Here is a 209301-nt window from a genome sequence, read left to right on the forward strand (position 1 = left end):
TATTTCTGACATCCTGATGATCCTACTAAGAGTCACTTGAAGTAAACGTTTAGTTTATGTTATGTTCAAGGAAGAAACAGAATGACCAGACGTGGGTATCTCTAGGTTTGCTTTATTAACAACTCAGAGTTGGGCCAACACTGCGGTGAATGGCAAATGTCCAAAGGACTTGCATAGTTTCTATACTATTTCTAAATCTATTAAATCAAAGTCTTTGTAAGTTTCCACTCAACCTTTTAGTTCTTGATTCTCATCATTTATTAACGTTCACTACAATCCCCTGTCTCAGCCGAATTCTTCTGGTTCCAATCCTTGTTTTAGTTTGAGGGTCATTTTTCAGGTCATCATCTACTTCATCTTTCTTCCACTAGTTTTCATCTCGCACAATTCTGAGAAAGACTTGAAGATGTTCTATTAAAAGCTTAGGTAGAGCAAGCAGTTTCTGTATACTAAATTCTCTTAATCTAGCAAAACACCTGTGTTTAGTCAATTAATCATCCTTTGTTAAAACTGTCTCTATATGATTAGCTTGACTGGGTTTTAAACCAGCCTTGACTTGGGACTATACAAGAAGCAGGCTAAGAACACTTTTCAGGCCTGTTGAGCAGCATTCTATTATAAGACAGCTAAATCCTGAACACATTTTACTAGGCCTTAAAATCTATTTCAAATATACCAGAAGTTATATTTGAAATTCTTCTACATGTTATCACACCAATCAAATAAAACAATCATTAGTAATCTATTTCAGTTATGAGTATAGAGTTTGCACAAGATTCTGATGAAAAGAGAACTAAAAGAATATGTAATAATATCAAGTTGCTATAATCTGTAAGAAATTTAAAACAGCCATATATGTTATAGGCTTAATTCCTGCTTTCCTGGTTACAGCATGTAACCCCTTAATCACAGAGTTCATAACGTTACAGTAACACGTATGCTCTCTGCTTCAGTGTACTGTGTAGTGTTCAAACATAGTGACACGATTGCCTAGAAATTTTTACAATTTCAGTAAATTGGGAAACAGGAGGCAAGAGTTCAGAACCTTCACACTTTCACAGTGACTTCCTGAGGGCTTCAGCAGGCTGGAAGTGGTCTGGTAAAGCAGCCAGAGAGGCAAGAAGAAGTAGCTTTCTCATCATTTGGATAATTTAAGTCCAATTGGTTGTAAAGCAAGTTCTCTTACTCAAGATTCACAGTTGCAAGACTGCATCTTCCATTGTTAATGTATATTCATGTAACCAGTTAGAAAAATAAGGCATTCTAGGTGTAATGAACACTAGCATTAGAAGAGATTTTTAAATTTGGGAATCTTTCATGTTATTGATGCAGAATAAAATACACTTTGTATTAGAGAAAAGGCATTGGGCTGAAGTATTCTGTAATTTTAACAGAAACTAAAAGTCATTAAGAGGGCAGATCATTAACAACAAAACCACATTGTTACTTGCATTGATAAAATCCCAGATTTTTTACAAGAACACATTCAGTAGCAGGGATTCCCATCCCCCTGAAGTCCCAAAACACAGTCGTCTTTCCTTCATAGTGCATGTCAGTCAACTCCAAATTTTCTTAGACATTCATAATTTAGTTGAGCATTAATCCAGAGGTGCGTTGCGTTCTCCTAAGAACTTGACATACTTGTGAAACTTAAGGCAAAATCTAAATGCATGACTTACTGCAGGTCAGTACAATTAGTATGAAACTTTTTACAAGTTTGCAAAAGCTCTGATCCATGCAAAGAGATTGCCTGTCAAAATTAATTCCTTGTGTGAATCCATTGACTCCAGCAAAGCTGTGCTAAAGGATGATTTTAACCAAATACATTGTTTCAAGGACAATGGACGCCACTTAATATATTCCAAATTATCAATAAGGGGTTTATTAAATATATGATTAGAATAACAATATAGTACATTAAATGTTGATTTCTAGGAACTTTCCTAATGACTTTTTAAAAATCATTGCGAGGAATCTAGGTAATTTTTTTTCAGCTTTCTCTGCTTAATTTTCAAGTTCAGATTAATCCTGCAAAATATAAATATGTAACACTTAGTACTTCATTCTGTGATTAAAACTATTGTGTTGGTCTAATTATTGTGGTGCTTTATTAGAGTATTTTTAGCAGGAGTTCTAAAACATCTTCATAGATCAGACTGATTCAGTATACAGTCAAAACTGCCTTGTCTCCCAGTACTTCTGCCAGACTACAGACTGCAACTCTGCATAAGCTATCTTTCAAAATATGTTTTAAATGTTTCATTTTCCACTGCAAAGTTACTGAATTATGGTTTGGACTCTTGAACAATTTTCTATTCTTATACTTTGTGTGACTAGTATAGTGCTGTCCAATTTGCATTGCAAATTCATCATGAGTAGGATGCTTTTGTACCCTAACACAGAAAGTCTCAAGAGACAGTCCAAACAAGACTCAGGCCCATTGTACAATGCAGTACACAAACACATAGTGAGAAATATTCCCTCTTCCAAAGACTTTCTAAGACACTACAAAATGCAAAATGCTGAGCTGGGTGGGAGGCAAAGTGGTAAAAGGTTCAATACGAGGTGAAAGGTTCAATACCTTGCTGAGGAAATCCTGTTGTATCCAGTCTCATACAAACACTAATCTCGTGTTTCTGAAGATGATGCTTGCTTTCTGGAAATCTGTGTTTGACCTTTCTTGGTGCTTACACAAGCAGGGCCTTTTACTCAGTGGATACAAGAGCAAAATATCCCACAGACTGCTCTTTGTCCCAAATATGCAACATAGTAGCAAAAAGTGTTCTTAAAGAGGCAGCCCAAATTAACCAAAAATGAAATGCTAAAAAGCACAGTAGTACAGCAAATACTGTGCAGCGTATAAATTCACTTTTAACAAGAACATTGTGCACTGTAAAAGGATTTCAACAATTACTGTCACATACCTACAGTAGCTTGTATTTATATGTGAAATAAGACCACTCCACATAGATTAGTGGCGTTTAATCTGAATTTAGTTTTCGCTTTCATCACAAAAACCTCTTTCACTGAAGCTACACGTGCCACTTGGGAGTGAAATGAGAGGAAAAGCCTGCTGCTGCTTGTCGTGTGGTGCAGTCTGGCACAGCACACACAATGCAGCTGTGTGTGAGACAGAAGGTGAATGCTCTCGGGACTCCTAATTCCTGTTCCATCTTCTTGTTGCAGAGAACAGACCGGCGGTTTCAGAAAGCATCACCAAGCATCATGGGTCATCTGGAGAAATTGAATCTGGGAGCACCGACAGGAAGGAGGACAGAATTTCAGGGGTGGAAGTGTCAGCCAGTGCAGCCCTCGGTGTGCTGTCTCATGACTGGAGGGTGACACAGAGCCATTGTGCCAGCATGGATTATCCTCCATGTAGGTAGGCACATACATTCTGCAGGCCTCCCTTAGATCTACAAAGATGTCTACGTTCTTGAGTCCTGTTAATTTCAGTGGGAAGAAGTGCCTAAATTGTGCAGTAACTAGATCCCCTATTTCCAGCTCTTGCTGTAACAGTTGTCCATAAACTATCTTATCAAGTGAATGAATGATTTTTGACCTGTGCTGTAGCAGTATTGTGTGCAGCAGGTTCCTGATACAGACAGCAAAAGGCACAGAGGAGCAGAAGAATGAGGGCCAAAACCAGCGTTTCAGGCTATAGGACAGGTTGTGAGGAACTCTTACTGGTCCCAGCTATAGCAAGGGCATATTGTGCACAATTCAAGAGAAGTTGCAGCAGTGTTCCCCTCCCATCCACAGTGATATGGCATCCCACTGACAATTATTTTCTTAGGAAAACATGAGCACTGTACCGGTAGCTGATTTTCAAACATAGTTTAACATCTGGAAGCCAGAAGTGGCATCATGCAACCAGCAGATTCTGCCTCCTATGCCACTAACTCTGTTTAAGAATTACATTATTTACCTGAAAATTAATTTACAACACAAGCAATATCACTTCTCATGTCCCAGACCTCCCCTTCCAGAATAATGCCATTGCCTTCTGTAAGCTGACTCACAACACATGGCTTTGGAAAAAGGGGAAATATAGGGGGATATTATTAAAAAACTACCATATATGCTCTTAATGTATGCAGACTTTTCCTCCCAGTGAGTCCAGATGTTAGGATGCAAATATAGTCTTAACAAATGTAAGTGTGTGTGAGTTACAGATTTTTTAATATCATCTGACTCCGCTTAATATGAACTAAATATCTTGCAATATTGCCAGACATTCCTCTGCATTTTTATTTTGAGAGTTCTGCTTGCCCAGGTGATCAGATCTCCATTTTCCTGACTCCTATTGTGCCAATTGTTACTGTCACCAGTGAAAGCAGTAACTTAAGAAAATGGTCTATGTTCAGTGCATTATGAGATTTTCAAATTGTTTTTACTCACCGAGACTACTTTTTCATCTGATGTTTGTTCAGTTTTCATACATGTATATTTGAAAAACATTATTTTGATTGAAATGAGAAGACTTACGTAGAGGAATCCTAAAATAAATATTTCAAATTTATTAGCAGAGATTCACTGTGTGCAGATTTCACTGTTCCCTCTTTTGACTCCTCTCAGAGTGCAGAAACACACATAAAGTTTCTGGCATTTAGCAGAGGATCTCCAACTGAATTCTAATTCTTAATGATGCAGATTTTTTATATATCATGATACGCAGGAGCTCCCATGGATACTGTATTTCAGCAAGCAATAGGTAGTCTCCATTGTCATCAAATACAGAGTAATAATGGGGTTTTTTTATGGTGCTGAGAAGTGAATTACCAGTGGTGTTCACTGTGCATCCCAAATAGCTCCAGAGCTGCCCAGCATGCAGGTGCTCTCATCTAGAGCCAATAAACTGGGGATCTACCACCATTCAATTTAATATCAAATCTAATAATTTGTCCAGTTCTGGAAGATTGGTCTCCTGATGTGAACATCCCCAATCTGCTAGCAGATGTTCCTAGGCATTAATGGAAAAAGACATGGTTTTAAATGAGACAGCTTAGTCACTGCCCAGGAGTGTTGCCTATGACTTTAAATCATAAACTTTTGCATTTCCATTTAATACACCAAAATAAATGCTACTAATCAGAATGAGGAGATAAAACAAGAAATTAATTGTCTAAGAACATGGCACTACAGGACCTGTTGCCCCGTGATGGCTGTTCCTGACATAAAGATAATCCTGGTAATCTGAAATGGGGCCTAGACTAATTGAAAACATCAGAAACAAAACATCCGAGATACTTGCCATTCAGCTGCCAGTTCTGCAAGCAAACACAGATGAAGGGAATTTCTTTTAATGAGTGTAGCTAACTTTAAAAAATTGTTTTAGCAATGTAGAAGTGTAAATTCATATACTTGGTTCTTGCAGCAGCTTTTCTTTCCATATTTACAGATAAACCTGTGGGAGGTAAAAGTCTGGCACCAGATACTCTTTCAGAAGAGTGGACTAGATTACAGCCCATCAAATCACAGTATACAATGTCTAAGAAGGTATTTTCAGAGGAGTATGAAAGAACAATTATTAATAGAACTCTGAGAAAAACCTGGGGCCCAATCTGATGGGATGTCAGGGAAAAAACCCTGACAGGATCAAACCCTCATTGGCACCAGGAACTCTTTGATGACTTGGGAAGTTTCATTAAGTGTAAGACTGACACAAGGTTGCTACGACAACATGTGGAAATCACGGTGGCAGAGACTAAAATGCTTAAAACCTTCCACTTTTTCCCTACAATCAAACAGCAATTTAGTTTAGGAAAACAAAAAGAAAATCTTTGCAAGAAGGAGTGGGAAATATATACATACATACATCAGTGATGCCTCAGAGCAGAGAATAGCCAGACAGCTGCAGCCTTGGTGGTCCATCCAGTACATTTCTAATGGAGGAACAAAGGAATTAAAAGCAAATGCAGAACAATGTCAGATTTTTGCAAAAGAAAAAGCCAATTAGTGCTCTGTAGAGTTGTGCCCATATTTTGCATAACTGCATGGCAATTTTTTTCACATTGACATTTTAATATGCTGATAATTTCTGTATTCCCAAAAAATTCATGAGAATTCACTTTTCTTTATAGTGGGCTCTAGAAGTTATCACCTATTAGACATTACCAACACCATGCAAACAACTTAAACCTAAGCACTTTTGTGATAGGTTTAATCCTATAACAGCAATCATTTGTAATAATGTGAATATATTCTTATTACATGTGTTTAAATGCCTGTAACTCATGACCTATTATGAAAGAAATAATTTTTTCCTCTCTGAAATAATGTATTCCAAGGGAGGATTTTCCAAAAGTACCACATAACTGAAAACATGCTGTGTTTAAAAGTAATTTCTATGACTGGTGTGGGTTTCCTATTCCAGTGACATGTGCTTTGGGGATTTATAGTTAAGACAACTCTATACTGAAGTGGCTTGTTTTTTTTCCTGAAAGGCTCACAGATGTAACACTCTAACTTCAACCACAACATTCAAACAAGTGGGCTCAAAGTTCCATCTTAGCCATGGTGAGACGCGACAAGCTGCTTTCCCTCTTCTCTGACCTCATGGACAAGAGAAGACTGAACACAGGCAAAGGGATGAGGACTGGAACAGAGGCAGGAGACTTCCTTTTCCTTCTCTGCCCCCTGCCAGGTAATCTACTAGCATTCCCAGACTTGGAATGTTTATTCTGAACTCCAGCAAAGCACTCCTCATGAAATATGCAGAGCAGTGCTGACTTGCAATGGTCTTCTTAAAGCAGCTATCTCTTTTAGCCATGCTGTGGTTATATGCATTTGTCAGGTGCTAAACTGATTCATTTTCCCAACCTTCACTTACTAAATTAGTCAGGTGAGAGAGACAGCCTGATACTTAGTAATTATAGTCCTGGAGTGAAAAGGCAGAGGGTAAAATTCCAGTTACAGTGGTGTATCATGGAACTTGTCTCACTGCCTTAAGCAGACGGTATACTAACAACAACGGCAGCAGTCTGCACCCAGTGTGCAGGACCTCTCTCATGTTATTCTCATCCAGCAACTGAGAATTCCTGTGAAGAACTGATGTGTCACAGCCCTACAGCTCCCTGGGTCAGATTCCTTACACTTCATAGCTATCCAGCATAGTGTTCTCCAACAGAAGCCAATTCACATTAATAGAACACTTTCATGTGATCCAGGGAGAAAGGGGATCCATACACCAGCTAGGAGTGCAGGAGTGCAGAAGATTATAAAAATCAGGGACAGGGTGGGGCGTTTTCATTTTTAGTCTAGAGGAAAATTGGGTAAGTAATTTTTTTATTAGTTCTTTAAATTTAAAAATGTCTAGACTCAAAGCAGTTTACTAATTATGTTTTAGACATTACAAAAAGACAAAGGGAGTGTCTTATAAGTAAAAGAAACTTTTCTCCTTACCAGAAAAAAAACAGTGGCTCCTTTGAGGTTCTATAGTTTCATGATCTCTTGTATAACTTGTTTTACAATCCATATAACCTATAGTCTACAGGATCATGTCTATTTAGTCAGTATCTTTCTAAGACCAAAAGACTGATCATTAAGTGTGCATGTCCTAAAAGAGCAGTTTTAAAAACATGTTACAACATTACAGACTGCAACAGCTATTTGCAAATGCTGGAGTTTTAAAGTATGGCTCTCTTCCACCGTTGTTCTTTTTTTCAGAAATAGTTCTAAGGATTTGTTTCAGAAAGGATTGCTTGTTGATTTTAAGTTGCCATGTAACGACAAGAATGTGTGTTTCTCATGCAGAATTTCAGAGATAAAATTAGCTGGCTAGTCACTAGAAAGATTATGCAGATGTTTAAAGATGTTCTTAAGTGAGAACTGACTATGTCCTTTCACGCATAATGAAGTTTGCTGCAGGCTGCAAAACACAACACTGAACATCTGTAGGTAGAATATTGCCTCTGGTGATGCAGACCTTTTATAGATCTTCAGGTAGTTGAAGTCAGTTCTAGCCTTAACCACTAGGAGAACTGATCAGATTAAAATAATACTTCATTAGTTTGAGATTAACAGGAATTTGATTATTATTTTGAACCTTGACAACATTATATTGAATTATGCTGTCAGCATATAAGACCATGGCCACTTCATTATTTCTGGATTTTTTTAAGGTAAGAGGTTTGTATTACCACAATGTTTTGGTATGTTTTGTATGTTTTGGAAACTATTTTTCAAGTAATATGTCTTTAAAAAGATATGTTTATCTTCAGGCAAAAACTAACAATCATATTGACAGACACAGAATGACAACGGCAGACATGTTTCTATCTGTATTATAAAGTTGGTATTTCCTACAAAATCTGATTTAAACCAAAATACAGAGTGCTTATAGCTTGAATTTGTTTCTCATGATTCAGCTATTCAGGATCAAGCTGCTAATTATCTAGGAGTAGGCCTTTTTCCCTTTACACAGCCCAGGAGATGGGTTAGAAACCACCTATACACGTAGGAGTTAAGAAAAAAATCTCCATCCCTCCATGTCAAAACTTTTTAATTATAGATTCAGAGATTAATTAAGTAGATGCTAATACATATATCCATAAATCTTATTTTAAAGGCATTTTGGAGATGAGAAAGGTAGAAGGGCTGGTAGCTGGCCAGAAATGTCGGATGGGCCTGTGGATGGAAGATCTAATTCTCACTGGCTTAGTTTTCAGTACCCTGCCATCTGCAGCTGCATCTGCATCTACATCTACAACTGCATCTGCATCATTTACATCTACATCCATGCATTTTTCCATCTTTAAAACACAGATCTGTGACAATGACAGGCTTGAATACCCTGGCTTAGGGAGATCAGTAATCACTTTGCACATGCTCCAGAATTATCTAGTTCGTATTTTCATCAAGCGTTTTGACAATACCAGGGCAAGCTGTGGAAAGCAACCTAGCCCAGGAAAAAGCTGATCTAAGTTATATTATAGCTTGGTTATTTTATCAGTAAAGCAAGTTGTCAGTGACTGGATGTGCTTGGATTGTCACGTGTGCACTGGTTTGTGGGACTGATTCAAAAAGACTCCTGTTCAAAGCCAGTCAACAGCCTACAGCAAAGAAGAAATAAAATAAATGCCCCCAGTTCCAACCTTATACTTCATACTAACAGGTATGCCTGCAGACCGTTTCCTGCTTATACAAAAAATAATTTACATTGTAAAATGCTTGCTAGTTATTTTGTGGGGCTTGATACAAAGCAAGCAGGATAGAAATAGAAATAGAAGCAATAGTTTGGAGAGCTTCCAGAGCAGGCAGTGGAGGGGGGCAGAGAGGGAAACATCACTGTGAAGGTTCAGGTTGTGAAATCTTCTGCAGGCTGTGGTAGGGTCCCTGTCTTCATGGGCAACTTCCATTCAGCTGGATGGGAGGAAGGTATTTTTGAAGAATATTGAGGATATCCCTTTCTCGCCACTTGAAGCTTTCTTTAAAATCATCTTTTATGGCAGTATTGGAGAAGGATTGACCTGTAATACTGGGCAGCTTTCAGTGAGTGCTGTGCTGCTTCTTTATGTGAGGGAAGACAAACCAAGCTTTCAGCCTGACCACTGACCTTTTTTCCGGAAAGGTGGGCCTTTATTCTGGGGGAGGTGGGAGCCACTGCTCAGGCTGCAGAAGACATTCAGATCAGCTTTTGTGTTTTCTGATGCCAGTGGAACATTTCTAGAAGCTCCTTAAGTCCATAACAAGCCTGAAAAGAGTAAAATTTTACCCTACACCTATGATCTAAGCTTAAAGCTAAATGAATAGCTTAAATACAGTTGATTCTATATTCAATTGCAGCAACTAATGGTTTGAAGATTTGCACTGCTGACAGCCAGTGTAAGAGTAAAGCCATTGCAGATTAGTTTTTCTTTTTCTTGACATAATCCTTTTTAAGTACTGGCTTCTAAAAATCGCATGGTGAAACACAGTTCAATTTAATATTTGTATGTAAGCTCCTGAATGCAGGATATTATGAAAATATATCAGTTGATCAAGATACATATACAGAATATACAAGGCTCAGCAAGTTTGACAAAATACTGAACCACATATTCTTGCCAAATTAAATTTGTCATAAAATGCTAGTTAGGACTTGACAGACTCATTTACTTCTCTGGTTTCACAGCAAGCATATGATCCAGCTAGCACTCTTGGTTCTTGGTCAAACCCAAGACTCAACCAGCTCTGAGTCCTTGCAAATGGATTAGGATGTTTGTTTGCTTCATGTGTAAACAGTAGTGTGCTGCGGGGAATTCTGTAGGACTGTAATAGGACTGTGCAAAGATAAAAGGTAAGAACGATTTGTTTTGTTACCTAGATGAGATGTGCTTTTCTGAATATAAGTAATCAGCAAAGATTCGCTGATTCATTACAAGCTGATGTGTGACGGATGTATAGTGTAAACACTTTTCCTTGCTATCAAAACATAATGTGATAGATATCATGCTAACTAATTTTTTTGGTATATGAACGGTTGCCATACTTGCAACAGAAATATTTTAGAAGGAAACAGGACCAGTATAACTGTAAGAAAGCAGGACCATGAGATAATCTCCCTAGAGGCAATGAAAGAAAACAGGAAACTTTATTAGTGAACTAACACTATAGCTGTTTTTGCAGAATAGATCTGACTGAGGAATTGATAAAAATTGGACAAAATGGCATATATTTTCAGAGGAATTCTTTGGGAAATATGATTTCAGAACATTTTCTACCATTCCCAAAATGCGCTTCCTCCAACACACCTGTAAAAAATATAAATATTTTTGGGAGATACACACTAAAATAGAGGAAGGATATGTCCCTCAGCCGTGTTTTCTATGATTCTATGAAGTGTCAGCCAAACAGCACCATTTCTGTGCACTTAAGGTTCAATGTCAGGTTTTCACTCACTGTCCAAAAGAGGCAGAGAGGAGACGTCTAGATCTTCTTGAGCACAAACAATTTTTGATGTTAACAAACTCTGACATTGTGAGCAACTCCTAGTTGAAGCCAGAAGCACAGATTGCTGCAGTAAGGGAAGGGAAAAGAGGTACAAAAAAAGCAGTTAATGAGTGTCAAAATCCTAATTTTTACAGCACAGCTTAATAAATCCGCAGATTTGGATCTTAGATGCCTAGATTTGAATGTGTTTCATTTTGTTTTTAGCGTGATATAGACTGTGATTTCTCCAACACTTCAGAGGGATATGTGTGATGTATTATACATAGCTGTCTTTCACTTTTGTTACTCTTAGCCTAGTATAATGTGAGCTGTTGACCTACTTTTCATCCTCATGAAAAAGCTTTTGATTACACCAAAAAGATTTTGTTTTTATACTTCTGTATGTGTCTGTGTATTATATATACAGCATATTGATACAATTGGAACAACAGTAATGATTATTAACTGTTGGAATAAGTTGCATGTCTACTTGTTACATTGTCTATTACTCACAGTTTCCATACCACTTCCAACCGTAAACTGAAAATTGCACTTAACCACTTTCTTTATGAGAAATAGCTGCTTTTACCCACAAATTTGGATCATTGCACAATTTTATTGAACCCATATGAAAATCTCTGCATGATGCAAGGGGGCAGGAGGTTTAAATTCATGGTCTACATAAAGTTGGGTTTGGTCTTTTTTTCATTTTCTCTGGTGGACTCTTAAGTCATTGCACTGTTCACATCAAAAGGTGATGTGTGTCAGGAGCATTGAGCATGGAGATAGGCTTGCATTCTAATAAACTAGTCTTAACATTTCTTATTTGTCATACATGCAATATTTAGTCCCTGCATGAAGACCTGCTAGCCCAAAACCAAATTTCAAACCATAGCACTATCAAACCATTTCTATTGGTAAAAAGATTTAAAGAGTTTTGGAAATTACGCTTAAGCCTTTTGCATTAACATATCCTACAGTCTCATATCTTTTTATGGTAAGTTCTGTTCTTACATCTGAAGTTTAAAGAGGTTTGATGCAACCTATAGGCTATCACACTTTTCAAAGAATATTATTCCTTTCTAGATGTACAGGACTTCACCAAGTAACCTTTAAGAGTTTGCTCATACAACAAAAAAAAGAATCACATCTGGATACAAGAAGATCCCAACCTTGATTCACTTTAGCCCTTTAATTACAGAAGGTGGTACTGTATATACTTCAAGCATACATGAACTTTAAACTGGACAAACAATTGTAGGCCTTATTTTGTGCCCATTCCATTGACTTGAAAGATGGTTGAGTACTAGTGACTGATACTTAGTTCCCTACATTCTGTCATGGTTTCATGTAAAGAGTAGAAGTTTTATATTCTTCCATTTACTAATATCTCAAAGTGCTTTGTGATTAAAAACAATCAGTGTAACTGGGAGACAAAACTGCCATCTGTGAACTTGCATATAGCATCAGTCTAGGCATTCTTTTTAATATTAACTCCTGCTCTAACAGGAAAAGGCATTTTTTGCCAGCAAGTCAAGGACATGCAGTACAAAAAGGCACTTGGGTCTTTAATACCTAAGAGAGTCGTAAGGCTTCCATAAACATGTAATATTTCTACCTGAAAGATGAAATCTCATAAAAAAATCTTGTCAAGCTAAAAATCTTGAGTGCTGTGTTTCCCATTGCACTGGTCTTCTGCCATCATTTAAGATATCAGTGCAGACTCTTGGGATTTTGCACCCCAATGAATTTCCATTTTTACTTTTGAGTCCACATCCAACTATGAATCCAGTCACTGGATTGCAGTGATAGCACTGTGTGCAAAGGTTATAGACATCACAGGTGCAACTGGAGGAGAACTAGGGCAGCGTTGCTTATTTCCATTCACTTTATTACCTTTGTTTTTTTCTTAGGGATGAAAAGAACAGCTTGATGACAGTCAAGAAATAGCTAAATAGTAGATAAATAGAAATCAACTGCAAAATCAAATTTCATCTGTTCCTCTGTCAAGTTCCATCTGTTGTAATGACCAAAACCCAAATAACTATAGCCAATGTTCAAAAAACATAATTAGATTTTGATAGTAAAATCTTACTGAGCTGAAAGGGGAAATTCACATCTTTAAGAACCAGGCTGTTTGCAGACTCAGGAAGCCAATATTGCAGCCATTTGCAGATGATCTACGACGATTCTTTTTTCCCAAATTTTCATTCATTATTACAATCCCTGTTTAAAAATGTAAATATAGTGCCTAATTATGTATAACAAAAATTACTTTGTGATCCTGATCTCCAAGGAACCTTCCCCAAATCCAAACTGAGACTGAGTTCAAGTACTGCAAAGTCTGCACCTAACAACATTCACTAATGATGAAGAAATGCCGATGGAAAAATACACCTGTAAATTAAGAGTGAACACTGAAATTGGATATTGTTTATATTAGTGGAAAATGATAACATGAATATAAATAGTGTAGACCCACCCAGCTGGACAAGGCAATATGTTATATGAGTTTAAATCTGTCATTAGGAGAAACTGATTAGGTTTATGTCTGTCAAAACGATGAAGGCTTGTGCCATCTGTAACAACAGTGAGCAGCTTAGTTAACTTTATCTCCACCAACCACCATGGATCACTAGGACCACTTCCTGCCAACATGGCATTAGATCATCTTTTTAAAAAGCCACTACCACAAAGGCAAACATCAAGTCCTCCAATTTAGAGTCGGAAATGCAGTTTAAGCACCAGTCATTGTCAACAGATCATCATAAAAACCTTAAGGACTGTCTTTAACCGACTTCTCAATCTTGTTTTGCATGTCTGCTTAGTTGAATCAAAGCAGTCAAGGGGGAAAATAGGTTTATAATTTACATTCATATTCATCTTAAACATTTATTCATTACATTAATTTTATACGTTATAACAGTGATGAAACAATGGTAATGACAGCAAGGAAGCGTTCTCATTATTATGCAATTATTCTTGTTTGGGAAAAAAAGCATGTAAAATGCTTTTAGACTTACTGGTTTTCTTTCCTTCTTTATTTATGATATCTTTAGTGATACCTCTGTGATGTTACTGTGCACAAAAATGTTCTTGGCTGCCCCTTACAAATAAGTGTAAGGAAGTATTTCAGTCCTGATTAGTCGTGAAATGTGATGGGGTCTTTTTGTGCAGGGCTAAATCAGTGTAACATCCTTGAGAAAAGTCCCTAATCCAGTACCTATTCCATGCAAAAGATAAGCTATTCTTTTAGAACAACAATTCCATATCAAACCAGTAATCGTTTTTATTCTGTATTGATAATTTGAGGGCTGAACACTAGCCCTAGTTTCCTGCTTAGTCCAGGATCACACAATATATTAATGGCCTAATCACTCAAGCCCTCTGTGCCTCAGTTTCTGCTTTTGAAAAATGTCGGCAGTGTTATCCTGCATTGTAAATCAGTGAGGAATTTGCATGAGTAATCCCACCTAAATACTTACATGAATATAAGTGTTGTGCTTCCTTAGTGTAACCATTTTCAAGGTGCAGAAGATTGAAGAAACTTGACAAGATTACTTTCCAAGTAAATATTTTTTCAGCCAACATCAGCATCTTTGTAAACAAGGATTCATGGCTTTATGAATACTATCTTGACTACAAAATTATTTCAGCGTCAGTGACTCCGTTCCCAGAGTTAGTCCCACAAAGATTTAGTACACCGTCTTGGACTAGAGTCTGAAACCTAACCGTGGTTGGCTATTAACAAGCTGTCTTGAGGTGTAAGTCTCCTGAGAGACTTATTTCCACAGCTTGCCCTCACTATTGATAAAACACAGCACATCTGGAGTGACAATATTATTCACTGCTAAATATTCAGTAGCTGAGCTTATAAACTAGGTTATTCTCACCCAGTGATAAACTATCATAAAACAATGAAAAGCAGCTCCAGGCTAAATGATTTCTAATTGAAGATGAGCATATAACCTGTATAGGATATATGCATTTATATATACATAGTATATAACATATACATGTGTGTATATCTGTGTGTGTGCATGAGTGTACATGATTATGTACCTGTGTTGGGCCAGCACTAAAAGGCAATAAGCGTCTGCCCCTCAGCCCAAGGACAGTCTCTGCGTGTTGGAGGCTTTCTAGAAGCACAACAACGAGTCCTCCTCTCCTGTGATATTTGTGTGGGCATGAAGGGTGTGTTAGCACAAAACCCAGAGAGCAGCTGCAACCTGCCAACTCTGACATATCAACACACACCTCAGGCCAAGAAAGCGGGAGATGAAATACTGCTGCCATCCGCAATTAGGGAGAGACAGTTGCTGACAGCTGGTTCAGGCTCCACAGCTAAAGGAGAACAAGAGGGAAGAACTCTCTTACCTTCTGAGCAGCTTTACACCCTGCCTCTTCCCTGCCATTCTCATCAGCTCTCAGAACACCAGACCTTGTGGCAACTCTTCGCTCTCCCTTGTATTTCCACTGAGTCTCTTGGTCAAAGGGAGGAGTCAAAGGGAATGCATGGACAGAAGAAACAGGTAAACTCTACAGAGGGGAAAGCAAGAAAAATAGTTTGAAGGAGGAAGGACCTGAAAAGAGGCAAGGAATAATTCACCTTGGGATGCATTCTTCCCATGCTTTATATGTGCCTCTAGAGACATTTTAAACCAACTGGTCCCCACCTTGCTTATGTTTCCTTTTCTGCCTCATCATAACATGGATTTTTGTCTCTCTGTGTCCTGTCCCACTATCTCCAGTGCTGTGAGTGGACACCACAACAGGCAGAGCAGCTTGGGGAGCAGAGAGCCAGCGGGTTCTGAAAATCCATCCTTCACCTCAGATCTCCCACCACTGCTTCCAAGACTTTGCCCCAAGTCAGACTAAATGTTCTTCCTTTGAGTTTTAGGAACAAGGATCCTTCACTTTGAGTGAATGACTGTGTGCATTTAGAGTGTGAAAACACATGTGCACTCTGCCAAGTCGGCTATGGATCTGAATTATACAGTCATATATGTCTCATAATACAAGTATGGGGGAGATATTTCTCATAGATCATAATCAGCTGTTTATAAAAGGCAGGCAGTAATAATAAGGAAATAATTTACAGTCCTGTGCAATGATAAGCACAGATTGACCAGGTGAGCTATGTAGGTCAGCCTCCCCTGTAGCTCCCAAGCCCTGTTAGCCGGTTGAGACATTAGGAACTCAAATATGAAGCCTTTATCCAGCTCTCCATAGCCAGATACTGCATGAGGACAGAGAGAGTCAGTGCCACTGTGCAGAGCTGTGTGTTTCATCTGGATCAACAGCCTTCCCACTGACTTAAGTGCTGCATATGGAAACTGGTGAAAAACTGCTGGTGTAAATGTGGTTTGGAAAGAGAAATGCTCCAATACTTGAATGTTATTTTTTGGATCATATATATTTTATGAAATATTTCTGGCACCAATTTTAAAGACTAGGTCCTCTGCATTACTTTGACATCTGCAATCAGTGCAAAGAAAAGGGAATATACATGTGCTCAAAACATTTAATGATCAAGGCACAAGAGAAGGATTATTCAGATCTACAGAGCACAGTTTTAGACACGCTGAGGTGGTTGTGACATCCTTGTGGGACTGGCAGATAAAACACAAAACTTATCTGAGACCCATGTCTTCCAGGCAGGCAGTTAAGGGATAAGCAGGATACCCTAGGTGTCCAGTGTGACACTAGTTGTCTCTTTTAGGCAATAGAATCATACCTAAGATTTCCAGAATCACTTTTATTTATTATTGCATGAAATAATATAGTATTATGAAAGTGCTGGTAAAAGCTGAAATGGCAGACTTCCTTTTTTTCAGCTGGGAAAATTCCCGGATAGAATGTAAAATAAAATTAATTAGCACCCCTCATGTTGCTTTAGGAATGGTACCTCCTGATGGAGGTCTGAATGAAATGAAGTAAAATTCCAGCATAGTCTGGAAAACTGGAGCTTGCTGAGGAAGCCCATGCTGACATCCTAATTCTGCTCCTTAGTGTTTTGGGTTTTTTTACCTTGGGCAAATCAATTCATCTCCAAAGAAACAGGCGTTGTCTTCTACACCTTTTGTGCCATGAATATTTAGACTAAAAGATCTGAAGGAGGGAGGAGGGACTATCTGTACAAAGATGAGAGCTAAAGTCTTGCAGGCACTTGATGTCTCTCACTACTTTCTAAAATCACTTCTAACAATATTATGTATAAATAAGGCCTTCACATTTTCTTTAACTATTACCACTGCCATACCTAAGTACTTCATTACTGTGAACATGAATAAAACATTTTCAAATACCTCAGCTATATGAAGAGGTTGAATCCTGTCAGAAGTCAAAACACTTTTGGATCACAATGTTTTTTTCCAGATTTCACACTGTAGCAAAATAATTCCCTTTCACTTCCTGCCTGAACACTATGATTTTGCAGCCTGGCCACCCCTGGTGCCACAGTCAGGCCTCCACGGTGCGCCCACATCCATGGCCTAGGAGTGCCTGAAGTGCTGCGCTGGTGTCACTAGAAGCAATGGAATGGTGCCATAGATCGGATTTTTCCAGGCCAGGTTGCTATACTGACTGCAAATTAGCCAGAAATGGAAAGAATAATTTTTAACTTTCTTAATCTGTTTTTTAAAGAAATCCTTTGTCTCTTAGGAGCAGATACTCAGAGTCTCCCTGTTTCTTTTCTTTCGTACTTGTATATTAAGAGGAACAAATCAGCCAAGGCTGGACTGCATCAAAGAGCTGTCTCCTTTGCTGTCCTTTAAATCCTCAGTCCTACCCTATATTTGGTGGTGGGATCCCAATGGGTGATTTCTGATTATCGGTGGGGGAAGTGCAGCAATATACCATTTCACAACTCTCACAAAACACCAGCTCAGCTTTTTGTTGCCAAGCAACATCACGATTTTACAGCAGTTCCAGCTGCTGATGTTGCTAAGCAACATCTTTCCCATCAACCTGTGCACTTTAAAATCATTATGTGTTTACTAATTCTCATTACAGGATTATGTTTTCCCTCCCAGATCTTGATTTGCTGCTAGAATTTGTGAGAAAACAAGGGCTGAAGGACTATCATAGCTTAGTCGTTCTTGCAGATTGTTCTAATATGCAGAAATTAAGAATGATTTTTACATTGTTTACATTAAGATCAGAGAAGAGCAAGATTCTGAACACCCCCTCTTTCTTCTCTTACCTACAAGAATAGCTGATGCGTAATAGTATTCTCAGTGCTTCAGCAGAGCTTTGCATTGCTTTATGTATAGTATCAATCATGTGAAAGTAAGGAACATAAAACCATTTTGTCTTATTTTGGCAGTGTTTATACCATAAAGTAAAATGAGTTCAAACTAAATTGTCTTATATAAATACCTAAGGTAGCATGTATTCAATATATGAGAAGCTAACGCATCTGAGTAGTGGGTGGTTGGTAAGTATACCAAATACTGTATATACAAGGATTAAATTTAATCACTCATGACAAATTATTTGGATCTTACTGAAATGCCTAACTTGTTAACCCACTACATAGCTTATCTTTAAGTCTTAGCCATGTTTTTCCCTAGTTTGAGTCTCTCAGTCCTCCTGGGTTAGATCCTCTTTTGATCAAGAACAGACAGCCTCCCCTGGATGAGCGGGAAGCGTGGTTGAAGAAGCACAGGGGAATTCCAGGAAATAACAGTAAAGCAGCCCAATGTGAGTACTTCTTCTCCCACCAGTTCTATCATAAAATCAAAGAGAATAAATCAAGACATCAGAGGATGAGGAATGCTCTCACGGTTAGTGGTTTATGCAAACTGATTTCACTTCATACTGGAACGGAACAGAAGAGCAGCATCTGCATAGATGGGAATAACTTGCAGTGAATAGGTGTTGCTTGGGATAGGACCTGAGTATCCTAATTCTGACATGAGAGTGGGTCATAAAGCTGACCCAAAGATATAATGTCAGTGTTGTCAGACAGAGTTGTTCTAGGTCCAGAGATAGACAACATGGCTGCTCTATTACCACGCGTGTTTGCCCCCCTCATTTCATGTGATTCGTGGTTCTGGCAGTAATGAAGTTGTCTGTGTGGCTTTGCAAACCTTACACAAGGTTAGCCAGAGGGATTCTCTTTGCACACATGTTGATAAAAAAATAAAAATATAAATCAGAAATTATCATCAACTACCAGAACTTCCCCACAGTTAGTGCCAGACAATTGTTTTTCAAGGCAGCTTCTTCACTCTCACTTTGTGGCATTTTCTGGCCTTAGCTTTAGAAATGGAACCGCACCAAATATGAGTTCAGTTTCTGTTTATGAGGAAATAATGTGGCTAGCAGAACTGAGGATATATTACCGGGCTTCTGTTTTCCTGAGTTCCCACAGGATCCCTGGTCTTAAATTCACCGCAGAGAGCCTAAACAAAAATGTTGCATAATTTGTTGTCTATAGGCAATGAATTTTACAATGGCCTCATTTTGTTTTCTGAGGAAGAGCACAGTAAAACATTGATTTGATGAACTTCAGCTTTTCTGGATTCTGAAGTAGTCTGGGGAGACCAGAGAAAAGAAGATGTGACAGCCGCTTTCACATCCTTTAGGTTTTGAGCTTCACTATAGATCTTGACTTTTCCATCTTGAACTCTTAGAGGTATAGCACAGATTTATTTGACATACTGTAACACCCACACACCACCAAACCCACTTGTATGTAATTCAGTTTACAACCTGAAAAAGCTCAGGGAATACAGGTAATTTATTTCTGATCTGTGGAATTCTTCTTTGATCCGTAACAGTGGCTTAAGGTGGTATAATAATGCTTGGAAACTTGGATTGCTGGATCACCAACTTCATAAAAAAATAAAAGTTGAAAAGGCAGGGCTACTCATGCATTCCCTGACATTGCACTGTTCATTCCAGCCCTTCACATGCCGAATGTTTCTTCCACCCAGATGTTTGTAGACCAAGACGCTGTGGAACAAAGACCACAGGAAAACCAGCAGACAGAATATAGATACCCTATGAAATTCTGCTTCTCATTCATGTCAGAAATGAATTTTCCATGCCAGAGTCAGTAATGCTGCCTAGCAGCTCTTCAGGGTGCAGTAAACCAGCAGTAGACAGTTCCTTTGCTGCGTGGCACCAACAAGCACCACTAGTGTTCACAGAAACTTGTTAATCCCTTGCATTTGCCACTAATGATAAATACACCATCTTTTGTTATCAGCTGTCTTTATGAGCACCCCTTTGTGGAAGCAATGCTGGAACTGACAATGAGCATTAATAATAACAATTAGCTCACCCATAAACCAGTACTTCTTGCAACATCACATTTCAAAGGGTTTTTGTCATGTCTCCACCCTTCAAGATGATTAAGTGGGAAATGATTTCAGCATAACCTGAACAGGAACATCAACATTTGTTAGCAGGTATTTCTGAGAGTTTTCAAGAGTAATACAAGAAAATGAAAGACAAACTTAAACACATAAACAAACTTGAAAGCAAAATGCTGAATAGATATCCCCCCAATACTAATTTTCCCTTGAAAACACATGCATAACTTCGACGTATTGCTGATACTGTTTCACTGAACAATTTTTGTAGTGCAAGAAGCACTGCTTATACCATAAGCCAAGAAACAGTAGAAGGGAAATATATTTTAACCAAAATCCATTTTCTCTGGGGTTGCTTTTGTGAAAAACTTTAGTACTCAGTTCATGACATGCAGAGCCATAGCAGTCTCCCAGGAGCAGGGGGGGAGGCCTGGGTGGAGGAAGTATAACTCGTTTTCTTTTTTGCCTGGGGTGGAGGCAAGTTGGTTGTTCAGCAGGTTATGAAGGTGGGTCCCTGAAAGAAAGCCTACATTTCATGTCAGTCTGAGGAGAAGTAGGAGGAAAATAAGGTGAAAACTTGTGAGGTGAAGATGGAAGGAATGGTTTGAAGACATGCTCTAAGTGTCAGTGAATCCAAAGCTGCCAGATTAATCCTGGAATGTAAGTGTAAAGTTAAATATTCTGTTAGTTGCTTATTTTCAGGAAAGCAGTTGTTTTACTGTACATGTACAAATGTCTCTATGGGCTGATCAGACCAATTTGGTACTAGTGAGCAATTTTTCAGATATGTAGTGTTAAAATAATTTTAATAATGATATGTAAATTGTAAAAGATAGTATAGAAAGATTGGAAAGATTATCTTTTGGTTAACCTATGTTTATTTAATGAATGGATTTTTACCATGTTTTTAATGTTTATTTGAAATTCTATACATATGATAAAGCACTTGTAGTTTGCAACCTAAGTAATGCTTGTGCACTGAGAAAATGTTTTAGAAATAATGTATGTAAAAAGGATTACAATAACATTGTAATCTGAAAAATTATCTTAGTTACTCTGCAATGTAATTCATGCATTATTATTATCACTTGTCTCATTATTGCAGAATCTATAACGACTTTATTCCCTGTTTATGACATGTATCTTCATTATTAAGCTGACGGTAATGTGAGAATTGCGTGACAATTGTGATACATCATACTCTAGGGAAAGAAAAGAGTAAGTAGCATGATATGATATGTTAGTGGAGATTTGTGATAGCACTTTTGCCGTGCTTTTGTAATTTTCTACTTTGATTGCTGTACATTTTAATAAATCATGGTAAATAAAGTGTTTTTTCTTTAATATTACAAATTTGGCCTCTAATTAGCAGCTGCGGTCTTAACGGTCAGTATTACTGAGTTGGTGCAGAAGCATTGAGAGCGTATTATGCACTGGAGTGAATTTACCCTAAAATAGAGCCACATTGTGTCGTACACTAGCTAATCTATTTAAGAACTTGATAAGCAAAATTTCCATTTTCCACAACCTACATGGAAGACACCTCCCCAAGTAACCGAACAGCTCCATGGGCACTCGGAGAGTTTCATTCATACCCCATCTTATGTTATTACTGTAAGTGCTTGTGAGGGGACAGTTCAGAGAGCTTTAAATTTCCTGGTGTTTTCACATGATGTCTGTGAAAACAGAGAAAGAGCTGGGAAGAAAAAAGCTTGTTAGGTCAGTGGCACAGAAATGCCAGTATATTCACTCCTGCTGGCTGTTGAGGGAAGCATATTGCTATAGCGAAGTTATTATTTCTCTCCTGTGCATTGAAACCTTAGTTAGTTACTCTAACAGTGTGAGAATTTTTTTTATATGAATACATACTTAAAATATTATAATCTTAATCTGTTTTCTTGGAACATTGGGCCTGAAAACACCATCACTTCATGATGGAGTACTTCATACTTGGGGAATAGAGATTTTGCAAATATTACATACAGTCTTCAGTTTAGTTCAATACTATTTTAAAACAGTAGAGGATTTGGCAGTAATCTCAGCAGATAAAACCTAGTGTTGCTAATTAATCACTAAAAGTGCAATCCCGGCCCCAGTGATTTCAACAGGAGCAAGTTCAAGCACCAATATATCCCCTGAAGACACTCAAGTTTAAACAGAGCATAGCTTAAAAGCACAATACCAAACTTCTCTCTCTCTCTCCAAGCCTCCTGTGAACAAAAATAATCTTTCAAGTTTAAAAAAGTGTACTGTAGTAACAAGTAATAACATTCCTTAAAAGCTTATATGGTTTCCTTGGCTAACAAAGTGCAATCTTTCTTTTACAGCCTGACTTTAATGGAGTTTTTCTTGACATATGCCACAGACCAATTTCACATTCTTTGGAAAAAAAAACCCCGAAGAGTGTGTAATTTTCACCTATCCAGTAATACCATAAATACAGTGAATTTAAATGTCTGAGCCCCAAAATAAAATGTCTAGAACAAGAAGTAAACATCTATAAGTGAATCTCTGTTGAGTACTTTTACTATCAAGTATCCTGTTCAAAAAAATACATAAATGAATGACGCCCGGGGAGACACTAATTCTAGAGCTGCCGGTTACAGTTCTAATACTCAGAGGATTTTTTTGAAATTAAATAATTAGTGTTGAACGAGTGTAAAACCAATAGTAATTAAGGTGGGCAGATCCTGTTAAGCATAAAGAAAATGTGTTTAGATCATAATATTGTAAGCAGAATAATGCCTAAGAAAAGCGGGGTGCGACTCCAGTGATGAGGATAGAAAATCCATTTGCTCTTTCTTAAAGCTGAGCGCGTATGTGGAAAATTGTTTCACTTACAGTAACGGTCAGGTTTGACATTGCAGTTCTGACAATGAGCATGCAGCTCAGTCCAGGATCTCCAAGAAATACAGGTGGTTTGAATACAGTTAAAACCGTAAGGTTTTCATATGGGCTGTCCATCCAGAGTAACTTTGGCAAGAAAAATGCTTTTCTGCTCAAATGACAGGGGATAATCCAGAAACAGAGTAACAAATCTCAGTTTCAAGGAGTGTCTTTCAAGCGTAAGTGGAGCCAGTGTAGGTAAGACAGCAGAGACATTATGAAATAAAAGCATTAGGAGGTCTCTTCCCCTGATTTATGACTTAAAATCATTGTAAGACTGAATGTTGGGAGAGGCTGCTGATAGGGTGACTGAGATGATATTCCTCCAAGATTTCCAGGGTTTTTTGTTGGTTTTTTTTTTTTTTTTAATGGAAGACTTAGAGCTTTTTCTTTTCTTCTAGTGATCTTTCTTTATCTGCTGTGTGATACTGGACGTCAGCATCGAAATGGGCAATGAGAACAGTAGCGCGGAAAATCAGGTGAGTGTGACAGTGTGATTGCATTTTATTTCCCTACTAGCCTAGAGCAAACCTTACAGAAATTGGTTTCACAGCCGCTCACCCCACATTTATCTTCTGCTCCCAGTTACACTCCAATTTAAGTGTCATTAAGGGTAATTGAAGGCAACATTTTGTTTGTTTTCTTTGGCAGTGACACTGCTCTGTGGCATCAGGGCACTATGTGGGTGGGTGCTCCCGGGGGCACAGGAGTCAGGGAGGATCCCCATGGGGTGGACAGGGCTGGCTCATCCCACCTCCCCAGCCGAGGAGCGGGGCAGTTTGGGGGGGGCAGCTGGGGAGCAGCCAGGGACAGCCCCAGCTCCAGGCATCCCGCATGTCCCCAGAGAAAGGGACAGGCCAAGACGGGATCCGGGATGTCAGCCCAGCTCAGCGGGGCCGATGGCCAGGCAGGGCAGGACTGTAGCGGAGCAGGAGACCAACATCTTATGGCATCGCAGGGGATAACATCCCCAGGGGAGCTGCAGTGGGGTCCTGGGCCTTGGGCAGGGTGGGGAGAGGCCCTGGGAGGCCGGCAGTGCCTCTGGTGCCCTCAGAGCCCGGCCACACAATAGCTTCCCCCTGTTCAGAAATTACCTTGCAACGTATATGTGCTGATCCAGGAATTTACACTCGTTTTAGAAAGGTGCGTTGTTAATGCGTGTTGGTGTTTGGTGATTTATTTTTAAATTCTTGAAATGAAGGGAACCCCAATGCTATGGCTAGTGGTGTACAATTACATTAGAAGTTACTATGTTGATATAAGTTTTAATAAAAGTTGTAATTCATTCATTTCAACAGTTAAAATACCAGGACATGTTTCATCCTCTCTTCTTCCATATGATTTGGTAGATGATAAAATGCATTAGGGTTCATTTTTCTTTCACTTCAGGTCTCAGCAGATCTGCTGTACCTCGTGCATTGCAAAGTGGAGCCTCTCAAGGGAATCAGTATTGCAAGTCAGACAGATTTTTTCATAAAAAAATTTTTAGAAGAAAAATCTTCTATAATTCTTGTTTTTTCTAGCCAAATTGTATTGTTAGCCCAAGGTTTGGTCCCTTTTTCAGGAGTTGGGAAGAGGGGAATGTGATAATTCCCATAACTAAGTAATGAGAATTTCTTTTCCATTGTGTACAACTTTCACTTAGGAAGTTTTTGAAAGTCAAATAAATTTCTTCAGAAGTCCTCCTGAGGCTGATAAGACTTTACTTAGAAGGTATTGAATTTATTAAGAAATGTAATAAAAAGCTCTTATTTTCTAATAAGGAAAGTAAGCTTCTGGTCTCCTTTTCAGACTGTAAAACAAAACAACAAACCCCCCCCAAAAAAAGAAAAACAACAAACCACAAAGCAAACCAAAATAAATGCTAGAAATACAAATTACTTTAGAAGTCACTATTAACAGAGAAATAACAAGAAGTAGTGATAAAATCTTAAAAGCCACTTAAGCTGCTGAACAGCTATTGGAAAAGTATTGCTTAGTGAATAGCGGACATTCATACAGCCACTGAAATGTTTAAATATGTTCATTTCTAGTCAGAAGTTCCAAATGCAAATAGAGTCATCCTTATACCACCAAGCCAAGGAACACAGCAGGTAGTGGATGATGAAACCGGTTTGCATGGTTTGCATTGCAGAATGTTAGCATCAAGCTTGGCTGTTCTTTTTCTTACGCATCTGCTTCTGGCTTTTGGTTTTTTTGACACTGACTGCAAATTTGCAAGGCAGCTACATTAAGTTTTCAGCAAGTTGTAAAAAAAAATCTGGTTTCTTTTAACTTTTTTCTTTGGTAGCAATCTATGCTTTAGAGAAACGGCCTGTATTTGACCCCCTTTGCATGCTGCCTTCCCTTCCAACTCTAACACAATTAAAAGAGCTCAGTGGGTGTTGTTCTTATACGCAGTACCAATTGACATGAGTTGTTGGTTTTGTTTATGTATTTATCAGAGAACACCACTGCCCGGCTCTAGCTCTCAGCTGAGTCATCTGGAAGCTGTACGCATGGTTTGCATTAAAGATGGGAGAGCCTGTGCTAAGTTTGGAAATCATTTAATAAGCGGGAAGATCTGTGGAATGAATATGCTACTATGAAGAATGTAGTAGGCATTTAGAGAAAAAGTAAATACCCAATGTGCCTTGTAAAGACCAGCCTCTGAGGAAAATATAACCTAAACTTAGTAGAAATGAGCAAAGATAATGCTCGGATAAAACAAGGTTGGGGTCAGCAGCGTATTTAACAAAGTGATTTTACATATGCTAACCATGTTCTGTTTTGCTGTAACAGTTACACAAAGTCCAAACTGCTGAGAGATTTTAGGTTTGTGCCCTGCCCTATTAGAATGGCAAAGCTTGCTTCCAAAGAAGGGTCTCTGGCAGTGACACAGCTTGTTGGGCTTATGCTGAATTAAATAGAAGCTATTTTTAAGATGAATTTTCCCTGAAAAGCAAAACTCCACATGAAATGTGTTTAAACTGAAAAAGAAGCAATCTAGAAGAACAGATATTTTGTCTCAGCTTAACCCTTGAGATCCAGCCTTTAGCAGGGAAAATACAGGGGAAGTAAAGGAGGTATTCTTTAATGGGAAGCTATGAAAAGCACTATAGTTTATGGAACTGTAGAAGGTCTCAGCCATTGTGCTGCCCATTAGACACAACTTTCTTCATCCGTCCAAAAACACATCCGGTGTTTTTGTAGGGATGTTTAGTATAGAGGAATGGCAAGGTCCGTTCTCAGGCTTTTCCCTGACTTTTCAAATGTTCAAAAATCATGTCCATGGCTGTAATAAAAGGAAAAGGCTCATAGTTTCATAGAGACTGATGTATCAGTGCACTTCCTCAGCCCTAGACCTCTTGATAGTCTGAGCTCAGATGCCAGCTAATAAAGTCACACTTACAAACAAAACCAACCTGACTAGGACCAACAAATCCGCTACCCGAGAAGTTTGACAGTGTGAGGCACATGGTCTGTGTGACGGAGCCCAGCACACCAGCTCTGCAGCCCAGCCTTGCCCACGCTGCTCCAGGGGTTTGTGCAGTTAACTCAGCGCCCAGGTCCCAAAGTGACTGTACATTACAGAATAATTATGGACTTTAATGGCTGTTTTTTATCGTGGTCTCCCTTCTACTAGAATTATACTATTAACAAGACATCTTCACTTTGATTTTAAAGGGTTGGGTGGAGGATGTGAAAAACAGGAGTTCTCTATCATTGGAAACATAAGCACAAAATTTTCTAAAGCTTGAATAGGCTGGATTTTCTAATATGTAATAATTTTAACACAGGTTTTAAATTCTTGCCACTCAGAGTTCTGAAGAGGAGAGCTGTTACCTTTCACAGCCTTTCTTGTGATTACGGAAAAGTCAAAGTTACCAAGTAATTGTAAAGCTCTTTCAGGGTGAAAACTGCCGCTGAATTGAAATTCTAGCAGCACGTATTTTGCCCCACAGTTGAAGAGGGAATTTCAAAGTCAGTTACACATAAGTTATTTCTATATATTTTTCTTTATCCTTTCTTCTTCTTTGTTTTCTGAATAAGTAAATAACCAAACAAAGCTGGTTATTCCACATCTATGTTATTATCCATTTCTCTTTAAACATAAATTTTAATGTCTGGTTATCTTTTTTGTTCTTGTTTATTTTCTACTGTGAACTGTGTAAGATAGGCTACACATGCATACTTGCCAGAGGGGCCATAACTTCTGAAGAGTCTATTTGTTTGTCTGAAGCATCATGCTGTGCTCCTGCTGGGGTTTCTCCATTTAATTTTTACGAACGAATCTGACTGCTGCACATTCTGCAGTTAATATTCTGTGTCATTACTTTCCCCATATTTCAGCTTCCTTATGCCTAAGCGAAAGGATGAATTTAGTTTATTGGCGTGGTTCTTCTTTCAGATCCCAGTATTACGGGGATCAGCAGAGAATGCACTGGGCACATTAGCAGCTTCCCAGCCTTCAGTCTCCGTTCCCACTGATGACAACCGGGCAAATTCCTCTGAGCTCTGGTGCTCATACTGTGTGTTTACATACTTTTTGAATAGTGAAATAATATCTGTAAACATTGTTTATATTCAATTGGGAACAAAAATACATTCCCAATTTTCTGCATAATAATTTTGCCTATAGCAATTTAATGAGGTACGCTGTTACCCTACACGGGCTTTTCTTTGAGTTTGTTATGTCCACATGACTCTCCATTTTCACTCTCTGGATTATTATTTTCTTTTATTTTTCCTTCCATTTCATCCCTTGCACATCAGGAGCGCACAGGAACAGCAGAACTGTTCCACATCCTTTCAGTCAACATTTGCCCACAACAGGGTGTTGATGGCAGCTGGCTACAGGCCAGCATGCCCATACTGATGCGTACGTAGTTCTAGCATACCTCCAGCCACCACATTCACTAGTGCTTGCTTCCAATGATAATTACAACTGGTCCAATATTCTATGGTGAGTAATGCCAAAGATTTGTTTGAATTAACACAAAAAGAACATGGTCTGTTTTCAGAGAATTATACATCCATTTATGCAAATGCAGCAAATTCTGGGACACTTCTCACTGCAGTGAATAATTATACTTGTTCTCATCTTCCCTGTGAAGGAGGGAGGATGAAAGAAGAATAATGTGGTGGGGTTCTTAATTTGAAAGTGTAGTGAAAAGGTAGTTAGACAACTATTCCTTCTCTTCTGAATTAAGGGTTAAATCTTTCTTTGGATCTGTAAAGCCACCACCATTTCTAATGGGAAATGTACATTTATGGGTACAGATGAAAAGGAAAAATATTTTATAAAGAGCCTCTATAATTATTTCCTATGTTTCTCCATTTAGGAATAGGGTGAAAATGTTGGACCTACATTTTCTACAGCTATGGGTAGTTAGAAATTACTAGGCAAGCAAACACTATTGGCTGGGGAGCATAACAGAGTTTAGAACTCAACTTGGAGATGATTTTACCAATAGTGCTTCATATGAAGCTAATAGCATCTTCTCAAGTGTTTTATTGTCAGGCTGCTAAGAACCACTCATCAGAAAGCTGCTTTAGCTAAAATTATATTGACTGAAAATTGCAAGTTATGTGATGAAGACTTTTTTCCCAAGATCATCAACTTTATTCTCTCTTTCTCCTGCTGTATCTCATACACCTGCCATCCTTAAGAAAATAATGTAGGTACTCATCAGGCCTTCATCCAACTGTCAGGAAAAGGACAAAGGAAAATAAGAAGCAAGACTAGTGGAGTTACAAGGATAACTGTGAATTTTCCTTTGCCTACTGAACATCGATCACATAAACAGACGGAAAGATAAGGTTAACCAGAACCATGAAGCCAGTTACACAGCTATGCTTCATTTCGCCCAGCGCAGACTCATGCTACATATGTTCAAACAGACCTAAGGCTCAAACATAGCAGCAAGTTGTTGAGAAGATACTTATGTTGACATTACAAGGATCTGAAGATAAACAGTTCAGTGCCCTCAGTGGGTTGGAAGAGTCATAAACACGAACAATGAAGCCTGAAGGTTTGAATTGCTCTTGCTGTAGCCAAGAGGAAGTTGTGTATTCTGTGAAGAATGCTAAACCAAGGATAAGATGGTGATTATATATAACAATACACACACACACATGCACGCACACCACACACATCCCCGTGTTTATTTTTACATTTGCAGCCCAAGTCATTTCAGCAGGTATTTCTCAGGAGGGAAAGCAACCCTTTTTCTCTAAGAAAAGGTCATAGGTACTTAAAATAGAATGTGTAACCAGAATTTTTCAAATACTGTTGATACCGTATGACACTTTGCTTTGCTTCTTGTATTTGTAAGAAGCAGATTAAATGAGACTTCCACCAAATGCCAATTTTTGCATTCCTGTCTCTTTCGGGATTTTAATTAGAAAAGGCATGAACTTAAAATTCGACTCCTGTGAGAGACAAATAAACCAAGCCAGAAGCAACAGCAAATTACACCATTACTGATTAAAAAAAAAATTTGCTGTAATTGCAAAATTCTATATGAAATCTCCCTTAAGGAAAGAGTCTGCTTTTTGCATCTGATTATGTCGTAATTACATTCAACTAATTAAGTGGTTGTGATGTTTGGGGAAAAAAACAAGAAGTGGTCATGATGGTCAGCCCCTTCTCTAAACTGCTGTATTCCAGCCACTCTCAACAAGGGGCAGGCCCTGAATAATGCAGATTGCTGCACAAGCTGTTTATTAACATTTAGCTCCCTTGTGATATGACAAAACCATGTTTTAGTGTAATTCTTCAGATCTTAACTGTCACATGGAGATCAAGTCTGACCCAGTATGTCAGGTACCAATTTGTTACTGTCCCATGATCAGTAGTTTTTCTGACCAGTCTTTGATGATTTGATTGAAAAGTTGTGGTTGTTAAAGCAATATCCACTCATTATCTAATTTTTATCTATTTTGGTACCATTTCTCCAAACAATGGAGAAACAATGGTTCTCCAAGGGTATAAAGATTGAAAATTCTAATATACCACTCAGTTACTGTACCTGCAGAACAGCAAGAAAAACAAAAAGCCAGAAGAGCAAACAAGTAGCTCCTAAGATCCACTCTGTCATAAAAAATTGCAACAGCCACTTTAAAAATATGATTTCCCAACCATATAACCTGTGCAATTCTGGTTTTCGAAAAATGTAAGCTTTAAAACTGTTCTTCTATCCACTTTGATTTCTAGTAGGTACCAGGGTATTAGGCAGACTCATTCAGGAACTGCTAACTGGATTGTTTTAAGAATCGCAGCAAGCCGTTTTCTGGTGCCTCCGTTCCGTTTTCAAGGAATGGATTTAATGCTGAAGTACAATAAAAATAACGAGGAACAGCCACCTGATGAAGGCTGTGGATGAACATCTTTTCGCTCCCTTTCTCTGCAGCCAGTCCTGCAGTGAAACGAGGAATTGCTGCGGAGTATTGCGGCGCAGCCTTCCCAAAGAGCGCCATGTGCACGCTTTTCTGCTTGATGCTTTTCTGCCCGGCCACACGTGTGCGAGGCGTTTGGCTGAGGCCGTGTGTGGCCCGCTGTCCCTAACGGGGACCATGTGTCCGTCCTCCCGATGCGGTCAGCTTGGCGGTGGATGCTGAAACCGGAGCCCAGGCGCTGCAGGGCCGACCTTTGCTCTGCATCCCGGCGTTCACCTGCACCGCCACAGCCTGAGCCCCGTCCCTGTGGAGGAGGTGGTGGCTGGGAGTGAATGAACCAACACTTCTAGCAGGCAGACTTTAAAAAAAAACCCCAATTGGTAATGGAAGACGTGGAGAAAAATAAAAGGTAAGTCTGGTTTATTGATTGGGACTTGTAAAGGCTTGTTCCCGCTTCCCCCCCAATAACCAGAGGGAGTTAGTGAGAATGGAAACTTAATGTAACTCTTCAAAGATTACTTTCAGTTAGTCAGAGCTATGGCATGTTCCCGCAACTGCTATAAAAGGATGTGTGTTTAATGGAGGAATGTTGCAGAGGACAGATGGAAAAGGAAACAACTTTTATTGAGAGAAAGGAGAAAGGGGAACCAAACGAAGTTCACTCATTTGGAGGGGTTTGAGTGTGAATGCGAGGCTTTAAAACCCAACTCGTTTTGTGTGTTGTGATCAGGAGCCTGGTGGCTTGTGGAGAAACACGAGGCTTCTAGACTGGCTGTAACACAAGGCTGTGGCGGTGCCCGACGCTGTTGCTGTGGCTTTGAACCAGGAGGGGAGAGTCAGGGGTTTGGGAGCTGAGCTGTGAACAGGCTCCCATGTAGCATTAAAGGAATTTCTTTCTGGTGTGATAACTTTATCCAGTGTACAGCAGCGCAAATAATCCTTTTGGCTATGGTCTTAATGGAGTTCTCTCTTCTTTTTTTTTTAACTTTTAAGGTCCTGTTCAAAGTCATCAGGAAAACAAAGCAATTCTGTAGATTTACTTTGTGTGCTTGTGGAGTTCAATGCTTGTGGAAAGTTTTAATGCAAATTACATTCTGGAGAATCAGTTTTATTCATTTAAATAGCATGCTGGCTTAAAGGAAAAAAGTATAAGCTGTTTTGTTTTCCTTCTGTTGTTTGTATGCTCTCTGTGACAAACTTGGTTTGTTTGTTGTTGGGGTTTTTTAATTAACCTAGACTTAAAGAAAAAAATTGCTGAGAATCTCTGTATTCTGTTTTTTAATATAATTTTTAATATAATTATTTCTTTAAGTCTTTCAATTATGTAACTTTTTCAGAATCCTTTTCAAAAAGGAGTATGCTATATTTGAAACGGATATAAAGCAAATTTAGCTGCAAGCTTCTGTAGTAAATCACTTCAGAGGCTGTATGTGTTGAAACCTCAAAAGTAATTTATTTAACAGCAGCTTTCTGGTGATACTTTTGAACAAAACATAGTCTTTCTAATTGTTTTCACAGATGTTAATTAAAAATAAAAAAGAATGCTCTGCAAAGCTAGTTCAGCACCTGATTTGCATAGCTAGCTTAAATTTTAAAAACTTGATAGAGAAATTGAATTATGTTTTTCTGCTGGCTGGCATAGATTCACAGAGTATGTTCTTTTATGATGATTAATACATTAAATGGAGAAGACCAATATATAAAGCTTTCCTATATCTTGGAATATTAGTAGTTCCTTTTACATTTAAATATCTACCTTACTATTTATTTTAGACTATTGTTAAAATCCTTCTTTGGACTTCTCTTGAAAATATACTTTCCTGGCCATGTGTGTTCTTGCCTTACAAGGTAAGAGGGCAACTTTGGTTTTTGATCATTCAAACACCTGACAGCCTAGAAAGAAAGAGAGTGTCAACAATTGAAACTCCTCATGCTCTAACAGGAGCTACATTTCAAAGATTGTTTTAATGTATTTTAAATTTGGTCACGTTTGTAACTGGAGGAGCAAGAGTCAGATTTTTCTGTGTCAGTGACAGTTGCCTAGGGATAGCTGGGAGATGAACTATAACTTCTAAAACATTAGATCCCTGAAAGCACAAAACTAGTTAAAATCAAAAAAGTCAAACTCAACCAACCAACCGAAAACACACATGAAACACCCCCCCTCCCGACAACCTATGGAAAATGTTAAAAGTAGTCTTCAAAATAGTGCACATAACTAACCTGTTTTGTTGTGATCGTTCTCCTTGCTGTCTCAATCTGCCCCTCCCAGTGTGTTTTTGTTTAGACATTAGGACTTGGTGTAACAGCTGATAAAATCAGTGGAACATGGGCCCTTCTCTGTGTCTAATGTGGAAACATCCTAGTTTTGATGAGATGAGGTGTTTAGGTACAGCAGGCACATAAATGTCTGTATTATGTAGTTAACTTGTGAAGTATGGAGATTAATAGTAAAAGCAAAACCCAGCAAACTTCTACCAAAATTATTCTGGCCCCAAAGTGTTCTGTGAAGTGTCAGACACAGGGAGTCAATGACAAATTAGCCTGACTCCATGTTACAGTTTCAGACTCCCCTGAAATAATTCTACTGCTGGGTTGCAAGTACCTAACAGATGTAACCACTGCATTAGGTCTCCTTGTATTTGATAGTGCTAGTAGAGCGTTCGTAGCAATGTGCTGTCAGATTTATTATATGGCAGGCTGGTGAGTAGTGTTTCTTTCTAATGCCATAACTGAGCCCACATTGCTGATTAACTACTGGTTATCACGTGGCTTGTGGGATTCGTGGCTCTCCAAAGGAGACTGGTTCTCTGCACGGAAAGCAGTTTTACTTGAGAGATTTGTGTGCAAGAGACATCCCTATTGTGCTGTGGCTCCACAAGTGGGATGACTGCAGGTCAGTAGAACAGAGGATTGTAACCTAAAGGAGCCCTTGGAGTTAAGTGGCTGATCTTGTGAAAGAGAGATTAATTAGAAGCAATGTGCAGGTACTAAGAGTGCAGTAGCTTAATGACTTAATTCTTTCCCCTGTTCCTTTCTGCTAAGGAAGATGACAGAGGCTTTAGAAGAAGGAGACAAAACAGGCAGCTCTTCATCTTCTGAAGAGACCTGTGAGGTATTTCTTCTGCCTAGCACCCAAATCAGCTGAAGAAAATTTGCTATGGTGGTAGCAGAAAGGAAGAAAAATAAAGAATTAGTTCTCACTGCTCTTGCCAACTGCTGGAGGCACCTGGACAAATTTGTAAATTGGCCTAATTTCTTGGGGTTCTTTGTGTGGTTCTCCCTACCCTCCCTGCCCTGCTGGGAAAGGAATGGAGGTAATTTTTGTCTGCAAGTGGCTTGAAAATTATTCTCCACTTGTCTCCTACTGTGAGGCCCATCTCCCAGACTGACCCAACTGTAGCTCTCACAATAATACATTGACAGAGCACGTCACCATGGCCGCCTCACACGGCTTGTTCTGAGTTTAACAACCCGCTGCCTTGCTCTTGTCCTGCTTCCCTGGTGGATCAAGGCCAGTGCGTGCTCTGAAGACTGACCCTCCGTGGCGTTGGGCCCATCTAGTTGAAGGAGTTCCTCTTCTGCCAAGATATTAATACCCACACCTTGGCTTGCCGTGTTTTCTAAACGCTAACTGGCAAGTGGGGTAGCTCTGGGGTGTGGGCACAGTGGTGGTCTGTGAGTGGCAACTGGGCCATGGATGTGCTCCCACACGATTCCATATAGCCCCAGAAGTCACTGTTTTGGTTGGTTGGACTTTTTTTCCCTGATAATTAATTTAACAATGCAATTTTTTCATAGTTCTTTCTATCTGCACACGTGTATGCATGCTGAAATAAATTCTCCATGCAAACTTTCTCATGGAAACAAAAGCAAGGCTGCCGAAAACATAGCACCAAAAGCAAAACAGAGCCCTGTAAGATAACTAAACTCTATTTTTATATTTTTTTTCTGGCTGGAAGAAACAAATTTCCTTTTATAAATCTTGATGTTCTAGTATTTTTTTGCCATATACCGTGGTTTTGGGGCCAACATATATACTTAGATAAATATTCCAAATGCCAGATGTCAGCACATGCTGGGTAAGTGCTTAATAATCATGAAACCAAGAGCCCTTGGTCTATCCCAGCGGAAAGCGGTGTGATAAAGGAGACTTCTGCAAACAAAGCTGTAGTGAAGGGGTTCCTCCAGGGAGAGGCAGAGGATATGAGAGTTAATCAAATTTGCCTTAAGTCTAAAGGAAGTCTTTTTATATTTTCAGTCTGCCCTGACCTTTTCAATTGCTCATTACATAGGCTTTTCTTGTCCACTGGGTGTCTCTCATTCCTGGCTCTGATCACAAGAAGCCTTTGCTTCTTTTGAGAGCACGCCATGTTCAGAGAAGTGTAATTTTGTAAACAACAGCTTTCTGCAATTTATTGACTACTTCTAGAACAAAATAAACCAAAAAACTGAGAGTAAAAAACCCCGAGAGAATAGTTGGAATCGTGTACTGTGCTTTTCATCTATGACATTATTCTGAAGTGGTTCTCTGGTTGTCAGTACATCTGCTTATGTGTCTTTAAGTCTGCCTTAGGCTTTTTACAATTACAGTTAAGAATTAAAACAACAGTAACTGTATGTTGAGGGTGATCTGATGAAGCAGTTTTCCTTCTCTTTCACTATTGCTTGATGTGTCAGAGGATTTGAAAATGAGCTTCTTCATTCTGATGTCATTTTTGCTTTACACTTGTTTCTCTCCATTTGTTTTGTTACACTTGAAGAACATTCTGAGCTACTGTTCCAAGCAGCTCTTACCAGCTTCTCTTTGCCTTCTCAAGATACTTCTGCCCCCTGAAAAATTCAGTAGGAAAATGCCACTACCTGTTGTAAGCAGCCCCATAGGTGTTATAGAGCCCCAGGGATTTACTGGCACACCACGGGTCACAGCCTGACACTTGCACAGGACTCTTTTCCTCCCTGGAGCAAAATCAATAGTTTACAATAGAAACAAAACAAAACAAAAAACCCAGTCATGTAAAGGCATGGCTCCATGGATGAAGATCTCAAATAAATATTTACCTTTGTGAAGAGGTGATGCAGCGTTACCACATTTGTGTAACAGCACTTCTGTAGATATTTACTACAGAAATTGCAGCATTTCCTGTAGCTATTTTTATAGAAAGGCAGCGTGGTGAAGAATCAGGCCCTCCCTTTCAGTTCAGAGGCATTTGGAGCTTTGTTGAAGTGGGAGGGAAAGAATCTGTACTTGGATTCAAGTGCTGGGTCTTGACTGACGTTGGCTTTATCTCTAACTTGACTCCAGAGATACTGATAATATTATGAGTGTCAAAGTTTATAGCCTGTTTCCATCCTTTCTCATTTTAAACTTGCTTAGCAAGGAAGCATTTGCCAGGCTTGGAAAAAGAGAAGATGACACCCTCCTTGGGTCAGTAAAGGCCCTGGCTGCTTTAGAACAATTGTTGCATTCTTCTCTCCCTGTTCTTTTCCTAGGATTTATTTATGGCTCAACCACTTCCTTCTGTTTTTCTGTCATTAAGAAAAAAAACGGCTTGGCTTTGGAACCTGCAAGTTCCATCAAAGTAGTGAAATCTACCACAGAAGTTGTCCGTCAGTAGGCAGAACAAAACTCCTTAAGTTTATGTATTCTCCAGAATAGCAGTAGCTATTTAAATTGTTCTTTTTTCATTCTAGAGTGCTCCACAAGATTCAGAATTAGGCCAACCTCCTGGTAATGGGCACGGTTTAAAAAGGAACCCTCAGGAAGACAGCATAGAAAGATCTGGAGGTCAGGACATCTCAGATCTTCTTCCCGCTGCTGTGCACCTGGCTGAGAGCATATCCCCATCAATTCCAGAACATACAAGGTAAGAAATGAGGTTTCTTCCTCTGAATAGAATTGAAGCCCTGCTGCTGTTGATAGTTGGAGGCTGTTCATTAAGTTTCTGTTCTTGTGTAACTGATTTTCAAAATCTATCATCCTGATAGATGATGATGATCAAGTCTTTAAAATAACCTGACAAAACAACTTACTATTTACCACACTGACTTTCTCGCCTTAGTGCATAACTACCAACAAGACTCCAGCTGTTGTAGTAACCCTTGACCTAAACTTCCTATGCTTTTTGCTCATACTATTAAACTCTCATCTGAGACTGAGAAACATTGAGGAGTCTTTTGTAGTCATATATGATTGTGAAGTAAGATGTAATTGTAAGCAATTGCAAAATGCTGTGCTCAGCTCTGTATAACAATCCTACTAAAAAGCACCAACTCAGCTAATATTTGTTAGCCTTGCACTCTTCTAAATGTCTTAAAATTCACCTGATTAAATAAATAGGACTACTTTCAGAATTAAGGTATTCTTCAGTGCTATTAAGGATGGCAGGAGGTAACGTAATCTGGATTTTATTAAATATTCCAAAGGGAATATTCTGTCTGAAGCATTAACACTTTTCACTTGAATACTTGAATTTTCCTATGCTACTTGGGTTTTCATCTCCTGCAATGAAGAAATTATCTAATACCAGCATGTTTTAACATAGGGCTGAATACTTTCGAGATCATCAATGTTACCTGGGATAGAATGATAAATACAGCTTAGAAGGAGTAGCAGTAACTTGCTGATAAATGTGTAGGATTGTTGGCTGTGTGTACCTTTTAAAGTGTTTTCATGAATTTTCTTTAAGATCAGAGAATTCAATGCAGAAAGATTTGCCACATCCTTTTCAAGTGGAGTATGTGAGATTTGGGCCTTTTTCTGTTTCCACCACCCCTGGGTACCATTTCTTATTGCCACTGTCTTTGAAAGATGTAAACTTGAGAAATTAAAAACAAAACCAAATGGTAGTCAAACAAAATATTTCAAATGCTGTTAAGTTAATGCTATCCCAGGAAATACACTCTTCTTCTCCCTTTTTTTATATGAAATTATGAAGATTAAGCATTTCTTTACCGAGAGGGTGGTCAAACACTGGAATGGGCTTCCTAGAGAGGTGGTCAATGCCCCAAGCCTGTCAGTGTTTAAGAGGCATTTGGATAATGCCCTTAATAACATGTGTTGAATTTTGGTCAGCCCTGAAGTGGTCAGGCAGTTGGACTAGATGATTATGGTAGGTCCCTTCCAATAATTCTATTCTATTCTATTCTATTCTATTCTATTCTATTCTATTCTATTCTATTCTATTCTATTCTATTCTATTCTATTCTATTCTATTCTATTCTATTCTAAATTACTGACATCATGGAACAGTTTGTGGCAGTTTAAGTCCAAATGCAGGTATTAAGTAAGATAATAATTGACCACATCAGGGAAACTTAGAGACATGACATAATCTAAAAAGACTTACCAAGAAAAAGCAGCTTACTTTCTGGAAAGGGACAGTTTGGCTGTGCTGTGGAGCTCTTACAGTTCAGTAGGTTGTACACACACAAGAATATATTTGCTATTAATTCTATTTCTTCTGATTGCCACTAACATATCTTAATTATCTACTGAAAATAATAAAGTCTGAGCAAGACTAAGACTGCAAAGTCAATTTACAATGATAAAGGTATTTAGGCTTGAAGTGAAGAAAGGTTGCACTTCTTTCCTGGAGATGTATGACTATTTCTTTTCTAATGTGGGATCACTTTGCTGTCTAGCAGTGGGTTTATACATGAAACAGCTCTTCCATAGATGAGTTCCTCATGTCTTTGACAATGTCTCTCCATTTTCATGTCAAATGAGGAAAGCCATAGATGTCATTCACACTAGTCAGAAAAAATTGAGTTTGGAGTTGTGATGTAAACTTGGACAGGGTGAGAATTTTAGATGTATATTTTGTTCATTTGTTATTTCAGTTATTTCATGCATTGAGGGGGGATGGGGTGCATTAACCCTTTCGTCCAATTGAGTTGGTGGTTGTGGATCTCCACTGCCACCTTTACCTTTCCCCCAGTAACCGGTTTTCACTGACTTCATGCTTCTTGGGCAGCCTCCAGCCTTTGGCTCCTTCTGGGGCAGATGTTCCCCTCTTCCCAGTCCTGTAGCTCTTCTTCAAGGGCATAGTGCTAGCAAGGCCTGTATCTTTTATACAAAGTGTCAAACTTACACAATAGAGCCAATATTTACCTTAGAAGATCAGTGCAGCAAACAGCTCATGAATATTTGAGGCATTAACTCCTTCAGTTCATACACCCTCTTACTGACAGCATTTGTACCAGCATCCCCCTCATGCAGTGTTTGTGCCAGCTGCTTATGCAGTGCCTCTATCCTGTGAATGAAGCAGCAGCAGAACTTACCTCAGAGGGCTTAAATTGTATATTTTCTTTTTGTCTCTCATAAAGTATCTCTGTACAGTTACTTTCTTGTTCACCTTTTAAGGAAGATACACACACAACTTTCTCTGATGGCTGCCTAGAAAGACCCTTCTAACTAGGGTTAGGAAACTGGTAGGGACAGTACCACTGCGAAACACTCAAAATGGAAAATGTGTTTTCCACTCCCTGACCTAACACTAACCTCCAGGAGCGAACCTTATCAAAGCAACTAATCTATCTGAATTTAATTTTCTGCACCTGCAAAATGGGTATAGAATATGCATGGTGTAGTACATTAAAGAGTAAAAGATTCTTAGATGTTACCAGAAAGCATCTGGAAGTATGCAGAGACTTAAACTTTCTGACATGCTTGCATTTGTGGAATTGTAAGGAATTCAGGTACACAAAATCAGCAGGGCCCCACCTAAGAGCCCTGAAGAAACAGCTCTCTATCACTTCTGTGATGTTTGATTCATTTTAAAAGTTCAAAATATATAAAATCGAGGAGGGGACTTCGGGGGAGGACAGTTTGTTTTACCCTGGTCAGCGATATCTTCCTCTACTTTTGTTTCCAAGAAAAAAACATTAGGTAGCAGCCAAGAATGAATATCCATGCAGCAGGATTTTGTCGCGCTCACCCAATCATCTGGTGAAAGCCATTCTTGATGAAACATGAGTGTGGGTGCAATTAGGAAAGAGGGATGAACATTTTGGGGTGTTTTTGGTGGTGTGAAGAAGAATCTGTCGGCTTCAAGTTTCTCTAGTCACTCAGATATGGGAATCCATTTAGTACAGGCTGCAGACAGATCTGTATCACTGTTGGTAGTGGAAGGACATGGTAAACTTCTCAGACCCTCAGCACCTGGGTATTTGACCTGAGACTTGTAGAATTTCTCATTGGTCTCGCATCTTTGTATCTTCATCCTGTGGGCAAGGTTGGGCAGTCCTGCCACCGAAAATGACCTGTGTGGAAAACAAAGCTACAGGGTCTTGGCTGAAGACCTCACCATGGCTTTTGACACAACAGGGTATGGTCTGTCTTACTGGTGGAGACTCCTGGTGGAATCTACTAAACATGTTGAAAAACTTATAAGCAAGTTCTGTTCTTTCGTTTGTTTGGTGAGATTGATGTAGCAGAATTTAACCCTCAAATTATTGTATCCATGTTATTCTTTTTCAAAACTTGCCGTTCTTCGTAACGATGCTTTAGCATACCGTAGGACTCAGAACAGTAGCTTTTCAAAATATTTATTTTTAAATCTCAAAGTAGCAAGTATCTCTCTTCTTCCTACTGTAGTGATGGTAAAGTTAACTGGTTAATAGAGCCGGCTTCGAAGCCAGAAGTCATCCAACAAGGAAGTGGACCAGATAATTTTCTCTCTGTGGGTCTGGATCTTAGTGGAGGCACAAGTTCAGGCTCCAGCTACAAGCAAGTATAGGAGTATTAAGCATGAATGGAAAAATAACAAACGCACGAGCTGAGGTGGGGTATGTGGTGGTTTACATTAGCATGTGGCCTTTTGGAAAACTGTGTTAACTGAAGAAGCAAGTAGTTACACACTGAAACAATGGGCTGAGTACAGCTAATTAACACAAGGCTATACTGTCGCCCACCCAGCACATTAGAGCTGTCCAAACTGGTGTCAGAATGGGCCAGTGGTAGTAACAGAGACTGTGGGGTGGGGTCTCTTATCTGGAGTTTTGAATATTTGCGGTTTGGCTGCAGCAAGTGCACTTCTGCTTTTTTTTTTTTGGTTTTTTTTTTTTTTTAATATTAGCATAGGCATGTTATACTGTTCTCTGACCAGTTTGCATTTTTCAAAATGCATTGCTCAAAAATGGCATAGCTGCTGTTCTTTTGGTGTTCCTTTTCAAAATATGAGTACCAAGAACACTTAGACTTATTCTAGCTGGCTAGAACAGCTTTATGCTTCAGCATGCAAAATTATTACTCTTGTGAGAGGAATGTTACATGGATGAGTCAGCTTGAAGGGATTCATAAGATTCTTGTTTCAGGAAACATATTAGATGGGCAGGAGCTCAGGCAATTACTTTTTATGTAGCCTTACTCCTGAAACTGCTGGCACATGCCTGTTTTGGGTGGCTTCTAAGTTATATCCTGCCAAAAAAGAAAGAAGACAATAAACGGAAAATCTTTGAAGTTTCAGATTCCAGGCTGTTTATTTTTAACTCCCTCCCGTATGCTGCTTTGAACGCATCTTTTCCACCCTGAAGTGAACTCTTAAACTCTTAAGAGCATATGACCTGCCATCCTCGGATGGAGTATCTCTGTGTGGAAAGCTACCATGCTTGCTTTTTTCCAGTCTTCTGGGTGGCTTTCTCCCATCCTTCACAAATTCTCAGATATTGTTTCAGTCACTTTTAAATTCTTATGTTTTGGAATTCCAAATGTCTGTAACTCTAATTTTAAAATACTCTGTTTCAGTCCAATTTTTTTTACCTGTTTCTCACTAGTCCTGCGTGCTGAAAAGTAACTGTCAGAAACCAACCTGTAAACTGTGAAATAAAAATGCTGAAGAACTAGAATAGTTAGCAAGCCTCAGGTTTTGCATTGGTGTCTGCGCGGGATGTAACCATGCCTTCCTCCTGGTGCACACACAGAGGAAAACGCCTGGGGAATCCTTGGCTGGACAACTCTACCCCAGAGAGACATTTTTTCCAGTAGTTTTAGGAAGAACCAGATACAGTGGTTTAAAAGGTACACACCCAGAAGTAGGGATGAACTTGGCCGCTCTCCCACCTGGAGCGCTGCGCACAGATCCCGTGGGACCCACAGGGCCATCCGCTGCAGAATGACACGCTGGAGCCGCCAGGTGTCCTGTGGGACCCTTCCTGCTCCTTCTCCAGATAACTCAGACGGAGACCAGGAGCCGCTTGTAGAACTGGAACTGAAGATCTGGCCATGTTTGCTTGCTGCAGGAGTAGTTCAGCTTGCTTTTTAGATGTTAGAATCATTTAGTTCAGTCATACTTAAAATAGTGCAGGCCCTGCGTTTTATTCTGTGTATGGAACAAGGAGGTGAAAAGTGATTGTGGGTGGGGGGAGAAGGGGAGGACAGTTCCCAGGAGGATCCTATAGATCATTATTGCTGCTTCAGTTTTTCCTGAAAGCTTAGTTACACTGGGAGGGTGGGGGAAGCTGGCTGCTGTTAGCAGCCCTTTAGCCATGATGCATTTCTCATGTGTTTGTTTACACTGAAAAGTTCAAATAGTGACTTACTGTGCCTCTAAAATTCTTTTTTTTTTTTAACTGAATGTGGAAATTATTTCCATGTTCCTAATTAACTTTCAATATCTCTTAGGGACAGATTAAAATGCAGGATTTTTAAAGTTAACTCAAGTCCTCCAGTACAGTGTGTCCAAATGTATAAACTCAAAATGTAGATGCTGATCTCTCATGTGTCAGGGTAAACAGAACAGAAACATTTGAGAAGCAGCTATACGTGTGCCGTGGATGCGGAGCTGGCTGTGCATTTGTTGCCTTCAGGGCTTTCTAAATTCATCCTCAGATTTCAGGCTCTTACACTCCTGGGAATATAATCAGTGAGGCTCTGAGTTACATCAGTATGGATGGCAACCGCGTGTGACCTCTGGGTTTCACAGGCTTCAGCGCTTGGGAGTTTTCCCCTCACAAGTGTGACTGGGTTGGAAAGGCTGCCTGTCCTTTCAACAGCTACTGCATGTTTTAGAAGGAAAGCAAAGGAATAAAGGAGGGAAAATTTAAATTGTCTATGATTTTCTGTTGTTGGATCATCATTTTTTGTTTATCAAATAGGCTTAACATATTTGAGCATGTCTACCCTCCACCCCTCCACGCCCCTCCTCAGATAGCAAACACCAGAGAGCCTTTGTCTAGCTGCTGCTGCTTTTATCTTCTGTCCCCTTGCCTTTGCTGTGGGTGGCAAAACAGTCATAGAAGTTGCAACTTTAAGGGTTAATGGCTGGTAGATTGAGTGTGGCTCTTTATCAGGAAGTATTTTCGGGAGGTGCACCATAAATCATCGATTTCTTAACATCCTTTATAGCTTCACACTAAACACAAACCAGGCAGTGCTGTCGTAATAAACATCTTCTTAGTAACTGGGCAGTACTCTTAAATTGTTCTGAGATCATTCAAACTTGACACAATATATTCTGAAGGTGGAAGAGGTTAACTACAGGTATTAAAAATTAATCGGTGAATTTGCAATGTGCTTCCAAACAAGCAATTTCTCAGTAATTATTTATGCAAACCTTTTAGACATATAAAGATTTAACTCATTGTTATTCAATGTTGTAACTGGAAGATAACATTCATATGGACAGTATGTTAGGGCCTTGAACTTGCAAATCCTTAATTTTGTGCTTAACTTCAAAGACAAAGTTCCCTTTGATAACTCTTGAGTGCAGTGGGACACTTGCCTATTTCAAGTTACACATGCACCTAGGTCTTTGCATGCCTGCATATTCTTTTTTTTTAACATATCATCAATTATGTGCAGCAATTATTCCTAGCAAAATGACTCTTTCTGCCCTAAGCTCTACACGAACTATGAGGAACTCTAATGTTCTTTCATGCTTTGTCATTTGCATGTTTTGTTTTAAATATGAAAGAATTTTTCCTTTAATAATATCAGGCTAGTTCAGATTACAAACAAAAGAGATCAAGTAACCACAAAAGAGAACACATTTTATTTTCCTGTATTTAAAAAAAACCCAACAATTTTTAGGGTCATAGGTTTATGTTTATTGTATTGAATGGGTTGTCTGAAAATACATGCTCCCTGCAGGTAATTATTTATTACTAATACATTTTCATGCCGATTGGGTTTTACTCAGGGGAATTATCTTCAGCATGTGGTGTCATTTCCCTGTAGTTTTATTCCCTTTAAAAAGAGTGGAAGATAATGGGACTAGGTGTGATCTTAAGAGGTCATCTAGTCCATCCTTCTGCCCTAAAGCAGGATCAACTGTTCTTAAGTCATTCCCAACAGATGTTTTTCTAACCCCAGCAGTGTCTTGCAGACAGAAAAGCAAGATTACAAAAAATGAAAAGTAAGATGTAGGGTATGTTCCCTATATAGGCTTCCTTGCTACCTACATCAGAAAGAGAAACATAAATGGAGATATCCAAACAGGTCAGTCTGGACATACCTTATTATGATTGAAAACTCAAACCTTTCAATGCTGTGTTATGTCCTGAATAAAACATTAAAGGAAGCTGCAGTAGCACAGATGATGAATGTGTACTACTTCATTCTAAAAGTGATAGTTTAAGTTGCTGTCACAGCATGTGCCAGCACTATCATTTTAATTCTGTTTGGCATACATTAATTACAAAGTTGTCCCAACTCCTTCATCTACTCCTGAGTAAAATGAACAAGTTTTCAGAATTGTCAAACACCAGAAAAATTGGTTTCGTCGATTTATAATGCTGAATAGCTTATTTCATAGGATTGTCATCTGCCCTTGAACCTGCTAAGTCACAGGTTTATTACTATGACTCTCTGCAAAGTTGCTACCAGCATGGCAGTAGATAGTTCATGGGTTTAGCAACTGTATTCAAGAACATTTAACCACTTCAGACATGTTTGGAACTGTTTCCAATTTGATAGTTGCAAATGGGAGTCTAATGTAACAAAGAGGTCATGTCTGTAAAGGTCTAAGAGAAATTTCAGTCAGCCAAAATCTGTAAAATGCAAATATGTAATGATGTATGGTCTGTACGATGAACATTACCAGCATTTTGACCCCAGATTTATTACCATGCTTTTCCCAACTCGGTTGATGGATGGGATTAACAATGAGTAAAGAATCTGGGGTTTGAGATAAATGATAAGGAGAAACTGTAACTGTAGGCGGTGTTTTCTACTTTTTCCAACACACAGTTTCACAGAGGTTAAAGAGCTTCTCCTCCCCGTACTCCACCCGTGCCTCTTCTTCCCCTGACCACCCTATCTCTGACAGGAGCATGCTTCCAGGTTGAAGTACGATGGGCACGCAGCTGCTAATGAGCAGTTTAATCAGCAAGAAGATAAACCTGCAACACTAGCAAAAAGCTGGAGTGGCAATTAACGCCCACTCTTCCATCCTCTCCCCATTTCAGTGTTGTGGTTTCTGCCCCTCCTGTTCTAATTAAGCTTCCATGAGTGCAAAATTAATGTCAAATGATAAAGTGTATTCCTTCCTTAGGGAAGGCCTTCTGGCATCTCCTCGTTGTTCATGTCCAGTCATGCCCCATGTTGTCAGTGATCCAGCAGATACCAAATTTGGTCATTTGGTCATTGCCCTCTCTGTTGTTCCCAGTGTAAGTTTTATATGGATAAGTGTTTTCAGTGTGCCAGGAAAAGAAAACTTCCTTTGGGCAAAACAATTTTTTAGAAGTTTAAATAAAATGTATTGGTGTTATAAATTAAATATTCAAACTGATGCCGAGCATCACAGAAACTTGTATAAACTCTGTATGAATTGTATGTTACAGATATTTTACTTTAGAATTGAGGCTTACCCTTAATATAAGCAAATTTCAATAGCTTTTTAAAGCCGAGTTTATCTTCCACTGCAATGACTCTGAAGAAGGTTTTTAGGATCTAAGACAGACTCATGTACAGTTTTACATGCAGTGGTCTCATAAAGAAATTAGTTGTTTCATTGGACAGTCGTCAGATAAGGAGGGGGTTTGACCCTACCAGGAAGTGCATTTTGTGCACTGCAGCACAGCCCAAGAGCATGGGGCTTCAGTGCTGCTCCAGATCTTACTGATGGGTCAGTGTTTGTCTAAACAGAGACCTAAACTGCAGGGACCTGAGAGCTGGTCACTGACTCACTTCTCCATCGAGTATTCTGTGCATAAAACTTGGGCAGAGAAGAGGAGAGGCGCTTCTCAGACTTCTTAAGATGATTTAAAATCCAGTCTATGCTTGGCCTTACAGAAGGTGTTTTATGGCTCCAGTCTGTAGGGCACTTTGAATTTCTGAAACATAGCGTGTTACTGCTAAGCTGTGGCAAAGCTCCAGTGATGGGCTCACCATGCATGACCCCTCTCTGTGCAGCTATGGAAATATCACCAAAACAGGATAAAAGAACTTATTGACACCAATTTGATGTAGATAAGCAGACACTCCTTTATTAATGCCGGGTGCACAGGGGAGTCATCTCACCAACAATGCACACCTAACTCATGTAGCGTGCTGATTATATTGGATTCAGTAATACATATTAATCAAGTTCTCATACATAACATGCTAATTCCTGTAACTCATTTTCATATCCCCACCTCTTTCCGGTCATGTGCTCTTGAGTCCTGAAATGAGTCGGGGAGCTGCTTTTGCGACCAGCACAGGCTACTGACTCAAAGAAAGACCCCCCAATGTCCTTGACTCAAGGACTTTGGCTCACATTGCAATTTTAACATGCTGCGAGGCCCTTTCACAATACAACTTTTAAAACACTTAGTGTACGGATCTATAAATCATCCTTACCAAACAGTCTAACAGTGGTACCTCGTCTAGCAGCGTAACTGGTTGTATGGTTACTTTAAACACAACATCTCTAGGACTACTTAAAGCATTACACCACTATCTTTTATAAAAAACGATATTTCTGTGAGATTCCGTTTAACTGATTAGTCCTAATCATTTCTTATCAAAGTCACCAAAAATCATCAACTCAAATTAATAACAAAACAGTAACAATCAGTAACAGAACCAAAGCGTGCTGCTATCATGCTGACCTCCGAGCATTTGACAACGTGCTGTCAGTGTATCTGGCTTTGGATGGGGGTGGGGGGAAGATTCATTATTTCACGTTAAGTAAATAATGCCCCTTGCTCCTAGGTACAATTCTACGTTCAGTTTTGAATTGATATTTCATTCCATGTTCCCTAAGGCAATCAAAATATGCCCAGGCTTCCCAGGGGAGGTGGGAGAGAACAAGGTTAACGTATTTCATCACTTATCAACCTAGGTGTGGAGACTGAGGACCACACAATGCACGTGAAAAATAGTTAAAGTAACTTCTTCTCTGCAGTTAGTGCACCCACATCATCTGTGTCTCTATTTTTTCCTATCTTCTCTTTAATGGGTGGGAGTGAGGTCATGCAAACGGTTATAGCTTATATGCACTGAAATCAAACACTGCAATAAAATGACCTCATAGGGCGTGTATCATTGTATGGCAAAGTCGGTCGACAGGGTGAGACCTTTGACCTTTTGATGAGAATCAACTGTGCTGATTAGTTGGAGAAAACATTCAACAGATGGGCCCTTCTTAAGTCTTCTGCTATGCAATAAAAGTGTAGCCAGATAACAGCAGTTACTGTGGATTGCACAGCCTTTAGCTTTGTACAAAGTAGTCTCATAGAAGAAGAAATGAAAAACCTTTCTTTGAGGTACTGGTGGTTTTCCAGTATTTTTTTCACTTTTTCTTATGTTGCTCCCTTAGTCTGTTAGATGCGTGTCCCCTCTCCTCACACTTAACTAAGATTTTGGAATAGTTAAAATGCATGCCATGAGCGTGGTGGCTGTCAGGTAAGACTGGGGACATAATTTCCAGAGTAATGAGCATTTAAATCACTGCAGCGTGTGTCTGATGGTTTAGCTCCTGAAAGCAGATTATCAGCTTCTCAGTGCATGTACTGCATGGCTTTGAAGCATCAATGGCAAAAATTGGGTTTTTTCTTTGCTTCAGATGTTTCATTCTTTGCTTCTTTATTGACATGAAACAAATAAACATTTCCGTTGTTGGCAGCAACAGTAATGAAGGCATCAGTAGCTACAGCGCTGAAGACTTATCCAATCCAAATTCAAGTGTGGTGTCTTCAGAGGTGACAGGACAGAACACTATCTTGCAAGAGCAAGGAGGACAAACAGGCTCTAATTTCTTAAAGCAGGCTGCAGAAGCACAAGAGAGAAGTCTGCCTATCTCAATGCCTTTTGCAGACTGTGCCAAAGAACATGTCACAGCAGATCTTACAAGCAGCAATGACAAGTTACCAACCTCAAATTGCAATGAAGCATTGCCATCACCAGCTCCAGTGAAAGACAAAGAAGAGGGAATAGCACATGCCAAATCTGTGGACAGAGGCCCAAATTGTCACAATATTGCTGCTTCTTCTATGAAAAACCGTGAGAATGATCCCAGAAACCCAAGCGTGGAGCCCAGCCCTCCTGCAGCAATTACAGAAATGCAAGGAGTCACACAAATGAGTTTGAGTGAATTAGGATCGCTCTGGCAGAGTGAACAGCTGGGTGGCATGAGGGAACCACATGTCAGCACGTTTCCCCAGGGTAAAGAAGCAGGAGATTATTTTACTGCTCAGGAGGCCAAGCAGGAGCGAGGAGTTTTGGAAGTAGGTCAGCCACGGACTGTAATGCAGCAAGGTAGACAGAACACAGATGGTGGAGAGGGTCTGCTAATGAAAAAGGAAACCTTAATCCTAAATTATCCAGCAACAGGAGGCTCAGATAGTGAAAAATTTGGAGCAATTGTGAATGCTCAGGGCTTCACTGAGATCAGTGAAGTCTGTAATCTACAGATGGGGGCTGTAACAACAGCTAAAGGCAATGAGGCAAATCCAACTCTATCTGGAAGTAAAGGGGAGCAATCAGAAGCCTGTACAACTTTAATGTCAGAGTTGCCTTCTAACCCTCCAAATCTCTTCCTGGTACCAAAGCTTGAAGAGCCTTGGAGGGAATATGTGCCTGGAAATGACTCTCAAGAGCCAATGAAGAATGAAGCAGTGAAAACAGCCTCTGAAAACATTGAACCCATTTTTCAAAGAGGGCTTCAAAAGGAGGATGAGCTTGTTAGCGCCGAGAATTTCAGTGTGCCTTTATCATTTAAGCAAGAGGAAGAACAAAAATCAGCTGTCACAACTGAAAGCCCAAAAGATGAAGCCAGTAGCAATGAAATTGTAAAAGCTGATGATGTGTCTAGAGAAAGCACCACACTTTCTGAAACAGAAAGTATTATCAGTCCCACCAAGGAAAATTCCCTGGTAGATAAAAGATTATTACTGGAAGAATATGCATTAAATATTTCTCTGAGTAGATCCACAGAGCTGAATCAAAAAGAAACTGATGCAAGTCTAACAGAAGAAAAAAACGAAATCAGGATAGAGGAGACACAAGAGACAGAAACCAGTGAATTACCTGAGGGGTCAACTGGGGCAGAAAGACAACTATTGGACTCTGTTAGTAGCCACCACCAGGACACCGAAAATGCCCATTTGGGACACAATCCCGAAGCATTCAGTCTTTGTGAAAAGACTTCAACAGGTGACCTAGGGGAAAAAGCTGAGGGAAAGCCTCTGAATTTAGACAGTAACTTTAAATTGCCCAAAGACAATTCACACTCTGTTGTTTATAAACCTGAACAACAAATGAGTAAAGAGAAAACAGATGCCACAGATGACCTGGAGAATAAGCTTGTGGCTTCACCACAGTTTCCAAAGGAAGCATGCCCACTGAGTTTTGACTGCTTTAACACTGAGGCAGAAGACAAAACTTTGGGCCAGCCAGGCTGTAATGAGACTGAAAAGGTTTGTTTAGCTGGTGTACACAGTTCACTGCTCCTCCACACTGAGAGCAATAATATTAAGCAGAGTAAGCAGGATGAATCCTGGGAAAAGGCTTTTGCTACAGAAACTCTGTTAGAATCTGAATACAAAGCTGAGAGTCAAGGAATGCCTGAGAGCTATAGCACGTCAGAAGAAAGTGCAAAAATGTCCAAATCAAAACCTGAGCTCCAGGGCTTCAGTGAGTTGGCAGGGACTATGGCTGTACAAACTGAGGAGGCCTCACGGGTTTTGGAAACCAAAGAACAGACCAGTCACATCACTGAAGTGTTTTGCAGTGATCCAGAGCGAGGACCAGCAGCTGCAGCTGCACAGAGCAGTGCTGTGGATGGTATTCAACAGGAAAAGCACCAAATTGTGGTGAAAAGTTTCACAAAGGACAAAGATTTAGCACTGAAAAGTGAATGCAAATCGGATGTGCTGATGCAAACTCAGCTGGAGCAAGTGGCTGCAGAAAGTCACAGAAATACGCAGATGGCTTGTTCAGAAACCTCCCAAGCTGTATTCGGTACTTCAGGACTCACTCCTCAGCAAGTTCAGGTGGAGGAAGGGGGTGACAGCCCTGTCAGTGAAAACATCTGCCCCTCTGAGAGTGACACATGCAGCTCTTTGGAGACCCTGGAGTGCAGTATCAGAGAATTGCAGGAAAATGCAGATGTTCCAACTGCTCTTCCCCAAGCAGAGCAAATGGAGAATTCAGTGCCTGTTGCTAGTGACAGTGACTGGGTTTCAAATACAGGACTTGAACAACAGAAGCAGCAAAGCAGTCTGACAACTGTCACAAGAGCAGATGATCAAGAACACAAAGAAAGGGCTCTAAAACCTGAACGGCCATTGGACCTAAATAATGACAGCAACATACCAGAAATACCTCTAAACATTTCAAACAACCTTAATAAAGAGTCTTCTGTGCTAGGTACAGCACCAATCCAATGCAACTCTGACACAGCAAAAGAAAAGGACAAGGATAAAAGCAGTGCCCTAGTGTCAGAGGATATGTGCAGCAGCGAACATGGGCAAAATATTTCTGGTGTGGCCATGCTTAATTTGCAAGATTGCAACGAGCAAAACAAAACTGATCTCAAGGCAGAAAAAAACTGCCAAAGTAAGCAAACCTCAAACGAGCCCGAGCAGGATAATAATTCTTTGATCTCAGCTAGTCAGCATGAAGCAGCATGTCATAGCGATATGTTTTCTAAAGAATCTGACAAGAATGAACAGCCAGGCAGTGTATGTGGGATAAAGGATAATACTGGTGAAAGCCATGCTGCTGCTATAAACGCTCTTCCAGGGACACAGAATTCAGCAAGTGCCACTAACATATCACAGGCTTTGCCAAGTGATACAGAAATAGCACATACTTCTGATAATTCTGAGAAAAATGATCCTCAAATATCTCATCCAGAAACTCAAGGGAAAATGCCATTAATGGCAAAAAACTTGGAAAAGATTGAAGATCTGACTGCTGACAGGGAAATCATCCAGAAAGATGGAAACATGGAGTTAAGTTTTGAGGACAGTGCTTCTGTCACAGAAATAAGCAACATGAAAAGTGATAAAAGTCCAGGGGCACAAGGATCTCTTTCACCATTACCAGCACACGGGGAGGTAGTGCCCACTGATCAGTCATATAAATCCAGCTGCATTCAAAAGACACCAGAGGAGCCTGGTTATTGTCAAGCAAATTTTACAGCCCTCTCTACACAGACCTCTGCACTCAGCCATCCTAGCCAGCAACCTGGAAACAATACGGACAATTGTACTGGGGGGGTATTACTAAATAATGAGCTGGAAGTTGTAGCATGCCAAAATGCCTTAGAAGGTAACTCTAATTTGCAGATGGCTGCAGGTTCTCAGGTGTCTGTGCACTTAGGTTCTTCAGCCAGGGTAAGCACAGGTAAAACAGCCAATTCAGAAAACAGCTCTGCAGGGAGTATGTGTGTGAATGAAAAAGATGTTCCAGACCAAAGTTTTCAGGGTGATGGAGACAGGAGTTTAGCCCTGCCAGAGCCTTTAAATGTGGGACAGAGTACTGGAAATTTATCACAGTTCAATTCTGAGAAGCCGAAGAAAGAGATATCTGCAGTTAAATCTAAAGAAAGAAAAAGTGAGGCAAACTTCAAAGAACAGCAAAGTGACAGTTCAGTGGAGTCTCTGTTAGCTCTCCCTACTCTAGGAGGGAAGCTGCTGAGCCTTTCATCTGTTGTTAAACAAGAAGGCTGTAATGAGGAAATTTCAACCGGTATCTGCATAGATGACAAGTACGGTAAGATCTTAGAGAAAGCTGGGAATTCAGAAAAAATGGAACAGCTTTCAAAAGACAATAACAACATAACCAGGGAAGAGATCATTATTTCTGAGCAGTCTGCAGAGAACTCTGGAAGGGAGCATGAGGCTCTGACTTGCAGCTCTCTGGATATTGGCTCCAGCCTCCCAGACTTTAGGGAGCATATCAGTCAGATATTTAAAAAAACTGTCCACAGCACACTGAGTGCTGAATTACCCCAACTTTTGTCTGAAAACCATGCAGGCTTCAAGCAGAGCCCAGTGGCCAAGGATACAGCAGAACTGTGCGGTGCTGAGAACTCTTCAGAACCAAACAAGGCGGGCAAGGGAGCTCCCAAGGGCACCTCAGAAGCAGAGGGGCAAGAGTTCTCTTTAGCTACTGAGACTTCCTGCAAAGCTGCCCAGGGCAAACCTCTGCAACAAGAAGACAGAGTGGCAGAGCTGCCACCAGAAAGTCTCCAGGATACTGAGAAAAATGGGCCACCCAGTAGCTGTTTAGAAATGGTCCCTAGATTGGATGGCTCTACACCTGCTGAATGTGCTCTGAAAAATCTGCAAAAGCTGGACAAAACCACTGAGCATCCAGAGAGCAGTGAGATGGAAGGGAAGGAAGGCGTGTGTGCTAGTGGTGTTGATCCTGAATCGCTAATAAGCTTAGAGATAAAGAAGCAAGGACCGGCTTCATTTGATGGGGCAGCAGCTGAGAACTTCCCTGCATATTCTGACAGTAAGCAACAACCCACTGTAGCTGTTACCTCCACAGGCGATGTACAGAAGAGGGACTTAGAAGATGCTGCTATTGCAGAGGGAAATAACTTAATTACAGAGTGTCATGCAGAACCAGTTTCATCTGAAGAGGATGTAAGTCTTCCTACTGAACAGTGCCAGGATCCTGAGCCAAATGAACAGGAGAAAAGTGAGTACGGGGATCCAGACATTGCCAAGAGCATCTCTGACATAGCAGCTTCAACACTTGTCCCAGAAGGATCTTACAATCATGAAAAATTGCCAGACAATTTTAATGTGTCACCTGGGGAAAATCAGGAGACACACATTCAGAGCAATTTTATGCATGACATTAAGTCTCAGAATGACATACAGATGATACAGGATGATCCAGTAAATAGGAAATGCTTGGAAACATTGGAAAATTTACAAGATGCACAGCAGGAAAAGGAAGTGACCATGCATGGGTTAATAGATTACTTAAAAACCGAAGTAAGCCAGGATGATTGCTTGCAAACTGACTCTAAACTAGAATCTAGCAATACAACTGAGGGAGATGTAAAAGAGAACAGTGACACAGTGTTAAGCACAGCAAAGACAGGTAACGAAAAATATGGAGACATCCCTGAAACAGGTACTGCAAGGATGTTAGTCACAGGTGAAGGTGATTTAGCTATTAACACAGGCACTGAAGAGCAGGAGACAGACCTGTGCAAAAATCACTCTCCAAGCTTTGCTGTGATGGAGCAGGGTGAGCATTCTTCATGTACAGATCTCACTGTTGCTGAAAATCAGCCGAGCAAGATGAATTCGGAACATGAAAGCTCACTTCAGGATGCCAAAAGAAAGCTATCACCGCTTGCATTAACTGAGCCTAAGAACCTTGACCTCAATGAACTTCAAGACATGGCTGTGGCAGGATTACCTACTGAAAGGTATTTACTTTAAATTACTATGTGAAATGGTTGTCAGGACCCTGGGGCTTGATAGGGATACAATTTTCAAGGCGGATACCCACTGTCTGGGTGGTTTGGGAGGGCATGGCACTTACTCTGTTCTTAAATTCCTATTAAATTTCTGTTGTTTCTAAATGTGGAAGAAATTTGAAATAATTCGTAAGGGCGGAGTGGTCCTAAAAGCTGAGGAGCACCATTCTTACCTGTTCCATCTGCTGGTCCGGGTTCCTGCCCTTACCTGTGTGGATTTGCTTACGCTTCCCAGCGTTCACATCTCGTAGCCTGAAGTTAGGCAAACAAATAGCACTTCCTAGCCTTAAGTTAGTAGGCTTTTGCCTAAGTTTTGGTGACCCAGTTAAATGAGACCTGCAGCATTCACATGGTGGATTGCAGTATTTAAAAACAAGCCTACAGTATAACCCAATTACTCACACTGTTAGTTGTCTAGGCCTCCCTCTTATCCTCCCATATAATATAATTGTATTGACAGTGCCTTTGATCACTGTGTTATTCAGTGTTTCTAATGACATGGAGTTGTTTCAGATGTGAATTCTTAGCTGGGATTTGTGGAGCCTGAGTTGTTTTATTTTCCAAACCTAGCAGTAACTGCTTTAATAAAGTTAAGACCTGTTTTTTTGTGAGTTTCTGCTTTACTGTCTGAATTCTCAGTTTGATGTGCAGTTAATTCAAAAGAATTATGATCTTAGAACAGGTGCTTTCCCTTTATCTAGTTATGTTATTTCTTCCTCTGTAACCTCAGTAAGTTTCTTGCACACCGTCCCTCTCCTTTCTGTACTGGAGGAGGCGGCTATAGCTGTAACTGGTTACAGGCAGCAGCAGAGCAGAAGGGTACAGTGAAAAACTGAACTATTTCAGGCAACATCAATGAATGGTCTACATAGATGGATTCTTTCTAAATATTACAAAAAAAAAATAGATTATACTGACTGAATAAGGAGGGAAAAATGTTTCAGTGCCACATATCTTAAAGGTTAAAATGATAAAACCATAAGTGAAAATACCTGAAGTGTTTCTGATGTTAAAATATGGGGGAGTTCTTCCTGTTGTATGTGAGTCTGGGACAGAGACTGAGTATGATCTAATTGTCTGAGCAAAATGTACATTAGAAGAATATTAGAAGCGTTGGAAGTCTGAACAGCTATATGACTTTCTCTTTAAGGATCTGTCTGTAAAATGACAAGGGAATTAGACCCTGTTATGTCTCTCTAGCTCCTTTCCTTTCTTTTTTGTTTCCCTTTATATGATGGGAAGCTTCACAGTGGGTAGCTTCGAAATTACCAAACAAATTGCTGGCATGGCCTGGTTCAGAAGCCTTAAGGGACTAATGGGCAGTGCATGCATGTGTCTACGCATGTGTTTTATATCAGGGCGGGTATCATACTTTAAATAAATACCTGTGGCAAGCAGGGCAGGGTTCTTGAAACAGCTGCTGGCAATTCATGGAGTAGTTGCTTAATACTTACATATGCTGTAAGAATTCATTATCACCTGTTTTTCCAGCGTGAGGGTTTGTATCAACAGGCAGCTGCTACTTTTGGACTGCAGCTGTAAGTGGTGTCACACACATACCAAGTGTGCGTGCGCACGCAGGAGATGCGGCATGCAGAGCTGTACGCGATCGCAGTGTTGTAGACTTAAACACTGGGGACTCTCAGAGGCAGAGAGGAATCTCTGCTTTTGAGCAGGCTCATTTCTTAGAGGCAAAAGATACATAATCTTTATAATGCAAAAAAGAAGTAAGAAAGCGTTCGTTGAGCCAGCTGGTTTTGCATTGTTAAATTTCAGGCTGTATTCCATACTCTGTGTACTCTGGTCACAACTCGAGTTGCTGCAGAGTGGTTTCCAGTTGTTTATTGCCCTATAATCCTTACAGAGGATATACTGCTATAGCCGTGCAAAAAAAAAGGTGCACATTTCTAAGAGCTGACTGTGGGGATTTGGGCCTGATGGAAAGAACTCCAGGGAGAAAGAATCCTCCCCAGCTCTCAAAATCAATAGTAATAAGAAGTATATTGTATTTAGGAAAAAGAAATGGCATGTTCTAAATTATGTCAGCGTTGTTTTCTCCCCCCTCCACTGCTTCTGTATAGCTCCATCTCTTACAAGGTCTCTTATGTTGAAACACCACTGAAGTGTGGGTGAGGAGGCAAAGTTGTGTGATCTGACTTCTAAATCCTTGTTAGGATTTCTTCCCGTAGAGGGAACAGAGGAATTTCTTTCCTTCATGGCTATGGCACTGGGAGGAGGGTGGTCTTGTGATGAACATTAGATCCAAGAACTGTCTGCAGTCACTCCTGCCCCCACCTCCTACCCCCACTCCTGTCCCCACCTCCCCCACCAGGAGTGGGACAGTGGTCAACTAATAAGAAGAGCCTTTGTGTCTGTAGACAATAGTACAGCACCTTCAAATCTTCAGTAAAAAGGCCAATTATTTTTGGAAAGGAGGTGCTGGCTGAAGCATTAGCACCATTTCCTTGTGGAAGTACAGCTGTGCTATTAGCAGAAGTAGGGAAGGGTTGGATTTTGGCAAATCTGACTGTCAGCACCGAAAAGGAATAAAAATAACCCTTTCTTTGATGGTTTTGACATTTCTATCTACTGAATTTGTGACTGAAAACCTGTGTTCATGATGGCCACATCTGGGCATCAAAATGTGCTCCTTCCCACTTACTATTGGGCACCCAGCTGCTCCATTTTGCTGACTGAATCTTACTTGGAAGGGAAAAACGGGACTTGAGGGGTTTTTTTTCTCCTTTTGTAATGTCTACACCCATACATCTTCATTTTTTTATGGAGGGAGAAAAGAGGTTCATGTATGTACCAGGAGTGCTTATGCCACTGAAATGGTTCTGTTTGCATCATGTACTATGGCAGATGTTGAGCAGAGCACAGAACAAAATCAGAAATGATGGCAAAATTTTAAGGGTGTTTAGTGGTGGCGTGGAGTTTTTTGATAACTTCCTGTAATTCAGCTGGTTGGTACGTGCAAACTGCCATTGTCTCTTGGAAAAAGTGCCGAGGGAGCTTTTTGAAGTGGAGACTGTGAAGTCATTCCCAGATGTGCATTTGTAAGGTACGGAGAACAGATTGTATCATTTGCTGATTTGTTGTTTGGCAAAATGCTCAGCTTGTTAAGAGGCCTCTGGGTGTTCCAGGGTTGCGGAGATGCTCGCAGACTCGGCTTGGGGCTGGGTGTGCTAGTGAAGGAAGAGCACGAGGAGCCGTAAGCACACTGCAAGCAGTGACACTCATTTTGCAGGAAGGTGAGGTTCTCCTCTGCACCCCTCAGCAGAACCGGTTTGCTGGGCAGAGCAGCTTGGGCTGTGCTCACTGCAGTGCTGAGCAACACGCCCGGTGCCTTCACCTGCCTCGAATGCAGGAGGGCACCATGCAGGCTTGGCCTTCCCAGAGCTTCTGGTGCTACTGCAGAGTGAGTTGACTTCTTCTGGAGCGTATGCTGCAGGAGCAATCTTATTCTTCTGCATAAGGATTCTGTGCAAATTGATAGATAAGGTGCAGTGTTTTCATAGCTCTACTCATGCAGGTGCCTGAACCTTCCTTGCAGACTGGACCTTGACCTGCTCCTCACTGTATGAGTGGAACATAAAGCTAGTCGTAAAGGGCGAGGAGGCTGTGGCACTGCACTGCTTTCAGGACAAGTGTTTCCTAACAGTTTTTGACACTGTAAGAAACTCCACTGGGAGGGCCCTTTCCCAGCTATGGCACCAGACTGTAGGTGCTCTCCTATTGCTGCCATTGGTTTGCAGAGAATGGAGAGTTCTGCTGCATTGTCTCACATCACTTAGAAATCTAAACAATATTCTTACATGGGAAGTATGTTGCAGCAGTTGGCATCAGCAAAGCTATTTGAAAAGTATTCTTATGTCCTATGCATAGGTCAGACAAGATCACTGAAGTTGGTCCAGACATGCTTTTGGATTTGCTTCATGCTTTGTTCTTGCCATCAAAAATTGGCACGTTCAATAATTCCAAAAAGAATGTTCGCTCCTTAGTAAATACTGTCTTGGTCTTTTTTGCCTGCATAACAAATACAGTACTAAATATTTTAACAGTCTCGCTGGATGAGGTATGGAATGTAGAGCTGCTTTTCAGATCAGTCAATTGGGCTTTAAGCACTAAGGCTTTGTGTCGTTAGCATCTGAAAACAAGAGTTTGGAGTTAAAAGGAAACTTATCAAAACAGTGATTATGCAGCCTGCTTTATTTCCCTATTTTTTTAAACTTCAAAACTAGCTCAGGTGAGCAGCATCTCAAGATCACAAAACAAAGAGAAAAATAACTGAAGGTGAAATGCACAAAATTAACCAGGCTATGTGTCTCTCCCTCCTGCCCTCCTCTCTTTGCGTCTGAATTATTTCTCTGAAATAACCCTCCCATCTTACTGTCATTGTTACCCTCAGTAGGTGCAACTGTTAGTGCAGTTGTGCTTTTGGAGATGCAAGGAGCTCAGCCTGCAGTCCTTAACTAAATTAACTGGATGGGGAGTTCTATGGGAATTTTGTCTGTGTGAAGTCTGCGATATTTAAGTTTGGTATTTTTCTATTCATGGAAGAGTAAAATCAAGATAACTTCACTCTTACCCAACAGACATCTCACACTGCTTTCTAGCAAGTGAGAGAGAGTTTTGCCATCTACTTTAATAGATGCCATTGACCAAACTGTTTTAGGCAACCTCTAAGTCAGGGTAAAATATTTATAAAATGCTGATTTCATAGTATGTCCTGTTGTACTCAAAGCACATACCAGTGGGAAACTAGGTATGTGATACCATGCTGGTTATTTTTTTATTTCATTTACGTATGCTTCTGCTACACAAAAGTAGAGAAGGTCCTGCAAAATTCCTGGTACTTCTTGCTTGTTACAGAAAACATTCTGTAGCACTCTTGAGAACCTTAGCCACGTATTCATAAGGTAGGTATTGACTCGGATGAATGATACATGAGCTGCTTTTTTCACACATCCTTCTGTTTCTTAAGAAATTACATTTATTCAATCAAATACAGGCATTTGCTAAAGGAATCCAGCACGGACACTGTAATACTTTGTCCAATATCTGGACAGGCAGTTTAGCATCATTTTTTTGTCTTCTCATTAAGTTAAAAATTACTTTTAGATTACTTTTTTTTTTTTCTGATTAGCTTTCCCAGATGTATATTTCAGCCTTGCTTCTTCCAAGTGAGCTGCCTATTTTCTCAAAATTGTTTTTGCATATCCTACAGATCCCCATATTTTCTCTATTCCAACTCTGTATCTTCTGGCTTCTTGCAAAATTGGATACCATGGAGCTAGTTCCACTGTCCCTGTTTCTAATAGAATATGCAAAGTAGGATTAGCCCCAGCTTTGAACCCTGCCGAGGGCAGCTCTGAGAACAGCAATTACAGACACAGGCATATTCTCCATGACTTGGATGTGGCTTCCTTCCAGTTTTTCTGCGTCTTGGCATGCTTGCGTTGCACTAGTGCTTCTCAACAGAGACTCCTCTGGAGAGATGTCTGAAGAGCCAGAACTCCATAGTACTTGCCTCATCCTTCGCTTTCTGGTTTTCCTCCTGCTGTCTTTTATGTTGATTTCTTGGAGCCTGTCTTATCAATATTGATCCAGGTCTATGGAAGCCCATGTTTGTGTTGCTAATAGCAGGTGGGGCTTATTTAGATATTGCTATTCCTTAACATTTGGGTACTCTGGAAAAGTAAAAAAATATTATATGGATCTGTTTGGGCCTGTTCATCTACACTCACCTTGACAGGTTAAGCCTTATAGTAGAGTCTCTTTGGCCTGTAAGAAGCTCTGCATCTGAAATTGCAATAAGTGTAGAAATGATAATTGCTCCAATCAAAGGCTTAATTGTTCTGGATTCTAAGGTCCCTGTGAAATGCAGAGTGCCACCATTCTATGCTGTTGTCAAGAACGAGCCCTAGTATGTTATGTTAATCGTGTTCTCCTTGCTGAAAATTGCTTGGGATCTCCTCCCAGACTAAGCATTTCCTGATGAACTCTTCTTTGTTCACCCAGGCTTAATCCTTCCTCTTCCCTACTCTCTCTGTTCCGTACCTGCCCCACTCATCCATGGTCCTCAGTAAAATAATCAGCTGTCCAAAAGTGCCCTAAGACTCTGCAAGGTTGTTTCCAATTTAATTTCACTAATGTACTTTCTTTACCTGTTGGTACATTCCTTTCAAGACAGCTGTGTGAGAGAAGGCTATGGCTGCAGCCTACCTTTAGGTTGGGCCAAAATCTCTGTTCCAGCTGGGTGATATCAGCAAAGAATTTGGCCCTGAGCCTCTAACAGATCAGTCAGGGAGAACGCTGCGCAGTCCTGTGATCCTTTTTCACCCAGGCCATCCTACAAGCACTACACTTCCAGTTATCCTGCTTTGCTTATATAAGGGGGGTGTCTAGTTGTTTCAACAGATAAAAAATCAAATTAGGAAAATAGGCTGTATGTAGACAAGTAGGATTTAAATGATTCATTGGCCTGAACTACCTGCTGTTTTCCAACCTCAGAGCTGTAAAGCTTGGCTTCTCTTTGTAAATGATACTCTGAAAAACACGGAACACTTGCTTCATCAAACTGAAACTCATCAAACCGCTTTTTTATTCTTTTTCATCCTGTTTTTCCTAGCTCCTTTGGCTAATGAAACACAAACAGTGTAATCAATAAAGCCTTTTCTTTTTTTTAAGGCACTCAAGAGTTATGTAAAATCTTTGGAATTTGTTAGCATGATAACATTGTTATGCTCTCCTAGCTGATAGAAATATCAAAGCCAGCTAAGAATAACTCTGCAGCAGACAGAGAAGATTGGATTTGTTTCCTGGAATGAAAGTGAAAAGCATGTATGCATTGCTCAGTTTCTAACAACTAAGGAAAAAATTTTAGCTGTCATGAAAATAAATGGACACTTAAAACTCCCATGTCCCCTTCTTAACAATGTCGTTAAATGAGTCAAAATATAGAGTTAGTTTTACTGAACATATAACAGTCTCCAAGATTTTCCACATCTTTTTTTTTTTCTTTGAATGCTGTGATTGTACATGAAACTTCTGTTGCATACATCATTCTTCAAACCTTGTTATTCTGGTAGGAACTCCCAGTAAACTTGGTTTGCTAAAGAAGTTATCACGGGAATTTGTGAGGCTTTGAGTCTAGTCTAGGGTTTTCTAAAAATCGATCTTACTTATTTGGAAATTTGCAAAATGGCAGTTTCCCATCACTTTGACCCTCCAAAATGTAATGGGTTAACGTTAAACTTACTTTTTTTTCAAAGCAGAAGGTTAAGGTAAAAGTCTGGGAATTTAAAGAGACAGCCCTCCCAAAGCCTGGCCAATAAAAATTGCTGGGAATTGCACAACCTAATTTTCAACCACCACAAATGATGGTTGTGGGCAACTGGTATGTGGAAAGTAGTGGAAATACAAGGTTCAGGTGTTTGTTACAGAAGTGGCTTGGGTATCTCAGCCAGGCTGCTCTGCAGCTAATTGGGTCTGTGGTTTTGCAGAGTGTATGACTATGAACCTCTGATTAGGAAATGCAAAAGAGAAACCCCTCTCTAATTTTAATCAAACTGAAGTATATTTATATGGTTTTATTTGCTGCAAATGGCCTTAAAAATGGGCACTAAGTTTTTACAAAGACCAATTTAAAATCACACACACCCCTTTTCTGAAAGATTACTCACATGATGCAGCCTGATCATTCAGAACAAACGCAGGCATTGCTGGTTTGTCAGCTTTTTTGCAAGTTTATCACAAATATTGTAGTATTTGTATTTGCTTATAGACTAGTTAACCTCAGTTTAAAGAGCTGGAGAAAAGCAAGCCTTGTTTTCAAGCTTACAGGGAAAAACTTGACAATTTCATCTGAGTTCATCCTGTATTCTCAAAAAACAGAATGCAAATTTAAAAGAAAAACTGTTGGTTTTTAGTTGTTGGGTTTGGTTTTCTTTTGTTTTGGTTTTTTTTTTTTTTTTACATTTATTTAATGTAACATTCTTTCCAAGCCAATTTAATGGGTTTTTCATAGGTTTTTTGAGGGCTGACTCATTTCCCCCCTCAAGTGCTTTGGTTTGGCAAAAGTGACATGGTTTATGGGAAAAACCCTCAGATCGAATTCACATGAGCTGGGCAGACTAGGTCACCACTAGCAGTATGGTGTCCATCGGGTGCTTTCACCGGGTGTCCACCCACAGTCTTAAAGCACCCTGACCATGGAGCACAAACTGAATGGGGTCTCTGACAACATTTCTCAAGTCCAGACTTCTGAAAACACAACCTAAAATGATGTCCTGGAATCCAGCACTTCTGGACATACTGAATTTAAGTACCTGTAATTTTTCTGTAATTCAATTACCCATCTTCCTGAGTGTGGGGTAAAAATGTTGCGTGCCTGAGGAGAATATTCACAGAATCGTAGAATGGTTTGGGTTGGAAGGGACCTTAAAGACCATCCAGTCCCACCCTCCTGCCACGGGCAGGGACACCTTCCACTAGCCCAGGTTGCCCAAAGCCCCGTCCAACCTGGCCTTGAACCCTTCCAGGGAGGGGGCAGCCACAGCTTCTCTGGGCAACCTGTGCCAGGGCCTCACCACCCTCACAATGAAAAATTTCTTCCTTACATCTCATCTAAATCTACCCTCTTTCAGTTTAAAACTGTTACCCCTCATCCTATCCCTACACCCCTGATCAAGAGTCCCTCCCCCCTTTCCTGTAGCCCCTTTCAGTCCTGGAAGGCTGCTCTAAGGTCTCCCCGGAGCCTTCTCTTCTCCAGCTGAACACCCCCAACTCTCTCAGCCTGTCCTCACAGGGGAGCTGCTCCAGCCCCACGAGCATCTTCGTGGCCTCCTCTGGCCCCGCTCAAGCAGGTCTGTGTCCTTCTGATGTTGGTGCCCCCAGAGCTGGACACAGCACTGCACGGGGGGTCTCGTGAGGACCATGTTTTGGTCCCACAGTTAGGAGCAGTGTGGGACGTGGAAGCTAGGTTGAAATCTATATACATATTTTCTCTGCCTTCCATCACCATGTGCCTATGTAATGTCAGGTAAACTGTAGTGTTACTATGGGAACTTCACTGTACCTGTGTACTTAGCACAGCCAAATTAAAAAGACGAGTATTTCTTTTAGGGTTTCCTGCACCTTTAAGATTTCAACCTAACTTCTCACATATAGCTTGGTAAATATTATCTTCATGGGCACATAGACATGTAGAAAAGGAAAAAGTGGGGATCTAACAAAGATAAAATCCTTCACCCAAATGCAAAATACTGGTGTTCTTTAAAAACTTTTGGGATCTACAGTAAAAAAAAAAAAAAACAACAAACAAACAAAAAAAACCCCCAACAATCCTCCCAGTATAAGCCATCCTGATGCTTTCTGGCCTTTCTTTGAGGCTAACTGTTCCCTGGGAGCTAGGGAAGGGCCTGGACTCCAGCGAGGCCATCCTGCAGGATGTCTCCCACCACCGAGTCCCTCTCATCAGCACGCTCACCGCTCCTACTCAGCTCCGGCCCTCCGGAGAAATATTTTGCAACACGTTCTTTGGCGGCTCTTTGATCTGCGGGCTCCCAGCCTCAGCCAGACAGCGTGTCACTGCGGGCTGCAGCCTGAAAGTCAGCCCCTGTCCTGTAATTGTCTCCCCAGCCTTGCTGGGAGGTTGCTTATCTCTTGTTTTCCTGTTGCTTTTCAGCTTGTTTCCTCTCTCCTCCCTCAAGCCTTCTATTAACGCAGATCAATTAATTCTCACAGGAAAAGCAGATAATCAAGCACACCTTAGGACTGTGTTCCTGGTGTTACTGCGTATCAGTTTTCCTATGTTTAAGTAGCAGAGGCTGCTGGGAGGAAAGTGGAAATGTTTTTGTGACAAAGGTGGATTGAGATTGCTTAGCAGTAGGTGAAAGGGTTTTGGTACAGCAAGAGGCTAATGAATAAACAGGGAGAGGCATGTTATTTGAGCTAAATGACCATTTTATTCCAAAAATGCTAAATTTGGGTTTATTAGCAGGAATGTAGCTAGTCTATGTCCACAGCTTTGCGCCAGACTGAAGTGCTCTTGCAAAGAGAAAAAAAAAAATATTTTAATGAATGTTATTCTCTCGGGGGTCTCCCTCCTCCTCAGGGCTGTTATACCTGGAGAAGCTATTTGTGAAATGATTTCCAGATGACAAAAGAGTTTAATTCCCCACCTAAACGAGAGGGTGGCTGAATGCCTGTACCTGTATCAGAAACTTTTTCCATGCCTGGTTTCCTGCTGCTTGGGAGGCAGGATATGAGAGAGCTGCTCTCCCCAGAAACTTAAACTCACTGCTTGATCTTAATCCTTGCTGTCAGAGTGGATGCTACTGGCTCCTGGTCCTGCAACTAAGTGAACTCTCCACAGCATATTGTACTCTACGTGCTGTTTACCCCTCGATGAGCCATACCTTGCAGCCCAGGCGGTGTTGGTAGTCTACATGTTTTTCAGCATTTTCACCCATTACAGTATCAGATTTGGTCTTCGGGGGTCATTTGGTATCTTCTTCTCTTTCCTGTACAGGTATCTGAATTGTTAAAAGCATCAATGAGCATATCTAGGGGAAATCCCTGTCATCTGCTTTCAGACGTGAAATTCTCCTGCAACATAATATTTACCTGGTCAGAAATCTGTTCCCTCCTTTTGCTCACAGGAAATCGAACAAGGGCTAGAAGGAGAAAAGAGTTAAAAAAAAAAATTGAATTGATGAATAGCTTTTTCTACCTGAGGCTCGGTTCTGAATTGATGCTTTGAGAGGTCCAACTGGTATCATTACTGCACCCTAACATTAAAAGAAGATACACAGTCCTGCTAAGAGCTGGACTGAGTTCTGAAGAACAGGAAACGTTAGTTTTGTCACCCAAGCTGGCACCACAGTTGAATGTCCAGAGTTTGGGCAGAGTGCGCATGGAATCAGCTGGGCAACTAAATTAAGCCTCTATAGCCCCAGCATTTTATCAGAAATATCTCGATTGGGCATTTGGTAAGCAATGAACCTACCAACTGTCTTGCTGTGGGATAGATATTATAGACATTTAGTCTATAGTTATTGTATGGCATGTTATAAACATGATAATGATCTCCCTGGGTAGAGACTCAGTTAATTCCTTGGGTGCTGGCAGCTTGTATATGCAATTTGGTGTATCTCAATGCAAAGACTTAATTACCCGTGAAGCCATTCTTTTGTGTTGTAATAAACCCATAGGAAACCTAAGAGATGAATAAGGGCACGCAACTAATTAAAACTGCTCCATTTTCTTGTAGGTAAAGAAATCTGTAAGAAAACCTGTGTGACTTTAGGAGCTGGAAGTTAACATAAGAATTGGGGTTGGGGTAGGGATAAGGTTTGGTTTAGATTTACAGCTCTAAACAGATAAAGTTTCAGGGGAAGTTGTTAAAAACTTTTTAGAAAAGCGATCTTTAAAGTTGGGCCAAACGCCATTCCTGCATCCTGAAACTTTAAAAACTTGCCAACCACCACCAATTCAGGCGAGGCTCTTCCTCCAGTGGTTTTTAAAACGTCGGGAGGTATTTGTGTACGCTCGCAGCGTTACATCCATCCCTCATTTTCATCTGCCCGCAATCCCCCACCGTGGAAACACCCTCGGCGGGACTGAAAAAAAAAAGAAAAAAAGCCGCGGCAGAAATTCCACCGCAAAACCAGGAGGAAAAAAAATAAAACCCACGGGGGAGCCGCGTCTTTGGGGGGGGTCCTCTGTGTGTGTCTCCCCTTCTTTTCTCTCGCTGTAAGCGCTCTGGTAACGGGCTGAGCCCCGCGTCGTCCCCGTCCCCCCCCCGCCCCCGTCGGGGGTCGGATGCCTCCGGGGCGGCGGGAGCCGCCCCGGAGGCATCCGACCCCCGACGGGGGGGGGGACGCGGGGCGCGGCAGTCTCGGTCGCCACGGCCTTTCCTCAGGGAGCCTCATGGGAGGAGCCTCCGAGAAGTAGCTCCAGGCTCCTACTCCTCGGCCTTTTGTAAAGCTCCAGCCTTCGCCTAAGCTGCCGGGGGTCGGGTTTGGCGGGCGGGAAAAGCCGCTGCTCCCGACCCAGGGGTGGGTGGGTGGGTGGGGGGGAGGGATGGTGGAAGCGGAGGAAATTCGTGGTGAACGGAGGGGGCTGTTGCGGTGGAACCGAGGATGACTGTGAAGAGCAAAGCTGGTGATTGTTTCCTGGCCTTGGTAAGTAGACACTTGTGAGGGGAAAGTTCGCCAAGGAAATAACAAAAGCAATGTGCAGTTGGAGTCAGTATCAGAAATTAAAAGCTAGCTGTTGTTTGCCACTGCTTTTCTCTCTCAAACGATTATTGCACTTTTTTTCCTCCTCCTTTTTTTTTTTTTTTAAAACAACTCTTTGAAAAGTAACACTTCTACCGAGCAAAATGCCCTCCTGCTCACACAGCGCTGCCTGCAGCTCTGGGAGAGGATTAACTCCCTTTACCCCCAAGAAAAAAGACCGGATGGTTTTGTGGCTTCTGCCATGGCTTGTGGTTGGGTTTCTACTCAGCCGGAGTGTCAGGGCTTGAGGAGACTTTGTGTGTATGTGCGTGTGTGTGTGGTTGATCGCCCTGAGAAACTTCTGGTTCAGGTTTACCAGCTGGAATTTGGAAACTTTTAAATTCTGCAGCAGTGACATCAGGACGTGACTGGGAGCCGTTCAGAGGCTCGAAAAGCTGCACAGTGGTGACGTTATGGGCTTTTTATAATGGTTGACAGTTATTGCTGCAAATATGCTTATTCATCCTGGGCAGGCATGATTTATATTTCTAACACTTTAATGTGGCTTTCTGTTGTCCCTCTTTTAGCTTGCAAAGGAAGTAATAATGTAACACGTGTTTCAGTCCGCTTAAGTCTTTTAATCTAAAATCATTGTATTTGTTTAATAACTTACCATAACTTTTAGGTTTTAATGTGAACACAGTAATGTAGAATACTCGGGGAAAAAAAAAAAATCTATTTTATGGTTATGACTTGTCACATTGATGATCAATCTGGATACACGTGTTAGAAAAAATAAGGGATTTCTAAGCAAGAAGGGTTGGGTGGAAGAGGAAGTCCAGGCCCTCAGGTAATGTGTGACTAAACACCCTCCCCTGCCAAGATAACTCCTCTATCTTGTCAGGATTTCCACAAGCACTGCCAGAAAAGTACGGCTTCCGAAAATTCTTCTCCATCATCACATGTGCGGATTGCCTGACAGCGACAGCGCTATCGTCCCGCGCGGCCGCCTCATTTGGAGTTACCTGCAGGTTTTGCCAGCTGCTGTGCAGCTGGGTTCCTGGAGTTGCTTTTCATAGGTGGGGTATTGCCTTCAGGAAGTCTTTTAGAAGATGCTTTCACTTCTCCAGAATGCAGTTTCTGCGTTTGTTTTCCTTTCTTAACTTTCTTCGCACAGAAATCTGCAGTAGGAGAAGGGACGCCCTCGTTCCTGGAAGCGCAGCCTTATGTTGGGAGCCGGGCGTCGTGCGTTCACGCCTGGGCAGCCTGTGGGAGATGCAGCTGGTTCCTGTTGCTCAGCCAGGGTGATGGCAGTCCCCTTCCTCGGGGACATGCGTGACCCCCTGGGCTGGGTTTGGCTCTCCCTGGGCGTGCTGAGCACGGCCACCCCGCGTCCAGACCTGCTCTGCTGGTTGCTCGGGTCCAGCTCAGAGGGAGAGCATCAAAGTCTTGGACACCAGAATAATTCCCCTGGGAGCCAGTTCTGGTATCTTGGTGGCAATGTCTCTTTTCTGTAAGTGTGGAAATGCTGCCATGCACAGTCCTGTACGTCAAACTCGCGTGTCTACTGTATGACAGTGACTTTATTTGTTTAATTAACGCATGCCAGTTCATCTCTTGGATACCTTCATTACTGTGTTTGTACAGTGCCCAGCTCAGCAAGACTCAGCCTGGCTGAGGCATGCAGGTCCTGCAGTGTAAATACAAAGTGCTGATGTGAGGCACTTAAGGCATAGTTTCTCCTTCTGAGTACAGAAAGAATTTGAGAGATTTTTTCAAAATCACATACTTACATGCCTAAGGTAAGTCTTTGTTGGGTTTACAAAGGGCATCATATTTCCTAAAACTTTAACTTTTGAGTGTGTGTTTAGTGGGTAAAAGTAAAGCCTTGGTTATAGCTGTGCATAGTGACCAGCAAAAGTAACCGGTGACCCCCAGTCATTGCTGTGTCTGAGCTTTTAAAGCTATTGCTGGTGTATGGACTTGCCCTGAGAGGACATCATTTGGCAGTATGGATGTCCCTTTCGTTCATTGGGAAACAAAGCTAGACCTTGGGAAACAAAGCCAGACTTTCCATTTCAATCTTAGCAGCTCATATTTTTCCTACATTTCTATTAATATTTAAATATTTTTAAATTACCTTACAAGAAGTAGTATGGAAGAAAAAAATAGAGGGCTTTGTTTTTAATCCTGTGCTGGTATTTTATGCAGCACTTAAGAGTTGTTTCCTGAGCAAGATTAGCTTTAGTTTCTGATACAAGTAGTGTTGATTTCTAATCTGAGAAATAGCTTCTTACCTCCTACTTCGCTAAATCATATTGAAAGGAGTCGCAATAACTATGAAAATACTTTAAAAGAACAGAAATAGCAAAGGTGCATAGAGTTACTGTAGCAGGTTATTGTTGGATTTTCTACACATGAAGTTTATTTCCATGAATGTGGCTAACATATGAGATAAACTACAAAATAAAGTATGAAAAGGTAAAAATGAATATTATGAAGGAATTACTTAATAAAAGGGATGAAATTTTACGAGGTACAGTGTGTTTGAATGAATGAATTTGAACTGATGTAGGTGCTGCTAGATCTCTTTCCCTTGCAAAGAATTGCAGTGTAAGAACTTACCAGAAATAACAAATCCTCTCAGTATTTTTATGATGTGATTAATTAATATTTTTTCTTATGCATGTGTAAACTGAGGCTCAAAAAATTGATTATTTGGCTCAAGTTATTACAAAGCCAAGTATGAAATCTACAGGATTTTGTCTATCAGCCTTGCTGTACCCTGAGCCACATCTCATTTCTTGAAGAAAACAAAATAACGGGTGATGGGAGTGCTGAGAGCTCAGTGCTGCCTTGTGGTACTTGGTGTCATTTTCCAGAGATTTCTGGAGTAAGAGCAGGATCTATAAATCTTACCGTTATCTCATTAAAAGCAACCAAATGTTTGGGAGTAGGAGATAGCAGGGCTTGAAATGCTTATTGGTTTCCCTTGGAGTTAACTTGGAGCTGTTGTTGACTGTTCAAAGGGAGCCACATCCAGCTCTCCTGATTGGAAAAATGTGGACAGGGAGAATATGCCAAGACCCATAGCTGCCTTCTGTCTCCAGCACCAGTGTCAAAAACATTTTAAAACTTCAGTATGAAATTAGGTTTTTAAGGTTTGCATCTCAGTGATGTCAGTAGGAGAGCAGCAAACAGAACCACTGGAGTACGTAGCCCTTGCTGTGTTGGTAGGGTTGGCGCCGAGGAGCTGACCCTGCTTGCCTCTGTGTCCATGTGTGTAAAGCTGTGCTTTTCTACATATTTTAAATACATTTCATGCCTTGGTTTGAAAGCTGCTTACATAGACAGAGGTCAGACCTTCTGTGTTTAAACAGAAGAAATTACATAGGTTTATGCAGTTATTTCTCTTTCATTCATTGATATTAAAAGACAAGTATGGGTCAGGCTTTGTCTGAAACTTGCTATTTGCGTACCTGTTTTCTAACAGTGTCTTGCAAAATCTCTTTTCAAGCATAAATAGAGGTCTTAAAAGTGAAATTATGAAACTCAAGAGCCTGAGGACACTTGATGGGCAACATCTTTCACTTGCGACACACTAATAACAGACTGAACCCCTTGGTCTTTGGGCTGAATTTAGTGAGCTCGCTGCAGCTGTTAGTAAGCAACTGCTTGTTAAACTGTGAGGTATTTTCCTTTGAGAAGTATTTCAGTCATGCTTGTCATAAGTAGAATTTGGAAGTCATTTTAAGTAGATCCTCCTCCAGGCTTGACCCAGAACTCAGGCAATGGAATGGAAAAAGCTCATGGCCTTTTTACAGAGCTCAATTCTTGAAACAAATTGGCCTGAAGAGTGAGTTGCTGCCGAGGCCTTACAGCAGGGACCTGGTGGCAGGCGCCTGCAAGGCGAAGGCGGTTGTGATGCCCAGGAATGTCAGTTGTGGAACTAGTTTGAGCAGCTTTTGGATAGCTTCATTGTTTGTGCCGCACAGAGCAGGGTGGCTTGGCAGTGAGCAGCTTCGCCATCACCTCCCCAAGCCCGAGTTTCGAGTTACGTTGTCCGTAGACTATGAAAATCGCTGTCTGGGAGTTCGTCCTGCAGCAGATGTGAGTGGTGGTGGGCAAACACTTTGCTGCTCACCGGGTTGGAGCACACCAGTACAACAGCTTCAGTTGCAATTCAGCTTTTGCTGTACTTTATGATCACAGGAAAGACCCTTCGTGCTCTGTCAGTAGCCAGAATAAGAATAAAATCTCCATTTTACTCCTTAAGTATGTAAGGAAGTTGCAATGTCCTGTTGTCAAAGTCTAAACCCTAATTTTAAGGCAAAGTGAACATAGTTTCTGCTATAAGTATATGCAACTCTTAGTGATGGGTGGAAACGGGTCCTTTTATACTAATAAGCCAGAGGACTTCAGAGCTTGTAAACATCTTTGCTCAAAGCTTTCTACAACAGGCTGAGTCCTCAGGGGTGGTTAAACCAGAGAACATGTGGACAGTTAATTGCTTAGTATTGTAATTAGATAAAAGTAATACTGTAAGTTTAAAAAATAATCGAATGTTCTAGGTCATCATCTGAGAACTGCACTCGGTGCAGTGGCTTAGTGTTGGTGTAAAGGAGGGGAGAATGCCACTTGGCTTGTCAGGGATGCCATGGACAAACAGACTGCACTGAGTGTGGAATGATGCTGTGGAAACACTGGAAATGAAAAGCAGAAACACTGGCTTACAAAGGATCGCAGGTGTAATTAATTAAAAATAAAATAGAAAACAAACTTGACAAATTATTATTTCCATATGAATGTGTTACAGAATCTTTCAAATAAGATATGTGAAGTGTGAAGTTACTGAAATAATACTGACATTATTATAGTGCAGTTTAACTCTTTGTTCTTTGAAACAAAATTAGACTATAATAGAGAATCATACTGTTCCACTGGATTTGCAGTTAGGTAAGGAAGTAATTGTCTAGTGTTAAATTGTCCATGATTTAGGGATTTTTATTTTTAAGCTGAAATCCCAAATGCTGAGTGACAGTTTGAAGTTTATACACCTCTGCTCAAATCTGTCTGTGTGAGACACCATCCATCAGTGTACAGGGTTGTATTTACTTGGTAGTACTGGAAACAGCATGGGCAGAAGGGTGTTCAGGAAAGCAGCACCTCAGAACTGAGCCAGTTGGGTGAATCCACAGATGTGAAATTGGAACCCCAATTAAAAGGCATATTTTTTGTTTTACAAAAACGTGAGGATTTCGGTGAGGTCCAGGGAGAACTGACGCTTCCAGGGCTCTGGTCTCTGGGTGGCCACATGGGAAAGTCAGGTTGCAGTAGGCAACAAAAACATTGTTTTCAGGGTGCCTGTTAAAAACAAACCTTAATCCTTATTGATTCAAGGGTGTGTTTCTGAATTGCTTTCTTTTAGCCATGTAGTGCTGACACTCGGCTGTGCCCTGCTTTCCTGGCTATGGGACAAGGCTGGGGGTCTCCCTGCAACACCCGGGACACCTTGGTCTGACTCAGGGCTCCCACTGATGAGCCCCCGCACCGCTCCGTGGCAGGTGAAAGCCGGACTCGAGCTCCCTGTGTGTTACGTGGCTTCTGAGCAAGGAAGTCTTGCTGTTTCTCTTGTTTAAGCAGTAGCTCGCTTTCTCATTTGCTTTTTAAAATCAGAATCAAAATGCAGTTAATTTGCTGTTGGATTGTACGATCTCATTGCTCCTGCAGTTGTAACACAAGACAAAAATCCAGTGACTTCAGGCCAGTGGGAACAGTAGAGCTGTGCACAAAAACAACGTAAATTAAAACCACCAACTTTTGCTGCGTTCCCTAACACACAAGTTAGCATACACATGCTGAAGTCCAGGGGTTCAGACAGCCAGATGACAATAGTTCTGCAATAACTCAGACCTCTAAGGCTGCCTTTTTCCATGTCTTTTCTCTCCACAGCCCTTCTGGGCCAGGTGATGATATACAGTTGGCTTCTCTCCTCGATCCTTCTGAGCAACCCTTAGCTGTTTCTGCAGCGAATGGAAATGTTGACCCCGTGGATGCTGCTGAGCTGACTGCAGCAAGGTATGTACAGAGCCATTGCAGCTGGAGCGGTGGGAAGCAGCTGCAGGCTGCTCGCTGATGTGGACGGGTGGAGGACCACGGTGGTCTGCGCTAGCCAAGAAACTGCTATCACTCTTCTTGGATGGATGTATGTCTGGTATGGCCAGTTGCTGATGGGTTTGTTGAGTCTGTCTGTAGTCAGTGGAGCATCTGTCAGTGGAAATCTTTACCAGGATTTGGATCTCCCTCTATCAAAACCTTCAAAGGAAGATGCCTTTTACCTTTCCCTGGGATGGAATTACTTTAGCACATAGGAGGGTTATGCCATGTGAAGGTGCAACACACCTTATATTTTTTTAGGTGTTTATAATTTTTTTTTTTTGATTAGTACAAGGTAACTGATCCTTTGGGCATTTTCTTTAATTTTGAGAAGTTCCTTAATAGTATAATGCCGATTATAAAGCATTCAAATATCTCTTTTGGACGCTGGGCTTTTTGTCTGCTTTTACTTGCACTGAGAAGGGAAAGTGTTGCTTTATTTGTGCTGGTGGCAGTTGGGTTGTCAGGATCTTTGGGTGTCTTGAGTTTGCCTTAACTGCCAACAGTAGAGGAAGCCTTGTAGGGTGTGTTTACCCTTCAATCATTGTGAATTCAGTGGAGTGTAAACATACACAATATATTTAAGCTAGCATTAAATTGGTTAGCTGAAGTAGTAATAATATGCTATCAAAGGCAGAAAGGAGCTTGTGTGGTTTGCTCAATCCACCTTAAAAGCTGGGTGACTTTGCTGTTTAGCCCATACTTGTCTTCCATCAGTCCCCAAGCGAGTTAGTCGCAAATGCTGGCTGAGTGAATCTGTGAGAAATAAATTTTTTCCTACAATTGGGGTAAGATGATCTAGAGAAGTTTACAACTAGAAGCTAATGATGTGGATTTCTTCCAGTTCTTGTAAGTTTTTACTCAGAGTTGTGTTTCTTTGTTTTTTAACAAATGTAATTGGGTTACTGATGGGTTTTTGTGGATTCTGTTTTTTCTTACTAATGGGTTGTTGGCCGTAGTAGCAAGGCAGTTAGAAAAGAGTGAGCAGTAATTGAGGTGGAGCTATGAGCTGCTTTCTGAATGCGGACAAATGGAAAAAGACTAACACCAAAAGTGCCAGGAAAGATGTATATATGGTCTCTGGACTACAATCTGAAATAGAAGACTCTCTTGCCCTTGAGGTGATAGTTTGCTCTTTGTAGGGAAAAAGGCACAGAAGCTATGATTAAATGTCACCTTAGGAAATATTTAGGAAGAACAGTCGAGTGTTTTAATTTACAAACCTCATGAATTCACACTGTTCACATTCTCATTTGGATCTGGAATTTCAAGTTAATTATATTATACCTTTTCTTTTGTTCTACTTCATAACTTCTGCCTTTAAAATATTTTTATTGTTAATGTCCAAAAGTTAGTCTCGGGGTTCCTTGCTTCATCCTAGTTGCGAGTGCTGGTGCTGAGCTGTATTAGCCCATACAGGGTGGCTGAGCCCAGTAGGGCTGAGGGCACACAGGCTGTTGCAGCAACCACAGGATCTGGCTCTTGTTTCCATATCCTGACCTTGAGGAAGGTGCAAGGATTTTTGCAAGGGTTCAGTGCTAAAAAGTTGCAAACCAGGGATATTCAGCATGGAAGTAGGTAGTTTTTCAGTTCCTGGAACAAAGGAAAGGGAGAGAAATGTGCTGTGGTCAACTGGAGTGAAGCTGGCTGCAGGTGGTTCTCCTATGTTTGTTGGTTTTAATTTGTTTGTACTCTTTTTTTTTTTTTTTTTTTTTACTCTTGTCAGAATTGTTTGTTTTTCTTACTCCTTTATTTTGCATCCTTGTTCAGCTTTAGACATAAAAGCCTACCTGTTCTCCTTGCACCTGTCTTTCCCGTCCAGGCTGTTGTTGCTTGCCAGCTTCTCTGTGAGCCTTGCAGAGGTGTTCCTTGGTGTCCCTGTAGCAGAAACACAGCAGCTCCCACGTGTGCCCACCCGCAGATGCAGCTAGTCAGCAGAGGAGAGGTTAATATCAATGCAGCTGGGCCCCTGCTTTTAGCTCCTGTGTGAAACTGGCACGGTGCAACTCTATTCCAGCAGTAACAAACACCCGCTGGCTTCCCTGGGGTTTGGTCAGACCTAAACTGATAACAACATGTTAGTAGCAAATGAAAGTAGTACTCTTAAAGTGCATGGGATTACGCTCACAATGAGGATCAGTAACAGCAGGACTGGGCTTTTCTTACCCAAGGGAAGAATTTCAGTGATGTTTGTTGTTTCGTGTCATTGCCTTATCCCTCATCTTGTTTTCCATCTGTGGAGCAGATTCTTGCCTATATAAGTAAGGTGATTGTATTAAAGCCACTGCTTTTTTGGCATTTTATGTAGAAATACTGCACCACTGTTTTTCAATATGACTGCAAAAAAATTCTCTAATGCACACACACGTGATGTCTCTGTGTCACTGCCGACTGTTTATACCTCTCTGCTGTTCCTTTGAAATGCCACCTGGGCTACTGGATGGCATGATGCTCTTCCAGTCTATCTGCAGTAAAGCACAGTTATAAAGTGTTTTTTTCCCCAATATATTTAGTTATTTACTAATAAGTTCCTTTTACTTCCATATATTTCCCCATCAGGGTGTCACAGAATACACATGGTGTACACTTTGACAGGGAAAAATAATGGTGCATGTAAGGTAGGGGTCAGTTTGTGCTAATGTCTTCCAGATGGCAGTGTGTAATAAGAGATCAGGTTGTCCCTCCATCTGTCCAGTCAAGAAACTGTATCTTTGTTTTGCTTCTTGAGGATGAGTGTCTGCCTCTCTCCTGCCCTGCTGATAACATATTGATCAGGGACAGCATGGTATCATCTGCTCAGTAAGTAGATTTTATTTACTGTATCTACAGAGGAGTGCCCTGAAAAGAATTAGGTAAAAAGTTCACTGGCTGTTCTGCCAAGCATTTTTGTTTAGCAATGAAACTGAAAGGCCAAGTTCACTCTGATTTGCCAGTACACGTTGCACTAGGAGAAATTTTGGCTAGACACATCTTTCTCTTCATGCTGCAGGTGCAGAGCTCTGCAACAGGACTTCTGTTTTACATGAGAAATGTTTGGATTGGAAAGGCAGAGAAGGCAGATCAGTGCCCTGGCTGTACGAGACCACAGCTTAGCTGGGTTCATGGTTAGAGACGTTAAATGTTTCTGAGCAGTGTTTGCCTGTTCCCTGCAACTTGCTGCCTGTCTTGTGGGCAAAAAAACCTCCAAACGCCCAGGAAAAAAGGGCAGCTTGGAAAGCACTTGCTGCATGAGTTGTTTTTAGGGTCAGGCCATAGGTAACAGGCAGGGCAACCCAATCTGGTCCCTTCCACATGCTAAGGAAAGTTGCTCTTGCATTAATCTCCAGCTGAGGTTGCAGAGCTGTAGCACAGCATTTAGTCCAGACCAGGCAGAGCTGTCACAGCTCTGGTGTGAACTAGGGAATGAGCTGTTCTGAGCCTGAGTTGGCATTGGAAAACATTGTGTTCCTCTGCGTCAGCCTCTCCCCCAGCTCCTGTTATGCGGAGGGCACGTTAAGCTGTTATAAGGGAATTTGTGATAGGTGATGTTGGATGTACTGAAAGCTGTGTTTCTTTATCTGCAGATGGACCTTTCCTGGTTGCATAGTTCACAGCCTGGGGCTCCGTGATGCTCTCAGGGTGTGCTTCTTGGTGTTAGCAGCACGAGCAGGCAGGAATACCCAGCGTTATCTGTATACACAGATGGTCAGAAGGTGACTTTCAAGAATTACTTAGAGATGGAGCTTGAAAAATGTTTGTTTTCTAATCAGCTTGACTCTACACGGTAAAGACTGGCCAATGTATAGTTTATTGTGCACTGAGACTTGGTCCTTTTGGTAGTATCCTTGCTACAACCATTATAAGTGGAAAATAAGTTTAATGGCAAATCTTTTAGTAAGAGCTGTGGAGAGGCAGAGGTTTTAATGTAGCCGCTTTATGTCTGAGCTGATACAAGTACTGTGAGTTGATACCATGAGTTGATACATGTACCTGAGTTGATGTAGGCTTCAGCTGGAGAGTTCAGAGCGGACACAGAGTCTGTGTTCTGGACAGGGTTGCTGTGCTGTGTTACCCTGCCTCAAGTTTGTGCAGTCTGTACCATTTCTGAGCTGTTCTGCTTCTGCCTTGTCCCTTGTGAGCTTATTGTGCCCCCAGCGGGCAGCACCTGTCTGCAGGTAGTACCCATCTGGGGATAGGCAACAACCAGTAGCACTGAGCTGTTGCAATTCTACCTGCAAACAGTACCCAACCATGCCAAAATCATGATGTGACGATATTAGCCTCAGACCTGGTGTGATTAGTCTTGCAATCTGCTTTTCATGGCCTTGCTCAACACTCCTTGGTATTTTGGTCCCCTCATCGGAGTGACAGCAGTGGGGAAAAGCAGTGGAGGCTGCCCGTGGCACCCTGTCCTACAATCCTTCCCACTGCATGCGGGTGGATGCCTCCTGGTGCTTGTGTTGGTGCCAGACTTCACAGAAAATGCAAGTACCAACCGCATTTTTGCTGTGTTCCTTGCACAAGTAAGGCAGCTGACACTTTGCAGGCGTGGTCCTTCTGGGAATCCAGAATTTGATGGTTTAGATGAAGCTTGGAAAGCTGAAGGGAAATTATTTGTGGGTTTTAACACGTATAGATACTAGAGCTCATAAAAGTAAGCCCTGTGCTTTGTGAAGGCCAGGGAGCAGAGCTCTTCTAAAAACGCCTGTATTTTGATAGCTAGTTTTGCTTTGCAGAGAGTGTTGGAATGACATTAATCAAAGTTTATCTCTGAAAATCATTTCATTTTATGTGGAAGGACTTGAAGGGGGAAGCTGAAAGGCTGCATATGGGCAGGGGGGCCTGTGGAAGGGTGTGGGTGAGGGGGAACAGGTGCTACTATAAGCAATTAACTGCGAGCGTTTTATGTGTGCAGAACATAAGGTCCATAATTTTATGTGTGTTTGGTATTCTTGCTTGGCTGGGCCCTCTTGTGAATTGTTTGGGTTTTGCAATTCTTTGTTTACTCTCCAAACAGATGTTCAGCATTCGCTTTATTTTTAGCAGTTTACTTTTTGCTTTAAAATCTTACTTTCTCTAATCTTCATGTGACCCTATATAGTCACATCGCCTTTGTATATATTTGATACTATTACTATATTAGGACAAAGACATTTCTAGCGAAGGAAAAAGTCCTTTGCATGAAAAAGGAAACAGCTTGCTTTTAAATTTTTATTTATTTATTTATTTTCACTTGATGTGACTGAAAATTTAGAAAGTTTATGTCAGTGTCAGACCAGTTTAGACAAACTGGGGGAAGGGAAGGAAGGAAGAAAGGAAGGAAGCAGTGCGTAAAGCAGAGATAATTTCTTAGGAGAAATAACTGAGTAGTTATCCCATATGGCACAAAGCAACTCCATGGATATCAGCTAATCAAGGTAAACCACTCAGAAAGAGCTTTTGTGATCTTAGGTTAGTGGATAAACACTTTGGGAGATAACTGTTCTCGCGCTCATGTGTATGATAACTAAAGTTAGGGCTGTGATTTATGTTTGTCCTCTGTTTGTATACATGTTTCTAAAGAAAGGAACAATCTGTCCCTGAACTTCACCAACTCATTCAGTAACAATTTAATCTACCTTCTACAATTACAGTATAATTACTGGGGGGGAGGGGAGAGGAAATTTTAAAAGGAATGGCTAAGAGAGCTGTTTATATTTAGTTCAGGAAACCTAAAAGAAACTTCTCAGCCAAGGCCTAAGTTCCACCAACATTTCCTTAAGCGTTTGTGTCTGGATCTCTGGAAGCAGGAGCTGGCACGAGGGGAGGCTGGTATGTGTGGCTGCTACCCCAGGACATCAGAGGTGCCCTGGAAAGGACAACGTGGCCTGACAAGACCCTGTGCTGCTCCTGCTTTGAGACATGAAGTCATGGGTTATTTAGTTGCTTTTCTGTCATTAGTTTAATGAGTGTGGCCAAGAGCAGGGACAGTAGTGTGGTTACCAGTGTGCTTTAAGTGAGGGACAATGCAAGCAAGCCTCTTGTGGGTGATCTTTTGAATACATGGGAGATTTACACCCTTAAAAATCATGAGAAAGCTCAGGAGAAAAGTGTTTTATTTGTGCTGCTGTCAAAAGCTCTTTTTCTAATTTGGGTTTTGCTTAAGAAAACAGAAAGTTAATGGAGCTGTAACAGGTGTGTTCTACCTTGAGGAGAGGGAAGGGCAGGACTGCCCTCCCCTCAATGCCAGGGATTTGGGCAGATGGGGGCGTTCCTCCTGTACTCTGCTCCGTGTCTGTGCAAGCACTCCTCTTCTGCAGGGGCCAGGAGCAGGCGTGCCTCCTCGTAGTGCCCCACAGTGCCTTCCCTTGCTATGAAGAAACTCAGTCTTTCCAATCTGTATTTACATGCTCTGGAAATCATTACATGACTGTCATGCTTCTGAGCTGGGTCTTGCGGGGCTTTGCCAAGCAGAGGGACTTGTAGGAATTAACAAATACAGCAGTATTACAGTCCTGTAATCTTAACATTCATGTCATGAGTTCAGGGATTATTGTGCTTTTAGCTTTACAGCATAGAGAGAGCTTTTAAAGTAAGAGAATTTTTCAGTCCCGGATTTTAGTTTTTTCTAAAACACAAGTCACTTAATTGAATGTTTGTATTGTACACTGAGGAGAAAGGGCTGTGTGAGAACTACAAAGTAGTCATTAGTCATTAATTTATCTTACTAATTTCATATACAGTTAAATTCCTCTGGCAGTTAATGTTATGGTCTATAAGAGCTGTCAAAACTTTGCAATATTACTGGTTGCATGGTCATCTGAGAAATTAAGTGAAATAGGGTTTGTAGGAAGAAGTAATTTGTGGGAGGTGGAAGAGAGAAGGAATTGGGGGGGGGTTTGGTGTGCTCCTTAGAGCTCCTTAGTTTGGGTCCAGCCAAAGTTCTGTCTTTTAAGAAGACTTCAATAAAGCTTCATGGACACTTCTGAAATTTGTCAGCTTATTTTTTGATAACTGTTTTGCAGCACTTCCAAGCCTGATAGCTGCAAAGAAGTTGATTACCTCGTTTCTGAGGATGTACCTTTGGCTGCGGCCCCTGGTGATGGTGTAGAACTGCCTGCTCAAGAAACTGAAGGTTTCACAAGGGAAAAAAAGAGGTATTGTGCAATGTTATTTCATGCATTACAATACGTTTCCATGTCTATGCATCCTTTGCTTAAGAAAATATAACGTGTGAAACAGGCTGAATGGCTTTAACAGGTGTTCTGTCTAAGTTATATAGTTTGTTGCTGGATTTTGAAACCAAATAGTAGACTATCGAGACCTGCTAACTTCAGTATATTTACTCCAAAAGACCAGAAGAGGGAGCTTGGACTACACTGGTGATTACTATGCTGATCTTCCTACTATTTTGAAATTAGTAAGTTTTTAGGGGTTTTTCCAAATGTTTTCCTTTCTTGAAGTTCAGGTTTGGGATTTGGTTTTGGTTTTTTTTTGGGGGGGGTGGGGAGTGTTTGTGAACCTGTGCAAAATCAGGTCACATTCAGGAGGACTGTTCTACTCATTCTGCTTCAGATGCTCCCGTCATCTTCCTCACACTACTGGTTTGCATTGTAGTTGTCAGTACTAAAGGAAGAAGTTCAGCTTGGTTTTGCTCTTGCTGAAGAAAGGTTGAATTATCGTGATTTCAAAGTTAAATGTTTCTCTCCTTCAGATTTGCACTGATTGGTGCCATAGTGTTTGATAGATGGCCTAGGGCATTTTTGCTTGGAAAACCCCCAAGTGTGCGTCCTCCCATCTCAGATATAGTTAAGACAAGACATGTGCTTAGATATTCATGACAGAGCTTCAGATGACGCCTGCCTTGTGGGTGATTAACCAGTATGCTTTTGTGGCTCGGCAATAAAGGCATGCCCTTATTGTGACATCTATTAATGGAAAAGGTCACAGCACAGCTGAGAATATTAAATGGCCGTTCTCTGGAGAATAGCGTTCTCCACCCCACAAATACAGACTGGTAGCTTGTGGTAAGTACGATACAAGACAGGAGACACCATGGGAAATACAGTTATTCCATTAAAGCTCTGTTCAGAAATGTCAAAAGATGCTGATGTCAGCAGGAGGATGCTCTGAATCACAGATGAAAACGTACACAATAGACATGTTCTGCTGTGGAACAGTCAATGAATAGCTATCAGCAAATGCTCTTCAAAAAAACCATCCACAGTATAATATCTAGGAAACATATTGGTTAACTCTTTGTACTAAAGTTTTGATGGTTTTGATCAGAAAATGGTGTCCTCAACTCTGGTGTATGTGCTTACTGTAAGGCCAAGTCTTCTGTGTAATCTTCCTCCATGATACTGTACTGGACCCACACTTTTTCACTTGTGTATAGTTGGTAGGAAACAGAAGTGCTCGAAGGTCTGTTTTGCACCAGTATGCAAGTTCTGTAATCTGGAGTTTTCTGAATGAAGGGTAGATACCATGGTCATTCCCTAAAAATGGACAGAAATGGTCAGGTGAGGTTCTAAGTTAGAAAATATTCACCCCAAGATGTTGGCTCTTTCCAGAGAATCATCAAAAATTGTTTGAGCTTTATGGATGCCCTGGACTGATTTTCACATTCTGTGAGTGCTTTAGTGTAGTCACAGATGACTCTTGTTTACAAATCCAAATTGAAACCACCAAAACAGATGGTGATTTTTTTTTTCCCTTTTCACTAGAATTCAGCATCAAAGAGAGGAGAAACAATTTTAGAACTCTGCAGACAAGCAGAGCTGCTGTGCTCACGTATTTAGATTGGCTTGTGCCTCTGAAGTTTGTTTGGGTTTGATAATGATGTAGTGTGTTTAATAATGTAAATGTCTATGTATGCGTAAGAATCTCTTGAATAAGGTAAACAATGGTGTAATTAAGTAATATTAGTAGAACCGCTTAGCGCAGAATCAAAATCCAGCCTAGGATGTCAGTAACCAAAATGAACACTGGCAAGCATCCTCGTTATACCTCGAGAATAGCAGTCTTATCACCCACAGCCTTCTTTCTCTACAGCTGAACTTGCGTGTTTGTTCTTTTTGTAATATGAACACAGACTTTCACAGATCTTAATGGAAATTAAGATGCATACAGAGGTGAGAATTAGAGATATCTGTGCGATGAAAGATAATTCTTGCATCCTCTTGAAAAGCAAATATATTACTGTTGAAATAGCCCTTTGCTGTTATAAACAGCCCCTTACGTAAATACTTCTTGGACTATCTTGCATTTTTATGTGATTCATGTGTATCGAGTCAAATCAGCCATGGAAAATAATAGCATGCAAATTGAGTTATGTTTCCGTTTGTCACATTTATGGCAACTACCTGGATGGCAAGGTGCTAAACTTCTGCAAATGATGTGCCACTGCACAGTTTTCTGCAAAATGGATCCTTGAGGCATTTCAGTCTCCTCTGTGACTATGATGGTCACATTATGAACTGTGTTACAGACACTTCATAATTTGGGAGAAGTGCTGAGATATTGCTAGTGAGTGTAACTTGTCCTTTATGGAAGCCCTACGGGTAGAGCTGGAAAGGCTCTGAAGAGCTGATCCATCCCTTTGATAGTCCTATGAGGAAGAGAGATGGATATAATGCGTTCTGTGGAGCAAAAAGCAAATGCGGTCTTTGTGCATGTCCTCACCTGTAGCCTCACTACCTGCTTTGAAAGCCACACCTGTGAAGTTACATGTGGCTGGTGTGATTGGAGAGGTGTGTCCTCCTTGTTGTCAGATACAGGGTCAGTTTTCTTTCAGAAGCTAAACCAGAATGGAGTCGGATCATTTTGAGAGACTCTGGATGGATAGTGAACTTCTACTGCTCTCTGAATCCCTGAAATTAAATACACATCTCTGTATTACCTAATTTTCTTGAGATGAGCCTGGAACCAATAGGAAGGATAGCAACAAATCTTTCTATCCAAAAGCAAAAAGTTACAACAGGCTTTACAGAAAGCTCCACATACTGTGGTGTTGGTTTCCAAAAGGTGGTTTCATAACACTTCCCTGGGAGGAAGCAAAGATGAATTATTGGTGTCACACAGAAAAACAGGATAAGCTTTATGACTTCTGGGTTTTACTTGCTCGATCACGTGTTGAAAACAAGTTTTTTCCTTTTGCCCATCTTTGAAGAAACTTGGTGTAAAACTAAGTAAATAAAAATCAATGCATTGCCTTCATTTATGACCAATACTGATAATCCTAGCCTGAGTTGCTTTTAATGATGTAATCAAAACCAAGAAGGGATTAAATGGGATTGAAAAACACAAGGCTCTTTTCCTCGAATGAATTTAATCCTTTTGAAAGATTGAGGTTTTTTGGTTTGTTTTTTTTTTTTGTAGGAAGCAGGGTGTGAGACATTATCTTTTTACGTGTATTATATAAACTGGGTAGTAGTATACCTCTAATGTGTGTCAGGTGCACAAGTGAAGTGATGTCTTTTTATAATAGCAACAGAATGAAGGCATTGCAGTGAAGTTGCTTAGGTCCTGGAAACTAAAACCCAAAATCTACCCGGACTTGTGAAAGCATTTGACACTGTCCTGCATGACATCCTTGTCTAAATTGGAGAGACATGGATTTGAGGGATGGAGCACATGGTGGATAAGGACTCGGCTGGATGGTCACACTCCAAGAGTTGGGGTCAACAGCTCGATGTCCAAGAGGACACCAGTGATGAGTGCTGTTCCTCAGAGGTGGGTGTTGGGACCAGCGGTGTTGGTGACATGGACAGTGCAATCGAGGCACCCTCAGCAAGTTCACCAACGACACGGAGCTGTGTGGTGCGGTGACACGCTGGAGGGAAGGGATGTGCTATCCAGAGGGACCTGGACAGGCTGGAGAGGTGGGACGTGCAAACATCATGGAGTTCAACAAAGCCAAGGGCAAGGTCCTGCCCATGGGTTGGGGCAATCCCAAGCACAAATCCAGGCTGGGCGAGGAGTGGCTGGAGAGCAGCCCCAAGGAGAAGGACTTGGGGGTATCAGTGGATGGAAAACTGACTGTGAGCCAGCAACGTGTGCTGGCAGCCCAGAAAGCCAACTGTGTGCTGGGCTGCATCCAGAGCAGTGTGGGCAGCAGGGCAAGGGAGGGGATTCTCCCCCTCTGCTCTGCTCTCGTGAGACCCCCCTGCAGTGCTGTGTCCAGCTCTGGGGGCACCAACATCAGAAGGACACAGACTTGCTCGAGCGGGGCCAGAGGAGGCCACGAAGATGCTCGTTGGGCTGGAGCAGCTCCCCTGTGAGGACAGGCTGAGAGAGTTGGGGGTGTTCAGCTGGAGAAGAGAAGGCTCCGGGGAGACCTTAGAGCGGCCTCCCAGGACTGAAAGGGGCTACAGGAAAGGGGGGAGGGACTCTTGATCAGGGGTGTAGGGATGGGATGAGGGGTCACAGTTTTAAACTGACAGAGGGCAGATTTAAATTAGATGTAAGGAAGAAATTCTTCCCTGTGAGGGTGGTGAGGCCCTGGCACAGGTTGCCCAGAGAAGCTGTGGCTGCCCCCTCCCTGGAAGGGTTCAAGGCCAGGTTGGACCGGGCTTTGGGCAACCTGGGCTAGTGGAAGGTGTCCCTGCCCGTGGCAGGGGGGTTGGAACTGGATGATCTTGAGGGTCCCTTCCAACCCAAACCATTCGATGATTCTGTGATTCTTCTTGAGGCTTTGTGGCCAATCCCCCCAAAACCATTCACCGTCTTCTGAAGCACAATAGATACCTTGCATGTAAACAGCCAGTCTGTAACAAATGGATGGGAATGAGCCACAGTCCTGCTCTTCCTTCATTTTCTCCATTCCAGGTTTTTAAAAGAGACTGTGTCTCCTGAGTGATGTGTTCAGAACTGCTCAGCCCCATGCAGGAGGATGCTTTGTATTGCTCACTGTAGATCTCTTCAGTCTATTACTGAGTAATAGCATCAAGTCCTGGGATGTCTGCTGTTTTTCAAGCCAGAAATGTTGTGGACTAAGTGCATTTTCTCATAGCTCATTGTGGGACTGGTATGGTGGGGTCCCCAGACCAGGGACTAGATCCTGAAGGCTTCTCTGGGTGAACCCATGATTCGGGGGGGGGGGGGGGGGGGGGGGGCGGGAAACGACAGTCCTGTGTGTGCTGGGCAGGGTGCCTGGGGACCCGCATGTTGAGTGCTGGGAGAGGACAGCTTCCATAAAGCAGTACTAATTCAACAAATAGCTTCCAGTAACTGCATTTTTAAAAGGCAAAATGCTTGACGGAAGTGGGGAATGTCGCTGGTTTTCTAACCATGTCTTTGTTCAGAATTTGGTCTCTCTGGGGTGCGTTCTGTCTGCATGTTTATGCTCAAAGAGAGCAATTATTTATGTGTGTTGTAAAGCTTCTCTCTGTATGCGGCAGTGGACAAAAGGGCTACGGTAGCCCTCTGTTTGATTGTTATTACTGTGCATTTTACAGGTTCCCTCAGGTGATATATGGTAATTTCCTTGCTGCTAGAACAGGTTCAGCAGCATCAAAATGAATATGTCATTACACTAATTAATCCATCCACAAGGAATTTTAGAATGGCATTAATCATCTTGCATCCACCTTACGAAACTGGCAGTACAGATTCGAGATGGAGATTATACACCTGGCTGGGGTTGCTGTGCCCTGCCACTGTGGCACCCATGGTGACAGCTCCCAGGGCACCAGAGGAGCCTGGTGCTGCCAGGAAGGGAGAGGACTTGCAGGGCATCACCTCTTGTCCTGGAACAGGTAATGCATGGGTTTAGACTATGGAGTCGGGTGTATTTTGTATTTCTCAATAATCAATGTTATGCTTAAATACGGCCTGTGCTTCTGGGGCACTCTACCTCTAATATTAAATCTTTTAAAAACAAAAGCAAAAAGAAACCCCTGAAAAATACTGAAAATACTTCAAACCAATTTTCTGTTAACTCTTTCAAAATCAGCTTGAAGCTGTCAGCTAACTTCTTTAAGACGTTACCTAGTCGTCATTTGACCACCCATCGTTGGCTGTCACAGCAAAGACTTGCACCAGTCGGGAATACTGTTCTTGTGTGATTTCTTCATCCTGCATTTTCATAACCAAATTCTTCCCTGAGGGCAAGAGACCTTTGGATTCTGCCTCCTGAAATCTCCTGCAACAAGATGCCCTGGAGAGTATTATTTGTGCTGATCTTGTCAGTTGGGGGCAGGTGCATGAAAACCCTTAAAAATGTCAGTCCCCTCCTGGTGTTACACAGCTCCTTTCCGAACAAGCTTGGCTCCAGCTGTCTTAGGGATCTTACACCTCAGGTTGTTTAAAGGCTTAGAAAGAAGCATGGAAGCAAGAAAAGATCCCATGGTCTCCGACAGTGGTTTTGAAACTCCAGTGCACTGAAATGACAACAGAACTTTGGGCATTTCGCTCATGGACGTGGTCTGCAGAGGCATATTCAGCAGTAAAATAAACTCCCTCCTTTGGTGTGGTTATGCTTGTGGTCCCAGTCTGAAGGCTGGGCCAGAAATTTGGAAAATGGGTTTAAAGTTTTGTTTGTGATTCAGTGAATTCAGGCCTGCTTGATACCAGTAGTGTCATGATACAAATGGAACCCAAAATTGAAGTATCTGTGCCTCAGCAGGAGGGGAAAGCAAAGGAGCAAATGACAGGCCAGAGCCTGCACAAAATGATGCAGTGAAGAGCTTTCCACAGGGCTTTGGCTGCCCTTGAGCTGTAACTTGTGTCTCCTCTGTAGATCTGCATGGTAGACAGACCCCCTTGTTCCTTCAGTGAAATCTGTGCACAGCCACCATGGAGGCTTCCACACTTGAGGGTGTGCTCAGCTCTCGGGAACCTAATCTCCCTGTTTGTACGGCTTCTTAATTTCATAAAACGCTTTTGTACACGAAATCTTCTGGTGTGTTTAGTTCTCACGTTACTGATTGTAATTCACTGCCGACCTCTGAAAGACTGTAGTCCCCCTGGCATCCTGAATAGCACCGTGCAGAGGCCCCTTTTGTTATCTTTGCAGTGGGTTTCCCATGCAGGAAATTCCAATAACTAAGCAGGCATCTTGGTTATTCATAACTCTTAATGCCATTAATCTCACTTGCAATTTAGATTAAGCAGCGACCTTAGCAACCAAACAGCAATCAATGGGGGTGGGGTGCACAGTTATTTATCTATTTTTATTTTTTACTTTTTAGAATCCCATTCAAGTGTTTGTTTCCTGGGAGTCCATCCTGGGTGCATCTTTCCTTGGTCATTCTATCTTTCTTTGACTTGTCAGATGGAAATATTCTGAGTGTGCTCAGGCTTTAAATTCTGAGACAGTGCATTTCTTTTAATGAACTAACAATGTATCAGTGCAAATAAAGCACTCATACCGTGTTAATCTAGATAAGTGGTGGAGCAGACAACGTGTTTATCAAAGTATTTAATCTATGACAACAAGTTAAATCTCTGAAGCTTTACGCCTAGTATCTCTTCATAGTATTTTGTGGTGTATTATTTTATATCGTGGTAACACAGATAGGGCTGTGTTATGCCAGGTATTATACAGAGGCAATTGAATAAATTGCTGTTATTTTTCTTGAAGAGAATATTGAAGAATATCCAACTGATTTAACACTCCCTAATTATTTTACTCCTCAGATTTCATTTGCACTCTCTAGTCATGAATCATTACCCCACACTAAGCCCATTAAAAAAAAAAAAAAAAAGAAAAAAGAAACAGCTACAAAAAAGCCAAAAACCAACAAGACTGTGATTTCAATCTAAAGGTCTGTCATTCTTACTTTAGGGCTGAATTTCTGATTTCTCTGTACTGGAATGGGATTAAATTAGGGATAACTGGATCTTTGGAGGATGGTGATGAATGTGCCTTTAAATTGCTAATTATAGACTATAATCCTCTCTTAATTATACTGTGGACATGAACTGCACTAAATGCCTATTTATTAGGCACTGCTAAAGCATAAGTGTTACAATTTATGTTAACGCTTCACTGTTTTTTGCCAGAAAACCAAAATGGGATAAATTTGTTGTGTATTTCAAGTAACTTTTCATACTTACTCTTTCCTTTGTAGCACAAAGTTGCCCTATAAACCTAAGGGGGAGAAGGAAAGAAATATGCTTTTCTTCCACTGCTCTTGCTACCTGATAGCAGCAAGAGGTCATTCCTCTCTTTGACAATTTGCATGGCTCTCCAGGAGGTGGCATTTGCTTAGGTTCTCTCTTTGGGGTATCCTCTTTCAAAATAACTTGAACTTTTCTTCATAGCAACTCACCTGCCATCTGTATAACCACCCTTGGCATCAGTGATGTTTTTTAGAAATGTGCAGCTAATGAAATGCTGAGTTGATGCACTGTTTTCCATCGCTTACATTCAGATGGTATGGATGACCTGAGAGGTATCCACTCATTTTATGGGCACCCTACCTTTGAAGTCATTAGGGCTTAATTTTCACTGCTGCTTGCACTCAACATTAGTAGTGGCTTCATGAATTACTGATGTTGTGCTTAAAGGTGAAAAGTAAAGATTTTTAATTTTAAATGGTGGTCTATTTACATGCAATACTGTGGCTACTCCCTAAAGCAAAAAAAAAAAAAAAAAATTAGAATCACACCTCTGGGGAGGGAGAGATTGAAGGAGTTAGGGCTGCTTTCTGTTCTTAGGTGTGACTTTCGGAAGGATTTGGTTACAGTACCAGTGTTCAGTATTTGCACTGTCCCTATTACACAGCAGTGCAGGAGTGCAGGCAGGGAGCTGGATCGTGGAATGACCTGGCTGGAAAAACAAATGCAAGATCTATGTGGTCTCATCAAGATTCCTTCTGGCCCATCTCTAGGCATAATGTAAGACTAGAATTAACCAGATAAAGTGAAGAACCAAAGTGAAGGATAGCAAATGCCTTATAGTGTTTAACTTCAGCAGCTTGAGGCCTTTTAAGTGACTCTCCTCAAGGCAAGTAGAAATTATAAGACAGATCCTCTCTTGATCACTTAGAGATGGAGGTAAGACTAAGGAGCAAAAATCTGGCTACAGAAGCAAGACAGACTAGTTAAACAACAAAAAAAAAGGAAATCCTAGGTGTCCCAAGACTGAAAAAATGCATGGTGAGTAAAGAAGCACAGAAATATGCATAACATTATCTAGAGCCATGTATTTTTGTGCAGCCTGTAATGAAGAATGCTTGAATTCTTTAAAAGCCTGTAAAACTGCTTACTGTTTAACCTTTAGAAAGATGAACTCCAAACCTTGAGTGCCCACGTGGTTGAAAACAGTCTGCTGTCACCTTCTCTGTAACATAAGGATCAACACTGGTCCTGGGAGACCTCTGTTTCTGGGAAGGACTTAGTAGACAAGCCTGTGCTTAGGCGGTGACGTATCAGCAAAGGCTGAGGAGGGCTGGTGCTCCTGGAAGGGTTTTAGAGTACAGGAGTCTCCAGCCTTGAGTGTCCTAGAAAGGCTGTCACCACTGCACTTCAAATGATGTCAGTGCATTTATGTGCTAATGTGTTCTCAAAAGTACAGCCAGCCTCCCGGAGGCACCGGTTTGCCTTGCAACTGTGTCTGTACCTAACAGCGTCGGTTTTTTGAGCAGTTTGGTCCTTTTAGTCCTTTAGGAAAGATGTTGCTGTTTCTTAGCAGTCTGATGTTGTGGATGCCCTAGCTATGAGTCCTTTGATACTGGGCAGCCTACAAATAAAGGAGTCCTTGGGGTGAAAACTTCTTCCCAGGCTAAATTCAAGGCTTTAGGATCCAAAGGCAGTATCATCTAAATATAAAAAAAAAATATAGTGGGGGAGGGAAATTATTAATCTATCCTTCTTTAACATTTTCCCGTTTTTTTTTGTTTGTTTGTTTTTTTTATGGACAGTACTATTCCTCCAAGCTTTGGCAGCAGCCTTCAGGGTACTAGAGAACCCCCTTTTTGTTACTGGGATGTTTGGTTTTGCTCTGTCTATGCAGTTTGCTTTATATGGTGCTCATTTCTGCACAGTCCCTCAATAATGCATTGCAGCTAGGAGGTATAGCTTAATATTCACCCACTCCTTCCCAAGGGGGATAGATGTGTGAGGGAGGGTTTTCTTTCACTAGGCTGTTTGATGTTTCTGTGTGTGTATGTGTGGTCATGGTTATAACTAGCATAAATGCCTAGCACAATGGACAGTGAAGCCAAGAGCAAAGAAACAGAACATAAATTTCAGTATATCATAAACCTTATCACAGTCCTGTCCAGCACTGTTTTTCAATGGAAGTCAAAAATTTCAAATTGAGTGCAAGTGACACAAGTCTGAATTTATATATAAACATGAAATGTAGTAAGACCAAATAGTTAGGAGCCTGTACAGCATTTTAAAAAACTAACCAATAACCATTAAGTCTCAATAAAACATTAATTTAGTATAGCCCAAAATATGGCTCTTGCTTAAATGGATGAAACAGGCAGGAAGAGAAAATGATAAATTTTAAAGGATGGTACGGAATACTTAAACAGCCTTTTCCAGCAGTGGGATCACAATAAGTTGTTATGTGGCTGTTCATCCCTAGGCTGAAATGCCTGGGGCATCTTTAAGTCCTTTGAAGCCACAGTGGGATTTTAAAAAAATTCTTTTTCTTTTTGAGCTATATCTGTGTGTTTTTCAGGTTCCAGAGAAGTTCTTACAAAATGTACTTAGAGTGTCAAAACAGTTCTTATATTTTTAAAAGCCAGCACTAAATTTAGTACTAAATTGATGCTTCTTGGCAGGCCCAGAGGATGGATTGGAGCCAGGCAGGAGAGGGAGAGCTCCCCTCTCATCCGAGGTCTTTCTTACTGATCAGGGCGGGCTGCAGGGAAAAATCTTCCATTGCTGCCGATCACACCACGTTTGTGTTCAGTCTCCAGCTCTATCAGACTCTGTGCTGCTGCCCCACAGAAAAATCAAAGGCCAAAGCCAGTTTGCAAGCTTACTGCTGTAGTTGTATGATGCTTAATTACACGGCCCCGCTCTCTGAAGTGCAAGCAGTGAGCGACAAGATCCTCCGAGCATCTAGAGTAGTTTAAAGAAATACGTGGGTTTAGGTGAAGGTAGCAACAGGCAAAATGACAGATCCTCTCCAAACCCCAAACTAGGATTGGTCTACAGACAGCTTTGTAGTGTAACAGATTTTATGGCCAAATCAAAAGTAAATCTACAGTCTGGCTTCTTGCACAGTGTTGGCCAGAGACTGCAGTCTATTATTTGTTACACTTGCATCCCTTAGTCAGCAAACACTTGTAAGTCCAAAGCTCAGTAACAGGACATCTTTTTTTGAAAGACCCATTGCAGTCTGGAGTTTTAAAATTATTAAATGTGTTCCTTCCCCCTGAGGTAACTGTACCCACTATAGGAATTTGCATGTAAAGTTTGATTTGATTTTGTTTTCCTAATTGTAGTTTCTCTCACTGGATCTTGGTGTAGTACTTGGTCAGAGCTGCCGCTGCTTTTGAGCGTGTAACTTCTCTTTGTGCAGGTGCCTTTGGGTGTAATGAGCTGAGTTCCTTCATTTTTGGTCTGAAACATTTTCCTGAAGCTCCAAGCAGCTCTCTTCTGGTCAGTCAATGAAGTATTGACAGTGAACTGACAGAAACACATTCATCAAGGTCTCACTTGTGTTACAGCCCATGTTCTTCTTCCACCAGAGCTCCAGTTCACGTTGCTGTAATTGAGCCGTTTGGATGATTATTTTTCAAAGAGAGGAGTTAAATCCTGTCTCCTTTATAAGCAGGAGTGTCTTAGAGGGGGTGAGCTGTCCTCGTAGTGAATCTCTGAGCTGTGCTGCGAGCTGTGCACACAAACTGAGGTGAGAAGGAGGGGAGAAGGAGACAATACCTTGTGAGTGACACCCCTCACGATAGACCAGAGCCCCCTGCTAACCCGGACAGTAGGTATGTGCAAAGAGGCCAGGGACATAGTTGGGTTCGAAAGGCTGAAGCCCTTGATCCTGCAGACTGTCAGTGAACATGTTAGCCAAGACTTAGGATTTCTAGTGGAACTCGAATGTCTGTTGCATAGAAGTGTTGGAGGATGGAATAAAAACTTTCACCACTATACAGCTCCTGAAAGGACCATGCTACCTCCGAACAGAATTCAAGCCTTTTTTAATTGGGCTTTTGTTTATGTAATAGATATACACATGAAACAAGGGAATTGACGCAGGCATTTTCACTGTATTCTTTACACCTGTTAGGAAGATGCCACAATATTCCTGTTTTCCCTGCTGGCAGGACAAACAGTGCCTGTGTTCTCTGTTTTGGCTTCCAGGTACCTGCTAGGGCTTTACTTTCTCAATATGGTGTTTGTCTTTCTAAGGAAATTTTTTTTCTCAATGTCTTCCTTTTCTCTGTCACAAATGAAATCCAGTAGGGAGCTCTTACGATATTCAAATGACCACTCCTCTGTAGTTCAGTAGAGCTACCACATGCAAAACTGAAGCCAAGCTGTAACTTCAACCTAATAGGGTCTCTGAATACAGCTGTGTAATTTTAGTCTGTTGGCTGGTACCATTCATTTCCCATATTGGATGGAAATACTGGACTTAACCATTTCAAATCTACTGCCAGAGTGTACATGGGGCTTTTCATACACTTTCTTCAAATTCTGTTCTGTGTTTTACTTATTTGGGAATGTTCCTGATAAGTGTTTACCTGATGCTACATAAAAATTTAGCACACTGAGTTGTGTTTTTATTTGGCTCTCCGGATTTACTGTCATTAACAAAATTGTTCAGTTCATGGCATTTTATCCAGTTCATGGCATTTTATGCTTATCCTGGTAAATGTCTGGTGAAGTAAATACTGCTGTGAAAGGGCTAAAAAGCAGTCTGGATTCTCTAGCACAGAAGAGGTGCAAACCTGTCCTGTATTTTCAACTTATCTGAGAGCTGTAGAGTTGTGGTGGTGCCTGGAATGAGTCTGGTTCCTTGTCTTGTGTCTGGCGATGACTGGAAATAGCTGTTTGGTCAGGTCAGGCTGCCCAGGCAGCGAGAGGCCTTTCCCTGGGAGCTGGCAAATACTGATGGTGTAGTGAACTGCCACCACCTTGACAAGGGAGCATCAGCACTGGGCTCTGCTGCTGAGCTTGGGGGTTAACTGTGGCTCAGGCACCCAGCTGGGTGCCAGAAATTGTGAAGCTCAGTCCCCAGTGATGCGGTGCTGATGCTTCTCTGGGAGACTTGAGATGAGTGTTGAGCAATGAGACACTAGAAATGAGGGTTTGGCTTTCATCACAATCAAAACAACCCCAAAATTGTAACTTGCTTGGAAGTTTGTGGCTAAACAAAGTGCTGGCTCACTAGCTTTTCCCCTTAGTTAAAAAAAAAAAAAAAAAGAGTACAGAAAACAAAGCACACTTATTTTGATGCTGTTCATAAAACAGAATTTAATTTTAGGCAGTCTCTGGAAAGGAAATGTGCTTCGTGTTCACTATGCATCTTTCTTTCTTCTTATCCCACGAACAATTTGTTGTGGGTGCACCCAGAGAGGCAGAACCTTGCACATGTATACAGCAGCCCTTGTTCTTGTAAAGTAAGCAAACCCTATTGGCTTTCCCTTTTTGCAAACAGAGGCAAAAAACCCAGAAGCTGTTTAAGGTGTGAGCCTAGTGAGGCCTCACTGAAACATGAAAGCCATGCTGTGATAGGTGCTCAGAAGTTAGTATGTTTTAATATTTTTGTTAAATTTATCTGATCCTTTTGACCTCTCTGCCCTGTCACGTATCCAGAATTGTTACATAGCTTCAAGCCATTTGTGTCCCTTGAGTTTAATTCCTAGTTTAGACGGTAGTGCAGCTGATTTTTTTTTTTTCTCCTTTAGTGATGCGAAACGTAACTTGTATGTGGAGCATCTGTTATTTGCTAAAGAGGGTGATGTGGAGAGTGTTGGTGCCCAGCCCCTTTGGCTTCTTGCACACGTGAATTCCCAGTACCCTGGTACCTCCATGGTAGCAAAAGGATAAGCTTATTTGTAGGGTTTGAAATCCTGTTTGCTTGGGCTTGTACTTTCTGGGCTTAAAGATCCTGACCACGAATCACATCTGTGTTAGATGATGAGCATCCCCACGGCTCTCCACCTCACCATCCAGCAAGGGGGTCTGCGCAGGCAGAAGCAAAATGGTTAAGTGCACCGATGTGTTGGATGGAGCTGCGCGGGGTAGGGTCCGCTCCCACATTGCCTTGTTTACCTTGGCTGCTCATGATATTCTCCCTACGTTCCTCATGGAAGATTCCATTTTTTGCAAGAGGGATGAGCTCATTTGTTTAAATGAAAAAAAAAAAAAGCAGCCGTTCTGCTTATTAATCCTCTCTGCAATCATCCCGATATGCACAACTTGCCTGTTATTAGAGGGAAATGTATGCACGGCATCCACTGCACACGTGCATTTGCATTTCAAATCAGCTGAGTCAACACAATATAATGGTCCTGCCTGTAGGTCCTTAGGGAGCCACAGTAGCTGACAATGTGTGCTTAAAGGGAGGGTCTGCTTTTCTTCTTTTTTTTTCTTTTTTTTTTTTTTCTTGAAGCCAGTTTCAATAGCCAATAGTCCTGTGTTAGAGGCGCTTGCACTGTAGCTGCTTGGACCACTGATGTTTAGCAGATGATTAGCCTGTCACAGTGGATGGGATTTTATTTTATTTTATAAATAGTGTTCATCTGGACCAAGAAAAAAAAAAATAACTGGCAACAGTTCAGAGAAGAGAAGCTGCTGCTGAAGTGTTTCTGCTTGTGCTGCCACTGATGCAAGCAGCTGTTTCCATCTGCACTGCAGTATTGCAGCCTCTACACAGTCAGAGCTCGCGGGGCTCCTTGCTGGTGGAATTACGGAGGAAGCTGGCCTTGCTCGCATCTAGCTTCAACCCAAGGGCACGCTGAGGATGGGAGGGTCGCAGTCTCTGCAGCAGGCACAGACAGGTAGCCTCAACCGGGAACCGTCAGAGGCCATGTAAGTGTGGATTCCCTTTGCTCTCTCCTCTTTTTCCCTCTGTACTGCCGGGCCTGCAGCCTCTCCACACTTAACCTGTGCGGTGCGTTAAGGAGCTGACTTTTGTGTCTGAGGCCTTTGTTTAATGCTAATTGCATTCAGCTGGAGACGTAGTTAAGCTTTTGCTGAATATTGCGAGTTACATTTTATAATGCTTTCCTAGTATTGAAGGCACCTCGCTTGGACTGACCACCTCGATTCATTTGTGTTGAGCAATAGCTGTGTACCATATGTTTTGTCTTTTTATGTTTTGGATGCATAATCAATCAAACACAACGACCATTTCCAGCAAACAAAAAACCCAACCCCTTCCCCCTCCCAAACCCACCACCTCTGTGTTTTCTATTTAAAATGCACAGTGTGGAGCTGCATTTCACTGTTTCTTCAGAGCTTCTTTTTGCTTTTCTCTATACAGATACTGTTTTTCAGGTCACATCACCCTTGTCAGCATCCATCACTGTCATGGTATTATATCCTCTGATGAATCATAAGCAAGGTGTCCTTAGATCTCTTCTCATTGAAGGCCAACTCTGAAAGATTCACTGGGGGGAGGGAGGAAAAATAAAACAATTAGTGCTTGTTCAGAACAAGTTATCACTTTTTCAGATGGATAAATCATGTTTGAAAGTGCACAAATATGTATGTGCATGCAGAAATAGCAGAGTCATTTCCCATTTGTAAATAGGATTTTGTCATTTATTGGTTGAGGATTTATCAGTTTACTTAGCCAACAGTCTTTTCTCCCTAACCCTCCACCTCAAACTCCTTAGCTGGCATGCTAGAGCATGGACCTTGCCTCTGAATGGATTTTAGAAGAATAGCCTTGCCTCCTATTGTCATTTCAGTTACATAAATCACATTTATCTAACATGTCTGAACACTGAGTTAATTTCTGATCATGTATTTTGATAAGTTTTAGGTATTTATCCACTAGGGCTAGTTTATAAACTAGCCTTATATAGGTCTCTTAACAATTTTTTTAATGTAATGGCTGCTTATTAAGGTAGATCTGATTATAGTTGAGACATTGTTTGTATGTTTGAGATAAGTGCTGGAGAGTCATTGGGGAATGATAGAGCAGTAACTGATAGTTTTGCCTCTATAATAGGCCTTACAAGTAGGTATATGCTCCCTATTGTCATATTCCAGTATACCAGCAGATAGCTTTGCTTGATACTGTTTTGTTATATTTGTAAGATACAGGCCTAACAGCATTTCTGCATCCTTTGTTCCTTTGATGTATAGCTTCACCAATTAAGATTTTTGTCTATATAGTTACATCTTATATAGTACTGACATTCCTATATACAGCATCTATTTTAATGATATGGTGGAATAAACTGATGCCTCATTATCTTTAAAGTACTGTAAATTACATTTTCATCTGCACAAACTGGTGTTGATTTTTAACAGTGATCAAAGGACTGGGCAGTAAAAGATGGAGCTAAAGCAGGATTCGGTGTGTTTTATCTACAATTTTCACAGCCTTTTAGGAGTGCATTCTGTTGAAGAACATATTGGTCAAGGTGTATATATATATTTTGAGGGCACGTGAGTAGATTATATTGTCAGCTCTTTCAGTGACTCCTTTTTTATATATATATATATATACACACACACACACACACACTCATCTTTTGCAGTTAGTCATTCCTGTGGGGTTTCAATATGATTTTTTAAGGCTCGACATAATCAACAGATACACCTTTAGCACAGGCGTCATTCAGTGACTGTTGATGTCCTTGGGAAGAGTTTGTGAAAGATATTACTAATCTTGTACTAAATAAATCACTAAGAGAGTGTGCCATTTTCTTCACCCCAACTAAATACTCTTTAAAATGAGATAAGAATGGAGATGCTTCTTTATCCTTGAGAAAGTATGGGCCTGTTTTCTGAAAACAAGAACGTCCTCATAGAATGTCATGGTAATCAGTTCCGGTCAGAGGTTTTGACTTTATACGCTAATCACTATAACTTCTACCAACGCTTTTTTAATGAAGTTACATATAACTTACTTTGCACACACAAGCAAATTCCTTAATGGCAGTGATAGTTCAGAGGCAAAAACATCTGGCTGTGTCCCAGGCAAGTTGGGTAACTGCCCATGCAGTTACAGCATCCCTGAAGTCATTCAAGCCATCAGCAGAGGGTGACTGCTAATGGAGATGGCTTCTTAACAAAGGGAAAGTGGGCTTGGATTTGGCTGCCCTGAGTTCATTAGTTCAGAGGGATGTAAATCAGAAATCACTATTGGAACAGATTTATGTTAGCATCAAAAAAGTAGAGACAAACAAATTCCTCAAATAGCTGCTGGTTTAGGAGTTCCTCCAAAGTGTCCTATGATGGACTCTTTGCCAGAAACTAGGGAAAGTCAGAGAAAGAAATTGATGGTAAAATTGATGCTGCAAAGGGGCCTTAGGTGAAGATTTTAGCTTGTGTCCATGACGAAATATGCTCTTTTTGCATGTGTATGCCAAATTCCCATTTTTAATGTAAATTTGTTTCAGCCAGGATAAAAGTATTTGTAATAAAACCAGTGTTGATACTGACAGCCTGGGGTACTCTGTTGTTCGCTGTGGATTGTTAGGGACTCAGTCATTGACAGTAGACAGTTGTCCTTTCATTTAAAGAAGAAAAAAAGTCAGTTTTGAATGATAAAAAAGGGAAAGCCCAAGGGAAGCCCGTGACAATAAAAGTTAACTGCAGATAAAAGTGGTGTGGTTCAGACCTCGCCATTGACATTATAAGCACTGCATGTGCTTTGCAAATTGCAGCAGGCACCCTGGTGGTCACAGATTTAGTTAAATCAAGGGCACGTTTCAATCAGATAATAGGAATGGACTCGGTCGAAATAAAAGCGAATGACGGTACGATGACGTTTAGTGTGCATGAATTTGTTCAGGTGCGTACGCACTTGTATCTCGGGCACTTGTGGCGATATCCTTGTGCGCGCTGTTTGTGCTATGCTGAGACACCAGTTCCGACCTGCTGAGGATGTGAAAAGAATTCAGCTTGCCAAGTGCTATTGCCTGTATATCAGTGGTTTTCTTTTTAATAGTAATCTATTTCTATCTCTCGGTAATACTTTTTAAGTATTAGTAAACTGGAAATGTTGGTAGCTCATAGCCAGTTGTCATCTCTGAATCATTTTTTTTCTCCAATGGAAAGGGTCTCTTTCTCCTGAGCATGAACCACACCTTCCTTTTGTGGAGCATTATGGTTGATGCCCTTGCAGCAACTGGGCAGGATTCACATTCAGTGCCCATTCCTTGATCAGCCTAAGGGCTGATGATGTGTTATTTCCTCCCATCAGGAGCTTGACATGCTGCGTCTCTAACATTTTCATCCCTTGCCAGTCCAAGAGGAAAATGACTGAAGACTGAGCCAGCTCCCACTGAAGTTGATGGTGAAATGCCCACTGACTTCAGTGGGAGCTGGATCTGGCTCCAAGAAAGAAATTGAATGTTACTGATCGTTGGTAGCAGGCCAAGACGTTGGTGCCCTTGTGGGTTGTTTTTCAGTATTTCTTCTGCTGCATGGTCTCTTCATTTGTTTGTTGGTTGCTGGAAAGACTCAGAAAAATTCAAACTGGATTGGCTCAGCCTTGTACATAAGAGATGTGAGCAGCTGTTCTGTGTGTACGTGCGTATACATATGCGTGTATATATAAAAGTTATCTGTGCATATGTACAAAAACACAGCCCGTGCTTGCTACCACACATTTTTTATTTTTCTGTCTCCCAAACTTAAAAGAATCTACTGTATGGTTCTTAAAAGTTTGAAAGAAATTTGTCTGGTAAGATATTTGCACAGTTTTATGTGCTCATACATAGGAAAATCATCTTAATGAATATCCACATGGAAGGGTGGGATATATATACACACATATATATCAAAAACATTGAAAAGAATTTGGGTCTTGGGAGGAGGGGAGGCTTCTGTTACTGAATTAGTATTTAGTCTGAGTTAATCCCTTGACAGATAGTTCTGCCTATTGTCAGTCTTCTAGGTGAATTTGTTTTCTTCTTCTTCCTCTTATTGACAGTCATCAGTAAGTATCCCCATCAGTAAGTAGAGGGTACTGTACATATCTCTAGATTTGTCTACTGAATAGGGTGAATTGCTGGAAGACGTGGGGGTGATTTACTTAAGAGAAAACGGACCAGAAGTAACAAGCAAATTCTTCTGTCAAAGTCCCCTGTCTTTTATACCAGCCTCCATTATTTGAGTCCAAAGGATCTCATCTCTGAAGTCAATGACAGCGCTTCCTTTGATATGAGAGGTTATTACATCAACTGCTACATCTGTCACTAAAAGTAGGCAGGTCACGTTTAGACTTGAAAACAAAATAAAAAGACCCCAGAATCACTCACCCTTCTATTAGCAAAGCATGCCACACATCTGGCAAATACGTGTATATTATAAAGCTCTCTATACTGAATGGTGTGCCCTGTGCCATGCATAAGGGAGCTGCTGTCATCTATTATGTATTAAGACATACAGGCAAATTGGAAAATACAAACTGATGTGAGGTAGGAAAAACATGAATGAAAAGGCATTCCTGCACATGCATTGGGGCTGTCACTTACAGTCAGAACTGTTTCTCTGTCTGCTTTTGCTTTTTGCTTTGCTTGACCCAGCAGTGAAAGTAACTGCTTGTTAAATTTAAATCAAAGGTGCGTTTCAGTCCTGTGTGTTTCAAGAGGTAATAGTCTGGGTGCTTTTAATGTTTCTCTAATATGATTATAGTACATAGAAAAGCTGTTCTGTCTATTATAAACACATTTCCTTTGTTTCAAGACCTTACACCCATGGAGAGTTTTTGTATTTGCTAATGTCTTAGGTACCATTTCCTTATCCACCTCTGATGCTTTCTAAGGATTCAACTATGTAACAGACTTCTTATTTAGTCCAGGTAAGCAGGCTTTTCAGTGGCAAAAGGCAGAGTTTTAACTACAGCTAGGATTTCAATGCAGCTTGCATTTTCTTTGAGAAAGTGGGCGTGTTTGCTGTAAGAAAGAAACAAACAAACATATTTTTTACTGTGGAAAAACTTCTAAGAAAAAAAGGTGTCATTTCCTGTCAGATCCTGAAATGCTCTGAAGCAACCATCTGAATTTAGTAGCAGACTGTGGATATCATGTTTTATACTCCCATTAGCACCAGAGAGCCAGTTTAATGGGAAAAAAGTGGAATTAGTTTCCTCTTTCCACCATAGTCTGAGGTTTCAAACGTTTCTTTTAAGGCACGTTTTGGCCTGAGAGTCTTCACTAATGGTGATACTAGACAAGATAGTAAGATCCCTCCTTAGCTCTAGAAACCAAAGTGGAGTTTGCAATGTAGACTGTCTAAACATATAGCATGTGACCTGGATTTTGGTTAAAGCAGTTGTAGATATCTCTGAGACAGACCTCAGGGTAGTTGTAGAGCTCCATTAATTTTGTTTGTTGCTTCCCTGCAGTACTTTTTGCTACAACTCCTCTCCCTCTGCTACGAGGACTGATTGAGGAGATGAATGGGTGCTTGGGAAGCCTCCTGCTTTCCAGAGGAAGAACTGGGGCCATTGGTTCTGTTGGGATGAAATGTAAACTTTGGGAAAATCTGGGGCTTTCCATTTCAAGATTATTTGATTTTGATTAAACAGAATCCTTAGAATTATGCTCAAGTTTACAAGATAGAGTTTTCCTAAACAAAAGAAGCTTGTTGCTAGGGCTAAATATAGACCAGATTGTATCTGAAACTAGCAGTAGTTAGAATCATGTAAGCTCCTGCTTTTGAGTTTTGATTTCCTTCAGTATAGAAACCTGCATTTATTGGTCTTGTTAATAACAGTTCATTGCTCTCATTAGAAATGAGTCCAGTGTTGTGCTGGGAAAAGGGTTTGGTTGCTAAAGGAGGGGGAGGATGACCAAGGAATTTGAATCCCTTTGTTTAACTTCCCAAGTGCAGGACTGTTGCCTTCCAAAGCGGGAGCCTGAGAAGGGAAGGGAAGGTCCAGCGCCGCTGTTCCTCACCTCGCAGAGCTGTGGGCCGTACAGCTGGGTGCCAGCTGCTGAGGTGCCACCGCAGAGCTGGGATTGCTTTTTCCAGCCCGCTGTTGTGCTGAGTCGGCAGTTCCCTGAGCTGGGCGTTCACGCAGCACCTACCGAAAGGGACGGTTTCATTGTGTTGGGAGCTGGAGCAGCACAGTGTGCCTGCGGGAGAGGTAAAGCCGTGGCTCTGCTGAAGACAACGAGAAATCTCCCAGAGCCACACCGGGCTGGAGCGGCAGCAGAAGGATCACACCCACGCCTGACTTAAGAGATGAAATTATTACAGCCCAATGAGAGATATTTGTTGTTGTTGTTAAGGGGTTGAGATGGTTTTTGTCCTTTGCTCCTATTGCTTCCTGGCTGTGTTTCTACACACACAGCTGCTTCACATGTTGAAGTAGAGGAATAAGTGTCAGTGAGGATCTGTGCGATGCTCTGCGCAGCTGTACGGAGGCTGTGCAGGGGTAAAACAGGCAGAATATGGAGCAGGTTGGGGGCAGAGGGACTCTTTCCTCTCCTCATTCCCTTTTAGCAAAGGGACTCCCCACCTCCCTTCTTCTCCACCCTCCATGTAGTCCTTATCTCCTTTCTGAAAGGAAGGACTGGAAGAGTTACAGAGCACAGTCTTATTTCCACATCTCACTATTTTCACAAATCTCCATGTCTCTCAAGATAAGCTGGTCCCCCAGGGATTCCAGGTGTCATATATTCATCTTTGCACTTCACAGTTGCTGTTTTGTCCCTGGGTCCTGCTTTTGAGTGGTGGCTCTGGAAAGCCTTGTTGCATTTAAAAGGTAGTTCCAATAAACAAAGCAATTTTGAACCTATGGCTCTGGCTCCCAATGAATTATTGATTGTTTTCCCTTGAAGCCATTGCATGATGCTGTATAGCAGTGAGCACAGGCACATGGATGCCTTCTGACAAGATAGTTAACACGATGTTGTTTCCTGGATTAAAACTCTAGAGCTTGGTACTAAAGGCAGAGAAAGGATATTTATTGTGGGTATTAAATACTTAAACATCAACTATACTGATTCAAATACCAATTGCTAACCTACTAGGGTGAACAAAGTGCAGCACTGACTGGGATTATTATGTATTAACTGGTTATAACTACATTTGTGGTATGTTCTACCTTGGATGTTGGGGTATTCTGCATCTTTACTGTTTCTTCTCATCTCTTAGGAGATTTATGTGTTTGAATATTTAGCAGCCTCTGGTGATTTAGGAACATACTAGTATATATTTGCTGTTGTGATATCTGAAGATGAGTGCCTTTAATTAAATGATATTTTCCTGTTGTTCTGAGAATAAAGCATCTGCCTCAAAAGAGCATAGGGATTTAAAAAAATATTCAATTCTGAGTCCTGTTTCTATATCATAGATGTTTTCATTATTCAGACTGAAGCCAGTAAAAGGGAAAGCAGGCCAGAATGGATGGAGGTTTGTTTCATTATTCATTTGTATCAGTAGTGTTGAAAAACGTACCCTGTTAGATCTCAGGAAAAGCAATAAAAAGGAAAAAATTAACATGATTTAAAGCAATATGGGGAACTTCTTGCTAATCAGTTAGAAAAACGATTTAAGTAGTTTGAAGTGCTGCTGTAAGTATGCCATGTTGTATCACTCAGTCTTTTTTCCTTCAGATGTGGCTTCCCACAGCTTGAGACATTTCTTTCTGGTTGCTGTGTGAAAGCAGGAAATGGCTTTTGTTGGGGGGGTGTGAATTTGGCTTCTGCACAAAATGCTCTCAAAATTGCTGAATAACGAAGCAGAAGAAGCAGGAAAAAATAGTTCCTTCTTCCCATATCAGTTATGGTAGGAAGATTACTTATAATACAATAGGCTAAAAAACAAAAATCAACATTATTTTAAAGATGATTATGCCCTTTCAATTCTCCTCCACTGCAGTTCTAATCCTGGTCTCTAAGTATAACCATCCTGTGAGGGGAAAAATTGGCCTTTTTATAGTAAGTAATTAATGTTTAAGGGATTCATAAGTTTCCTTTTGCAATCTATTCTAGAAGAGACATTTCCAAACTGTTCTCTGTGGTTTAGATAACACACAAGGTATTATTTTCTGTTGTGAAAGTCTCACATAATGATCTGAAGAGGGGGAAGCCATTTCTGTTATCTCACCTATGTAAAGAGAGAAAATCTGGATTCTTGTATCTTTTGTATCTCATCTTGTATCTCATCTCAGACACTAAGTTGCCCAAGGACGGGAGGTTGGAGGACCAGTGTTAGCAGAAGAGCAGTGAAGTCGCTCAGTAGTTTTACATCAGTAGCAGTATGTAACTGAGCCATATTTACTTACTCACACTGAATTTACACTGGTATAAATCATTAACACTTCAGCTGAACTGTGTGAGATGAGCTGGGCAGCAGAGGACATTACACCCTTGGGCTCCCGGCGTGGAGGAGAAGCAGAAAGCTGCACAAGGCAGGGGACCGACTGGCTGCTGCTACGCATGACGCAGAATGATCTTCCTCCCTTGTGTCCCTAAATTAAACATTGTGCCTGTCATGACGCATCACTTGTGGGCCAGGAAGTATCACCTTCAATGTAACAGCAGTTGTTTTACTGGGGAGCCATGTTTTCCATGGGTCTTGTAGGACTCTTTATGCTGAAATAATATTACAATCCTTCTCTGGAGAGGAGTGCCTGCTCTGCTTTCTGCACACATCAGTGTCAATATGAGTTCTTGTGTAATTGCGTCGCACTAAAGTAGGTCTTTGTCGTTCCAGTGTAATGGGATTTATTTGATAAAAGCTTTATTAAGTGAGAACTGCAAAGGATGCTTCTCTGCTGCGTTGTAGCTCAGGCCATAAAATGAACACGTGACATTTATCCTGCGCTTATGTTGGGCAGAATACCTCTGCTGAGGAAGAAACTGCGGATGATTTTGTGGAATTACTTTTGCTGCAGAAACCCATGAATGCAAAACATAATTCCTATTTAAACCTCTCAAATTTGGATATGTTCTTTCACAAAAACCTTTCTAAAAAAATTACTGTTTGTTTTTCTTTCCTACGGTATTGTTTTTATTAGGGTTTTAATGCGTCAGAAAGATAGCGGGATAAAGAATGAAAATACTTGGGAAATTAACTTCATCCCAGTTCAGGGATTTCTTCTATAAAATTATTTTATATTGCTGTGATTAAAAAAGCTGGAGTTGTTTCTACTTTTCATTGACCCATGTCCAGTTTTAAAATAAAAATAAAGAGAAAAGGTTTATATAGGGCAGCAATGGTGTTACAAAGTAAGACTAAAATTATTCTCCGGCATTATTGTTTAAGCTGGAATAATCCTGTGATGAAATTATGGTTTTGTTTGGATCATCAGACCTTGCAAGTCAGAAACCTATAAAGTATGGTACCAGTATTGCAATGCAGGTGAGTAGCACAAGCCATAATTGCCTTTTCTGGTACGCATATGATACATAATCTGTACATATGCCATACATATCAGATAGCAGACAAAAGTATTCCCCCATAAGGTGATGTACGTGCTTAGTACAGACTCAACACTAGAAAGCTGTGAATTCCCACTGACTTTTGGTGTAGTCTGGGGCATTCTGCATTTCACTGGAGCAGACCCTCAGAGACAATATAGTCTGGTTTTCCTGTGGCTACCTTGGGGGTACCAAACATTATTTTATTTTATTTTATTTGCAAATCTTGATTCTTGTGTGCTCAAATCAGTGTTCCAGTGAGACAATGGTATCATTCCAGTAGGGGCAGGATGTGAGCTGAAGACAAGGTTGGTTGTCTGACTCGTTCCCTCTCAGCATCCTCCTCTTGTGACTTGTTCTGTGGTTTGTCTCCTCACATTATAGGTTTGTTGTGAATTTATTTAATCATAGTATAGATGATCTTGTCACTGAATACCCTTACAACGTGAGAGAAGTCCATTAATAGTTAATGGTCAGAAATGTGTCCCTAAAGGAACTGTCTTGTAAATGAGGTCTGGTGACACATAAGTGACATGTTTGTACCTCCCCCGGCTCCTGACTCAATATAAACCTTAGATCCAGCACTGAAAACATTCCCCGTGGGGGGAGAGGAGCGAGGCAGATGGCTTTCAGTGTCCCTGGAAAGTCACCCACCCTTGAGCTTTGGTAGGCTAGGCTAAGGTTACTGGGTTTGCTTTTCTCTGGGCAAAATGTTTTCAGAGCTATCTGTACTGTTGAATTCTTTGAGAAGTTCTATCATTTTGGTGGTGTATTTTATCAGAGAGAAGGGAAGTATTTTTTGTGAGGTTTATGCCTATCACCATTTACATTTGCGTTGTTTTTTAATGCCATGTGTTTAGCAGATCCTTGGATGCTAGGTTTGATAGGTAGGCTAATTCAGACACCAAATACTAATTTCATATCTAAAATAACCAGATGAATTGTGTCCGTGTTTTCCATAATGTTAGTATACAAATTTAATAGTAAAACTTAAAATCTGTAGGGATGTTTCATATTCAAAACACGTAGGTGAACAATGATATAGCTAACAATCATCATGTTAAAAGAAGCTAATTATTGTGGAATGTCATGTTAGCTGGAAGTCACTGAGTAGGCAAATACTGTACAAAAATGATAGCATACAGAGTTGACACATCTTTGATATTATCCTAGCCTAGTGCTGGGATGAAAAAAAATTGACCTTTTGTTGTAGCTATAGAATATTCTTGGTCCTTGTGAGTAGGCCCTCGGGTCAGCTAATGGCTGCTGGCCTAAATTGGTAACTTGATCTCCAGGAAAGGAATTGCCATTTGGGCTCTCTTGGTGATTTTGAATTACGATCCAGAGCTGTGTTTCTAAGAGTCTGAAGGAAAAAAAAAAAAAAAAAAAAAAAGAGGAAAGATTGTATGTATTTCTGTATTACGGAGTGGTATAAGTGCAACATGAGTGATACCACAAGATGAATTATAAGAAATTGTCAGTTATTGAATTTTATATAAACAGGAGGAAAAAAACTCTCAAATATAATGTGTACCGAGCAGTTCTTTTTCCCCCTCTGGGCTCTGCACACATCCACAGGAAGAAGCTGTTCATGCCGTTAAGATATCCCAGCCTGAGTGGATAAAGCAGACTTGAGGTGAATGCAAAAGTGAACTGACCACGGCCATGTACGAGCAGCAGTTCAGTGGCAGAGCTGAGAGTTGAGATCTTTGGAGAGGCGTACTGCTGAAGCATCCCGCCTCAGTGTTCTTTTGTTGTTGTTTTTTTAAGAACTGTATGGAAAAATCAGTTTAACTATTGAAAATGGCACCAGGAAGTCTGAAAACATTTTATCAGACTGTTTACAGTGAAAGAGCTTTGACTGAAATTAATGTGCATCTCCGAGTGCCTTGCCTCTCTGGCTTTAGAAACTCTGAAGCCTAGAGTTACTGTCTTTTCAGATCTGTCAGCCTGTGTGGCTTTTGCCAGTGCAGTGTATGTGCCTGCTTAAGTAACATGTAAACCACTTTGACCTCAGAAGTGTTCAGCCAGTCCTGCAACCTTGGTTCTGACCTCATCAGTAAACCAGACCGCAATTATTCATACAGGTTTTATGAGGATAATCTCTGAAAATGATTGATGGAGGTGAGACTACAGAATTTATTCCTCCTTTTTATTTCCAGCTCATCTTCCAATGGGATTTACAAGAATAAAAAACAAAATTCATCTTAAGTACCGAATTGAACATTGTAAGAAGTTGTGCGATTTTTTTTTTTCTGACTTAGATTCCTCTCACAGCATATTATAAATTGTTCAGTAAATACTTATGTGAAATTTATACCTTAACTTTATGATATAACAGCTACAGATGCTTTGGAGGGCCAGGTCTGATGGAATCTATGCATTGCCTTTAGGTGTTGCCACAGGTAGTTGTTCATTTCGGTCCTTCCATCGCGTGTCTTCAGATTCCCAGTTTGACTTGGAGCCCTGCTATAGTACCTCTGGCACACAGAAATCTCAGTACAGGAACCAAGCATTGCATGATGTCCTTCTGGTTACAGTGCCTGATGTCCTTCGGGTTACAGATATATGTGCCTTGTTCCTCTTACTTGTCATTTGATTCTTAAGACCCAAGGAAACAGATCTGCAGACAGGTCTGGTGTGGTTTTATGTGGCGTAGAGGTGATGGATGTACTTGGGCAGCTGTTTTCCCCTAGAACTGCAGCTCTAGCCAGTTGTAAAGAACATGTGGAAGCTAAAGATGAGATGGAAAAAAAGACAAAACATCCATTTCTGTCTCCTCCTCCTCAGGGAGTACAGCTATTATGTCAGGAAAAGACTTTAGAAGTTATTGCCTGTTAAAATTGATCAGTCGGGAATTGCTCATCATCTGAGACAGTCCTCAGTTTCTCTGTAGGATTCCAACATCCCGCAAACGACAGTTAGAGGGCAATCTGTAAACGACAGCTGTCCAACAAAGCTTTGCAGTCCTTGCTTTTGTTTCATTACCTTCAAGCACTCTTCAGTGGTAATGGAGCACAGTTTGGTGTTGGTGATGTTGTGTCCATGTTATAAGAGTACTTGAGTTTTTTCCTCCCCATATGTCATATTTCCAAATACACCATGAGAATGAAATTGTCACCTCTGGTCTGATGTCAATAAAACAAAGGTACTTAGAGACAAAACAATTAGCAAATAGAGCTCTTTGAGTAACAGCGAGAAGGATGAGTTTATGGAGTGCTAGCTGAGCATCAGTAGTATCACTGACAGGTATGAGACCTCAATTAATGTGGGACATGTTCCACTAATAAGGCAAACTTAACATAGTTTTTCCTAAGTGCAAAGTTTGGAAGAAAATATACAAAATTACATACAGGTGGACAGAGGCTGTTCACCTTAGCTCTGATGGAGCGGATCCCCCCGAAGCTGGTCTTGATGTTGTTACTTGTGATTCCACAGCCCTGGGTGGTGGTGAGCAGCTCCTTTGGCTCCATCCACCTCTCCCTACTCCCAGCACGGGCCGCACTTCTCGATAATGCAACTCCAGCTCCTGGCTTCAAAACTTCCAAATATCACACGCCCATTCTTCTCCATATTGCACACCAATAGATCAGTGCTCCGTAAAATAGTTAGGCGTGTGGGGTTTTTTTTCCTGAAGCAGGCTATACACTAAATAAAAACTATATAGTTTGACTTCAAGTGAAGTAAATCTACAAAAGGCCGTGGAGCTCCCTTGGCACATATTAGTTCCAGATTTGCTCCCTTATGCCCCTCCATAGGAAGTGATGCTGCTGACCTCAGTCCTTGTGTCAAAGCCCTGCTTTTCAGTTTCTTTTATATATCAGACATATCATTTAGAGATAGATAGATAGATAGATAGATATATCCCTTTCATTCCTGTGAAATAAAACCGGAGTGCACACTTGCATTGGTTATACTGCTTTAGCGTAAATATTAGAAGAACCCAAGAGAGATGGCAGGGTTCCTGACGTGACTGCAGGCCACAGCTCTGTTGCAAACTACTTTTTAATGAATCAAGTTTCGAAGTGACAACTAGGATGACCTCTCTTCAGTGGCTGTCATGCTTGAAGACGGCAAACAGTGCCGTCTGTGAAGAGAGGCAGTGGAATGAAGAAATCTCGTTCTTGCTTACTGAGTGATTTCCAGCTACAGTGACAAAAAGGCAATTTTTCATTCTGAAATAGAGGAGGACTTAAAATTATAAGCATCTGTGGTTTACAAAAAAAGGCAATGTAACTTATGAGGTTGGATTTCCGCAGGGCCAAAGGTGAAGAAAAGTCAACCCTAGTGACTCCCTTCAGTATTTTCTCTGGAGATTTATGTAACAGCCTGGGCAAGACCTCAAAGTTTCCAGATGAGAGTGGGAGTGCTCCTGCTCCACACGTCGATGCAGTGTTGCCAGATTTGTATTGGTCTAGTATGACTCTTGGATTTCTCGGTTGTCCCCTGCTTCTCTCCCCCATCTCTATGTGTTAGATTTACTATTTACTGGCTCTTTCGAGAAGGGAGATGAAAAGAGATGGACTGAAAGAATAGTCCTAGTAATTCTGTACTCTATTACTATCACCTAATCACCTTGTGGCTTCTACGTTCATACCTTTTTTGCCCATTATGTACAAAGAACAAAGGATACAGATGGAAAGATATGACATACGTTCTAATTTCCCAGGCTGGCTAAACGGATGCATGAATGTATGTTCCTTCCTGTAGCTTTGACTTCATCACTACCCCACAGACTGCAAACTCAGACTCTGCATTTGCACACCCCATTTCCACAACGTTATGAGCTGGGGCAAGCAAATGAGTTCTCCATCTCTAAAACCCATGCGTTGCTTCTCATCCTGCTTCATCCTTGGCTGGAGCTTCAGAATAATATTCTGGATGATGGAAGGGCTCTTCCTTTAGTGAGAGCCTGCCCACAGCTGGATTTGTGGTGGCTACTCCTTGTGCAGCATTGAATTGGTGCCGATTCTCACGGCATATCACAATTTGGCAATCTGATTTACAGCACAAATTTTACTAGCAGCATTATTTTTTTTTTGTTCTGTGTATTCCCTGTATTTCTCAGAGAAAAGACATTATGAATAGAACTGGCTGAAATATGTAATTTCCTTTTCACAGGAAATCCTGTTGTTCTGGGAAAATCTTTTCTTACGGTTTGAAAGTAGGACTGTAGTCTTAAAAAAAATATCCTATGCAAGAGAGACCGTCCGTATTTTCACTAAGGAAAACTGAACACAAGATCTAATTTTTCCAGGATGTAGGTAATGTAGACCTTGGAGCATAATCCTGGTATGTGCTTCCAGGCTTTATGCTCTCTCCCAGATCCCAGGCTATGACAAAGAATGTTTTTCTGGTATTCAGCTTCCCTTCATATTTCTTTGTTAAATGCCATATTTTGTCAGCACGATTGCTTCTCATAACAAACTCAGCTGCATTTGTGTAACGGTTAAGACAGTTCTTGATTATACTGCTGCTTACGGAGGGGTGCAGCTGAAAATTAGGAGTATTGCATCAGAATCTTTTGGGGATTATTAAATATTAGCAAAACAAAACCTTGTGCTGGAGCTCAGGCACCACAGCTATCTGTCCAAGGACTCAGAGGTTCTCCAGAGTGGAAGGTCATACACTGAACAGCAACGAACAGGCATTTCTTTTTACTTCAAATGGTTATGCCCACCTTATCCAAGGTAGCTCGTTTAAAAGGGAGATAAATGTGCACAGAGTCTTTCCATCCTTTAAGTAAAGGAGGACACAGAACTGTACCATAAAGTCAGTTTTAACAAAGCAGTTACAAATATGAGGAGGACTTGAAAATAGAGACTTTACAATTTCAGTTATATTACACATGTCTGTATATTTACTGTATATGTTACATGTGCTATACAGACAGTTTGGAAAAAGGGGTCTAAATGTGTGCAACCATTACAGAGCAACACTTTGGGTTTGAAATGAAGAGAGTAAAACATTAAGTATAGCGCAATGCAGAGTCATGTGAAAGCCTGAGAGATAGGAATTACCTTTCATTTTGTTGGTTTAGATGATAACTTTCTAGGCTTATTTTTATGACACAAGAAACATTTCTGTGCTGGCAAAATAGCACAGGACTCTGTTTCTCTTTGATTTGAAGATTCAACTTAACTTAAAAGTTTCCTGAACCAGCTCTGTGGAAGGAAGAGAAAGTGTTATTTTGTTGAATACCTATTGTGCAGCTTTATTTACAGAAGCTCTTTGTTTGCAGCTGTCCTTAAGCTTAAAATATTATGAACTTTAAACATGGTGCATCTTTGAAGAGATATAATTTAAAAGGCTGCAGCCTCCCTCTTCCAATTTGACTGCTCTGTGGCCTGATGAATGAGAATGGTTTAGGCAATGACACAAAGAAGGTATTTTGAGGAGCTGCAGCAATAGGTATAATCAAAAGCCAGGTGCACTGTTTTTGAGCAGTTCCCCAGGCAGTGACATAAGTTTGGGGGGAAAAAAAATCTCCAAAAATCCTTGAGTAATGCAAACATCCAAAGCTACTAGCTAGTAGAAATCCTTTTGCTATGCACAGGAGTAGAGGTGATGAGACAGGGGAGACCGGGATCGGCACCGGGCCGTGGTGTGTGAGGAGGTGGGAGCTCTCACTGGGATCTGTGGAGGCAGCCAGGAGAATCGGGTCCACTGTGCTCCTCAAGCTGTCAGGGGTGACACCGGCGTCTTTTCTTCCCCAGCTCGCCGAAGGCTTCACGCTGAGATAGATTTAGGCAAATGTAATCAAATGCAAATCCTGTACTTGTACTTCTGACATCGAGCTGCTTAAAATAATCACAAGCTTCAAGAAACCAAACAGAATCTGGCAGCTCAGACTTATCTTTTAACTTGAACAAAATGAGAGAAGTCCTTGGTTCAGGATGGCTTGTAGAGTGCTTCTGGGGGATGAAATGGCTTTTCATTTCATGGCAAATTTTGTCCCCGCTGCACTGGCATGCAGGGCGTGGACAGCTGTGAGGAGCAGTGGAGACTACAGCCATGCACAGAATCACTGGAAATAGGCAAATCAGCCCTGTCCTTTAGGAAACTGTCATATTCAATTCACTTTATTACAGACCAGCAGTAAAAATCTGCATCTGGCCAACAGAAGTTCTTATTGAACGTATGTTCAGTGCATATTGAATATAAACGCCATTGTTACTGCATTCCTTGCTCCCAAAAAAAGGCTTCAAGAAGAAATGTTTAAACGCTAAAATTTGGTTTCAGTTTGGTTTAAGAACAAGTAAGATCTAGAGTTTTCAGATCTAGAAGGGTAGTTTCCTAAGGCTGTACTCTAAGAGCAAATGGTGTGTCCTTGTATGGTTTAGATCTTCACTTAATATTTAGGTTACCCATCATTTCGTACAGTTGCTGCCTTTCAAGCTTGCATATCATTTGAATGGCTCCATTTTGGGTGCTGTTGTTTCCCTGCTGGGCTGGCACCAACCCATTGTGGTCCCTATGATTTTTGTGTCTCTGTGACCACATGGTGCTACAAAAAGATTATTGATAATACCGGGACTCCGTGCATTTTACAGTTTGTTTTACCTTGTGTAACAAAGCCATGCACTTACTGTTTGAAAAGGCCTGTCGTAAAATTCTGCTGAAAATAGAATGTAGTATTTCTGTGAGAGCAGGATGCACAAGGATTTGCTGCACCTCAGGTATCGCCATGTCAGCTTTCTCACCTGTAGGAGCACACACAGAAATTTGATGCTATTCTAGATTCTTTTTTTTTTTTTGATGATGAAGCTATGAAATTCTCTTGAGAAGATCCTTTTTATTTTTTTTTTTAAACTGATTTAGGTACACTTGTGTCGAGGAGAGTTTTAGAGACTATCACAGGGATGTCACTGTTGTCTGTGTTGTTGAGCCACCTTCACACAGGCTTTGCAGGATGGATTTATTTCCAAGTGTGTGTTCACTTTTGTAACACAAAGCAGTCTCAAGTGACATAAATACTTACATATGGAGAAGACCATAGCCATGATATTCTGCTCTGGGAACCATACTGCAATGTAAAATCTCCTTTGGGAAATGCTGAGGTAGCCTGATAGCTGAGGTCTATGCCATCAGCTCAGAAAGCCACGTATTTCCCAGCATGACCTGCAAATGTGAATCCTCACTCTGCTCACTAGTCTCTCATTTGATTTTCACCAGGAGCTCTGACTCTGAAGAAGCATTTGAGACCCCGGAGTCCACTACACCGGTAAAGGCACCACCTTCACCTCCACAGCCACCCCCCGAAGCGGCGGCGGCAGCAGCAGTTGTAGCAGACGTAGCAGAACAAGAAATAAAACCTCAGCTGCCCTTGGAAGACACAGGTAAGGAGCATGTAATGTGTGGGACAGGTTACTGAGGAAGGTGAAGCTGCAGGGAGGTGTTTGTATAAGCACAGGCAAGGAGTTGACGCTAATAAAATGTCTTCTGGAAGATTAGTTAGTGTATGGTGGGAGGAAAAACCCTGTCACCTTCTGGAATAAAGTATTGGAGAATCTGTCTGTAACACTTGACAAGTATTAAAGAAAAGAGGAGCTCTCTGGAAAAACCTTTCTTTTGAATCAAACTTGAATTTGCAGGATCTTTACAGAGTCAGAGGAGTAGAAAAAGGAGGTATGAGATACAAATGCAGGTACCTGGGTGAGCACTGTTAACTGTGACAATTAACAAAATGTTATTTTTAAATGAATTGTCACCTGAAACAGAAGGTGAACAAAAAGCCCATTAGAACAATAGAAATATTGATACTAACTTTATAGGAGGAAGATGGGAGTATGTGGGAATGTATGTGTAATATACATATATAAAAATTAGTACATACTATAACCTTTACAAAGGGAGTATCGTGTTTAAAAAACCAAATAAATCTTTTCCCCCCAAAAAGTGTTCTTTGTTCTCCGGATTGAGTAATGGAATACGGGGGAGTAGAAAGCACTCTATTAGCCCAAAATAGCTTTGTTTGGGCTGTTAGATGACAGCTCAATAGTTTAAGATTGAATTCTCCATTATGCTGCCTTTTTTCCCATCTGAAAGTCAAGTCATCTTGATCACCTGGCTAAATTGTGTAAAGGTAATTTTACTCTCAGCAGACTAAAGCTAACTTGTATTTCATTTGGAAAGATGTATAGCCTTGCCAGGCAGTGTTTTAAAGCTTCCATTTCCACTCTAGAAGTGACTGGGTTTAGCAGTGGGCAAAGAAATGTCCAAGGCTGGTATGTGTATTATAAAGGCTGTACAGCTTTGATTTAAACCTTCAGGAAAGTCTTGCAAATGTCCCAAGCCACCTGGAGTATTTCTGGGAGTTACACGTTAAGGAATGCTCTTTAAGGTCATGATTTATGATACAAATTTATAAGAAGCTAGAAAGATGTCTGACAAACTGATTCCACAAGATAAAAATGAAGTGCTGAGACATCCTGACACTTTTTCCTCTCTGCTATTACAGTTCCCTCTTCACTGTAGCAAACAACATTACTCATTCTCCATCTTCTTTCATTTTTCTAATCTTTTGCAATCTAATGATTACAAAATAAGTGCTGAGAGAACAAAAGAACTCGTAAGCTAAACAGGATTGGAGTGTGTTTTTAATTACTGCAGTAGATTATCTTCAAACCCTTGATTACACATGTGCTTCCCTGGCACATGTGATTCTTTTCTCTGTACATCCCAGATCTGCCCCTCCTTTCTTTCAGATATTTCTGAAGAAAGGTGGAAAACTGAATATATCTATTCACAACCAGTGTGAATTATACTGAAGGCCATTGGATGGCAGAGATGAAAACATTTCATTTGTAAATAAGATTTGTCCATGGGAGGCAAGTTACCACAAACTAACAGATTTCAGCATTCCAAAATTATGTGAAATGAAGTTGTACAACAGGGTAATTATGTGAGGGAAGGAAGATGTGTAATGCAGAAAATATTCAAATGTAGGAGGGCAACAGAAAGAGTTCATTTGTTTTGGAAATCTTTAGAAGGAATAATACTAAAACCATAGCTTAGGTGTTTGCAGGCTTCTTCAGAAATGCGAACAGTTAAACGTTTTGTACTTTATAAGCCACTTGAGTAACAGTTATCTTGTAGTTTACTTACCTCATAGGTTATGCATGTGGCCGCACACAAAGCGAATGAGTCCCTTCCTTGGGGGTTATGGGCAGTTGAAGCAGAGTTCCTCGTTGGTACCATACAGCTAAATAAATAGGTTTCAGTAAAAGAGGAGTGAGGAATACGGGTGACTGGCGAGCCTGACGCACACGCAGGGAGAGGCAGCGATGTCCAGCTGGGTGTCTGGTTCACCAGCTGCATGGCTTTGTCTCCTACATGAGGTCGGTGTGTGTTTGAATGGAAGGAGGAAGCCTAGTAAGTGTTTAAAGGATTATTTCCTCTATATCTGACAATAATTACTTATGCAGACGGCTGCAGTTGTGCTGCATGGTATCATTAGCACAACAGCTGGACCCCACTGCTGGAAAGCCAAGAGGAGAGTGTTTAATTAGGTTGACTTCAATGCTAGCTTAATAAATACGATGAAAGTGAAATACAGCTAGATCCACCCTGGGTTTGTGCCAGCTCCTGGTGGGGTAAAACCTGCTGCATGGCTCCAGTCCATCAGCAGTAGAGCAGAAGAGGGGGGTCAGTCTGCGGGCGAGTCCAGAGGGGAAGAGGAGTAACAGAGCATGTATGGAAACTCCCTCTGAACCCCAGAACGTGTCACTAATGAGCCCTACCATTCCTCCGTAAATACTTTGTTGTGGGGAATGTGGGGTACAGTCTTGAGGCAAATGACTCTGAGGGTGCTCTTATTTTTTTGTTATTTTGGTAGTATTTTACATTATTGTTGCCTGTCTCATCAGCTTCTCATAGCAGTGTCCTCTTGTCCCTTGTTCCAGCCATCTGAGCACCAGAAGGTGCCCCAAGCTCTTGCTCCCAAATACCCTTCTGTTTCTGGCCAGGCATTCCTGCCTAGGCAGGGGTGTTTCTTCTGCCCCCCTGCTACCTTCCCCAATTAAGTAATGAATTCAGAATATATAGAGAGGGAAGATGCGAGAGCTGGAGTCCCCTCTGTGCATTACAGCCTGCTGATCAGGATGTGGGAGACCTATATTCGGGGCCTTCTTGTGCCAGGGAAATTGAGGTCAGGCTTTCCAGTAGAGCGATGATGACCCAGACAAAAACGAACCAAATTTTTTGGATGGAACATATTCTTCTTCAGTCTTTTTCCTCTTAAAGCACAACACAGAAAAATTGAAAATAAACTTTAAAGTTTTCTCTCAGAATAAATGGCAAAAGTATTTTTACACTAATTTTGAAAATAGCGTTACTAATTGATTTTGTAACTTCAAAGGCTTCTCATAACAAGCAGGAACTTGAAGTAAACTGTGTTTCAAAATTTCTAGTATTGGGTAATTCAATTCCTTTATGCTATAGGCAAAGTGTAGTTGTCTTCTGATTTACTTCATTATAATGGATTATGTGAGTGCATGCTGCATGCATTTTCCAAGGGCTTCTCTTTGTTTTTCTCTAGAAAAAAGAATTAGAATTTCAGTTCTTCCGTATTTGATTTATTAGATTGGGTTAAATTTTGTTTCTAAGCTTTTCAAAATAGTGTTTAATTTTGTTTCCAGCTCAGCAGTGTTAAGGCCTTCTATTTTCAGCCTATTGGATTTCCCTCTATTTTAGAGGCACTTCAACAAAGAAGATGCTCAGCTGTCCTAGTGCAGCTCCACTGCTAGAAGAATTTGTTGTAATTTAAAGGGGAAAATATTTTAAAATAGCTGGAAGTACTTTCTATGTTCTAACCCCTTAATATATTTTCATTATTCGTAAAGAAATAGTTCAGATTTAGATTCAGTAAGCTCATAGCTGGTGCAGATATTTAATTTTCTTCTTCAGAATATCTTTAAAACGAATCTGAGGTTGCCTCCAGAGTTTTTGGAAATGTTTCTTTTTGTGAACACGTCCCAGGAGAGCACAGCACCTGTGCTGTGGTAGGGGATGCCCCGGGGTGCCGCATCCTGTCCCGCTGGTACCGCAGTGCTCGGAGTGGGGAAGGCACGGGGAGCTCCGCAGGTGATACTGCATCAAAATCAAACACGTCTACTCTTGCCTTGGCTACTTCTGTAGCTCCTTGTGCAACTACTGCCACCGAGTTTCTGCATTTCTTTCCTAAGGCTGTAAAAAGATGTCAATCCTAACACCCATCCTGATCTAAACCTACAAATGTCTTCTATCTTTTCATATTCAATATAAATCAGTGGTAGCAATTTAATTAAAATTTGATATCTTCATCAGTGGACAGTTCGGAGCACGTGCATGGGATTTGTTATGGGTCAGATCATTTATGGATCTTTATTTAAAGAAGGTGGAGTTAAGCGAGATATGTGTCTGCCTGCCTGTTCTTGTGGGACGTTGGAGCTTTATGAGCACCTGAAGCGCCATCAAAATCTTGGTATTATGTAATGTACAAAAAAAGATTTCTGTAGTTGACTAGAAAGGTTATTCTTTTGATTCCTTTTTGTTGATACTAACAACAGAAATTTGTTTTGTTTATTAATGCAAACAGTCTTACAATACCTTTCTAGCAACTTTTTTTTCTGCTGTAATAGGTGACAGGTGAAAATGCCAAGCATTAAAAAATGTCATGGAGCTCTGATTTAGAGGTCTCATCACCTGGATGCAAGAAATCTGGGGTTTTCTGTTGGTGATTTTCATTCTGGGTTTGTTTATGGTTTTTTGTACCTGATCCAGGCAAAAATTCTCTGAAAGCAGAGAAATTCCCTTGTGGAAGGAGCAGAACTTGGACCACCTTTTTTAATGAATGAAATGGGAGGTTTCTTTCAGGGATTACCTGTTTTTTGTGTCAACATAAGTTTCCCTGCTATTGTTCATGTTCTTGGAATGCTTTATAAAACTTAATATCTACCTGTGGGCAGCTCTTACCAGTATAATTCTGTGGGTGACTGTCAGAGCCAATAAAAGGCATAAACCTTATTTAAAATCTGCCCTCTCTCTAGGGCAAGTCCTGACTTAATTTTCATAGCTTGTATTGTAGTCCGTTCCTTTGCGATCAAATTGTATTTTAATAAAATACTGTAATTAGTAATATTGATTTGCTTAATTCTGTGGTGTAAAAGAACAAATAGCACTGCTCTCTGAATATGCTGTTAATGTCAGGGGAGCATGGTTTCATATCTCTTTGTAGTAATAAAGCCATGCTGGTTTGTGATAGGACCATTCATACTCCTTCTCCAGCATTTCTGCTCTTACTAGTACTGAGCCAATTCTGTTGTAATGCCAGAAGAGGCTAACAGCAGCATTTCAGTTCTATCAAAAGCCATGTTTTCTGAGACAGTTTCACATATTGTTTCATAAAGAAACAATAAAAATAATCATAGTAGCGAGTTGAGCAATGCTCTGCAGAAATCTATACTCTTAAGTAAAGGATTTGATTTGGAGGAAGTTGTGAAATAAGCAATTAAAGAAGATTAAAGCTCTGCACTATGTGGAGCACAGCAGATTTGAATGCTGTTTTGCTCTGAGTAGCTGGAAAGCCTTGTATGGTCTCTTTGCTGCTGTGATGCATCCCTAACCTCAGCTCTACCACGCCTGTCATTTACAGTCCAAGCCCTGCAGGCCATCGGGTTTCTTTTATTTTCTTTTATTTTGTTTAAATGCATGTTTGTACTGACTTTGAACAAGGGGCCTCAATCCGGTTGAGGCCTTTGGCGCATGCTGGAATGAAAACACATAATTGCAGAAGATTTCCCCCTTTCATTTCATGCTGACCTACATTTGTACTCTGCTGACATACTAGAGCTACGTGAGTGTTTATTGTAATGTATTCCCGTTAAGTGTCTTCCATTCCCGTTTCAGTGTAGAATGCACAGATCAGTCTAATGCTGGAGTTTGATGGCACTCTCTGAGGCCCCTTAGCACAAGTCCCATCAGTGTCAGAAAGTGATGTGAGTGTGTGAAGCGAGCACCAGCTCAGCTGGCAAATCAAGTGTAATTAATGACCGCTCAGCCAGGCTGAAACCAAGCCCAACCCAGTGGAGAGTAAGGAGAAAAATAAACTGTCCTCAAGTGCTGCCATATTATTAGCATTCATTTAGCAGAAAAACACATTAAACTATTATTTTAATTGATGTAACTTAGTAAACTTCCACAGTCTTGAAAGAGAAACTGTGTAGCTGTCATTCGTTTGACAATCTCTGGAAATGCCTGGTGTCACTCTAAGGTACTGCTTTGGGAAACGTGTCTGATTTCCTTCTATCTTTTCTACATCCATAAATAATAATTCTTGTAATCTTTATGCAGAAATACAATTTCCTCTGAAACAAAGAAAAACTGTTTTTTTCTGTTCTTAGTCCATTTGTAGCTTCTAACTAAAAGTAATTATTGATTCTCTATCTGTATTGCTTTTTATGAACGTTAATGAATGTAACTGGGCTAAATGGGAGTTACTTTGCAAAGCATGTCAAGATTAGCATGAAAAAGAGGTGTAGAAATTTCCCTGAAATCATTTAAGGCTGAGAAAAGCTTTCATTTTTGTCTGACTGTTTATAATTGCATAATTAAAAAATTGACAACATGAAGAATGCTGCATTGCTTCAATAGGAAACATTGGGGCATTTTGCTCCAGTACATACTGGTGAGAGCTCGGAGCAGCTGGTTTACCCCAGTTTGAACTGTGAGCTGGAGAGAGATTTCTCAGGTCTCTGGTACCCTGACTGGGACACCCACACAATAGACAGAGGCGTCTGTGCTACATTGAGGTAGGGAGCAGTACAATGACAGCAGGAACAAACCATATTTTTGTAAAACATTTCAATAATGGATTTTCATGAGCTGGAAGGCATAAAGGACCATCGCCTTAATGCTTAATCCTTTATCCTACATATGCATTTTCTCTGTTTTCGATATACACTGTGTATTTTTATACTTTGTACAATCCAGTTGTTATATCCCAAGTCAAGAGACTTCTAGAAGTTTTTTTAGGATTCCATTCAATAAGCAAATCTTTAATTACAAAGAAAAGCTTCTCTGTTTAACAGTTTTAGCATATAATTCTCTATGAAATTTTCTTATTGTCACTGAGTTAAAACTACACTTTGACAAATCTGTTTTAAATGATTTGTAGGGAGCTTCTAGCAGTCTTTTTAAGGAAGATTTTCAACAGAGAATATTTGTACAGTACTCTAATTGCCTAATTTTCTTACCTCTACCATAATATATTTCATATCAAGTACTCAGTGATTCATGTCTCATTATAAACTTGGAATTATGAGGTCAAAGTGGAGTGTATTGACTGCTTGGGGCAGAGAGAGGAGCAGCGTTGATGGGTTGTGAAGAGGAAGCCATGTTCCTCTGGGAAATTGGTAAAAATAGCACATGTGAAACAAAACTTAAGATCAACATGTAATTGCTGAAGCACCAGTCAATTTACAGGGAATTTTCCACATAAGAGCTCTGACACAATTCTGTGAACTCATTTTATAATAGTAGAAAATGTGAGTAATAAAGTGCTTGATGTTCAGATTTTCTGGTATTGGGCATATTTAGCATGTTACAGTAATAGCCATCTCTTTAACTAAGTGATAATTACTTTAGGAGAGATGCTCTAGAGGCTATTGCAAATGCATATTTTGTGTTTTCATGAAACTTGCCTTGAATCCTTTTCTGGGGAGAGCAGAACAGAACTATTTTTTTCCCCTAATCTAGTTCATATATTGGAAGTGTCACTTTGGTTTGTATGTCCTTTAATCATTGCTTAGTCCATTTGTATGATTTTAACCCTATATTTTTTTTTATTTGTAGTAATATTAGATTACAGTAAAAATGATTAAGATCCAGTTTTAAAAATGTGTTTAAAATTCACTGAGTTTTCTGTTTGTTCCCACAGGATTATGTTCAGAAACTGTACCCGTAACTGATGCGTCACACAGTGAATCAGCTGAAGAAAGCCCTTTCCGTCCCCCTTCCCATTCTTTTTCCACCGTCTTCGATGAGGACAAGCCAATAGCCAGCAGTGGAACTTACAACTTGGACTTCGATAACATTGAGTTGGTTGATTCTCTCCATGCCTTAGGACCGAGCTCTCCAGAATCGAAGAATCGTGACCCCAAAGTGAATGTTCGAAGAAAATCTACTGATTCAGTCCCAGTTTCCAAATCTACGTTGTCTCGATCTCTTAGCTTGCAAGCTAGTGATTTTGATGGAGCGTCTTATCTTGGCAACAGCGAGACATTAGCACCGGCAGCAGATGTGTATGGTACTGGTTCAAGTAGTGCTTCTAGTACCCTTAAGAGAACAAAGAAGTCCAGACCAGCTTCCTTAAAAAAGAAGCAGTCAGCAAAAAAATCTCTGGATGCTCCACCAGTGAAGGAAACACCACAAGAACCATCTGACCTTGGCCAAGCAGCTTGTGCCCCAGGTGAGGATAAAACAGTATCCGAAGCAAAGGCTGACTCAGTAAAGCCCGAATGTACTGAACCTTCTAAAATCTCTGCTGAGAAACAGGAGGCCCCACCTGTGCCTGAAGGATCCCACCCTTTGGATCCAGAGAGTTTTGAAGGGATTAGTGCATTTAGCACTGGAGGCAGCAAAGTACAAAACTCTCCCCCTGCCAATAAGAAAACACTACCTCTTACAACGGCACCAGAGGCTGTGGAGGTGACTCCGCCTGACACTGGAGGACAAGAAGACCCTCCGGTCAAAGGCATTGCGGTGAGGCTGGAGTTCGATTATTCTGAAGAAAAAGGGGTGAGTGAAGACCAGCAGGAGAGTACTCCTCCTCCCAAAAAAGCAGGTAAAAAGCCTGGTGCTAAAATGCCACTACGGAGGCCAAAGACTAAAAAGTCAGTGGAGAAGCTTGACAATGCTCCAACCACACCAACCAAGTCACCCACGGATCCAAACGAAATCCCTATCACAAAAGGCTCTTATACTTTTGATATTGACAAGTGGGATGATCCCAATTTTAACCCGTTCTCCTCTAGTACGAAAATGCAAGAATCGCCCAAACTGCCTCAACAAACGTACAGTTTTGAGCCAGACATGTGTGAGGACTCTATTGACCCTTTCAAGTCTTCTTCTAAGATAGCCAGCTCGCCCTCTAAATCTCCAGCTTCCTTTGAGATACCAGCCAGTGCCAATGAAACAAACGGAACTGAAGGAGACAACTCAAATAAACCTGCAAAAAAGAAGAAGACGCCACTAAAAACGTAAGTTAAAGGGCACAGATATTTCTAAATTAGAAGAAGCACGTTCCTACCCCTTAGCACAGTTACACGGGCTTTAGATCTGAATAGAGAAAGGAAGATGACATTGAGTGTTGGTAGCCACACAGCTGAACTCATGCTGGGGGTCTGTATGTGTTCTCCCTCAACCTGTTTCCTCAATAGCTTGATGTTTCCAGACCAAAGGGGAGAACCAGGGCTACATCGAGCCAGGTTAGGCCACCAGTCTGGCAATTAGATCTTTGAAGTCTTGGGGCTCAGTGTAGCTTCGAATCTGATTAAGTCCCAGTTTTATCAATTTTGTGCCAAATTTTCTGTGACCTCATCTTGGGAATCTGATACTGTTGAAGGTGATCAAAGTGTTCACACCAGTAAAGACTATTTTATGAATCATAGTTTTTGGGAGTGGGATGTGAAATAGTAAGGCAATGACAAATCTCCTATTGCACACAGCAGGAAGGTGGTTTTATTTAGTGACTTACGGCATTTAAAAGAAAATAACCTGAAACAGAAGACTGCGGTATTGAAATATATTTTTTAAAATACAAGACTACAAAATGTGAAAAATTCCCTTTCTGTGAAAGAGCTTACAATTCTGCAGAAGGGTTTAAAGTTCCCAGACAGCTACACGTTAGGGAAATATCCAACTTTTAGACACACTTGACAAATTGCAGGGTAAATTCTCTAGCTTGTTGTATTTAGATATTTGGTTAAAAACCTCAATGGCTAGTTGCATTGATTCCATGGTTAACTTGCTGGTGTGCATGTTACCTTATCTGTTCAGACATGAATATTTTGAGTTGGTAATCAGTAAGTTTATATCCCATTTATCTGAAACTGATATCCGGTGTGTATCTATAAGAAAGTATCTCGGTGCATGTCCTTTTATGGTTTAAATGTTTCAGCTGGCTAACAAAAATGTGACTAAAAAATTTTAAAAGTCTGGCAATTTGAAGATAACCTGGTAAATATAAATATAAAAATTTAAATATAAAATATAAATATAAATACAAAAGATGACCTCCCTTACAGAGTGAGATGGAGATTATTCAGCTTTTCCTGAGCAGCCTGCTGCCCTCTAGGCTTCTTATTCAGGTCCCTTGCCACATTTGAGGAAGCTTGTGCCATTTTTTTCTTTCTAGGGGCATTTCTGATTTATGGAAAGTACAGACCACTGTATAGTTGAGTTGTTTTTTGAGGAAGGAGCCTGTTTTTTCTGATGTTGCTTCTTTTTGAGGTATGCCTGAAATGCAGCTGAAATTAAGGTGGGAATTAAGATGCACGATAAGCTGAAATATTTTCCAAGCCTGCAGTCCAAAGGAGTTTGGTCCAAACCAAGAAGACTTAAAAGACTGACTGCAAGAGAAAAACAAATTTTAATATCACCAATTCCTTAAGTCTGATACTTGCAGCCAGCCAGTCTCCCTCTGTCTTCCAGTAGCTGCAGTGGAGTTGACAGACCCCTGGCATAAACCTCTTGAGTCCACTCTGCTGTGAATATTAGAATGAATTCCAAAGTTGTTAATTTAGGGGCAACATGAGCTTACAAACAGTTTGCTAAACCACCTTTGTCCTTGGGAAAATTCATCACTGGAAGGCCCTGTCCCACAGTCACAAAGTTCAGGGCTGGTCTTTATCATGGTGGAAGAAGTGAAACTACCCTAGAGCTGGGCTTACAGGTGCTTGGGTCAGGAGGCTGCAGGAATTCCCAGCCCTTGCTTGGGACTGCTTTCACTGCCTTGTGTTACGTGTCTGCTCGCTGCAGCCCCGTAACCTATTTTTGCAAGTGGTTTCTAACAAAGAGGAGAATCTGCATATTAATACACAGTGCAGCCTGCAGCCGTAATACTTTCTGGAAGAAAATTAGGCTAAGGCTTGTTGGGGGATGTCAGGGGAAACAGTGGCTTCATTTGTCTCTGCCTGTCTCTGGTCTCTGTTCTCCATGAAAGGGCCCTCGGCGTGGTTCCTCCATGGGGTCCAGTGCAGGAGAACCCCTGACCAGGCAGGGAGATGGGGTGTAGGACCCTCCTTGGCAGTGCTCCCATGGTGGGACAGGAGGGAGAACCCAGTGCAAAATGCTTCAGCTCCAAGGGGCAGAAAGGAAGTTGTTTGGGTTAGGAAATGATACTGTAATATACCAGAATTTCTAAAATTAATGGACAATTTTGCAAAACCAGGAGTTTTTATTAGCACTGTTGAGGGGTGCAGAAATAAACCTCTGTGGACCAGTTCGAAAATGTGTTCCTCATATGGAAAGACTGTGATTTCTAGATTAGACCTATGGGAGGTGAAGAAGCCAGGCATGAGTTTAAGCCATTGCTAAGCTGTACTACTTTGAATTTGTGCCATATGCTGGGTTTTACCTGTGTTAAATCAATAAAAATAATCAGTTTTTATTCTCAAATGAAACCTGCAGCAGTCTAAGCATTGACCTCCATGTGAAAAGATGAGATTTTTAGAAGAGATGTCAGCTCAACGCAAATTACTCTCTGGCCGTATACCTAAGTGCTGAGCTGTTTTGAGGTAGATCATATTGCTCAGATGATGCTGAACAAGGAGCAGCTGGTGCATCCCGAGTGCCTGCTTATAGTGATGAGTAAAAATGGGTGGCTTTTATAGACATTGCTCTCAAAACTGTTGGATGATTGGAGGCTGTGTTTAGAAACGCAAGGTGCCAGCTTTCAGGAGCATTGCACGTGAGAAGAGCCAAGCAGAATCTGTCAAGCATATGAGTAGATGAAAACTTTTCTTAGCCTTAATTGTTTGGCAAGGTTTTCTTCTGGTTTTGGGGCAATCAATTTGTTCTGTCAGAACACAAAGTTAGGTTTCAGTAAGAGCCAAGGTAGATGAGATTTAACGAAATGTCATTTTCTTTCTTGAGTTAGGTAAATGATTTGAAATGGTCAAGTAGCTTTTACTGTACTGTTGTAACAAATCAGCAGACATGAAGAAACCTTGCATAACTGTGCTCTTTCCTTAAGTTTAACTGCCATTCAAGAACAGTTTTACATCCCATAAAATAACAATTACGGTGTTTTGAAAAGAAAGCAGGTGGCTACCACCAGGGAAGGCAAGGACGGTTAGTATGTTCAAAAGAACTTAACTTGGAAGCATCAGCTTTGAAAAATGTGTTTTGTAAGATGAAAGTGTGTTAAAAATGTAACACTGCATTTGAAAACATTGAAGGACTTGATGAATATTTTTTTTTCTCCGCATCTATTTCACAATAAAAAGTAGTGGTTAAGATTATACAGGTAGAAAATATGCATGATCAGACTGCCTTAACACATTAACATTAACAGTATTTGTAGGTTTATCTTTTTTGTCAGTTCCTTCTGTCTGTCTCTCTTTTCTTTGTCTTATTTGTCTTAGGATGGTAGAAGATGTGATGTCTGTATGTTCTCTGTTGTAAGTAATTCTAAGCTAACAATTCAAGTTTCCTCTTTGATTTATGGGCTTTTTAATTTTACTTATTTATTTTGCAGCATGATCAGTTATGATTCAGCATGAAGCTTTTATGTTAACTAATTCACCTCACTGGCACATATGAAAGCTATTTTAAGTAAGATGCCCAGCTGTGAATGAGTTTGAGGAATCTATTGCCTCATTATCTGTTTGCCTATCAAAGAAGATCCTCTTTTAAAAAGTATATAGATTTTTTACCCTGGAGCTAAAATATGAAAGTTGTATTTCTACCATTTTACAACAACATTGTACAATGTCTTCTGTAAATACTGCATGAAGTGTTTCTCCTTCTTAAAGGAATAAGTTATCCTAATTACTTCTAAAGCATAACTAGATAATTAGTAGCATCGAACACACCAATTTTCAGCTGTCCAATTTATTTTCCCCTCTAGATGTGGTATTGATTTACCCTCTACCGATTGAAACCTACCATTACAATTTCTAGTGTTGATCTTGCCATCATTGATCCGGGATGAGCTGGTGGGCAGTAATTTTTGCCACTGCATCTCAGTTCAAACTTTTAAGTCTTTATCAGCGGGTTTGCTGTGATATTTTTCTTCCTCTTCTAGCAAGTAACAGAAATGTGCTTGAATAACTCTGACGATATGCATTGAGAGAACAAGTAGATAATTGGTTTGTTTCCTGGTTAGAAAATATTTTTAACGAGTTGTGAATAAACATAAAGGCAACATTCATAATTATACACCAAGACATAATGTATGTTCCTCATTCCTTTTGCCTGACTGAAACCTGTGGGATTTGAAGGGCTACAGTGTCTATGCTCCCAGTCTGCACTGTGAGCTGTCAGGGGAACTGGAAGCAGAATTGCCATATTTGTTGTACATGTTTTAAAGAGGTTCCATTGTGCACATTTGTAACGTTAGAGCTTTGTTCTGGCATCTTGGGAACAGCATCTGCTTCAGCTGCTTTTATGTAGTTCATTGAAAGCATACCAACTTTGTTCTCAGTGATATACGGGATCATTGGAACTTACTGCCCAAGTTTATCACAGTTTTAATTCTCAGGTAAAGATGTGGTTTAGTCCTAATTTTCAAATGGGAAACCGAAGCAGACAGAAGCTAAATAATTTGCTTAAGGCCACTGAGGATGTCTGTGGTGGAGCAGGGATTTGAATTGCAATTGAGCAGCAACTCTGTTCTGTAAATATATGTCAGTAGTCAGCATGAAAAATATGGCACTCCTGCTTTTCTCAGCTTTTGGGGAATTGAGGCCTGTTCCAAGTGCATGACAAGAATATGTACCTATGGCATGTTTTTCTGTGGTGCTGCTGCCTAATGGATGGGATTTTAAAGCAGAGGGCTTACAGAGGTTGCACTGTCTGTGGCTGTCTCTTGCCTAGTGTGCAATGACCTATTTATTGCTGGTATTACCATATTAACTGTTTTAACTTTGTTTTCAGTGATACATTTAGGGTGAAAAAATCACCAAAAAGATCCCCACTATCTGATCCTCCTTCTCAGGTAAAGTACTGCCTTATTTTGATGCATGTAATTTGTGTTCTTGTAGGGGCAAAAAAGGGAAATCTGATTTATTTAATTGTAGAATTGTACATTTAATAATAGAAGAGGTTTTTGTAAAGAATATAAGTGTATTGGTGTCCAAATATAGCACATTGGGCTATAATCATAAGGTATTAACCTTCTGGTCTCTAGAAGCATGTATACAACATGTATTAGATCTAGTATTTGCTCTGGGAATTCCAGTTAGAGTAAATGTACTCTCCTGGAAAATCCTACGTTACAATGGAGCGACAATATGAATAAATACCTTCAATCAGTTGTCTGAAAAACTAGATGTAACTATCCACCCTGGAATTTTTAGATCAGAAAGTAAGACACTAAATGCATCAAATTGCTGGTCTGGAAGGGAAGTAGAAATAAAACAAGTGGGCTGATCTACCACGAACATGTGCTTGGATGGTTTTATTCCTTGTTGTAAACTGCCAGCAGGTGGTTTTCTTGGAAGAGAAGTTAACAAAAGCTGTTCTGCCTACAAAGACCTCACTGCTTTGATGTGGCACAGCTCCTTCCATGCTGCTGTTCGTCTTCCTGTTATCCATCCTACCCTTTTATTTGTGCTGCTTGGCAGCCTAGAAGCAAAGAAAAAGGGTTCGTGACCTCGCAGACCTACGAAGGTTTGCTCTTATGATGGAAGCCTAAAAAGTCAGTTTTGGTAGTCAGAGATTTCAGTCATGGGTGATGTGTGCCATTTATGTCAAGTGCCTAACAGATTTAAGTGGCACGGGATTTTCTTTCTTCCTTGTTATCAAGGCAGCTTTGCAATTCGAGTGTTTATCATCAAAGAGTTTAGTTACACTGGGAAAACTTGCTGCTAGTAGAGTCCTAAGTGAACTACTTTAACATTTTTCATTAAGTGTTTTATACAGAGCTGCAGCAAAGAGTACGGAATTAAAAAGATGACTCTGGTCATGAAAAGAAATTCAGAGAGTTAACTATTCAATGTGTTAATGGAAGATAATAGAATTAATTGGCCCTTGTTTTCTGCAGGATCCCACTCCACTGCCTACTCCAGAAACGCCTCCCGTCATATCCACGGTGGTTCATGCGACAGATGAGGAGAAACTGGCATCTTCAGTGACCAGTCAGAAATGGACCTGCATGACTGTGGACCTGAACACGGATAAGCAGGATTACCCGCAACCGTCTGATCTGTCTACATTTGTTAATGAGACTAAGTTCAGCTCTCCTACAGAGGGTATGCCTTTAAAAGGACTGTCTGCATCCAGCTAATGTTATATTTATTGTGAGAGGGGTTTTGCTTTGTTCGAGGATGTTGGCGTGTACTTTGTTGAATGGAAACCATATGATTTGGGAACCCTAAAAAATTATGCTCTTTGGACCAGTCTGGGAAACTTGGTGCTTAAGCTGAATGTAAGACCCCAATAGTCCGACCTTGAGTTTTCAAGAAAGAGTAGAGAGGAAGCTTAAAGGAAAATGAAAGGGACCTTCAGAGGAAGGCTTTTGCTTCCTTTGTATGGTGATTGTAGACATGCTCTGTGCTCTGTGCATGCTACCTGTTCTCTCTGTGCCTTCACAGGAGACTGGGGTCTGATACTGCTCTCAGTTAGTGCTTTTGGATCCAGAGGCACTGAACTGATTTTGCCTGAGCCCGTTCCTCTAACCTGAATGGGAGAAGGTCCCAGGTTAAAATTCTGCTCAATGTTTGTGTATTGCATTGAGACCCTTAACATGGTGCCTCTCCTCCAAGTTCCTAGGATCCAGGTATCTTTATGCATAAAAATATTCAAGATATCCCCTGCATAAGATGGTTATCATTCACGTGCCGGATAAAATTTCCTTCTAGGTCAGTTTATTAAGATTTTTTCCTGTCATACCTTCCTATAAGCAGTTGTGAGCTAAAGCTGGAAGTTTCTGTTAAGAGAACTGTCATTCCAGGTCTGTGAAATGTGGAAGAATTTAGAAAATTTTCATGTGGCCTTCCTTGGGGTTACCAGAGGGAATACTGCTTTGCAACATCTGCTCCGAGGGCAGATTTTCAGCTTTGTGGGCAGTAAGAATGTATGAGTTTAACTTGGCTTAAACTTTTTCTTCTTGATCAGAATTTATTTTTTTTCCCTAACCTTTCAACCCATGTCCCAGTCTACCATTAAAGCTACTTTATGCCATTTTACAGTGGATCTGAGAAGTTTTTGCCTAACTTGTCTAATTAGGAACTGCTAAGCTTTTAGGTCAAATGTGTTTGACATTAACAGGCACAAATAATCATAGTGGTTTTAATGGCACTGCACATGTTCGTATGGACGTGCTTATGTGTTTGCATGGCCTGGGCTTTTTGGAAATCTGTTGAGTCTTCTGTACAGATAAGTATTTCAGTCTGGATAAATCCATTTAGCTTTATTGTCAAATTACAAATTTTAGACATCAGCTTCATTTGTATTAAAAAAAATTAACTTAAAAGAAATACTTTTTAGAAGATAAGCCCCCCAGATCTGGGAGAATGGAAATTATATGGAAGGAAATGGAACAAAAGAATAGTGAGAGATACTCTAAGGCAATTATTTTAGCTATCAAAGTGGGTAGAAGAAAGTGAGCAAAGCTCCTAATTAAATGCTAATTGTCTTGTCTCATGTGTGCTGCATGGTATAGTCGGAGTTTCAGATTACATGATAATTATAATCAACAATGCTTCCGCTTTTCAGATCTCTTAAAAATAATAATTTTTCCCCCTTAACAGTCTTGTTCCTGTGGGGTTGAGAAATTTTTGAGTAATTCCAGGGCTGTTTCTCAGTGCGAATATTTTTACTCCTCTCAGATACTAGTATGAGTGCTATCCTGTAACCTAACACGGCTTTTGTACAGATACAGCCCAACTACTGAGTCAGCCAATACATCCAGCTCTCATCTGTTGCATGCGCTGCTTATAACTGCTGCCATTTTCGTGTTGCACAGACCAGAAATAAGCAGTGATTATTAGCAGAAAATTCTGATGTTATCTTGCAGCTATTTGTAGGAGGAGTTGGAGGACATCACTTAGTAAGTCTATTGTATGTCTTTACAAAAGATAATTATCTTACTTCATGGGATATCCTGGGCATTTGTAATTTTGAATGTATAGAGATAACCGGAGCCTAAGATTTTGGAGGGGAGATGATGTCTTAAGAGGAGATACCTGCGAGAGGAGGTAGAGTCTAATTGTGCGGGAAACTTCTGAGAGCAATGAGACAAAACAGACTGTGTTTAGCAAGCCATGTTATTCCTTTTGTTTCTAGCTGAAGTATTTCCATCTGTCTCCGGCCTTTTTTTTAAATCAGTAAAGTTAAATACGTGTTGCCCCCAGTTTGGATTGCAACTGCAAAGCTGCTACCAGCCCCGCAGGCAGATGGAAGCTCGCTGCCGACTGTGCCAGCAGAGGACAGTGCCGGTACATCCCCTGCCCTACCCGTGAGGGTGCCTTCGTGCTCGCTCACGGATTGCTCTCTGGGGTCGTAAAGCTGCCCATAAACGTTTGTGATGCACTTCGTTGGGCTGTGTGAAGATAAATGAAATACAGAAAGGCAGTTACTAAACACTGGATGCTGTTAGCTGCTATTTCATGCTTTCTCCTGCAATTCTGCATCTAGTAGGTGGTTTGAATCTCATCCTTCTAGTTTTGGTTTTGCTTTCAGTAGGAAGAAGCTTGTATCTGATACCAGGAGGTTGTCCATCTTGCCTGGCTCCCTATTACTATTAAAAACATATGATGCTAGGAATTTAAACGTGAGGAGCCTGCTATTATAGCATTCTCTTCACTTAGGCGTTTTACTATTAATATCTCCCACATGTCAGGTACTGAGAGTATGAGGCTGTTCCTCTTCAGTGGTTGCTTGACAAAATACATAGACTTGTGGAATTGCAGTGCTTGTACTCTATGGTGCTTTTTATTATACAAAAATTTCGAGCATTGTAAACTCACATTGCACCCTCTGAAACTCTTTTTTTAACAAAACAGGTAAGAGATTGTCATAGGGTGGGTTTGTTTTTAAAGAACAAATGTTTCAATCAAACCATCTTTCTGATACAAGCCCTGCTTTTTAAAAGCTGTGCAAATTATAGCACCTACTTCTATCATAATGTAAATGCTAGTGTGCCCTTTATTAGAATTTATCTATAATGGAAATTAAATTATACAAGTGGTTTATTGAATTAATTTATGGAAACAGAGTAAAATACAGCATTAGGACAAATTAATTACGTTTTTTAATTTTTAAATTAAGATGTAATTGGACAAAGTTTTTGCTTTTATTTGGGTGCAGGAAGGTATGCTCCCTTTTCCATTTTGCTGTGTTTTATCTGTCTGCCTCTGTATCAGCTCCTGAGTGACCATGGATTGGAAAGAAATGCTGGTTATTCCCTCCAGTGTAATTAGGAGATTAGAAGTAGAGAAGCAGTAAAGATTTGCATTTTTATAAGGGTTTAGATTTAGGGTTCTTTATGAATCTTCCTGCCTTAGGCTTTTTCTCTGAAACTAAAATGTGGAAACAGCCCAGTAAGCTGGACTGTTTTCTCACCCGTTATTCAATGAGCATACAAGTATTTTATGTATCTTTTTATGTTAAGTGATACCACAGTAATCCTTCTTAATTAAGAATTTTGTGATAAACATTAAAAAATAGAAATTATTTCATTTCCCAACAGCTTTTAAAATATTTTAGCATACATTAAAGGAAATTGATATCGGCATTACCAGTTACTGTAAAATGTGTTTTCTGTGATAAGATAACATGATAGAGGAAAGTTATCTGTGCTCTGAAAGCACTCTGAAACTTTCTTAATATTCTGGCCCCTGGGGAAGAATCTTCAGCAAATTAGTAAAGCTGAAATTTTTCAGGCAAATTAATTTGCCTGAAATGTATCATAGGTTCACTGTTGAAAATCAGTGAAAATCAGTGCACCTTCTGCTTTCTCTCTGTATATTCTATTTTTAATATCTCATAGAAAAGTATTAAGCAGAATGGGAATGGCCCTTGTAAATGAGAACAGATCTCATTTACTTCTGCAAAAATAATTTCATGGCATGTATTTAATGGCTCTTTTTTTGTTTCTGTTGCAGAATTGGAATATGGCAACTCATATGAAATAGAATATATGGAGAAAATAGGCTCTTCTGTGCCTGTAAGTCCTCACTTTCATTTCCATTCATTTGCATTCCCTTGTCATAATATACTACCTTGATAATGCCATCAGCCTCACTACCCCTTAAATTAATTATAATGTGCCTGCAGCAGATTTGCAAAACCAGTTCCTTTAAATAGGCATAACTGGGGTAAATTGCATGTGCTTTGTTGTCCTATATCCTGTAGAGCTTGTTCCATTTTACTACTTTATTTTTAAGCTAGCATCATAGTAGTTCTTTCTGGAGATTAAAAGCAAATCAGTATTTCCAGCAGTGTAGAGTACAGAGCTGTCTACACCAGCTATTGAACTATTTTAAGAAACTGAGAGTAAAGCTTTGAAGAAGATGGAGGGGATCAGGAGAGAATGCAGAATGAATGTGAAATATGGAATGTGGTACTATACGTTATCAGTTGTTTTGCCTTACTTCTATTTAATTCATGATAGCTTGACTAGATCCAATGGGGGTATATCCACAAGGGAAGTTAGAAAAATCAAGCATGTATGTCAGGTGCTTAAACTGATGAGAAGTTTCAATGAATATTTTAGTAACACTTGCAGTCAAGGGATGCCTCCTGCCTGACAGGACCAGAAATCTGATTAACCCCAAAGTGATAGAAGAAGAGCCATTACAAAGAGTGAACTGTTTAGGTTTTGTTCTTTAATGGTTTCTTCCTTAAAGGGATCATCTCAGTATCAGTTAGCATATATATTACAGTCCTATATTATTAGTTGTCTGTCAAGTAATTTGGTCACTTAAGGCTTCAGTGACCTGAATTAGCTTTAATGGAGAATGGTTGAGTTGCTTAATGAGTCTTTCTTTTCCTGTTGCCAGCAGGATGATAGCACCCCGAAGAAACAATCTTTATATCTAATGTTTGATGCACAGCAGGAAAGCCCAGTCAAATCACCTCCCATCAGACTGTCTGATTCCACAACACCATGCTCAGGGTATGTCACTGCAAGTAAATTCAGCAATGGAAAAGGATGTCAGGGAAATGGGTTACCATCATAGCACGTAGACAGGCAATTCTTCCTCTCTCTGCCTCTGTGTTGCTGAATTGTTTGTTTAAAAATAGATTCCCATCTGTGTACACATATGATAGAGAATAAAGGACAAAGATACAGAAGTTTTATGAAGGGAGGGAATAAGGACATTTATTTCTCCTTCGTATTCTTACTAGAGTCCGTGTGGCAGCTGTTTCACTAGACAATGGCTTTCGACTTGCAGGGTTTTTTTTCTCAGATATTGAGGTTATTTTCATGTCAATCTGGAAATCTAATTGCAACTTTTCACTTGGCCTTTTCCAGATATATTTTCTGAACAAGGAGTCTAGTTCATAAGAACAGGATGTGGGGGTTGTATTTACTTCCAAAAATTTTGCTTGTTAAGGACATCTGTTCTTGTTAGTAAAAGTTGATTGCTGGGAGAGATGTAGGTCACAATGAGAAAGGGGTAAAAAGGCAAGTGAGAAATATTTAAGGAATGTGCATAACATTTCTGATAGAACTGGCTTTCTATAGATGGCTCCAGTGCAGTGCTTTGAAAGGATATTGCAAAGTGTTATGAGATACAATGATATAAAGTTGAGTTGAAACAATGTGTGTGTGTCTGTGTATATATATATATACATATATATATATATACACACACACACCCCCATGAAAGTAATGAAGAGGACTTGCTTAGTTGTTACCAGAAGCAGAATTGTAAGGGCCTTGCACTCCACCCTGAAAGCATGTACACAATCTTTTTCCAGGTCAAGCTTTGAAGACCCTGAAGCCCAGCAATCCTCTGGAATTAAAATACAACATCCAGCTTCCCGAGTCTTAGCTGCCAGCCAAGAGGCACACTTACAGTCACCTGACAAGTCAAAGCAGAAAGACCTAGAGCCCATGACCCTAGGAACAACTCCAGAGGCTATTGAAATAGTAAGTAAATTATGATAAGAGTTTGGGAATAATTTTCCCGCAGAAATTTCTCATTTCGTATAAGAGGTAGCAAAGGTGGATCTCAAAAGTAGAGTGAAACTCAACCTGATACTTAAAGATCTTGGTAGCAGCATGTGGTAGGACCCAAATGAGGGAGGTAGGTTGATGCAACTGATGGAATTCAGAATAATTTTCTGAATTCTTACCGTAGCTCACCATGTTCTTGTAATAACTTATTCCAAGTCAACACTTTGAAGTGCTTTTTTTCTCACACAGGCCTTCTTACAGTGTGCTTTAACGCAATATTTGAAGAAATATTTTATATATAAAATAAGGGGTTTGATACAAACATAGAGACATGATTTGTTCTGTTGCACATACTGTGAAATTTCAAAGTTTTGTTGTAAAAAACAGGTGCCCCTTCACATTCTTGTATAAATTGTTAACCATGTTGTTGTCATCTGATACTAATAATGTAAAATTCACTTTTTTGATGATTAGAACTCATTCCAGCTTCTAGTTAAATCACTTTTTTTCATGGCTTCTCTGGATTGTATTTGAATTAGTAGTGAGCCCTTCCTTGCTTCCAATCTGCGCTGCATACAGACTTCAGAGCATTGGTTCTCAAATTCATGAAGGTTTCCTCAAGGCCTCCACTTTTCCAGGCAAACTCGTTTCACAAATGCCTACAGCACTAGGCATGCTAAGCTGTATGACAATATATTTACTGAGGAGTCAAAACAAGAAGCAGCTCACTTTAATACTATGCTTAATTTATGTTATTGATGGTGTTGATACCATCTCACAAAACATTTTTTTATGAGCTTGAATACTTCTCTCATTGCAGGGACTTTTGGGTTTCAAATCCCAGTGGTCTTGGTTTTGTCATTCTAATTCTGTCCACCCTCATATTATGCATTTATCCTGATCATAATTGTGAACATAACATAGTTTATCCCCAATAAGCAGCTAAAAGACTTTGTAAAAACGCAAAAAAAGTCTTGCTGAGGTTCCCCTGTTTTGGTGGTCTTCAAAGCTTTTGGACTGCCTTAGAGATGCCTGAACTGAACATAAGCTATGGTATGGTCAAAACCTATGGTAACTTTGAAAACTATTGTAGAAATATCGAGAGTGGGCTGTGGTTCGTGGTTTGAGAGCCATTGCTTTAGAGGTGCTAAAATTACTTACTTCATGTTAATCTTGGAAAATTTACTCAGCTTTTAAATTAGGAAAATTGTTCTTGATATTTATCTGTTACATCTATGAATCGTGTATTCAAAAGTAATCTTCAGTGGGGCATGAAATTACTAGGAATCAAACATATGCAGACACGAATGTTGCTTTTGGCCTGAACTACTTGGGCAAAATCTCTGTTGCTTATTCTGTATCCTCCTTACCCTTCAGACATCTCCTGAAGACTCCTTTGTCTCTGCTGATGCTCTTCTTAATAGGATATCTAAGAAAACCTCAATATGTGATCAGCCTGAATATCTAGATCCTGACTTAGCAGAAAAGAACCCCCCAGTATTTGCTCAGAAACTTCAGGTTTGTAGCAGAAATATAAATGTCACTTTTCTTGAAGTCTGTCTATACAGAGGTAGAGGAATGCTTTGCCTCATCTGAAAGGGGTGGGGGGAGACTTGGAGGGGAGGTGGGAAAGAAGCAAAACAATGATTTGATTCTTTCCAAAGTAACTTTGGCCTTTCAGGAACTTCAGGAACAGAGATATTTTAATTTCATTCATATAATACATAAACTTAAATTTCATCAGCAGTTTCAGCTATCCTTTCAGCTATACCACTGATGTATCTATTTTGCAGAAGTCTTTACAAAGCAGGTCTTTTAAACTTGAACACAGGACTTGATGTGTGGAGAGCTGTCTTGACACCTGACCTTAGTAGGTCTATATGCATAGATTCATTTTGAGAGATTTCAGCCCTAATTCTGCTGAAATGAAAATTAGGCTTTGTTTTTCTAGTAATCTACCTAATGCAGAATTTGGCATGGCTTCTTCTAGGAAAAGCATATTGATCTGCAGACCAGTTCTGTACATCAGGACATATTTTCTAGAATATTTATAGTGACATTTAAAACAGTAAATGTTGAATTGAGAGTGGCAGCTGGCATACATTCACATAAAATAAAAATGAAAGGAGAGAATTCTGTGAAAAGCAGCTTTAGCTTTAGAAAACATTTATTTTACTCAAAGCATTGTTCATGCTTATCCCCTAATAAAAATTGTTCGTCTATACAGCTACCTCAAAACTAACCAAAAACTGGAGTTTTGTATCAGTGTTCTAGTCATGAAGGGCATATGGGATGTGTTTGTCACCCAGGAATTTTCAGAGTTATACATTAAAAGATAATACTCCATTTTTGAATGTGTTAAACGTTTTTGCTGTGTTCTTAATACGTTTTTTTCTGTGGATTGCTCACAACCAAACACTTGACAGGAGGAGTTAGAGTTTGCTGCAATGAGGATAGAAGCACTGAAGTTAGCCAGGCAGATTACCCTGTCTTCTTTCCGCTCTGAGGTATCTGTTTTGTGCCTGCCATGTGTGTGTGAGTCTGCACAGACTAAGAAACTGAGTGATGCTTTTTCTTTAACAAGGTAACTAAGGCTCTCAGAGTGCAGTGCTAAGCTGTGCGCACCTCAGTGTGACACCAAAGAGCATGCTGAAAGCAGTGCTGCACACAGAAATGCTGTCACCTGCTCCACTCAAAGAGTACTGCTGCATCCAAATTAACAAAAGGCAAATTTGAAGGCAAGAAGCAGGCACGTACCTTTTGCAGGAGACAGGTTCTGCAATCCAGGTGGCCATCGGTCTTTAATAGTAAGACCAATTGTGCTCTGGGTACCCAGCCCCCTGAGCTGGAAGACTGGGACAGGGAGCAGAATGAAGCCCCCATAACCCAAGGGGAAATGGTTAGTGACCTGCTACACCACTTAGACACACACGAATCCGTGGAGCCAGATGGGATCCACCTAAGGGTCCTGACGGAGCTGGTGGAGGTGCTCACTGAAACGCTTTCCATCATTTATCAGCAGTCCTGGCTAACCAGGGAGGTCCCAGTTGGCTGGAAGTTTGCAAATGTGATGCCCATCTACAGGAAGGGCTGGAAGGAGGATCCAGGGAACTACAGGCCTGTCAGCATGATCTCAATGCTGGGGAAGGCTGTGGAGCAGATCATCTTGAGTGCCGTCATGCAGCTTGTATAGGACAACCACGTGATCAGGCCCAGTCAACGTGGGTTTATGAAAGGCAGGTCCTGCCTGACTAACCTGATCTCCTTCTATCCCGCTTAGTGGATGGGGGAAGGGCTGTGGATATTGTTTACCTGGAGTTTAGTAAAGCCTTTGTCACCGTTTCCCACAGCATTCTCGAGAAACTGGCTGCTCATGGCTTGGACGAGTATACTCTTCACTGGGTAAAAAACTGGCTGGATGGCCAAGCCCAAAGAGTTGTGGTGAATGGAGTGAAATCCAGTTGGTGGCTGGTCACAAGTGGTGTTCCCCAGGGCTCAGTATTAGGGCCAGTTCTGTTTAATATCTTTATCAGTGATCTGGACAAGGGGATTGACTGCACCCCCAGTTTGCAGATGACACCAAGTTGGGCGGGAGTGTTGATCTGCTGGAGGGTGGGAAGGCTCTACAGAGGGATCTGGACAGGCTCAATCAATGGGCCGAGGCCAACTGTACAAGGTTCAACAAGGCTGAGTTCCAGGTCCTGAATTTAGGTCACAACAACCCCCTGCGGCGCTACAGGCTTCGGGAAGAGCATCTGGAAAGCTGCCAGACGAAAAAGGACCTGGGGGTGTTGGTCGACAGCAGCTGAATATGATCCAGCAGTGTGCCTAGGTGGCCAAGAAGGCCAATGGCATCCTGGTGTGTATCCTGGTGCCAGCAGGACTGGGGAAGTGATTGTCCTCCTGTACTCAGCACTGGTGAGGCCACACCTTGAATACTGGGTTCAGATTTGGGTCCCTCACTGCAAGAAAGACATTGAGGTGCTGGAGCGTGTCCAGAGAAGGTCAACGAAGCTGATGAAGGATCTAGAGCACAAGTCTTATGAGGAAGAGCTGAGGGAACTGGGGTTGTTCAGTCTGGAGAAAAGGAGGCTCAGGGGAGACCTTATTGCTCTCTACAACTACCCGAAAGGAGGTTGTGGAGAGGTGGCTGTTGGTCTCTTCTCCCAAGTAACAAGCAATAGGACAAGAGGAAATGGCCTCAAGTTGTGCCAGGGAAGGTTTAGATTGGGTATTAGGAAAAAATCTCTTCACTGAAAGGGTTGTTAAGCATTGGAACAGGCTGTCCGGAGAAGTGGTTGAGTCACCATCCCTGGAGGTATTTAAAAAACACGTAGATGTGATGCTTAGGGACATGGTTTAGTGGTGGCCTTGGCAGTGCTAGGTTAGTGGTTGGACTCAATCTTAAAGGTCTTTCCCAACGTAAACAATTCTATGATTCTGTGGTTCTATCATTTGTCATTTGTCCACAGCAAGATTTGTCCTAAAATGTTTGATGGCAAAACAATACCACACCTACTTCTTACAAAGATGCTATAGATTTTGCCTGCAGAGACATTTTGGCTTTTGTTGGTATTTTCAGCTTGAAATCAGACACCTTGACTCAGAGTTTAGAAGAAAGATATTCTGTCAACCCTGCCTTCAGGCATCTGAAGAAAGGGACTACAGCAAGTTTGGAAGGGCTATAGATTTCCCAAGGGAAAAAGGCTTCCCAACACAATGTGTCTTTATTCGTGAAGATCTAAATCTTTTTTTTTTTATTGCTAGTTCCAGGTTGCGCTGGCTAGTTCTGCCTCAGAGTGATGCTTTGCACTGCTCTAGGGATGCACATGGTCTTCACTGTGTTTGGAACAGGATGGGAAAGTTTGCTCTGATGCACTGAGTTTGGTGGTTAGCCAGTTGCACAGCCAGTTTATGATGCCCTTCATGGTACTTTTAACAAAGAAGTCAAGCCAGAAATGTTAGTGGCTTTCTTGGGAGGTGGTATCAGCTGAATGAGATGCTGATGGGATGGCAGTGTGCTGCTGCAGTGAGACATCTTATTCCAAACAAGGAGAATGTGCTTCTGGCATGTCCTTCTCCAGTGACCTTTCTTTTCTTATACTGTCCATTAATAAGTCAGTGGGAAGTCTTTTGCCTGATCCTGTATAATCCTGAGTTCATTGCATCATAACAACATTTGTGCTGGGTATAGCGTAGAATTTCTTGGTGCTTTAAAGATCAGTCATAAAGTAGCTAGTTCATAAAAGTAAAGAATTTTTTTTAGATTAACTGTGCTTTTATGAAAAAAAAAAAGAGATTTGATTTATTTCTTACCTTAAATAGCCCACAAGCTAACTGTTTCTATGGTGCACATATGCTTACTGAAGTAAACCCATTCCTTGCAGATTTATGTGTGTTTTAACATATGTGGCTATAATCTTTTATTTAATCAAGAAAAACATGCTGTTTTCTTCATTAAAAACCAAGATTAACCTTCTAATTAAAGGAGTGAAAAAATAAATATCACAGAATCATCTAGATTGGAAAAGACCTTGAAGATCACCTAGTCCAACCATTATCCTAACATGTCCTAACAGTTCTCAACTCCACCAGATCCCTCAGCGCTGGGTCAACCCGACTCTTCAACCCCTCCAGGGATGGGGACTCCCCCCCCTGCCCTGGGCAGCCCATTCCAATGCCCAACAACCCCTTCTGCAAAGAAATACTTCCTAAGAGCCAGTCTGACCCTGCCCTGGCGCAGCTTGAGGCCATTGTCTCTTGTCCTGGTGCTTGTTCCTTGGTTCAAGAGACTCATCCCCCGTCTCTGCACCCTCCTTTCAGGGAGTTGTAGAGGGCGATGAGGTCTCCCCTCAGCCTCCTCTTCTCCAGACTAAACCCCCCCAGTTCCCTCAGCCGCTCCCCATCAGACCTGTGCTCCAGACCCTGCACCAGCTCCGTTGCCCTTCTCTGGACACACTCGAGTCATTCAATGGCCTTTTTGGAGTGAGGGGCCCAAAACTGAACCCAGTCATCGAGGTGTGGTCTCACCAGTGCCGAGTCCAGGGGTAAGATACAGTTTTTATGGTACAGGGGTAAATATCATTTTCCTGTTTGAGTTCTAGCCTGTGTGTGACGGTGTCCCCTTGCTCTGTTACCCTGAGTTGTGGGTGTCAGAAGAGGGTGAGGTGGGATCCTCTTTCGATCCTCTCCACTTCCTTACTCTCTCTACCTCCTTGCCCTCCCAGCACTTTGCTGTAACACGCAGCAGTCCGGCTCTCCAGCACCAGGAAACACTCGAGATGAAACACATAATAATACCTAGATGCTCTTCATAGGTTATACAAGAAACTTCTGTTAAACATCTGCATTTTTGCTACCAGCCAGCAATTCAGAAACTCACAAATTGTACTATTTTAGATGGAAGAGAATAGGTTTATCCGTTTATGAATTCTTCTGTGTTACCCAGGGTAGATTCTGAGCTGCAAAAATGCTATAGTATGTATTCGATTGTGTGGAGTTATATTTTAAAGATGCTTTTTAACATCATTACAGCATTTTCTTTTATCTAGAACAAGTTTATGAACTTTTTAGAACTTCCAAGCGAGGAATGGATTTCTTGGGATTTTTTAGAAAATGCCATTAATCTGTATAACAAAGATAACAAAAACAATAAGCAGAAATGGGGAGAGAAAAATAAGCAGAACTCCACCTTCTGACAGAGAATCGGTAGCATTTTCACATTCTCAAAGCCCCATGTTGGTCCAGTCATTGGAATGCTTTTAGCTGAATACTGTGGGTTGTCATGTTAGGCTGGGAAAGACTGTTGTCCTTGCATAACTTTACTATTTCAGTGGGAGGTTGCTAATGTTAAATTAGCCTATGATGACAACCCTTGTGACCTGCAGTGACTGATGGCCTGGATTAAGTATAATGGGATCCACCAGATGACTGCAGTGACTTAAATTTGGATGCTAACCAGCATTCCCTTCTGGTTGGCTGGCCTCAGTTCTTTTCTTAATGTCGTATAATTGCGTTTAACATTTGGTAAACCATTACAGGATGGGTCGCAAGAATTGGATGCTAAATAAAGACACAAACACTTGTTATGAAAAGTTAAGTCACCTAAAATAAAGATTAAATACAGGCATTTTCTGCTAGTACTAGGACTGAGAATAAGGATGTGCAGTTTGTTGTTCTCAGACAGAGGGAAATTGTTTGGCCATTCCCAAACTTCTTGTCACAGACATCAACAATGTTAGGACTGGTCATCTACTCCTACATTACCAAAGAGTTTTGTTTTCCAGCACTGAGATGAATTAACACTATTAAACAGACTCCATTAGGATGTCTTGTGGCCATTTTTTTATAGGTGCAACTTGAACAGAAAGCTGATAGGGTTTGTGCCCACCACCTTGCAGGTGCTGAGGCGATGTAGAGTTGGGTGTTGAAATAAGATCCAAGGAAAGGAGAGAAACTGAAAGGAAAAGCTTCAGCAGAAATGGGATTAGTCCATCACAGCTTTGGGGGGCTTTCATGGTGGTGAAGGAGGAATATTTCCTTCAAACAGGGATACCATTTTTTCTAGTAGAACTTTACAAGCAGAGAAATTATGCTTGGATTTTACTTGCTTTTCAGTATATTTGCAAGCACAAGTAGATCTTGTTTTGCCTCCATTGACCTGTCTGCACACACATCAATTAGTTAGAACAGCAGATCATTTGATACGCAACCGAGCAGTATTTGAGTGCTTGTAAAGGGCAAGCTCATTTTCAGCAGGGCTAAATACATATTGCTCTAAACAGCATGATAAAAACTAGTTTTCATTTTCATTCCAGTGCCTTTCTCTATTTTCTTTCACTTTGGCCTTGAAGCAGCTGGTTAATCGATGTGCATTTATTGCCTTTCTGGTCAGATACCTGGTTTCTGTGAAAGATGCTGGAAAGAGAAGAGGAAGTGTGTTGGCTCTCAAATATTTACACTAAGATTGCAGTGACCTACAGTTAGTAGTAGCTCCCTAGCAGACTCTTTCTGTGCAAGGTTCAGTGACTTACAAATCCCTACACTTATTATTACCCCAATTAACTGCTTACCTTCTCAGCAATTAGGTGTTGAACTTTGTTGAAGCATCGACAGAGTTACTTCGAGTAAGACCATCATCCTGTTGGTCAGGCTATATTATTTTCTCAGGATAGGAATATTTGGAGGCAGCAAATATCAGTTACTGAATTGTGCATCAGTTTGGAGCTGTGTAAAATTGGGTTTTGGAGTAAAACCACAAGGACTTTTACTGGTTGCTCCTGCCAAAGAACCCAGTTGTGACTTGTGTGAGGTGTTTGCAGAGTTTGGACAATACTGGTCAGACCACTACTGCAAGCATTTCTGCTCAGTGGTTAAATTCCAAGAGTTTTTACAGTCATCTTTGGAAATTTTAAGTTGTTTTGCATGTCATTATTACTACTCTTTTGTACAATTTACTGAAATGCAAGGGAGAACTAGAGAAAACATAACTATATTAGTATGGTGTTAAGCACTATATAGAAATGCACATAAGTATGTATTCAATGCTTTAAATGTTCTTTTTTCTTTAAAAATTTTATCATCCAGGCAGTTACTTTGACACATTTTTATATGAGCTTGAGGAAATTTGTGTTTCTTTTTCCACAATTAATATTTTCCAGCAATCTCTCTATGAGATCCAGCAAATTAAGCTGCAGGAGGCTTTTGAAATATGATACATACAGTTTAGCAGATTGATCTTCAGAATGGCCTTTCTTTTGAGGACAGCTTTGATGATCTAATGGCTCTTTTTTATCTCTCAGTTATTCTTGCCTTGTGTTTGAGGAGGAACTAAAGTATATTTTTTTGGAGTTGGGATACTGAGTTGAGCCAGCAGTAGTCTTATTTATTGACTGTTTTACCCTTACTCAGATGTGTGTACAGCATGTGTTTTTGTATTTATGCATTTACATAGATGTCTGAGCTTGTGTCCCAGAAGTATTTTTTCCTGCATAGTAGTTGTATATTGGGAGATACTTTCAAGAATACAGGCTATGTAATTTTGATAGATTTTTGCTCAGGTAGGAGAATCCACTGGATTTGAGGTTGCACCTCCTAATTATATTGGAATTGATCATTATTTTGTATGTTCATGGTTAAATGTAGCAAAAAAGAGAAAGTATGGCCTGCTCCATAAATGCTAGAGGCAATAGTCAATTGACTCCCGTGTTTAAAAATAAAAAATACAAAGCAAATCAGTGAGAGTCTCTTACATAAGTAACGATACACTATGGTGTTTTATAAGTACTGTTTAGCTTACTCTTGGTCTAATGAAATTTTCTTGCCCAGTCTTTTAATGTTGCTGGTGTGGTTTCTTCATGCTGTCTACAGATGTGATATCCAGCACATCTAGTCCAGTGTTTATCTCAAGTGAGCACTGTATGTAATTTTTAATACAGCTTCTCCAATAAGGTGTGGTGTGAGAACTCAGAAAGATTGCAACAAAATTAACAGTGGGTTTGGATCCTTTCCATTATTCTAGGCTATGCGAGAAGAACTGTGAGCAAGTGAATGATTTATGGAGTGGCATCTGACAAAATTTCCTTTAACTGTGTCGAAACAAGAGCATGTGGTGTTGAAATTAATGAGGTCTGTTTGGGTGCACGTTGTGGAGAGGAGGACTGAACCTTGATTCAGACATTATCTACTCGCTTTCACATTCCTGTGCTTCAAGCAGTAGAATGTGACTCTGCTATTTTATTTAAAAACAAAAACAACTAAAAAAAATCCAACCTTCTTTTCAATAAAATAAAACCTTTTTCTCTCTTTTATGTAAAAAACTCATTAAAAAGTCTTGATTACTACTCTTAATTATGGCAGATAAAGCCTAAAAACTATGATACTGCATTAGTGAACTTGAAGGAACAGAATATATTGCTTTATGCACAAAGGTAACAAGTGAACTGGAAAAATATGTTATCCCCTTTCAGCAGCAAGAGAGTGCTGTACCAGAAAATCTGTATGTGAATATCCATTTCCATCAGTGGATGGGAAAGGCATTGATCAACTTGACTTCCCTCCCCACCCATACAAACTGTGGGCCATGGTCCAGCCCTCCCTGTGGCTACATCAGAGACAATTTTAATTGTTGTGAGAGCCCACTGAAAAAAAATGCTACTGAATCTGCAGGGTAAATTAAAAAAAATTACAATAATTCCATATTTTAAAATGTAGTTTTGATACTGGCTTAGCAGGTGATGTGTGTATACATACACAGAGAGGGATTTCTGGGCATTTGTGTCCTCCCCACTGAAGTCAGTGTGTTTGAATGTTCTGTACCACGTGAAGTATCTTCTTGGGTCACAGAAATTCAAGGAATTTCAGCCATACTCAGATACAAGATCTTTCCTGTGAAACTTCTTTTGGTGGAAGGGTTTCATATAAAGAGTAAAAGAAAAGGAAATAATAAATGCAAGAGCACATCCCTGGCCGGGGCTAAGCCCATCTTCCCCCACAGTGCTCCCCGAGGTGGGGCTCCCCTGGGGCTGCTCTGGGCAATGCAGGGACCAGCGTGGATCCTCAGCCCGTGAAGTGGAGCTGCTCTGGCTCTGTCTCGCAGAATTATCCCCAGGATGATGTAGCCTGTGCCTGTGCAGTGTAGTCGTAGGGGTCCCAGCACTGCACAGGCAGAGGGGATCCCTGTTCTCTGCTCTGGAGCCTGGAAACGTAACAGAGCTCATAGAGATGCCTCATACCATTAACTTGCTATCCCATTTGATTTCTATGAGGGTTTCCTCTTTAAAAAAAAAAGTTTTATTTTAATTTTTTGCAACATTTTGATTCCCCAGCCTTAGTCCAGTGTTGTAAGGAGCAGTGTTTTGGTGATGGCCATTGTGTCTGTACTGTCTGTCCCTTTCCTCCCCAATCACCAGTAATCCCAATTCCTTTGGCCGTTTTTGTGCATATTTCACAGAGGAGTGGAACGTTTAAACCCCAACAACGGCGATAATGTCACATCCAACCCCAGCATTATTTTGTGACCCACCAGCAGCTGAGAGAAGGAACATTTTGTTTCCCAGACCGCCAGAGGCAGCACCCAGCCAGGCAGGCAGTCAGCACGTGTGTGTTAGCTGGGTGATGGTGAGATGCAAAGCGTAGGTTGGGGTCACAGGGACATCTGCTGCAGAGGGGTCTGCTCTCAGGGGGTTGCTACGGATGGTGTCTAAAAATGTGGGGTTTTTTTGTTTAGTTAATCTTCCAAACTGTCTTTTATCATCTCCTTGGTTTTAATGCGCTGTAACTTGGATTGTTTGTATCCGGAGTTGTTTGCAAGACATCTCATGCATCTCGGTGTCACATACCTCTTTTTTGCTCTCTTCCTCATTTCACATGCTGCTCTCCTCCTGCTTTAATCTGGGCCGCTGACATGAGCAAAATTGGCAGCTGCAAATAAAACCTCATTTAACTTACTAATCGCATGCTGAACACCAGTGGGGCAGCAGTGTCACTTGTAAATCCACACTTTATATGTAATATCATTTATGATAGATACAGTATATTGGCGCATCAGACCTAAGAAAGCGAGCTGTCCTCTTGCTTCTGGTTTCTTGATCTTTTTTTATGGAAACAGAATTTCCCTTAACAAGCTCTCTGCCTCCAAATCTAATTTCCTCTGCTGACGTGCATTTCTTGTGGATGTTTCGGAGGAATTTCTGCATCAGAAAGTAGTAAATATTCTAATATAGAACCTTAAAATATTGGTGGCGAAGTGCTGTCTTTGTTTTCTCACTGTAAGGGTAATATGGCTCTCTTGGTGCTCACTATGGATCTTAAATGTATATTTTATGATTGCTAAATTCAAAGTTCCTTGTCGGTGTTAATTGCTGTTATAATTTAGTACTACACATGATTCTAGTCCTAGCTCAGGACCCTGGTGCCTAGCACTACACCCAGAAGACATATGAAATAAACACATATTTAATGGTTCATTTCTTTGTATTTAAAAAAACAAACACACAGAGAGAACCTGCTATCCCAGCAGATGTTTCCATCTCTAAAAGTGCACTGTACTCCCGGATCGGCACCTCAGATGTGGAAAACACCACAGGTCTCCTCTACCCGCAGCAAGACTTAGACTCTGCACTACGACTCGCCAGAGCAGAGGTAATTTTCTTCAGAATTTGGAAAAGGAAGTATGTGCCCCTTGCGGTTTCCTTCTTTCCTGTTTTCTCCCAGATGATTCATATTACGAATACTTGTTCTATTCTTGTAACCATCCTCCACAGTGCTAAAGCCATGCTAGAGGTTATCAGAGCAAAAGGTGCTATACTGTAAGTTTCACTTTTTTTGACATAAGTGAAAAGCGGGCATTATATGAAATAAATCTTTATTGTTTTTAGTCTCAGGTGTACTCTGCGCATCTTGACATTGCTGTATAATTACATAAAAATTGTAAGATGCTAGAAATAGGAATAAAATTACGTATTTTACAAAGCTACATATAAGATTAGTCTGGCTAATAATAACAATTAAAAAATGGGTACAATCTAGCGTTAGAGTACTCCAAACTTTATGATGGATTGTGTGAACTGAAAGGAGCATGAAGGAACACAGTCTTTTGGCTATAAATTCCATGGACAGTCAGCCCTAAATATGCACGCAGAAGCAGTAGAACCCCCTTAGAGGACAAACCAGGGGACCATGTTCCAAACCCGTGTACAGAGGTACAAACCAGATGCAGTGTAGTGTAATACAGTATTTCTTCAAACGTCTCCTTGTTATAATCAGGAATGAAACATGAAACAAGAACATTGCATCTACTTTCCTAACTTAGTTTTTCAAAACTTGAGTATGATTTCACATCTGAACTTTTTTAATTGCACTTTGCAGTCTGAAGAAGAAAAAAATCGCTGGGGATGCTTATATTTGAACCCATTATGCACCTGAAAACTGTACCTTTGTTAATTAGGATTTGATATTAAATCAAATATTGTACAGTTATTTAATTTCCTTTTTAATGGATCACTTGGTTTTACTGTTTTGGTTTGGTTTGGTTTTTTTCTTTTGCTTTATTTGTTTCAGATTGTGGCCAAGGAAAGAGAAGTATCTGAGTGGAAAGAGAAATATGAAGAAAGCAGAAGGGAAGTGATGGAAATGAGGTGGGTTATTAATTTGTCACTAATCGCACTGACAGAGTCTCATTTCAGCCTGTGGGTAGTACACAGAGTACCATAATTGTACAACTGTTTTGGTTATTTTTAACTGCAGGCTTTGGATTGATGCTAAACTGATATTTTGTGTTTGCTCTGCATGGTGGGCACCCCGGTTCAGGGTAATCATTGAAAACTTCTATGTTGCTGATCTCATTTACATCCTAAAAATACTGAGATAAGAGAGGTTTTAATCTAGGTTAATGTAAGAGAAGAATTTCCTCCAGTTTGTGCTGTGAATTCTCACGTGGACTGCATAGTGAGGTTTCTGTTGCCAGATTGAACGAGTCTGCCACCAGAGCTGGCACAGGTATGCATGTGCTAATTTAAAATTCACTCTCCACAAATAGTTTTGCCAAGAGAAGAAAAAAAGTGAAGGTTTGCAGCTAGGTATGAGTAGTACTGGCTACCTCCAGGGCATGATTGTAAAAAGTTTCTTGGACAATAGAAAACAACCCAGTTGCAGTAGAAACACATTTCTTGCAAAGAAACCACTCTGTCCTCTGAGTGTTGACTTTCAAGGAGATTCTACACTCTTTTCTTTGAACTGAGCTGATTTTCTAATTACTGCACACACTAAGCTTGATCTTAGATAAGCAATTGTTGTGTTGGATTTTGCTGCTTCATTTGAGAGCTGACGGAAGGACCCTGAACTTTTCAGTTTATTCTGGTTGTATCTGTTCTATTCTATTTCTCCTTGCAAACATGCTTCTATTACATTAAATATCTGTATACTGGAACGTAACTGGTTTGACCTTCCTTCCCAGCCCAGGTTCTACCACTTGCAAGGGTGACAATGAAATCACTGTAGTGGATGAAGTGAGCAGTGTTGCTCAAAGAATCATTATTGCTCCCCATTTAGTCAGTTGAAATTTTCAGCCTTTTTTTTTTTACAGTGGTAATACCATAAGAACAACATACCAATGAGCTTGACCTGCTCATCAATCTGAATCTGAGAAGGTGATCAGTTGCAAGAGAGAAAATATTTCATGGAGTCTTTAAGGCCTGTTATTTACTACCTTCAGACAAACAGAAAAACCATCCCCCTCTTTAACTCGTAAATAAAAGAAAACTGTCAGATTATTTTAGCATCCTTCTTTTGAGTAGTAATTTCTGCAATCGCTTCTGAGACTGAATTTTCTTCAAAACCACTTCTAGCACCAACTTCTTCCCAAAATTAAATGTCTCAGTGATTTAAAGCTAAAGCCAATGAGCTGTATGAGGTGATGACCTGCATATGTTAATTCCTGCTTATATCCAGGAAAAGTGTACTTGGAGAGTAAGGGTAAAAGGGAACTGTGGTGCAGAACTTGGCAAATACGAGCATGGATGCCAGGAGTCACACATGGCAGATTTGAATAGCGGCAGCACAGGGCTTTGAGCCAAAGCGTCTTAAGAGAAGCATTAAGAGAAGCATCTGCAAAAGGCAGGGGCTTTATTTCTTTCAGAAAAGCGTCTCCCAGTGCCCAGCTGAGTTCTCTCACCTCTCTGCACTCCACTTGGGAAAGGAAACAAAACCCTGGCATGGCCCTCAAATGCATAATGAGGCAAATCAGAAAGGAGCTGCTGCAAGCAGTCAAACCAAGGATGCAAAAAAAGGAATGAACAAAATTAGGAATTGTGTAAGGAATGACTCAGTGTTCAGCACACACGCTCAGGTGCGGTACTTGGTCTGTTCTCTAGAAAGTGCCTGGGTGCTCGTGTCTGCTGGCTGCAAAATGGGCACTGACAGAGGTTGCTTATTCCTTAATGAAAGGAGAGCAGAGGGTGACACAGAGCAGCTGGCACACTGTAGATCTGTACCTTCATCTTCCTCACAGTAATTTGGTTGTGTGTCTACACCCTCAATAAAATTTGATTTAAAAAACCCCCACATTATCTAAGCCAAATTTCCCGCAGGCACATCACTAGAACACATGGGTGAAAAAACAAATCTGACTAATATTGTCACAAAATGATAAAATATGCATGTGTGCACAAAGAAGGACTTCTCTTGGAAGATTAAATGTTGAAACAGTCCATGTGTGGTAAATTAGAGATGCAGCAATTAAATATGACATAATGATAAGCAAGAGGTGAAGAGATTATCTAGAGCTGCAAGCACAAAAGCATCCTTTCCACAGAAGGAGAAGCAATGCTCCTTTACCCAAGTCCTGCATACTCTTACCTGGAATATCCTGAATTCAACTATGTTTTCAGAAAAATGTCAGACTGGAGGAAATTCCACTCCAGAGAACAGTAGCCAAGATGAGAAGTTGTAATAATGTAATCTATTGAAGAGCTAAACCAGGGTGGGCTATACCATAATTCAAGGGTACAACCAGAGGCAGGCAAGATATATTTAAATACAGTTATTTGGAGGTCTAATTGATCATACTCGGAAAGGGAAGTCGGGCAGATGACCTCTGAGATCCTTTGTAGCCCTGGATTTTGGTGTTTTTATGACTTAATGAAATTGCAGGAAGTTAATACATAGACTGAATGTGTAAAATATCAAAAGTTAAGTCTATGCAGCATGTCAAGCTAGGGTTAAGATGTGCCATCACAGAGAAGAATGGTGTGGCCAGCATCCTTTGGTCCCCCAGCCATAGTGACTTATTTAGGCTGCTTGACAGAAAGAGGCCTTTGCCATGAATCTGGAACACCACCTCACTTGGCTCCCTTGCTTTCCAGGTCGAGTATTATTAAAATCAATGTGCCATTGCAGTATCTGCTTCTGCTGAACAGCTGCCACATGTTTCATAAGGCTGGATAATGCAGAGAATGTGGTATCTACTTGAACCAGCCTCAGCCAGTAAAAATAAGAAATAGATAATGTTATTTCACTTTACTGGCAACTTCCGTGGTGCAGCCTAGGCTTGGAAGTGCTGTAGTGTTGTAACAGTGTTTAATGTCATGTTCGTTGCCCTGAGTCCTTGACTTCATTTTCTAGGATGATAAAGCTTCCTAAAGGTGCTTGGCGTTACAAGGATATGACATGGCTTTAAAATCCTTATTTCTTACAGCAGGCTTTTGAGGTAATCTTTGGACATGAAACCAATCCCTTCCTTTTAGGGGAAAATCCTTGCAGCTGTTTTTGCTCTCAAAAGTGTAATTTCTGGTTTAAAAAAGAAAAGGAAAAAGCCAGTTAAAACAACAGGACTGACAGCAAGGGAAAGCAGCTTCCAATCAGATCCCAGTGGAGGCGACGGCCTCTGGCCTCAGTACTGAAAATTGTTCCTAGCTGAAACCTGAGCGAGGTCAGCAGGCTGTGCAGCTGGAAAGCCCCTGCTCTGCCCAGAGCTCTGCAGGACCAGGTCGAGCGAGATGTTGCTGACCTTTGGGGCAAGTGGCCTTCTCAGGGGCTCCTGGGCTCTGTGATTCAGATTTGAGACAGGCAGTACAGGAGTTACTGCATTAGTTTTTTGAGAGCTCCGCAAGTTTCTCCTTTCGTTACTGACTTTTGTCTCAAGATTTTCCCACATCCTTTCTGTAACCTCATCAAGTGCAGCAGATTTCTCTAAAATGGAGCAAGTGAAAGTGAGCTAAGACTTTAGAGAGAGACGTATCCAAATACCAGTGAGCTATTTTGAATATCCACTTCAGTTGAAGTGTGGGGTAATTTTGTTTTTTGTAGACAGTCCTACGTGGCTCATGAATCAAAGCACAGATCAAGCTAGTCTCATTTCATTAGCTTTATTTGGCTCTGGGAAATGATGGATCATCTTTCTAAATCACATTTAATCTGCTTATTTTGGCTAACCTCTTTTCAAGAAGGAAATTCAAAGCCTACCGTGAGTGTAGGAAATAAAATAGTCTTAAAAGTAACATTTTGCTACCTCTGTTTCAAAAACAGATTTGGGAAATAGGACACAATTTTTGCACTATATAATCAAATATTTTGTTCTTGTTCTCTTAAGTGCTAATGGATCATTTCGACACATTTGGAGAGCGGAAGATTAGATATAGTTTGGATGAGGGCCAACTACACTCCTGTTAGGTTTACTTGCTACCAATTATAACTTTACTTAACATTTACATTAAAAATAAGCAAATATAAACATGGAGAAGAGGGGAGAAAGTAATGGAAAGATCAGATTCTTTGTAACTCTTGAATTAGACCAATGTGTTTATGTTTATATTTAAATCATGAATGGTAATGTACTTTGGGCATGTTTCAAATAACAGAATTTGTTTAGAAGCAATCCCTTTTTCCTCCCCCACCTATAATGATTTATGCGGAGGATTAAAATTCAGGTGCAATGTTTGAACTGTCAGTTTTATTTGTTACCCAGGTAATAAGGAGCACATAAAAGTGTGAAGGATCTCTGTATCTCTTTCAAAATACTATAGTTCAGCTATTTGAGTAGCATTATTTACTAAGTAAGCATTTCCAATTATGGTGTTTGCCAAAAGCTTTTCTTTTTTTCCCCTCTTACAGGAAAATAGTTTCAGAATACGAGAAGACGATTGCTCAGATGATAGGTAGGTGTTTCTACTCTGAAAGATGCTATCCTCCACTCTGATTTTCTGAAGAGAGCCTAGAAACGTGGTTGAAGTCTGTGGGCTTCGTTTTGATGCTAGCTACATCTGCTGATGCTGCTGGGAATTGTGAATGCATCTGAGGACACCAGTGTGTGCTGCTTGGTTGTGATGAAAAGCTAGGGCTTCATTTTACAGAAAGCAGCCCCCAAGGCAGTCCAGGTAATACAGAAAGATCAGGGCTTTTCCTTCTGTGTCAAAGCAAACTCTCCCATAGGAAACATGTTCAAATGATTTGCCCAGAATTCATGGGTATCTCCAGGAGGGACTTTCAGTGACCTAAAAATCCTTTAGTCATCTGCTCCCAACTGTTCAATGGGAGATACCAAATTTAGCTCGTTACAACAACAGGGATTATCTGTGCTAAGTGCATTGGTCAGACCAAAACCTAGATTAACTGCCATCCCAGTTGAGAGATTATGAGTGGCCAATCCACCTCCCCAATTATTCACTGACACAGGAATCTCCTTTAAGATCTAAATTATGACAAGTTTTGCCTCACAGCAATTAGAAAACACCTTTGTTAACAGCATGCCCCACAAATGAAAAATGCTACATGCAGTAGCATTTCAAAACCAAAGGTTTCAGGACTCGTGTGCTTCCTTGGCACAGGAGGTCTGGCCCCTGGGATGTGATTTCAAAGCCTCTTCATAAGATTTCCAAAGCTCTTTTTCTTAGTCTGGCTATAGAAAGCACCAGTGGCTCATGCTGCCCTGTCCTGCTTCAGCTGGAGCTGTGTCCCAGAAAGGCGAATGGTTGAGCAGGGTCGTGGGTTCTCTGTGGCCAAAATTGCTGGGAAGAGCAGGAAAAGAAATAGTGGATGATGAGAAAGCAGGACCGGGCTCGAGTAAAGCAGCAGAGAACTGTGAAATATTGTTAAAAGCCTTTGAAAGTAGCCTCAGAGTTAAATCTGGGCTGTGAGATGCAGGAGGAAGGCTGGCCTAGCTAGTGATCCCAGCGAGCAGGGAGTGGTATGAATCCAGCCTGTTTGCACTGTCTTTGTTGAAAAAAAAAAAGAAAGAAATTATTCCCCTTACACCCCTGAGAGAACTGTCACAGAGTGACAGGAGCACAACAGGCGTACCTGCATCTTTCTAACAGGTTTTGAACAGGGAAGGATTTTTATTACAGCTATCAACATAACATATTGTTTCACCCCTTTTAAAACTGGCAGCCCCCTCATATGCAGTCAGTATGGTGTGACCCCAAAATTTTTGGTTTCTTTTAAATTAATTTTTTTTTTTTAATTAATGCTTGATTTGTGTTTATATACGTTTGTAGTGAATTTGCTTATCTTTGCCCAAAGAGAGTGGGGGCAAGTGGTTCAATGTCTGGTGTTTTTGCTGCCTTCCTGCATTTCTCAGCCATTGGGAGACACCCCAGCCTCCTTTCAAGTGAAGGGAAAAATGGGCTCTAAATAAATAAATAAATATCAGTTATTACAATAATAATAAATAAACTAAATAAAATATATAGTAATGAATAATATATAATAATAATAATAATATGCCTGGCTTCATTCTCTATGGTGTTATGCCTCTGTTTCCTTTTTGTATGTACAACTGAGCAAATCTGCCTGCCTTCTGACATAATGTCTGTCATTCTCATCATACAAGTGTTAAAATAGAAGTGACCAGAGTATGCAAAAAACTTAATTCATTTTGGTTTACACTAAACATACTCTGGTAAGGCATTGTCTCTGAACCTGGCCATTCATATGTACAAACACAGGACCTGTCCTTTTTTCCCCAACATGCATATAGTTAGCAACAGAAATTTCTTTTTGATAACAAATTCAAATTCTATTTTTGAGAAACAGAATTTTAAAAAATATTCAAATTGTGAGAGCACAGTGCAACAAGAAGGTATAGAATAGGGGTCTTAAGGGAAAGGCACAGCTGTGGCGTACATAGTAAATTCTACAGTTGTTGCAAAAATTCTCTTCTTGTTGCAAAGAAAGCAAAGATAATTAAAGCATTGGGCCATTGACCACTGAAGAAATAGAAAGATCTTTAAACTTCAAAACCAGAGCGTCAGTCAGTCTTTCAAATGATCTGTGGCAAGTTTTTAAGAGCTATGGCTATAAATAATGTAATTTGCTGTCCATTTGCAAAGTAACTGAAACAACAACAGTGCCACAGAACGCATGTGTTAATTAGAGCAGTATGCAAATTCTACAGCATGGTAATACATTAGATGTGAGACTTCCTCTCCCTGCATTTAATGTAAATTTTTGATCTAATTGTCCCACTTTCTCCTGTCATTTGTCGTAAATTACTATCCCTTTTGATAAAGGGATTCACTCATCCAAATGCCATGTTGTAGAGGAAAATGATTGTCTGTGTGCTATTTGCATATACTTCACTGAACTATACCACAATAACACCTTACTGCTGAAGCAAAACAGGCATTTTAACAAAAGAAATGCCTGTGCTGTTTCTGTGTGTGATTTAACCCTTCTGAGCTATTTATACAGCCCTGTTAGGAGGGCATTACAGGTGAACCAATTTCACAAATCCCTTTAATGAATATTCAGTGTGGCTGATAAGTCCTGCTCAGCTTTTTGTAGGTTGTCATGTGTACTCATAATGAATATTGAAAATATTCCATGTTAACAATACACGATTGTGTATGTTTGCCTATAAAGGCACTGAACACATGCATTGCAGACAGTAATTGCCTTTGATTTCAAGGGCTGTGGCAGGTCTAGCATTTGCTGTCATATGCATACAGAACCCAGTGTTACCCAACTTAGCTTATGCAATTAGTTTCATGCCACACTCTGTACAGCCAGAGTTTGCAAGCTGTCAGTGTATAGATCCCTGTTAGTGTGTCTTTGCATATTTTTTTAGTGGTGCTTAACTTTTTTCCCTTTTTCTTACACTTGCCTCAGCCCCTAACACGTTCTTGCTTATACTGAGGAGGGGAGAATAAAAAAAAGAACAGGCTTCCCAGGCTAGCCTGCTGCTTGTGCTGCTGCTTTGCTGACTGTTGCCCAAGTTTTGCAGCTCACGACTGCGTGGCACTGACAGCTTATGGAACGGAGCCTGCGTAACCCCGATGTTCGCTGCACCCCACCCTACACACACCTTGATCACAGCCATCCACAGTTCCCTTCCAAAATCCCTGTCGTGGATTTCCTTTTTATTGATGACTTGTAATGTTGTGGGTTTTTTTTCTGTTAAAAATGTATCCTTATACTTGTACGTTTAAATACATAATTAAATTCTCATTATGAAAAACAAACAGATGTTCTGCTTTGTGCATTACAGGTTGTTGCATTACTTATTTTCTGCTTTCCTAACAATTCCTGATTTTCTATTTTGCTTCCGTTTTTGTTGCTTCTTGCTATTTGCTTGCAAAAACAAAACAGGCAAGCCTGGTAAGTAAAGCTTTTCACCAACTTTCACACCAGCATTTTGCATTTTTAGTTTCTTTTGCTTTTGTTCTCCATTTGCTGCATTCCCATGAAGTAATGTAAGTAATACTGAGCTAAGCCTGAAAGCGGATCTGCTGTGGTGGTGCTCTGATTCTGTCAATTTGGATAGTGTTAGTCCTGAGCATACTGTTGTTATTGTTGGTGAGCCGTGGACAGTGTGTGTTGCAGACGTGGAAGCCATTTAATTAAAATATTTTAATCGCATAACCTCATAAATACATTTAGAAATAAGTATCTGTAACTCCTTAACTAAGATTTGACTGGCAGGCTATTACCAGCAGAGTTCCACTAAGCAGCTTTTTCATTAAAGCTAAATCACACTTTTAGAAAATAGCACATAGATCTTCCAGTGCCCCTCCAGCCAGATGCCAGTTTCTGATTTCTGTAGTATTTAACCACTTTGGTTTTAAATGTGTCTTAACTGTTATCTGAGATTATCAGATGCCTCTTTCCTTAAGCTCACTGGGAACTTTTCCCTCTTTTCAATTCATATGTCACTCACTTCTCCAGTATAAATTCCTGTTTTCCCCTTGGAGTTTAATGCAGGGCTCAGGTTTAATCTCCACGGACACCTCTAGCACGTAGTGGAAGGGAGAGGAGGAAGGCAGCGTCGGGTGTCACTTGCCCCTAATTCCCTTGTGCAAGTTGAAGTGGGGCTGGGGACGAGCGTTTGAGGAGCTGGTCTGGCCGAGGAGAGAGGGGGGCACCGTGCTGCACTGGCAGGGACAGGACGAGCTCCGTAGCTGTGAGGGAGTGAGTTACGAATTAGTAACTTTCTAGATTGCCCTAGAAACAAGTAAGAAGGAAGTTGCTAAAATACCACAGACAGCAGTCTCAGAAAAAGTAAAGCTGTGACATGAAATCCATTTAAGTACGTTACGTGGCCATGCAAATGGATCCCTTCCCCTGCATGGAGTTGCAACAACAGAGGTTTTTGCCAAAGAACAGGATCCTGCCAGTAAGTGTTTTGGAATTGAGCTAGACAGTGTGTAATCTCCAGTGTGGTTAAACAAATCTTGTGCTGGAACACAAGGTGACAACTTCTCAGATTTAGAAAAATAAACAAAGGATGACAAATGCTTTTCTCATTTTACTTGAGAATACATTTTGACATTACAGATGATCACAGAGTTTCTTCAAGAAGGCAAAATAGGAAAGAATGTTTATTTTTTATGAAATGTTAAATATTATCAAACTGATGTGGCATTACAGGGCTCTGGGTTTCTCAGTTCTGCCACATCAAAGGTTCACCAGTAAAATAAAGGTGTTACAACTTCGTGCTGCAAACTCAGCTCAGGAACTGAGAGCTTCTCTGGTTCTTTTGATCTCTGTGCATCACACGGAACAAAATAACCTGTGGTCTAGCTCCGCCCGAGCGAGATGCAGTCACAGGACGTGCAGAGGAGCACAGAACAGCCAACACGAGCTGACGCACGGTGTGGCATCTGTGCTGCTCCGGGCTTAGTTAGACTAGCAAAAAAGTGTATGAAAGGATTGAATATGCAAAAGGAAGAGATTAATCTCAGTTTGGGAATTGACAGTATCAACTTTGACATTTCAGAGCTGACCAGCACTATGAAATGCTTAATTCAGATGAAGGCTTCTATTCAAATAAAAAAAATAAACTCTTGTTTAGTTCTTTGTATTTCAACATATAAAGGCCTGAATGAAAAGTTGCAGATTCTGAAATGCCCCATGCTTTTTACATGGGAGAGCTTCTTACCTTATTTTAGTTTCCATCATACACGAAGGGAAACAGTAATATAAAACTGCTATGTTTTGTGGGTTGGTTTTTATTTCAGTATTATTCAAAGTAGCTCTTAAAACATGGTAACAGGATTCATATTTTAGGACATGAAGCAAACCACAGAGCACTTTGGAAGACAATGCCAGACCTTTTCTTCCAGTGTTGTACGGGTATTCCAATTTATTACTAGGTCAATTCCTCTGCAAAGTTCTCTTCCATACGGATTTGGATTCCCGTTGTGTTCTTCCCACCATCCCTGCCTCAAATTTAACTATACACAGGAGAAGCTTGGAAGATGTTTTCTACAGATCAGAACTTAGAAAGTCTGTCTAGTGTTAGATTTCCTTTCTGGCACTTGCTACAGTAATCCTAAGAATGAGAGTTTGCAAAACACTGTATTTCCAAGGGAAGAATTTGAGTTCCGTTAAACAAAGTGCCTTGTTTGTACAGGATTAGAAGAGATGCCAAAAGATGACAAGCGTGTATCAGCAGTGGCAAATAATTTATTGCCAGTGCTAGTACTATAACTTTCCTTCAGCTAGTGCATCTTCAGGCAAACAAGGGAAATCCAACACCTGCCTTTTTCATGGAAGCAGCTGAGTTCAGGTGAAATAAATCATCAGTACAGAGATATATTCCCATTTTCCCCTAACATCAAAATATTTAAATATCACTGTATTTAGCAACCTCTTTCCAAAACAGGATTGTGTCTTTTTATAAAAAGGCCTTTTCTGGGTCCTACAAACTTACTAATACACAACATAGAGCACAGTATAGTAGAAACTATAGATGATAGTGAAATCGGTGTTCTTACTACTGTTACCCTTCTGAAAATTGCTTTTTTTCCTCCCCTTCTCTTATTTCTAACAGAGGATGAACAGAGAGAGAAATCTGTCTCCCATCACACTGTTCAGCAGCTGATAGTGGAGAAGGAACAAGCTTTGGCAGATCTGAACTCAGTGGAGAAATCACTGGCTGATCTTTTCAGGAGATATGAAAAAATGAAAGAAGTATTGGAGGGCTTTCGGAAGGTGAGTCAAGTTAAAGTCTCCTTCTTCAAAGAACGAAGCTGAGCAGGCTCTTGTGTATACCGGTGCTGCTAAACAGAAGGCATGTCTTTGTTTCCAGTCGAATCTGATGTACTACATTAGACTGCAGTGTGCTGGGGGAGGTAGAGCATGAAAGTACATTTGTGCTTTCATTTTAGAATAAATTTTAAAAGATTTTGATCAAGAGTAACTTGCTCCCATCTGTGGCACTGCGATTTCAGTAGATGTCACAGAACTGTGGGACTTGAGCACACGTCTCCGCATTGGTGACGCTGCACCTCGATGACTGGGTTCAGTTTTGGGCCCCTCGCTCCAAAAAGGCCATTGAATGACTCGAGCGTGTCCAGAGAAGGGCAACAGAGCTGGTGCAGGGTCTGGAGCACAGGTCTGATGGGGAGCGGCTGAGGGCACTGGAGGGGTTTAGTCTGGAGAAGAGGAGGCTGAGGGGAGACCTCATCTCAATGTCACTCCTGCAAATAGGTGCCTGTCCTACACTTCAACCTCTTGGATTAAATTTAATGTAATCTTCTCATTTAAGAATGAAGAAGTGCTAAAGAAATGTGCACAGGAATATTTGTCACGAGTAAAGAAGGAAGAACAGAGATATCAAGCGCTCAAAATTCATGCTGAGGAAAAACTGGACAGGTAATTGTATGTACACATATCTTTTTGGGAGTTCATGCTTCAGGAGGATTCCCAAACCTGCTTCTTCAATGCGCGGAGCACAGGCTGCTCTGTAATGGAGAATGGAATGAAATGCTGTAATAGGAATGAAATGCTGTAATTCTTGATCTTAGGGAAGATCAAGAAAGGAGCCATTAGCTAGGTTTATGCAGCTGTGGAGGGCTGTGCTCATATATTTGCCCCTGCAGCCAGTATTCCTGCCCCCAGACACGTGCTGTTGCCCCTGTGCTCTGTTATTGCCCCTGTATCAGTCAGCAGAACCGACCGTGTGAGTGCTGCTCAGCTGTTCCAGTGCAGTCAGTCAGGCCATCTGTCCCTCGTAACACCAGTTTCCTAAGTGGGATCAGCCCAACTTGTGCTGAGGGCAACAAGGAATAGTTGCACAAAAGATCATGCCACATGTGCATGCATAGTAGGAAATTCTTCCCTGTGAGGGTGGTGAGACACTGGCACAGGTTGCCCAGAGAAGCTGTGGCTACCCCCACCCTGGAAGGGTTCAAGGCCAGGTTGGATGGGGCTTTGGGCAACCTGGGCTAGTGGAAGGTGCCCCTGCCCATGGCAGGGGGTTGAGACTAGATGGGTTTTAAAGTCCCTTCCAACCCAAACCATTCTGTGATGATTTCTAGGGGTTACATTCAGGACTCTTATTACAGTCCCCTAGACCCAAGAGATGTTTCCAAAATGTCACTAGGGTTGATCAGTGCCTAAAACAAAGTAAGACTTGGATTTGCTTTCCAGCTGTAGTCCCAGCTGTGAGTCTAATCTGTAAGAGCTGGAGATCAGGTTTAAAAACTGCCATAAAACACTTCTACCAAAGTGATATTTGTGACCCCAGCACAGATATCTGAGAGAAGCATGAAGGGAGCAGCACAGACATTAAGAAAATACTTTGCAGCTTCTGCTGAGCAAGAGAAGGAGTTATGAGAAGTCTCCAGGGACAAATCTCAGAATACTTTCAAAGACATTCAGAAGGTAGCTCTGCCCTCAGCACCCATCTGTTAGTATGCAGTCCATCCTTCGGTACCCACTGTCCTTTCCTGTAGAGAACCTGATGTGACAAAAATCTGTGTTTTTCTAGAGCCAATGCTGAAATTGCACAAGTGAGAGGCAAGGCTCAGCAAGAGCAAGCAGCGTACCAGGCCAGCCTTCGTAAAGAGCAGCTGAAGGTGGATGCATTGGAAAGAACACTGGAACAAAAGGTAAATAGCAATTCAGCTCTTTTAACACACAAATCAACAGGATAACCAAAGTTAAGTGAAACTTCCCCAGGGTGGCTGCATCCAGCTCTCCTCTCTGGAGCTCATACTTGCAGCCAGGGTCTGCCCGAGGACCCGTCTTCTCCTCACGTCCAGCTCCCCGACCCCGGGAGAGCAGCGTTGCCTAAACCTTAGAACAAAATCAGCTGCCTGCACTGGGTAGTTCAGGCAAACAGACCCATCTGTCAGGCTTTGATCTCAGCCCCGGGCCTGCTCTTGGGACCCATCCAGGCTCGGTCAAAGCTCAGTGTGCATCTGTGTGCCAGGCAGGGCCCTTGCTTTGCTTTGGTTCTCGGGTTTAAGAACTTGCTTTAGTTCTTCTTTCAGTTTTTGTTTCCACTTTTAGTTTTAGCTGTAATTCCAGTGCTAGCTTATGTGCCTCCACTGTTAACACAGACAAAATGATCAGGTAACAATCTGTACAGCTTAGGGCAAAAGTGACTGTAGGAAATCCCTATTTATATCCCGTGTTCTCTAGATTGGCAAAGGAGCTTGCTTTCAGAATAGTGCAGCTCTTCCTTGCTTAGAGTCCCTGGAAAACAGGGTGAAAATAATGCTGTAAAAGTGCAGCCTAGAAACAAATTTACACTGTGTATTATTATCGTGTGCTAGGAACGACTGCTATAAAACTGTCTGCTTTAGTGCTAAATTGTAATTATTGAAGTCAGAGAAGCTGTATGTGGAAATAAGTATATTGTTTGAATGCATTATACGTAGCTGTACTATGTATGCATATCTATATTTATATATATATCTGTCTATATGTATAGATATTCTGTTATCAGTATTGGAGAAAACTTAATTGTCCAACACTTCTCCCAAAGGTTGGATAATTTAAAAATCAACCTCATCTTAATGCAGTAATATTTTTCATGATACTTAATATTATCTTTTATTTTCCAGAATAAAGAGATAGAAGAATTAACAAAGATTTGTGATGAACTGATTGCCAAAATGGGGAAAAGCTAACTTTTAACCAAATTTCTGGACTTCGATATTGAGTGCAATATGACCATTGGCACACTGATGTCCATACATTTATGTGGACAGGTTATATTTTCACTTTTTCGTATGCACTACTGTATTTTCTTTCTAAATAAAGTTGATTTAATTGTATGCAGTACTAAGATGACTATCAGAATTTCTTGCTATTGTTTGCATTTTCATAGTATAATTCATAGCAAGTTGATCTCAAAGTTCCTGTATCAGGGAGATTGTCAAGTTCTCTAAGAAATTACAAATTGCTGATCCTAGCCTTCCCTTTGTACATGAGTTCCCATGTTGGATGTCTTTTGGATTTAATATAAACATGTATTACTTGCATGGGGACTCTTGCCTTAAGGAGTGTAAACTTTATCTGCATTTGCTGATTTGTAAAATAAAATTTAAAATGAAAAAAAAATGAAAATGCATGTCACTTAAATGAAATTCTCTATTGTAAATAAATTTTTTCGTTGAAAGTTGAAGATAAGTATGGCTCTATTTTATGTATTTCACTTGCTTACTCCATGTGCAGTGCCAGATACAGCAGCTTGTATTAATGAATTCCTTCACAGAAACACTTCATGGGTCGCTGCGTGGAGCACTCCGTGGGTCACAAGAATATACTACTTCTGTGCACATATCTATACCTTGCTCTCTCTATAAATATATATATATATGCGCTAGATTTGGACCTCTCAGGTCTCAAGCATAGGCTTAATCCTCCAAACTGTTTAATACTCTGACCCTGATCCAGCAAATCCCATAGGCCAGTGTAATGAGACTGTTTGCATGAGTTGGAGGCTGCGACGTGCGATGATGGGGTGGTGGTTTTTAAGCATGTCTATCACTGAAAGGTGAATATATTTTCTTCTTCCTGCTACTGGAAGAATTTGCCTGCAGGGTTTGTGGAGATGAAGTATGTGTGATTAGAAGTACAACCAGAATAAGCTAGATAAGTAGCATTCTCGCACACCTCTTTATCCTGTAAGTTATCCTCTGCAGAGGATTAGGTATGTAAGACAAGCATTAAGGCTTTAATAGCAAACAAACTGCTTTCCCTGGCTAATGGTACATCTCTTGTATCTCCATGATGTGGACAGTCTTCAGCCTGGTTCTTGTCAGCTCCCTTTTTGTACTCAAAAGTAAGTCAACTCCCTTTTCTTTCCTTATTTATTTCTTTTTAATTTGCTACTTCAGGCATGGCTGAGCCTCTTTGCTGTTCTGGGCTTCTCTCCTGGGTTGGTTTGGTTTCAGATGATTTTGTGTATGTGGTTAACAGCACAGAATTTCACCTCTGCTATGTAATGTAAACATAAATATGTATGCTAACAGATTTAAATGTCCCTGTGGACAGCAAGCATGCCTTCTGCTCTGCAAGTTTGAAGCATGGTATTTTAAATATATTTAAAATTCATGCATGCCTTTGAAAATACCGTGTAGTTGGAACCAAGGAAAAGAAAGGGGATCGAGTTGTGGTTGTAATGTAATGTTTAAACCAAAGCAAAACTCTTAAGGTATACTGTTGTGCCTTCAGCTGAATTGGTATTTTAGAAAAAAAAAAAATATGGGTCATAGTAAGATTTTATGTGTTTACAATGTACTTTTTCATGGTACTGTGGACCAAAGATCATGACAGAGAGGGAAAAAGCATCATACTCCCAAGCTGTTAAGAGTGGACTGCTCTGACAATGTTACAAGAAGGTGTGAATGCAATTACAGAACATCAGTTGTTCTTGGATTATTTTAAGTGCAGATTATAACAGCTAAGGAATATGTGGCTGTTTTTTTATCTTTAAAATCAGTATCTGGACCACTACTAAAAAAGAAAAATTGATAGAATTTGCAGAATCTTTAGATTTTTTTAAGCTTTGTGCATTTTTTTGCATGTGCTTTAAACAAAATTAGACCATGTAGCTGATATTTTACAATATTCTTTGTAAACTCTAAACATTACTGTTATAAGTGGTCTTTTTTTCCTTAATGCCAGGCGAAGCACTGCAGTGTTACACCTGTGTAGGTTCTAGTGATGAAGACTGTAACAGGCAAGGGACTCAGCAATGTCCGGGGCATTCAGATGCATGTGCGATCATTAGAGGACAAGCAAGTAAGTGGTCACAAACAGTTCGGACTCACTCAATTTTTGATAACAGAAAGAAAGAATCAGTGTTGGAAAGAGAAGAGTATATAGTAAGCTAAGCAGAAAAACAAAGGGAAATGTTTCCAAATAAACCCTATTAATAAATCTCAGTCCTTAATTTTATTGGTTTAGCAGCAATCTGATGGAAAATCCCACTGAGTATGATGTGTCAGTATGCCATGATGAGCCATATCCACACTATGTGAAAGCTGTAAAAAAGCATTTTAAGTATTGCCTGCTTAAATCTGTTATTTTTAATATATATATGTTATTTTTAATATATATGTACTTAAATCTGTTATTTTTAACTTAAATGGCTTACCTGGAAATTAGGAAGGAAAAGAAGCTAATGAGGCACTGCACTTGAGCATGTTCAGAGATACTTAAGCTGCATCAGTTGAGTCTAAGATAAGTTACAATTATTTAACTGAAGTGAGAGCTTGTTAGTGTGCTGTAATCAGATCCAATTGCGTTTATTTACTTGTAAAGAATGGCCAAACCTAATGTTGTTGCTGAGTGTTGGATGGTCAGGTTCATGCGGGGGGCAGCGGGCAGGAGCGGGTGACCAGGACAGTGCAGGTCCCTTTGGGTTCACTGTGGCTCTGTTGCAGGTGGCGTCATGAAGTCCTGTTCGTTCAGGTCCTTCTGCGAGCGGGCACGGAGGGACGGGGCCAGAGCGCCTGGGGTGAGCGTTCACTGCTGCTACTCAAGCAACTGCAATGCAAAAAGCCTGGCTTCAGGAGTCACCACCTCCACGAGCTACTTCTCTCTCCTCCTCTTTACATTGCTGGGGCACCCGTTGTTGAAGCTGACATGACGGGGGGGGAAAAAAAGAGTATCCTGAAGCAACAAGTCTGCCTTTATAGAAAGGGATGATTGTATTTCCTAATCACATTACTCCATGTACCATATTTCTCAGGCAAAAAAGCAGTAGACAGACCTGACAGATGTTCAGATAAAAATTGTTTCATCTGCTATATATGTCTTGACCTATACATAAGTAACACTGCCCTCTTCTTGTGTATAAGGGGTTGATTGTGCGAATATGTAACATTTTCCTACAATTTAGATAGTACGCATGAAGAGAAAGAGAAATCTTAGCTGCGAGTAGCCCCGTAGTAGGGTAAAGGACCAATCTCTTCCAAATGCTGTTTACTGTTGGCAGACATTCAAAAGCAAGCTAGAATTTTCAAGCACAAAGTGACTGAAAATTCTAGCAAGCAAATTAGTCTTTCAGAGAACATTTGCAAACTTGACAAAACTAGAAAACTTAAAGATGATTTAGTATTAATACAAACTCAGAAGGTCATTAAAAGAACAATGCAAGGAGGTATGTTATGTATATTTGCTGCAAAAAGCCCTTCCAGTCCTCTTTCCTGATCTTTTGAGAATCTTACCACAACATTGGAGGAAGAAGAAAAAAAAAAAAGAGCTTGGAAGTTGTTTTGAACTGGTAAACTCCCTCCAAAGATCAGCTCATTCTACCTCTACTGCTGGTTTGAGAACAAGTGGTTAATCCCTGTCTTGTAGGCAAATTATAATTCCAGTAATAACATTTTTGTTTATCCAAATTCTTCTTGCTGTTTCAACTGTAGTTAATTCTTCACTGTCCTAAACTTCATTCTTTGAGAGTAAAAGTGTATATCTCCCCCTTCAATGACGTGACTGAGTTGATCTGTGGTGGTTTATGTATCCTTTTCATTTTGCAAAGTGAATGAAATTACTTGGAGATCTTCAGAGATGTAAGGAACTAAATCAGCATTTTTAATAATCCCATTCATTGCAGTTTTACCAAATGATCCAGAAAAGGCCACATCGTAGAAGGCATTGTGCATCACTAGCTACTAGGCAGACGGTCCTTTGAAGTGGTTATGTTGAAACTAGGCAGGACAAGAAGTGGCAGAAGGCACGATATGATAGCTCTACGCAGGGTCTCGGGTCTATGGTACTAGAGAGCAGGGTGGTACCTCCTTTGATTCAAAACTCAGGAGGGACAGACAAGCAGCTGAGTGATATTTGTAGGTTTTAATGTCCAGCTGTGATGATCTGGTTGAATCTCTGGCACACCACATCCATAGGACTGGCTTAAATGAAGTAGAGGTGGTCTTTCGAGTTCTAGTTGCACATTTGGAAAAAGATTTGGTCATCAAGTTTATGGAACTCGCAAAATATGTGGCAAAGTGGTTTTTCCACTAGCTTTGTGTTGTGACTTTTTTTCAGTAGAATTCTTTGAAAAATCAATTCCAGGCAGCATGTCATAGAATTCTGCACATTCACAAACGTTTTATTAAGGTTGCAAACTCTAGAGCTGCTTCAACTGAAATCAGTGAAACCTCCTTGTAGAGTTTAACCCTAACCTGCCTTGTAGCTGTTGCCTGGCACAGGGACCAAACTGTCTCCGTGTTTTATTGTACTCTTCCCTCTGTATGGATCCTTTCATCATTGCATGTAGATTGTGGCTTCAGACTGGGCTCTCAGACAAGGCGGTTCTGGTCTGTGCTTAGTTGCTAGGCTCAAGTCTGATAAAGCTGTTGACTATAAAGATTGCAACAATGCAACAGATCTTGGCTGAGAATGTTAATTTAGACTTAAATACCTCATCTGTGTAAAAATCACGTTGGTTTAAGTATTTCTCATTTCATTCTCAGCTTGAATCAGTTCCTTCAATCTGTTCTGCTACAGGAAATATGTATTGTTTGTATCTTTATTTGCTGATTGTTCTGTAATGATAAATCTGTATTGAATGTAATCTCTGTATATGCTCAGTGCATTTCCTTAATGAGAAAATAAAATACATGCAATGGCTGACAATGTCTCTTGATAAACAAAACTGCATTTTTTAATTGGGATTTCCAGTTGCATCTGGTGGTCTGTTTTCTAGCAGGAATTCTGGGGTTTTTTCTGTGGGATGTAGTTCTTAAATCTGTTAGATAAAATAGTGAATGTTGATAGTTTTCTTACTGTGTTATTTCCATGATAAAATAAGAAGGTAAGGCTCTATCCTCTCGACAAACACCATCTGTTGTTCCTGACTACAGCCAGGACTCGGAGCTTCAGGCAGCTCACAGCCTCCCACTGCCTCCATTTGATTCTGCCACCCAGCACGTAACGGGCTGTGTTTTGCTTTTTATGGGTCTGACATTTTTCCTGCCTAATTATGAAGCCCAAGTGTGCATGCATGTATGTATCTAGAAATGATAAATGATATTTATGGACTGATGATACCGGAGAGGTTTCACAATGGTTCTTGGCATAAACATTAACAGGAAGACAAGCATAGAAAAAAAGGGAACAAACCAGAAGGAATATTTTTTAAACCCCATTAAAAATACAGAAAATACTTTAAAGTTTTCATTGCCATGACTCTGCAGAACTATTCCAAGTCATATGTAAAATAAAAAGTAATTGTGGAAAGTTTCTTGTTCTGAAGTCTAATCCTGGTGCAGTGGTGTACTCTTGCTGTCTTCCTTAATGTTGACAGACAGTTGGGACAAAAGGAGCAGAAACTGATGATGAAATGCCTTCTGCTGCAACTGAAAATGATAGGACTTCTTTTTTGTCTGGTGTATTAGTTGGATCTGTGTAGTGGATAAGCTGGGTAAGTACTGGGTTTGAGTTTAATGCGAACCTCTCACCTTCAAGAAAGGATCTTGAAAGCTAGAGATTCTTAATTTCTGATTTATAAATGAGAGAAATTCTCAATTATAAATTATAGCTTGTTGGACTCACAGATGGCCCCAAATCATAACTTCCGTGATTGCTTTATATCCTCTTGTTTTTGGCAGTACAGACACCTTTTTCTTATTTTCCCAGCCTTCTCAAAGACAACAAGAGCCTCTGGGACCTACCAGGAGGGCACATCCGATCAAAGTGCCCCTGCACTTTCTCAAAGAGCATACACGCAAATGTATGACTTAATTTGTGTCAATATTCATCCACACCTGACTTTTCCTGCAGTGAGAGCAAGGTTCCAAGCTGTCTTTGTTCTTGGTGAGGAATAAGCAATTCTGGAGGCTCGTGAGCTTTAAAGTCCAGAGAAGATTACCTCAATACCTGCTCTGCTATTTAATGGAAGAAATTTGAATTGCATCTTGGTGTCACAGACCACAGTTTCATTTTTAACCTTTTTTTCATGTGAAATGTTAGACATCTGGCTCTGTTCAGTAGGGATTCAAACAAACACCCTTGTACCTCGTGCTGTCATGTCTCTGTGTGCAATGAAAGCCCCGCTGTGACAGGTTTCATTGTGAGCATCACTCCAAAGGGTCTCAACCTTTCTGAAGTCTGTAGATGTTTAGGACGTAGCCCGGAACTGTTGGCTGTGGCTAGTTACTGCCCCTGGGGAGGAGTTTTATGATTTTGGAATCAGAAGTCCTGACTGCAGTTCATGGAGCTCAAGGTTATCACCCTGCATACACATACAGTCCCTCTTATCATCCAAAGCCAGCAGCGCACGGGGTATTTTTAATTGGTAAATTTATGATGTGCTTAGATGTAGCATATTTATTCCCAACCGAGTGGAAAAAAATGATAACAGTGTTAATCCAAGTAACAGTGTGTATAAAGAGTGTAGCTAGAAATTCATTGTGTTGGTGGCGTAGGTACAAGTAAACTTTGTTAGCATCTGAACAAAACAAGGGAAAAGCCAATGTGGGATTCAGTTCGGAAAGAACCACAGAAGCAGCACGTGATACTTGGCAGCGTGACTTTATGGAAAGTAGGTCTTGTCAAAAACATCTCATTTGAGGTTACGGATTTTTTGCTGATAAAGGCAAATACATAGATTTTTGCAACACATTTCAGATAAAATTGCAGTCGTGATATACAGACTGAGAGTTCAGGAGCCAGAAGAGTGAAAGACTGCAAAAACAAGTTCACAGTAGAAAAGCATCCAAATTTTATCTTGGACACGGGTGATCTCACGTCATCTTTCTGACAATCTCAGGATGTTACTGTAAGAAGTGTCACAAAAAGAAGGGGCTGTCAAAGTACTAGCAGGTCTGCATCAAGATAGTCCTATATGTTGCCCTATATGTTGCCATAGGGACAGGTTTCCAAGGGAGACAGGTAATGCACTTTTCTGGAACAAAACTAAAGCAGAGGAATGAGAGTGGGAGGATGGGGTCGAGCATTTTGTATCCACCCAACCCTCCTCTGCTCCACGCTTAGCACCAGTAATCTGTGAAGGAGTACACTATTACTAAAATTGCTTACACTTTTTCTAGCAACCTGCTTTAGCCCAGCAGGCAATATTTCTTTCGAAAACTACCCTTTTAGCTGCTAGCTCAAAGGACTTGTAACTATGAGATAACATTTGAAAGGTGAAGGGGAATGTCTCACTTGAAGTTGTTTCCCTTTTCTGAAGTCTTCCTGCCCTTCATCCTCACCAAAATGTTTTTCTTTTTTTGCTTTAAAAACTCAAGGGGGGAGGTGTTTGAACACTGACAAAGACTTGGCCAAAAAATTAAGGCTGCTGTTCAAATGCAGTCACTGATTCCTACCGCCTTCATTGGAGACGTCTGTCATCTTATTTTAAGCAATGCTGGTCACCCTCAGTTTCTGATTTTCAGTGCAAAATGTCAGAGTCTGCACAAGTGACCTGGAGCTCAGACAGACTGGCTGGCATCCCTTCAGCCAGGTCAGAGCCTGATTTTGCTCAAAGACAAATTTTTCACACAGGTTTTTGCTCCTGTGCTCTCCCATCCTTCACAGAGCCTTTGCAATCTTGAGGATGTTCTTTGTCTCCCTTTAGCAACTTGGTCTTATCCCTCTTTGCAGCTTTCGGAGGACTTTTATCAAATGAAAATATCCGAAATTGTGTTTATTAATTTCAAGTTCTCATGTGTAGGTGTCAATGGACTTAGATTTCTAATAGCATAATAATATCTAAATTGCGTCTCCCAACTCTTATGCTGATTACTGATTTCAGTCTTTATCAGCATGATAGATTTTGCTCTATATTATTTTATGCTGAGTATATGAAGATTTAATGGCTAAGGCCTATACAAGCCAGCTCCAGAGAAAAACTCCTGCCCCACCAGCAGGCCGGCGTGCCAGACACCCAGAAGCTGCGTTTAAAGCAGGATCCTTTTAAATCATGGTCAGTTGTGAGCACCGAGCCTTGCCGGGGCTGCAGAGCTGGAAGTTAAGACACTTTTTTAAAGCAATCCACCGTCACAGAAGAGACATAAGCACTGTTGCAGTATCAAATGTCCTCAGTGCTTTTTTTGGTCTCGCCTCTGTATTTCACTGCATCTGTGAAAGCTACTACCACCAGCTGTACGTGGGCAGGTAAGAGCAGTTAGTGACAACCCCAGTCTCTCCCCTCGTTTAGTCCTTCTAGGGGTTAAGCTTTACTTTCAGGAGCCATCTTTTTGGACATTTCTTTTGCACTGTACCGCTAACAGTGCTCATGAGTATTTGGCAGCCTCCATCACTTCAGTTTCCACATTCTCCCAGCCAGCTATGACTCCTCATATTGGATAAACATGTCTGGTTTTGTTAAATACTCAGTTTCAATGAATATGACTCTGGAAAGAGCAAATCAGTTACCAGGATGAAACAAATCCATGAGTGTGGCAGTTAACTGAGCCAGGAAAAATGTTCATTGGGAAGTCATCCGAGCAGGGCTGTGCCCGTGGGGCATTGGCAGTGGGTTTATTAGCATTCCTGTAATCAAGCATAAGAGGAGCTCATGGAGAGGAGATATCTACCAGGCTGCTTTGCTTTTGGTGATGTTTGTGCAGCAGATGAAAACGAATGACTTGTCCCTGGGTTGGTTTGGTTAGCCCTCCCCAAGGTTTAGGACAGGAGGAGCTTCTGCTAAAGCATCTTCCCGACGCAGCTCTGCTCTGTTGACTTTTTCTACATTGAGTAGATCTTCCTACTGAATCCTAGCACAGTCGTGGGGTCAAAACCCTGGTCCTGAGATGGATATGCGTGTGAAAAAAAATCTGTGTATGTTCAGGGTGCGGTGCTCTTGAAATGAGGGTGGTTTTGCAGTTAAACAGGTTTCACCAATTGCTGACAATTTCAGCTGTGATATTTTAGGAACTGTGCAAGCCAATAAGGCTTTCAGAGCTGGCCTCGATGAGACTCTTCTGAGGATGATGACAGGTAGGGGAAAAAAAACCCAACTTTAATCTGACACCTCGTGTTAACATTTGAGAGAAGCAGTCTCTGAAAAATCCATCTTCTTCCTGCTTAAAAATGAGGATCCCTTGTGGAAACTGAAAATAATACTTCAGTCATGAATGATCAGCAGTCTAGTGATCTCATCTGACCTTTACTTTAACATGGCTTATCCAAAGCTTTTTATGCTTATCCAAACTGGCTCCAGACCACACTGCGAACCCGAGCTATTTGGGGCAAATCCTGGTGACCTCTCAGCTTGCTCTCATCAGGAGGATGAAGAGAGGATTACTAGGCCATGGATGGGGTATTCCAAGCCAGCAAATAAAACAGTCCTCCCTGTCTTGGAGCTGATTTCTAAGTCATGGTGTGCTTGAGGATCTTTCTGTGCCCAATCTCAGAGACCAGTTCTCCAGGAGACAGATGGCCTGTGGGCTGCTTTGGTCTTGAGAAATACAGAGTCAGCCACAGCGTTTAAAATAGTTCTTAAAATAGTTCTCTTTTTCTTTCTTCTTTCTTTTTTTTTTTTTTCTTAAACAATTTTGCTCTAGATTTGCCCAGCAACTACAGAAGTGTTTTCATTCACGTTATTTTCATAACTGGGAAACTAAGGTCAAGGTGGCCACAAGCCCCAGTCAGGCAGAGGAAATAGGATTGGAGCTGATAGCTGAAATTAGGACAAGGTTTAGCGATGTTGCTGCTGTTGGAAGTTTGCCCTGGTTGAGGCGAGTTGCCTGCAGACAAACACTCACCCTCAGGTGTCTCAGTCCTGTCTCAGCTCCAGGTCCCCTCTCAGAGCTGGCCGTCTGGATGTCAGCTTTGTCCTGCTTTCCTGCCGGTGGCTGCTGGGAATTTGGATGCATTTTAAATTGGATTAGACTCTGCTAGTTCTGCATGAAAAGTCTAAAGAGGCTGCAGTGCCAAATCAGGGGCTCATTTATAGAGTTTTTGTTGAGCATCAGTGCGCTCACTCTTTATTCTTTCTGCAGTAAAATCACCTTCACTGCTTTGCTGCATAATTTACAAGAGAAACTCCTTAGGGTGTCACCTAATCAATGTACTTCCACCCAGTCAACAGAAAACTTGTCTTCAAGCCCTTAGTTGAGGCACACCGGTGTCCCCAGGCAGTACAGAAGCTCTGGCATCTGGGCTGGGACGTAAAGGATGGATGAGCTCCTCAGCTGTACGTACCACCATGGCCTCCAAAAAAGGGTGGCATGCTGGACATGTAACACAAACACATCTTACAGTTTTGCTATTTGTGTACAAATAAAAAAAATTACATAGAAACAATAGAAATTTACAATAGAAAAATAAATAATACAAATACAAGCTTTGGATAACACTCTTGCAGGGGTGACAGACTGAAGGCAGAGGTGAGGGAAGGTTTGGGAGGAGGTGGAAGTCTGTACTGAGACCAGCTAAGAAAACTGGAAAAAGAAACAGGCACAAAAGTCCTTCTGCAGATCTGAAAACTCTTAATATTTAAGTTTTCCTTCTCTTAAGTTATATACCCAGAAACCCCATCCAAAGGAATTGTTTTTGCCCACATGCAGAAGATCACAGAAGATGCTGGTCCAAGTCAGAAACAGTGATCTGAGAGAAGATGTGCCTTGGAAATTGCACTTTATTTTCCCTGATTCATGTAGCAGGACTTTAAAGCATGTTTCTCCTTTTTCCTTATAAGTATCCTTGAAGTGTTGGGCTTCCTGTGGAATCTTCATTGGATCTGTTTATTTAAATCCAGAAACTGTTGGAGCTTTTTGCATTGCTTGCATTCTTTGCATGCTCCTGAAAGCTTGATCTCAGCCTCAACTTCTCAGGGCAGTGACAGGAGTGGATGGGGAACATGGGACACTGCAGACCAAGTGACCTAAGGCTGGCCACTGCCAACCTCCCTCTGCCATCAGCCTTACTCCTGCTGCTGCCTTTCTGCTCTTCTGCAGGAGTGAGATAACACATCAGAAAACTGACTCCTCAAAGGTGGAAAAAAACGTGGCAGCTTAATTTCTTGAAGCAGTTCAAAGGGGACTGAAGCAGGGCTGGGACAGGACAGGGAGAGAGGGACCACCCATAAAAGCCACACCTCCATAGGCTTTCCTCACTATTTTATTTGCACTATGAGCACAGATGTCCGTATGAAGGAGTCGTCATGTGTTTTGTCTAACAAAGCTCATCGTGGTCTGGGAAGGCCCATTCAAGCGTGGTTTTGGTGGAGGTTTGGCTGTGGCGGGTTGTGATGTGTCTTATCCTGGAATATTGGCTGCAAGCCATCTCAAAGACCTGCTGTTGTCCACTGTACTGCATTATCTTCAAGTGAAATGGGAGCTGCCCTGCTTCTCAAACCTACAGAAGGACGGGGTACATTTAAAAACTTCCAGAGGTGTTAGCTGCATGTTTGATTTGCTAATCCTCAACACTGAGCTGTGAAAAAGCAGGAGAAATAGGGCTGGGAAGGAGGGGGGTTGTACAGAAGCTGCAGCCCTCACAGATTGTGATCAGGGCTTCAAGACAGGACAAAATGAAAATAGCTTTCAGCCACGCTGGCTCTGCTGAAGTGAGGTATTTCTCAGGAAGAGCTATTTGTTTTGTGGTATTTTTTTACTGTAAAATACAGTTCAGATATGCTTACTTGAACTAGAATTGCATATCTCGGTGGAATCAAAAATGCTAAGGTTAGATGAAGGTAACCACCTTGATTAGTAGAGACTCACGGGAGCACGCTGTGCGATATCACTCAGCTTTTTAATTGCTTTCAAAAATAGCAGTATACACAAAGCAGTGTGTTAACCCGAGAAAAGTCAAACAATCTCACTGATGGCAAAGGAACAGCACACGCACAAAAAAATGCCACAGAGGGACATTTATGGCAGCAATAACCAGTTTTCACTTACCCATCACTGTGACGGGGCTGGCAGGCAGCAGGAGCTGTGTTAGCCATCCATTTGCTGCTCAGCATCTGTGAAATGCTTTTTGCTGGACCGGTTCCCTAGCAATACTTCCAATTCTGCAGCCAAGCTGTTCTCTCAAGATAGCTGAAGCACATAATTTTATATATACGATGATATAGTATAGCTCTGTTACAGTGGTAAAGCTAGCGGGGAATGAAAGCAGTCTACAAAACTATATCCCAGGCGGGAAAAGTAATCCCTGCCATAGTGTGTGTTCCTCTCAGCATTTCATGCCTTGAATAGTAGGGATGCGATGTCTTGTTTGTGAAAGCTGGGGATGTTTTGAATGAAAAAATTTTTGAATTAAAAAAAAAAAGCAGCAGCAGAAGGAAAATCTGCATATTGTCAAATCACCTCGATCTACAGTAGTTATCTCACTACAAGGAAGGGGATGAGCTGATCAATAGTGTGAAGGCATCAGTGGAAATGCTCCCGTGCTCTCTGAATTGAGCGATCAGATTCAGATAAAGCACACGGTACTTCTCAGTCATTGCTATCCCTAAGATGCACATTAGGCTGCTGCTCCTCGAATTGTGCTAGCACTTCTGTACTGCTGTTTACTCGCGGTAGTGACCTTGGTGACAGATTGGCATTTTGACCCATAGCCCAGATTTTACTCCACTTTCCTTTTCAGGTGTTTATTTTCTCTGTCTTTTGGCAGGAAAGTCTCACCCACAGCATCTCCAGAGTGAGAGAATGGCAAAAAATTATTGTCTCTATTACCTTGATGCAGCACATGAAAATAAATGCTGATCACATGCATGAAACAAGTCCTCTTGGTTTGGTATTTAAACTAGAAGTAACGCATAAAAACTTAAAATCTTAGTATTTTTCTTGGATTATCAGAGTACAAAAACCTCTCAATAAGCAGCAACCAGACAAATGTCTTTTACAGACAGAAATTATTAGTGTTTCTTTCATATATCTGTATTTGCCTTATCTGATTTATTCAGCCGTCTGGTTTGGAAACCTCATTTTTACACATCCAAAATAATGACAGCAATGACAGTGATTGACAGGAATTTTGAAAATTAAGAATCAAAGCCACTACAATTTCATCTGTAGTCCCATTTGTTAATATTTAAGTGTCCTTAAATCACACTTAATTTGCGCATTCATGAGTTGTTCCTTTGATGGAGCAACATATCAAAGAGCAATAGAGAACTGACTGATTAGGATCATCAGCAATCACTTATTTTCTGTTCATTAAATTACTTCACAGCTGCCTGATGTTCTCCAAACAGGAGAAGTATTAGAGGAGCTTTCATGCTCAAGCCAAGTAAAAAGAAATCAGCGCTTCTGGAGAAACATATATAAATGCAAGTGATACATACACAAGTCTAGATACTCACTGAAAACCACCCAACAGGTTGAAGAACTGGAGTATATCTGTTACCTTTTCATACTGACAAAAATTAAATTGAAGAAATAAATTCTGATTATATCAAAATCAGACAGATGTTTTACAAGGGGTCATACATGTGGTCCTGGGAATGTAATATTATTTTTCAGAAACAAGGTTATACAACAGTTAAAGCACCTTTCATCTGAGGATTTGGAAACCCTTCAGACAAGCACCTCACTTCTATCTCAGACTTTCTCAGACACCCTCTGTTCCCTCTTTCTCTGTTTTCTCTAGAATTATGGAGGGCATTAGCAGCCGTCTTGTTCGGCAGTGCTGCATCTCTTCCCTCTCCTCAGCTCCTCTCTTGTCACCCCTGGTCACTCCAGTCTCTTCAGAATCACTAAAACATTTTTTCTCCTTTTCTTTCTCCTCCATATACTGAAATAATGGAGCTATCACTTATTCATGCTCCTGTCACCCCAACTCATCTTCAGATTCCTTCTGAAAACTCCTTTTTCCTGGGAATTCCTTCTTTCTTCCAACTGGCAACAGTGCTTGGTGACTTCTCAACTGTTCCTCAGCTGCTGCCCGTGCTTGGCCGAGTGGCTGTCTCCCACACAGGGTATCAAGCTTCCCATGCTTTGCTTACAATAATAGGAAACTTAACACCCATTCTGGAGACTGTTAATGTGAAAAGATCTTTCAAGGTTTCCTCAAAGAAAATGCCAGAGAATGTTTTATTGGCAAACAGCTGGTAGTAATGAGAGTTCTCAACCTATTCAAATTTAACTATTAAAATTACCTTTTAACTCACATCTCTTGACTTCTGATTACAGAATAAAAACATTTATTTTAATAAACTTTAAAAATATTTTTTTCCTCGGTATTGCAGGTGTCAGTCCATCATGAAGTGTGGAGTTTGCTCAGTTATGTCTGAGCCAGGTGAGACAGAGACCACTGAGGCCTGGGAACACTCCTTGGGGTGGGAAGTCTCAAGGTGACAAAACTGGGAACCAGCTCGGGAACCTTCAGACTGGTGTTAGATACCTCGAAGCTCTTGGAGAAATCCTTTCACATGCATTGACTTGCATATAACATTTGTATGAGTCTTTGTATTACGTTGCTTGAGAAAAATCGGGCTTGAAATCTGTTAACTATAGCATCTACCCAAATTCAAGATGCTGAATAATTCACCCATCAGTTTATGCCTATCTGCGGTGAGGTCTTTTAAGTCGATGAATTTCTTTTCTGTGGAGTTTGAATTTTATAAGCATGAACAATGTGATGAAATCAATTTGACAATAAAATTACATTAATTACAGGCGGGCGGACGGCCCCGCGTCCCGGCGCACTCCCCGCGCCCACCAGCAGATGGAACCCGGGATTTACAAATAAATGGTTTCCCGGGGGCTTGAGCTCTCCCCTAGTTGCTGAAGCAGCAAACACAGCAGACCTCAAAAGACGGCTTGAATCATCGAATGGTTTGGGTTGGAAGGGACCCTCAAGATCATCCAGTCCCACCCCCCTGCCACGGGCAGGGACACCTTCCACTAGCCCAGGTTGCCCAAAGCCCCGTCCAACCTGGCCTTGAACCCTTCCAGGGAGGGGGCAGCCACAGCTTCTCTGGGCAACCTGTGCCAGGGCCTCACCACCCTCACAGGGAAGAATTTCTTCCTTAGATCTAATCTAAATCTCTCCTCTTTCAGTTTAAAATCGTTACCCCTTGTCCTATCTCTACACCCCTGATCAAGAGTCCCTCCCCCCTTTCCTGTAGCCCCTTTAAGTCCTGGGAGGCCGCTCTAAGGTCTCCCCGGAGCCTTCTCTTCTCCAGCTGAACACCCCCAACTCTCTCAGCCTGTCCTCACAGGGGAGCTGCTCCAGCCCCACGAGCATCTTTGTGGCCTCCTCTGGCCCCGCTCGAGCAGGTCTGTGTCCTTCTGATGTTGGTGCCCCCAGAGCTGGACACAGCACTGCAGCGGGGGTCTCATGAGAGCGGAGCAGAGGGGGAGAATCCCCTCCCTCGTCCTGCTGCCCACACTGCTCTGGATGCAGCCCAGCACACGGCTGAAGTGAACCTTGTTCCTCAGCTCCCCTGACAGACCTGACTAGGGAAACCGGCCCAATATTTAGTGCCTTCCATGCTCCATCCCCCAGGTCAGACTGGCTTGTAGGTCCCCTTTCTTCAGCTGTGACATTATTTTACTGTCCTCAAAAGTAATGCTTCCTGCTAAATACATCATGCACTGGCCATTTCTGCTGCATTCTGCAAAAGTAATCATGTCCTGAACACACATCTCACCCGTGTGATGACCGTAACCCTGAGATGAGCCAGGCACAGCCAGGCCTCGATGTGTTTGGGGCTGTACAAATGTAAAGGATGGGGCTGAGTCTCCAGTATGAACCTGGGCTGAACTCGGGAGTGAGTTCCCCACATGAGTTGCATTTCTACACAAAAATCCTAAAATACGTTTGGAGATGTCCATGCTATTTTAGGATGATAATAATGTGCTACACCACAAATCGATCAATTTCCTTCTGTCCTTGAGTGATCTTGCAAGCATTCTTGCAAAAGTTAAATCAGAAGACCTGTTTTCCAAACCATGTCCCTTGCCAGATATCCCTGTGTGCAAATACTAGATCTGTTAGACATTAATTCCCACTTCAGCTCCCTGCCTCTAGGACAGAAAGGATGGCATTTCTCTGGGGATGCAGGCGGAGAGCACTGGAGCAGTGCTGGGAATGTACACCAGCCTTTCCCCATCGGGTGAGTACTGGCTTGTGAGTTTTCTCCTGCTCTTTTTCAGAATTTCTGCTTTCTGCAGAGACACCAGGCTGGTGTCTGGACCAGTTATGCTCTAGTTGTTCCCTTACACAGAATGACTTTGTCTTTATGCCAGTCCAGTAAAGTAGACTCAGGCAAATACACTGTTGAGTGGCCAGTAAAAAGATCAATATGTAAGGCAGGTGTAATGGATTGTACTCTTGTACTCAAAGTAAGAACTCTTACACTGCACTGATTGTAACATCTTACCTAAAAAAAATATTAAAAACCTCCTTCTGTTTAGCTATTTTATCTAGACCTGTTTCAAACTCCTGCAACCGTTCTACATGATATTGGCATCGTTAAGAGTTTACTTGTTATGAAGGCTCTGAAGTTCATCGTCATGTCTTAACAGCTACAAGGGCAACCATAAAAAAATAGTTCCAGGTCTACCCTGTAAACATGACCACAGGGATCCAGAGCAGAGGGAAGGCTGATGGGATGAGACTCTGAACTGAACATCAGTCTTTTACACCCAGATACATAAATAGCTTATTTTTAAAAGATAGCTAAATCTTTCCCCACAGATTTATAAACATTCTTCCATGTCTGGAAACACTGTGTTGTAACATAGCATACCATGGAGTGGAGCATTTTAAAACAAACAAACAGCAAAGAAATGACGATGGGCATGAAAACATGAAAGCTAATTTTCTGGAAGATTTGTTGTTGCTGCCCTTTTAAAATGAAACAGTCTGTAGATTTGTAAGAACGTTCAAAATATTGACAGTCTAACTTCCCCTGCTTTTGTTTCTAAGCTCTTCCACCTTCAGCTGCAGTGCAATTTTTTGATATTAGGTGCAGTTTCTCTCTAACAGAAGCCCATCTGGTTAATTCTGTCCTAATAAGAAAGAAACTCAAATTTAATGGAAGTTAGCAATGATTAGAGTTCCATAACCTACTCATCACAAACACTGACTTAGGATAAATGTGATGAAGGGCTTTTTCCCTCCAGGTTCCTGGTTTTAATATCTAATGAGGATCTAAAAGTCAGTTAAATGAGAATAGTCTTGATAGATAAACATAGTCAGCACTTTGGTAAACAAGAACCACCCCCTAATCCATGTAATATTCTCATTAATGTTAATTAACTCGAAATGAAAGAGTAGGCTGTAGAAATTTATCTGAAATTTCAGATAATTTCAGCATCCTCATTGATCTCTCGGCAATACCCAAGTGAAGACTGATACTAAAGCAAAGTTATCTATCTCCTTTGCTCACTCACATTTGTCATTTACCAGCTGCTGCATTTCTTTGCTGCAATTAGGGGTGTGGGTCTCCTGCCATCCTGTGCTCCACCGGAGGCTTCAAGCGTGGGTTACTGTAATCGCAGGCAAATACAGTACAGATGTTTAATTCAAAAGGACCTGTATTCTTATCTATAACTTGCTGTGCACCATCTGATCCCTCCTTTGCAGAGGCTGCCATTTCTTGTGTTAGTTACCAGTTATACTAATTGTCTTTTCATTCTCAAACCAAATTTTCCAATTTTAACATCAAGTGTTAAGCACAAACAGAAATACATGGCTGTTCCTGTTAGGCCCCTCCACTACAAAGCTTGCTTTTCTGTCTTCTGATGTAACTCATCCTGACGTCGCCTTTTCCACTGGAGAATCAGTACTTTTTCCTTTACACCAGCTGTCATCACAAACACCCGTGGCCACTGGATTCCTCCACACACGCACTCACCTTTTGAGCGGTACGTCCTTGACGTGTACGTTTTCTCTGGCAAGGCTTGGTTTCCTTACGGTCAGCCAGGGATACTTTCTGTCTTCTGGCTTGAAACTGCTCACTCAGAAAATCTGCTTGCTCAGGCTCGGATGAGTTCCCTGGGTTCTGCCTCTCAAGTTAGTGCTGGATATGGACTACAGGTCTCCTAGCATTTCATCTCCTGCAGCCTGAGCTTGTTTCAGAACCTCCTTTCTGCAGTTCCCTGTATCCCTCTGATGCCAAAAAGCATCACCCATAAACAGCATTCTTCCTCCAGGCTGTCAGTGCTCCCCGGCTGATCTGAAATCCTCATGCCCCACAGCAAGTCATGGTGTAGGTCTCACTACTCCAACTGTTTCCCTTTGTCTGCTAATGTGTAGATCATCTGTCACTTTTCTTCTCCTTATTAATCAGGTGGCCACTATATAAAATAGAAGTCGTTCCTTACATCGAAGGAAAATAGGATTTAATAAGCGAGGAAGGCTGGTATGTCTCTAGTAGTTGTGAAGACACAGTAGAAATCTATTGTATTTATCACTTTGATAAGGACATTTGATGAAATAGGCTTCTGCACTCAAGACTCAAGTATTTTACCCCTCTGCAAGCTCTAATGCAGGACAATGGTGAATGAGTTGCCAGTGCTGCCATGGGCACCAAGGGGATGGTACAAGTGACACTGCTGCGGTGCTTTCTGAAATGAAAGGTTTGTTATCCTTGCTCTTTCAGTGTCTTCTAGCAGGCATTTTCACCCCTGAAGCCACATAAAACCAAGACAACCCAAAACCAGGAAAGCACTTGGCTCTCACCTGTGGTCTGTGAGAAGCTGCTCAGGGCTGGAGAGCTTTGTGTCCAACAGCAAGTGTATTTTAGATGGTCTAGCCCTTACCCTGGGACCTTTGCCACCAGACATGCAGTGAGAGATCAGCTGTATTGTATCTTCCAGAGCAAAAGTCACAGTCTTATGATTTCCCAAATAGTTGTAGAAGTCCGGTCTATGACTCCCCACACAGTGCTTCTGAATATATCGTGGCTGGAAATGGTGTCTTAGGGCTAATCTCTCCCTGGCATGGTAATATGGAATAAATAATTTATGCCAATCTGTTATTAACAAATCTTTTCTTCCTGCAGGTTATTTACATTCCATGAATTTCACCTACTGAAAACAACTCTCTGCTGGTTCTTCCTAGTGATAAAACCAACTGCCCAGACAATTCCAGATCATGAAACAGTTCTGCTGTATTTAGCAGGTAAGGAAGTGAATTTGCATGGAAAGAAATGAATTCAATTCCATTTCAAGCTCTTTTTGAAATACAAATTTTTATTTTGTAATCCATTTTCCTACATCATCAAGAATTAACTCTTAAATACGTGTTTCAAAGTGCACATTTTTATTTCATCTCTTAAATGTTCATGGAGAACCAGACAAATCTGTTTAATTTCTAATAGCAATTATAGTAAATAAATGTATAGTCCATTTGCTGCAGCACCTCTATGAAGGAAAGGTCCTGAACAGGAAATTACCCTCAGGCCCCAAATTATATCTTGCTGGAACCTGAATCACATTTTTTTGAAAGCTCCTATAATGCATGGGAGACAGTAATGATCTGTACTGAGATAATACAAATAATTTTCTTAGTCTTCGCAGACTGAAATTAATTGGTCCTAAGCACAGCTTTAAATATGTGACATTAAAGAAGCACATAGTTACCCTACAGGAATAAGCTACCCTACATATTAATGTTGCATCATTGTCTCATTTTGTATTCCTGGCCATGTGATACTGACTCTGGAACAGGAGGCAAGATCTTTTAATTACTCATAAATAATTATGTAAATGTACATAGCAATGCTTGTTGAAATTAATCATCCATTAGCACTCTGGGAAAAAAAAGAAATGTAAATCAGATGAGAGATTGCTGCTGAAAGCTGAGTTGAAATTCTGTTTCATTTCACAATCACCATTCATGAAATATGCGCGATGAATATCGATTTACACTGCTGAATAAATCTGCCTGAGGGAGGAGACACTTCCCAGTGAAGGCAAGTAATATTTGTAATAATTAAAGGCCCATCAAGAGATTGCAAAGAAACTTATGGAGGAGGATAAACTGCTTTTATTCACATTTGTGGATAAGGACAGAGTAATGCAAAAGAGACATTTAAGTGAATTTACTAAAAAGGTATTGGATATTAAAAAACCAAAAGAATAGAGGCTGAGTCCATACCTCCCACCACGGATCACTGTCACATAACTTGCAGGGTCAGCTCACAGGATTTCACACCAGGGGCAAACTATGGGCATGAATTGAAAAGAAAGCACCTAGTCCCCGTGTCTTGTAAGACGGTGTGAAATTAATTCTTATTTCTGATTTTGGCTTCTTTAACCAGTTGATGAGCTAGGCTGGCCCTTGAGCTGTCCCACAGTGCCACACACTTTTCCTCTCTGGGGTGCTGTCCCACCGATGCCCACCCTGCCTTGGCAGCTCCTTGCAGGGCAGAGTAGCTGGAGGACACCGTGAAGACCACAGGAGCAAAGCAAAAACAGCCAAGGGCCTTTTCTGACCTTTTGCCCTTTACTTGATTGCCTATTTCTTTAAAGCGAATTTACTTATGGGTTTTTTTAATTTAATTTTTTCTCCTGCTATCCCCATGAGGCATTCTTTCCTATGAGTCATGCACACCATAAAGAAATTACTGTTTGGCTCAAAGTTATGCTCCCATGCCTGGAATCAACATTTTTTCAGTGAGAGATAGGAAATGAGCTGAATTTGTGGGTGATTCATTATTTACTATTTTGTCCTGAGATGTGTTTTTGCCACCAGCTTTAGAAAAAAAGAAAATCATACAATACAATGCCTAAAACACAAGACCAAAGCTACATGTGACTCGAGACACCAAACACGTTCTTCAATGGTTTCTTTACATTGTACACAGTAATAATCCTTTATATCTTTTGATGTTGATTTTACATTTTTATCAGGATTATTAATGTGATAAATTTTATTCCAGAATGATACCTTAGTTATTTAAAATACCCTTCAAGTGTATATTTTCTCATATGGCTCAGAAACATGGTATTATTTATGCATTTATACTGGTTTATGTGTGTATGATACAACATCATAAGGCACTTTTTAAACATCTATATAGCTTGGATGTAAAAATCATATATATATATAAAAAGAACAGACCTGGGCACTACAGCCCATCTAAACTCAGAAACACAAATTTGGAATAAAACAGAATTCCAGATGATAAAAGAACAAATCAGACCAGAACCTGGCAACCAAAATCCGATGCACTAGCCAGAGGCAGAGCCCTCAAAGCCACTTCCTTTGGGGACAGCTGGAAGAGCCCCAGCAAAAAGGTTAGAATTGGAGGAACACGCAGAGGCCTTCTCATTAGAAGGTTTTTTAGGGTATTTTAGTATTAACTCCAGTTGGATTATGACCGCTTCCAGTTGCCAGACAATTCCAGCAGTGCTATTTGCCTGAGCTCCAGCCCAACAGGCAGACCCCAAAGGCAGCCCAGGCCAAGCCAACAAAATCCTCCTGGAAATCCAGAAGGTGAAACCTAACAACTGCTGCCTGTAGTAGGGATATTTCCAATGTACCTGGAAAGGTTGGATCCGGGATCAAAGGCATTCACAGACTGCCCAGCGACAGGATTTCTTGAACCATTCAACTGCTGAAGGTTTGCCCATTTTTCTTCAATGTTGTCAGGTGGGGTATTGAAACGTATTCTTTCTCCCTACAGGCTTGCCTCTCAGTATGTCAAACCATTTGTTTCTTTGAGGGGTTGACCCTCCTTCATCTCTATCACAAGCAACGCTAAGGTGCTTCTCTGAACATGTGGGGGTCTTGACTCATGCTGATGGGTCACAGCTCGGTGCAGCTCAGGACCCCACCATGTAAATCAACAGCAACTATGTAAATGCCATGAATCAGCTCTTCACTCAAAAGAGTGAAAATGAAATCTGGACAAAGGAGTGAAAATAAAATCCAGACCAAGCTCTGAAAGCCTTGCTTGAACCCTTTGCAAGTCACTTTCTAAAATTAGATTTAGACATTTAGGTCATTACAAAGCAGATGCTGCCACCAAATTTGTTTGGATGTAACTTACTGTGGCACTTTTGCCAGTAGAAACAAATTAGAAAATGCTGGCTAGCTCATCAAATCCTACTGATTTATTAATTTCAAACTAAAGCAGTTGCAGAAAGTTCTTAAGTAGTGCATCTCCATCCTTGGCAGATATTTATGAAAAAGGCAATGGTTTTAATTTTTACTGCAGGAAATGGAACACATCTGGGATCAAGAAGTCTCTTTTATGGTGGCCATCACTTCAGGTGGGAGGGGAGGCAGAGGAAGAGGACATGAGGAAACTAATTTCCCAGAAAAGGCCACAATATATACATAAAAAAATAAACTAAAGTATTGTTCAGAACGTTTTCTCTCAGTTGAACATACATTTTGTTCTCCCAGGATAGCCTCTGGATTTGAAGATGGGTTTTTACAGTGCAGCTGGCATTTCTGATTCAACTTACACTCTTGCAACCATGTAGTGATAAGATTGTGTGGCAATGAGATTGCAAGCAGATGGAGAAAAGTAGAAGCTATCAATGACCTCTACTCCCATAAAAGCCACCCAATATACGTAGTGTTGCCAACTTGCAATTTTTCCACAAGTCCCATGGTATTTAGTTGGGAGTGAGAATGGGTTCAAAAGCCCCACACCCTGGAAGCAGCTAAATCGGCATGCACCACCTTAAAATCTCTCAAATCGCAGAAAGCCAGAGCCCCTAAACTGTAACTTACAAACAACATTTCAAGCCATCCCACCATTTTTGGAGTCTGATTAATGAGTCTGAGTGGTGGCGTGTACAACCAGCACACAAACAGCATCTAACATTTTCCTATTTCTGCTTGGCTGCGGCTACTTTAAACAATTACTTCAGAAGGGTTTGACGTCCAACTGGGCATATGCTGTGCTGCTTGTGGCAAGACCAGGGCCCTGTTGACCATCATTGGACACGTCAGGGATGATCTCTTAATTACCAGACACACTGAGGCTGTTCTAGCTGCAGAGATGTCCTAAGGCTTCCCTCCCCCTCTTCATCAGGAGTAGAGGTGAGGGGATCTCTGCTCCCCATTCAAAGGGACTGCCGTCAGCTCAATTTGCTCGAGCTGTTAGGGTTCTTTCGCTAATTAAAAGCAGGCTCATTTTTAGTCTTTTTCATCTTGAATAGTGATTTTGGGAAGATGCAGCAGATCTTACAAGCCCAACTTACTCAAACCCAACATAGGACTGCAGTGACTGAAGCTCTCACAAGCTCCTGCACAGGAAATGAGATCTCAATGGCATTTCTGCCTCATTTCTTAAGGAGCCTGGCCCCATTCCTCTTCCTCTTCAGAACATGAACAATGAGTAGAACAGTATATATATTGCTACTGTGAGCTGGGGTTTTGTTTATTGTTAATGCAGTGAAAAATACAGACTTTTCACACAGTTTTCTTTGTAAAACCAACAGTTGGTGACAAGCAAATGCTCTGCAAGCACAGGATGCACATTTCAGGGAAGAATGCTACTGGACTGGCATAGTCAGGTCCACAAAAACAATGAAATGACATGATTAAAACTTCCTATGCAATCTTAATCCAGGGCCCTCTGGCATAAGCATTTTAATAAAGCCTTATACTAAATAATTGAGGAACCATTTTTATCATCACGTCTCTGTTGCAGAGCGGAAAAGCATTCAAAAATTAGGTGTTGGAATGTTCTGTCCTCTTGTTGCCTAATGCATCTTGCCATATGCTGTTTAAAAACTTTCTTGAAATCATGATAATGTTGCCATCAGGTTTATGTTTCTCAACCCAGTCTTGCCCAGTGAACATTCCAGATGCTTATTAATAATGTACTTTCATACCAATTTGAGGTGTGAAGATTCAACTCCTCTGAATTACCCCCTTGGGGAACAAGTACAGAGGGAAATGAACATCAGATGTGTCCACCTTCTCTGCTCAGCTGCTGCCTCGGACTTGGGGTTCTTTCAGAGGATTTAGAGATATTCAGCATTTCATTTATTTCACGTGAAACTTTAGCTGACCCCAGTTACAAGAAGTTATTGACAGCTCTGGAGCTCTGAATCAGAGGGGTCCAGAAAGTAGACCATTAGTAACCAGTGATTATGTGGGGAATTGATTAAGGTACCAGGTGTTGGAGGCAACGCAGACTCTTTTCCTAAACAAGCCTGATTCGTGCCCAGAACAGGTCCATCCTCTGCAGGGGAACAGGCAGGTGTCACATCGTAAAAACAAAAAGTAGTGTCATGGAACTGCTGTTCACTGGGCTGATTTATGTGAGGCTGATCTAATATTGATCAAGTGCCCTTTTGGGGTAGTCTTAACTTATTTTCGTGTTTTAATGTGCCTTTGTGTATGACTTCCCTTATGTCTAGTTGTGATAAGCACAGGAGGAGAGGCAATGCTCTCCAGAGGGACTGGATCAACTTTAGAACATGTGCCATTACCCCTGTCAGAGGTACGGGAGTGCACGTTCTGGGTTGAAAAGAGGAAGTATGGAAAAGACTTGTCAAAAGTACAGCTATTATATAGGATTTCATGCTGAGGAGACAGAACAGATTTGTGTTTGGAGATGAGACCTGGAGTGAAATTTAACAGCATGGTTTGGAGGGGCTGGTTCAGAACGAAAGAGAAATTGGATCTGGGGCTTTTCCAGCAATACTGTATTTTAAAAGTCATAGTAAAGTACCCATTTGCTGGATACTTGTCTGGGTGTCCACCACGACTCACTGGATGAGCTAGCCCACATAATATAATTAATTTAAGCCTTGGAATTCATGTCTGCTCAGGAGACTGAATTCCAGAGCGTTTCAGTGCATTTCTTGTTTTACTTAGGCTGAGATTGTCCAGCACGGCTGCATCTTTCAGGTGCGGCACATTATTTGTGTGAGACCTGAGGTGGGATTCAATAAAAACCAGCCAAGCCAGAGACACCTCAAAAAGAAAAGGTGCTATGAAGCAGTAATGCTTATTTACCCTGGAAAGAAGCAATTCAAACAACATGTTTTCTTCCAGAGTTAAGACGAACTTGCTGTTTAACCCCTTTATTACCAAAGGCTGCTGAATTCCCAGGCAATAGCATGGCTGAGACAAATCACCATTTCCTCTTCAGAAAATGGAAGTGGTGTACAATTGTTCTTTTTTCTTTCTTTTCTTTTCTTTTTTTTTTTTTTTTTTTCTGGTGGGAAAAACAACTTCTGAGTTCCTTTGCCACTTTCTGAGCTGAGCTACAATGGGGCCCAGCCAACCATGACCTTTCACAACCTGAGGGAGGAGATACGATGGAGTTACAGCTCATTTCTCTTCTGTAATGATCCCTTTGCAAAATAGTACCTATGTTTCCAGGACCCACGAATGCACAGCTACTCGGAGGAGCAAATGACTGATCTTTCTCTTTCATTTCCTTCAGAAGCTGTGGCAGTGGCAGTGTTCAGCTGACCCACAAATACATATCTCTATATATTCTTTGCAATCAGAGCGTTTACATCGCTTCACAATGCATCAGCAAAAGGCAGCATATGGAAAATTCTGATTGAAAACATATGGGAAGTTGCATCAGAATTAGAGACTTTTTTCTCTTGCCTTCGGCGGATGTTGATTTGTTCCACTCACAACTATTTGGGGAACTAGCAAGGAAAATACATTTCCTTTTTTGCTGGGTGCCATCTAAGCCCCGTGGATTGATAACTTCAGTGTTACTGTGATCTCTACCACATTCTGCCATCTGAGAGACTTCTTTATCTTGAATCGTGTGTTTCCTATTAATAATTACTCAACAAAAGTTTAGTTATGTATTATTCATAGCTTTTTTTTGAAGTTGTTGACACCACCTGCACTTAGCTCTGAACACCAGTCCTGAATCAACTTTCACAGATCTCTGCCAGATTTAGGTGTCACCGGAAGAAAAATATAACTATTACAGTAAACCAATTTTTAATTTTTTTCCTTCCTCAAGCTAATTGTTTTAATTATTTTCCACTTCATTTCCTACTAGTAACCAGCTGCTTCTTCTTGCCCTGCGTGTAATTGTGTTTATTTGTTAGTGGCAGAGATAGAAAGACAAGCTAGTGCTGTACGAGTGGAAACAATCTGAAATCATCTTCAGTCCTGGCTTGCATCTGGCACAGTCTCATTCATCTAACAGAGGCTATATGACTTTGTAAATCAGACAGGGCCCTACATTCTCACTCCAACAAACAAAATCGAAGTGAATCAGCTATGGACTTAGGAAAGAGTGTTAATGATTACAGAAGACTAAATTGCCGGCATTAAATGTAGTGAGGCTTTTTTTTTTTTCGTTTACATCTCAGGCTGCTACAATTCATTAGTGTGAATAGCAAAATCTTAAATGTCTCTTTCAGTTAATGAAGAAAATAAAGGTCTGATTTAACAAGGGTGGTTTATGCAATTTAATTTTAAATTTTAATTTTTTTCTGACCACAAACAAGAAAAACCCAAGAAAAAAAGACTGATCTGGCAAAAGTGTGATGCCCAGTATCACAGTGCGTGTGCCTGTGCCAGGTGCTGCTCCTTCCAGCACGATGGCTGAAGCCTGTGCCACTGGGTTTATAAGCGCACAAAGCTTTTTATTTCATTTCAAGCATTTAAATTCTGGTTTGTAACAAAATAGGGACCTTGGATGCCAGACTGGAAAGCCAAACAGCCACAGGGCTGAGCCTGGGCAGGGGCTGTGGCAGGGGGGCCCTGTGGGTCTTGGGAGGGGACGTGAAGCAGGAATGCAGCCTGAAATTACCTTTCCTAGCCAGTCAGTCAATGCATTTGTCATTCCCTTTCAATAATTTTACTTGCTCGGGATCAAAGACAGTGTTTGTTCTAATATAAACTTCAAGCAGTACTTTAATAAAGGCATTATTTTTTACTTGTACAAGCTGCTGTAATTTTTTTTTTTTTAAATTCACTTGCTTAACAATTGTTTCTTTTCTTTCCTTCCTCTTCTTCCTCTGGTATCACTGGACTGAGGTGAGCAGCAGACACTACTTAGTCATAGTTTCAGTGACAGTTTGGTAACCCGGTATCTCCTTACATTGGAAAGACTTACACCATGAAGACAATATCATTCTTAGTTAGGTATGGGAAGAAGCACTTTGTTATGGTCTCCAACTTCCCCAAATTCTTACATCCAGAAGAACTCCTTGCTCTCAATTTTAGAGAATTTCTAAATGTACTTGTCACTCTTTTATGCTCCTTCCAGAAATTATACACCTTGAGCTGACAGCAGTACAAATAATTTCTGGCCTTAAAATTAAAGGTTTTAGAAAGACAGAAACAGACGGAATGAATAAAGTTTTTAAAACTTTCCAAACCATTTGTCAGATCATTTTTTTCTGTAGCAGGAGGCTGGCAGCAGTGACCTGTGCTGGGAAATGCTTCGTGCACCAGCGTGGCCTTGGTATTTGTAGGCTAATTTTTGTTTTGAGTATAACTCTTGACTCATGGAAAAATAATCTAAGTGTTTTGGGCTGGTCCCTGACTTGATCTTCCTTGAATTAATGACTGTCTGTTTCAAAATAAGCGTGGAGAAGCTTTTATGATAATGTTTTTATCCTCTTGCTCTCTCCCTCTCCTGCTCTTGGAGAGGCAGAAGTCATTGGAAGTCAGTTCCCAGCAGCTGTTTGCTGTGTGGGTGGTTGGGCTTTTCCAGTGAGCAAAATTCAGCGATCAGCTCTACCAGACTCCTGCTGCCACTCTAGCACTGCCGTCTGCAAACATAAAGTGACATTTCATGTTAAAAATTAATACTAAGATGTGAAATTAAATCAGCCAGTTTTAACCAGAGTGCTACAACACTTTGCTTTAGGCAAATGGCAAAACATCCCTCTGAAAGTCATTACGTTGGGAGGCACATACACCAAACAAAATCTAAACAGCTAAATTTAGTCTGGATAGGAAATTAGCTTGAGGTTAAGTAAAGTTTTCTGCTACTTTGTTTTGTTTTTAGATTACCCAAGAGATGTTCCTTCCTGGAAAGGGAAATAGGACAGAGATACATAGCTGTTTTTCAATCCCTTCGTTTACATGGACTCATTTCAAGTACGTGTGTTTGTGATTTAAACCTTACCGGCTCCTATTTTCAGATGGAAAGATTTGAAGTGCCAGTACCAGGTCTGTGCACAGCCCAGCTCCTGTCGGTACCTCTCTCCTGGGCAGGGGGGCACCTTCCTTCCAAACTCTTAACCCACTCTGAACACAGGTAGACAATGTAAAAGTTTATTTTTAAAAATTCCTTTGCACCTAGTTGTTAGATTTGGTATTTATTGCAAAATTGCATTCCAGAACAGATGAAAAATTATGAGCTCTGCTATGTAATGTCTAAGCCAGAGGAGACAGAGCTCCTCAATCCAGCAACTCCAGCCAAAGTAAAATCTAACCCACAGACTTTCTGGATTCATATTTTATCATCTACCCTAACATTTTTGCTTGGACATCATTTTGCTTAGAGAGACGCTTCTAAACCTAAATCCTGGAGCTAAGCAGCCACGACTGGCTGTGTGTCTGTTTGCATACGTCAAACCAGATCTGTAATTTCTGGTTTTTTTCATTAAAGTCATCAGTTTTCTTTGTATACATGTAAATTTTTCCTACTTGTTTTATTTTGCAATAATCAGGGTAGAATTAACTGTAGGAAAGCATACAGTTACAGGTTTATTTACTGATCCAGGATATAAATCAAGTTGCTTAAGCAAACACAAACTGTTTAAACAATTGTTTAAGCAAACATGAAGGATGAAGTACACTGGAAAGGATTCTGAAAGTCCTCTGAAAGTTGGGGCCTGGTGGGGTTTTTTTGTTTAACAAGGCTATACCATCACTTCTTATAACTGTTGGAGAGGTGATGGGAGAGGAAGAGGACCCTCAGAACTTGTATAATGAGGTTTTTTTGTTGGTACCTGCTCTGCTGAGGAGCCCTTGCAGGGAACTTGTACTCCTGAAGCCTCCTGCAGCCCAGTCCCTGCAGCCCAGGGGTAGCAAAAGAGTGTTCAGAAGAGGAAAATAGCCCTGGCTGGGGTTCCCCCCGTCCCCCTTTGCTGGAAGCATGGCTCGGTGGGGATCTGTAGGGAAAAACTTCTTCAGCGGCACTGAGTGCTTGGGAACTTCCAGAGCTGTGGCAAGCCAGGTTAAACAGCGCTGCAGTGGAATCTCCCTTTGAAGGCTGCTATTTACTTAACGCCAAAGTTATTCTTTCAGAGGAAATGATAGGAATGTACAGTTTCAGAGCAGGAAATACCACTGTCTTAATAACACCGTGCATAGGAACATGGGGTGTTGGGGTGGCATCAAGCTGACCGGCGGCTGTTGAAGCACTCTTGCATGGGATTGAGTTCTTCCCAGTGCCTCGGCTGGCAGGGTCCCAGCCAAGCGTCGCCGTGCACTGAGATGGAAGAATCATTTGCAGAACAGAAATAGAAAATGTTGGATCTTATTCCTTGAAACTCAGATTACTGCTTTTTGTATTGCATCCTTACAAAGGGCTTTGAAGTCCTGGTCAGATTTGGGCAAGAAAAGGGTGTCAGAAATGATGTCTGAACTGCGAAACTTTTACTTGCCTGTTGCATGTATAAAATAGCTTTGGCGGTACCTCTTGGGATATAAGGTACTCTGTAAATGATGCTAAAAATTAGAGGACAGAGACACATTTTTAGCTTAGTGGATAGACTACTGTTATCCTTACATGCACTTCATAAATAATTTTTTGACTTTCTGAAGGTTTCTGAAGAATGCATTATTCAAAACATCCATCTATTCCTTCTGAGACTGAGTGAGTTCACTGGCATCTTATGAAACACTGTATTTAATCATTAATATTTTTTCAAGTATCTATGAGTTTTTTCCACTCTGTATAACATGTGCAAGCTGACCTCTCAAAATGACAAGCAGGAAGATGGAACTGAGGGTCATCTTGGCCATGACACCTTTCCATTGCATTTCTTGCTGACCTCCCTCGGGACCCTTGTCATGACAGTCTGCTTTCGTCACAGCATTTCAACCCATGGCTCCTGATGAGGCAAGCTGAGGATGCTGCTTTTAAAAAGAAAAGGGAAAAAAAAAAAGGAACAGAAAGTGATTACTGAAATTAAATACTGAATCAGAATCGCATTATGAACTTCTTTTGCATATTCTGGCTTAGCAAAAGGTCTGTCCCATAGCTCCTGAGACTCCATCTCCTTGGATCTTCCACAGTCCCCTGTGTCACTTGAAACTGCCATTACAAAATGGCACCGTTTTGAATCATTTTCTTTGTAAGGCGCAGCCACTTTCCTTTCAGCCAGAGAATGCTGATGGCCCAAGAGACCACAAAGATTTTTCATTGTGAGCTGTGAGATTTGGTGTGGTGTTTGAACAGGTACGTAAAGCAAAGAAACAGAAACAATATGGTACAAATGTCAAGATTTAGCATGTTTTTTAGAAGGTGCCAATACACCACATGTGTAATGCGCATATTTCTGGAAAATTATGAATCACATACTTTTTTCCTGTAAAAATTACAGCTGTTTTCTAGGATGTCAAATCTGTAACTCCTTCCAAATAGCAAAACAAATTAAGTAAGACTAACTAAAGTGTCAGGGAGAATATTTTGAAGAATGGGAAGTCTGCATCCCATTTTGCAGCGCATCTGTGATGGGGAAGGGAAGAGGGGCCGGCTCCACGCCAGCACCGTGCGGCTAACACAGTCCGTGCATGGGACTGATGCACGGTAACAAGAATGGTTTCTCTTATCAGACATCAGTTCATTCTGGTGATGACTGAAAGGGGACTTTACTAAGTATGCGGGCTTCTTTAATATGCACTACAATTAATATATCTTCCTGTTGACTTTGCTCCTGTGTGCGTTGATTAAGGCAGCAGTAGATCAAGTGTCTACAGCAAACCAGGTAAGAGCTGTTTCGGTCCAGCTCCAAGTTGGCAAGGACCTTCCAGCAAACACTCTCCGTCCCTCTGAGCATGAAGGAGCCAAACGCCAACAGTCCCAAAGAGCACATGTTGTACAGACGGGAACAAACTTGTATGTACTTGAAAAAGCCTTCATGGCCTTTGCAGTGCTACAAAAACATGCTGCATGTTAGTTTCTTTGTGATATTTGCCCTTATTATTGAGATTATCTGGTACCAGTGTTTTTCTTCTTTCATCATCTTTTAGGAGCCAAAACACCACAAAGGAATAATTCCCATTTATGAACTCTTCTTTCAAGTAAAAGCAGTTAAACATGAAGCTTCATCATACAGCTTTTATGCTGGAGTAAGAGTTCCCATAGCAAAAATGGTGTTTCTGCCTGTTTGTGAAATTACCTTCATTTAAAGTAGTAATTTGATGTTGAGAAGAAAGGCAAACAATTACAGCAATCGCTCTCTGCGGTGCAAGTACATTCATGCTTTTTCTGCCTTCTGACTGCAAAGACAATATTTACATATGCACACAAATCATATCACATATTGAACTAGTGCTAGAACTGCAAATATTAAAACTGCAATGATATTTTGTTGATATTTTAACCACTTGATGATCAGGAAATGCCAAGGCACTGATCAAACAGCTGATTGTCAGGTGTGTTGCAGGGCCCATCTTCAGGAAGTTGCTTTCTGAATGTCTGCAGACATGTAAGTGTCAGAAAATTTATTTCAGTGCTCTCTTTCTAACGAAGCCCTGTATCACCCAACAGGCCATGACAGAAGAAATCTGTCCTGGTACTCAATGTATTTTCTAGTTCTTTTCTTTCTGAGGAGCAGCTCTGGGAATGTAAAGAGCAGCACAAAAAGTCCCTCTGCCTTTGGTAGCAAGTTGCATGTTGAGATGCCGATGGAGAAGATTATCATAGTACACATGTTGTTGCCATTTAATTATTCCCTTTCCTGTAAAGAGCCTGGCTTTAATTAAATGGCAAAACAAAGTGAGAACTTTTCTCCAAGCCATTTTAAAGTGCTCACTTCCTCCTCTGTGTTCTGTGGTTTATTAGATTTGAATGAGTAATGGGGTGGTTTCATTTGTTTAGTAAAATTAAAGTGGTCAGTAACAATTTCCTGTCTGAGCAAACCGTGGGCCGATTAATAATATTGGTGATGGTGGTGAATAGGGGTTTTTTTTCGCAGCACACATGTTATGCTGCCATCCTGCTGCTGCTCGGGGGTTTCCAGAACTTCTGGAACTTACCAGCCTCAGCGTCAGCCCTCACGGAGACAAACGTTGTGCTCACAGTGTTGGGCTCACACAAGAGTAGTTCAAAAGATGCCTTCAGAACTGAACACCAAAGCAGCGTGGAAGAGATACATTCTGAACCAAAACTGATCTTCCTTCTTGCCCAAATGTTTAATAATTTACATTTGCAGGGCCAAGTCTGGGTGCGGTACAAGCACCGGAAACACCGGCAAGGTGTCCAAGTTTGGAACGTGCATCCCTCACTCAGGACAGCACAGAAAGTGTTTGCCTGGTCCTCTCCAATGTGTTTCCCAGCGCTGCTGGCAGGGATGGCCATCCCTACCAGAGAATCTCTTTACTTTTCACAGAAACACGTTCTTCTTTAACCTGCATGTAGCAATTTTGCAGAACCCCATGATCCTGGGTCAAAACTCTACAGCATCCCATTAACTTGAACTAACAGTAAAAATGGTAGGGAAATCAAATGCATTGTGCAAATCTTGGCTGGGATGTGTTATTTTCACTCCTGCTGAAAACACCTTGGAGAACTTTATCTCTGTTTATACCTCAAAAAAGCCACACAAAACCATGGGCTACAGTCTCCCAACCGAAATTGCAATTACCAGTCAACACAAACAATATATAAAAGTTGGTTTTCCCATATGCATTTCAGATTTTTGCCTGAATTTTATTCATTGCCCCTTTAGAGAGTCAGACACACAGATGGGTACTGATCAGCTCAACCAAAATCCGGAGTGACATGATCCTCTTTGCAAAAGGCATTTGGAAAAGATGAACTCTACCTCAGTTATTCTTGCTATGTCTAAACACTGATGTGGGATTTGTGGCCAGTAAATGCTTACTGCACATAAAAGAGGCTGGACATATATGCCATATAAAAAATAAAAAAAAATAATAGGCATAGTTCATGAATTTTAAAATGTGTTGGCAGACATGGAGTACCAGAGAAACATCAGGCTTATTGCAACACCTATTGAGTCCATGACAAAAATGCTGTCTCCAATTATTGCTGTTCAGCTGATGACAAATATAATGCCTTTGCCATTAGTAGGCAAGCACAAGGGCCTGTCAGCACGTAAGACTTCAAAATCCTACACTGACATCCAGCAGTTTGTTTAAAGAGCTGATTCAACAGACTGCTGACATGTTTTTTTGCTAGACTTACTTCTTCAGCCCTTGCCCATTGATCCTCACTCGTACATATGACCATTAACTAACTTGGCTTTTTCTAGAAGCTGCAGAGTGTTTCAAGGGTCATGGTTAGCAAACGGGTTGATAAGCACAGATAAATAAATAAAATACTTTGTACATCAATTCCAGTGCTTTCTACAAGGGATGCCCAAGCATGTATAACCTCCACAAGAATCATTCTACCCAAGGTTCAATTCTGGAGTATTAGAGTTCCCTTCATTTTTACTGACATTGGTGTCAAGGGGAGATGCTTAGCACTTCAAAGAAAATGTTGGTGGCACATGGACTCAAGCCCTCATGGAAAATGTTAATTGGTTATTTCAGGAAAGTAACTCACCGAAGCGAGGTTTTCAGCTTAGAAAAAAGTAAGATGACTTCTGTGAAAGGAAAAGCACATGTTAAGTAGATATAGCTAAAAAAACTTTAAAAAGAAGCATACTTCTTTCCTTAATCATACTTCCTAATGCAGATAACACCAAGCCTTTGCACAGAAAGGAAGTCAGAGAAATGACGCTGTTCCACATGAACAAGCAGGTTGCGTGGGCGTAACCGAAATCTGAAATTATACCAATAAATAATGTGTCTCCTCTGACAACCCAAAGTGCTCTGCAAATGTTATTTCAGTTGAGCAACAGAGATGGGCAAATATTTTATAGTTTTAGAGCTGAAGGTTCAGAGAAATGTAACGATCTAAGTGTCTTGCTTGAGGTGAGACACAAGGCTAACGAAGAGCAGGAACGATACGCCTGTGTTATGACTTGTAGACCTGTGGTTTAACCACCAGACAAGAAAGGGCTTATTAAAATTAACAGTATTAGGAAAGATTATGCTCCCCAGCAAAATACCAAGTTCCTGTGAAGACCTGTGAATCACTTGCATAGCTTTTGCAAAAAGTTATTTAAGAGACGTTGTCTGTGGTTCCTCTGCGTGCATCTATGTCAGGACTTTTGAATAGTTACTCAGAACTCAAATGTGTTTCTTTTCACCTTGTCTGCAAAACTCAGATTTCAGGTATAGATTACACCCTGTCTGCTTCACAGCAGGAAAACAAAGTGCCTAGAGCTACCCCTTCCTCGTTTAAAAAGAAACTGTCTTTTTGCTAGAGCTCAAAGCAATGAGATTGCAGATATTTTAGCAAACTAAATGCTTAGCCGGAAGTTATCTGAGAATTTCAAATTACTAATAAATTAGATCAGTTCCTTCAATATGGATCCTGGTTTGGGTGTAGGTGGTGAAGCATGACTACCATCCGTTCCAAGCCATGTGACCTATGCTTCTCTTCTTCTACCTCCTTGAGTCAGTCAGTCCTAGTGTCTCCTCTCTTGAAGAATTGATTTTAGCACCTGATGGGGTTGGTGGAAGCGATCAGTTTAGCCCACTAATCATGTTTGTCACAGAATAAAAATTAGCAACTGCAGCATCTCCTTGTGTCATGCTCATTTGAAGGGTAAATTTGGTCAACAGCCTGTTTCCATTACCTGTAGGTTCTTGCTGAAAATTGGCAATTTCCTCTGTATTAAGGCATGGGCTCAGATGACAAAACCTAGCCCTGGATTATAGGAAGACAAAGTTCGGGGGTGTTTGCATCTCAGCTTTCCTGCAGTTCCACACATGTTTTCTAATTTCTTTTTGATTGAATAATATTTTCCAAGTGGGCTTTAACTTTACAAAAAAACCTGAGTCCAATCTATATCACTTGTGCAACTGTTTCTGTAAGTCTTTATGAGTTTACATGCTACTCTGTGCCCTCTCTGACCCTCCAGCCTATGTCCCTTCCTCCTACCCCACTTCTACACTTCAAATTTTAATGCACGACTCTTGGCAGCCTCTGGTCCCTGCAGGTCTGACTTCTGCAGCCACCCATGCATCCCTGCTGCCTCCAGAGGGGACAAAATACACCCTGTTTCAGACAAGGGATCTTCATAGAATCACAGAATGGTTTGGGTTGGAAGGGACCTTCAAGATCATCCAGTCCCAACCCCCTGCCACAGGCAGGGACACCTTCCACTAGCCCAGGTTGCCCAAAGCCCTGTCCAACCTGGCCTTGAACCCTTCCAGGGAGGGGGCAGCCACAGCTTCTCTGGGCAACCTGTGCCAGTGTCTCACCACCCTCACAGGGAACAATTTCTTCCTTAGATCTCATCTAAATCTGCCCTCTCTCAGTTTAAAACCGTGACCTCTCACCCTATCCCTACACCCCTGATCAAGAGTCCCTCCCCGCTTTCCTGTGGCCCCTTTAAGTCCTGGGAGGCCGCTCTAAGGTCTCCCCGGAGCCTTCTCTTCTCCAGCTGAACACCCCCAACTCTCTCAGCCTGTCCTCACAGGGGAGCTGCTTCGGCCCCCCCGATCATCTTCGTGTCCTCCTCTGGACTCGCTCCATCTTGTTTAATGCCATGAGATCCACACCTTGGGTATAAATTGTTCTTTCCAGGATGACTCTATTCCAAAATTTCTGTGTTGCAGCTGAAATATTGTTCAACACTGATATACAGAGAGGCAGGCTCAGGCCAGAACTGATGCAGCAGTGCCATCCTCTACCTGGGTTATGATTAATTCTGCCTTTCAGCGCATGAAACATCAGCTATCAATCTCTTTCTCCTCTTCTTCTACTTTAATAACAGCAGAGACACTACCTGAGATATATTATGGTGCCATAAAGGATGCCGATTATTTATTTAGAATAAATGAAATGTGGCTTAATGAAGCGTGTGTTGGGCTCCAAGCCAGTGAACAGGTTCTGGTGTTCTGGGCTTCAGTGCAGATGCTCTATACTCAGGGTTTTCAAATGAAAATCAGTGTCAACTCATGAGCACTTTAAAAGCTCATCTTGGCTCCACCCCAGCCCTACTGCTAGTTGAATTGCAGCCTTTTGCCTGACTCTCCCATCACTTGAGACGGGACAAAAATCCGCTCCAGCTCTAGATGAGCTCTTTACTCCTCCTGAACTCCAGATGCAGGGCTCTCAAAATTACATTTCCAGACACACAAAGCCTTGCCCGTGGGAGCCAGAGCTGCCTTCTGAGCAAGCATTTCCCACACACAGGGAGGGGGCACCCGTGGGGGCACTGATGGATACGTCAAAATCGTGTTTGACTTTGCCTAAAATCCGGGCAGTGCAGGTTCCCGGGGCAGGTTTTGCTCGGCACTGGGCATACGTCCTGTGAACATGGATTGGGATGTCTTAAGGGATTTAAGCTTAAACTTCAGTTTCCTGTGTCTCTCCAAGTTCTCACTGTGCTCTCCAGCAATGTCACCACCAAGGGGATGGTGCAATGGTCAGAGATGAAAAGAGGCATGTATCAAAATGAAGCCATGCCACTGGGGAATAAAGTCACGTAGCTATGGGAAAAACATTTGTCTGTGAAGAATTCTCTTGACTTTAGCACACATTTCTCCTTGTTATAAGCTGTCTTTTTATATAACTTGACCTAACAACATCTGCAAAATTCTTCCCTTTTTGAAACAGCTATGAATAGGTCACTGTTTATTTCTGATTAAGCCTGATTCATTTATCATTTTGGGCAGCCTTTCATTCCTGTAAATACATTTACTCTCAAGATTCTTAGTATTTAAAATACATGTTTCATAGTAATCCTGAGGTCAGGAAAACAGTCTGCCGAAGACCATGTGCACATTTCTACAACATAAAGTTTATTTTTTTTTTGCTAAAAAAATGGCGGCATGCTTGCACTAAATCACAATTTTGAAAGGAAATTTAAGGCAATAATTTCTGTAAAAGCTTTAGCAGCTAACAGTCAGCTGAGTATTTAAGTGCAAACTGTTCCTAGAGATAGTTCAATAAAACCCCTGTTCAGTTAGTTGTACAATTATAACACTGACATACTGTAGGAAATGTAAAACATTTAGGGATAGCCATTAGTAGATAAATTGTATAGGTAGTAAGCTCCCAAGCTCACACACATAATCTTTCAAGTATTCTTACACAGAAGCCAATTTTAAAGCAGAATAGGGCTACAATTCATTTTGTCATAATTCAGAATCTGCTGGCTAATTAAAATCAAATTTGCAGGAGCCTAAGAAATCCCAAAGATAATGACATCCCTGCCCATAAGATAAAAATTGGCAGGGGGTAGGGAGGAGAGACGTGTGTCAGGATGCTGGCGGAGAGGACACGTGGCTTTTGGCTACAGTCCTGCCTGCTGGGCAGCTGCCCACAGCCCCAGCCCACCCCAGGGGACAGCCAGGACATGGGAAGGAGCTGGGAGCCTCAAAGCGTGGGGATAAGGGTCAGACACACATCCGTAAGGTTATTACTTGGCTGTGCAGAGAACAGCTTGTTTCTTCAGAAAATTTATGCTCATGGCTTTGACCTTGTGGTTTCTGTGTACTTCCCAAATTAATCCTGTTTCCTGCAGTGGCACCAGGTAACCCCAAGGGATGCCCCAGGAGGTGAGCTGCAGGTTGACTCTGCTGCGGGATGCGCACGGGGATGAGCCAGGAGCTGCTCCAAGGGCTCAAGGGACCCGTTACTACCCAGCCCCAGCCCCAGCCCCAGCCCCAGCTTGTGGCTGTTTCACAGGTTTCTGCTCTAGCTGCTGTAAAGCCAAGTGACCACATTACTTCTCCAAGTGGTGTTGAACTAATTTTAGCCTGACGATGGAGGTGAAAAAAGTTACGTCTTCTCTGCACAGCTGCACTCTGATCTCGTTATGATTTCATCTGTATTTCTAGAAATCTAGACGTTTCCAGAAATATCTGGCTATGTAATCTCTTCACAGCTCCTCAGCATCCCTACTGGTTCCTACCACTCAACCTGTTTGTTAAAATTAGCAAAAAATTCCATAAAGGTTAAGACAGTTTTCATCTGTTGAAATTTCATCATTTTGGTGTTGTGTTAAGTGAGTTCAGCTACAGGGTGTTTTAATGAACTCAAACCAAACTAACCTTCCAAGAAAGTCTGTGGGCAAGAGTGGGGAGTTGCAAGAAACATGAGGTAGCTGCTAGGAGAATGCAGACAGATGTCAGAGATATTTCTCTATTTGTAAACAAACAAACAGCCCGACACCCAAATTGGGCCAGTCTGGTGGAAAATATCAAAGTCATGACCTCCATCAAATGAAAGAAAACAGATTACACAGCCGCGGTACTTGCTGTTTTCTGTATCTTTGGGTACATCGTGCTGGTTTTGAGAGGCTCTCTGGGGGAGCTGAACTGAAGTGACCACTTTAGGTTCCAGTGAGGTTTTTTCATTTCACCATCACCATCTGAAAGGGGACAACCCAGTCTCCACTTGTTTTTGCTTTCTTCCTAGTAATCTCCTCCAGTTTTGTGTGCTCCATAATTTCTTCTTTTTTTTTTTTTTTTTTACTTCTCCCTCTTCTCTTCCTTTTCTCTCCTCTTTTACCATTTTCATTTACTTTTCCTCTGTTCAGCTCTCTAACTCCCTTAGAGGTCTACAGTTTTACTCCTAAAAACTAAGTCCTTAATCCACCACTGTTATTTGCACACACATTTGTTCAAGCAGTTGAGCTTAATATGCCACTTCTCATTCACTGAATCATATTCCCCAGCTGCAAACAGGCCCATAGCCTATTGCAAATATTTAAAAAGAAAATAGATATTTTAAGCTAGCCTTTCATGTGGCTGAATTAACTTATTAGACACAATAACTTGACCATTTGCAATTGCCTAGCCTTACCTTTAGTTCTGCTGAGGAATGGTCCCATTATACTACCGCCCATTTAGATCAGCCAGGCGTAGACCGTAAGTGTCACATGGGCTTGGCCACAGCACTGAAGAAATAAACATTTATGATAACGTATTTCTAATTATGATTTTGGATGCCTCGTTCCCTTCCAACTGATGGTGTTCAGAGATGAAATTCAGGAGTGGGATATTTTCAGATTTTGCAAACAGAAATCCTTTTTGCCCACCTGACCTTTTGTGCGTCTCGATTTATCACTGCAATTTAACAAAGTTGGTGTATTTGTGAACAAGTGTGCAGCCAGGACATCTCCGTTTACCTGCTCTACATGCCTAGAAGTGGTGATGTGGGATCATATCGTAGCTCTTTCACAGTCTCACCATAGGCCCAGACCTTCCTGGGTACCCGACTGCTGCACCGTTGCTCAGACAGCAGTGGAGATGCTCCAGTGGGAAAGTCTTAATTGCCAGCAACTGAGGACTTCCAATCCCCTTTCTCCAGCTCCCCCAGACACCTGCCTCTGGGATAACCCCACCTCAGAGCCTTCCCTGCCAGTAGCCATCCCCTACCCTCCTTCCAGTGACTCATTGCTTTTCATAGGAAAAAACTGAATCACAACCTCAGCAACTGCTGCTGACCCCATTTACAGCCTGCAACACAAACACAGGCGGCCGACCAAAGCAGAGGTGGAAAGCTGAGCTTTTCGTTAAGCAAGCGCATTGTGGGACCCTGGAAAGGAAGATTTGTTTGCGTGCTGCTCGCTCCAGCATGCCTGTGCATGCTTGCGCTGCATTCCCGAGAGAAGCTGTGTTTCTGCGGGGACAGGAGCTGGAGCCGGGACGGGAGCTGCGTGGGAAGCCAGCTGCTCTGTTCCTTTCTTTGATAAAGTGGTGGTTGAGTCCACCTATGAGAGAACCACTTTTGCGGTCTTTGTTTTGGCAAGGCTGTTCTGTAAAAGCAAATTCCGTTCCTTGCATTGTAGAGATTTTAAATCTCTTTCTGCTTTTTGAAGTTAGTCAGAATAATTAAAGGTGTGCTGGCAAACAGGGGAGGCAATAAGTAGCAAAAGCCAAATTTCAGGCTACAGGCAATCTGCATGTGCCTGGGATGTGCCTGATGAATAAAATGAAGCCAAAGGAGGACAAGCTAGTGGGTTTATTACAGCTAAGGAGAGGTAAACCCAAATTATTCCTTTGTAGGAAAAAAAAAAGAGGTACCATTTTGCCTCCTTGGGCTAGAATCCATGCAGATAAGGTGGAGCCCCTTTCTCTGCAAAGGGAGAGAGCCTCTGACACCCTGCTGCATCTGTAGGGATGGTATGGGAGCTATACGCACAGGGTGCTCAGCACCCCAAGCTATGGCCAGCCCAACCAGGGACACCCCCGTTACAGACACCCTCACCTCCAGGGCAGAGGGGAGCTTGGCAGAGGATGTGGCTGCACTCGTCCCTCAAGTTCAGACCTTCCTACAAAGACAAAGCCTTGGGGGAATTCAGAGGGTATTTTTTTTGTTTACTTAGCTTGTGGGAGTTTAATGTTTAATCACTGCAGAGGAGTGAGTGGGTTAGTCATATAATTGTTAGCCATGATTTCTGCCTTTTTTCCTTTTGTCCTTTGTTCTTCCTTATCACGGCTCTTGCATTTTGTGGACTAAATTGGCTTCCTATCACAGCCCACTGGCCCTTGATTTCTCAGTAAACTGCAGTTTTATAGCATTCACAGGAGCCTCTTCATTTAAACAGCTCAAATTAAGGGCATAGGAGCCAGGGGCGGTTGGCGCTCAGACAGCTCCCTAACCTCAAAGGAGGAGGATGCTTCCCCAGCAGACAGGCACCAGTCCGGGCTGGTGCCCATCGCTGTGAGTGCCACCACTCCCGCAGATCCAAGAGCCAGCTCCATGCCGTGCTCCCAGCCTTCACCCAGGAGAAGTAACACTGAAATTCCCCAGTCACCAGTGGCGATTGTTACCAATGTCTCAAGCGCAAGAGGCACAAAAGGAATAAATGACAGTATAACTCCAAGCAAGGGAACCGTTTGCTGTTAAGCGAATGGGACACTTTTTTATCCACTAGCCTCAAACTGTAAAACAATTTACAGACTCGAAGGTTGATAGATAAGTGTGCCATTACTTGCAACTACATAAGGCCACCCCAAAGGGCTGTTCCCTAAGGGGAAAGTTTGTGCCCCAGCATGGCTCGGGGCTGCCCCCCAGCACAGGTCCACCTCTGCTCTCTCCCAGCACGTGCCACAAAAACCAGCTGCTCTATTTTGCCCACCCTTTTTTTCCTTAGAAATGTCAGATCTGGCCATAGTCTGCTGCTGCGAACCATGCTGCTAGCTTTAAACAGAGAGCCAAATTTATTTAATTATTTTGATTACTCTTGCTGGTTAATAATTAATTCTGAACAGGGCCATAAGATACTTCTGTTGGGTTCTTATTGCTTTGAACAAAACTGAAAGATGCTTTTAACAAAACTATAACTCAATTAATCTCTGTAAAAAGAAAGATATGCATCTTAATTGCCATCAAATATTTATCTTTTTTCCCCTGCATCAGCTCTACCTTAATCCTCTCTAATCTTAATTCACCGTTGTGTTACTGGTTCATATGACATTATTTAACATCTACAGAGGTATTTGCATAGTAGTGAAGTCATTCCCAGTCAGATACATGGCCAATGCCATTACAGTTGCTTTTAAATGTTTCCAACGTGCAAGGAGCCTACCAAATGATCCAAAGGGCAAGTCATTTCTGTTTTATTTTCCCCAAGACAAAACAGAATTGACAGAACCAGTCATCTTTTCATCATTAATATCAGAATTGCACTCAGTCATATAAAAAGATTGACGCATTTCATAGCCCAGCTGTCTACAGAACAATAATAAAAAAATCTTAAAATGTCACAGAGCAGCCCAATACACCCTCTGGAAATGTTGCCATATCAGGAGAAACAAAAATCCAATCCGCTTACCATGGAAATAGGGTCTCTGCCTTTGAAACATAAAGCCACCTGGTTAACTTAGATAAATTATGGCTGGGTGAGCACGGTAGCTTGATGGCAAAGGTAGCATTTGGCATGAGAACAGCTGTCAACATCTGTCTACTTTAGGATGACGGATTGCAGGGAGCAGAGACGCCAGCATGGCCACCGGCTGAGCAGAGGTGCAGATGACCTGGCAATGCTGCTGTTTACACAACCCCTTGAAGCTATTGCCACAACCAGTGGAGCTGGTTTTAGCAAGAGTGGAAAATCTGTGGAGAGACAGGAAATGCTGAAAAGCCAGACAAGCTAGAGCAATATCTGGAGTGGTGCTGGGCGCGTTGTCAGTTAAATAATTTTCAGCAGCGGTTGAATTCCATCCATGTTCAGCCCTGGGTGTACTCGTTGATGGCAGCAGGGCTTAGAAAAAGGGCTCCAGAGAAAAATGGTTATCTCCCACAGCATCCTTGGGGGCCAGGAAGGAGACGCCATGATTGCCTCTGCACCCCGTGGTGGGTACTCGCTGTGGCCGAGGCACAGGGGCTGCTATCTCGGTTCAAAACCCTGTTCCCCACTTTGGTGGAGCTGAAGCTGGCTCTGGCTCCGGGTCTCTCCCCCCCCATCAGCAATTATCGGTTCAGGGTGGCTTCTGGATAGGTGCTGTTGGCAACAGGGGATTTTATAGACAGTGTCATAACTGCATCCGTTACTGAAGAACATACTAAAAAAGCCTTATTCTTGCACTGACTTCAATAAAAGTGTAAATCTTAGAGAGTATGGAATAAAGATGCAAGTATTTTAAATTGGTAAGACCAACATTGGGCAGCTTTTGATAACAAGATACTCACAAACAGTTTACACCAGTAACCCATTGTATCGTGTACAATGCGCAAAGACTTTGACTTCCTATATTAAAAATTAGAGCAGTTGGAAGTTGCAAACATTGACATCTGGTCGAGGTTGGGACCAGATTTCTAGCTGCTTTAATCTCAATGGTCAATTTTAATCTCTCCTCCAATGTTAATAAAAAGTGACATTACTGAAGGCAACAGAGTTTGCAAGATGACACAAAGGGAGATATAAAAAGCAAATCATGCTGGGAATACTAGGAGCTCCTCAGAAGCAATGAGGTAGGAAAAATGGGGATTGTCCTAGAAGGATGACAGGCATCATCTGCTCAGAAATGAACCTGACATTACAAAAGAATTTTTATAAATGAGATGTAAAAAAGCACTCAAGGAACAACCTAGGAAGGGGACACTAACAGGATAAAAAGCTGGAATTTGGGAATGTCACCAGAACCTTACAATTTCACACATTTTCTAAATCTGAACATTCAAAGATTTTTGCATTTCTTCTAGATAGTCTAAAATGGTAACTGGTGTTTCTATTTTCCTTTTTAAATGTAGGCAGAGAGTTGTTATTTTTGTTTTGTTTTGTTTTGTTTTGTTTTGTTTTGTTTTGTTTTGAAATCATGTAATGTAATATGGTGGATTTTATAGAGCTATCCTTATCTTTTAATAAATCTTTAATAACTGTTTCTTTAATTTTATTTTATGAGTTTAAAAGTTACAATTTTAGTTGTTAACCAGGGTCTCCATACACTTCAATTCTTGTACATTTTTTAATGGCTACCAATATCAGTTACTTCCCAGCCCTCAAGTTCTTCCCTGACTACACAGAGCACAAGAAAGCCCTTTGCTTTTACAAAATAAAACACATTTTGAGCATATATCCTTAAGGCTTACGAAACTGGCCCATCAGCCTTGGGCCAGAAAGAGCCATTTCCTCTGTGCTGAAGGTAATGCTGAATTTTGCTCCCAGAGAATGGCTCCTGCAGTGCCCTGACCTGCCCCAGTGTGAGAAGCCAGACCAGCTTTTCTCTTGGCACTTGTTGGCTTCTGAGCAGGGCTAATGGTTATTTGGGTGCGTGCAGAGATGACCCATGTGCCCAGCCCAGTCCCAGAGATGTCAGAGGGCGGCTCCTCACCAGCTGCCCCAAAAGCAGGACCAAGCCCCATTGAAGAGGTGCTCCTTGGTCTGAGCTCCACATCCCCCGGCAGCACAGGCTGGGTCAGGATTAGATGTGTGGGCACGCAGTCACGTTGCAGCCGGTTGAGCCATGGCATGGGCTCTGGAGCCCGCACCAGCTTTCAGCTTTAACGCCGCCTCCGTGCCAGCTGCAGAGTGCTGGGTGATACCTGATCTGGCTCAGCGCCTGCCGGGGCGAAAGTAAGCTGGAAAAAATGTTGACCCCATCCGAAATTATCAAATGCGCTTGTGCTGATGATGGACTGTATGTCATGGGGCTGTGACATTTTTGACCTTGTACCAGGAGCCCCTGTAGTTACTCCTCTAATGTTAAACAGTATATTTTTAGATGCTGCTGCTTTAGTCTCCACCTGTAGAGCTGTTCTTCCTATTAAGAACCTTGGTCTAAGGCTCTGCTGTTTATGTGGGGGCTGCTCCATGCAGGAGGTAAGTGGGTACCAATGAGAGGGGTCAAGGGCTGGTGGCACCAGCAGTGGGACTCTTGTCGCCCAGCACACCGCCTCGACCTACCGCCTGGCACAGCTGGAAGGACAAACCCAGAGTGCTGTCACCAAGGGATGCCCCAGCACGGGAAGTATCACCCACAGCTAAGTCAGAAGTGTGAGCCGAGGGCAGGGCACTGCAACATACTTTGGGATCTTGCTATAACTGAATGAAAGCTTTCTTCCTTTCACCCATCATGGACTGTGACTTAGACTGTCACCCCGAGACTCTGAGTTGGTACAGAGAAGTATAATGTTATGGCTCTGGGTAAAAGTACAAATGAGAACAGCTTCAACCATCTGTTTTGCTCCACACTACACTATTTAATGTAAAAATAAATTTCCTCTGTAATATAGAGCATAGTGACCAATTAAATAAATAAATATGTCAGGGTGACCCAGCGCTGAGGGATATGGTGAAGTTGAGAACGGTCAGTGTGAGGCTAATGGTCGGACTGGATTATCTTCAAGGTCTTTTCCAACCTAGACGATTCTGGGATTCTGAAATAAAATAGTGTAACTCATTGCCTCTGTCTCACAATCTATGTGTTCCAATAGAGTATCATTTTTTATAGTAATAAATCACGTTTACACTGTTGTATACTTTCACACGTCGACCTCAAACCCTTCACAAGAGAAGGTGTATGTTGCCAACTAGCATCTGGTGAAGGATGAGCTGAAGGCACAGCATCACGTCTGTGACACCACCAGAAAGCCAGCTCGCACATCCTGACCTTCTATCATCATCCCAAGACTGTCAGAGCATCATGTGCTGGTTTTCTCTAGGGTACACCGCTGCTGAGCCCCGCGACAGACAAAAGCAAAGCACCTTCCTGAGCTGAGTAAGCGACTGCAACAACCCTGCAAGCTGAAAGCCCTCCAGGCGGTTTGCATATATTTCAGTACAGAATACGCCCTTTTCCGAAGAAGATTAAGCTCTCGTCTTTTAAGCTTTGGAATGAAAGAGATAGTCCCCAGATGAAGAAAACATTTCAAACTTCTTATTGCAAAGACACTACGTTTTAAAGACAATTCGCATTTTTTTACATGGAATGGCTTTGGGGTAAAATAAAATAAGGGGGGAACAGGGCTTTTTGTTTTTCAGTAACACTTTATATCTGAAAATGATGGAAAAAATAAAAAAGCACTGTTTGATAGAAACTGAAGATATATCTAAATTGATGGAAGAAAAATAAAAATGAACTGTTTGATAGAAACTGAAGAATCATCATACATATTTTACTGTAACACTATGCCCATAGGAATGAGGAAAACAACAGCAACATAACAATATTAAACTCCTAGATCTAATGAACTCAAAGTGTTTAAATATGACTTTCAGGGAGTCCTTAACTCAAAAGGCTGAGGAATTACTTCATCACTGTGTATCAGTACTTATACACAGCAGCTGGTTACATCAGGGTGCTTTTCTACCTCAGTATCAAATTAATAACAATGACTGGCAGCTGAAGCTGAATGAATTCAACCTCTATATGAGATTAAATTTCCAAGCTCTGTCCACATAATTTCATCAGAAGAGATGAAGTTTTGGCTCTCAATTAGAGGCTTTAAAATGCGTTTTGTAAATATGCTTTAAAGCAGCTTTTGAATTAAATTCTCTGCTTATATGTGCAGGGACTTCAATGCTTCTGCTCCTTTCCTCCCCCTGGGAGGTGTGGAGGGAAGAGGTTTGTCTGCGTTGCCCTCCAGGTGCCCAGCACACACACAGTTTTGCTGGCAGACAATGACTGTATGGAAACCTCCTTCTGCAGTGCTTCAGCTAATTACCTGCAGGGATGGAGAGGATGTTTTTCCTTCACTACCTGTTAGCTAGTAACAGCTTGGGGATCACTGTTATCTTCTCAAGCTCCAGGAACTGTCCATAACTGGGTAAGAGTGTACTCCCGAGGTGGAGAAGACAACCCTGTTTCTTAGAATCCGTCTTGCTCACATGTTTGAAGTCACAGCGACTGGCAACCCTGAGGTACGACAGGTGGCTCTTCCCCCCATCATCCTGACAGGAACCTTGGAGAATTCTTGTCTATCTCAACATTATGGCAAATAATTTAATTAGGTAATAAATATTACCTAATCAATCCCATGCTGCTGTAGAAAACTCAGACATTCATCCTCTGGGATAAGGTTTAATGACTGAAAAGTTTTCCCTGGTTGCTAACACTGAAGGTGTCAGCAGAGTAATGACCTCGCCTGATCATAGCCTCTAAGAAAAGCAGTCCCACTGAGTTCAGTAACACCCCTCCTAAAATAGTGTGCAGGAGACATACTGCACGTGGATGGAATTTGCAACCTTGAACCCATAAAAAAAGAATATAGTGAGAGCATTTTGCTCTACACTTAGTAATTCACTGGCCAGGCTTTTTCCTGTTTTCCACTGTAACATAACTGTTAGTTTTAACAAAACCGTTTTGTCTAAGGCAGAATTAATTTCTTTAGAGCAATGAAGTGAGGTTTTGTTCACAGTTCTTTATTTCTGCATATGTATAAAGTTGGTGAACTTCCTCTGCCGGATAAAATTATCCATCATGAAAATACAATTAGAAAATTTAAGAATTGGGATATTTTGGAATTGTTGAGTATTTCTGCTTCATCACCAGGACATGCAAGGTGTGTATTTATACACACAGGGTGTATGTGTGATATGCATATTTATATTTGTATATTTGCATATACATATATAGAGAGAGATACATATTACTCCTTTGGGTATTACTGTTATACACATATGTTCTACTGGGAGTTTCCATACCTCGTGAAACAAACACTTGTTCTTAAAGGCACATACTGACGCAGGTGACATATCAAATATTATTTATTATAGACTGTATTTTGAGTAACTGGAATCCCAGTAGGAATTGATGTCCAAGCTCTCTTACCCATTTCCGTGATGAGAGTCACAAGCAGCTCCTGAGTTAAGGATCAGTACAGAAGGGGCCTGCCAGTATTTTTTGCCATGCATGAAGACTGTTGTGACAGTATCTGCCAGCTTTTGAAGACTATGAATAGAGACAACTGGATAGGAAATAAGTGCCTGTCTCATAATTCTGCTGGAATATACTGGGCTCTGAGCCAATGTCTAAACTGAAGTCAGTGGCACTGCATGGGGCAGACGCCAGTGCAGATTTTATTCCTGAAAATTTGTAGAAATTGCAGGGTAGGTAAAGAATAGATTCTGTCCTTTGTCATCTTCGCACACCTACTTTGTATTGCAGAAGAATGGGAAAGTACCAGCGTGACCTAATCACTTCAGATTTGAAGTTTACCTGCTTGTCACCACGATTTCTTTCAGCTGTTACATTTGCACGCTTGACAGAAAGTAATACTGAAAATATTGAATTGCCTCGAAGTCAGTGAGCTCAGCTGAGCTTTAAGTAGACTGCGTACCAGTAGTGTACAGTACAACACCGTAACACTACAGTAATGAGCAGCCTCCTACCAAAAGGAAGTTTTGGGTTAAATTGAGGCATTAGAGATGACTATATTTATGTTTCTATACACATGAAGTGGTTTTGGACATCAAAGATTGATACCTAAATGGTTTAGCATGGAGACATAGCCTGTTGTGCTCAACTGCACTGTGTGTGTCATTCATGGAGGGAAAAAATCTTTGCGTTCTTCTCATCCTTTAAAATCTTTATGTGAAAACAGGGGAAAAGGTTAAAGGAGGTATTAAATACTGTGAGCCTTGTGCAGGATCAGTCTGGTTTATCTGCACAATACTCTGAGACGCTATGAAGGACATGTCCTCACTCCCTTGCCACGCGGGGTAGGAAGGAAGAAACAGTGGTCCTAATTCAATGGGGAGAGGAAAAACTAAACTCGGGGATTATGTCAACAGGAGCAATGCTCACTTGAACAAAATCTGTGTTATTATTTTAAAATTTCATGTTTGTTTTGCAGGAGAGTATAGAGACTCCCAGTAGGTACTTTGCAGTTGTACCCACTGAATTAAATGTTCACAAACAAGAAAATGGTGAGCAGGATAGAAGGCTGCTTTAAGTTAGCCTGATGATATTGACTTCAAGGATCTGACCCACAGTGCCTGTCTTCAAGGCTTTTTATTACTGACCAGATGTTACCAAATTTATGGCAAGCATAGAGATCAATATGTGTGTGTTCTAGGCACAGCTGTAACTGTTGTATTTCAGTCACAGAATCACAGGATCATAGAATACCGGGTTGGAAGGGACCTCAAGGATCATCTGGTCCAGCTTTTCTTGGCAAAAGCATGGTCTAGACAAGAGGACCCAGCACCCCGTCCAGCTGAATCTTAGAAGTGTCCAATGTATACCAGCTAGCTACAGAATATTTCTTCTTCAACATTACAGGGATAAAAGATAGAAGGTTTACAGCCAGTTTTAAAAGCATTCAGTAGTCTGTGTGTCTGGGGAGAAGGGATGGGCAGAGCACTGGGTACAGCGGATGGGTGTCTGTGGCAGCTGACTGACACCTCATATTGGTCAATGGCTGAGCGCTTCATCTTTTGGTTCCCCACATGCATATTTTGTGAATATACTTTTGTGAACAGTGCACCTAACAGGATTTGGCTATTTTAAAAGGTTTGTATCTCAGCTTAAACAAAGATAGTTCTTTATATGCATTGTTTTCTCCTCACTAAATTGCAAACATCAGAAGAATTAGGCCATCTCAAGAGGAAAGTTGCAGTAGCCTTCCATCGTGGAAAATATGGTAAACTACAGTATGAGGTTTGCTACCTGATTCCAGTATATTCCCCTTTTTAAATGTAATCATCTTTTTTCTTGACTTTCCCGAGTCCTATTATTGCAACACATGGTTATTCAAACCTTGTTTGGGAGGATGGAGAAAGTATTTGAAAGTTAAGGCATATCAGACTGTAGACTGCCATGGTTTTCATTCTGCCACCTTCTGCACATGCGTTATGAAACGGCTTTTGATTGCACGGCTTTTTGATTGCCCAAAAGGGCATATCATTTTTGCAAAAGGCTCTTCTGCGCAGCACAATGGCAGGTCACATCCTGCAGTCTTTTTAATGAGCTGCCAGAGTCACGATGCTTCTGCCAGCACAAGAAATGTCAACTCGGGACCTAAGTGGGGGAGGGAAGTGGTACTGGCTACTCCCAAACATGAACTCCAGTAAAACACTGTTAAGTGAAAATCATCAAAAAAATGTATGAATAATTGTGAATGGAGTCTAG

General features: G+C 41.1%; 1 protein-coding gene across 8 annotated transcripts; it reads left to right on the top strand.

Annotated features, from left to right (window-relative positions):
- Positions 1-7097: 7097 nt before the first annotated feature.
- Positions 7098-159879, top strand: TACC2 (transforming acidic coiled-coil containing protein 2). 8 transcript variants are annotated; one of them, XM_074875457.1, is made up of 23 exons: positions 7098-7274; positions 23522-23599; positions 25154-25213; positions 36195-36367; positions 47549-53323; positions 71554-71679; positions 78741-78872; positions 111372-111535; positions 119113-120433; positions 125334-125394; positions 126442-126649; positions 130505-130566; positions 131402-131517; positions 132327-132498; positions 133903-134043; positions 134952-135032; positions 144523-144666; positions 145585-145661; positions 150133-150176; positions 156290-156450; positions 157007-157113; positions 158231-158351; positions 159312-159879. In XM_074875457.1, exons 2-23 carry the CDS (start codon positions 23567-23569, stop codon positions 159375-159377), a joined length of 9345 nt encoding a protein of 3114 aa, XP_074731558.1. In that variant the 5' UTR covers positions 7098-7274; positions 23522-23566; the 3' UTR covers positions 159378-159879. The 8 variants fall into 8 exon arrangements, with proteins under 8 accessions (XP_074731558.1, XP_074731557.1, XP_074731556.1 ...); XM_074875456.1 differs by lacking the exons at positions 7098-7274; positions 23522-23599; positions 25154-25213; positions 36195-36367 and adding an exon at positions 123821-123856 and having other exon boundaries at positions 49189-53323; positions 131405-131517; XM_074875455.1 differs by lacking the exons at positions 7098-7274; positions 23522-23599; positions 25154-25213; positions 36195-36367 and adding an exon at positions 123821-123856 and having other exon boundaries at positions 49191-53323.
- The last annotated feature ends 49422 nt before the right edge of the window (positions 159880-209301 follow it).

Source organism: Strix uralensis, chromosome 7 (assembly GCF_047716275.1).
Source record: "Strix uralensis isolate ZFMK-TIS-50842 chromosome 7, bStrUra1, whole genome shotgun sequence".
NCBI lineage: Eukaryota > Metazoa > Chordata > Aves > Strigiformes > Strigidae > Strix > Strix uralensis.

Coding starts and splice junctions, on each gene's coding strand:
- TACC2 (XM_074875457.1), top strand. CDS start 23,567: ATGGGCAATGAGAACAGTAGCGCGGAAAATCAG. Junction 135,033..144,522: donor TGTCTTCTTTCCGCTCTGAG/GTATCTGTTTTG, acceptor ACAAACACACAG/AGAGAACCTGCTATCCCAGC. Junction 158,352..159,311: donor AAAGAACACTGGAACAAAAG/GTAAATAGCAAT, acceptor TTTATTTTCCAG/AATAAAGAGATAGAAGAATT.